Source organism: Denticeps clupeoides, chromosome 20 (assembly GCF_900700375.1).
Source record: "Denticeps clupeoides chromosome 20, fDenClu1.1, whole genome shotgun sequence".
Lineage (NCBI taxonomy): Eukaryota > Metazoa > Chordata > Actinopteri > Clupeiformes > Denticipitidae > Denticeps > Denticeps clupeoides.
The window spans coordinates 12,836,758-13,059,894 of record NC_041726.1 but is presented as its reverse complement, the minus strand read 5'-3'; the positions used below and the strand labels follow the sequence as shown (position 1 = coordinate 13,059,894).

General features: G+C 41.6%; 19 protein-coding genes and 1 long non-coding RNA gene across 43 annotated transcripts; 8 read left to right on the top strand and 12 right to left on the bottom strand.

The window, feature by feature from the left end:
- Window positions 1-3,424: 3,424 nt before the first annotated feature.
- clk2a (CDC-like kinase 2a) lies at window positions 3,425-13,619 on the bottom strand. 2 transcript variants are annotated; one of them, XM_028963453.1, is made up of 13 exons: window positions 13,462-13,619; window positions 11,565-11,752; window positions 9,347-9,614; window positions 8,512-8,602; window positions 7,348-7,414; window positions 7,148-7,264; window positions 5,950-6,116; window positions 5,738-5,832; window positions 5,515-5,644; window positions 5,182-5,264; window positions 4,990-5,069; window positions 4,803-4,893; window positions 3,425-4,474 (listed from the first exon to the last, which is right to left on the bottom strand). In XM_028963453.1, the coding sequence occupies exons 2-13, from the start codon at window positions 11,750-11,752 to the stop codon at window positions 4,283-4,285; spliced, it is 1,569 nt and encodes a 522-aa protein (XP_028819286.1). In that variant the 5' UTR covers window positions 13,462-13,619; the 3' UTR covers window positions 3,425-4,282. The 2 variants fall into 2 exon arrangements, with proteins under 2 accessions (XP_028819286.1, XP_028819287.1); XM_028963454.1 differs by lacking the exons at window positions 8,512-8,602; window positions 11,565-11,752; window positions 13,462-13,619 and having other exon boundaries at window positions 3,427-4,474; window positions 9,347-9,480.
- Window positions 13,620-15,248: 1,629 nt separating this feature from the next.
- LOC114769974 (histone-lysine N-methyltransferase SETDB1-B-like) lies at window positions 15,249-30,965 on the bottom strand. Of its 4 annotated transcripts, XM_028963449.1 has the most exons (21): window positions 30,812-30,953; window positions 29,506-29,753; window positions 29,080-29,264; window positions 28,596-28,639; window positions 27,923-28,508; window positions 27,323-27,436; window positions 26,078-26,276; window positions 25,452-25,525; window positions 25,127-25,317; window positions 24,793-24,886; window positions 23,194-23,414; window positions 23,126-23,148; window positions 21,438-21,639; window positions 20,208-20,563; window positions 19,323-19,439; window positions 19,078-19,247; window positions 18,078-18,254; window positions 16,534-16,815; window positions 16,070-16,272; window positions 15,750-15,838; window positions 15,249-15,492 (listed from the first exon to the last, which is right to left on the bottom strand). In XM_028963449.1, exons 1-21 carry the CDS (start codon window positions 30,947-30,949, stop codon window positions 15,381-15,383), a joined length of 3,825 nt encoding a protein of 1,274 aa, XP_028819282.1. In that variant the 5' UTR covers window positions 30,950-30,953; the 3' UTR covers window positions 15,249-15,380. The 4 variants fall into 4 exon arrangements, with proteins under 4 accessions (XP_028819282.1, XP_028819285.1, XP_028819281.1 ...); XM_028963452.1 differs by having other exon boundaries at window positions 23,126-23,414; window positions 29,506-29,692; window positions 30,812-30,965; XM_028963448.1 differs by having other exon boundaries at window positions 23,126-23,414; window positions 30,812-30,952.
- On the top strand, window positions 20,084-20,731 carry LOC114769976 (uncharacterized). The gene is made up of 3 exons (XR_003743292.1): window positions 20,084-20,308; window positions 20,391-20,596; window positions 20,701-20,731. It is a non-coding gene; the product is annotated as an uncharacterized LOC114769976 (long non-coding RNA).
- Window positions 30,966-37,150: 6,185 nt separating the features above from the next.
- On the top strand, window positions 37,151-40,145 carry LOC114770443 (cell division cycle protein 20 homolog). The gene is made up of 11 exons (XM_028964378.1): window positions 37,151-37,313; window positions 37,444-37,712; window positions 37,843-37,982; window positions 38,054-38,150; window positions 38,381-38,500; window positions 38,617-38,813; window positions 38,898-38,992; window positions 39,093-39,321; window positions 39,400-39,525; window positions 39,709-39,823; window positions 39,916-40,145. Exons 2-11 carry the CDS (start codon window positions 37,529-37,531, stop codon window positions 40,080-40,082), a joined length of 1,470 nt encoding a protein of 489 aa, XP_028820211.1. The 5' UTR covers window positions 37,151-37,313; window positions 37,444-37,528; the 3' UTR covers window positions 40,083-40,145.
- A 4,800-nt stretch (window positions 40,146-44,945) lies between these two features.
- On the top strand, window positions 44,946-49,834 carry LOC114770466 (tektin-2-like). The gene is made up of 10 exons (XM_028964418.1): window positions 44,946-45,237; window positions 46,524-46,706; window positions 46,960-47,085; window positions 47,175-47,380; window positions 47,447-47,590; window positions 47,833-47,947; window positions 48,316-48,423; window positions 48,513-48,656; window positions 49,006-49,085; window positions 49,403-49,834. The coding sequence occupies exons 2-10, from the start codon at window positions 46,551-46,553 to the stop codon at window positions 49,599-49,601; spliced, it is 1,278 nt and encodes a 425-aa protein (XP_028820251.1). The 5' UTR covers window positions 44,946-45,237; window positions 46,524-46,550; the 3' UTR covers window positions 49,602-49,834.
- A 5,602-nt stretch (window positions 49,835-55,436) lies between these two features.
- LOC114770619 (free fatty acid receptor 2-like) lies at window positions 55,437-56,372 on the top strand. Its single transcript, XM_028964658.1, has one exon. It carries the CDS (start codon window positions 55,437-55,439, stop codon window positions 56,370-56,372), a length of 936 nt encoding a protein of 311 aa, XP_028820491.1.
- Window positions 56,373-58,154: 1,782 nt separating this feature from the next.
- On the bottom strand, window positions 58,155-64,467 carry usf2 (upstream transcription factor 2, c-fos interacting). 2 transcript variants are annotated; one of them, XM_028964302.1, is made up of 11 exons: window positions 63,734-64,467; window positions 63,017-63,060; window positions 62,473-62,588; window positions 62,273-62,392; window positions 62,013-62,175; window positions 61,809-61,896; window positions 61,517-61,561; window positions 60,407-60,465; window positions 60,023-60,117; window positions 59,805-59,933; window positions 58,155-59,396 (listed from the first exon to the last, which is right to left on the bottom strand). In XM_028964302.1, exons 1-11 carry the CDS (start codon window positions 63,766-63,768, stop codon window positions 59,307-59,309), a joined length of 984 nt encoding a protein of 327 aa, XP_028820135.1. In that variant the 5' UTR covers window positions 63,769-64,467; the 3' UTR covers window positions 58,155-59,306. The 2 variants fall into 2 exon arrangements, with proteins under 2 accessions (XP_028820135.1, XP_028820134.1); XM_028964301.1 differs by having other exon boundaries at window positions 62,473-62,591; window positions 63,734-64,466.
- A 1,887-nt stretch (window positions 64,468-66,354) lies between these two features.
- LOC114770391 (fMet-Leu-Phe receptor-like) lies at window positions 66,355-70,283 on the bottom strand. 2 transcript variants are annotated; one of them, XM_028964287.1, is made up of 3 exons: window positions 70,139-70,283; window positions 67,910-68,545; window positions 66,355-66,975 (listed from the first exon to the last, which is right to left on the bottom strand). In XM_028964287.1, the coding sequence occupies exons 2-3, from the start codon at window positions 68,450-68,452 to the stop codon at window positions 66,460-66,462; spliced, it is 1,059 nt and encodes a 352-aa protein (XP_028820120.1). In that variant the 5' UTR covers window positions 68,453-68,545; window positions 70,139-70,283; the 3' UTR covers window positions 66,355-66,459. The 2 variants fall into 2 exon arrangements, with proteins under 2 accessions (XP_028820120.1, XP_028820119.1); XM_028964286.1 differs by having other exon boundaries at window positions 67,910-68,453.
- Window positions 70,284-71,814: 1,531 nt separating this feature from the next.
- On the top strand, window positions 71,815-75,139 carry LOC114769940 (origin recognition complex subunit 4). Of its 3 annotated transcripts, XM_028963373.1 has the most exons (3): window positions 71,815-72,007; window positions 73,059-74,169; window positions 74,206-75,139. In XM_028963373.1, the coding sequence occupies exons 2-3, from the start codon at window positions 73,102-73,104 to the stop codon at window positions 74,386-74,388; spliced, it is 1,251 nt and encodes a 416-aa protein (XP_028819206.1). In that variant the 5' UTR covers window positions 71,815-72,007; window positions 73,059-73,101; the 3' UTR covers window positions 74,389-75,139. The 3 variants fall into 3 exon arrangements, with proteins under 3 accessions (XP_028819206.1, XP_028819204.1, XP_028819205.1); XM_028963371.1 differs by having other exon boundaries at window positions 73,059-75,139; XM_028963372.1 differs by lacking the exon at window positions 71,815-72,007 and adding an exon at window positions 72,018-72,285 and having other exon boundaries at window positions 73,059-75,139.
- A 524-nt stretch (window positions 75,140-75,663) lies between these two features.
- Window positions 75,664-80,333, bottom strand: vamp1a (vesicle associated membrane protein 1a). The gene is made up of 6 exons (XM_028963376.1): window positions 80,195-80,333; window positions 79,885-79,909; window positions 79,036-79,171; window positions 78,796-78,954; window positions 77,589-77,640; window positions 75,664-77,310 (listed from the first exon to the last, which is right to left on the bottom strand). Coding segments are annotated over exons 2-6 (366 nt in total). The 5' UTR covers window positions 79,887-79,909; window positions 80,195-80,333; the 3' UTR covers window positions 75,664-77,293.
- Window positions 80,334-81,129: 796 nt separating this feature from the next.
- Window positions 81,130-88,414, bottom strand: iffo1a (intermediate filament family orphan 1a). Its single transcript, XM_028963370.1, has 9 exons — window positions 87,218-88,414; window positions 85,932-85,992; window positions 85,586-85,681; window positions 85,107-85,247; window positions 84,848-85,032; window positions 84,264-84,381; window positions 83,978-84,070; window positions 83,433-83,563; window positions 81,130-83,334 (listed from the first exon to the last, which is right to left on the bottom strand). The coding sequence occupies exons 1-9, from the start codon at window positions 88,177-88,179 to the stop codon at window positions 83,232-83,234; spliced, it is 1,890 nt and encodes a 629-aa protein (XP_028819203.1). The 5' UTR covers window positions 88,180-88,414; the 3' UTR covers window positions 81,130-83,231.
- Window positions 88,415-89,140: 726 nt separating this feature from the next.
- Window positions 89,141-93,959, bottom strand: ing4 (inhibitor of growth family, member 4). 2 transcript variants are annotated; one of them, XM_028963374.1, is made up of 8 exons: window positions 93,897-93,959; window positions 93,301-93,372; window positions 92,394-92,560; window positions 92,044-92,158; window positions 91,852-91,966; window positions 90,955-91,099; window positions 90,698-90,759; window positions 89,141-90,438 (listed from the first exon to the last, which is right to left on the bottom strand). In XM_028963374.1, exons 1-8 carry the CDS (start codon window positions 93,931-93,933, stop codon window positions 90,399-90,401), a joined length of 753 nt encoding a protein of 250 aa, XP_028819207.1. In that variant the 5' UTR covers window positions 93,934-93,959; the 3' UTR covers window positions 89,141-90,398. The 2 variants fall into 2 exon arrangements, with proteins under 2 accessions (XP_028819207.1, XP_028819208.1); XM_028963375.1 differs by having other exon boundaries at window positions 90,955-91,096.
- Window positions 93,960-98,366: 4,407 nt separating this feature from the next.
- On the top strand, window positions 98,367-120,695 carry fam131ba (family with sequence similarity 131 member Ba). Of its 5 annotated transcripts, none has more exons than XM_028964433.1 (9): window positions 98,367-98,531; window positions 108,254-108,291; window positions 111,779-111,814; window positions 112,448-112,541; window positions 114,299-114,517; window positions 114,603-114,743; window positions 116,438-116,742; window positions 117,509-117,766; window positions 118,403-120,695. In XM_028964433.1, the coding sequence occupies exons 1-9, from the start codon at window positions 98,504-98,506 to the stop codon at window positions 118,643-118,645; spliced, it is 1,362 nt and encodes a 453-aa protein (XP_028820266.1). In that variant the 5' UTR covers window positions 98,367-98,503; the 3' UTR covers window positions 118,646-120,695. The 5 variants fall into 5 exon arrangements, with proteins under 5 accessions (XP_028820266.1, XP_028820265.1, XP_028820269.1 ...); XM_028964432.1 differs by having other exon boundaries at window positions 112,448-112,550; XM_028964436.1 differs by lacking the exon at window positions 111,779-111,814.
- A 1,337-nt stretch (window positions 120,696-122,032) lies between these two features.
- On the bottom strand, window positions 122,033-139,613 carry clcn1a (chloride channel, voltage-sensitive 1a). Its single transcript, XM_028964340.1, has 23 exons — window positions 139,375-139,613; window positions 136,885-137,149; window positions 136,377-136,508; window positions 135,999-136,127; window positions 135,675-135,808; window positions 135,493-135,570; window positions 134,252-134,330; window positions 133,840-133,965; window positions 133,668-133,752; window positions 133,266-133,367; window positions 133,090-133,174; window positions 132,558-132,713; window positions 132,248-132,317; window positions 131,932-132,042; window positions 131,239-131,452; window positions 130,181-130,314; window positions 129,679-129,863; window positions 129,514-129,595; window positions 125,874-125,959; window positions 125,400-125,444; window positions 125,003-125,107; window positions 124,833-124,919; window positions 122,033-124,098 (listed from the first exon to the last, which is right to left on the bottom strand). The coding sequence occupies exons 1-23, from the start codon at window positions 139,423-139,425 to the stop codon at window positions 123,733-123,735; spliced, it is 2,907 nt and encodes a 968-aa protein (XP_028820173.1). The 5' UTR covers window positions 139,426-139,613; the 3' UTR covers window positions 122,033-123,732.
- A 3,308-nt stretch (window positions 139,614-142,921) lies between these two features.
- On the top strand, window positions 142,922-150,100 carry styk1a (serine/threonine/tyrosine kinase 1a). 5 transcript variants are annotated; one of them, XM_028963176.1, is made up of 11 exons: window positions 142,922-143,337; window positions 143,674-143,783; window positions 147,049-147,223; window positions 147,491-147,545; window positions 147,685-147,906; window positions 148,007-148,188; window positions 148,332-148,412; window positions 148,509-148,723; window positions 148,856-148,896; window positions 149,400-149,496; window positions 149,587-150,100. In XM_028963176.1, exons 3-11 carry the CDS (start codon window positions 147,209-147,211, stop codon window positions 149,780-149,782), a joined length of 1,104 nt encoding a protein of 367 aa, XP_028819009.1. In that variant the 5' UTR covers window positions 142,922-143,337; window positions 143,674-143,783; window positions 147,049-147,208; the 3' UTR covers window positions 149,783-150,100. The 5 variants fall into 5 exon arrangements, with proteins under 5 accessions (XP_028819009.1, XP_028819005.1, XP_028819006.1 ...); XM_028963172.1 differs by having other exon boundaries at window positions 142,927-143,337; window positions 147,378-147,545; XM_028963173.1 differs by having other exon boundaries at window positions 142,927-143,337; window positions 143,580-143,783; window positions 147,378-147,545.
- A 3,086-nt stretch (window positions 150,101-153,186) lies between these two features.
- On the bottom strand, window positions 153,187-164,312 carry slc2a3a (solute carrier family 2 member 3a). The gene is made up of 11 exons (XM_028963170.1): window positions 164,107-164,312; window positions 163,950-163,998; window positions 162,417-162,515; window positions 162,146-162,306; window positions 160,305-160,545; window positions 159,550-159,712; window positions 158,385-158,572; window positions 157,939-158,043; window positions 157,542-157,640; window positions 157,253-157,456; window positions 153,187-157,148 (listed from the first exon to the last, which is right to left on the bottom strand). Exons 2-11 carry the CDS (start codon window positions 163,962-163,964, stop codon window positions 155,835-155,837), a joined length of 2,589 nt encoding a protein of 862 aa, XP_028819003.1. The 5' UTR covers window positions 163,965-163,998; window positions 164,107-164,312; the 3' UTR covers window positions 153,187-155,834.
- Window positions 164,313-169,667: 5,355 nt separating this feature from the next.
- On the bottom strand, window positions 169,668-179,545 carry LOC114769868 (neuronal pentraxin-1). Its single transcript, XM_028963171.1, has 6 exons — window positions 179,501-179,545; window positions 176,259-177,462; window positions 175,008-175,500; window positions 174,670-174,920; window positions 171,142-171,321; window positions 169,668-170,570 (listed from the first exon to the last, which is right to left on the bottom strand). The coding sequence occupies exons 2-6, from the start codon at window positions 177,081-177,083 to the stop codon at window positions 170,361-170,363; spliced, it is 1,959 nt and encodes a 652-aa protein (XP_028819004.1). The 5' UTR covers window positions 177,084-177,462; window positions 179,501-179,545; the 3' UTR covers window positions 169,668-170,360.
- A 4,603-nt stretch (window positions 179,546-184,148) lies between these two features.
- On the top strand, window positions 184,149-198,306 carry cacng6a (calcium channel, voltage-dependent, gamma subunit 6a). Of its 2 annotated transcripts, none has more exons than XM_028963844.1 (8): window positions 184,149-184,275; window positions 185,244-185,928; window positions 186,647-186,721; window positions 187,383-187,520; window positions 187,694-187,749; window positions 189,412-189,518; window positions 189,603-189,617; window positions 198,210-198,306. In XM_028963844.1, exons 2-8 carry the CDS (start codon window positions 185,565-185,567, stop codon window positions 198,277-198,279), a joined length of 825 nt encoding a protein of 274 aa, XP_028819677.1. In that variant the 5' UTR covers window positions 184,149-184,275; window positions 185,244-185,564; the 3' UTR covers window positions 198,280-198,306. The 2 variants fall into 2 exon arrangements, with proteins under 2 accessions (XP_028819677.1, XP_028819678.1); XM_028963845.1 differs by lacking the exon at window positions 198,210-198,306 and adding an exon at window positions 196,335-196,940.
- On the bottom strand, window positions 191,806-201,208 carry cacng8a (calcium channel, voltage-dependent, gamma subunit 8a). 5 transcript variants are annotated; one of them, XM_028963841.1, is made up of 7 exons: window positions 200,790-201,208; window positions 200,603-200,667; window positions 199,251-199,515; window positions 196,385-196,612; window positions 194,741-194,824; window positions 194,198-194,338; window positions 191,806-193,555 (listed from the first exon to the last, which is right to left on the bottom strand). In XM_028963841.1, the coding sequence occupies exons 3-7, from the start codon at window positions 199,279-199,281 to the stop codon at window positions 192,732-192,734; spliced, it is 1,308 nt and encodes a 435-aa protein (XP_028819674.1). In that variant the 5' UTR covers window positions 199,282-199,515; window positions 200,603-200,667; window positions 200,790-201,208; the 3' UTR covers window positions 191,806-192,731. The 5 variants fall into 5 exon arrangements, with proteins under 5 accessions (XP_028819674.1, XP_028819670.1, XP_028819676.1 ...); XM_028963837.1 differs by lacking the exon at window positions 200,603-200,667; XM_028963843.1 differs by lacking the exon at window positions 200,603-200,667 and having other exon boundaries at window positions 200,795-201,208.
- A 3,874-nt stretch (window positions 201,209-205,082) lies between these two features.
- cacng7a (calcium channel, voltage-dependent, gamma subunit 7a) lies at window positions 205,083-221,020 on the bottom strand. 2 transcript variants are annotated; one of them, XM_028964732.1, is made up of 6 exons: window positions 220,907-221,020; window positions 215,310-215,505; window positions 213,609-213,695; window positions 213,198-213,338; window positions 210,652-210,797; window positions 205,083-209,122 (listed from the first exon to the last, which is right to left on the bottom strand). In XM_028964732.1, the coding sequence occupies exons 2-6, from the start codon at window positions 215,503-215,505 to the stop codon at window positions 208,658-208,660; spliced, it is 1,035 nt and encodes a 344-aa protein (XP_028820565.1). In that variant the 5' UTR covers window positions 220,907-221,020; the 3' UTR covers window positions 205,083-208,657. The 2 variants fall into 2 exon arrangements, with proteins under 2 accessions (XP_028820565.1, XP_028820566.1); XM_028964733.1 differs by lacking the exon at window positions 213,609-213,695.
- Window positions 221,021-223,137: the final 2,117 nt, after the last annotated feature.

Sequence of the window (223,137 nt, the reverse complement as noted above, 5' to 3'; positions counted from 1 at the left end):
CATATCCTGCCGTTCTCACGTCAGCGTCCTCCTGAATCTCCTCCGGAGGCTGGCCTGGAAACGGCCGTTCATCATCATTTCCGTCTTTCCCACCTGAAACCACGTCTGAGGACTGATGCCCCCTCAGACTGAACACTGTTCAACAAAGGGCTGCAAGCTGAGACCTCTTAGGAACCTACAATTTGTGTAGCGGTTTATCTTCCAGTATAACTGATAGTTACCAAGGAAACATGTCACAGAACATCACTTTTTTTTTTTTTATTAAACTCACATTCAACATTCAATCAGTGCACTCATTTATATTTCATGTTACATACAGATCCATAATATTCAATACTTCCTATAGTACAATGTGCGAATGGACACTTCAGGCACCCCAAATACCGTGGACAGCTGGCAAAAAACTCATAGACAGAAAAGCAAAGTAGGTTTGGATAATTTCACGCGTTTTTGATTGAAGCACAAACCTTCTCATGAACAGCAACGGACGGGAAATTGGCAGGCATGTGGACGCCTTCTTCCCAGGTCACATGACCTTGCATTGGTCCGCTGTTGGAGGAGCAGGCAAGGATGACTGGACACCAGCCATGTTGAGACTGAGACTCTGGAAGGCACCAAACATTGAATCCTCGTTCTTCGCCCTCCTTGTCTTCACGTTGGGGGACTGGGGGTATTTTTTCGGTGCGGAGCTCTAAAGTAAAAGGACAAATTCTGTGAAGCTCAGAACGTGACGCAAATATGCACGTGACGAAGTTCAGTTCAGCAGAAGAACTTACTCTGGAGACGGGCGGATGGCCCCTGTGGTACGTCCTCATGGAAGCCCTCTCTGCATTCTTCTGAGCGTACTTGGTCTGCCTCAGTTTCCTACGGTGTGCACAGGTTTTTAAAAATTTAAAAAGACTTCTTTAACGTGCCGATTCTTTGATGCCATCATTTTGTCTCAGCAAACATTCGGCACCACTCAGGCTTGAACTTCTCGGAATTTTAGTGGCACTTTGTTTATATTTCCCATGAATGACATTATCTAACACAAAGTTAGCCATTTATCTCAAGGGGCATAGAATAAATGAACATCCTAACGCGCTACAACTTGAGAATTAAAAAAAAAACTATTAAAGAAAAAGTGACCACTGACACAGAGATTTTGTGGAACTCGCCTCTCTCTGTGCAGCTCCGCTTGGTAGACTCTGACCCAGGACGAGTCCCGAGCGGCCTGGTGGGACAGGCACGGCGCGCTCTTCCTCCGGCGGCCCCTGTCGGCCTGCTTGACCCGCGAGACGCAGCTGGAGAGCTGCTTGATCGGGGCCCCGATGGACTTCTTCACCGCCGAGTCCATTCCGGTAAAACCTCTGCTCTGCTGCAATGAATCCAACAAGGCTTTTCTTTTTCAGGATTCAATATAAGCTCCCGAAGTCAAGACCTGATATCATACTAATATTATTATTATACTACTATTACAGAATTCACATAGTTTACACTGTTGGGTAAAAAGGTCAAGGGTCACCAACCTGTGTGGTCCCTGCTGTCTCTGTCCAGTGTCTGCGCCGCTCCTTGCCTCCCTGACTGGTTTATAAACCAGTCTCCTCCCGTGACTTTCCACTGATAATTACAAAACGACCATAATCGTCCTTAATCTCATTAGTGGAGGGTGGGGACCGGGCGTCAGCAGGAGAGCGCGTCCATGTGCGAGGGGGGACGCGTCTAACTCGCTTCCAAAACCGACATTTTTATACAGCATATGTACAGTATATAAAAGTGCGTGTAAAGTGACGACGAAGACGACGACGTTGACGAAGTGTTCAGGGTGAACCGACCTCCCCCGGGCCGCAGCCTGCGACAGATGGCGGCTGGAAAAAGTAAAGACAGGGGTGACGCAGTGGAGACAAAATCCTCGACAGCTGCCGCCCTGCTCGGGAATATTCCAAATATTCCTCAAAAGGCCGCACGTGCAAACGAAGAGTTGTGCGTTTCGGTTTTTAATTGTCCCCCACGCGCTGATATCGAATCATGACGTCACACGCCACGGCAACGTCGGGCGGATTCTCTTTATTTAGACGTTTTCTCTGCCTTTTTTAATGTCTATTTTTTTTTACAGATACTATTTCGCAAGTAGACGTGCGGTAGTCTAGTTGTAAAAGTGACTGTTTCCTGTCTCAACGTGTAATATAAGAATCAGAATCGTGTGTATCGGCCAAGTATGTTGTAGAATAAGTTGTAGAATATGGTTATTCTGTTATAAATATATATACTGAATATAAATATATGTATGAATGTACATAGGTCTATAAGTGTGAATAGATGAACAATGTGCAGTACAATAAATAGACAACAAATCTAAATCTTATAAACGGAGTGTACATAAAGTGCAGTACAATGTTAAGGTGAAGTTTACTATACAATAAATAGTCTGGGATGACAGTGGATGAGAGTATTCAAAATATCTGTATATACATACAATATATTGCTGTGCGTGTGTGTGTACCAATAAACTAGATATGTGAGATTATCTGGAAATATAATCCATAAATACACGTGAATACAGGAAACTCATTATATACTTTTACAACTAGACTACCGCATGTCTACTGTTACATTAAAAAGGCAGAGAAAACTTATAAAATAAGGAAAAGTCGGCCAACAGCAGCGTGTGACGTCATGATCAGCGTGTGACGCGCCCCGGGGTGACCACGGGGGAACTGAATTTCCCGCGACACCGGCACCCAACGACCGACACATGCCTCCCTCGGCACATGCACACGGACTCCGGTCTGTGGAATTAAGCCCCGCGAACAGATGGCGTCCACGGCAGCAGGGAGGTCGGGGTCACGACCGGTTCCTCCGGCATCTGTTCACCACAGGACAACACGCACCGGGTTCCATTCACCAGCCGGTTCTGGTGCCAACTCAACTTCCGGTCCGTTCGGAGGGAAATTCTTCCAATAACATGTTTTTACCATTATGGGATTGGCTTTTTATAATTTTTTTTTTGACTATCGATATTAGTCAATAGGGAATTATACTTGCAAAATTCTTTTTTTTTTTTCAGCAGACACCACTCTCTCTCTAATGAACAATTTACCAATAGATCAATAATCATTGATTAACTGCACTGTCATTTTTTTAAACATCACAAGTTACAATTTTAGTGTCTGAAATTGTGCAGGTCTCATACTGTTTTTTCTAAATGATATAAAGTCACGTTTGGTGAACGGCCTCCTATTTAACTCCTTTATTTAATAAAAGTGCAACAGACAAAAAAAAAAGTATAAAAACCGGGTCCACCAAACTGCCTGGGGCAAGAGCTGCCATCACTCCTTATGTAGGTCTAGGCAGGGGCAGAACTCTTTATTCTATAGTAATACATACATACATACATACATAATTTGTATATACAGCCATTTATACAGTTTCTCATACAAAAAAAAAAAAAAAAAAAAAAAGTCCAGTTCAGCGTGAACAAAAATAAATACTGTAAACGTATGCCATGTGTTAAGAGCCGCGAGGAAGCCGCACCTTCAGCTTCACTGCATGGGAAAAAGTTCACACCAAAAGGTCTTTCCGAAAGAGAGGTCAGTATGGAGTGTGGTATATATTCCAATTTGGATCCCCCAACAAAAACAAAAAAAAAACACCCCCCCAAAACAATGTGCTTTAGAAACAGGCCAGTAGAATCAGGGTCAAATGTCAAAGTTAAGATTAAATGACATCTCCCCTCACACTGAGACACAGGTAACATACAAAAGGAAGAAGGGAAAAAAAAAAAAAAAAAAACCAGAATGACGTCTTCAGCTGCTACGTGTCCAGAGGGGCAGATTCAGGTTACGGCGAGCGGCTAAGCCATCTTTTAAAGCCCTGGATCTTTTCAGCAGATCGGCGCCCAGGTCAGGATATGGGCCGTGGAAGACTGGTGGTTCAAACACCCCAGGAGGCTCCTCACTCGTAAGAAACGTCACCACCTCCGCCGTCTCTCGCGGGCCCTCGGCCGTGGGGCTGAGCGGGAGGTCGACAAGCCGAAGCAGGCACGTGTCTTAACATTCGAAATTCACATCTTCCGGCGGGCAGACTCCATTTCTGCTACTTTACGCGACACCGTTTGATTTCATCATTACAAAAAGAAAAAGGAGAGAAAAGGTTGTAAGCAGGAATACCCCCCCCCCCCTCCTCCTCTCCCCTGGCGTTCCACTAAGCAGGCAGCGCCTCAGCTTCTTGCTGTGCTCGGGACCTCGGTATAAGGTGCGTGGCGCTGCAGCGGGGGTACGGGGCGAGAGGGGGGAGACAGGCGTCATCGGCTGATGTCGCGGTTGCCCTCCCAGTTCTTGCTGGCGGTCTGCTCCGCCATGCCGCTGCCACTCTGGAAGAAGGGGTGGCGCAGGGCGGAGGCCAGAGGCAAGCGTTTGGTGGGCTCGTACTCCAGCATGCCCTCGATCAGGTCGAACAGCTGGTGGTGCTCCTCCGCCTCCGATAACAGATACCTCTAAAGTGGCGAAAGGCGGCGTCAGATAAACGTCACTCACACACACACACATACACACACTCTTGGGGCAGTGGTGGCCTAGCGGTTAAGGAAGCGGCCCCGTAATCAGAAGGTTGCCGGTTAGAATCCGGACCCGCCAAGGTACCACTGAGGTGCCACTGAGCAAAGCACCGTCCCCACACACTGCTCCCCGGGCGCCGGTCATGGCTGCCCACTGCTCACTCAGGGTGATGGGATAAATGCAGAGGACAAATTTCACTATGTGCAGCGTGTGCTGTGCTGCTGTGTATCACATATGACAATCACTTCACTTTTTTTTTTTTCTTACCCGGAGAGGTTTACAGTTCTCTCGGACGTATCTCCCAGCTGACGAGTTCTCGTCCCAGTCTAGACGACCGTGGTAAAAATACTTCTGCTTTCTGTTAAAAGTTCATAATTGAGCAGATATCATGAAACAAAAAAAAAAAACGTGTCCAGCAAGTAAACATAATTGTGCAGCATGATCAAATCCTCACCGGGTTTTGCGTATCATTCTAGAGGGCACTGGTCCCAAAATTCTCTCCATCATCGCTAGGTGCTCTCTGTTGTCATGTGTCTGTGCAAAAGATGTTATATGAATTATATGATGCAGATGTAATTATATGAAAATATATGAAAGTTAAAAAAACTTAAAACAGAATGAAAACACAACAGGGGCGGATTTGTACCTGGAATAGTGTGAATCCAAGGTAATACTCAAACAAGATGCAACCAATACTCCACACATCACAAGGCTGGCTCCACCCCATTTCTGAAAACAATGAAAGCAGTCATTGGGACTGGGACTGTCCAGCCATCGTTTCGATTCAAAGGACAACTGTCCACCACAGAAATGGTCTTCCACAGGGTCTACAAACCCTTTCCGAACATAAGCATTTTCCATCAGTTCAAATGAGTTCCATTCTTCCTTTCGATTAAGTTTTTGTAGAATTTTAATGCACATGATGAGACACAAATGAATCCCACCAATCCAAATGCAGGGGTACAAACGGCACACTTACCGAGTATGACCTCAGGAGCACGGTAGTGTCTGGTAGAAACGATGGTGCTGTGGTGCTCGTGGTCGAAGGTGGCACTACCGAAATCCACTACCCTCACCGCTGTACTCTTCACAGTCCTCTCCTCTCGCTTCTGTTAGAAAATGTTTTCCATAAAAGACCATTACAAAAAAAAAAAAAAAAGGTCCCTAATACATGCTTATTGCTATATCCCCCCATTGCTTACCTTTTCTACATTGTAGGTCATGGTGAAGTCAGAGTTGACAAACAGGATATTCTCTGGCTTCAGGTCCGTGTGCGTCAACTTGTTCTCATGTAGAACTTCAAAACGAAGAGTAAAATTTAATTAATTAAATAAATACTCACCATCTGAACACCACCACAGTACGTAGAAATATGGAGCAAGACACCTCCCCATCACACGAACGTATGACTTACACTTGACGGCGAGGCAGAGCTGGTAGGCCATGTGGCGCACCTGGCTGATGGAATAGGGTAGGTAGTTGTTCTCCTTCAGGAAATCAAAGGTGCTGAGGGCCAAGAGTTCAAAGCTGATGCACATGTGACCATGGTAGTCAAACCAGTCGAACATCTGCACACACAGGCTGTGGGAGGACAGGAAGAACGGCACAGACTGGTGAGACAGTGCAAAGGACAGTAATGACTTAATTCCAATCTGACACCGTGTGTCAGTCCTAGGATTCCTCTCAGCCAACCAATCACACATCGGCAGTCTGATGACCCCGTTCACGGTTGCAGAGCAATTTGATAAATCGTATTAAGATAAAGATTAACATTACAGAGTACATTCTCACCCCCAAAAAGTACATAAATAATGAAACCATCAAAACAACAATAGAACATAGCATTTTACAGGTTTAATATAATATACATATAACAGACACACAGCTGCTGAGGAGCTGGAATATGGAAAAAACGTGAAGTGGTTCACTACGTAAAGCCAGCAAAGATACTATAAACCTGCGCAAGTTTTAAACGCTGTTCCAGAACTTTATATGTGTATTTTGTATTCCAAGGCCTGGAAAATTCGCTTTTCAAATTCCATGACTTTTCCAAGTTTTTAAATGACCGTAGGAACCCTGAATTGGAAAAAAAGTTTTGTGTTAGACAACACGTCAACTGTTCCAGTCAGCAGCCAGGTTCGTCTGCTAAGAGGAGCCATATTGTAACAGCGTCTTGATGAAACATGCTAGATCCTGAAACACTCAGGCATGTAGTTTTGATTTTCGGCGGGTTTTCCATGCGACTTCACAAATTTTCTATATTGTTGATTAGGTATTGTCTTTGCAGATAAACGAACTTCTGTGAGACAAAAAGATGAACCATGTTACTGACCTCTTAATTAACCTATTAATTAACCTATTTTAGTGTTTGCTAATGTTTTTTTCACTAAATCTTCAACATAGGATATTTCCCTGTGTTCTATGTGTTCCTCTATTTTGTGAATTCTTTTCCTTTTTATTTTTTATCTGATCAGAGTGCAGTCTTTTATTTACATAGCATAGCACTGGTTTTGGAAATATAATCATCAAAAAAAAAATTATAAAAGCCTGTTAAAACAATAATGAAAAAAACATCCAATTAATATGTTACTAGTGCAGTATGAGACACTTACTGCTTATTCTCTGGGTCTTTTTCGTTGATTTTTTCCAAGACGTTGATTTCCAAGCGAGCTGCCTCCTTATACTTCTCTACATTCTTAATGATCTTCAGAGCCACATGAGCGCCTCCTCTGGCAAAACACCATAAAACAGATCTTCAGCGAGAGAGGACTTCCACCGATACGCCTCGGTCCGCCGTGGTGGGAGTACATACCTACGGTGGTCAATACAGCGCATCACCCTGCCAAAGGTACCCTCCCCCAAAGTGCTGACAATCTCATCTATATAAAAAAAAAAAAAATAAAACAAAAAGACAGACAGACAGGCAGAGAGAGAGAGAGAAAGAGACACAGATTGACTGATTTAGACAAGTGAACAACGGTAGTACGTCGAAATTAAGCACCAATACAAATAGCGTCCGCTATTGGAAGGCTACTCTCTTACGGAGTTGCTATTAATAAATGCACCCTAGCACACAATAACAGAAAAGGCGTGGTGAAATTTATTTTAGGCCACTTTGACGCTAACGTGAGGACAATGTCACGACAATTAAAAAGAGAGGGAGCTAATGCTATTTACCAAAATAAATAAATGTGCAGATTCGATTGAAATCTGTAACTGAAATGCTGGGGGCTGTGTGTGGGCCTGGGGGGGGATGTAAGGGATCGGAAAAAAAAAAAAAAAAATCTACTCAGTGCAGCCTGATCTGAAGTTTAACGAGTGAAGTCGTGGTCACGAATAATTAGGCAGCACCAAAAAACTTCTTAAATTAATGCACTAAACGTATCAGTTTCCATTTAGTGCTCGTGCTTAAACGAATGGAAATAAACTGGAGACATCAGGTCAGTCTCCCATTCATGAATTAAGCCTAGTCCTAGACTGAAACACTGAGTCTAGGAGCAGGCTGAGCCTGTGAAGGGGCTCTACATCAACCCTCTGCTGCCATCTGGTGTTCAGAAATAAAGTCGATATGGATTATGTTCAAAAACGTTGTACAGTAAAGTTATGAATGTAGCGGATACTAAATATCCTCGGCAGTGTCGACAATGTATTTAAGAGAGAGGCAAAAAAAAAGAAAAAAAGAAAAAAAAAAAAAAAAAGAAAAAAAAAAAAAAAAAACACAAAACAAATAATAAATAAAAAGTTTTTTTCTTGCAAAGAAACCAAACCAGAGCTACAATATATATCCACCCCATCCCCTGACAAAACAAAAAACCCTCTTAAGGTGTTCTTAAGAAGCAATCCTCCCTGCCGTCTTTTTGGACTCTACCACGGCATAGTGATGACCATCATCATCCTCCCCTTGTGAACGACTGCTCTATGGCTGAACTGATAGGGAGAAAAGTTACGATAGGAGTAGAGTAGTGGCAGTGTGTACATCTCTCTTGCAGGACGTCGCCACTCCGACAGATCAGGTGACCCTCCTCGTCGTCCCTCACACACACTGCCTGCGTCCGGCTGTCGCTCCGCTGTTGTGTGGCCCCGCCCGTCCCGGGTTCGGAGGTCAACGGCGCAACCGCAGAGGGGAGGAGGAGAGGGGCAGAGAGGAGGAAGGGGGGCAGCCGTGGCCACGGCGACAGCAGGGCGGAGCGGCAGAGTTGTTGTTGATGTTGTAGGTGGATTTGGTGGTCATAGGGCGTTTCGTATGACACCACGTGTGGAGATATATACAACGATAGGGATATAGTGGAAGGGAACAAGTCAAAGATCACATTCTGCCCCCTCGAGATTTTTCTTTTCTCCCTCAACCCTCTGCCTAGCCATCCTGACAAAAATCACAAAGCAGCCTATTTCATAATATATCTTACTATCTAAGCAGACATTTAAATTCAAATCAAGTTAAAAAGGGAAACTAATTAACCCTGACCAAAAAAAGTGAGGTAAAATTAACACTGTAAAGCAAAACATGTAGTCAAGAGCAAGCACCCTCTCTTCATACTTAAAGAAAAGAGAAATGAAACAACTAAAAGAGAGAGATGCTCAGCTTTCTTATTTCATGTATGAATGACATGAACAGGAGCTAAAACCCTACAGCTGACTGCAGAACACCACGTCAAACAGGACAAAACCAAAACCAAACCAAACCAAAAAGATTGGACTACTTACCGAATCCCGGGGCTGTGGACAAGAGAGGGTTAAGGAGAAGAGGAGAGAGGAGGGAAGAAGAGGGGGTGAGAAGGTGTAAGGGACAGGCTTGGTTTGGGAGTACTCACCGAGGTGGATGGGCTATAGGACCTTGTTCTACGACGCCTTCGTTTGTGCTTACGCCTGCTACCCTTCCGCCGGTATGAATCGTCCCGCTCGCTGCGGTCGCGCTCGTGGTCCCGTCGGTAGCTGTAGCCGCCGGGTGAGAAGTCTCGGGCGTAGTAGCAGTCCGCTGCTCCTGCTCCGTGTTCCCTCTCGCGGCTGAATTCCATGCGGCGATAACCTTCGCAGTAGCGGCGGTCATACGGTCGGCGGTCTGCTGAGCGGTTGTCGTAGCTGAGGAAGAAACGACGAGTAATAATGTAAATAGAAGTCAATAGAAACAAGTTCATTTGTAATAGGGCTGCACGATTTGGGGAAAAAGACATTGCAATTATTAAGATCAATATTGCGATATGCGATATGATAAAGGACACTTGCTTGTATATCAATGAAAAGTTGCATACTAATAGTGAAATGTTTAATTTCAAAGTGAAACATACAAACTACTTATAACAACCTGAAATGCCCAGTGCTTTCAAAATACAATATTCTACAAAATTAAATAATCACAAAAAACTCTTTACATTACTGTCGAACGACAAACCCTGGTAAGGCTAAACAACTGTTTTGATTATATTTGGCCATTATAAAATCCCATATTATAGTTCTTACGTTTAACCAAAACGTTGTTTGGAGGCTGACTTGAACACAGTGATGCATAGCTTTACTAGCTTAGCTAAAGTTAAGATTTGTAAACTGAGATGAATTTCTTTAGGAAACCTTCAAAGTTTGAGAAAAGTATTTAATGCCTACGTTTAGCCAATACGTTGTTTGGAGGCTGACTTGAACACAGGAATGCATAGCTTTGCTAGCTTAGCTAAAGTTAAGACTTATAAAACGGGATTTTATAATGGCCAAATATATTCAAAACAATTGTCCAGCCTTACCTATGAAATGTAATCCCCCGGGATCTGGTTTGGAGCGTACAGCGGTTTGTACAGACCCAAGCAGCACAAGAGTGAGGCATTTTTATGCACTTCTCTCCATAGACATGTATATGCTTCATGCCACAGCAGCGCCTATCGCAATATGGCGGCGACGTTGATGTACGATGCAGTTAGTCATGCGACGTCTACCCAGTCATGAATCTGAGGTCTCCATTGAACCAAATCGAAAGTCATGTGACCAAAAACGTCACATCCGACTGAAGTGAGACTTCAGTCAGCTCGCAAACTTTGAGAGAATGGATAGGATATGTTGCCGATCCAATCAATGTACTAATCATTTAAATCGCAGCTTTTTGCGTTCATGTAAATCGCACACTGACATCGCGATTACGATTAGATTAATCAGGCAGCACTAATTTCTAAACACTACTAGCTTTCAAATGGTGGCAAGAAGTTTAGCGTTTTTTTTCCAGTGAAACTATGGAAGAAATAAAAAAAAAAATGGTGCACATGTACACAGACCATAAGTCCTCTGAAATTGTGCAAATTTAAAAAAGAAATGAGCGACGCACACAGCAGCACGTAACGTGGTTCGCTACGTAAAGCCAGCAAAGATCCTACAGACTAGTTTTAAACGCGCTAGTTTTAAACGTTGTGGTTGTAAACATGCGTTCTGTACACATTCATGTGTCAATCTGACTTCAGTGTCTTTACAAGAACTTTATATGTTTATTTCACATTCCAAAACTTTACAAATTCCATGACTTTTTTTTTTTAAAGACTGTAGGAACCCTGTGTGCATGTGCGTAGTGGAAGCTGTAAGGAACCCTGTGCGTAAGTGAGTAGTGGAAGCTGTAAGGAACCCTGTGCGTATGTGCGTAGTAGAAGCTGTAAGGAACCCTGTGCGTATGTGCGTAGTAGAAGCTGTAAGGAACCCTGTGCGTATGTGCGTATTAGAAGCTGTAAGGAACCCTGTGCGTATGTGCGTAGTAGAAGCTGTAAGGAACCCTGTGCGTATGTGCGTAGTAGAAGCTTTAGGGACCCTGTGTGTAAGTGCATAGTAAGTAACAGAGTAGCCGCTGTCTGCTATGTTGAGGTGGGGAAAAAATAAAAAAAATTCTTTGAGCTTTGACAATTTGCAGAAATGTTCTGCTGGACAAAATACTAGAACTGATTTTATAAATTTTTTTTTAAACTTGCATTGCTAAATACTAAATAACGCTATAACAATTGGACAACAGAAATCTATATTTTGCTTGAAATAGTCCGTGTAAACCGCGGGCACGGGTATCTGTACCTCCGGGAGCGTGCATAGCCTCCCTCATGTCTGTGTCCTCGTCCCCTCCTTTCTCGCTCACGATCGCTGCTGGAGGAGAAAGACGGGGAGCGGCGGTGCCGTTGCTTTCGAGCTCGCTCTCGGTATCGGTCCTGATAGCTGGCCCGACTGGCCCGCTCTGAGGACAGGTACCGCCTCGATTGCGGCATCTGAAAATAATTTGGAAAAGAAACGGATAAAATATTGAGTGTTATTGGCTTTCCATTCAGTCCCATGACACACTCACAAAATCATGCAAGACTAAACTGAACGTTCCACGTTACTCTTCTTGTGAGCGCACAAGACGGGCTTTTTACGTTTCACCGGGCAAACTAGTTTCAGCATATTGTTAAGAAGCAGCAACCAAATCATTCTGTTTCCACTATTAGCGTTGTGAAAATATCACTTGGTGTTGTATGAACAAATTCTAAATGCTTGAAAAATATGAAATTCTGATTCAACATTTATTATGATGGTTTTAATAAGATTTTTTTTGCCCTGCTTAGTCTGAACTGTTCTGTACGACATGAACTGCTGCATAGGCCGCGACCGGATGTGAAATGAGGAGAAATAGTACAGTTATGGCCAAGGGGGGCCGTTTTAAAACCACTCCCATCGTGAAGAGAGAAGAAACAGAACACGCAGCAAGGACGCACCCTGTCAGGCCAGCAACACAGATGCACTTTGCATCTCTTTTTTTCATATTTATATGAAATGGCATATTGCGAATAAACAAATAAAATATTTCAGATTGCCATGTTGCCTCAGTCTTCCGGCAACCCCAGAGAACGATAAATCAGACTTTGGGAGAATGTGAAGGCCGCCTCCCAAATACTGCAGCTCACCGACATGTGAGGGCTTTTGCAGAAAATATCGGAGGGTGATACTGCCTGTACAGAAACCGTCCGGGCACGACGAGCGGCTCGGAGTTCATCCCGCTATTCATAGAGCGCCAGTAGCAGCTCAGTCGTGTCCCGATGGGCGCCCGTATGAGGGGTCCCGGGACAGGGGACGCTATGGCCCAGTTCCGGAACGTCTCTCTTTCTAAACGTGACTGATTAAGGACTCAATGATTTGCGAATGGAAACATTTATATTTTGTGTGTGTGTGTATATATATATATAAGTTGTTTACTGCAAGCTAAATCTACTTTAAGTAAATATGGGCATTCTTTTTTTTTTAGGGGGGGGGGGGTTCAAGGAATCTGTATACTGTGCAAATTACGGAATTTGACATATTTAACAGTCTGGGATCAATTATTTATAGGGATTGTATAACTTTTGCCTATAAAGCAAAATAAAAAATGCGAATAAACGATAACATTACAGCAGCTAGCAGGGTTTCTCCCACACGTCCAAATCCAGAACTTCATCCAAAAAACATTAATTTCGTTTTTTTGAGCGTTTCAAGTTCAGATTGCAGGCGGGGTTTGTAGAAGAACGCGCCACGACACAAAACACGAAATACAATTTAGAACAAGGTCACCCGCACCGTGAAACACGGCGTAATTCCACGCTGCTGAAAGCGGACCGTACGCGGGCAGGCCTGCTCGCCGGGCCGAGCGGACTCCCGAGGCCGCCGCCGCGCTGCTGCCCTTCCCCGCGGAACTCTACCCCGCGGCCGGCTAACACGCTGCGGCTAGCGCTGCTGTAATGGCTGGAAATGCGAGCAAAAGACGACGATTAAACCGCAACACGTCGCCGCGCTGTGGGCCTTTTTAATAATGAGCGCGAACGCTGCGGTTGTTCTGGCTGTTTGCGGGGAAGCTCGGAAAGACGAGCTAACGCCATTAGCGGCTCCGCGTCGCGCTGCGCGCCATCTTGGCTCCCCGAGCCTCGGCGTTCGGGCGCCGCGGACCGCGTCTCCCGCTTCGCTTTACCGTTTTAGCGGCGAGGCCCGTGCGTTTATCCCAAAGGAAATCCGTGTTGACGCTTCGCTCCTCCGTCCTGTCCTCCTCTGTGCGGCCACGGCGGAGCGCACCCGTCTCCCGTCTCCCTGCTCCCCCTCCCGGCGCCGTCTTCAGCACCGCCGCGCTCCTCAAAAAAAAAACTACTACAAAAAGCTCGCAGGTTTGTATGTAACCTGTACAGGGACAACGGACCTTTCCCCAAATAAGATAAAACGAATCAAATTCCACGTTACATGATATATTTTAAATGTCCAATTTGAACATCAACGCGTTAAACGGCCGATGTTCACACTTTGTAAACCTTGATACTAGTTTTGCTCAATGTCTGCTCGGTGGAGAGTTTGCAACAGTGCTCCAGTTTAGACTCCGCGATTTTAAGGCCGATTTCGAGGTCGACCAACCAAAGCCGGCGATTAATCGATTAGATCGGCCGTGGTCGCCGATTGACCACAGAAATCCGGCGTGGAAGCATCTGGTCCGGTCCAGTCGCCAACTGTCCACGGCCAGATAGCCGGGATCCGATTCCTCACCCAGAGCCATTCCACTTTCTCGATTTTTATAGCAAATTTGGGTTTGGTTGGTAAGTAAGAGACTGTGTAACATGTCTAGTTTGAAATACTAGGAAGTGTGGGTTAGGCAGGAAAATGTCTGCTAAAACACTCAACTAAATTAAAGGATTTAATTTAGCAACATTTCTGTCGTGAATGTTCTTTCTCGATTTTTCAATGCTCACGCTTATCTCCGAACTCAATCTAGCGCTCCATCAGTCGGCACCATCGGATAAAGATATACAGTACAGGCCAAAAGTTTGGACACACCTTCTCATTCAATGTGTTTTCTTTATTTTCATGACCATTTACGTTGGTAGATTCTCACTGAAGGCATCAAAACTATGAATGAACACATGTGGAGTTATGTACTTAACAAAAAGTGGAGACCTGGCCTCCACAGTCACCGGACCAGAGCCCAGTCGAGATGGTTTGGGGTGAGCTGGACCGCAGAGTGAAGGCAAAGTGCTAAACACCTCTGGGAACTCCTTCAAGACTCTTGGAAAACCATTTCAGGTGACGACCTCTTGAAGCTCATCGAGAGAATGCCAAGAGTGTGCAAAGCAGTAATCAGAGCAAAGAAACTAGAATATAAAACATGTTTTCACTTATTTCACCTTTTTTTGTTAAGTACATAACTATGAATGAACACATGTGGAGTTTTGATGCCTTCAATCAGAATCTACCAATGTAAATGGTCATGAAAATAATGAAAACACATTGAATGAGAAGTTGTGCCCAACCCTTTAACCTGTACTGTACAGGGTGGGCCATTTATATGGATACACCTTAATAAAATGGGATGGTTGATGACATCGAACACATTTTATAAGTGGTCAGAAACTTGTAAATAACTCATGAAAGAATAAAGTTAAAACCAAGCACACTATTGTTTTTCTTGTGAAATTACCAATAAATATGATGTTACATGACCCTCTTCCTATTGAAAAAACTAAAGTTGGAACCAAGATGACCGACTTCAAAATGGCCACTATGGTCACCAGCCATCTTGAAAAGTTTGCCCAGTCACATATACTAATGTGCCACAAACAGGACGTTAATAACACCAACCATTCCCATTTTATTAAGGTGTATCCATATAAATGCCCCACCCTGTAGATCACTATGAAGTCAACCTCCTTGGTAGGTGTTTTTAATAATATATAGTCAGTGTTTTTTGCATGTTATAGACATGATGTACACACCAAACACATCAAGAGATTTATTTAAATCATTTTTAAAAATTATTAAAACCGCACATTCAGTTCCCCAAAACATAATTATACAATCTAAAAACAATTATATAAAACCACAGGGTATTCCTGGTAAAAATGCACGATTTCACACCAGCCGTCCCCTGCATTCGGCAGCACCACAGCAGCACGCTTTCCCTTTCTCGCCATCCGCTTTGTAATTGTAGTCCCACGTCAGCTCTGTTCCGGCTGTGATGCGGCTGAGGAAGAGAGAGCGAAGCATTGTGGGTAAATGCACGCGGTAGAACGCTGCTAAACATCACGGTCAACTCTTCTTCCCCACGACAACGGACATTTTACATTTCAAAACGACATCATTTGCAAAAAATTATAAATACACAAAAACAAACTCTTTCACAGCGAACGGTTCCTGCGTATAATTGGTAATTATTCCAGTTCACTGAAAAACCTACAGGGGTTTCCAAACGTTACGGGACAAAGATTTCAATTGACTGACTTGTTAGCAAAGAATGCGATCCAGGGGAACCGGAGGTCATGCGTGTCCACGAAGACATTCTGGACAAACATGTTCGGCTTGCAGCTATGCTGTAGGGAGCAAAAGAGGAGAAACGATGAGACGTTTGTTTTAGGGACAGATGGTGAAAGGCAGTGGTGGCCTAGCAGACTTGTAACCTTGTCGGTTGTGGGTTCAAATCCCGAACAGTCAAGGTGCCACGCAAGGTACAGTCCCCACACCCTGCCCCCCGGGTGCCGGTCATGGCTGCCCACTGTTCACTAAGGGTGATGGACACATTTAGTCATGGCAGGCCTGCTTACGTTGAAGTAACGCGCCACGTTGCCCTGCTGCCTGGTGTCGATGATGAAACAGGACGCCTGGCCATCAAAGAGCCTCCTGGTGACGTTTGTTGGTCCCTCTGGGTCAGGGGCTGCTTTAAGAGGTTTAACCCTCTGGTAAGAGGATTTGACAGCGATGCAGCGCCTTTGAGTCCCCTCCCCCTCCTTCTGCTTATTATCTGAGGCTGTTAAAGCAGTAAAAGAGATGATTAGTGTTTTATCATTTATAAACTGATAAATAAAATGGATTTATTTTGTATAGTATAGTTGTACAAAGTGGGCATGTGTGTCACATCGCAACAACGGTGGAATTTCTGGTTGTATAAACTGTCTATAAGGGGAAAGGCAATGACCACAGATCCACTGGAGCAACTTATTGGTGGGGTTCAGCTATCTGTTGACCACTAGCTACCACGCTCAGTTTACGGTGTAACCGTAACCCTCACCATCAAGACCTTTTCTGTTCCCGTGTGTGGTGGGCGATTCATCATCCTTTTCATTCCCGTCTTCCTTAGTGCCTGGAAATATTGACCCTTGGTTTTCCACGTTTATCCGTCCTCCCCGCCCTCTTTCACCTTGTGCTACGGCGCCACTCCTCCGGGTCACGTAGCTCCTCGGTCCGACGGACCAGGTATCAGACTCCTCTGCTACAAAGCTGCTGTCAGAGCTGCAGTCCTGATGCTCACTGTCACTGTTGTCCTCCCGCATCTCTTGAACAAGCGTTTCTTCTGGAAAAGGAGAACACGGTACTTTAGTTACCAAAAGAACAAGCATTGTGACCGTCTATAACGAGGTGTGCGTTATATTCACATCCCAATAAAAGTCACTTTACGGCGCTTGGTTCGGTTTCCTTTTACACATTTAAAAATCCAAACGAACCAAAAACAGGAAGCAGATCGACGATTGACAACATTGAAATTTACCCTCAAATCACTGTTCTCTAGTCATGTGATAGCGTTTGGTCCTGTTTTGGTTCGGTACGTGTTCTCACCAGGCCTGTAGGTGTGAAAGCGCCTTTAATGAGGATTATTTACATTTAATCCTGATCCAGAGCGACTTCCAACGTGCTTCCATGTTACCATCGATGAAGTGATCAATTCTGGTTCACTAGGACCCCCAACTATGAATACAGTCTTTTTATTCACTCCGTTGTAGTTTCTATACACAAGTCAGACAATAAGAAAGTTACAAGTTCATCTAAATATTCTGTAAAGAGGAAGGTCTTGAGCTGCCGTTTGAATCTGATGCAGGGGGGGCAGCTACTGGGAGCCAGTGGAGGGAATGTAGCAGTGGGGTGGTGTGGGAGATCAGTCGTGCTGTGAGGTTACTAAGGACTGAACCAGCATCTGGGTGGCCTGTGTTGACAGATAAGGGCGGATTCGTCTGATATTGTAGAGAAGGACTCTACATGCTGATGTGAGTGGAGAAGGAGAGTTGGTTGTCTACTGTTACTCCAAGTTTGTAGAAGGAGAGAGCTGTGAGTTGTCCAGGTCAATAGCGAGGATTATTCGGTACAAATATTTTCTGCAACACTTTCGCACTTGTGGAAGTAATAACAGAGCATCCTATTTCTTATTTGAGGAACAGCTACAGGATAATAGAAATACGTGAGGATGCATTTGTGAGTTAAAATTTGTGTAATTCCCAAAGATTCCCAACCACACGGCATTGTTTTAATTTGAGATGAGAGTTCTATCGGGAGTCATTTAGAAACTGAAAGGAACACAACCCGAGACAAATTAAAGACAGCCGCTCCTGTTGTTATCACTAATGAAAGTGAAAATGTGAAAGTGAAGTGATTGTCACACGTGATACACAGCAGCACAGCACACAGTGCACACAGTCAAATTTGTCCTCTGCATTTAACCCATCACCCTGAGTGAGCTGTGGGCAGCCATGACATGTGCCCGGGGAGCAGTGTGTGGGGACGGTGCTTTGCTCAGTGGCACCTTGACAGATCGTACTCGGTGTTCGAACAAGGGACACCCACCTTCGCTGAGCTCGCCCTCTTCTTCAGCACCACCTCCCTCGTCATCGGTACAGCGAGCTTCACTCTCGTATCCCTCTTTCAGATGCTCCACAGCCTCAATGTAGTCCAGGCTAGTAAGGTGCTTATTCCCCCCCATGTTTCTTTCCATGCCAATGACAGATTCATTCAGAATTCTGCCTGGAAAGGAGAGACGTGTTGACTTTTGATTAGTTTACGTTTTTATTCCTGTCATTTTCTATAACAGTATAAAACATTTTCTCCTGAAACTCATACAAAATGTTACTATTTTCATGGATTCGTCATGCTCCGATAATCTCATTATCATTCAAATTTATTGAATTGTTAACAGAAATAAATATTAATAAACAAATGTAATATAAGAAAGCGCCACTGATTGTGAACACACATATTAAGATGTCAGGTGATCAAGATCTTTAAAAGCTATTATTTCAGGCAGCTCCAAAAGCACTAAGAAAAGGCAAAGTGAACAGGGAAGTGCACATATTGTGGATCTATGTAACGGCGGGAATCTAGACACGGCTCAGTTCATATAATCTCGATATACACAAAAATAAACAAAAAGATAAAACACAAGCACATTTGGCAACACAACAATAAGGGGAAATTCCAGCCCGTACACAGCGCAAATATTTAGATATATTTAGTTTTTCACGTTGAGATTTGTCAGTGGGGTTCTGGTATAATTATGTCAGCCATCACACCAGGCACAGTCATAAAAAATAGCCTGAATAGGTGAGGGGAGACTGGCCTAAAACCCAACTGATAAAATAATGTTAATATTAAACAAGCAGTCTGTATTATGAATTGGAGTTCGTGTTTGCAATGTGGAAACTGCACACCACTACGGAATTACAGTAAATGTGTGTCTAATACACACACATACATATACAAAATAAATGAAGAAAACCCCATCCGAATCAGGTATTTAAAACCACAGAACTATTCTTTCAAGTGGGAAAGGCGGTCCTATTTCTCTTACCTGTAAGAACACAGATGAAGGTGCCTCTGGCCAAATCGTCCTTACAACGGACGCCCCAGCCCTTCTGCTTCATCTTAAAGACCTGGAGACGCACCTGCATGTCTTGCTGCACCACCCTGTTGGAGCACATCTTGGGGTCACAGCGGCACATGGCATTGCACTCGTATATCCTGCATAGAGAAACATGAATATTAAAGGGCCTGTTCATTTGCAAAGCAATATAGCGAGAGACGAAAGGAACTCACCCTGTAGGCACATTCTTCAGCAGTCTCTTGTAAGTATATCCTACCGTGCTGTCCACAGGTCCTCCTGGACACAAGCTGGTAGACTCAACGGTCAACTGCTGGCAGGCGCACTTGAACCTGTCGTGCACCAATACAAATATATATGTCTGAAGCCTTTTTTTAAGTTTGTCAATGAGTTTGAGCAATTTGTTATAGAAGCTCAGTACATTAAATGTCAAAATTCCGAGCAGGACACAACAGCTGCCCGACCTGCAGCAGCTACAATTATGTGACCTCTTTAAAATCTGGTTTACCTAAATTTACATTATTTATCAGACGCCCTTATCCAGAGCGACTTACAATCAGTAGTTACAGGGACAGTCCCCCCCTGGAGCAACTCAGGGTTAAGTGTCCTGCTCAGGGACACAATGGTAGTAAGTGGGATTTGAACCTGGGTCTTCTGGTTCATAGACGAGTGTGTTACCCACTAGGCTACTACAACCCTATGCAATATATATTTATACTGCACATGTTGCACTTATATTGTGTTTAATATATTTAAGGTACACGCATCATATTTTGTGTATTTGCACCATAGCAATTTATGAAAAAAAATATATTTATATATCTGTGAACGCCTCCTTCATATCTGTTAGTTGGACTGCATATCCAGATGGGTATAAAAGCCCCCCCATATTCTCCGCTCTGATGCAACAGCCGTCCCCATCTGAATTCACTATGGGCCGTGTCCTGGTTCATCTGGCAAGCTTCCACACACATTTTCTCACATTTCATTGCTCAGAGTGACAGGCATCTGGCTGCACCCCCTTTTCCTTTAAAACCAGTTCTAGTTGCATCTCTCTCTCTCTCTCTCTCTCTCACACACACACACACACACAACCCTACCTATCGCGACAGCCATCCGTACAGTCACAGCCCACCAAAAAGTCTGGGTGTGTATTGATGTTGACGCCAAAGGCTGGGATCCTCTTGGTAAAGTAGGCCAGGTTAGGCAGTGGAAAGGAATCAACCTCGTTCACGCAGGACACAGGCACTCTCTCAAAATTCTTTGATATGTCCTGTTGCCAGAAGAGCGTCTGACGTTCTGGCCCAAGACCGCGCTTCACCAGCACATCTGGGTCCAGGCAGAACATGTCGATATAGAGGAACTCGCAGCGCGTCTGCAGTAGGAACTCCTGTACATCCTCCATGGAGGCCAGACTGCAGCCGCACGGCGAACGGTAGAAAACATGGAACACCAACTGGGACGAGAGAAAGGACCCAAGATAGGAATGGTGAGGGCAAAGTACAAATTATTTCTCCGTCAGATTTTAGTTTAAAACATTTGAGAAGTAAAACAACAAGGTTACCTCCCGTTTCTCGTGCTTTTTCTGCCCAGAGATATTCCCTCCCCTCCCCTGAAACATGGCTCCTAAACGTGCGAGGCATTGCAGTTGCTCGACGATGATAGGAGGTACAAACGAGCACAAATGCATTTTTTTTTTTAGTTCCGTCCCGTGAGGTTAATTTTCAATTTGTGGGTTAATTTTATTCTTTTCTAGAAAACGCCGACTTCCTGTCTGCACAAAACATTGTGGTTGGTGAACGATGTTGATGACATCATTTACGTGAATGCCACCTCAACTTCTATTGGCCTCTCTGCTCCTCATCCCGCCTCTCTCCTCCTCATTATCATTTAAAGGTACAGACACCGTAACGCCGCGTCCTGGGAAATCTCATTGTGGGACTGGATCAAAGTGGCTGTAATTCTGCACCGAGGCTAAATTTTGGAAAGAGACTTCAAATACAAAACTAGGATATAAGACCGATATAAAAGCAAAGAAAAAAAATGATCATAAGAGGGACCTTTAAGTAAAAAGGCTCACAACATACGCAGCACAATCATCAAAAGCTCAAGATTGTACGTTGATTAAACTGCACATTGGGATAAAACGGCCATTATGAGAACAGTGTTTAGATTTTATTTATAATTTTTTTTTTTTTTTTTTTACCTCAATTCAGATGAATTGAAATGCAGCAACCTCTAGATTAATTGGTTCATGCTTTCATAAAATGTAACAACTACAATGGAGCAGTGGAAGTCGGACCCGGCCACAGGTTCCAGTCTGTGCTCACCTTCTGCTTCTCGCGGCAGCGCCCAGTCATGCGCCTGAATCCGTGGAGCAAGGGAATGAGCAGGGGGTTGCGGCCCCGGGGTTGGTGTGTCGGGGGCCGATGGCCATCTAGACAGGCGGGGCAGCAGCGGTGGGGTGTGTAGACCAGGCGGTTACTATACTTGGGTAGATCAGGTGAGGGTGGACCCCGTTTGATGCCCTGCCTGCGCGTTATAAAAAAAAAAAAGTTTACATTAGGGCTGCACGATATTGGGAAAATATGCGATATTGTTGTTGAATATTGCGATAACGATATTTCTTGCGATATAACATTTCCCTAGAGAAATGCTTTTTAAATTATTATTATTACTACTATCTATTAAAAAAAAATTATATGTAATGATCATACTAAAATAAACAGGTAATATATATTCATTTGATCTAATTAAATCTAATTCAGGCTCAAAAGAAACTGTCATGGAAGTTGCAAATATTTAGACTTCAAAACATTATGAATGACTTAAAACCCTCAGCAGATATTCTGATTTTTGTTTGCTGTTACCATAGACCTGGCAACACAGTATGAATTGCTTTCAAAGATTACTTTTATTTACATGTAACCATACACTCACCAATTGTCTTAAAACAAGAGCATCTTTAAAACAAAATATCTATATTTAAAAAATATTATTAAACAAAAATGAAATAAGAAAATACTATTAAACAAAGTGTACAGGCCTTAAATTAATTGGTATGTAGTGGAAACACTAACATATTGCCAACATCACCATAAATAAAAATTAACATTACATGATCCGGTCTAGTCAATAGCATTATATCACCTACTTGGGAGGCGGGTATAAAGATGGGTTAAATTTGGACACATAAATGCTTGGCACATTAATTAATGCTGCGTCCGAAATCGCATACTACGTGGAGGAGATGCAGGAATCCCACATTTTCTACCTCTGAGAGTGGCTGGTCTCTCCATGCAATGTACCCGATAATTGCCCGTGTTATTTTCACAGCACGTGGACATTTTCTCTTGTCTTTTGCTGCAGCGGGCACTCTGCGCTGAAACACAGACATTTCTCAGACTGTGATATCGGTCCCCGGTATCGGCGGACTTTTAACGAGTATGAGAAAATGTGGTGTCGGTGAATCCCTACTATGAATTCGGGCATACTACTCGCCTCGCATACTGCAAATAGTTAACCATGTTACGGGTAAATGTGTTCTGTTGGGGTTCGGGATGTGCGTGTTATGGGGATTTAATGTAACTTTACACCGGGAGGTAGTGGTGTAGGGCTGTAGGAGAAGAAAATCCGCCTCCCTTTTTGTAGAATCCGGAGGAGTAGGCATTGGCTGATGGCGCCAACTACTGGCTTCCGTTTAATAAAAAGCGTTATTCCGAAACTCTAATGATTGAGCCGATTTCTCCTTTCCTGACCTCGTGGCGACGGCTCGTCACAATAGTATGAGATTTCAGACGCTGCATACATTTCATTTATCGCAACTCTTTGCGATACAGATATCGCGATAACGATATTTTTTCGATATATCGTGCAGCCCTAGTTTACATGCCCGTCTGCATTACTATTCTTTTGCCATTTCTTAAACCATTTGCTACACTTGAAAATTTTGTTGTAGAATAAGTTCTTGCATGTTAAAATAAAAATGTAAACTGTGCAGTGAAAACAGGAAGCTTACTGTATTCTGGGAGGCTGATGAGAGGCAGCGGTTGACTGAGAGGACGCCGAAACCGTGACAGCCTGAGAAACAGACTTTGATGAGACGACCACTGATGATGTGACTGATTGTAAAGAAATCGGCACCAAGCTGACGACCGGCAGCATGCTCTTGCTGTGGGTTGAAACTGATGTGGTGGCGACTCGCTGTGCGGCCGATGTCGTTGTGGTGGCAGCTTGTGGTGCGGCTGCTGTCGTGGTTGGTGCTCTGGTACATGTTGTTGAGAAACGCTGTTGCGTTTTAAGAGAAGCTGCGAGAAACAAACAGAAAAGTTAAGTGTAGTGATGCATCGATCGATCACGCGATCTTCAGCCTGAGCGGACAGATTGGTGAGTGGTCTGACATATTTCAGATGCCAAACTGGTGCGCAGAACCACATCACAGTTGGATGAATCGCAATGGAACACGCGAGACCCGGTTTCTGTGCAAGAAAGGTTGCATTCTTGCAACGGGGCTCAGCTCAAGTAGTCGGTGTGGTTAACACCATCACTGTGCACCAGCCTCACAATCCCACCACATAATAACAATACCTCATTCTTTCAGGTATATAAGGAGATCCCTAAACCACATATCAAGCTGTATATACACAATGGAGTGGAAAAAAAAAAAGTGTCTCTCCCCCCTCTAAAAAAAACAAAAAATCATAAAAACAAACCTTTAAAGTCAGGCTTTTCTCTTTATAGTGTCATATTTCTTTAGATTGTTTCATGTTTTTAACCAGTTGTGCTTTTATTGTACTTTAACCATACTATTCCAGTTATCTTCTCTTGTAAATGTTTTTATTGGATGTTTGGTGTCTGTTACCGTGTCTAGTCTAGGGTGGTAGTAGCCTAGTGGGTAACACACTTGCCTGTGAATCAGAAGACCCAGGTTCAAATCCCACTTACTACCATTGTGTCCCTGAGCAAGACACTTAACCCTGAGTGTCTCCAGGGGAGGACTGTCCCTGTAAATACTGATTGTAAGTAGCTCTGGATAAGAGCGTCTGATAAATGCTGTAAATGTAAAATGTAAATGTAGTCATCATAGACGATCTTATTAAATGACATTTTTTTTCCCTGTCCAAAGTTCGATCATGGCTCACGGACAGCAGAAAATTCAGTCCCAGCAAAAAAATGCCAAAAAGGCTGCAGAGAAGAAGCAGCAAGGGGCAGACCAGAAGACGGCCGCTAAAGCTGCACTTGTCCACACCTGTCCTCTGTCTGCAGGGTCAGCTTCTTCTCTTCATTCCTGCTCCTAACATGTTTCATTTTACAGCCACCCTTTAACTGTGATTGGTGATTACTTAAAGTTTTTGAACTGAGGAGGATGCCAGACCCCAAAACACTCAAGTTTTTTTTTTTAATTGTTATTTATATATAATGTTTTTTTTTTATTGAATAAATTTTTTTGTAACTGGATGGGATGAAATATAATAGAATGCCTTTTTATAGTTACTATATGCATGTACAATGAGATTGAAAGCAACTCATTCAGTACAAAATATTCAAAAATACAAATACAGTCAATAAACTCAACTATGATTTTTTATGAGTTTGCATGAGTTGGAGAAAACAGCTAGTATTTATACTATAAGACGTATGATCTTAGCAGATGTGTGTGTATGAGGGAGCATGCAGAGCAATTACCTTGTTTTTTGGCCTCAGCAGCACGTTCTTTCATTTGAAAAATATGTTTCAGGCGGTCTGAACCTTTATGTAGCCATACTGTGCGGTCATCATCCTGCACCAAACACAGAATACATTACCAAGTGTTCAGAAATTCATAAAGAAGTCCCATCCCAGCCTGCAAACACACATACAGAAATATGTTTCAGAAGCTTGTATGATTTATATGATTATGTAACGAAATCCAAAGAAAAAAGGCTGGGGAGCTTCAGTTTTCAAGCATTAAACATTTGTTAAAACAAAAAATGATATTGGGACAAGCCATTCTTAACGTAATACTCCAACATGTACAAACCTTCAAGACCACCTTAATCAGGCTACAATCGACCTGTTTGATGCAGCCAGGTAGCCACTGGCCGTCATAGTCCACCTCGACCGGCTCGCCTTCTGGCTTGGTCACGTAGATGACGCAAGGGTACGCCTTCAAATAGTTCTGCACGAAATGCTGCCAGGCCACGTCCTCAATATCTTCAAGCACATTATTCGCTGCACACAGCGTGAAGAAAGGGAGTTGTAAAGACATCAGCCAGTCACTTCAAGCACTATCACCACATTCAATCTGTAATATCGTCATTATTAGCAACTACACAGACAGAAACATTACGAACATAAAAACCTACATGGTGCGTGGACCAAGTGCATATCTGGCAGTCCAACGTAGGCAGAGTGACCGTCATCAAAAAACACCAGAAACCTGCAAAATACACAGACATATCTCGAGCGAGTCATTTATTCATAAACATCAAATCATTTAATACATTGATATTTGCGAGGCACGTATTAATTATCTTAGTAATCTATGAGTCAAAGAAGCAGCAGCTGACGCTTTTGGAACACGTGCGTATTTCTTAAGGTACATCCGTATTTCTTGCGTATTTCTTAAGGTACATTAAAAAAAAAAAAATACTTCAGATACAGCAATAGGGACCACTCACATGGATATAAAAGCAAAAAAATGTCAGATAACCTTTAATAATTAATTGCAAATACTTGGGTGAAAAGAGAGAGGGAAATCTCAAGTCTCCCAACATGTTGGTATTCTAGCTGTTGAAATACTTGAGCATTTTTTAATGTTCTCCAGAACATTCTGAAGAAACTGGTCAATCTGAGAACAGAATCTTGAGTGTAAAAAGCTCTCTGTAGCTAGTACAACTTGATAAGAGGACATTGTCCTGGTCACTAGACATTAGCCTCAGGCGCCAGAGTGGTAGCAACTCGGCAATTACTCGGTGAAATTCTCACACACCTCATGCGGTTCTTGCGGTCAGGCAGCTCCGCCAGGATAGCAGAGTGCAACCAGTTCTGATGTTCCTCTTTATAGCGGGCGACCACTCTGGCTCCGATAAACAGGTCTTTCAGCTGGGCTGCCTTCTCGTAGGCCACATGATGACCAGAGAGCAGGCACTTCCTCTTCCCAAACTCCACCTTATACCTGTCCACACCATCTGAAAACAAAGCAAAAGACAGGGGACGGGACACAACAGCAAATCATTAGGCAAACTTTAATGTGAGTAGTGTTACTCCGAAATAATAATACTCAACACAAGTAAAAAGTACTCATCCAAAATTACTCAAGTACTGAGTAACTGTTTGAGTGTAATATCTCATGAATGTTTTTATATATGTGCTAATTCTGGTATTTCCTAATAATAATAATAATAACTTATTAAAGTACGTAGTAATTAATGGACTAAATCTGAGCACACAAACTCTCCTAAGTATACAAATTATATGTGTTAGCGTTGACATATTAAATAAAACAGCGACACGATAACACTACGTCCTTCTTCTAGAGAACATGTATATTGTATTTTTTTTTTATTATTTACAAAGTTTGCTGCTTCAAACACATATTTTTGTCAGTTGTTACATCAGTTTGTTACTCGTTACTTTTATCAACAATTCCAGCAAATGTATGCAAAAAGTCAATATTTCCAGCATTGGCCCTTTTTTACCAAGACCTCTGCAATTTGTCCTGGCCATCAACTTTTGGGCCAAATCCTGACAAATCCCGCATCTTGAGGCTTGACCACAAGTTCTCAATGGGATTAAGTTCTGGGGAGTTTCCTGGCCATGGACCCAAAATTTCAACGTTTTGTTCCCCGAGCCGCTTAGTTCTGAATGTGTTTCCTTGCAAGTAACCATGGTTAACAGAGGAAGAACCATGATTTCAAGCATCACCCTCCTTTTAAAGCATCCAGTCTGCTATTTTAACTCAGTCAGCAGGACAGAATGATCTCCGGCCTTGTGCTCCTCAACACTCTCACTTGTGTTAATGAGAGGATCACTGAAATGATCTCAGCAGGTCCTTTTGTGCCTGAAATGCTATGGAAAATGTTTTTTTGGGGATTAAGTTCATTTTCATGGCAAAGAGGGACTTTGCAATTCATCTGATTGCTCTACATTCTGGAATAAAAAATGGAAGCAGAAAACTTTGTGAAAACCAGTATTTGTGTTGCCCACAACTGTATGTGTGGACACATAGGCCTACCAATTCTTCTGATCTCTTTCAAAATGCCAGAATGCCACGTCTTTGTCCTCTTCCTGCCAAGGACAGACATGCCCACTTCCAGAATGCTTGTTGTCTCAGGAGCCATCTGTGGGCCTGAAGAAAAGCACGATTGGGGAGGGAGCATAAACATTCATAAGGGCTGTCAAAATCAACACTGCGGATTAATCAATCATCAGGATTAAACTGATTAAAATTTGCAATGCAATTAACCCATCTGCAGTGCTGAATGACTCAAAATCCCTGAAATGTCTCTGTTAACACATTTCGGCCAGTTTGTCCAAGTCCAAGTACCTTCTAGTGAGGATTTATTAAATAAATAAATAAATAAATAATGGCACATTCAACCGACATACACATTAAGTCACTCTCAAGTAGCGTTGTGTCTCGGTAAGACTACTTCGGAAAAATTGACATAATTGCCAAATGGATTGCAGCAAACTGCAGACCTAATAGAGTCTTTGGATTTTTTTTTTTTTAACATAAATGTTTAATAAACATGTTAAGTGCACATATATTCGCTTATATATAGTATATTCACCCCAAAAGTGAAATTTTCCCCCTAATCTGGGACAATCTTACCTTCTGGTGGATTTGTGGGGGGTCTTGGAAAGGACGGAGCAGTTGTGGAGACTCTGGTAGGCGAGGTTGCTGCACCGGTCGTGATAGTTTGAGTTGGGGGTTTTGTGGGTGGAGGGATGCTGTCGGGTGCTTTACTTTGGGAGGTCACGCTGGTGCTTGAAAGGCTTGTACAAGATCTCCTGGTGACCGGGGTCGTCTTGGCGGACGCCGCTGAGGTCGTGGTGGAAGGCGTGACTCTCGATCCGGTACCAGCTTTGATTTGAATGGGTTTCATTCGTTCTACCATTTTTTTCAATTGCATTAACTTCTTATTTGCAGGAGAGGTAGAACTTGGTGTTTTGCTGGTATTTGAAACGTCTGGCTGCGCGCCGGCAGCTGCAGTCTTGGTTACGGAGGTAAAGACAGTAGAAACAGGAGCTTCAGCGCTTGCGTTCTCCTCTGCAGAAACCGTCGTGTTTCCAGATGCCGGGCTCTGGGGGGTCGCAGTATTGGACATCGCTGTCGCCGCACTCGGGTCAGCGCCGCCCTCTGCAACGCTCTCTGGTTGCTCGGTGACCTGGGAGGAGTCTTCTGGCTCAGCTGGTGCCTTTTTTCCACCAGGAAAGGAGGATCATTCTTTAGAAGACGTCTACTCGTCTCAGTGGTGTGTCGAGTGGTGTGGGAGTGTACCTACCATTTCGATGTCACGCGTTTCAGCTGCTGAGTTACTTGTCAGATCTGGTTAAAAAAAAAAAAAAAAAAAAGATCAAATCTGTTTCTGCTCTTTGAATTTTATATACATATATATATATATATATATATAAAAACCATGCTAAAGTGTTATGTCCCATGGTCATGTGATGTGCTGTGTTTTCTGTAGGAGGAGCCTGTAATTTACAGAACCGTCGGAGCGAGGCCGTTTAAGATGGCGTGGGTCTGCTGGACAGAAGGAGAGAGGGGACGAAAGACAGATGCCCTGTTCCCAGTAGTCTACCCAGGGTTTTTTTTTTGTGGCCTGACTTGTTGTTGTTTCAAGGCTGAATTGTACTGTTTCGATTTATTAAAATGACCTTGTTAAAACGTTTGTGGCCCCTCTTTCTAATCGTTCACATTCCTGAGCTAGAACAGGACGTAACATAAAGCTACTTAATAATAAATAATAAGAGATTATTATTTACCATGATCAATGCTGGAATTTTCAGTCCCGCCAGCATCGTCCTCTTCCTCCTCCTCATCATCTGTGATCTGTATGACACCGGTAGGTGGCTTTGCCGCGCCTTCGTCCTCAGAGTCGCTGTCTTTGTACTCCAGTCCCAGCTTGCTGTACAAGTCTTTCATCTTCGCCTCACACTCCAACACAGATCTGCAGCGCAGGACCAATCACCGGGAGTTTATTACTCTAATCATTTATTCACCATTTTAATACCGATGCAATTAAAACTTCTAGATTTCTATTACGTCCAATATTTTCTCAGAACTAAAATCAGAACGGGTCAACGACAGGTATTACACAAAGTTTTTTTCTTGCAATGTGTGACTGAGGTACACAAGTACGACAAGTGACGACAAACCAGGACACAAAGTTTCCCACACTGCACACTCACTCAAACGCGTTTTTAAAAAGCAGATTGTTCTTGCTGATCTCGTTCTCCTGGTGCAGCACCCACTGCTCGATGGCGGCCACGTCGGCAGCCCGCTGGGCCACGACTCTGTTCTGCTGCACCACCGCGTAGACATACTGCTGCAGCTCGTCCGGGCTCATCTCCACCTCATCCTCCTCGCTGTTCATTCCTGGGAGCAGAAGCACGCGGAATCCGTTCGCATTGTTGATGACAAAGGTGTAGTCATTGGCCTGTTTCAGCATCAATAATAAAAATCACATAGTTGTGCACATTAAATGTACAAAACGTTAGTAGAAAGAAAGAGAAAATTTCGCTTACATACTAACCCTTCAAGACGACCACATTAACAAAGAAGCATCACCTCCGCGACCTTCCATTCTCATGCACCAATACCGCATATACAGTACAGGGCAAAAGTTTGGACACCTTCTCATTCAATGTGTTTTCTTTATTTTCATGACCATTTACGTTGGTAGATTCTCACTGAAGGCATCAAAACTATGAATGAACACATGTAGAGTTATGTACTTAACAAAAAGTGGAGACCTGACCTCCACAGTCACCGGACCTGAACCCAATCGAGATGGTTTGGGGTGATCTGGACCACAGAGTGAAGGCAAAGGGGGGCAAAAAGTGCTAAACACCTCTGGGAACTCCTTCAAGACTGTTGGAAAACCATTTCAGGTGACGACCTCTTGAAGCTCATCGAGAGAATGCCAAGAGTGTACAAAGCAGCAATCAGAGCAAAGAAACTAGAATATAAAACATGTTTTCAGTTATTTCACCTTTTTTTGTTAAGTAGAGATCTTTTTGTTGTCGAGCTTGTAACAGGTCAATGACCTTTAATTTAAATTTAGCTAGATATTCCCTGAAGTCAGTTTTAATTCATAACCTGACAATGATCATTATAGACAAAAATGTGAATTCTTATATTTTATGAGGCCAAGCTGCAGCAAAACCGTTTCGTACATTTATCTGGATTTTTAATACCTAAAAGTTCCTTCTTTAAATTAACACTGGGCCAGTGCAACATGCATGCATCTCTCTACGTGTTTACCACGTTATTCACTACAGTTCACTATTGGTTAAAAATTAACTTGCCAGATAACTTGCCAAATGTGTTAAAAATTAACTTTTAATTGTAATGGAACCGGTAAATATTAAAGGTCGGGCGGCGCGTTTAAAAAGCGTAAATTACATTTAAAAAAGAAAAAACGCGCCCATCTCAGGCCTCCGGGAAGATCGGCTCCAACCATCGGGTCCAAACGCGCGGACCGAAGCGTCTCACCTGCGGCTGAAACGTGGCCGGGCGCTCAAAACAACATCCAAACATCCGTCTTGGAGCGCAGCAGCCCCGCCGCTTCCTGGCGGCAACGCGACGCGGGCGCGGAGACCGGAAGCTGGAAGCTGGAAACGTCGCGCGCATGCGCACTGCCTCCGCGGCGCCTTTATTCATTTATTAACGTCAGGGTCGAAGTCTCCCCGCAATCCGGGGCAACCAGGCCGTAATCGACGGTCCGTCTCAACTTTCTCGCTGGTCGGAACGCATCATCTGACCGCTCATTCACCGCGCAAGTCATCGTAAAAACCCGCGAAGATCTTCAGCTCCATCGGCGCCTTATGCGCCACCTGGTGGAACCCCAGGCATTACAGGGCGAGTTCAAATGAACGCAGTCATAATTATGTCTCCATTTTTAGGCAATTCTGTACAAATCCTCGACGGGCCAGATTAAAAATGACCAACGGGAAATGTATCCCGAAATGCCAAGGTGCCACTGAGGAGACATTGAGAAACTTGCTCCAGAGCGCTCCAGAACTCATTATTAATAATCTCATTATTCAGCAGGACAATGACCCTAAGCACACAGCCAAGATATCAAAGGAGTATCTTCAACACAACTCTGTGAATGTGGCTCAGTGAGAGCTCGGACTTGAATCTGAGAGAGATCTGGAGAGAGCACCAATGCTTCCCATCCAACCTGATGGAGCTTGAGAGGTGCTGCAATGAGGAATGGGCCAAACTGGCCAAGGGTAGGTGAGCTAAGCTTGTGGAATCGTATTCAAAAAGACTTGAGGCTGTAATTTCTGCCAAAGGTGCATCGACAAAGTATTAAGCAAACTCTGTGAATAAGACGAAAGAGATTGTTGTTGCCTTCAGGAGAGGAAATACTCAGCATGCTCCTCTGACCATCAACGGTGCATCTGTGGAGAGAGTGAGCAGCACCAAGTTCCTGGGTGTACACATCACTGAGGATCTCTCCTGGACAAATAACACCACTGCACTGGCCAAGAAAGCACAGCAGCGTCTATACTTCCTCCGCAAACTAAGAAGTGCAAGAGCACCAGCCCCCATCATGTACACATTCTACCGAGGAACCATTGAGAGCATCCTGTCTAGCAGCATCACTGTGTGGTTTGGAGCCTGCAATGCGTCCTGCCAAAAGGTCTCCAACGCATAGTCAGAGCAGCTGAGAGAATCATCGGTGTCCCTCTCCCCTCCCTCCAAGACATCTACAGCACACGCCTCACCAAGAAAGCCCTCGGCATAGCAGCTGATCCCACCCACCCAATGCAAACCTTCTTCAGCCTGCTGCCATCAGGGAGGAGAGTGCGGAGTCTCCAGGCCAGGACCAGCAGACTGAAGGACAGCTTCACCCATCAGGCTGTCAGGAAACTCAACTCCCTCCCAGCTCTGCCCCCACTCCCCTCACTCCCCTCTTCTGCTCCACAAACTCTCTGAACTCCAACACACACACACAAACTGACCAGTCACTCTGTGCAGCATTGGTCTGCCAACTACCTCACTTTGTCACTTTGTCACTTTTACACTTACAAGCTCTGTTGCACTACATGGTTTGCACTCTCCACCATGTGCCCTTATTTGTATATTGTGTTTTTAAAATTGTATTTATACCTTTGTATTTAATGTTACTGTTTGTATTGAATGTTACTTGTAAGCACCATGGGTCTGAGAGTAACAAAATTTCAGTTCTCTGCATGTCCTTTACATGTGGCAGAATTGACAATAAAGCTGACTTTGACCTTTGAATACTTATGTACATTAATTTGCCAAAACCTCACATTGTCATTATAAAGTGTTGTGTGTAGAATTCTGAAGAAATTCTGATGCTCCGTGATGCACTCCCAGATGCACTGTATACATTGTGGGAAAAACTTGATTTGAGCCATTGGTGGTTTAATAATGAGCAAGAACACCTATTAAAACAACAACAAAAGTCAATCACACAACATGAAAGACTTTTTGTGTAAAAAATGGACAAAAAAATTCTGTAACACTAAACCATCTCTAGGTTTTCCATAGAGGTCTGCACAACGCTTGCAAAACCAGTTTCCCTCATCCAGGTACTTTCCTGTACCTTCCACTACACATGACTGCATATAATGGCCATCTGAGGGCTTTTTAACCCCTTAAAGCCTCTAGACCTCATCTTTATTCTATGTAGTTATTGCATAAAAAAAAAAAAAAGTTAAATAAAAATGTTAATTAGTAAAAAAAAACAACATGCTTAGTGTCTTCAATGAAAAATGTTCATATGACAGATTTAACAGGAGTCAAAACAAGTGCCAAAATCCCAATCTGTGTAAACTTGTACAGTCAAATAACACAAATATAGTTTTTTTGCTGCTTCCGTTTTTATTATGGAAATTTGCATCTACTCCCCAATGTCAGAAGAATATCAGTCCGTCCTTGATGTTTTTCTTGGAGAGAAGTGGCTTCTTTGCTGCCCTTCTTGACACCTTCGCCTCACCGTGTGTGCAGATGCCCTCACACCTGCGTGGTTCATATTCTGCAAACTGTGTGGAAAAAAACAGTATTTGTGTCATTCTCAAAGGTTTTGGCCACCAGTGTGCTACACATCATTATGGTTTATGATTTCTGTTGGTGGGAACTGTAATGATGAAAGAATGCGCAAACCTTCAGATAGCTCAAGACAAAACCAAGAAACTTTCCACCCACTCACCCACAGCCATGAAAGCTTTTGTGAGACATGAATGCTGAAAGTGACAACTAGACATCACTTGCCAAAATGTAAATTTTTTTTCTTATGCAACTGCAGTTATGCACACACTTTGGCTTTAACTCCTAATCAAAATGTAGTCATCCATAAATTCATCTAGGCACTCTGTGATTGGGTTGTGCAAGGCAATTCCGAGGTTGGGGTCTGGGTCTTGGCTTTATGTGTGTGGTGTTTGCATGCTCTCCATGCAATGGCGGGTGCTGTGGCATGCATGCTAGCGCCATGATTGACTCAAAATCATGGAAGGTGTGTCACTTCACGGTGCAATGTCCTGTCCTGGGAGAGTCCCCGCCTTATATCCAATGACCTGAAACCCTTGAATTTGGTAAAAGCTTGAGCAAATTAAGATAATAAACCATTAAAGAACAGGTCCATCTAGTTCAGAGACCTGGAGGCACTGATCTGTCAGTGTTGTGGCACTCCTGAGACTAGGGAAATATCAGGCTGCCTCACAATATGGGATACATGGCCCATGATAATATATAATATATGATCAAACTTGAATACCTGCGAAAAGCTGAAACACAGGAATTCTTTATTTATGTCAGACTCCCAAACTGAGAGGAAACTATGAAGCAAAACATATTTTTCTGTAAATTATGTGAACAGTTGTGGGCAAAAGTAGACATTCCATTATAAAGAGCATGTCTTGTTTTACTGCATAACTAATATGCATAAACATGTATGTAGCAGTTACTTTTATGCCAGGGGTTTCCAACCAGTCCAGCTTTAAGAACCAAAATCACTGTACACCACCCCCCACGATGCCAGCAAATAAAATAGCAGTTTTCACATTTCTATTTCACATATACTGCAGACAAGAAGTAATATTTACTATCACTATCACGTTTCTGTCTTTTCCTCATTAATTTAAACTATTAATTAAAACTTACTTTACTCCTTCTGTTATTTATGAAATGTACAATACAGCACAAGAATCTGCACCGATAGAAACCAGTGATTTACCTAAACCATTAATTCAGAATTTTCCAATTTTCATTTAGAAGTGACATTAAATGTATAGCGAAAGAGATAAAAAAAAAACTGCTCTCTTATCCCATCATTCTCTGAACAGCAATAGGACATTGTTTTTCACTTGTAGACTTAATCATATATTTGATGGGGAGAACCAAATCCAAGTTCTTGTAGCAGATCTCTGGATATCAACAGTTTTAATAATGAAATTACTGACACTTTCATTTTTAAGAATTATTATTGTACCCCCTTCCTGAACAATGTTGGAAAAACCTTTGCCTAAATGCCTAAATACCTAATGCCTAAAACTTTAGCACAGCAGCTACGTTTATTGTCATGATGAGTGCTAACATCTCATGGTGTTACAGTGCCTTGATATTTGTAGTGTGATTAGTGTGATTATCCTGCAATAGATCATTTTATATACATCATTCAGACAGCAGCAGGTCATGTGATATTGCAACCATAACTAAAGTAATAAAGAGGAATGACAATTAAAGAAATGCATCAAGGTGACATTGTGATGAGACATAGTCACTCCCAGGAGTCAATAAAAATGCCAGGTTGCAGTGGCAAATCAGTATAAATAAAACCATGTCATCAAATAACTAAATCTCAGTCTTATTTCATTTAATATGGAGGATTCATCCACATCAACACTGTTGTACGTACAATGACAGACATTACACATTAACTGCAGAGATCACACCCCAAAGGCCTCATTACAATGCAAGCAAAACTGAACCTCAATATATAAAATGTAATGTGCTTACAGCTGTCCTGAGGAGAATAAAAGGATCTCTGCAGGCTTTCCAGAAGGGAAATTGCATGTGGGGACAGATCAGTAAGACAAACACACATAGCTTCCCAGAGGCTTGAAGCAGGGCAAAGGAGAGGCAATAAAACAAAACAGGGCCGTAATATATGGGGACAGTTCGGTAACATCACCATCCTCTAAATGGAAAGGTGGTGACTGAGATGGGCGTAGACAGAAAGATGTAGTGGCTGGTTCAAGATTCCATTGAATTACAGTGTTGGTGATGCTGCTGTATGGGCCCCCTTTGCTGGCAATGACACTGTAGCAGTACCACTTAAAAGGGGTCCCATTTTACAAATGCTACCAATGCTAAAATTAGCATTCAATGCATTCCAATGTGCAAATGACCCTGTTTGAGCATTAATAGCTCGGCCAGGCCCACTCCGATTGCTTATAAAAGTAATAGCACACCTCACACAATAAAGTAAAAGATTTTGATATATAGCTTACCAGTTTGTGTGCTTCGGTACGACCCACATTAAGTGCCGAAAAAAGTCTGAAATAAAAAAAACTAATAATAATAAACTAGGAACCAAAATGTCTGGGCGTTTTTTTTGCCTCCTGAGCTGGTCTCAGCTGTAAAATCAGGCGGTGTTATTAAAGTAGCCGATGGAGCATGTGGTCACATGAAATTTGGTGACGTTTTGAGAACATGTTGAAAAAGATATCATGTTAGCATATTAATGCTAGCATGTTAACATCAAAAATGCTAACAGGGCATGGCCAAGATGCGTCACATTAAATTAAACCTTGGGAAGGAGTGATACAGAGAGGGACCCCCTTCCAGGGTAGACTGAGCCTGCAAATGGTGTCAGTGCAGGGTTGGGGATGATATAATAATAAGTCCTACAGTTGTAGGGTTGGAGAAGTTCAGGATGTAGTCAGTGTCATGGTCTATATTACGTGTCCACACTGATGCTACTGGTCCATTTGAAGATCCCTGAAGCTGTAGTTGTAACAGTGGTGGTGGCTGTGGTGACCCTCTGGTTTGTTTCATGGTATGTCCTTGTTTAGCAGTTGTCAGGAACCAGGATTTATTTGCTGGTCTCTGGGTAGTCTGGGTGCTTGATTCCGTGTCTCAGAGAAAAAAACAAACAGAAGCAGCGGCAGACGGTTGCACTGTACGACGATACTGAATTATGTGGTTATAGTGGTATATTGGTGCTACAGTGGCCCGGTACCCTAACTAGGACAGCCTAACTAGGGTGAATTTAACTTTGTCTGTGTCTAACAGGGGGACTCTGTGATAAACTGGACTTTATAAGTGACACTGCGTCAAAATGAAGTGAAATGAGGGTCTAAGATTTTAACAAAAAGCCAGAGAAAACAGATAGGTTTTGAGATTGGATTTAAACACTGAGACTGTAGCTGAGTCCCGGACACTGACAGGCAAGCTGTTCCACAACTGCGGAGCTCTATAGGAGAAGGATCTGCTCCCAGCACACTGGGAAGTATGTGTATTTTTGATTCGCTGGATTTCAGTCTCTTCAGTTATAAAAAGTATTTGTTAAAATGGGGTATTCCTCAATTTTGTTTGGCTGTTCTCTTCCCAAAGAACTGCGATATTCCAGTTGATTTCATGCAACCTAATAAAATTATTATTATTTTAGGCGAATATAATTCGACTATATAATTAATTTCACTGACGAATCTGATTTATTTTAGGTACAAATATTGTTACGTAAAACAACGTAGAACTTTTAAAGCACTGTGCGGCTTCACGACTGCCTACAAGTCCCAGAAGGCATTGGTGATCGGCCAGCCGGAAGTGCTTTTGTAACGCACCAATCAGAGCGTCACACTGGCCGGGTAAACGTGAGAAATGTTGTTTGTATTCAACAACCAGACCCGCGCGTCTGAGTCATTTAAACTGGACTTTAAACAGCATTTCGTTAGTAGCGTCTCAAGAGTGAGAACGTGAGAACGTGAGAAGCTGAGTTGACGGATCGTGGCTTACGGTATGTTCGCGTCCGTTTAAACTGTTTTTTTTTTGCCTGCGTTTCTGCAAACACTGCATATGTCGAGTATTATTGAATGTAGTCGCTTCATGCGATTTATCCTGACAACGTCTTCCTTTTTTATTCCTAGCTGCGGCTGTGAATTTAACTGCTCAGTGTGTCCCCTGATATTTGGAGTCGTTTCTGGTCAACGGAAGTTTTCTTGTGCTGTGTGGATGGCTCTGTTCACTTTCGAGAAACACGTTCACAACATTCTGAAGCTGAACTTGGCAGTCAGCAACTCTCCCGTGGCACGCTGGCAAAGGAAGACGAGCACGCCTACCTCGGCGGCCACCGACACCGGTTCACTTTATCCGGGGATATCTGGCAACCGGTCCCGGAGCACATCAAAAACTCCAGGTAGCCAGTCCCTTTATTTCTGCTTTAATGAATTTACCATCGCATTTAGGTTCTGGACACTAAATGGCTTTTACTAGGGAACTGGTTCGTTATGCATGATTTTTATTTAGTTTTTGTTTGGTTTCCTTAGGCAAAAAGTCAAAGACTCTGTGTAAGGCCAACAAGGTGGGGGGTGACCGTTACATCCCGACTCGAAACAGCGAGCAGATGGAAGTGGCAAGTTTCTTAATGTCAAAAGAGAACGAGTCACCTCAGACAAATCAGTCTAGGGTAAGCTGTTTTCATGGTTTTAGAACCCCTCACTTTTCCACTTTCTCCACTAACAATGACTGTGCCCTTAGATGAAAAGGAAAGCGTGGTCCATGGCGCTAAATGGTTTTGACGTTGAAGAAGCAAGGATTTTAAATTTTGGAGGGAAGCCACTCATTGGCCCTGACGGTAAATATCTCAAGTTGTCTACATGTCTTATCTCCTTCCTTTATCTTCTCCAGTCAGGGCTTGCCTCAGGGGATCAGCCGGTCTGGTTGTCCACACCAGTGACCTGGCAACAGTTCCTGACCACAATCCCCATTTACCTGGGCGTGGGAATGACACAAAGAAATAGTCTGGTTATGTCTGTGTTGCCTAAAGTTTGGAATTATCCTAATGGTCTTATTAAATCTTTTCAGGGTATCAGAGCAACCTGAAAGTGCTCTATAATCAAGTCCCTAATCCTGCTAAGAAGAGTCGCTATATCTCCTCCGTCCCGGACCGTGTGCTCGATGCACCTGAACTCAGAGATGATTTCTGTAAGTGTGGCTTTTTTTATTATTATTTCCTTGTTCTGTACTCCATGTAGAAGGTGGATTTTATTTTTTTGGGAATAGATGGTCTCAAACATTGATCATCTTTGCTAATTTCATAGACCTTGACCTGATGGATTGGGGAAAACAGAATCTCTTGGCTGTTGCCCTCGACCACACTGTGTACGTTTGGGATGCCTCCAAAGGTGATATTCTCCAGCTGATGAAGATGGAGCAGGAGGAGGACTACATTAGTTCTGTCTCTTGGAGCAAAGATGGCAACTTTCTGGCAATAGGGAGCAGTGACTGTACAGTGCAGGTGATGCGCGTGTTTCAGTTGTGCATTGTCTTAAAGAGTTAATTCATTTACTATATATTTTAATTTTAAATGCCATTCTTTCAGCTGTGGGATGTAGAACACCAGAAACGGCTCCGCAGCATGACCAGCCATACTGCTAGAGTAGGCAGCCTCAGTTGGAACAACCATGTCTTGTCTAGGTAAAGGGTCACAAGCAAGTGCTTATGTCTTGTCTTAAGTAGTGAATGCTTTTTATTGAGGCTGTGCATTAATAGGCTCCACCTTGCAATCTTTTTACAGTGGTGCTAGGTCAGGCCACATTCATCATCATGATGTCCGTGTAGCAGAGCATCACATATCCACCCTGAGGGGTCACACGCAGGAGGTCTGTGGGCTGAAGTGGTCCACAGATGGGAAGTACTTGGCCAGTGGAGGAAACGACAACATGGTATACGTCTGGTCTGGTATACAGGAAGGAAGTGCTCAAACGGCGCTCCACAGCTTCAATGACCACCAGGGTGCTGTTAAGGTGACTTATGGCTCCCTGCCATGCATATTCCTCAAATTATGCAGTAGTTTCAATTGTTTCCCTCTTTCTTAAACCTAGGCATTGGCATGGTGCCCATGGCAGCGAAACATTCTTGCATCAGGAGGGGGTACGAGTGATCGTCACATCCGCATCTGGAATGTCAACAGCGGGTCCTGTTCAACCTCGTTGGACACCCAGTCTCAGGTAGACAATCCTTCCATAAATAATTTTTTTCTATTAATTAGTGTAATCATGAAACTGGACATGACTTTAAATGGCTATTTGTGTATTAGCCCTAAATGTGCATCTTTTTAACCTCCAGTTACTGTGTTTTGGTATTCATGGTTGAACAGTCTAATTGAATGTTCCCTCGTTTGTCCTCTTCAGATCTCCTCTCTGATGTTTGTACCCAATTATAAGGAGCTGGTTTCCTCTCATGGCTTTTCTGACAACCTAGCAATCTGGAAATATCCTTCACTCACAAAGGTGGCAGATCTCTTTGGTAAGTTGAGTGAAAAACCTTAACCTTATTAGTTGTCCCACAGACTTTTTCTTTAAACTGCTTTTTCTTCTCCTTCCCCCTCAATCTTGCAGGTCATGAAGGAAGAGTGCTCAACATGGCCCTCAGTCCAGATGGTGCCACTATAGCCTCTGTGGCGGCTGATGAGACTATCAGGCTGTGGAACTGTTTTAAGAAAGACCCAGTCAAGAAACCACAATTTACCCCACAATTTAGCTTTCTCAATCAGCTAATCAGATAATTTCAAATTCTATGTAATTTATGTACAAACTGTAAATAAATTGTTCAATAAAATGCCTTTTATTTAAAAGGTTGTTTTTTTTCAGTTCAATCAAGCTGCTTATATTGTAAAAGCATTTGTCACAACATACCTGAGCAGTTGTCTACTGCTTTGTGTTCCCAATTACGCTAGCTAGAATTTACCCAATGAGCAAAATGGCAAGTAAAAAATACTGCAGCATTTATTTTTAATCAGCTACCTCTGATAAAGGGATCTACTACTTTATGTAACAAACGTTGTGTGCAGTGTTTCACAATGACTTCCTTTCAAACACATACAAATTTGGTACAAAGAGTCCATTTAATAACACTGGTCAACAGTGGGGGAAAAAAAGGTCTAACTTTTTATAGCTGATCTAGGATAATCCAAAAATCACATTGGTTTTGTGCTACCATGTCAAGTTTTTGATCTATTGTTGAAATTAGATAAACTGATGCCATGCAAAGCATTACGTAAACTACATTGTGTGCGTGCGTGTGGGTTTCTCATTTATAGGCCTATACTTAAAATTTTGTTGCTGCATATTACAAATATTGTTATTTAGAGTTTCAAAGTAAAATGAGATGGCATCATTAAGAAGATCTTGCAGAAATAAGCCTGATGTCTTCTGTTACATTTGCGGCGAATACAATCTTGTTCATAACAGGAAACCAATCACAAGTTTCGTAAAGCGTGCATACCTTGCTTATTTCAGTATGGCACTAGGTGACCAAGACAAAGCTTGGGCACCACACATGGTATGCAAAAACTGCACTGAGTATCTGTGGACCAAGGGTCATAAGAGTTGTCTGAAGTTTGGAATACCCATGGTCTCGGGGGAGCCGAGAAACCATGACACTGATTGCTACTTTTACGCTATTGATGTGACTGGGATAAACAGAAAAAAACGGAACAACCTGACATATCCTGATCTTGAATCAGCACGTTGTCCTGTAGGTCATTGTGATGAAATCCCAATACCTGTCTTTGGAGAACTTCCTGTAATTAGCGACCAAGACTCTTCCAGTGTTGAAGAAAATTAAGAAGAATATGTGGTTGATGAAAGCGGTGCGTCAAAGCTTTTCTCTCAAATGGAGCTTATTGATCTAGTTCGTGATCTCAGCTTGTCAAAATCATCTGCCGAACTATTAGCATCCAGACTAAAGGACAAAAACTTACTCTCAGACAGCGTTCGCATCACATTCTACCGCAACAGACATCAAGACTACCTATGTTATTTCTCTCAAGAGAAGGATTTGGTGTACTGTTCAGATATTGCACAACTTCTACACAAGCTTGGAGTGCCACAATACGAACCCACAGATTGGAGACTGTTCATTGACAGCAGCAAGAAATTACTAATGAAATGTGTTTTGCTGCACAATGGCAACTTCTATGCCTCTGTACCCCTCCCACACTCGATAGCCGTTGGCTATCAATAGCCGTTGGCTATTGGCAAAAACACTTCAACGCTGGTACTTCCATTAACATTTCCCTGTTGTTGACTTGCACAGATTGAGACATCACACGGTAAATTTAATATGTCAAAATTAAATATGTCAATTGCTCGGTCCAATTTGTGCAGAATGCTTCTACATCTTAAGTAAGAATTTAATCACGTATATTCTGACATTGGAAAAACGTTACACAGACCACGGTGCCCACACAGAGGTCTTCTATAAAATCCAAGCATGCAGACAGCTAATGGGGGGAATTTGCCAAAAGTTTAGATGAGTTTAAAATCCCATCTGTGCCATGTAGGGCCTAAGAACATAGAAGGTAGTTTACCAGACCGTGTTATATGTCCTGCTCTGAAAATGGTGCTTTAGTCCTCTAGCTTGGTACTGCTTGACCATTTCCAAACTCTGCTTGCAACTATCCGCCATCTTTTCAAACCTATTTGATTTTAGTAAAATATTATTAAACAACAAAACAGAAGTACATACTGTATATAGTATATAGCGTCTTTGTGTATGCCTTGCTACGATGTAATGCAGAGCTTACTTGGTGGTTTCTGTGATGTTTCCCATGTGAGTGAACTGCTTTCTTCAACCTTCCCAAATTCTCCCACACCACCCCTCTGCTACGTTCCCTCCACCGGCTCCCAGTAGCTGCCCCCCCTGCATCAGGTTCAAAATACTGATGCTGGCCTACAAAGCCAAACATGGAGTAGCACCATCCTACCTCACAGCCCTTATTACACCTCGCACTGCACCTCGTATACTCCGAGCCTCCAGTACTGCTCGCCTGGTCCCTCCATCTCTGAAGGTAAAAGGAAAACATTCATCTAGACTCTTCTCCGTCTTGGCCCCTCGGTGGTGGAATGAACTTCCCCTCGAGGTCAGAACAGCTCAGTCACTGAGCACCTTCAAACGACAGCTCAAGACCTTCCTCTTTAAAGAATATTTAGATTAAATTGTAATTTTCTTGTTGTCAAACTTTGTGTACAGAATCTACAACAGAGTGAATAAAATAGATGTATTCATAGTTGGGGTCCTAGTGAACCGGAATTGATCTCTTCATCGATGGTAACTTGAAAGCACGTTGTAAGTCGCTCTGGATAAGGGCGTCTGCCAAATGCCATAAATGTAAATGTAAATGTAAATGCTGTAGGTCGTAAATTTCTGAGTAGCAGGTAGAAAAGATCAATTGTCAGACATTATAATTATACGGGCCAAAGGTTTGGACACACCTTCTCATTCAATGTGTTTTTTTTTTTTCTATGACTATTTACATTGGTAGATTCTCAATGAAGGCATCAAAACTATGAATGAACACATGTAGAGTTAAGTACTTAACAAAAAACGGACGTGAACCCAATCGAGATGGTTTGGGGTGAGCTGGACTGCAGAGTGAAGGAAAAGGGGCAACAAGTGCTAAACACCTCTGGGAACTCCTTCAAGACTGTTGGAAACCATTTCAGGTGACGACCTCTTGAATGCCAAAAGTGTGAAAAGCATTAATCAGAGCAAAGGGAGGCTATTTTGAAGAAACTAGAATATACAACATGTCTTCGGTTGTTTCACCAACATGCTAATTTTTCAACATGCTCCAAATGTCACCAGATCTAATGTAACACATCTTGGCCATGCCCTGATTGCGTTTTTGATGTTAGCATGCTAGCATTAGCATGCTAACACACTCATTTTTCAACATGCTCCAATAGCCACCAAATTTAATGTAACACATCCCTGTTAGCATTTTGGACAAAATTGTGCATGCTAATATGATAATTATTAACATGTTCCAAACCACACCTAAAGTCATTTGACCGTCTATTCCATTGGCTACTGTAGTTATAACGCCTGCTATTACAGCTGACATCAGCTCTGGAGAACACACCCGCTGCGACTAAAACCCGGACATGGTTTCTAGTTTGGGCCTGTCAGTACGATGGACCATTTACTCTTGTGCTGGGGATACATTTTTGGCTCCCTGAGGGTAAACATTGAAAATTGAGGCGAGGCCTAAGGTGCCGCCAACGGGGGTTTGGAAAACCCGGAATACTGGGAAAAAGGCAAAAAAAGACATTCATTACATTCAAGGCTGCCACGCTAAGACCGTGAAACGCACAGAAACAACATATTGTTTGTTTCGTACGGGCCGCTCACAAATCGGGTTCAAAGTTTAAAAAGTACGGTTTACTAAACCCCTGTTCTAAACTCGTCTCATATGTCAGATCGTAGGACTCGGTGAGGACTTTTCGGGTCGCTAGCTTCAATGTTTACCCTCAGGGAGCCAAAAACTTATCCCCAGCACAATAGTAAATGGTCTGTCATACTGACAGGCCCAAACTAGAAACCAAAATTCCATGGAAATTTTGAATGGACTTTCCGGGCGTTGGTCGCAGCAGTGGGCATGGCCTCCAGAGCTGGTTTCAGCTGTGAGCAGGCATTATAACTACAGTAGCCGATGGAACGGCCGGTCACATGACTTTGGGTGATGTTTGGAACATGTGAAATAATTAGCATTTTAGCATGCTATTTATAACACAATAATATCAAAAATGCATCACGTTAAATTTGGTGACATTTGGAGCATGTTGAATAATTAGCATGTTAGCATGCTAATTGTAGCAAGCTAATATCAAAAATGCTAACAGGGTGTTGCCAAGATGCGTCACGTTAAATTTGGTGATGTTTGGAATGTGTTGAAATATTATCATGTTAGCATGCTAAAAGCAATTACTGGCCAATCCAGAATCGCTGAAGCTCTTCCTGCCTCTTCTCAAAGCTGACCTTCAGATAGCAGAGGCATACAGGATGGTAGAGGTTGGCAAGGATCACGCTCTCTGGATGAACTTGTGTAGCTGTTGCGTTTTAAAGTCCTCCATATGGGTGGGTATGACATTATAACCTTTCTCTAGGTACTCCAAGCCAGAGAGTCCGTTTGTTTCCTCCCCAGTGTTATGCTTTGATGGAAAAGATGACATGCCACATGACCTGCAGGGTTAGTCTGTTGTTTCTCAAATTTTTATATTGAGGTATTATTATTTGGCTTCTGTGTTTGTTGTTTTTTAAACTGAAGAAGTGTAATTAATTGTGTATAGCAGAATAATACATTTATTTGAAGTGGTAAACCCAAAAACCAAAGGGATGATCAGTTGAATGTTACGTCTAATTTTAAAGGCTTGAGTAAAGGTAAAATCAATCAAAAAATCTGGTTAAAATAACAGTTTAACAGTTTAAGAGAGCAGTTTAATTGAAAACCCAAGTTTGGCCAGCCAGAATTCTGGATTAAACCTGTTTTTACTTCAAATACTAATAAAATAAACAGTAAATTTTTCATTCACTTTACATTCAATTAATAAACTACTAAATTATATTACTGTACTACAAATATTCTTTTGATAGAAATGTAATAGACCTCTATAGTAATAGTAATAGGCCTCTGAGGAGCTTTCGTGGCCGGTGTAGCAAGGTGCAGATCTAAGCAGCAGGACCATCCGGCACCATCAGAAAGCGGCTCTGTGACAACTCGGCCCATTGTCACATGTTGCCATGCAGCTCTGCATTATTCAGCAGCAGCTGACTGGCCGCCGCGTTTGCTGGTTACCTGGTGACAGGAGCCACGAGTCACCGACGACTGGCACACATTGTGACATTCTCTCAACTTTTTCGTGTGAAGTCTGCGGCGTGTAAGTGTAATTATTGTCACTCTTAAATATACGTTTTTAATAATCTAAATATTAATCTGGAAAATTATAGAAAGGGTGTGTATGAGTGAGTGGCTTTTGGTAAGGTAAAAACAATGAAGAACATGTGGTGTGGGAGAAGAGAATAGAGTGTGTAGAAAAACTCTTTCTCCCTCCACACAAAGCACTGTATTCAACCACTCCAATTTGATGTTACCTGGCAGAAAGAGGCATGGCACAATAGAGGTTAAAAATAAACAGTTTCTAATTTATTAACACCGGTAAATAATTATTGTAGTTACATGTGAATATTGAATGTAAAAAAGGTACCAAGGTTACAGAGAAAATAAAAATGAGAAGAAAGAGTAAAGAGGGAGAAGACAAAAAGAGGGGGAGAGAAAGACTCAGAAACCTTCCGGCTTCCGATGGAAAAACCTCTGAGCAAGAGAGCCCAGAGTCCCTTTTTCCACATATGAGCAGACCTTTATACCCCTGGCCTACAGGAAGTTGTCACTGGCCTACAGGAAGTTGTCACTGGCCTACAGGAAGTTGTCACTGACCAATCAGAACCTGTTGTTTCTGATGTCATGCCCCCGGTGGCTCCCGTTTGGGGAAGACAAAGAGGGTGGGCGGTCCTCACACGTTACTTCACACGTTGCCGTCAGACAAAAGGCATGTAAAACAGGGGTGCCGAATCTTCACCCACAACCGTCGACGACAAAAGGCATGTAAAACAGCCGTCGACACAGGAATGTCACACCCCCCCTGCAGACATCTGTTATGCAAGGCAAAAGCAGGCTCCCGTGACAGTAATACGTGCTTAATGTCTCCAAATGCTAATTAACAATCGGGAAATCGTCTGGTTTACATTGCGGCACTTCAGTTATTGTCATGATTTTGCATCAAAAGTAAAAAAAGCACAGAAAATGTTTAACAAAAACATACTTTAAATTCCATTACTGTTCCAAAGTTGAGGGCCTTTCCTTGTTTTCCATGAGAAAGAAACGAAGAACAAACTAATTGGAATAGAACATATTAGCCTTGAGTTTGTTGATGTAATTCTAATAAAAATGAACCTTATAAAGTGACTTGGTGAACACAGCATCATTCTATTGGAACTCTAGACTAATTGTTGCTGATAAAATTCAGATAACCGTTATTAGCAATTTCCAGCCACCAAAGTCATTTACAACATTACAACTTTTCTACTGTATTGTGTACTCCATTACTGCTAATCTATGAGCATCACAATTCAAAAGTCGTTAATGACCTTTCTTTTGCTCTAGCAGTAGAAGCAACTTTACCCTCAAGCAAACATGGCCACGTTAAGCTCAAAGCCTGGACTTAAGCACAGCGTGACAGACTGGGATGCCACCAACAAGCTGCTGTCTGACATTGCTGAGTACAGGAGGAAAGCGTCACATGACATTTGCCAAGAGGGGCGGGCTCTGCGTAACGAGACAGCCAATAAGGTGAGAGATGCTACTGCATGTGTGAGTAAGTCATGGACATGGAATGGAATGACTACAACATGGAATTGGACATCAGGAGGTAAATGAGAAGAGTATTAAAAGTTTGATGACAGATTATTGGTGAACTTCATGATATTTATGGGTCAAGATGAAAGTTTCTTTACCCTGCTTTTGCTCTGCTGTGTTGGATGCTGTAAATCTGTCCTGTTCCTCTTGTAAACCTTCACCCTCTTCTTCATCCACTGTCTTCCAGGCTAGCTGGCTTGAGAGTGACAGTAATCGCAGACTGAGTGACAGGATTCATGACATCTCTCACTGGAAGGAGCTTTTGGAGTTCTGTGTGCAGGAAGTGGACAGGGAAATGGATGCTCTCACTCTGGTAATGTGAAATTAAAAAACCCAAACCTTCAGACTAAAGTCTAAAGAGGCTTTCTGTGGACAAATGAACAATGCTTCATCTTGCTCTAGTCGAAGGAGGCAGCAGAACGCGCCCTGGCCTCCCTCACATTGCCGCTTGAGGTCACAGTGGATTGTCTTACCATGAGAGAGGGTCGCCGTGGCAGTGAGCTGGTCAGTGATCTGGTAGAGGCGGAGCTTAAGAAGGAAGTCCGAGTTATTGATGAGGCTCAGCATGCTCTGCAGCAGCAAATAGACCAGTCCTTCGAGGAACTCTGGTAAGACGCTAGACCCATGTTAAATGGTGGAAAGTGCAGCTTGTCCGTCACTTTTTTATTACACAGTTTATTACAGGAAGCTCGACATCAGCTGACCCTTGACCTCCAGAACAAAATGGAAGCCCTCGATGCGGACATGTCCTGTTTGTCGCTTACTGTGACATCATCAGAGATCTCACTGAAGCCTCAGCCCACCCGAATACCCCATGGGTAACTGCTGTGGCAGTTCACAAGAAACATTTATATAAAAATGTGGAATAAGTTGGATATAGCTTGATTTACTTATATACTTCAAACTATGTATTTTATATATGTATTTTATATATATACATTTTAAACTATGTATTTTATATCTGTGAAGATAACAATATAGCTGATCTCAAGAAACTAAATGATTCTGCCTAATGTACAACTCTGCTAGTGACCTTTAATTTTTTTTAAATGTGTTCCAGTTCCAGCACCCCCCAGCAGTGGGTGCAGTTTAGCCACCACAATGTGACCCGGGCCCAGCAGGAAATGCAGGCATCGCAGCAGCTGCGTGAGAACATCAGTACCACTAGGGTACAGGTACGACAGCATTACCTCGGCGTGCTTTTTCATCATGTAAATATTTTCAGACCTGCTCAGATATGCAAAACATTTAAATAATTGTACAAAGCGAGTGGTGGCCAGAAGTGGACTTTTAACCGAAAGGTTTCAACTTCAAATCCTGAACCATCAAGGTACCACTGAGGTCCCTTTGATCAAGTTACTGTCCCCACACACTGCTAACCTGTCCTTTTTATGGCTGCTCTCTAAAACAGAGGACAAATTTTGTTGTGTCACCACGTGCTGTGCTTGTTGTGTATCACAACGACAAACTCCCAGTATTAATTACATGTTAATGTAGCTTTCACAGCAGCTGTATTGAGATCAGATCTTCTGATATTGCAAAGGTTCAGAATGAGTTGGAGGCCCAGCGTACGGTGTTGCAGTTTGCCCTCCGGAAGCGCACCCATAACCTGGAGCAGGCCAAAGATGAGCTGCAGTGGCAGCTGAAAACTGTAAGCAATAGACACCTCCTCCTAATACAATGCATCCACCCATTATATTGCATCTATATATACTATTTACACATATATTATTCCATTAGACCAAGGATCAGATCATGGATATGGAGGAGGATATTCGTGGCTTGGAGGATGACCTGCAAGCAAAGATGTCACCACTGAAGCTGTCCCATACGCGTCTGGAGAACCGAACAAAGCGCCCAGGGATGGACCTCTGCTGGGATGAGGTAGACCACAACAGAGAGAGTAGAGCAGCCTATAGAAGTTGAGGGGGCATTTAGCAGAAATGGCGTCATTAACATCATTCACCAACCACAATGTTTGACGCAGGCATAAAGGCTTCTCTTCTCTTCAAGTGGATTAAAACATGAATCCACTTGTGTTGACACAAGAGGTCAAATTCCAGGCCACAACACCTGCAGGACACCTGCTTCATCTTTTTGGAAGGCAGACCTGCTGTGTGTCATGTGCTTTTCAGGCTTTCAGTAGTCAGATGCACCTTAGCTTGACAGCACCAAAATGAAAACAAAAAACCAACACCCACAGATGCCAATGAGCTTCAAATATTCTACACAGGTCCAGAGTGGATTGGTGAGTGAAGCCAAGCAACTGGAGGGCATCATCCAGAGTCTGCATGAGAAGCTGTCCCAAGCTCAGTGAGTTAGCTGCTCTAAACAATCGAACCTTTTGCACATTGACTCTGGACAAACTCGCCCAGGGCACGAAACAGGCAAGGACTGCGTCTGGCCTGAAACATCAGCTGGGTTTTACAGTTGCCTGGCTTTTGGAGCTGCTTAAATGTTCGTCACGTCATTGGCGTCCTACAATCCGGCTCACTAGCGATACGAAAACACTAATATATATACTAATATAGCCTATTCCAACATCATATCATTGATGAATGATTGCAGCACTAATTTAAATGTAATGCTACTGTGTGGTCTGTGGTTCATTTCCTTCTGTCTTCCAACAGACACTCCCTGCAGGACCTTCGCCATCACGAGGCCTGCATGTTGGAGGACCTGTCCCGTAAACAGGACACCCTGTCACTTGAAACGCGCACTCAGGAAATCCGCCAACGCCTGTTCACAGCTTCACAGAAGCAATCCTATCCCATCGCTGCCGTCCCCCTCACAAACTACAGCAAGAGGCTTAATGGGAAGGTGGCCTAATGCACCTCTGTAATATTCATGTAAACTGTCATTTTCCTTACAATGCATTCATCTTGATTAGTGCAGAAAATTCATACACTCATACACACCAATAGTTGTTTCTTGCTCGCTACAACAGATTGGCTGCTTAATCCACAAACTTAGTCTATTTTTAAGTTTAAATGACTGCAAACTGTGAATTTCCCCCTTGGATGAATAAAGTACCTGTCTATCTATGCTTGGACGTGAATTTTTGGACCAACAATTCAGTTCAAAGTAAATGGCAAGTACCTCTGCATCATAGCCATCTATATAGTCTTAAGAATGAATTGTGATGAATTATTTGAAAAATGTCCAAATCGACATTTTGAATCGATTGACTACTGTAATGTATATCTTCACAGGCTGGTTCAGGTACTAAGTCATTTGGAACCTGTTATTACCTCCAACTAGCCACTAAAACTCCTTTTTCAAGCTTTTGCTGTAGCCTGGTTATAAAATGATGCATTGTATGCATTGTATAAGATGACTGCAATCATAAAGCAGATTTATTTTTTGAGAGTACAGTAAATGTATACGTCCATATTTACAGGGTACATGAACAGACCACATCTGGTTATTTATCACTATAAGGCTGTTTTTCTGTTTGTGAGCTCTGAATGTGAACCCTGTAAAGTTTATTCCAGGTAGTGCTGTATCAGAAATGGTCTATTCTCTTTTTTTTGTGTTTTCATTAATGAACATGTTATCTGCCTACTGTACAGTCTGTTTGTTTTGGGTGGCGGGGAGAGCGCGAGAGCTTGTTTTGATGTGGACGTAATGGTCTCCTTATGATTCGGACTTTGAACTAAATTTCGGGGAGATAAAGGCACGATGAAAAACAGACACTGATGCACATTGTTTTTACTGCCTTCTCCTTGGCCTTAATGTCTTCTAATGTGTTTGTCAGACATTATCTTTGAAATATAAAACCACCTGTATGGCGCAGAGGAAGGTATGACACTGAAATATTAAATTATTATGAAATCTAATAGGCCGGGTCATTACTGGCTCTGCGCTTAACTCTGCGACGGAGTTGTAATAAAGTAAATGGTGTTCGTCTAGTGAGTGAAGATGAGTTTTTTTTTTTGCAGGAGGACTTTTATTGATCTACTACCACTAATAGTACAGTACTACTTGTAACATATTTAAAATAACAACATGCTCCAAATAATACAGATATTACGTAGATCCTTAATAGTATTAAATTGAATCCTTACAGGATCCAAAACATGGATCACAAACAAAAAGATGATAAAATATAGGAACAATCGATCTGAACTCTACAGTAGAGGAGTATGCTGGACCCCTCTTATAAAATGAACAGCATCCCTAAGCTCTACCCCAACACCCACGCGACAATCGTCAACTGAATCTGTTTATGACTTTATGGCCTGGCCCTCAAATTCACTTAGAGTGACCAGGCTATGGCTCGATGGGCAGCGCTTCCTGAAAAGCCCAATTATTCTGAATCATTTCACTAAAGGGCCCTCATGCCAGCTGCCGCATAATTACCCCTGCCAGTGCCATCTCTCACCATTACTTCTGCACGGCTGGGTCCCTCTGGTCAGGCCGTGCCCACCACGCACACTCCCTCTTCTCAACTCGCCCTGACGGCCAGACAAATACACGCCTCCCTGCCACGTGGTCTCCCCGCTGCTCCCTTTCTGGAGACTGGAACTCTTTAATGGATCTACGGTGGCGGCGGTTGGGTTCACAATGGTTGACGTTTGGTCCGATGTGGCGAAGCGCAGTTTCTGAATCGACCGATGCAAGATTGCGAATCAGCTAGATTGACTGGAGCAGGTCCATGGCGAGGAAGTGACTTCTGCATCACTGCATAGGCTGTGAGGATGGTCTCAGTCGCAGATGCTGTCTCCTTGGCCATCTACTTGTTCACCTTCCTCCTTGGACTGCCTGCCAACCTGCTGGTGCTGTTCGTGTACCTGCGGAAAGCCAACAAGCGGGGTGCGACGCCCAGTGTGGTCTACGCCCTCAACATGTGCCTGGCCAACCTGGCACTGGTAGCATGGATGCAACAGGCTTGATTTCAAAGATTTCAGTAATTATTTGGTATAAATCAGAGATCAAAATGCGGTTCCTGAATAACCGTTTGCAGGATTTGTCTGCTGTTGTCTTTTGGGAAATGAGGTCATGAAGACATCTAAAGTGCAACAACATCAAAGCTAATCTCACCAATTAATCATCTTATTATAATTATTAGATATTTTACCCAGTTTTAAATAGGACACGTTTTAAATGTCTAATGTTTTGGGGCAGCTCTAAAAATGATCAATGAAGAAATTAATATCGACAAATATTTTATATCACACTGCAAACTGGAGAATTATTAAGAGTGATGGTAAATTGTGGCACTTTTCCTGTGTTGAATGACAGATGGAAGAGCATCCATTTCATTTATACTGTAAAAAAAAAAGTTAATGCTTTACCAGCAGTGATCTGTGATTCCTCGTTTTCACCGCGTGCGGGACGTAGTAATATACTGATTCACCCAAAGCAAACAGGTTGTATTTTAGCTAAGAGATGAAGGATGCTTCCTTGTGATCGTTTCAATCACCTCGCCATCCTGTGTCAACAAGACTGTGATAAGATTCGACTGTACATGTCATACACGTGTCATGATCCTAAATGTCTATTTATTTGATTTGTTAAAGGTGAGTGATAATTAGAAGGCAGTTTTATAAATAAATAATCATGAATGGTTGTTCTGTTTTATTTTGTTTCCATCAAAGCAAAGTGTTATTTTGGAACTACAACCACTTATAATCACTGTGGTTCACCCACAAAAAAAGAAAAAATAATTAATTAAAAGTGAAATAATGATGAAAATGTTGAAAGAAATGTAAAATATTCTCTGTATACTAATATTCTTTGAAATTAGTATACAGAATGTTTGATATATATTTTTTTAATTTGTGTAAAATCATTGAGGAAATAAAAGACTGATCACTGTAAATGGAGTATAAATCATTTTTTATTAACTTTCATCAAAATGGTCTGTAAATTGGTTCAGCTCTTATCTTCACGACAGGTCTTTCAAGATATCATGGGGAGGTGAGACCTCTGTCCTCTCTAGGGTAACCACAGGGGTTCCACAAGACTCTGTCCTTGGCCCCCTTCTATTCTCAATAAACACTTGCTCACTTGGTCACATCATCCAATCACATGGCTTCTCTTATTTACATTTACAGCATTTATCAGACGCCCTTATCCAGAGCGACTTACAATCTTATCACTCCTGCGCTGATGTCACCCAGCTCTATTTGTCTTTCCCACCAGAAGATGCCACTATTACGACAAAAATCTCGGCCTGTCTCTCAGACATGTCGGCATGGATGTCTGAGCGACACTTCCAACTGAACCTATTCAAAACGGAAATTCTGCCCGGAATCTTTCCGGGCAACAACACCCCTCAGCAAAACCTCTCAATTCTAATTGGCTCGCTGTTACCCACGGCGTCTGCAAAAAGACTTGGAGTTTGGATCGATGACAAACTGAGTCTGAACCATCACATTGCTGCGATCTCCAGATCCTGCAGGTTCACTCTCTACAACATTCGCAAGATTTGTTCCTTTTCTTTCACAACAGGCTACGCAGCTCCTCGTCCAGGCAATGGTCATCTCTAAACTGGACTCTTTTAACTCTCCTGGCTGGAGCCTCTGCAGTCACCATAAAACCACTCCAGATGGTCCAAAATGTGGCAGCCCGCCTCATCTTCAATCAGCCAAAATTCACCCATGTGACGCCTCTTCTCACCTCTCTCCACTGGCTCCCGGTAGCTGCTTGCATTCAGTTCAAATCCTTGATGCTGCCTACAGGGCTGTAAATGGAACTGCACCCTCTTATATCAATACAATACTAGCTAGCTACCCTTGGTGAGCAGTGGGCAGCCATGACAGGCACCTGGGAAGCAGTGTGTGGGGACGGTGATTTGCTCAGTGGCACCTCAGTGGCACCTTGGCGGATCGGGATTCGAACAGATGTGCAGAAAGCACATCTGCTGTGAAGAAGAGCAAATCCATCCCAGAACAGAGGCGGTACTTATCTATTAAAAATGCTACAAATGGGGTTTAGGTTCAAAAAACATGTTTGGTTTTATTCTCTGAACAAGGGAAATCTGGACTATACTTCAGCGATTATTTTCTGTGTTCTATAAGTAAAGCAATTCTGATGATTGTGATTATCAATCTAAGTCTTGCACGAAGTTGGTCATGCCGTATGGATAGTGGTTTGGTCTAAACATTGATGTGTTCAAGCCTGATCTAGCTGTAGGCGAGGGTATGTGGGTGTAAAAACATGTGCAGCCATGATTTGAGGAGGATGAGATCAGGCATGGTCTTGATATTGTTGGTGTATTCATTGGTGTACAAGGAATTGTCCAGCTAGACAAGAAGATTGTGGCACCACACTGATCTGTGCTTTTGGTTCCATTCATTTTCAGGTTTACATTTTATAAAGATACTCAGTCGAAGTATGTCTAAAACTGTACTAGACCCCAAGAGGACACCATTACATAACTACTAATAAGTGAGCTCACACGAGAAGCTGGTTTTGTTGTCGTTCCTTGTGAAACGTCACTGTATCCAGGATGTCTTTAAGCCAACTCCAGTTGAACTCTGCCAAGGGTGATTTTTTTGTACAAGCCAGCCATGATTGCGACACTCGTCTGTGAACCGTACACGGAGCGTTCAGTGGTTGCTGAGTGACGGTGTTTGTACAGCTTTGGGTACCTGGATGTCCGTGGTAGCTTATTAAATTTCCGCAACTAATGTTATAAATTGAGGTGTCACGTTACTGTGGGAGGTAATCACACCCGTGGCGCATGTAGAGAGGTGGCAAAGTAAATCTCTGCCCCATTTGCTGGGCCATCAGGGTGTGCAAGACTTCAGTGCAGGAAGTTTACTAGGATGAGGAACCTACTGGTCTACTGGTCTACAGGTAGGTCTATAAATAGCAGGGTCCAAAGGTCTGAGATTTCATTGAAAATGTGGAATTTAAAAAAAACTTGGAAAGAAGGTTAATTTATTACACTGGACACATGCTTTTTCAAAAATCTTTCTGAAATTCATCAGGTTTTGCACTTGGCCAAACCTGCACAATTGTAATAAATATTGTAATAAACATTTATCGTAGAGAAAAAAAAGCTAAATTATTTAATTTTGTACACTCAGACATCTGAACCCAGTTGTATATTTCAAAGCTTTTTGGAGTGGTACAAATATGCAGTCGGCTAAAAAAAGCAAATGAAAATGGTTTTGTTTTACATGCATCATTCATGCATACATGCGTTGTTTATGCAGTGAATGAATAGGGACAATAATTTATACTTTCATAAATCTTGAGACAGAGTTTGAATAGAAAATTGAGAACAATAAATAATTAAATAGTCTTTGAATATAATAAATAATGATATGGTCAAACCAGCATTTGGTGAAGCACCAGATAATGAACTAGTCTGAATTTTGCTTTAACCAATGAAGCTGTTTTCAACTGTTTTAAAATCATTGCAAATGTTTTTTTTTTAAAAGTAATTAACCTTTTAAAAACTTGCATTAATGAACACGGCATTCCACAATGGGTCTCTCTAAATTTATGCAGATTTAATATGTTATTTTATAACATATTAAACACCTTCCATCTTAGTGTAACATCTGTTTATGCATCTGCTTTTTTTTTTTAATAATATAAGTATTATTAGCCTGTGAGATTGAGTATTCTGTTTTTCCTTAAAGGTTTATGCACTTATAGATATTCTATTTATTTTATATTAGACTGAAGCACCACAGACTCACAGCCATGTTGCCAAGCCAGGTTGTGTTGTCTGTCTACATCATCACCTTTCTAATTGGTGTTCCTGCCAACATCCTGGCATTTTGCACGTTCTACCTGAAGGTTCGTCGGAAACCTGCCCCCATTGACATCCTCCTGCTGAATCTCACCGTGTCTGACCTGATCTTTCTCACCTTCCTCCCCTTCAAGATGAAGGAGGCAATAGATGACATGGTTTGGAACCTGGAATACTTTCTCTGCCCGCTGTCTAGCTTCTTCTTCTTCTGCACCATCTACTCCAGCACGTTCTTCTTGACGGCAGTGGCTTTAGAGCGCTATCTGGGTGTAGCATTTCCTATCCAGTACAAAGTGTTCCGCCGTCCACGCTATGCCACTGGGGTCAGTGTTTTTTTCTGGCTGGTGGCTGCACTCAACCTCAGCATTGTCTACATCGTGCAATTTTTGCCTTCAAGTGGGAACAGCACAATTGATCGGTCTACATGTTATGAAAACTTTCAACACGAGCAGCTCAAAATCCTGCTGCCTGTGCGTCTGGAGATATTCCTGGTTCTCTTCTGCGTCCCATTTCTGATCTGCTGCTTCTGCTACATCAACTTCATTCGCATTCTGTCTCAGCTGCCCAGCATTGGGCGTCGTCGTAAGTTACGAGCCATCGGCCTGGCACTAGGGACCTTAGTGGTGTTCACTGTCTGTTTTGCTCCCTACAATGTCTCACATGTGGTTGGTTTCGTCCACCAGAAGGATGAAGGATGGCGTGATCTGGCCCTCATGTCCAGCACACTAAATGCCTGTCTGGACCCCATCATCTTCTACTTTTCCTCCTCCACGGTGCGCCGTGCACTCAGCCACTGCTTCAGGAGCCTCAAGGAGAAACTGCACAAACTGAAATGCTGTAATAAGAGAGTGAAAAAGCCCCCTGACATTGATATGAACCTACATTAGTAAATAAACTGCACATTTTCCTGTTCATTCAGCCATTCACTCACTAATGCTTTTGGGAGGATTTAATGGGGTGATATAAACTAAAGAAAGGTTTGCTTGACTACCTGCATTTTCACGTTCAGGCAGCTCCATATATGGTGCTTCTGAATATAACTCTGATTACTGAAAAGCCTGTAAAAATTAGGGTTAGGGTTTGTTTGTTTGTTTATTTATTTATTTAATAAATTCGAATTTTAATCGATATTAATCAGGAAAGCTACACACACAAGCAAAATGCTATATTAGTGTGTCACATCGAGGTGCCACTGAGCAAAGCACCGTCCCCACACACTGCTCCCCAGGTTCCTGTCATGGTTAAAAGCAGAGGACACGTTTTGTTGTGTCACTGTGTGCTGTGCTGCAGCGTTTCACAATGACAATCACTTCACTACATTAATTCCACTGTATACATACTCTAATATGAGAGTGATTATTTTGAAACTGTAAGAAAAGAACAAAACATATTGTCAGTTTATGCCAGTGACAAATGTATCTTGTGTCAGAGAACTTAATTCACAAAGTTTCTTTATTTGAAGTCTGTTTGCATAATCTTTAAGTACCAGTTTAATGTGTTATTGTTTTGCTAAACATCAATTTTTTAAAATCTAAATTAAAACCAATTTACTATGACTATACAAGTGTAATTCATAGTAATTGAATGGTTTTACGTGTTTTACAAAAACTGTCACATGCTGTTTTTCAACTATTTTAAATGAATGTAAAAAAATAATTGTTTATATGAAGCCTTGGAATAAAACCAGTTTTACCAGGAACAGAGAGAAACAAGGATACCAGAATTTATTCTTCTTCCTGGAGTCAAGACGGAAAAAGCAGTTGCAGGGACCAAAGACATAAAACATATAAAATGAACTGAATGAAACTAATCTGGGCTGCATTTTAATTTAGAACCTCGTTGGTCCTAATTCTGCAAATGGACCTGATGAGGTAACATCTGCTTGTGTGTCAGATCAGTAGTTAAGTCATCACAGTTCAGAATGAATGTAGCAGCCGTGACGTAGTGAACCGATATCTGTAACCATAGTGACATTCTGAATAAGCAGCAACTCTGATTCTGCACTAGCCTCTTATATTCTGCAAAGAAACAAAAGAAATAGCTTATTGACATTTTTAGTATTTCAGTATTTAAATGTTTCAGAAAATATGCATCAGTCTGTTTATAACATGCCAGGACTGTTTTTTGCAGTAAACACTGCACAATAATGCCAAAAAAAATAATCTATTAGAAATTCCGTCATATTCCGCATGGCATAAATTAGGTGATGCTTTCTGTGACCGATAACAGCAGATCGAAGGACAATTAACCATGCTGCCAAAACTTCAGCACACACCCCATCCCTTCCCTCCACACAACAAACCACACACACACAGTATTTGTTCAGTATAAACCCCCCTTTTTTTTTTTTATATTTGTGGATTTCTTACAAATCATGCCAGTGGTCAGAATGTGATGAAATAACAGATGAGGAGAAGAGATAACTATGATTGCATCCTTGATCTTAGCAACATCCTGTGGGCTTTCAAAGGAAAATGTACACACAATTAGATAAGGGTGGAAAAGGAAAAAAATAATAAAACCACACATTGATACACTACTTATACCCACACTGTTGTCCATAGGTTTGATAAAAAATATTGGGTTGAGCATTACGATATAATTTTATGGAGGACACACAAAGAGTTGCAATAAATGTATAAAGCAAGTGAAACCCCACACAAAGTGGCTGGTTTAGACACATTCTTATAAACAGAAGTCTTTTTTTATTATTATTACCTGGGATAGAGTTAACGCACCACACAACAACGGCAAGTCAAACTAATGCTGCCTGTGCTTATAATGTGCTCAGTTCGTAGAATGTTCTAGTGAAAAACCAAGGCTAATATAAATGCAAATGATCACTCTATGTATTCTAAAGCTATTGCTCTGCACATGTAGAATATTATAGAATCTCTCCTACAACTGAAATGTCAATTTTCTTCACAACCGGCAGTCTCTTTACTGACTTCTATTAAACTGTGAATGATGACTTAAAGAAAGACAGAAGAGGAAGTTTGGGAACCTGTGCCCCTCTACAGCAGTCTACACAGTCCTGTACAAGGGCACGGTGTGTATACTACACTACACTGGTCCCAAATGCATTAAGGCCTACTGCACATTGCATACCTGAGAAATGCGCAAAAGCACACAGACTCCAAAATGTCTTCCTGGACTGAAGGTCATTCATCGTCCACATGTCTGTGGCATATAATGCTATATAAATGCATCAAACAAATATATATACACATTATCTTATATTGTATCTTTGTGCAGCTAATGTACACCTGCGAAAGCCTATATTCCTTTAGATCTTCACATAGAATACAGTTAAGGTATAAAGCAACCCAATGCTCATGTTACACCCTTCCTGAAAAAAAAAAATTACAGTGCATCTTTCTCCTGTACACCATGCGAGAAGAAAAGGAACAGAAGTGTAGTAATGGCCAGTATTTGTTCTGATAGCACACATGGAGTGGGCCTGTTATACCTGAACAAATAAATTAAACGATAAATCCGGGTATTTAAGATGTACACCCAACATTGTAAATGACATGAAAAGCCCCCAAATAATGAAAAAGCAAATTGATTATGTAAATAAAGGACAAAACACAATGCTGCTGCTGCAAAAAAAAACCCCAAAACAATAAAAGTCCGGCCCGATAGCTCTGCCTCCTAAATGTGAAGCTGTGAAGTTTTGGGGACTAATTTTTTTTTTTCTTAATTACGGTCTTTCACCAGTGTGTGTAAAAATGGTTTCCTCCATAGTCCATTAGACTAAGAGAATATGTACATAACATAAGTACAACAGAATGTCTTTTTGACTAAGAAGTGTGTGTTTGTCACTGTGGCTTGGTTTCACTGCTGATCTCAAGGCCGTGCTGACGGAGTTGGGCTCTGAGCAGAGCGTTGTCGTTCTTTAGGTCTTCGATCTGTTAACAAGACAGCACATGGTAGACATTTACAGGCATGTGACTCCGCTTAAAATGCTGATCCAATCAATGTTTCGTGTTACAAAAGAACTGTCAGTTTTATTTTCAAATGCTGAAATCCGTTCAGCTTCACAGATAGTCATCAGTGGTCAGCAGAACTGTCATCTTTGGAGTTTTCACTTTGTAAACCACAGTATTCCCGTAATTGTAAATAGGATCTAAAGACCTGTTCTAATCTGTTGCCTCCACAGGGAACCAGGTTTTAAATATCTTATGAAAAAAAAAAAAAAATGATTTCTGAGAATTTTACACACAAACACTATAACTAACACACCAAACATGACAGATCATTTGATAATGGAGAAAAATTGGTGTGTCTGGTTACGTTAGTGTGAAAATATACTATACCTGTTGTCGGAGAATCTCATTGTCCATCTGTATCCGTTCCATCTCTTTGAAGTTCTCTTGTAGACTCTGATTTGTCTGCCTCAGCTCTCTAATGTAGTCGCATGCTTTAGACAGGATCCCCCCTTTACTCTGAAACAGAAAGGAGAAGATATTAGACATCACACAGACATCTACACTCACTGAGCAGAGATATGTGCATAGGAGGACATGGGATTTACCGCTCCAGTTTTAGTACTGTCCATATTGCAGTCTGGGATGATTTTGGACAGTGTGACAATCCAGTTGTTGATCTTATCTCGTCTTCGTCGCTCAACTATGCCGGGCAAAAACAAACAAATAAATAAATAAACAAACCACAGTATCTTCATATGCTTGATTTTAATATGTACATTTCAATTTTCATACTTTGATGCTTTTTTCATGCTTTTTCATGTCATAAGCAAATTAATTATACCAAATCAACACTACAAAACAGCTATTTAAAAAAAAATACCACAGAAAATACAGAGAGGTTCAATCTAGACTTCATCAGGAAGTTTGTTGGCCTTTTAGTGACTAAATACAGAGCCATTACTGGTGGTAAAACAATGGGGTCCACTCACCCTCATTGTGCTGTGCTCTCCTTCTCTCGTCCCTTGGTGCACGAGACCCATCCATCTTCCTGCAAAAAATAAAACATTAGCAAGGATATAAATCATGACTAGGTTCAACCTACTCTGCACACATTTGAAGCACTAAATTCCTGTTTTAAATACGCCAGAGGCACACGGTACCTTACATATGTCATCGCTTATTTATAGCAGAAAGGTCAAACCTTTACAGTTGCCTTCTGACGTCTTCACATCAGTTTCTGTGTTAAGAGTAACAAACTACAACTCTATATCGTACTATAATAATATTGAGAGTATTACAACATTTTAGCTAGTTACAGTACACTTGGCTTAGCAACCAATCTTACCAATCCAGAACAGTTGAAACAACATTAGAAAGTTCATAAATTATTCAAATTGTTCTTCGCTATTAAAAAACCCACCTGGTTAAATGACTAGTAAAATGTTTGCTTACGTATTCATGTTCATTGCCGTACTATAAATTATCAGCTCAATGCTATCACTTGTATTCCGAATACATACATCAGAAAGAAAAAAATCTACCTCAGGAACATTTGAAATCTCATGGAGTTTAGTGTCGTCGGAGCAGTTTGTTCTGTTCTACTAACATACACAACTATTGTTGCTAAAGAAGAAAAGACCTGGGGGAAGGCCTGGTGAATGAATGGGTACGTTCATGGTCCAGGACATGGAGTTCAGAGTTTTCATACCACTGCTGGAATGCAATTAAGAAAAACCTCTGCTATTTGGCCAGTGGGACACATTTATCTTATCAACTTTGAATATCTGGGATCTGTACTGCCCTGAATTTCCATCTTGGACTAGGTGAAATGGTGGTGGGCAGCAGGTATTCAGGAAACATACCGCGCTGCACTAAAGAAAAAATAATAATTGAATGTCCCAAATATCACACCCAGCCACCCTTCAGCCAATTTCAATCACGTTAACAGGGTCAAATACGAAGAGGCGGTTCGCTGAACTAACACATAAACTACAGCCTAAAAAACACTGATGATCCAGCTGACAACAAATTGATGTTTTTTTTTTTTTTTTTTGTAGACTGGGCAAGGATGGAGGGGTGGTGTTAAAAATGCTCCTCACCAGTTTGAGCTGCCGTGTTGTAGTGTCTTGTTTTCAGCAAGGTCTCTGGGAAGGGCAAGTGGGACATGTTTATCTACTCCAATTTACGTTTGTTAGCTTTCTGCACATTTACTACATCAAAGGATTTAAGCAATTAAATTTCAACGTCCTATACTTGAATTGTCCCAAGCGGAAACATTTATGCAGACTCAGACGTTGATTTAAATGTGCGTGAGAGGTAGGATTTTGTTATGGCAATGACACATGATTAGATGACTTATGCATTTGTTAGTTTTCAAGAGCCCATACTCACGCGGCATAGGTGTGTGTACGGGGAGCGATAGTCCTGGGTGCCGTCGTTTGCAAAACATCAGGAGAACTCATCATCACATAAAATTGGCCTGTAGAAAGATCAGTGGCAGAAGTATGAATGTAGAGCGCACGCAGTTATCATACACACCTACTTATCCTAAAGTACGTGCTGCTTCTCAAATTAGCGGCACAAGCATGGACTGACCTCCAGCCTGTGAGAGCGCGGGGTCTGCAGCAGCCTGCACCGACACGGCGGTGGCCGTCCCATCACTGACCGTGGCGGCCGGGAAGTAGGCGAAGCGCGTCTCTCCTCCCACCGTCTCACCGGCAGGACTCCCGCCGTTACTGAAGGGGTTCTGAATGACAGCCTGCAAATCAAAGAGCAAAATAAAAAGTGAATCAAATTAAAAATTCAAAAGTAAGACTAGGAACAGCGTACGCAGAGCAGGTGAGTTTCTCACTCACCTGAGCGACTGCCTGCTGAGTTCCTGCAAATGTGGCAGCGGACACCACGCTGACCGCTGCCCCGCTGTCCCCTGCAGCCTCTAACTGATCTTCCATCACCTGGACCACTCGATAAGTCACCTAGGATGGAGACGGCGAGACTGTTAAAGTCTCGCCCTTGAGACTCTGTCAAAATATTCCTTGAAGGTCTTCAAACGCACCTGTCCACCGCTGTTCTCTGTGCGGAACTGGTACTGGACATTGTGATCAGAGAACCCTGCCGCTGGCTGTACGCTTGCTATGGTAACGGTCGCCTGTTCTTCTGATCCCACGGCTTCTGCTGCCAGACAAGATGTGTGTTGGAATAGTTAAGACAAACGATGCGATCACAAGCATCAACCATTCACCAGTCACAGCATCAAACCACACGAAATGGAACAACTTTCAATGAGTGGGGTACAGTTGACATTTTGGGAGAATACAAATAAAATAGTCAAATAAAATGCAAGCTCTTGATTAAATTTAAATTGCCAAAAGTACACAAATAAATGCAAAGCAATTTAATGAACTGTGAATTAAGGATTTAATGCTATTAGCAATTTTGATAAGGGTCTATAGTCAATAGATGGAAATTAAAGGAATTATAGAGTGGATTTGACATAGATTAAAACACTAAAGTAGCACTGCTTATCCACACTCTTATGATGAAAGCCAAACAAAAGTTATCAGTGAAAACCTGCATGAAGTCTCGAACCAGCCACGTACCTTCCTGCAACTGCACCACCTCCTCGGTTTCCTGTTTTTCGTGACTAGTAAAAACAAATGTAATGAATTTATTAAACTCAAATGGTCTGAACATAAACTTGAAAATAAACGCCGGACGTAAAAAAGGGTACAACCTGGCAACCCACGTCGGACGCGAATACAAACAGAGACTCGGCTTCATCAAATTTATGCAGATATAATTTCATTAATTTGGGACCTGCGAACGCTTAAAAAATGTCTACTAGCCAGCTTGCACCAAAATGCAGATCTCGGAAATATTCTGAGCACGCCAGCTAATAATTATTTGTAAAAGTTGAATAAATATCAGTAGAATGTACAGTGTTGATTATTGCAATGCTTGGAAACGTGCAGTCGTGTAACTTGTATGACATAAAAAAAAAATGTTGCGGATTAGTTCCTTGGTCATTTCCATAAACCTAACCTAAATAATCTTATCTTCGTGGACGTGCAATTAGCTACAGGCTGATCTGCAGCTACAGCAGTAAACTTCCGCCGATGCTACACTCGTACTCGCTGCCAGGAACAACCGATTCAATTCCACCGACCCGGTCAGGGAAAAGTAAATCAACCAACGCGCCGCGTTCACGGCAAAATGATAAGTGTTTCGGTTTGAATGTTTGCTGCTAAAGGCGTTCCTTACGTAAGTATGGTGGCTGGGCCCGAGAAGCCATTAATGCGCAGAGGACGCGCTCTCACCTCGCCGCGTCCAGGCTCTGTTCGAGCATATCCATGAAGGTGACGGTTTAAACCGGCGCTGCCCGGGGACGCCGAGACGCGGAGATGGAAGTGCTGATCACGGGGACAAACACACGGGTCATGTGAGGAAGACAGTCCAGGACACGTGAGGCGCAGGCTGGGCGCGGAGTTAAAATGGAGGCCGCGGGAGACGGACGGCGCCGCCGCGCTGCTGGTTTTTTTTTTTTTTTTCCTTTTTTCTCTCCGTCCCCCGGAATATTCCGCGGCGGGTGTGTGTGGGTTTTTTTTTTTTTTGTTCCTCGGAGCTGCGTGGTTGAAATTGGCCGCGTTTGTGGGTTTTTCTGTATATTTTTTTTGCCCGACCTCGTTGCTTGAGAGAAAAGTCCTCGTCGGCGCGCTGCCTGTTTATTTCTCCTTTCTTCTCGACACGGTCGCCCTGCGGTTCCACAGCGGGGCCGTTGACGTGTTCAGTAGGGGGTGATAAAAATGTGGAGTGGAACCGAACGACGCCGCGTTGTTTCGCGGTGGTTTCAGTGATTTTCGGGCGTGCGGTGGAGATTTGCTAAAATATCCCCTCTTTTTTTTGCAACTTAAAGATTCGTTTAGGAGTTGGTCCGTTTGTTTTAATGTTCCACTAACATCCGGGTTCTGGGCTACGTTAGCCTAGCATTTGTACAATGAACGAGTCTCGTACGTTTCTCTAAATGAACTGGTTCTTTCTTCGCACGCGGCCTGTAAAACAGTTTTGTTCGTGTTAAATAACTCGGAATAAAGGCGTGAAGTGCGCGATGAGTGGAGCGACGGCTGATTGCGCTCCAGCGGGCAGTGTTGGTGCCGAAACGTTCCGGAAAATCGTGGCTGCCTGATTTTTTTTATTTTTTTCTGAATTATTACTATTTTTTTGCTGTTTTCCGCCGAAACCCCAGACGACTTGAACTAGCGAGGCTGCGAGCAGCGTTTCACATGGTCTGGCCGCTCCTCAGGTGACCGACACGATCCAATCCGGGTTTTCACTCAAACCACATGACCCGGGCAGGCGCGTTCCCGAGCAGGCGCGCCCGTGCTGAAATGGCGGCGGATTTTTAAAAATATTACTACTCACGCAAGGGCTGAAACGCTTAATGATTATACCGCTTCTCACGTTGACCATGCCGATTTATTTATTTCGTATGTGTATTGTTTTTTTTTTTTTTTCTTTTCATCCAAGGTTAAAATTCTGTACGTCAAATCTGCAAGAAAGGATTGACAATGTCCCACTTGATTTTTACGTTAAATGTTCGACCTTTCCGATTAAAACAGAGGTGTACAAGTTTGTTTAGTAAGTAGGCCTGCAAAAACCTAACAAGCCATGGGCCGTTGTTACCGTGTCCTTAAAACTCTAAAATTCATTAACTTCAACGATTTTGTTCTGGAGCGTATGTTACGTGAACGTGTAGCTTTTTGCTATCGCTAATGTGGTATTGATTTACTCCGGTTTTCCTGGTTGTTGTTTTCAGGAGCCGCTAGAGGGCGCCCGTGTTAAGCTACCGTTCAGCACTTTAAAACGTTCAACTTTCGAACCAGTCTTTTACTTTAATAGTCCATAACAGTAGCAGCCTGTCATTGGAATTATGGTATTGTTATGTGTTTATTTGCGTGATAGCCCACAATCCAGAAATATCTTCTCTTCTATTGTGCAAAGATGTTTAACTGGTTGGAAGTTTATTAGGTGAATGTCTGATGGAATGAGGTGCAATAAACTGCTGAAATATGTTCACCGAACTTGCCGCTTGTGGTCCTGTTTGACAAGGGAAATCCATTGACTATTACCCATGCTGTATGAGAATATGTGAAATATTAAGCAATTTCCCATCACTAGGATCTTATCTTATGTGGCCCACACCCCTCCAAAAACACATCATGCTACCCATGTTTTTGTTCATAATTAAATGCAATAAAAAGCCTTAATTCACACATAAAATGAGGCAGGTATCATAAGTGTTTATCACTAATGTGCCATAGATGTTAGGTGTGGCTGGTTTACATTTAACCTCTCACAATCATGTCTTCAAAAAAAAAACGCAGTAATGATTTCTATCCAAACGTGTGAAATGCTTCCATGGAAAAGGTATAGATCTGTCCGGTGCCCACACACGCCAATCATGGGACGCCCAGGCAGTCAGATACCATGGCTGTGAATTTCTAAAGCACATGACCTTTTCAATTGCTCAATGTCCAAAACAACAGGCTTCATGTTTAGGGAAATGTGGGAAATTTGCCGCATATACATTTTTTTTTTTCTTTTAATATCACTTTAGCCTATTTCAGCCCAGTTTCTGTGTGTATAACCCCTATGTGAAAAGGTTCTAACAGCTTATAAAAAAGAAAACCCCTTTTCACCAAGTAGCTTTAAAAAAAAAAAAAAAAAGAGTTAAGGAACATTGCTTAAGTAAAAAACCAAGCGGAACTACCATGTCTTCATTTCAAGTTTCTGTCATTCTGTGTTCCCATTTTGTAACCACAATGTGGTCATGACTCTTCATAGGTAAAAGGGCATTTTATATATTTAGTGGAAAGATATATATATATATATATATATATATATATATATATATATATATATATATATATATAGAGAGAGAGAGAGAGAGAGTGCCTTAGCAGAACATATTGACCCAGTGTGGCCATGTCAGATTAAGGGCACAAGCTTATTTCTCAATAACTAGACCTGTCTGGTCTCCTAGAGCTCACACCTTAGCCAGTGCGTCTGTCGACTGCCTTCCAACATTTCTCTTATTCGAGTCGAACACGCTGTTCTCGTCTACCGTTCGTTCTTGTGATTGTGACGTTCGCCCATCTCCATCCTCTGCCAGTGCCCGGTTGTACACACCGGCCAATGTCTGATTGAAACGGCGACGCAGGTCCAGGCCCAAACAGAAGTAGAGTATGGGATTGACGCAGCTGTTAAAGAAGGCCAGTCCCTTGGCTATCGGCAGACCTACTTTGATGACATGGCTTTTGCTGTCCACCATCTTGACCAGCAGAAGGCTGTGATATGGTGCCCAGCACAGGAAGAAGGCACACACTAGGCCAGCCAAGATCTGTAAAGGTCGGGATTTGCCGGTCAGACGAGTGCGACGAATTCCCACGCCAGCCATGATGTAGCAGCAGAAGATCACAAGGAAGGGAAGCAGAAAACCACACAAGAAGCGAATGGAGTAAAGTGCAGTCTTGGTACTGTTATCATTCTCTGTGTCCTTCACCTTTAAAAATACAAAAAAAAAACATGTCAATAGTTGACCAGCTTTGAACAGAGGGCATTATTTTCCACCTGCCACTGAGCACAGCGCTGTATGCTGAGCTTGGTGCCCGTTTGCTACTGTAAGGCCAAAGCGGGCCTCAGGATCTGCATATGAAGATTGGTAGTAACAATATTTCGCTTAGGGGTGTACTCACATTTGTCTCCAGTGACTTAGACATTAATGGCCGTTTGTTTAGTTGTTTTTAGGGGACAGAAAATTTACGCAGTTCAATTTCAACCCTGACTAATTAACATTCTATCAAAGTGTCATGTCTTTGGTGTCGTCCCAAGGAAGGCTGTATTAAAATCTTTACAAAAGTGTATACTCTAACAGTACTATATGTGTACCTTGATGTGTAACTAAAAACTGTCCTTTTCAGTTAGCGTGTATATATTTATGTCACCCAGGATTTTTACATTTTTCTTTCCTGCTTTATCTATTTATGTTGTGCATAGTGCTGTGCTCTAGCACCAGTTTGAAAATAGTTACAGTATATTGTACAGTACAATATATGTACTGTACACTATAAAAAGAAAATACAGTTTGAAGGCAGCAAAGCTGTAATGGTGTATTATTCGGATTCTAACTGTTCAAACATAGTTGTGTGTTGTCTGACCTAGCGGTTAATACTGTCACTAAACAGCATCATGCCGTTAGCAGATGCTTATTTCTTCACTGTATAGTGTGTTGCTATGATGAGATCCGTTCTCAGCCCGTCGCAAGGCACAGATCCAGCCGAAGTGTAAAAAGCACGCCGGCTGGAGGTTGGCGAAAAGTGTTTAAGAGGCAATGGTTTGGCTGGATCTCACTGATGATCCAGTCATGTTTTACAAATGGAAGTTTTTTTTTTATGTCGGCAAAAACACACAGAGACACACACAAAAAAAATCCAAACCTCGAGGGAGCACTTGGTCAGGTTATTCTTGCCCAAGTAGACCTGTCGGTAGATGAAGTAGGGGGCACTCAGAATGCTCGCTACTGCCCACACCACCATGCTGACGACACGGGCGGCCCAAATAGTGCGGCGCTGTTTGGTGAAGACTGGGTGCCACACACAGAGGGCCCGATCGATGCTGATCACAGCCAACAAGAACACGCTGCAGAACATGTTGGCGTATTTGAAGAAGCCATTAAACTTGCACAGAAAGAGTCCAAAGGGCCAGTGGTCGAAGAAGAGCTTCTTGACAAGGGAAATGCTGCGGGTCAGGCAAAAAATCAGGTCGGCCACTGCCAGGTTGACCAGCCAAACACTGGTGACCTTGGGCTTCAAGCGAAATCCAGCTACCCAGATGACCACAGAGTTTCCAGTGGTGCCCAGGATGACGGTGATGGTGTAAAGCACAATGATGACATTGTCCATTATGGCATCGATGTCCATTGTGGCTTTGCTGTCTTTGGAGGGGTCTTGACGGTACCCAAGGGAGCCGTTGAACATCATTCTTCATCAGAGATAGAGAAAGGAAGGGGAACAGAGATGGAGCAACATGTACAAAATGATGAGTCAGATCTTCACAAGTCTGTGATTCAGTGTCTGGGAAGAAGAAGTTCAGCCTGTTTTATAAGAACAGTTTCCATTTGTAATTTTAGATGAATAAATATAAACCGTTCCTGGATTTGCACTCTCTATTGTCAAGGTTAACACTGACACTTACTTAACACTGACATGAGCAAATACTGTCTGTCAATTCATTGTCAAGAAAGGCTGGTCCTTTAAAGCATTTAAATATTTCAATAAAAATCTTGTCGTCAAGCAACAGAGCTAAATAAGCTAATGAGGTTTACTTTAGTGCAGTGAGATAACACCAATCATTTCTCACTTTTTAATCCATGTCAACATTAGACTAGTGGACTGGTGATGTCCACCAGGACTTGAGTGGTCCCAGAACATGTTATATTTAAATTTCCATGTTGTGATAATGTTGCTTTAGAGGGCCTAGGAGGAACCAAAACTCATGTCATTGCATTACCTCTACAGGCCAGTTTCTACAAGTCCAACCTTGGCCCATTAGCTGACACGGGCCTGGCATTTGATTTCGTTGCAGGGACTGTAAAGGACACTATCACGTCACTACTTACACTCATAACCATATGCCTTACATTTAAAAAAACTTTGTGATTATCTCGTGATTATGTAGAACTATAAAAGTACAACTGAACACTGGTGGGACCTCTAAACATAGCAGATTAACCCAGTGCAATACAGAACTGTTGGTGTCAGTATTTAATTCAAGTTCATGTTTTTATTGTACCATATATTGTGCAGTACAGTTGCTGGTGTGGATAGGGTAGGTGGCAAATAGGTGGTTCAATTTCCCCACTGTCATATCATTAACTACACTGAATCAGGATTGCAAAAACTAAGGCTAGATCTATACAAAATTAAAAGCTTGTAAGGACGGTGCTGAATGTAAAGTGGAGTAATATTATAAATTATTTAAGTTCAAAGTGTGCAAGCTGTCAGATTGATCAGAAAAGCAGCACCCAATTTATGGGTAAACAATAATAGTATGAGACAATATTAATGACAATAGTTATGTAGTAATGAAAAAGATAACAATGAAATTTGAATAATGGTTTTAAATACAATCTAAATGTTATAGAATCTGGAATCAAGATTGCTGAGCAGAAAATTGGAAAATACTGGAAATGAACCGCATCCTAACTTTTCAGAGATTCTATTGGAGAATTTATACATTGCATTTTTGTCGTAAAAATACAATTATCAACATGAATGTACACAACCAAGATTGCTCACCCCAATAATGTACTGCTTTGGCACACTGCCGGCTTAAAAGCTGCACTGTTGTGTTTGCCAGCCACACTGGTTGCTTAGTGCATTAAAAGTGGAATCCATTGAGGCATCAGCTGTGCAGGAACCATCTTTCGTATACATATTACATATTACTCTAATTACTATTACTGTTCTGTTGTATTTATATTCTGTACGCTAATGCTTAATTTTTGTAAATAATATTCATTCGTTTCATTGTGATGTTGAAATTTTGATTTCAAATTGATTTGTTTCTTAATAAAATGCATCAAATTGCTTGTTCAAAAAACACACTTTCTTAAATGAAAAGAAAAAGCAGGGTGTGTTTCTTTGATATTCTTCATTTTTACATACCTCTTGAGACGTGCTCAGTTCTGCTGGGCTCCGCCGCTTATGATTATTTGCCTCTCAGTAAAATATTCCCGTCAGCTATGAACACAGTGGTTTGACTTCTTCAGTGTCGACATTGAAGTGGCAGCATCACCGTGATGCTTCTTTCTTTTCTGATTATGAGGTCAGTTTGTGGAGGCCCACTTTGAAGAAAAAGAGAAGGCACAGACAGGCCCAGCCCACAAAAACATGCGGGTTCACACACACACACACACACACACACACACACACACACACACACACACACACACACACTCTCTTTATCTTTCTGCCTCACACACACACACACAGCTCAGTAACTACATTTTAATACTGAATTAACTACATGGAGAAAAAAAGAACATTGTAAGGGGTAAACACGAGTACAACAGATCACATTTATTTGGAGAATAATACAGATGCTTGCTACAACTACAGCTACAGGAGTTTTGCCTGCTTTGCGCAGGATTGCGGCAGTAAGTTCTTCGGTTCACTCTAAAACGTCCCACTGTTGTATTTCACTTTAGCTGTCTCCACCAAATCCCCTTTCCATTTTAAAAAGGTAAACACATGTAAATACAGTCCATTTGCAATAGGGTGCATTGGTGGGGATGGGATAGTATTTTCATGAGGCACAGGGAGTGATTGTTTCAGTGTTTAGCAATTGAAAAAACCTTTATGTACAGTGACTAAATGTCTGTAAAAATAAACATTGAGCTTTTTCAAAATGCTTGTTCATTGCTCCACATTTTCTATTTTGCTTTTTTCATAAATTTTGTTTTAGCCTGTTATAAGCATGCGTGCTTCAATAAACGAAAGAAAGAGAACGGGGGTGGTAGTGGTAGGTCACAAGTTCAAACCCCACTTACTACCATTGTGTCCCTGAGAAGGACACGTAACCCTGAGTGTCTCCAGGGGGGACTGTCCCTGTAACTACTGATTTATAAGTGGCTCTGGATAAGGACAACTGATAAATTCCATAATTGTAAATTCATACAGCACTCACTTGCATCATCGCCTCCTACTGGTGGAAGTTACCAGCTTCTAGAACTCTCAGCGTAGAAAGAGCAATATTTTAAATACCCACACACAGAGTATACTTTTTTTTATACATATAAACCAGTTTAATATACAAGCCAGTTTGATGGGAGCACAGACTGAGTTACATTTGCTGTACCGTTGACAACATACGCGTGGCCTTCCGCCATATTGCGAGTGGCTGATCCACGCTGTTAATCAATACAAAACAGAAACACGTTAAAACACCGCTTTCAACAAATTAATATTACTTATTTTTTTTATTACATTAATCTAATTATAAATAACGGCAATCAAATATTTAAACTTAATGTCTGCAAATGAAGACGTTTTAACAGTCTTCGCAACTGCAATTTTAACAACACTTTTTTTTGCATATTATAACATAAAACATTAACAATAACATTGCATAGGTTTCTGAAGTGCTATATGATGCTGTTGTTGTGTACATTTATATGGTAAAACATTAATATTATCATCACAATACAACATTATGAAAATCGACATGTATTCAGCTGTTAACCGCCACTCCCAACATGGCCGCGCCGTTGACGCGCGATACTGCTGAGCACGACGCGTCTATGTCTATATATGTGGAACGAACAGAACACCGGAAGCACTTGCCAAATTTTTCATTCAACACGGAAGTCCAAAGAAATAATAAGAAAGAAAAAAACTGTGTTCCCGTTCAAATAAATGAAAAAAGAGGCCTCCTTTCAATAAGTCCCTCTGTGTGCAAGGTGAAAGCTTTACTGCAATCGAGAAGACGGAGTTCGCAGAAATGCTGCTCCGCGGTCGCTGATCTGATTTCGGCAGGTATGCACCGTGACTTTCGCACAGATAAAATAAAGCTGGAGTCGCAGCCCGCCACTTACTGAGAACGCAACTAACTAACTAACTAACTAACAAACGAACGAACGAGCTAACTAACCAACTAACTAATTAACTAACTAACTAACTAACTGCGCGTCTCAGCTTACATGCAGCCGCACAGCACGTGGCCTGCGAATTAATTCATTTCGCGTTTTTCATGCGGATAAAACCGCGAATTCATTTACAGGACAAACGTTAGCCGCATTTGGGAGAAAAAAAAGGTTTGTGCTTTGAGCGTTTTAACGATTTTTTTGGTGCGCTAGTTGTTGTTTTGTTGCAGGATGTATTTCAGTTCTCGCCACCATACAGACAGTAAAAATGTTATAAAATGTTATATGCATGGCCAATATGAAAAACATTTAATGAAAACAGCAATATCTTTAAATCCTTATTGTTTAAAACTAGGTTGAGGGCATTCATTTGAACGCTAATTGTTAAGACATTGTATGCAGGACCATGTGCAAATAATATTGCACGTGGTTATACTGCAATAAAGTTTTTTTAACAATGTTTTTTAAGCTTTATTACTAAAACATATTGTTCATGGATATGATTGAATGAATGAATGCATGAATGTACTATTAGGTCAGATTTATTTTCTGGACAACATACCAGCTTTTAATGCATTGTACATTATTTGGAGATTTTGGTGTGGTAAATGATCTTATTGTATGGATGAGCAGGAAATAAATGTTAAAATGTTAGTTTAAATAAATTTTAGTTTTATGTGTATTAATTTGAACAAAATACCAAACATCAGGGTCAGAGCCTTTTAAGCAGTAAGTGCATTAACAAATGCATTAATAAATCCATTGTTGTTGAGTTACATACGGTCACCCTGTATTGAACGTTTGGACATGGCTGCTGATATTGCCACTGTTGTTATTCATAATCAATTAATTTATTATTTGTGTAAAAATGATCAACTGTGAAAAATCCACGAATCTATTGAACCTCATAAACAGTAAAATCTGATCTTGTTTGTGTTTTTCAGTCTTAACAAGGGCCACTGACCAACTGACAGCAGAGGGAACTAGATGGAGGAGACTGTGACTTGCAACCCCCTTCCATTAAAACGTGGTAGGGGTCGTCCAAAGGGCCCCTTCAAGCAGTCCACGGCCCCCATCTTGAAAATCAATCTAGGTAGGAAAGTTGACCTCTTTTACCCGACTGTCCCCTCTTCTCCGGAGCTAAAACCTGGTCGGGGCAGACCCAGAAAAAGCCCACTTATCATGGAGGTTGAGGAAAGAAGAAGTTTACAGCAAGCGAAACCTAAGAGTCATAGGCTGTCAAAGCCCCTCGGAAGGCCACACATCCACCCTATTGGGATTCCACCACTTGATGACGAGCCCCGAGGAAGAGGACGTCCCCGAAAACAACAACCGGACCCTTATAGCAGTCTGTTGTTGAAGGAAGCCACCTCATTTGCCCACAATGATTGTGTAGACGACCCAGCAAGCAATGACACCCCAAGAAAGAGGGGCCGACCACCTGGTTCAAAGAAAAAGGTCCTCAAACCAAGTTACAGCCCCCCTCGAAAAAGGGGGCGGCCTTCTGGCTCTGTCAAGGTGCCAAAGTCCATCAATGCAAATGGCGAACCTCGGAAAAGGGGCCGCCCTCCCGGTTCTATACGTGTCCACAAAGTGGAAAATGCCACGCCTCGAAAAAGGGGCCGGCCTCCTGGCTCTGGATCTTTGAGTGTGGTGGATGGTCCTCGTGGTCCTGACAGGGTCATAAAAGATGCGGACCACATACCTCGGAAAAGGGGGCGGCCCAGAGGTTCGTATGGCTGGAAGCGCAAGCTTCTGAACCGCAGATCAGGTGGAGAGCCTCAGGTGAAGAGTGAAGAGCCGGCCGGCCCACCGCGGAAGCGGGGACGCCCTCCAGGCTCGGGCAAAGCCAAAACTGCGGTGAAATCGGCCGCCTGCAGCTCCACCACTAACGCAGCGGAGGAGGACGAGAAGCAGGAAGATTCCCCACTCGTGGAACTGCAAACCGTCACGGCAACAGAACAGGTTGCAGAGGAGAACGGCAAGGAGGATTCCCAGACAGGGGACGGCGGTGTAACGGCGGCCAGTGGGGATCCAGCACAGAATGACGACCAGGGCAAGAATGACGACCAGGGCAAGAATGACGACCAGGGCAAGAATGACGACCAGGGCAAGAATGACGACCAGGGCAAGAATGACGACCAGGGCAAGAATGACGACCAGGGCAAGAATGACGACCAGGGCAAGAATGAAGACGTGAGTAAAAAGAGTACAAGTGGCAGAAAGGCCGCCAGCAAACAAGCCGCAAGAGGCCGACTCAAAATGTGTAAATGATCCAGCCAGAAAGGGCCGCGTTGGGCGTGGCTCGTAGAGCACATAGTTGTTGCCAAACTCTTTTTAAAAACTAACGTGTCGCTATTTTGCTTTTCCCTCCTACTCACTTTTATAAAGCTCAGAGCAGTTGAACTAGAGATTAGGTTTATCTGACATTAGAACGCCATTATTACTTTTTAGAATGTTAGAGCTTTTTTCTGTTGTTCGAAAAGACAAGTTTGCATGACAAAAATGGATATTTCCACCATTGTTGTAATTTGTGATGTTCCCATATCTAAATTTTGTAAGAGAAAGTACATTACATTCAAAAACTCTTTATTTTGTGCCTATTGTTCAGGTTTCCTCAAAAACACAGTTTGTAAGTAATTGCCTTTGAAAACCAAAATATCAGCGTGTTGGTGTATTTTACCTTTAATAACTGCAATGAACAATGAACAGTCGTTGCTGAGTAAAATTGTGAATTGAGTATTTTCCCCCCCACAAGTTTTTTTATATATATTTTGGACCATTTACTGTCATTTCTTAATGTTATGAAGTCCTTACTTTCACCTTGCTTTTACTTAGATGAAATCATAAAGCAGTTTAATGTAATGTAGTTGCATTACTGTAGTACAAAATCAATGTTCCTAATAAGAATGTGTTCTAAATGTAGCCTTCATTTCATTTTTGATTCATTGAGATCTTGTATGCCTACTCTGCTGTGTTATAGCAATTTGTTCATGTCAATCCAATAAATTCTTGTTGAAAATTATTGGGAGTCATAGTTTTATCCTAACACTTCTCATAGGGGTGTGGGGACGGTACACGGTAATGTTCTGATGGGAAAATTTGGGTCCTGCATCCATACCGATGTGACCTCAATACATACCACCTACCTAAACATTGTTGCTGACCAAGAACGCCCCTGCATGGAAACAGTATTCCCAGATAGCAGGACAATGGACCACATGGATAAAGCACAGAACAAATGGTTAACACAATGGGATTGAGGTTCTGGCGTCCATATTCTCCAGATCTTAAACCAGTGGAATCAGTGGAAGGCACCATCTCTTACCAGCATAGCTTCAGAGGTTTCATGGATTCCGTTCCTTATTAGGTGGTTGCAGTCTATACCGAATACAAGGAATGTAATGATCATCTGTTAATTGATGTTAATTTACCATGTCAGCCCACAAAAAGCTTTGTTCGTATGTTTGTGAATAGGGCACTAAAGTCAACTGAGGTCCAAGGCAATTTGTTCTGATGCAAAAGACGATGAAAACACAAGGGCGCCAATTAATACATGTTGATGACTTTATTAGAATAAGCACACAATATGCAAAAAGACATGCCTTCAAAGAACTGTAGTGCCATTTAGGTTTTGGCTTTTGCACACTGCAACACAGCAATCTGTAAATGGACATGTTCTCGAGTGCAATGATTAGATCACATATTTAAAACAGAAAAGCATTTTTAAATGTCATCTTTTGAAGTTTATTTGACTAATGCATTGCTGTATATTTGTTCGACTCTGAAAAAAAGTTATTTGCATACAGTATCTGAACACCAAGAGAATAATTGCATAAATTGTACATTTCTGTGCATGAAAATGAAGTGGGCAAAAGAAGGATGTGACCCAGAGAGTCCCGTCATGGACCAGAAGCAATATAACATCCTTGTACAAGTCAACTTGAAACTCTGTAAAGCACTTTTTTTTTTGTCTTGCCCAGGTTATTATGGTTTCGGCACTGTACACTGTACACTGAAAGTTGAACACACATACTGAAACAAACTGGTCGAGCTACAGTGCTACGTCTGTATGGTAAAAAAAGGTAAACCAGTCACATCACTGAGGCCCATCCTGTACGGCAGGTCTACTTTTGGTTAGTTGTGTTTGCCAATCATTAGTCTGTAGGTGACCTCTATTCTTTTTAGATCAGCCCTAATTAAAAAATAAAACTGCACGGCACCCGCGTCCATTTTTTCTCAATTCAAGGGGGAATAAAATATATATTTCATCTCTCAGGTAATAGCAAGTGACCTAGGGACAGTAAATGGCCTGATGAAATCCCCTCCCAGAGAATTACGCCATATTCTTTGGGTTGTAGCACACTCAATAATCTGATACAGTACATGTAGAGCTGCATAACTTCCCTCATAACCAGCACTGGAAATGGTCAGATTTTGGCAGGGTGACCCTACGTGAAAATCTGGCAGGAGAGAAGTTTGCCTAAAATGTATACAGAAAGACAAAAGGATTGTAACCACTGTTATTGTTTGTATTATTGTTATTCATTTTCATTATATTATTATTACTCTTGTTTTTATTGTTTTTGACATGATTTGATTTCAATCAAATGTTTCAACATATCAACGTAAGTTATAAATCTACCTGTCTAAGACAGCATTTTCTTCAGGTCAGTCCAACTAGACTCACAATTCATCACACCGTAACACAGTTCTGTTTTATTACCTTTGGGAACATTGATCAGATGTTTGTTCACGTTTTAAAAACAGATGAATTATTCATTATTCAAGCGGCGGAAATAGAATTTTTTTATACGGGAAAACCCGCTCGGGATCCATTCCGGCCCATTTCCAGCCCTGCTCGGTACTCGTCTTTCTTATCGCCCTCCGTCCAAAACAATAAATCGATGAGGTTGGGTACCAACTACTAAGTGCTTGGAAAAGGTTCAAAAAGAGTTAAGATGACCACAAGAAAACAGGGTGGACTGAGGAGGCACCGCATCAAAGTCTGAACACATGCTGCAAGTTTTCATGAAAAGGCATCATTGAGAAACTGGAGAAAGGGAAGAGACTGGGAAAACGAGAAGGAGTTGAAGGTGGGGGCTTGGTTTCACACAAGGCTTTGGCTCCACTTTTCAAATCCCTTCTTTGCCTTGTGATTGGCCACTGAGAGACCAGCTCAGTAAAAGAAATACACTAGAGATAGAGAAAGAGAGGAGATCAAATTTTGCCACAACCTTTGCTTTTCGTTCAGTTGGTCTCATTTTGGTGCAAAAAATGTTGACGTGTGTAGTCCTGTTCCAAATATGGAGAAATTGTGAACAGGCAATAAACTGTTAGCAACTGTTCAGTATTTAACACATAACACATGTAATTTGGTATTTAAATAGTCTGTGTACAGAACCCTATGTGATTAAAACTCTGTTTCCAATGTGCATTCCAGTCCAAATGCTGAATGAACACATGTTACTCACTGAAAACGATCCCCATCAAGATGACTCCTATGATTCCCATCATTATCATCATCTGGAACAAAGGATTTCAACAAATTACTCACACATCCAAGACGATTTCCAAAAATATGATAATTAATAGTACAGAATCGTACAGTGCTTCTAATGTAAAACAAGGTTCGTCGCACATATTGAAACTCCTGCTATGTCCAGATGTACACAATGTCAGGGTTTCTGATAACCTTTTGTCCATTTGGTCCAATTTGATATGATTACATGTAAATAGTAATCACAAAATAGTAATAGTAATATTTCTAATATTACCTGTGTTACTAGTGAAAAATCTACAGATTAAAAAATCCACAAATAGTCTAAATGTATTCTTCAGGAGTGTAATTGTAAAAAGAACTGAAATGGAATACTGGATGCAGGAGATTATCAGAGATGTTTAGGCAGAAGGCAGGGAGGGCTTTATGTCAGATGTAGTAAGAAACTCACTAAAAGGGAAGTGGGAGGAAACGATATGTGGAGAGAGGGATGCATAGAGAGGCGATGGTGCGATTATAGAGCCGTTACATCACAGGCCACATCTGGGATTTAATCTGTAATCCAGATTGGGATTCTTGAAGCCCCCCCTCCCCCATGGAGAGGCGTGATTGGATGGACTCTCCTCCAGCCATCTGTGCCTGAATGGGTTGGGGGGTGTTGATGAATTTATGGCAAGCGGTGGATTGGCTGACAGTTAGATGGAGGAATGAAAATGTAATATGCAAAGTGCAGTCGCAGGACAGAGGACAAATGACTCAATGGGAAAGACGTCAGAACCATCTCACGTCACCACTCTCTACAATATCTAAAAAAAAATGTATTGCTCCATATTATATATTTCATGCTGTGGTGTAATGTTTTGTTCTGATCATGTGTGTATTTCATATTGTAGCTATGTTGTACAGCACTTTTAATTATTTTTAAATTAAGCGCTGTTGCCATAGTCACACAGGACCCATTTACTTTACTTCCTATCATAATGGTCCAAACGAATCTTATTATGCTACATTGGTGATTAATGGCGAGCCATCTCGTGCCAGCAGTACTTTGGTTTCAAAATATATAAACTTTTACCATTTAATAAAGCAACCAGCTCAGATCCCTAATAGTGGGAGTAAGCACTCTCCTACACACACATATAACAGAGAGAGAGAGAGAGAGAGAGCCAGGAAGGACACACCTTGCAGTTTTTCCACCAGTACTTATTCTTCAGCTTGGCAGCGCTGCTCTCAAACTGCGAAGCTCCGGCCTGCAGCGCATCCGCCCGGTCGTCCAGCTCAGACAGTTTCTGGTCCCTCTCCAGGACCTTGTCCACGTTCACTCGCATGATGTCCACCACCTGGGCGCCAAGGAGGCGAGAAAAACGCGTTTTCTCAAGGTCACACGTCTCAATTCAAATAGTAAAATGCGCTTACTTTACCTCATCTACTTGGGCCTGTGTCTGCTGCAACCTGCGGTTGCTGCTCAGGTTGGGGGGTGCGGCCGGGGCCCCTCCCTCCCCCTCCGGGGCCCCCGGGGCTCCGGGGGCGGCTGTGGCGTCTGGGGCAGGAGCAGACCTGGACAGTACGGGACTTCATATTTTTCCATTCGTAATGAACGCCTGTGTTGAGGTACAGGGGCTATGCGGGTAGCGGCTCGGTTTATTATGAAAAATGGTGGCTAAATGGCCACGCTGGGCCAAATCCAGCTTTACAGCTGCCGGGCGGAGGAGATTTTTCCATCATACAGCCTGAGAAACAGATCGCAGACAAGGGTCCTCGTGTCCCATTTACAAAGGTTTTGTTACCACGTATCTTACATAATGTACATATTAAAAATCCCCTCACACACACAAAACAGCCCTTCCTACAAACAAGATGGGGACGACTTGCCATTCACCGGAGAAATAAAGAGGATGTGATCAATTAATTGGCATATTGATATGGTATTTGGTATTATGTTGGATGCTGAAGACATTTTAAACCAAATGAATGCTGACCCGTCAGACGACTGCAGCCCCGATGCCGTTTGCGTTTTAGAAGTGAAGCAGGTGAATGGCGCTAAATGTCGCAGTTCGTAAAAACTCTTCACACTAATAACTGCGGCATGGCGACACGACGCCCAGCGTATTAACTAGCGTTAAAATGGCTAAAGCAGAAGAGGAAAAACGCGATTCGACGCTTTGGTGAGGTGTGTGAGGGGAAAGTCGACAGGAAAAGACGCAATAATGCTAAAAAGGAGGAGAATTCCTGTCAGAGAAGTAAAAAGTGAGAGAACTGCGCATACTCACATCTCGTTGGCAGCAGCTTAATGAACTGAGAGGGAGAGAGAGAGAAATAAATATGTTTTTAATCCGTCACAGCGTTTAGTATATAAAGTTATTCAGAATAAAACGCAGTAGCGCTAAATCTTTTTAATTTTTATCTTCAGTCTCAGTAAATATCTTTCGTCTTTAAAAGTGCTGCGTAGCTTCAACGCCGATGCATTAAATCGAACAAAAAAAAATTCAGTCGTGAGCGAGGCGCATTTCACGCCACGACGTTAAAATGCGATAAAACTTCCGAGATGTCCTGCTTTCCTCCGCAATAAAACCCACTCACTTGTCTGTAGGCGCCGGAGCTCAGGCTGCGCTCATTTACATGTAAAAAAATCGAGAGCAGTGAAGACGATAACGACGCGGTTCGGCTTCTGCACTGCTGCTGCTGCAGCGCGGGGCTTCCCCCCCTCCTCCATCTCTCTCTCTCCCTCTCTCTCTCTCCCTCTCTCCTCCCATCTCTCTCTCTCTCTCTCTCTCCCACCTCTCTCTCTCCCACCTCTCTCTCTCTCTCTCTCCCTCTCTCTCCCACCTCTCTCTCTCTCTCTCTCTCTCCATCCTGTCTCCATCTCTCTCTCTCCCTCTGAGCTCCGCGGGACGGCAGCACTGCGGAGGTGAACAGTGTTGACTCTGCTCTTTCCTCCGCCCCCCGCCCCGTCCCGAACCGGCGCGGGACGTCACGCCGCCGGATCAGGCCGACTTACATGCCGCAAATTACCGGCTCAGGTCCAGCCCGCCCCCCCCCGCAGCACTTAGAACTTAGCGGACTGTCCCATTCCTGGATGCCCCATAACATCAGAAACCAGGACCACGTCCACTGGCTGTTCTTCACGGATATTTAGCTGTTACAATACGCAACAAACTACATACTAGTACTATTACTACTACGTTACTACTAGTAGTAATGGCACTGAATTACTGACATGAGATTAATCATCCTGATGTCAGACAAGATCCTCCCCACCCAGGGTTCTGACTCACCAACTTCACCAACCATTCATTTCCCCCCTAAGTGATCAGCATGATGGCCGTGGTCTGGCATCTTCTACAATGACATAAGCATTAAATGCAGCCCTCAGCCCTCCAGGAAAGGGGCTGTTCAAGACGAAGGAGACCAGACAGCTGACCTAACATCATTACTGCCCAGCAGCGAGGGGACTCTCTTTAATATCTGGGTCCATCGGTTCCATTCCAATTAAAAAAGAGAAAAGTAGATCGAAACATTTGGAATTTTTTTTATTGCTGCAGCTCAAAATCCTTCGCAATGCAATTTTTTACAAGCACGTACAGATTACATTGTTTTCTTCAGTATTGTGCAAACCTTCCCTCCAGCCGCACCGCTGACACGCTGGTGTAAATTAAACTCCGAGCTCAGCTCGTCAATTTTTATTGGCATCCAATCCAGAGCATTTGAAATGAACTGCGCCACCCACAACGTTACACCCGTTTTTCAGCACTTGCAAACAGTCCTCCAGTTGGACATATGATACATATTATAAATACTATACAGATATACTGCCCTGCCAATTGTATTTGCTCCTAATTGCTGAATATTGGTATATTTTAATTTCAGAGTAACCTATGGGGCCTACTGGCAGGTCTTGAACCCTTTCCCATGTAGTTACTGCATTTTTACGATGTAGAGACGATATCATAAAGAGGAGCGGTCTATGGGTTAACAGAGTTTTTTCTTGCTATAACAATAAAGGTAAAGCTGCAATGTATGCAGACCCCCCAAATGGAAGCTTTTATATTTACATCATGGACTGTACATTAATCGCAGGATCAGCACTGTGGGTTTTTTTTTGGACGCATCTACTCATTTATGGATTTTTTTTTTTTTTACATTATATGTATATTTCCAACAATCCCAATGGTTTATTTTGAACACTTTATCATTCACTCATGTTAATGAGCATCTCATGCCCATTAAGTGAACAAAGCAGACATGAAGGTAAAAAGACTGGGTCTAAATAGGTTTCTTGCAATTGATTCTTCAAAATGACTCAATTTTAGCCACAGAGTAGCTACCCAATTAACAACAGGAAAGGTATGAATATGAAAACAATCTTTGTCAACCTATTGAGGACTTAGCTTCAAAAACTGATATTCATCAGATACACACAATCCTGCTTTTCCAAGACACAGACCCTTTTGAATTGCCAAACTAAGAAACATAAACCTTCTTGAGGCGTATGAAAGGGACAGGAGTTGTTCAACAAAAGCAAGATCATTTGGTCCACCAACGGGCAATCACGACTCCATCAAAAAATTCCCAGAGAACATCTCCTTTTGTGGAACATCCTTCAAAGGTGCCATTAGATTTATGTAGCAGGTTTAAACCAGGTTTATACATTTTGTAGCTGTATATGTTCTAACATAAAAAAGTTCCAAAATTGTGATATTTCTTTACTGTATCAATGTAGCAAAATAAAACAATGTCATTTTTATAAGGAACAATGATGTGTCTAGTCTTTGGTTCTGGTTTACATATATTTATACCAATTGTTCGTATTTTTCCACAGAAAATATTTGTTATAAACGAACAAATAAAGTTTTAAGCAATTTTTTGTCTACCCAAATTTTCAAATACAAATTTAAGATAAAATGCTCTAGAAGCCAGAATTACTGAATTTCTTAGTAAAAATAAATAGCTAGCAATAATTTTTATTGGTAATCATCCAATTGTAGGATTATAAAAGCCCCTGTTCCTTGAAGACGAATGATCTACACAGTGCAGTGAACATTCGATACTGGAACTTTGTTCTTACTTTGTTTAAACCCAACTATTAAATAACAGAATAATTTCACTTTAACTTTGGAAGGGTAAAAACAAGATGAAATATTCAGTGCTAAGTGAAGGTGAAGTGATTGTCATGTGAAACACTGCAGCACAGCACACGGTGACACAACAACATGTGTCCTCTGCATTTAACCATCACCCTTGGTGAGCAGTGGGCAGCCATGACAGGCGCCCGGGGAGCAGTGTGTGGGGACGGTGCTCTGCTCAGCGGCACCTTGGCGGATTGGGATTTGCAGATTTTCCAATTATTACATTTCACATATTATATTCAGCGCATGGAAGTTAACCTTCAACCCCATAAATATCTATTAAATGCAGTAATAGGTTGCCCACAATATAACATGGACACAGTCTTTGTTCTGATAACATTAAATTTAGTCCAAAAAAAAAATAATGAAACCATTCACTCCGCCAACTTGAAGGGCAGTATTTCACAGCACTGTAATGATCTCAATCAAGCACCCATGACAGATTGTAACTGTGAAAGATGATAAACAGGGTAAATGTGGTGACTGGCGTGTCACAATAAGACTCCGAAATCTGATGGGAGGGAGGACTTCTTCCTCTCCTTCTCTCCGTCCTCTCCCTCCTCCACTGGCACTGATATGAGAAGAGGAGACTTTCTGCAAGATAGAGAGAAGTTGCGACCACAATGCTGACACAGAACATTCTGTTTTCTGTTCCTGGAACTAGAGAAGCGACTGGTGCTGGGTGCCTGTACCTGTCTCCACTCTGGGAGATGAGCCTCCTACATGTCTCCATCTGCACGTCCAGGCCTCTCTTCATGCTGCACATCTCCATGTACTCATGGAGGTGCCTGTTCATGTCTGACTTCGCCGTTGCCAGCTCAAACTACATTCACACGCACAGAAAAGCAGCGCTTATCTTATGCTAATTGCACTATACTCAAAATATATGCATTTCATTACATTCTATTATTTATGAACAGGTTATATAGTCATATTGTATCATTCATACATATTTTATGTATACTTTTCTACATTTTGTAGACATTGCTGATTCTCTTGCACTTCGTGTGGACAGTACTCTAATATTTTTGTACAGGTATAGTAATTATGACTGTACAATGACCATAAAGGTTCTTATCTTAATACACAGAGTACAGAGTACACCTGGACCAACCAGTTCTATTGTTTAATCAGTGGCCCAATGATGCGCTGGAATTAAAAATCATCATCATCATCATAAACATCATAATAAAAAAGAATCATATTCTGTACAGGATTTATTAAATGATCTGCTCACCTCAATTTGATCAATAGTCTCCTGGTACTCCTTCTCTCTGGATTTAAAGAGGGATTCTGTGTCATTTATCACTTTCTCTATGGATTCGTCTTGCTGTAAGAGGAGAGATAAGAGAAATATTGTAAAATAAGATCACCAGTCTACACCCAACATATATACACCCAACAACACAACATATTTTATACCAATGTATGAACAAAATACAAAGAAGCTATGCAAAAGGATGGGGATTCAATGGTACTCTCACTAACTGACCGCATTTATAAGACTGAAAGGCCGGATGTACCTCTCCCTGTGGATCCATGCCCAAGGTGCACCCTGGGAAATCTTCCCACAGAAGCAGCGTCTCTTCCGTCTCCTCCCAGGCAAGGCTGTCACAATCATCTTCAAACTCACACTCTCTCCTAGTAACACAACAGCAAAGTCCACTTATACTATATATTAATATGACTATTAATAAGTATTTATACGTTGAAGTTGATGATAATAAAATAATTTAATTTTAATGAGTATTAATTGATTAGTTGATTTAAACTTAACTAAAAAAGGGTAAAATTCAAATATGACATTCTAATTATTAATTCTAATATTCAATCTAACTTCATCTAAAATAAAAAACAGAAAATATCATACTCAGACCTGGTGGGATGCCACCCTCTGAACTTTCGATCTTGTGTGATTGCCTGTCCCACTCTGTGCCTCTGATTGCCTTGTTTTTGGCTTTTGTCCAACCCTGTTTTGTCTACCCTGGTTGCGTTTTTTGGCGCTTGTGCCATTTATATTGCGGTTTGAAATAAATATATTTTTTAAGTTGCAATTGTGCCTCGCATCGTGAAATTGTAGCTTCCAGTTATGGGACGTGAGACTCACAGTTGGCTCAGCATCCTCTGCACCTCCTCATTGATCTGGTTGGCGCAGGTGTATGACTCGATCTCCCTGTTCCCGCCCTCTTCGCTCTCAGATATGCTGATTGGGTCGTCAGCCTCATTTCCTTTTACCAACTGAGGTGTCTGCTTACGGGGACGCCGTGTCAGAGTTGAAGGGGGCGTGGCTACCTGTTAAAGCCCAGTAATAAAAATAAAAAAACTGGCCAAAACAACTGAGTTCATTCCAGAGTGAGGAGGCAAACCTGGAACATGTGGATCATGTCCTCACAGTTCCTCTGCTGGGCCACGTCGCACAAGCGAGCCGTGATGTCAATCCTCCGGCAGATGTCCATATCTACCTTCATGGCCTTCTCCTGGATCTTACTGTCCAGTTCTGAGAGATTCTATTAAAGAAGATGAGAGTGTTTCAGGCTGTGAGTTGAATAGAAGTACCCCTGACCCAACCTGTCTGGTCTTATTGTCATCAGCAGATGCAGGATCTGGCATTTAGGCCTATGCTGTGTAATTCTATTGGCTTCTGGACAAAATGATTCAATCAATTTATTATGCTGTGTGGTTTGGATCTGACTCAATAAAATGCTCCTGCTCGGCAGAGGAAATATTTTGGCCAAAAAATGCCCAGGAAAACCTTCAAAGCTGCAGATCACTTCAGGCCTCAAAATCCCACAAAAAGGGATACAAGTCTAATCATTTTACATCAGTAACATCAGGGGAAATTTACATGGCTCATGAGTCCTTTAAACAGAACCAGCTCTGCCTTCAGCTGCTTCACCCTGAGGGCCAGTTCGTCCTGACACACCTCACTCTCCTGCAGGTCCTACGCAGACACATAGGAAAATGTCAGCACTTTATGCATCAGGCTTCATGGAGTTTGTTCTAAAAAGGAAACACGCAGAATGTCACATTCAAGAAGACTGCTGTCACACTCATGATCTAAGACAATATCATATCAACAGTAGTCATTTTATTTTGGAATAAAACTGCACCAAATTGTGGACCACATGCATGTGACTCATGTAAACCCTGTACTTGTTGCCACGTGTCACCACTGGGGGGCGTTGGTTTACCTCTTCCAGCTCCACTACCTTGTCCTGGAGGTCCACCCTCATGGTGTACTCTTCCTCCCATCTGAAGATCAAACACATTACATATTTAATTGTAGTGATGACACTGTTCAGGCAATCTAGTTTCGGGAAACATTCCACATTCCCAGTTCTCTCCCATCAGACTCGAAAAGTAACTGATGGGGTAGTGCGGATGGCCTTACATAACCACATCATATCGTTCAATACGCATCAAAAGAATCTAAAGGACCACTGTTTTAGTATTTTCTGCATATTCTATTCAACACATTTTATTTAATTCGAACCGAATGCTATCTGAATGCTAAATGACCAAATTAGAATTCAAATCGAACTAAATTGAAATTTGTTCAAATTTTAAGCAAACATGTATCAGTGCCTCTACATTTATTTGTCCATCTGATGCTTTTAACAAAAGCTACTCAACAGGCAGAATATGGACTTGATCAGACGAGGCGGGGAGGGCACCAGGCATTAGAGGCACGCCGAGGTCTAAAGCGAAAGAGCGATTTCAAAGTGCCATTAAATTACCCTCCAAGTGGCAGCACCGGCAGGAGCGGGGCTCAGCAGTGCTGCATTGCAGATGCTGAGACAGAAAGCATGAGGGAGGGAGGGAGGGACGGAGGGAGGAGTGGGCGGAAATGGAGGAGGAGGGAAGTGGAGACAAATGTGTTTGTTGGAAGGCAGGAAGACAGAGGAGAGTAGTTAAAGGAGTTTTAGGAGTTTTTTCCCTGGCCAATTTCCTGTAAATACATAACGCAATTTGTCGTAGTTACTGATGTTGTTCTGAACTCTTATCCACGGCTTGGATTACAATTGTGTTGATGATCATTTTGTTTCCTTCACAAAAAGGGAGGAAACAAAATGAAAGCAACCTACATTTTTCACCACAGATCAGAAACTTCCACGCTCCTAAGACGATGCATTAAAAATTGCACACTCAGAAAATCTATGTGAAGGATAAAAGCATTTCCATGAATACATTTCTACTGAATATTTTTAGAGCTTCTGTTCAATGAGTACAAAACAAAGGAAAACATGTATTTCTAGTAAAAGTACAAAAGCTCACTGGACCTGCAAAACATATAGGCTATAGACTATATAGACATACAGACTATAATTCTGTAATACAGCATCAACTTAATGAATGTAAAACACAAAGGTCATGGGAAGGTCACCTGAATCTAACTTTATGCTTCAAACCCAAGGACTTGAATTTGGTTAAATATAAATATTAAGATATGGGTTCTTTCCGTGAACTCAAGTTTTACCTTTGCTTGTATTCATCCCTCTCCCGTTTAACTTTGGCCAGCACGTTGTACAAGGCGCGTATCTCTGGTGTGATGGTGTCTATCTGCACCCCGATGCCATCAGGGTTGACCCATGGCACCCCCGGGCCGGCCACGCCTGGACCGACCCTCCGGGTGTGGTTGTAGCTCCAAAGGTTGCCAGGCAGGAACCTCGGCGGCAGGTCGGTGGACGTGGCTGTCCCCGCGTTCGCATATTTCTGGGTTACGTTGGACGGTGTCCTGGGCGATGGGTCAGTTGGGGTTATCGGGCTTGCGGGCCTGCACGTGTTGGAGTTCAGATTGGAATTGGGGTCAGTGAGAGTGGGACCGAAACTCCCAAATAGCGGCCTGGCGCTCAGCTCAGGAGTAAGGGCGGTGTTCACGGTCGGCGATAACAAACCCGTTGACAGGTACCCGGCGTTATTTGCATTGTGGCTCGGCGTGCAGTCTGGCCTGAACGACACCGGCCCCACCATCACAGTTTGGACTCCCACGTCCCTGGTCAGGGGCCTTCTCCTCAGTCCTCCACCGCAGTCCTTACTGGACTCCAGCGCCTGCTGAAGTTGCTTCTCCAAAGCCTTGTTCCGGCGCTCCAGCTCATGGACCTTGGCCAGGAAGCAGCGGAAGCGCAGGTTCAGGGTCTTCAGCACGCTGATGTTGGAGCCCAGGTCGTTGCGCAGGGCCAGTGCGGCGGGAGCAGGCGGGTGGCCGCGATGGTGGTGGCCGTTCAGGTGCAGGTAGGCGAGGCCGGGCTGTGGCAGCCCCACGAAATCCGAGCCCACGCTCAGCAGGAAGCCGTCGGACGCGCCGTGCGCCGACTCCGGGCCCGCGGCCGGCTGACTCTGCTGCTGCTGCTGCTGCTGCTGCTGGAGCGACAACACGCTCTCCCCCACGACTGGATCCATTCTACCGTAGGAAAACCTGAAGTGCTCCAAATCCGGCATGAACGCCGATTTTACAGACGAGCACCGGACCGCGGAGAAGAGCGTGGAGACGGTCGCGTCCTGCGGCACCCGGGGCGATGACGCGCGGTGTTTTTAGTGAACGAGGACCGACGTGGTTAAACGGCAGATAAACGCAGTACCTGGCTGTCCGGGGCGCAGTGGCGACTGATGGAGGCTCTGGAGGTAACGCTGGCTCCACAAGCCCAGGCAGAAATAAACACGAATGCGGCGCTCAGCAGCCGCCGTGACTGGAATAGAGGCGCATTTTTATTTAATGCTATAATCCGCGTGGGATTGTTATGTCGTCCCGTGGATTACGCGGATGTGGCGCATGTGTTTTTTTTAATGCATGGCTTGGTTTCGCTTGGACTCCAGATTGTAGAGTTTGGGGATTTTCAAAGATGCGCGAGCCGCATGTACGAAGGTTTACGGTATCGGCCGAAGCGCAGCCGTGACGTCAGGGGTAAAAAACAAACAGTGGCCAATAAGACACTTGAGCGCCCGCCGCTAAAAGGGCTCATTTCAGCACACCTTGAAGAGGTTAAAAATAATAACTTGGTGCCTTGGTGCAATCTGTAGATAAGTATAACGCTAATTGTGTTTTATTCTAATATTAACTACGTGTATTCATCTAAAGTTTCATCAAGCATCACAATAGAAAAAAAACAAAACACAACGCCCCTATTGTTTGAAAAGATCAGACACAAGGCAACACCACCGTCTCGGTCCTGATTAACATACGCAGTGATGGTCTCGACTTAGTCAAGCACTGAAACTCCACATATGAAAGTGTCTTATGGACAGGTTGGTTCCTGAGATGTCTCGTGTTATCCAGGGCATACTTATCTAAAGGAACATAAGAAGATAACTCAAGTAATCAGTCATAGAAAAGTCTGATGGTAACTAAACATGGGTATATTACAAACACATCCCCCAAACATCTAAAAGATTCAGAAGCATAGAAATTAATAGACATCTTTATATTAATTCTGAATTGAAACACACAACCTTTACACCAACAGACACGGATGAAAGATTCCTTCTAGAAAACAATATTGCAAGGCATAAAAGACAGGATCTTTTTTATCTTTTGTACAATTCAGACAGTCATTCATTCATTCACCTCCAATGGAAGACAAAACAAAAAAGTGACATCAGTATAGCCATCATTACACAATTAACAGAAATGTTAATATAGCACATCCATGCCTAATAAGGGAAAAATAATCAAAGCACCAAAACAGTTGTACTGAGCTCAGCTGGAAATCAATATGTAGTAAATGTATTGTATCCTAAGAAATTAAAAAACTCATCTGTGAACTACAGTGAGTGATGAGGATGTGAAGTTGTAGTTCTTGCATTCATGCAAGCATTAATGTCACAAGTCCCGAAATGCACCTGGAGCACCATAACTTCATTTTTACAGTATTTTCAAAAAGCAGTCAACAGTTATACCTCAACAAATCACAATGGTAGCCATTATAAAAACACATTTTTGATACTGAACATGGTTCACTGGGTCAAATAATGGAAAATATACTTCTAATCACTTCATTGAAGGATCTAGCTCACAAGTGTCAAACTCGCGGCCAGAGGGCCACATTCCACAAGATCACTTTATGGCCTGGTAATATGAAGTGCTGATAAACTACAGATCCCATAATGCAGTGCGCAACATGACTTGGTTAAGGCAAACCAATACAACATTAGAATTGAAAGACGTTCTGTAGTGTCCAATTACATAACCTCTAAGCCCGTGTAGGTCCTCAAACCATTAGACAATGGTCCAGAATACGAACCCTGTATATTTTCATGTAAATTAGCTTAGTCATGTTTAAAGTTTAGATTACAAAACCCTTTCAAATAAAAAAAAAAAAAGTAATACAACAGCAAATACATATAAAATGTAACACCATAACAAACTAACAAAATGAACACTGCCATTCTATTATTTTATATTAACTATATAACTGCTGTTCTCTTGCCCACTAATCTGTTTGACAGGGTGAGGGAGGGACAGACCGAGAACATGAAGACAAGCACCCAATCAAATAAAAAATAAAAATAAGGGTGTGGCTCTGTATTGGTGTCTATTGAGGGCACGAGTAGGCCAGAAAGACAAGAACAGAAAATGTAACCATCTGTCATTCTGCAGACTGCCCTCTGTGTGTTTCTAAGTGATCGTTTCTCTCTATACATCTATAAATACGTTGGCCCATTCACTTCTTCTTCCTCTCCTGAGAGCACCGTGGGCAGTACCTGTAGACAGGAAATGAAGGACAAAACAAGGAAAAAAAAATGGAGTTGGCAATATTCCAACATAATTTTTCGTTGTTAAAACATTAAATGTGCAGTTCTTGCTTCTCCTGCATTGGTATTTCTGCATTTTAAAAGGACTACTTTGGCGAACAAAGAAATTAGGAACAGCTGCATCTAATATTTAATAAATTAGGAACTTGTGTCTAGAATGGAGAGATCTAGAGCATGGAATCAAGAACTGCAAACTCCAGATACTCACCATTTGCCTCTGGGTTTGGTGGTTAGTCCGACGCAAGCGAAGTGGAACCATTCGATGGAGCACTAATGAGAAAATTAAAGAGACTCAACAATGTCAGCAAGTATTTGTAATCACAATTGACGAAGACAACTGCAGAGCTGTGATTTTGTTTTTCTTCTAAACGGTGTACAGTTTGATCAAGCATGCACAAAATAATAAAAGTTGGATGGAAGTTTGCAGATATTATAAATTAGGGAGTTTAATAAGGCCAGACTCACATCCGTATTGTCACATCCGATCATCTCCCCGTAGGACACCTGATGGCAGAGGCAGTATGTGGGCTCGTTGGGGTCCACAGGCATGTCCAGCACATCCGAGGGGTGCACATTCCCAAAGTTCACAGACGGTGCGTTAAACTCACTGCTATAAACCACAAAAAGGAATAAAGAGACTTAATCTACAACTTTGGATATAACACATAACATGAGGCGCTATTCTATTCACTATTACATTTTTATTGTCACATACACAGTAATACATGGTATGATATGCAGTGAAAAGCTTTAGCGACTGCTACTGACCACCGTATTGCAAATGGATTTAAATCATCCAGAAAGAGAAAGAATGATGTTTGTGAGCTATTAACAGTGGTAGTAGCCTAGTGGGTAACACTTGTCTATGAACCAGAAGACCCTGGTTCAAATCCCACTTACTACCATTGTGTCCCTGGAACGACCGATTGCAAGTCGCTCTGGATAAGGGTGTCTGATTAATACCTTTACATAACATTTACAGCATTTATCTTTTCAACAAGCTCATTTTGTTTGTAAAAATTGCTTGTCTTTATACTCAATCTTCTGGATGTCAGAAATAGTTTGTTAATTGTTTCTATGCATAATCAAAGAAGATTTATGCATTTGTGCATGAATCTTATACCTAATGACATACTCCCCACATGATATGACAGTGTATTATTTCTGTTAAAACGAATTATTAATAAAAAAAATGTAACAATTAAAAAACCTTTAGTTTAAATATACTGTGGTGCAGAAATTTTTGTTGTGCAAAAAATGCTGTGCATGAACAAATCACATTTTATTTAAAAAAATAAAATCTATTTCTAAACTGAAAGAAAAATTATGGAAATAGACAGAAGGAAAGATGATCCACTATACTTTTGTATGAGTTTAACTTTCTTCTGGCCACTCCTTGGGCTGCTATCCTCATCTGAGTTCTTGACCTTGGACCTGGTGCGTGCAAGCCTTTTCTCCTTAGGGCCCCTAATTTCACCTTTGGCAAGAAAAGATTTAACATTTTAATACATTCCAGACTTTCACATAAAGAAGGTGAGAAAATAAAAACCTCACTTTTGTTTCCTTTGCTGGAAGTAGAGTCATAGTCTGTACTCTCAATTTGTTTTTCCTTTAGGTCGGCCTCAAAGCGAGCAAGATCTGTGTCCAGACGCCTGATGTGCTTGTCCACCTGTGTTTTTCAAATTACACAAAACATAAACCAACTAATGAGCATTTACAACAATTTTAATAAAACTGATAAGAATACCAGACAGTTAAATATCCATTTGAAACTAAAATCTGGTAATTAAACTAAAATAAGTAAGGAAATGGCTTAAAATTATTTTTGAAAATACATACATACATGACAATTGTGGTTTGTATTAAAATCAAAGATTTTACACTGTCTTGATTCAGAAACTGACCATCTCATAAGTCTGCATGGCCAGCTGGACCTTATCATCTCCAAACTCCTTGCACTTTCCGTAGGACTGCTGGATCTGGCGGAGCAGGGACAGCTTTTGTTCGGAGGAAAGGCTGCGGGCATTAGCTGTGTACTCCTGTGCCAGAGAGTCAATCTGGCCTTTCAGGTCTGGAGGATAGAACCAAAAGAAACCAGACTAAAAATTTTTGAAGGGATTATGAGAAATTCAAGTGAGATGTGTCAAAATTGATCAATTTACAGTAAAATTAATGAAAAAGTTCATCTAATGGTTGCATTACAATTATTACATTACACATGTCTAATTTATTTGATTGTGTTATACAGAAATGCAAAAACATCAGACATATGTTCTCAATAAATCAATAACAGAGAAACAATGTGCATAAAAGAAAATGGGTTTCAATGCATTATTAATGATGCAAAAACTTTATGCAGTTTACAGTGTACACTTTTACATTACAGTTAATTGGTTTTAAGTATTTCTAATGTGTACTTTCGAATAATTGGATATATTGCAGTACAACTTCTGGCTTATAATATCGTATATTATATTTTTGACAGGATGAGACAATGACACAAATCACTTTGCATGTCAGATGAAAGTGATCCTCAAAAATCCACAGCTCTTTTATGTGCAGAAACCATTTAACTAATGAATTCATTACAGCCAAGTATTAAACTAAAGCTTAATTATGCATGTGGCTGTACAAACAAGAAGTCTCAACAAAACTGAGAACTACATTTGCAATGGATGTCTCTGTATAGTACAAATCATAACTAATAATGGCATTATAACACCACTCTCTCATTATTGTAAGTGAAAAGCACGTATTATTAAAAGATATAGATTTGTAAAATCAATAAAATTCATTATTGGACAAACTCACCCTCTGTCCGCTGGTCCAGATCTCGCATAAGTTGGAAATTCCTCTGCAGCTCAAAAGGCAGATTCTCTATACCTAGAAACAAGGGACACACCAGCAAGGCACCTATCAATACAACTGCTCACACAAGGAATTTATTGCAAAATCAGAATATTAACGGTGACTTTTTTAAAAACAGCGTCGAACTCACTACATGACCATACACCCTAGACACATTACAAGCACATTACCCTACATCAATAACAAATACAGAGCAGTAAACACACAGAATCTGCTGCGTGGGTCCAGACTCCGCCATCCACAAACAGCAGCACATTACAGGCCGTTCTACAATTTAAAAAAATATACAGATAACTATATACACAGACACATAATATACAAGACTATAGAGATAATTTAACTAACGGTTAACGTTAGCTACGTCGGCTAAGCAGCAGGCTAGCCAGAGAGCCTTCAGAGGTGAGTTTCGGCTCTCAAACCACACAATCAAAATGGTCACGCATGTATAGATACGCCACACGCAAAAGGAGCGGGGCTCAAGTCTAAATTTCAGATCAATGTAAATTACAAGGCAACGAGAATCGCAAAAAAGCACATACTGTCCAAGTAATGCTCAAGATACATTCCCGCGGCCATCTTGAAGAGAACAAAATAAAGGAGGTTTCCGGTCTGAACGGATGTTGTGATGCTGGACGGCAGATGTCGCATTGATTAGCTGTTATTTTATTGGATTTCAACAAGTTTGATTATTTACATAAGATACATTTAGATACATAGCATAAAACATCTTTGTATTACATTTTAAGGGACAACACGGGAAAGTATGGAAGATAATATAATTTTTAATATATATTATATATTTATAAATATAGATTTATTTATTTTGCGTTATTAATAGGAAAACTTATGACTTGAAAGTATAGCCTCAGCCTGCCCTGGTTACACACACAAAAAGTCTGGAGGAGGATCTGAGAGCTCAAGAACCCAAATGAAGTTATCAATTTATATTATTACAGCATTTGTCATCACTACGTGATCTTCATAATCTGCATTACTATTGATTAAGGTAATGTGGTAGGTAATGTGGGAGTCACTGGTGCATCAGGTTTTTTTATTTACCATAATTTGCTTGGATGCATATATACAGTGGTGTGAAAAAGTGCTTGTCCATTCTCTGATTTCATACTTTCCTCCCCCATGTTTCTGACATTTAAATTCTTCAGATCATGAAACAAATGGAGGGAAAAAAAAGTCCAAACGTAAATGACATTTTTAATAACAAGTCTTTTACAGTGCTGTGGAGAAGTTTTCTCCGCTCATCTCTGCAGGATTGTTGTAGTTGAGACACATTGGAGGGTTTTTGAGCGTGAACCGCCTTTTTAAGGTCATGTGACAGCATCTCGATAGGATTCAGGTCAGGACTTTGACTAGGCAACTCCAAAGTCTTCATTTTGTTTTTCTTAAGCTAAACAGAGGTGGACTTGGATCGTTGTTCTGCTGAAGTTTGTTTCAGCTTGAGGTCACCAACAGATGGCTGGACATCCTCCTTCAATATTTTTAGGTAGACAGCAGAATTCATGGTTACATTTATCACAGCAAGGCTTCCAGGTCCTTCAGCAGCAAAACAGTCTTCAGACCTTCTCACTACCACCATCTTATTTTACTTTTGATATGATGTTCTTTTTCTGAAATGCAGTGTTGTTGTGTTTTTGAACCTGGGAAGGTTCCCCTCTCATTGTGTCTCTGAGCAAGACACGTAACCCTAAATTGCTCCAGGGGGACTGTCCCTGTAACTACTGATTGTAAGTCGCTCTGGATAAGGGTGTCTGATAAATGCTGTAAATGTAAATGTAGGACATCAGAGAGGCGACAAGCACTTTTTCACACCACTGTAGTTCTTGAGTAGTAGCACTATTTTTTTTTTTTTATTGAATATGTTTAACTCGACACTCTCACATTTACACGTCCTGTTCAACTACCTGCACAGTGTACAACTGTTTTGTTGTCTTGTCTATGGCTGAAAGTAGGCTCAGTACAGATTACCGTTGGAAAATACACAGTCCCAGAAAGAGGGGAAAGCAGCTGCCACAAGCCATTCAAAACCCATCACAGTCACACATCTGCTAAAGTTATGTCATCTGAAACAACATTCGGAATCGCTTCTAAACCATTCACACTGGATTTAGCCCAGTTCCTTTTCATTATTGCTAGTTACTTCTACATTACTTTCTTTCTACTCTATGAAAGTCTTAAATCATTGAAGCATTTTATTTTTCAAGCCAAGGAAAGTTGAGCAATGAGAAGTGACGATACAGTAGTTATGGCAGTTTAACAGCATTTTTTATGGGCAGAGGTTGTCTGAGGTGGATTTGTTCAATCACTCACACAGCAGGTGATATGATCCAGATATATTAAATTCTGAAAGGACAATATGCTATTCAGCCTAAGCAGATACTTCACCGTAAAGTCAAATTCAAGAACCTATTGTCAAATTAGGTTAGGATGACTTAGGTTTGGACCTGGTAAAGAACTTCTTCTCACATGTATTTTCAGTATTGAATAATGTAATTATTCCACCGGCACCAAGATATACACTTTCATGTGCATCCCCAGTGGCTGGGTTGGCTCTGCACCACTATATTACTCGATCCTGACAGCACAAAGATGTGGCCATGCAACATGCTAATGAAACAGTAGAGGGCAGCCTATGAGTATCATGTTACAGAGATAAAACTATTTTGCTGCTGGAGACTGAAAGGTAAGAATGACTCATGCAAGATTATAGCTGTAAGGCCCGAAAAAAATCCTTAGCTAACCAGAGTCAAAGAGTAGCATCCCTATGGAAGGCACATATAGGCCTCATGATACAGCAGTGACAGATGGGAAATTACCCAACCTGTGTGAACACAGCTATTTCACCCGTGAGACTAAGATATATATCCCGTGAGATCTAACGTGAAGGGGATACGTAACGGCACGCCGTGGAGGGCAGGAGATGCTATGAGTAATGGGGGAACATGTTGTCTCTGGGCAATGCCTGCCAGTCTCCATCTCTATCAGCATGCCCTCTGGACGTCAGCTAGCCGGGTTGCCTGTCCACTTCAGAGCTCAGCGAAGACCTGATTAGGTCCTTATCTGTCTTTCACTCTGCTCTGTGGCCGTGCACCCGATGCTACATTTCTTCTTCTGGTTAATGAATGTTCAACTCGGCGTAAAGGCTGCACCCGGGACCCAGCCCCCCAAGTATGAAGACCGTTATTATCTGGCAGTGTGTAAAGAGGGAGTATTAAAGGCTTATTTAGGAGTCCAGTGGGTTGAAGTGTCATTTTTCTCAGCCCCCCACTTGAGGGCTTATACTCTTTATCCATTAGAACTGATGACACGTAGTCTTCATCAATGGCGCAGAGGAGTTCCTGAACGGTAAACGTTGCAAGTAAATAGGAATCCAAGCTAAATTACCTCGGCTCTGTACTCGTTATTGATTGTAGCCAAGGGCAACAAATCTGGACTGATTTAGGCCCGCGCTGAGATTTCAGCTTAAATTAGTCACTGTCGAGGGCCACAAGGCCACCATGCATCCTCTGGGGATGAGCTTCAGTTTCACACTAACAAAAGAAACTGGTCCCTTATTTATTTATATCCCTTCACTCACGCCGTTTATTACTATACTGAACACTCCAGTTGACTAACTAAAGTTGGTTAGTCCCTGAAATGTCTGAGACAACTTTGCAAACTACTGTATGGCTAGAATCTTATTGAATTAAGAATGGGGTTTTATACCAAATAAACACAATACCTTAAGATGTCTCACTGAAACGGTCCAGGGTTTCAAAGAGGCACAAACGAAAACCAATTCATTCAAAATGGCCCTCTCTGTGCAGGTCAGGTCAAATGTACAGAGGCAGGAAGCACCCAGTGGGTGACAGTGTGTGAGGCTAAAATATGATTACCATCCAAACCCATTACCCATAACCTCCCTACAGTCCCGCCTCTTCCTTTATCTTTTCTTCGCCTTGCCTCTTATGCACACAGAGCATCTTCTCCCAGACTCCCCCCTCCCCCTTTCATCCTCTGCCTCCTTCTCCCTCCCTCTCTCCTAGAATACTAATCTGTGCATCTCAGACTCGTCCCTCCTGAACATGACTCAAAGCAATTCTTCCTCCTCCTCTCCCTCTCTCTCTCTCTCTGTCCATCCCTCCGTTCCTTCCTTTGACTATCATTCTCGTTTACTCAGCCAATCCGTCCTTCTCTCCTTCCTGCCACATGACAAGTGCAGTGAATGGGAAAAAAAAAATCCCCGGCCCCTTTTACCCCGACAACCCCCAGTCCTCCCGCGGTATAATGCTGTCAGATACCGCAGACGCACCTCACAACCAGCATCTGGCACAGGGCTAAAGGAGACTGATATGCTTCATAGATAAGGATGAGAGCGTTTTTTCACCCTCCTCTCGTGTAGCTGCTGAGGGTCTTGTTCAAGGGGCGGCAGTCGCAAGCAGAGAGAGAAAAAGAGAGATAGAGAAGGGAGGAAAGTAGATGTGATGGAGGAGCGAGAGGTCGGAAGGGGGTGGGAAACAGCTGCACGGCATTGTTAATTTGAAAAGGAGAAAAGAGAGATGGAATAATCTCGTTTAGGCATGGAAGATTGATGATGCTAAATTAATAGCCTAAACTAAGTGAACATAATTAAAAATTAGCAACTTGGTCTAATCTCAACCAATCTATCTATCTATCTATCTATCTATCTATCTATCTATCTATCTATCTATCTATCTATCTATCTATCTATCTATCTATCTATCTATCTATCTATCTATCTATCTATCTATCTATCTATCTATCTATCTATCTATCTATCTATCTATCTATCTATCTATCTGTTTATGGATTTATCAATGTAAAACCAGCTCAGTCTCTCAGACATACTGACTTACTGACTGAGTAACTGAAAGCTCTCATGTATCACAGCACTGGTGTCTGTGTGTACGTGTGTGAGGCAGAGTGGGGGGGGGGAGCGAGAGAGGGAGAGAGACAGAATGAGAGAGAGGCACACACACACTTACACACACTTACTCACACACACACACACACACACACGCAGAGACAGGGTGCAAAGCGAGGAGAGCAGCCGAACAAGGGAGAGAGAGAGAGAATGCCCAATGAACGAGTGGAGCTCCCTCGCTTACTCACGGGCCGAGTCTGAGACAACATGGGATGCATCGGCTCAAGGACCATCAGTAAGTGCTGCTGTTTTCCTCTTTTTATTGCCTGTAAATGAAGGTTGTGAAGGGAGCTGACGGGAGGCAGCAGGTCTGCTGTGCTTCACGCACTGGGGATGGGATGTGTGTGTTTCTATGGAAACCTTTCGGCTAACGTCGCAGACCCTGAAAGCTAGACAGAGATTTGGCATGGTATCTGTGTGTGTGTGCAGCTCATTTGAAATGTATTGTGAGGACACCATGCTTCCCGTCCAGAGAATGTGAGAGAATCGGGCAAAGGAGCTGAAATAGTGAGGGTGCCGGGTGTTTACACTGAGGAAGATGGATGGAGGGAGAGAATACTGAGGGGTGGGGGTGGGGGTGGGGGTGCTTGGCAAAGATGCTCCTTATTATTGGCAGTGTCTGCATGGTGTTCTGTTGCATGCGTAAATAGTGATGGGGAGAGACCGGAGCAGAAAGAGCGGAATGGAGAGACCCTCGGAATGTCTATTAAAGATGAATAAAAGTCTGAAGAGTGGCAGGGAACTATATTATAATATTTCTTCCTATATAAGGAACTGGACTGTGTGTGTGTGTGTGTGTGTTCACTGAACTTCTAGTCCTTCTAAAACACAATTTTGGAGGAGAATACGGTGCATGTCTCTCTTACACAGACGTATACGGCCAAAATCAGGGACGCATCACACATGTAGGTCAAATTTTGCAAAGTCAACCGTTCCACACTGCCCATGGTGTTTTTTTGGGAGGGCCGAGGAAGGGGGTGGGGTGGAGAAAATACCAACGGGACCTGGAGAGAGCCTTTGGCACCTGTCATATTCCTCCACAGCCTGCCTCTCCTTCGTTAGAGGGCTATTCCGTCACCGCTGCTGTGTCACAGACACAAAGGAAGCCACGATGGAGCGCAACGGGAAGCGGTGGCCACAGTGACCATGGGTTTAAAGCTATCTGAGATAAAACAAACCGATCTAACAAAAAAAAAAAAATTAAACGGGTGGGGGGCACTTTAAATGCCACTCATGCCGGAGGATCCTGCGAGGGCCACATCAGAAGAAGCCATGCAGCTGCTGCCTGACCCGATAATATATAAATAATTGTGCAAAGATTTGACCTTTGCTTGTCATTGAGCCAGTGTGAGGCGCACTGAGTGGACGGCGGGGGGAAATTGAGCTGGAAATCTCCCTCTCTCCCGCTCTCCCTCACTCTTAAGCTCTCTAGAGTCCCTTTAAACACACAAAACTGAGCAGCAAGGAAAAAGTGTCAACGGTTTATCCAGTGCCTCTGAATCCAATGCGACAAGAGCGAGAGAGCCATGCCATGGATGTGATGGTTTCTTGTGAGGTGGGGAGGTTTGTTTTGGGATGAAACTAGACTGGTACAGGTAGGATTCACACGTGTGCTTTATGTTTCAATGCAGGCCATGTAATGCTATAAATAGCTGGTAAGAGATGGTGGGGTGTGAAGGGACACATTACAGTAAATATGGGTCACTTGCTTCCCACATCATTTCATGTTGCAGTGCAAGGGAGAAAATTATGCCTTTTAGCAACTTTAAATAACAGAAACGTATTACTGCAGTATTTCATTTATTTCAGTAATTAAATGTACTCCTTTTGTGTGAAAGTGTGAAAAAGACCTTAAAAGAACACAAGACAAAAAGACATCCACAACGTATAAGAACAACTAGAGTCAAATTTGGACACTGGTATAAATGTATTTTTTACAGTTCACATTAAATATTTAATATAGACTGTAAAAAAAAAATCACATTTCTCAGAGGTACAGTTGGACTGCCAAATCTCAACATTGCTCGTAAAAATATCACATTTAAGTATGTGCTTTCAAAAACAGACTTGTTTATGGTTCAATAAAATCCTTCAAAACTGCAGGTAACAGCCAAGAAACTCCAGAAGTCCATTCTGTTCTAACTTTATCATGTTCCATTCACATGTTGCGTTTACATTAATTCACAGCATGTTCCGTTGTGATTACTTTACAAATCACATTTTCAGCCTGTTTACACATCTGTCCTTTTTTTTTTTTTTTTGATAAATCCCACAAATATTATAACTAAGGGTGTGCATGAAGACTTGCGCATTAGGTGCAGTTTATTCTTGTACATATAAGTATGTGTTGCATCATATTTCTCAAAAAATATGCACCATTCTAATATTGGTATAATACACTATACCATTCAGTTATTGCATCACTTCATGTTCACATAAATAAAAAACTCCAGTGAGAACAATAGAAACAATGAGTAAACAGTTTGAGCTAAAGTGTAATTTTGTCGCTAGGCACAGGTCTCTGTAGTTTTCTCATTCGGCTCGGTGTGGGTGTGTCTGTCTGTCTGGTGTCTTGCTGGTCTTGGCCTGCGCTGCATGTCTGTTTGTACCCTGCACCACACTGGGGCGTGTTTGTTTCCTTTCGGGTCTGGACATCTCTGAGATATTGCATTACATGGGGATGCCCTCCTCCTATTGATTCCATTAAACGTGCTGACTGACAGACAGATGGATAGTTTGTACCAGACCGAGGAAAGCTTTCTGTCATGCAGTCACTGCAGACACACATCCACACACACACACTGTGCTGGTTTGGTAATTGAAAAAGCTCAAGGTTACCAGTTAATATACTGTAATAAAAGTTATGTTTCCATTTGAACTGTTGACCTGTGGAGTGGAGTGTGAGATGACATGACAGAGAAATACCAGAATATAGTGTCAGCGAGTGAGAGAGATGGTGAAGTGGTACAATGAGGCAGCAGTTTCAAAGAAAAAATAAAAACTGCTTCCAGAGGACCATTAAATGACAATGTACCACAATCATAATTTTAGGGAGTTTTTGGGGTTAGCACAGGTCACATTTAATCACAGGCCTAAATGGACTAGTAAAGAGCCATAGTAAAGAGCATAACAGAGGCATGGGTGAATTAACTGTATGCTTTTGAGATATTGCTTTCTGAAGTTTGATAAATTCTGTCTGTGAGCTCTCCAGTGCAGTCTAGAATGTTGAAAACATGACGGCTCATTAGGTATCTTCCGTACATGACACTTCCTTACATGCTTCCTTACACAAGTAAATAAATAGGCAAACCCTTAATTTTCTGTGTTAAAATGCACAACTGACCCCTGAGTTACCTCTTTTTTTAATTGCAGTTAAGTAGTGCAGAAAAACTAGATGCACCCTGATCAATCCAGGCATTGAGCCTCAGAAGAATATTGACTAGTTTTATTGACTGGCTTTGACTAGCTTTATCAGCGATCAGTAATCAGACCAGCACCGTTCTTGAATGCCTCTCTGCCACAGTGTCTATAGAGGATGTGTATTTATACACATATGTTTTCTGTCGAGATCATAACCCTGTTTTCCTTGTTATCTTAGCACAACCAATGCTGTTTTCTCATGGTCTTTAAATGACAATGATGATATTCTGTATTCATGATTACAGCGGAACAGTAAACATTAACCTGGTATCCCAATCTGTCCTAGAATAAAAAAAAAAGGTTATACTATTGAATTATCATATCAAAGTTGGTTGCATATAGGTAGTTCTGCAGCATGGGAAATAAAAACATAGCAAGTTCTGTTCCTATGTTACTAAACAGCAGAGCGTGTGGTACCCCACTTTTGGGCCACAAAGTGGAGCACAATCGACCTGCAGGAAAGTCATGCAGACCTTATGTTTTATCATAGATTTTCGAGATGGCAGATTTTTTTTTTTTTTTTGCCACATTGACACTTATGTCAGTGAATGGCCCCTCACCGTATTTTGTGTGGCAGTGTAACCATGTAAACATTTACATTCAACAGATTGAATTAGTTATAATGGCAAACAAAATGGAAAAATTATCATCACTTTTACTGTAATAACATGTAATTTAGTTCAATTTAGCTTATTAAGGCTTTTATACATAATAGCTTACAAAATAACAAAACATCAGAGAACATTTATTGCAGTAATCACTGTCAATAATCTCAAAAATGCCATCAGTACTTTAATTAGTACTGAAGAAAAACTTCAAGTTAATTATACTTATAATTTTACTTGAAGTATAAGAAAAAAAGCTGCAATTCTTTAAGATACAATAATATTAACAATGAAGATATAATAATATAAATATAATAATTATTAATATAATTAATTTAGCATTACCTAAACCAGGATCTAGCACAGGCCCAGTCAGCACAAAAATTAGGCATCTTGATTGTCCGTACATATCGCATTCAACTGACTTTTCCACAGAACAGCCGCTCACAATATGGCGGAGAGGTCAACATGCGATGCTGCTGATCATGAGGCATCTTTAATGCCTGTGGTGCTACTGTTTTCAGAGCCTTAGGCTGTTCTGATGGAGGCATCAATGAAGCCTCATCCCACTGTCACATGAGCGGTGGCTGTGTCTGCCATGCAGGGAGCACAGGAGTGGCAACCAGTGGTTGTTTCTTGCTGTCTTAACTGCTGTCTTAACAGATTTGTTCTTATTTGTGCTAGATAATTTGCATAAATGTGACTGATGAAATGGAGATTCATATTTGTATATATTTTTTAGTATTTGGGTTAAATTATTTAAAACCAGACCACTACTTAAGTAATGTTTTAGTGGACAGGGATACAAAATCTTAGAAACTGTGAATGTGGATGACATATTCATGCATTGCAGCATTACAGTGCCATTTTGTATCTACCTTTTGATTAAAGTTGATAGAGCTGCAAGCATATGTTGAGATGGCAGTTCTCTTGGGCGTACTGATAATTATGGTTGACTGCTGGTGAAATGATAATGGACATTTAATCATTCTTTATTCATGATTAGGGCTCTATGTAAACCACAACCATTGTATTATGGTTCCCTTATTTCAGAGCTGCTGATTAATATTTGAGTGTCCTTTCTCCAAGGTGGAGTCACTGTCTTTTTCTATGGATTGAGGAATAAAACCCTGCTCAATCTGTGCTGTGTGGATTTTTCATGTTTTTACAACATTAAATCCATCTACAGCTCATCCATGCCTCCTTCACTGGTCTCCTCTCTCTCTCTCTCTCTGTCTCTCTCGCTCATTTCCTCTCACTCTTCCTGCAGGGTGTTGGCTCAGAGTTGGAGGTGAGTCAGCCCCTCAGACTTCTCCCCTAATCACTTTCAGTCCGGTGTGTCACTATGCGTCACCACCCCTCTTTACAGATGAGCCAGCTGGCTCCCCTTATGGAAATGCTACAACAACAAAAAAGACTCACAAGAATCACAAGAAAAACTTTTTTAACCCTGAGGGAAGTTCCTCTTCCATTTACATGCCCAGTGCAACAAAGGTAGAAACAATCAGTAACTACTGATTGTAAGTCGCTCTGGATAAGGGCGTCTGATAAATGCTGTAAATGTAAATGTAGAGCAAGCAAGTAAGAGCAATAAGTCTTTTACTATGTGAACTGTGGAGACCAATCAGTGTGCCGTGCATTGGATGGGATGGATTGTCCAGGATGGGGGCAGCAGTGGCCTAGCGGGTAAAGAAGTGGGCTCATAATCGGAAGTCTGTGGGTTCGAATCCCTATCTGCCAAGGTGCCACTGAGAAAAGCACCGTCTCCACACACTGCTCCCCGGGCACTGCTGCCCACTGCTCACCAAGGGTGATGGTTAAAAGCAGAGGACACATTTTGTTGTGTCACCGTGTGCTGTGCTGCAGTGTTTCACAATGACAATCACTTGTGAAGTGAAGTTGAGCTTTTGTCAGTTCATCTGCATACGTGTTAGACAGTAAAACCATGTTTCTCCAGAACCTGGTGCTACATGTAAAATTGAAATAAAGTTACATACTGACATAAGGTACACATGTGCGACACAGACAAACTGGGCTACATAAAGTGCAACAATGAGACAGACAGCGCTAAACTAGTGAAATGGATAATAAATGTGCAAAGTAAAACAGTGCAAATATTGCTGTGCAAAATGGAACGGTGCATTAATAGGTAATATTACAGGCAGATAGTATTGTTATTACTGTCATTATTTAATAACTAATATCACTTCACTTTCACGCTGAGAAAAATCCCAAGCATTCTTTTTCCAGACACCTCCATCGGAGTCTCCCAGAAGCTGCCCCAGGAAAACCACTTAAAAGACCACACTTGATAGAACATACAAAGCAAGGTCCAACAGATGCTGTCCCTCAGTAGGTAGAGACAAATCTGGCTCTTCTTAAAGACAGAGTCTGTGTTCCTGGACCAGTCAAGTTTGCTGTCTATGTGTACCTGTAGTCCTCCACCTCAACATCCTACCACCTAGTGCTCACTGGGGAGTGAGGAATGACATGCTTCCTGAATCTCACAATACCGGTGAAAAAATGTCTAGATCTAATTTAACCATGCATTTCGGTGCAATGAATGAAAAAGCCAATAACCAATAAAACGGAAAAGGGAGAAACATGAGACTTAGTTATTTTAAGAATCACCTAACCCTGAATGCCAATGTAAGGCCAAGATAGTTGTGTTTTTGGGCAGTGACTTTGTCAGTGCGTTTAAAAAAAAAAAGTGAGCTAAAGTGTTTCAAATTACGTTAAATATCACTTGACTGTAAAATAATTCATAAATACACTCACGCAACAGGTATGCCTGTTCAACTGCTTGTTGAACACAAATATCTTATCAGCGAATTACACGCTATTTATGCATCTAGCTGTGAGGGTGACAACTTGCTGTTTTAACCGATCTTAAGAAAAGCAAAGAAAGTAAATTGAAGTGACTTTGAAGGTGACATGGTTGCTGGAACCAGAGAGCCTGGTCTGAAGATTTCTGAAACTGCTGATCTACTGGGATTTTCACACACAGCCATCTGTATTTACAGAGAATGGTCTGGAAAAAAAGAGAAAACATTTAGTGAGTGGCGGATGAGTGGATGAAAAGGGCCTTTTCAAGATGATCGAGAGGTTGTGGATCAGGCTGGTGGAGGTGGTGGTGTAATGTTTTACAAGATGTTTTCTTTGTACACTTACCATGAACATTGTTTCATTGGCACAGCCTACTGTTCCATTGTTACTGTGGTAGAGTTACTGACTGTGTGCATCCTTTTCTGACCATGGTGTAACCATCCTCTGGTTTCCTGGACATGAAAGTAAGTTCATTTTACTACAAAGTCCCCCACAGTCACCAGATCTCAGAGCAACAGATCACATTTGTGGTGTGGTAGGACAGGCAGACAAATCTGCCACTACTGCGGTACTACTGCGGTAGTGGTAGTAGCCTAGAGGGTAACACACTCGCTTATGAACCAGGAGACCCAGGTTCGAATCCCACTCACTACCATTGTGTCCCTGAGCAAGACACTTAACCCTAAATTGCTCCAGGGGGGACTGTCCCTGTAACTACTGATTGTAAGTCGCTCTGGGTAAGTGCTGTAGCATCTGATAAATGCTGTAAATGTACTGCGTGACCCTCTCGTGTCAATATGAACCTAAATCTCAGAGTAACATTTCCAACCCAAGTGCACCTAATGAAGTGACCCATGTGTGTAGTAGTAATAATATATTAATGGGGATCCCGCTGAGCACAAAGTCACAGGTTCAAACCCACTTGCCACAATTTGGTCTCTTAGCCAGACAGGGGACTATAAGGACATCAGATAACTGTAATGTAATATTACTCACTCACAAGAAGTTAATTAGCAAATGATGAATAAACGCAGCGCAGCTCTGCTGTGTCAGTGCAGCTCACTTGCTCCAAGTCACAAAACACCTTCTGGCCTCCTCTTGGTTAGTCAGCATTGTCTCCCCGCTCCAAGATCATTCTTTCACACACCCTTCTTCACATGTCCAGTGTCCTGCAGGCTCTGTAGGGTCATGTGGAGGTTGCTTTGCTTTGACTGCTTTGCCTTGAGTGATTCTCCCCATCATATTTGGAGTCATGAGAAGGTTGGGAATTTCTGTTATGAAGGCCTTTTAGTATTTTTCTACTTTTCAAATGGAAATGCATATTTCAGTAATTGTCATCACATACCTGATATATTGTTACAAATCCTCAGTTGTTGTAGTACAAAACAGATGGCTGCGGTTTCTTCACAGCTACTCTCTCAGATTTAAACAGAGCACAAAAAGAACTCTTTCAAACCCATCTAGTCATCATGGGCCTTTCTAAAATATTTAGTTCTAGTCAGTTCTCTCAATGTATTTTGTTTTATGCTGATTTCAACATGCTCCCAAATTTGAAATAATTTCATACCATAATTGCAGTGTGACTGGCTAGTACCGAAGTGGACTTGTCATTGGAAGGTTGCCGGTTGGAATCCAAGTTGCCACTGAGGTGCCACTGAGCAAAGCACAGTCCCCACACACTGCTCCCCAGGTTCCTGTCATGGCTGCCCACTGCTCACTAAGGGTGATGGTTAAATGCAGAGGACACATTTTGTTGTGTCACCGTGTGCTGTGCTGCAGTGTTTCACAATGACAATCGGTTCACTTTTTGGCTGGCAGCTGTATCTCTGATTTATCAGAAATGTTAGTATGTTAACAACACTTAATCTCATCAATACTGTTTATTGTGCAAATATATGGATTTTTCCTCACATTGCCTGATGTAACAGCATTTTATTTTACTCAGAGATGCTAAATAGATATCTGCATTATTCAGAACTGCAGCTATCAGCGTTCTTGTACCAGAAACAACCAAGAATGTATTTAATCATGCAGAAGTTACAGGAGCAAATGTTTGCTTGCGCCCTTGAAGACTTTCACCGAACACATGTAGGTCACTTGGTGAGCATTCATTCCAGCTGTCTGCTCATCCACCAGAGGAAAGTGTTTTTAATGCTGGTATAGTTTTCGGGGGAGAGAAACACAAAGACTCTTCAGGATGACCATCTTCATTAGTCCATTCTCGGCTATACAAGCCTGTACTCAGAAAGGCGTCCAGAGGGTCTGAACGACATCTAGCAGTACAAACCTTATGCTAATTGCATGTGCAGCTCAACAGGGGCGGCTCATTAGGCTGAGACACGACAAGGTCAGGCGACCAATGTGGTTTACCCGTCTTCAAAGCTCCACATGTACTTCTTTCCACAGCAGAATCTCAGGAATACCACCGCTCAGCACCCCCAAACCCCACCCCGCTTGCTCTCTCTCCCTAGGGCTTCATCTCTCTGCATGCACTCTCCAGGGTGTCTCAGTGGCCTTGAGGGCCAGCAGCTCGCCTGTATTTACTGAGAATGAGCCGTGCAATTAAAGCTGCCTGTGATTAAAATCGGCCTGACAGAGATCTAAGGGGGGAGGGTTCCAGACTGAACTATTCAATTTGCTCTAAACGAAATGCTCAGAAGAATTCTGGCCCGAGTCTGCAGGCTGTTGTGTTGTGTGATGCTTTGTATACTTGTGCATGTGTGTCCACAGCTAAAAAAAAAGTGGCTCCCAAGGGGGCCGGATCTTGCCCTTTAATTGACTGCAAATCTCCAAGCAACTGCTTAATAACTGTAAAGAGCTTGCTGAGTGCAACTAAGTGCCGTGTACTGTACCTGCGATTGTGTAGCTCCAGTGTAATTTACACACGTTCCCTTAAAAAAAGTGCACGTGTGGTCTCGAAAAGGAGCTCCTCACTGCGTTAACAGTTGGGGTGGATAATTGTTCTAATTATAGCCTTTTATGCATGAAAGTCAGCAGAAATGCAAGTGTGTGCTGTCAGCTCAAGTTGGGGGGCATTGCTGTGCAAAGATTACATAAGCCTGTTCTCACATCAGCCCCCCCCCCCCCCTTTTTACCCCCCCCGCAGCGGCGGACGCAGTTCCCGTACGTAAGGATGGGGAGCAGGTAGGAACCATGTTTATGCATGAGTCACACATTTCATCATGCCAATGTTCTATGAAAATATATACACACACACACACACACACACACACACTAGAAGTCAGTCGGCTTCCTGCTGCTCAGTCAACATAGGCTTTCATGAAAAGATGGCCTGAAAATTATGTACATATTTTTGAAATTCTGTTAAGTTGAAAAATGTGCTAGTTGAGTTGATTTAAGTCAACTGTTAATGTCTACGTTTTATTTTCAGAATACTTTTGAACTAAAATAGTTAGAATAAGGTGCAACTTTGATTTGTTTGTAGATTTGACCTCTCACCAATTAACTTTCTCACAGACCCTTTTCTCTACAGTGGTAAAAACAACACAGAGCAGTTCTGTCACAGCAGGTTCAAAAGTGCAAAACTTGTAGGATGTTCCCTGGTTCCTGTGGTCAGGAACTACCAAAACTAGTCCAAGGAAGGGTTATGTGGATAAGACTCACTGACACATGTGTTGTTTGTTCTAATAGAACAGCTAATATGCAATGAATTGCAGTTTGTTGTGTGTTTTATGATGTCATGTATTTCTTAACATGATGTGGATGGGTGGGTGAGTATGCATTTCTTGCCTGGAGAAGACATCGCACCAGGAAGTATAATGGGTAGAAGGCAAGCCGACGGACGCAGTGTGATGTTGCATTCCACCCAACTTCCTAACACATTTCACCAACATTGTTTCTGTCACAGTACAAAAATTGTTCTTGAGGAACACAACACTGACTCTGAGGCGGTAACTTGGCCTTCAGATCTGAACATTTGCCAGATCTCGATCCAATTGAGCATCTGTGTGGGCTGCTGGAAAAACCATGTCTGATCCACGGAGGCACCCGGTCACAATTTACTGATTTGATACTGACAGCTTGGACTGCAGGTCTTGTAGAGTCTCAATGGGTCAGGGCTGAATTGGCAGCAAAACGGGATCTACTCGGTGCAGGAAGCAATCAAGTTGTTCTAGCCTACTGGGTAGACCAATCGATTATGTACCAGAAGACCACAAAGTCCCAGGTTCAAACGCCACTTACTGTCCCTGTAACTACTGATTGTAATGCAAATGCCAAAATTTCAAAGCAAAATGTACTCAGTATTAAACAGGTAGTCATCATAGTCACTCTTACCCTCTTAAGAGGGTATACATGTAGCTTCGTTTTAAGACTGTGATACTATTTGCAATCTTCTCAATCCACAATGGAAACTACGAGAACAGTGTGATGCATCAAAGTGCTCAGTCTACGAAGATAAACCGTAGGTTTTGACAGGATTTTTATGATCTGTATGGTGAGGTATCACCAAAAAACATGGCCTCACACTGTTCATAACTACCGTAAAACAAAAAATAAAGGTGGCTCAAAATATCAAGGCAGCATAAATGATATATTACATGAATATATATGTCTTGTGATATTTATTTATTTTTTTAAATTACTGAAACTTTCTTGGTCATGCCATGTGTTTGTCAGAATGTGTTGCTGCATGACTCCTGAAATAAAGTGCTGCTGAGAGCCTGAGCTTCTCATCAAGGCCACTGGAGTCAACCATAACCTCAAGCCTGTCCATTACTGTATAGCATGACAACCCTCCATTTCACTGCTCTGTATTCTACCCTCTCTTGGCCCAGGTCCCTCCTTCAATTACATTACTTCCTACAGTACACACAGATTAGCTTGGCGGAGAATCTGTAGCCCTTTCAAACTTTGCGATCTAATGACAAGCCGTAGAGTGTAATGGTCGATGGCACTAAATGTCTGCAGCAGTTATGACTTAGCTGCAATCTTGCGATGATGTGTGCCGCAGTGACCAATGATGTCATTGGTGTATTGAACAAAAAATCCCACAGAACAGAGAGGTGGGAAAGAAAAAAAGTTGTTCCCAGAAATTGGATGCCTGTTGCTAGGATAGTGGCAAGGACAGTGACGTCATGCACTTTGGTCACCCTCCCATTAAAGACACTCACCGTGATAAATGTTTTGAAGCTTTCTGCTTCGGGTGACAATAAATATGCCCTGGTGAGAACATGTGACCTCTTTTATGGTTACAGAAAGTCTCTACTAAATCGCCCCTTTGTTTAGAAAGGTACACTGTCAGTTAACAGCGCGACAACTGCTAGAACAATGAATGTCACTGAACAATGATGCATTACAGATGAACTGTTCTAGATTTATTTGGAAATATACTGAATGCAGGCATTCTGAGACATTAAAATGCATTGTTTGGGGTTTTATATCAAACATGTACAGTTCACTGTCCAGACATTTATTACATTCACAGCATTCAACAGACTTAGAATCAGTTGTTACGGGGACAGGGAGACGCCCAGGGACACAATGGTGATAAGTGGAGCTTGAGCCTGTGACTTTGTGGTCTTCTGGTTGACAGTCGAGTGTGTTACCCACTAGGCTACCACTACCCCTAGGCTGCACCCACTCCATGTAGTTACTGCATAAATAAAATGCAATTATGATGTAATTAACAGCAATATCTCTGGTTCTGATTACTTGGGTTTAATGGGTGAAACAGCTAAATGTATACTGAGGGTGTCCTGCAGTTCAGTTCAGTTTAATTTTTTTTGTTTCAAGCAAAAAAAAAGTAAGAAGTCAACCAAAACAACATCTTAAATATTCACAGGTTACTGCAACAGCCAAGCAGATGCATTATTTTATAAACCCAACTGCACAAATGAGCATTTTGAGAAAGTGATAGATATTTTGTGGGTGGGTCTAACAACCTCCATGTGACCTCTTATTATTGATCATGCACCAATAGCGCTGCCTCTTGTTACAGCCAGCCCCGGCCCCCCTTTGCATGTCTTGATTTACTCTGGGCACAAACACTGAACATGTTGTACTGTGCAACAATCTGGCCAGTACGTGTTCTGCCCATCTACAATGGTGTTTTAGTCCTTTCTTTATTTTCGAAAAACAGAGAGTGTTAAACAAATTCAGATTCTGATACTTGGCTGGAAGTATTGGCTCAAATATGAGTCAAACCCAAATGTTAGAAAACATCCCATTTTCAAGACACCGGGGGCCAAATGTAAGCAGAAAAAAAAAGTATATTATATGTATGTTTTATTCAGCGCAGTTTAATATTTGACAATACAATTTATTGACAATAGTTGATTACATAAACAGACCAGAGCAGCCATTTTAAGAACCATTTTCATCCAAAAACATCAGTATGATTTCATTATATCTCAAAAAGTTACTTTATCTTTTTATATCATAGATAAAGTAAAAGTTTTCTGGCTTTGTTCTTTGTTTGGCCTTGGCATCTGACTCAAGATTTCTTTTGTTATGAATAGGTTCACCCCTTTGTTCACTCCATTAAAATTTTCTTGTACTTGTTTTATCTGCCAATCTTCATAACCATCTTGCCTATTTTTTTTTCTATAACCGCATGTTTCCTCATTCTCCTCCTGTTTCTCTCTCTTTCATCTTCCCATTCCTGTTTCAGCATGGACGTGCCGAGTTTTCATGGGAAGGAATTAATGTAAGTCTGCAATGTGTTCTCTGCTTCTCACCTTGGTTTGAGTGTGCTTCCCATTTGAATCTCAGATTTTAAAAAAATGAATAAAAAACAATGTTTCTGAAATGTGAAGAAGGCAACGGCTGAAACCGGAATGAAAGCTGCTCCCTTTCAGTTGTTCTCATAATTGAATACCTTTTTGAATGTGCCCTTTGACTCACAGCGATTTTTCATTAATACTTCTGTGAAATGTCAAGAATAAATGAAACCTTCTAGTTTTACGTTTATCTGATTGGCTACATTTTACCTTGTTTGATTCAAATACCTGTAGCATATGAATCACTTAAGAGTCCTAAATTAAGACCTTGTCTTCTACTTGTATATGATGATGCATTACTGTGGAGATGACCGTACCAGACATCCTGACAAAATGAAGAATGATAATTGATTTGTACTGTGATATTAACACCATCTGTTTCCCTTCATCAAATGTTAAGCTATTCAATCTTTAGCTCACCATTGTTTTTTCCCCTCAATGATGCTTATAATGATCGGAAAATGTTTTCTCTGAATCCCCACACTCTGTTTCACATTCTGTTCTCTTTTGGACCGTCTTCCACCTATCTTCTATCTCTTTCTCTCTCTTCCTGCCTTTAGTTGTCTATGGAGGACACTACCTCCATTTTGCCTCGTCTGAAGCGAAACTCAAATGCCTACGGGATTGGTGCTCTTGCTAAGTCTTCTCTGACAGGTGTGTCAGGTGTGTGTCTGTCCCGGTAGCTGGTAACTGACCCCATGTTGGCTCCAGAGTGGAGGAGGAGGAGGGCTCGGAGTCAACATGGCCGCCCCTGTGGGTTTCCCTCCAATTCACCTCCTGCCATCATTAAAAATGCACGTCAATGACTGCTGCAGTCATTGATGAAATCCTGATTAGATAGAAATGCCTCGTCGCCCTCTTTTTAAAAAAAGACAAATGAACACGCAAACAAAGCTGGCGTAAGTGTTTTGACCACGATACATCTCCACGGGCTTGCTGCTGGGAAATGTGTTTTGTTTGTGGAGTTTTATGTTCATTCTGTTGAGTGCAGTGTTAGTGTGGAGTTTTGTGCAGTGTTGCTGTGTTTGGTGAAATTATACTGTTCCTTACTGCAATTACATATGTACACTACAGATCAGAAGTAGGGGCCAATCCACAGATTTTTCTTCACATTTTTACAATAAGAAAACCTTAGAAATATTTAAAAACAAACCTTTTATAGTCTGTACCAACTCACTTATTTAGCCACACATACAAATTACATGCACACTTGAAATGGTAGTGGTAATGTTATTTCCAAAAATTGGTGAAAAGGATGCAATGAATCTGCTGTGATAAAGGCAAGGGGTGGTTATTTTGACAAAAGCTTTCATTCTGTTATATTACACTACATCAACCAGTCAAATACATTTGTCTTTGGTAATTGTAACTCAAATTTGAAAAAATAAAAACATTGAAGGTGGGTCAAAATTTCTGGTGTAGTGTACACGTTTTATCAGCCTTATGGATCTATATTCCGTTCCTCAGATACAGCCACATCAATTAAATACGCAGTTTTCCTAATTTGCAATCTACACAATTGTTGTCCCCTGTCAGACGTGACCTTTGGTTCCTAGCATGGAACAACACTCCTGAGAGCAGCGTTAGTCCCATCCCGCAGTCATCACAGCACCGCTTACGCTTTCTTTGAGCAAATTGGGGCCATTTATCAAAGCAGATGCGACGCTGAGACTATCACATTTTTCATTTAAAAGAGGACAGGGGAAAAAAATAGCAGTGGCATAAGGAAAGAGCTAAAGTGAGGCACTGGAGACAAGGTTTCTCATTTTATATGCACTTATTTATGAACTTCTTTTTTACTAAGAAGCAAGTTGGAGGGATGAGAAAGTTTCAGTTCGTGGCGTAGGTTCCTGACGACAGGAGGAAAGTGTTAAGTGTAACTCACCAGGGGGCAGATGGCGACCTTGGCAAAAGAGAAGGGAAGCAGGTGAGTTACCTGTAGCAAGGTATGTGGAGTCATGGCTGCAGCCCCAGGCTGGGTTCTTTTCCCGACCTGCTGTGTCCAGGGTAGGCTGTAGACAGACAAATTCATTCCTCTAAAGCCTTCGGCCTATTTAGAAACATTCCTGCTTTTCTCTCGCTATTAGGAAGAACATAAGAAAGGCCTGGACAGCTTTCATTTCCAGGGTTTAATGCCAGTAATCTGAATGACATGTCTAAATCAAAGTGTAGCCTTAGTTCTTGGTTTATCCTTCACCACTTGTCAGATGAAAGGCATGGAGATTCGTCCCATCAAAATCCCCGTCAGATTCAGGACGTTTTCAAGTAACACCATTCACTGTCATTTCCCCTCATGCATTTAAAACACTCCTGTCACATCTAAGCCATATACAATTTTTTTTTCGTCCCCTCCAGTCACTTTTGCTCCCACATAGTATTTAGTCAATAGTCGTAATTTTCTTATATTCCAGGGGTGACCCGTTCCATGAAGGACAAAGTCACAAAGCCCACAGCCATGGCCCAGGGTCGGGTGGCTCACATGATTGAATGGCAGAGCTGGGGCAAACCTTCGGCTGGACCAGAGGGCGGGGCGGGACGGACCAACTTGAACCGTGAGAGGGAGAGGAGGATAGAGAACGATGCTTACAGTGACCTCAGCGACGGGGAGAAAGAGGCACGCTTTGCTGCTGGTAAGTGAGTACAGTGACCCTGAAAGAAAAGGGACCGTCATTGTCTTTGATCTTTTGACTGGGTTCTTTCCCTCATCCCTTCTAGGGGTGATGCAACAGTTTGCAATTTCAGAGGCCACCCTGCTGGCCTGGAACTCCATGGATGGAGAGAGCCTCTGTGCTGAGTCCAACCAAGGCAGCGTGGCCCACCTTAGCGAAGTCAACCAAGAAAGCATCACCAGCCGAGGTAGGGTTTTATTTCAAACGTGTACAGTTCACTGTCCAGACATTTATTACATTCACAGCTTTAACAGACTTAGAATCAGTAGGGACAGGGAGACACTCAGGGACACAATGGTGGTAAGTGGAGCTTGAGCCTGTGACTTTGTGGTCTTCTGGTTGATAGTCGAGTGTGTCAAGCTAAGTGTCGAGCTAATAATTGCACGTCAAGCAAATAAAAGCACATGAAAAGTAGCGATGCAACAAAAGATGCAACACATTATTGTTAACTTTACTTACCATTATACAGTAACTGTAATTAATGAATGAGCTTTTTTTTCTGTGTACTCTCACATGAACACTGAATATTAAATGCAGGTCACCTGTGTGTACTTGAATATTTATGAGCTGGAAAACATGGCTGACATAGGACAAAAGTTCAAGGTCATTGTCCTACAAGACATGACTCTTGAACAGAATTCAGATAAATAGATGTACATGTGATTTATTTAATGGTTAGGAGTTGTCTAATTTACATTGCTCTCAAAGCCCTGTCATTGAAGTCCCAAGTGGCTCATGAGGAAGCTCTATAGTTAGAATCATAGATCAGATTTCAAGTCGACTCTGCTCTGTTTTGTACAATTGGACCTCTAGATTCCTCTCCTCAGTGTGAAACGTTGTGCTTCATTAACACCCATCAATCAATGAACCCTGTGTCACGTTTGTAGTAGTAGGCATTTGCAGCTACCTGCACGGTGAAATGATCACCGGCTCCACATAAGCTAATGTGAGCTTATTATTAGCATTTAGTCTATTAGCAGGAGAGGAAGGAAAAAAAATTTGACTTACAAAATGCCCTCCAAATATAATTGCAGACTTTCTTTTTTATCGCCATTATTCAACAGACAAAACAAACGAGGTTTCTCAATATGCCAGATATAAAATGCAAATGAAGGATGCAGCTGTAAATACCAATCATCTTAATTGCTAGGAGGGCCAGATGGCATTATTGAACGGAACAGTTATTTTTCTTCATACAGTACACCTCCAATACAGATATCTAAGACGGCTGGACTGATTGATTGTACTGTTTCAGTGCTCTGGAGCCTCAGCCTTATATTTGACAGCAGAATGTGTAATGCGTGCACAGACACACACACGCACACACACGTACAGCCATACACGTCGGCTCTGAGCGTAGAAAGCGGCTGATTTATGCTGTTTACCTTGCTGCTGTGACTGATATATCTTCACCTCTCATTTGACAGGTCTGGAGAGGCATGACACTGCTTTATTTTGTGTGCAGAAATGTTGTAGAAGGTCTCAAAATGGCAGCTGAACCCCTTGGGCTAATGGATAATAATGGCGCGGTGCTTGCATTAGATGTGAGGATAGCACAATCCGTCTGTTAATGCCCGGGTTAATGCTGTGCTGTGAACCAAACACGATTTACAAAAGTGCTACATTCTGTGTAATGACGGAGATGAATAAAATACTACTGTGCAGTCCTCAGAATTTCCACCGCACTGCCTGTCAAGACATGGGAGGCCTTTAACAGTTTAAACAGTTTTTACTGAATGGATTCAACAAGGCAGCTGATTAGATTACAGGTTTTTATGTATAAGGAACCAAGTTACCTAAATTGATGAGACATTTTGAAGAAAGGCCTGGAAGCTGTTCATTCCACCTGTTTCCTTCGGTTTTATCCTTTCATCTTCTCAGATCAGCCACTTCATCATTCCACTGCTGAGGTGTGGCCCCACACCTACGTCTCCCAGGGCCTTTACTGCCTCTCCTCATCCGAGGGCTGGGAGCCAATTAGCAATGAGCCTTCGGGTGTGGCCTCCCCAGCGGCAGGATCTTATGTCATGGCGGGAGGGATCTCTGGTGAGGGCTACGAGGGGAACCACACCCACTTCCTGTCCCAGCAGCAGCAGCTCACCTTGCAGCAACAGAACCACCTCCAGCAGCTTCAGCAGATTCAGCACTTCCAGCAGCAGCAGCTGCTGCAGTACCAACAGCAACAGGTCAGGCTAAACACACACACCTTATACAAAAGTCCAGACCAAATCAGACAAATACACAGTACAGACAGTAAACTCCCAGATGCAAACATTACACAGCAGCCACAGATCAGACAAAACACCACAATACAACAGGTACACAAACCACAGGCCAGACGCAACACCACCACACACACTGTACAGATAACAACAAATCAGACAAAACACCACAATACAACAGGTACACAAACCACAGGCCAGACGCAACACCACCACACACACTGTACAGATAACAACAAATCAGACAAAACACCACAATACAACAGGTACACAAACCACAGGCCAGACTCAACACCACCACACACACACTGTAAAGATAACAACAAATCAGACAAAACACGACAATACAACAGGTACACAAACCACAGGCCAGATACAACACCGCCACACACACTGTACAGATAACAACAAATCAGACAAAACACCACAATACAACAGGTACACAAACCACAGGCCAGACGCAACACCACCACACACACTGTACAGATAACAACAAATCAGACAAAACACCACAATACAACAGCTACACAAACCACAGGTCAGACTCAACACGACAATACACACAGTATACAAAACAGCTGATCAAAGTAAACACCAGCATAGCACAGACTGCAAACTGATAAAAAGGGAGTTAAATAATAATCACAGCTTTAATACCTGGCTGTGTGTGTGTTTGTGTGTGTGTGTATGCGTGTGTGTTTTTTTTCTTCTTCTTCTTTTTTTTTTAAAGGCAATGGAGTATCGGTATCATAGCAACCCCCACTCACTTCAAGCCACACCCAACAGCACCATCCACAGTTTGGGCCCGCCCACTCACCCACGATTGGCTGATCTGTGGGCATCGGCTCAAGTGGAACCTCACCAAGTGGAGATGATCGGACAGTTGGGCGTGCCAATGCCAGATGGAGGCGTGGCTGAGCAGGTGGCCGAGGTGACAGTGGCAGAGAATGAATGCATCCCAGAGCAACAGGAGGAGGAAGAAGCCAAGGTCTGCTGTGACCGCTTTTTCCATAAATGCGTTCGAAATGACAAACAGTGTTACAGTACAATATAGACCAGCATACCAGAAGCAGTTAATTTAAGGTGCAAACAATTTTGTTAACACATATTGAGAAAGAGATGAGACACCCCCAGCTCTGTTATCCTGCGTTTCTCTGACCTCCAATCCAATATTTTCCATCAATAGAGGTCATTAATATGTTTAGTGAGGTGTAAGAGCCTCAACCTTTCATTCTTTTAACAGATCTCTAGATGTCAACAGCATTTCTGAAATCGAATCAAATTATTTTTGCATTTTCTCACAATTGTTGTGTGTGTATTTTTATATAGTTCTTTTGAACAAACTATTAGGGCGACTTACAATCAGTAGTTACAGGGACAGTCCCCCCTGGAGACACTCAGGGTTAAGTGTCTTGCTCAGGGACACAATGGTAGTAAGTGGGATTTGAACCTGGGACTTCTGGTTCATAGGTGGGTGTGTTACCCACTAGGCTACTACCACCCTATATATTTTCTGTTTAACTTGGTCAAATAAAGGCTGAATTTTAATGTCGTGAAAAGCATACACATCAGAATGAATGATGTTATGATGCTCCTAAAGTAAGGATGCTTTACTTCTCCACAGGAGGATAACATCACGTTAACCCTTGAGCCTGAGCCCACCTCCTCCCTCCCAGTACTGACTCAGCGTTCACCAAAAGAAGCAACCACACCCGCTGCAGATGGCACCAATCTGGGCCCAACATCCTTCCCTGAGCCACTTACAGAACACCTGCCCTTTGAAGTGACGTCCTGTATGGTCCAGTCTTTGGAAGAAAAAGATGAAGAGATGGAGGAGGGTTCAGTGGTGGTTGTGGCAACCAACTGAAGGTGAACGAGACTAAATGACCATCATATACATCTAAATAATCCCTCCCCTCTCCCTGACTTCCTGCTATTTAGCCCAATTGAGACCTGATCACGTACCAGTGGACCTTTAGACAGAAGAAATAAGGACATAATTATAAGACTGCACTTAGTCAGCAGTGCTGAGGCAGAAAGACGGATGATTGAGGGAGTGAAGTGACCATGAGGGCTTTTTATGTGTTGCCCAAGGAACACAAGTGAGGCTTTTTTTAAATGGAGCAGCAAATAAGGAGCGAAAACTCAAGGACACACAGAAGAATGAGTGCAATAGAATGCAATACCGAAAACCAAGACAACCAAAAGATAGTGCATGCTTTTTAACTATTTAAGTGACTCCAATATAACAGTACACACATAGTAATAATATACCATGATTTTTAAAAAAATACATTTTAAAAGCCAATAAAATAAATATATGTATTTGTATGTATGTATGTATGTATAAAGGTATATTCAGAAAATGATGTTACCAGTGAGCAATGATGTGGTGTGAAGTGTTTCCTATGTATTTTGTTACTCAAACATGCAGTGTGTTTATGCACACACGTATATACACACACGTGCATGCATACAACATAAACATGGACGCACACACACACACACACACACACACATTAACATGCTCTTTGTATAATCAAGCACAATACTGCCCAAAACAAAACAGTGCTGCCCAATTCAACATCAATGTATTGTATCTCCTAATGCATATGCACTACTATGGACTGGACAAAACCTAAAAAGAATGTATTGCACACTGTTGAGTGACTACTTTTTTGTTCCTATTTGGTGTTTTTTTTTTTTTTTTTTTTTTAATGAATTATGCGTGTCGTTTTTTTTTTTTTCTTTTCAAACTTTTTCTCCAAGCTGCTCAACATTGATTTGCACTGAATGTCACACCATAACAACGGACTGGACAGCCGGACGTCCCCTTGTCCCTCTCCCCAGCTCAGAGACTCGTGGACGCAAACATTTGTGGAGCAGGTTTCAGCTTTAAAGATCTGCTGTACCAATGCAATAATGCGTGGCCTGACTATTCCCCCCAGCCACTAGTGTTTGGGAGCCCGAGGAATAGAACCATTACCACAGCTGTGATACTTGCAATCTAAGGATAATGGCTGCTTGACAAAATGGATGAGAAGGATGTAAATTATGCACATGAGCGGTGCATAATTGGTGCTCAAGGTCACAGTGGGTAATAACAATGTAACAAAGGTAGTAACAATTGCAATTGTCTCAGTTCTGTGTCTCTTACTTTAGTGCATAATAAGCCAGCCGTTCGTTGAATTCCCTACTGCTCTTATTACTGTCTATATTTTTTGCGCCTTTTCAATATATTTTTAAACACATTTCTTCTTTTAGTTCTTTGAATTTAGGCAGACATACATCCAGACAGACCTTTTATCCCTTCATTATGCTGAAAAGACTAAAATCCCTTAGCAGTCAGGAGGAGTCCACATTCTCAATCATTCTGAGCATATCTCTAATATTACACCACTCACTGTTATGTGTACAAGGTGTTGGGTTACAGTATACGGAAAGCACTTAGAGTACATCCAACCCAACAACTCACCCATTAAGGTATTCTGTTATACTATGCTTTTTACGTTATCTGCGTTTTTAATCCTACTTTTTCTGAAATGATGTTTCTTTCCAAAACAACAGATTAGTCTTTAATCTTATTTACAAAGAAATTTGGCTGCCTTTTCAATCCATTGATTTTGGTACTTATTTCTGAGGTGACTCGTTGACCTTACAACTGTGGGACTAATTGGTCCAGAATATGTAGTTTAGGTTGACTGTGTGTTGTGGGCAGGGCTCTTCAAATCAAGCCTGGGACCAGTGACCTCTTGGTGCCAAATGATTCCAGCAGAATCCTCTGTATCCTTGTTGAAAGGACGATACCACAAACAACGTCGGAGAGCCTTGCACCTTGAAATGATATAACCCAGATCCCTCTTGTCTTTGAGTTCGTAGAGATATTCAGTGAAACAATAAAACAGGCTTCTTGCTAATTATTGCTGTGGTACATCACCTTCTGATTGTGTAGCGAATGGGAACTGTTCTCTGGAAAAGTGGATGTGTGTATGTGTGTGTGTCCAAGTGAGATTGGCAACAAACACAGCCTAGAGGCAAGAGAGGTGCTGAAAAGGACGTTTACTTGGCATACACAAAATGACGTACAGAGGTAATGACCCTTAAGTTATGACTTTGAATTAAATCTGTATTTGATTAAAAAACTGTATGTGCGATATTATAAAAAAACAAAAAAACAACTTGAACTTTATGATTATTGTTGTCAATCTTATGCAACATTTGGACTATATTTATTTTTGTATGATATTGAAATGCTTTAAGCTAAATTATCACATTATTTATTTAATTGTGTTGCTGCAAGGTGTATAAAGGTAGAAGGAGACATGAGAGGGTGGATCAACTGTACATATGATGAAAAGCAGTTGATAGTTCGGATGATAAATCTATTTTTTTATTCATTACTTTATCATCACTGTTAGCTCCTTTTCTCGGGTTCATTTCCCAAAATGTCTGTGTCTCCATGGATCATGTAACACCAGTGATCAGCATTCAGACATGCACTGAAATGCTGAAATGCTGCAGAATGCTCCCTCATGGTGGTTGGTTTTGTCAGATATGGACGTGACAGTACGCTTGACCTGATGTGACATCTTTCCTCTTTTCATGGCACATTTACGTGCATTTTTATGTGTTGTAAATAAAATGGTCCATCCATGTGACTGCTGTCTCTTTTGTTCTGTTCATATTGCTTAAGAATCGCCTGTTAATGACTCAACTTGACCTGTGCCCTTTTAAGTACAGCCAGGGGTCTATTGATGGATTTGCACCTGCTTCTTAAACTAGATTTTAATTACGTGGATTTTTATCAGCCCTGGAAACCATATTGTAGTTTGTGTTCTAACAGTGCTAAGAGTCATTTTTTCTACTACCTCAGCCTGCACATGGGAGATGGAACTGCTGGAGATTAAAGACGAGACCATGTATCAGTATTGTTAAAAATGGTACACCGAAGGATTTAAAGAGTAAAGGAAGGTTTCTTTCTTGCTCCCAGATTGTCCTGAGCCATGTGTTGGAGACAAACGTGGGAGAGTATTACCGCCACATTAATTCATTTGTATAATCACATATTCAATATTTAATTTCTGATGGTTCAGGAAGGGCAGCTGTGCTCGCGGCACATATGACTCATATCAGAACTATTGCAAATGAGAACTCTTAACGTTCTTCAAATAGCATTTTTTGGTATGGCAAAACATTTTGATTAAATGAAGTGAACAAGGTAAATTTAAACAGAGAAGGACAATTATGCAAGTTATGCAATTGTCATTATCAAATTCTTTATTAATTCATTACAAGAAAGTCGAATGTAATGTCTGATATTGCTGTGCTAGAAAAATAACACACTTTCCTCTGATCCAGTGATCCAAAGAAACATGTATTCCATCTAAAATATGTAAATTCATCATTTTTAAGTTTTATGCATGTAGAGATTGAATAAATATAGACACAGGAACAATCTCATGCTCGCTGAAGACATAAATCCAATCAGTCAACATGACAACAGAACACTGAGACCCTGTTTATAAAGAGGGAACAGGAAATATGAAGACATGTAGGACAACCTGAGTGATAAACCGAGAAAACAAAAGAGGAGAAAGAACAGGGGATGGCAGAGAGAGGAAGCGTCCTTGTAATTTTTGGGGGGGATTGACATGCCTTCTTCTGGAGTGTCCAGTCAGAACACGCGGCAGTGGGAATGCATGCTTTAGCAGGACCGGACAGCAGTATGTGCAAGATAAACAGCATTGTTGTGCACCATTCCGCAGTCAAGTGCATGCACAGCACTGAAATGTTTAACAGCATCGCCGCTGGGTGTTGGCTAAGAATAACAGTTGTTCACATGATTAAATGAAACAGATTAAAACATGATGTCATGATCCTACCTTCTGTAAAGTGTACATTTTAAATGCAAGGATAGTATTTTTTCTCTTTCCCAGAGCCACCTGCTGGACAGTTTCAACTGGGAAAAATAAATGAAGGAAATGAAATCCAGTTATGGGGAACTCCATGTACACCATGGCAATTAAGAGATATGAATTAAGATAAATATAAGTCAAAATGCTAGTTAGGGATATGTTTTCTGCAGTCATTAACATCACGCTTTCAGTCCCAGTGGAATCGACACACTGCAAATTTCTAGTATATGGTGGAGTCCACGGTCCTTTATTAGAACATTTTTAAATTAATGATAAATGCATGTTAAAAAAATTTTGGTTATGCACCAGTTGGTTGCCCATATTATTTGACAGTGGCATTTCTTGCTTCCATGGTGCCCTGGGCACCCCCCAGCTCTAGCATCCTTCCTCCCCAACCCCCACATTCAAGAAGAAGAAGAAGAAGAAGATCAACAACAAAAAAGATTGTGGTGCTGTTTGCTGTTTTGATCGATTTAATAGATTCTCCTGATCCCCCACTTTAGTGGGGAGACCTGAGGTAATCTCCCCCCCAATTTCCCATCACCTCCGTGAGAGCTTCCCAACATGCAATACTCGCTCACAGACTAGTAGGCCGCTCCCTCCGACCCACTGTATGGCATGATGTAATGGGATAATGGGAATGTAATGTTGAGATTGATGTGTAAATGCCAATTGCACAAATGTGACAAATGTTTGTATTTATTTTGTCAGGAAGCCTGTGCCACTTTCGAAAAGATGCCACCTGGGGTGGACCATGTTGCCTACATCAAAATCTGCACTTGTTGCATGATTCATACTTACATTTAAAAATGATTTTATATTGAAATTGGACATAACTTCATAATTGTATAATTGTTTTCTCAATTAATTTGATGCAAGTTGGTTTTATTTTAATTAATTTTATATAGATGTGACCTCTTTTAAACCACGTGTCTCTATCAGCAATATTCCAAAATTAAATATGCACAGAAAGAAACTAATTAAAAGCATCTTTTCATTTGAATACAAAAAAACGATTCCATGTAAAAAAAATAAGGAGCTATACAAACTCCTCATCACTTTTTTCTTTCTCTTCCTCTGGCATAGTGCACAGAGTGGAGAGGGGGGTGGAGGGAGGAGATGGAGGTGGGTGAGAGGGGCATCGGACAGAGCTTCCCTGGCTTCCTTTGGGGCTGCTGCTGCTGCTTTCTACCTGCACCACTGCCTCCTGCTCTTCGGGTTCCTGTGGGGTCACCTGTGGGGCTGACAGGGGCGAGGTTGGAGATGACAGGGACACAGGTGAGGAGGGGACAGAGGATGTAGACTGTGGTGGCTTTGATGCCTTCCGGTTGGGGTCTCGGAAGCTGGCTAAGGGTGGTCGTAGCCGCACGCCACTACGTGTGGAGCCCTCTATGGATTTCTGGAGCTAGACATGGCAAGAAAGATCAAGGTTTTGGAATGGTCTGGATACTGCTGAGACAAAAGTTAGAAATCTAGCAGTGAATGCTTTTTGTCCTTGCTATTTGAGCTAGATGTATCATTTTTCAGGTGACAAAGAAATGTCAAGTGAAACAAAGCATTTCCATTTTGCTGTATGCTAATGTAAAAATATATAACATATGCAAAAATACAATATGCAAAAAGTATAAAAATTGTAAGGCCAATTAATGTTAAAGTCCAATTAACATCTGCAATCCCTCAGGCAACTGCATCTCCTTTAGGTAACCAGAGCAACAATGGCCTAGATTAGACTGGTGGTATCACAGAGACCAGATAACATCTGTGCAACCATTTCTCACACCATGAAAACTTGGAGGTATACATGCTTGCTGGACAGCGTCACTGACCCACAGCACCTTGCCACCCAATCACCCTTACCAGTGTATGAACTTGTGCATTTTCATTTGACAAGGTTTTAACAACAACTATTTGACCAAGTCTGACAATAAAGCTAGAATAAATTAGGGTTTTCCTGATTTTGAGTCTGTTGCAATGTCAATGATGTCTCATTGACAAACATGCAACTGAGAGGCTACTGGAAGCATCATAGTTTCATATTTGGTGATAGTTTTATGGTTACAAACAGCTTAACATGATTAAACCAAGCTAACCAAGAATTTGAGGAGTTAGTATGTATGCAGGCTAACAAAGGAACTCTACCTCCTTAAGTGCCACAACTCCCACCAGTTTCCCTATGCTGGTCACATAGGCATGGCTGAGACCCAGTAAGGAGAAGAGAGTGTGGGTCTGGGGTGAAAAAACAAATCTTACGTTAAAAAAAACTCTAGCCTAGATAGGATATTTTTCTCTGCTTGATTGAGCCACCTAACCTTATGCAGCGATGTTCTCTCCACCAGCTGGAAGGGAGATGGGTTTATGCGTATCTGGTCAAGTTCTAGAGGCTTGTCCAACTCTGCTTCTTCCCATGTTTTTATCTGGCACCAAAAGAAATTGGGTCAGAGGGGTCAAGGCCTTTAAAATGTCCACAGCTATGCATAATAAGACCAAGGAATTCATGGAAATCTTCCATCAGCATCTCTGACTGACCAACTGCTGTATTTGGAACATCTGCCTCATGCATTGCAAACATTTATTAGACACAGCAATGCAGGCTAATAAATAAAACCACGTAAATATGGAAGTGTGGGTAGGTAAGAAATATATCACCCCAACACAAGGCTATAGAGAGGTAATGAGCATACAGGAAAAAGACAATGAAAAACTGACCTCTTCTGGGTTCATAGTATCAGTAAAAAGTGGGGAAGGGAGCTCCTGAAAGACACCAAAGAGGAAGAAAAAGACTGTGATTCATGAAATTGGCTATACCATTCTATTAGCACTGACCCTTTGCGTCAACCTCTATTTGACGTCAGTGAGCTATTTTTATCCTGTACCAGCCGTTACACTGAACTCTGTTAGGCCACACATTCATATGTGATGTGTGTGAAACTGATTAGATGCAAGACTCCTGCTAGATCAAGAGGAAAATGTGCAAATAGAATGAGATCAACAAAGCTTATCCTAAGATATGATATGCATTTCAATGAAAATACACATATGTTGTATAAAACACAGAAGATTAAAATTAATGTAATTTTCCTGACCACTGACTGTGAGAAAAGACTGAAATGCATGTGTATACATTGTGTGTATGTATGTTATGCTTGCATCTTTTTATGCACGTACACACAAATATAGTACCTGTGTCTGACCTTCTGTTTGTCTGTCAGATGTGGAGGAGAAGAGATTTTGCAGAGTTCTTCTAAAAGAGAATGAATGTCCCTTATCTGTCAAACATAGGGAAAGAAGGGAGTGTTGAAGCAAGCCAAGCAGAAATGCAGAGAGAAATAGAGAAATATGTGCCTAGCAAAGAGCACAAAACAAAAATAGAAGCCTGAAAGAAACTGGATGAACAATAAATTTCTGAAGTCACGACAGAATTTAGAGAGTGCAGATAGGTTAAAACTGTAAAATAACCTGATGGATTATGTCTTGTCTAGTCTCATGATCATTTAAGAAATAATTTAATCAACTTTTAACATTATTTCCGATCATAACTGAAATGTAAAATGTTAACAAAAATTAATGTTTTGAAGAACAAAAGTAAGTGCCAGCATTCAGTGCTCCTGGCCCACATTGAATATATGAACAAAAAAATAATTGCAGGAAATTTCCAGCCTGTGATTCGGTGCACAACATAAGTAGCTGCAGACAAAACTGGTTTAGGAATAATAATACAAAATCAAGACAAAGATGCTTCAAGATTCTTAAGCAAGTTAGGTGATTATTACTGGCAAGCCAGAATATGTTAATTTTGTCTATCATTATGTTTGCTGTTCATTTTCATTTATTGTTTGTAGTTAACTCATTTATTGTCTTTCAAAGCATTAAAAGTTCATGTTTATTTACTGTTTTAGAACAGATTTATTTCATAGTCAGTTGAGGCCAAAAGTTTTGAGAAATACTGGTTTTCACGCATCAGTGTGTTTAGATCTTTTTTGTCAGTTGTTTCTGTGATGTAATCATGTATAATTAATGTTTCAAAGGCTTTTATTGACAATTACATCAAGTTTATGCAAGTTTATTTTTAGTGTTGGAGTGTTGGCCCTTTTTTTCTTTTGTGCCAAATCCTGACTGGTGGTGACCCATTCCTTCATAATCAGTGGTTGGAGTATGTAAGAATTTGTTGGTTTTTGATTGTTTTGTTTCTTGAGGATTGACCACAAGTTCCCAATTGGATTAAGTTCTCGGGACTTTCCTGGCCATTGACCCAAAATTTCAATGTATTGTTCCTCAAGCCAATTAGTTCTCACATTGGACTTATGGCGCGGCTCTCTATCATGCTGATCATGCTGGAAAAGGCAATGTTCTTCACCAAACTGTTCTTGGAAGTTGCTTTTGGGAGATGTTTTGGTATCGTTCTTTATTCATGGCTGTGTTCTTAGGCAAAATTGTGAGTGAGCCCACTCTCTTGAAGGCAGCCCCACACATGAATGGTCTCAGGATGCTTTACTATTGGCATGAGACAGGACTGATGGTGGCGCTCACCTTTTCTTCTCCAGACAATCTTTTTCCAGATGCCCCAAACAATCATAAAGGGGCTTCATCAGAGAAAATTACTTTACCCCAGCAGTCCTCAGCAGTCCAATCCCTGTACTTTTAGCAGAATATCAGTCTGTCTTTTATGTTTTTCTTGTAGAGAAGTCCTTTGCCTCTGTTCTTGACACCAGACACTCCTCCCTTCCCCTCACTGTGTGTGCAGATGCTCTCACACCTGCCTGCTGCCATTCCTGAGCAAGCTCTGCACTGGTGGCACCCCGATCCCGCAGCTGAATCATCTCTAGACCTGGCGCTCCCTGGAATTTCTTGGGCACCCTGAAGCCTTCTTCACAACACTAGTTTTTGATGATCTGATGGTTGATTTAGGTGCAATCTTAGTAGAAGCAATATTCTTGCCTAAATGAGAACTTCTTGCTGTGAAGCCCTTTTTATTTTACATTTAAGGCATTTGGGCAGAGCGACTTACAACGTGTTTTCATGTCTAGATGAATGTTTTCCTTTTACCTTCAGAGATGGAGGGACCAGGCGAGCAGTACTGGAGGCTCGGAGTAGACGAGGTGCAGTGCGGGGTGTAATAAGGGCTGTGAGGTAGGATGGTGCTACTCCATGTTTGGCTTTGTAGGCCAGCATCAGTATTTTGAACCTGATGCAGCTACTGGTATCCAGTGGAGGGAACGTAGCAGAGTGGTGGTGTGGGAGAATTTGGGAAGGTCGTCATGCTACTGCATTTTGTAGTAGTTGTAGAGGTCGGATGGTACATAGTGGTAGACCAGCTAGAAGGGAGTTATAGTAGTCCAGTCGTGAGGTTACTAAGGACTGAACCAGTATCTGGGTGGCCTGGGTTGACAGATAGGGACGGATTTGTCTGATATTGTAGAGAAGGAATCTACATGAGCAGGAAAGATTGCTGATGTGAGTGAAGAAGGACAGTTGGTTGTCTATTGTTACTCCAAGGCTGTTGTAGAAGGAGAGACCTGCGAGTTGTCCAGGTAAATAACAAGATCCTGATGTGGTGAAGAATCTGATTAAATAAATATTAATTCAGTTTTGATGGGATTGAGTTTGAGATGATGGGCTGCCATCCAAGATAAGATGTCAGTTAGACTTGCCGAGATTTTGGATGTAGATTTGAGGGAGGAAAAGAGGAGATGAATAGTGTGTCGTCAGCATAGCAGTGGTAGGATAGAGGGAGAAAATGAAGAGGTAGGGGAAAATGTAGAGGGAAAAAATGACAGAGTACTGAGCCTTGAGGGACGCCAGTGGACAGTCTACGTGAGGCAGAGGTGGATCCTTTCCAAGTCAATTGGCAAGATCGCTCATCAAGGTAGGAAGCAAACCACTGCCATGCTGAGCCCCGAATTCCAAGCCTCTTCAGAATAGACAGGAGAGTCTTGTGGTCAAGGAGAATAAGAACCGATGACAGTTTTGCTGATCTGGCCGCATGTAGCTTCTCAGAAACAGCCATAAGGACTGTCTCAGTAGAATGAACTGTTCTGAAGCCAGACTGGTTAGGATCCAGGAGGTTGTTCTGTGACAGATGAAGTGATAACTGATTGTAGACACAGCGCTCAAGGATTTTAGAAAGAAATGAGAGGAGAGAAACTGGTCGGTAATTGTTGATATATGTAGGATCAGCGGTGGATTGGAAGAACCCTGGCTGTTTTAAAGGCAGATGATACACGGCCAGATGTGATTGAGCTGTTTATAATGTAAGAAATGAAAGATATGAGATCAGGAGAGATGGTTTGGAGCATTGCGGAAGGGATTGGATCTAGTGGACAGGTGGTTGGATTGCCTGTAGATATGATCTGAATGATTTCATCTGAGGTGACCTTAGAAAACTGATGTAGAGCCATTGTAGAATATTCAAAGGGTAGAGTAGGATTTGTGGTGGAGAATGTCTTTTTATGCAACGCAATGACTGCACGTTTCCTTACTTGTGTTAACAAGAGGATTTCTGAAATGATCTCAGCAGGTCCTTATGTGGCAGGGTTGAAATGCAGTGTTTTTTTGGGATTAAGTTCATTTTCATGGCAAAGATGAACTTTCATCTGATCACTCTTCACAACATTCTGGAGTATATGCAAATTTCCATAATAAAAAGCAGCAGTATTTGTGTTATTCTCAAAACTTTTGGCCACAACAGTAGACCGTATATTGTTCTGTGAATAGCATCTGGACTTGAAGTCTGAATCTTTAATTTTCTTTTTGGAAATTTGTACAATACTTAAAATAGGAAAACTGTCACTCTGCTTCCTGCTTTTTATTAAAAAAAACTGACCAGGAGAAGTGTGATTGGTGGATGACTCTGGAGGTTTGGGGAGGGGCAAAGGGCCATTTCGTTCCTCCCGTAAGGCTGATCTCTAAACAGTATTAAAACAAACAATATTAAATCAAGATCTCATGTTAATCTTCTATAACCTAAGTGGCAGCTTTTTCCACACACCTTATCCTCAGTATTATCATCGGCGTCCTCGTCCATAAATGCCAAACTCTCCCAGCTGACTTTGAAACAGGTGTCCTCCTCTGAGCCCTGGCCCTGCATCATGATACGCCTTTCAGCTGAGAGCCACCAGTCACACAGGGCCTGGAGCTCGGGCCTCTCAATGGAACCCAGTAGTATCATTGACTCTGAGAAATTCACGAAAAATGTCTATTTAGGGGTTAAAAAACAGCTGGGTGAGCTTCTCATCTACTCATGTTGGCAAGCACAGGTGAACTCATATGGCATTAACCTATCAAGGGCCCATCATTAGCCTTGCAGGTCAGTCCATTTGGAACCAACATGAAAACTGGACAAAATCAACTGGGTCCCAGTTTGTGCTGGAGATTTGTGTTGGATCTTTCATTCCAATAAAGTGAATGCATTAAAGTAAGTAAATAAATAGATATTACTTTTGAATTAATACAAAAAAATATCAGAAAAAGAAACCAACTGACAATATTACCTTTAGAATCGACAAGGGGGATCGTTTTCAAGGATGTTGACTCTAGCAGATGTATCACCTCTCTGCATGTTGACTTTGAACTGATGAACTTGACCTTCTTCACCATGATATCTTCAACAAATATGTTATATTGGCTACAAAGGAAAGGAGCAAATAAATGTTAATTGGTTACTAGTAAATGCTAGTAATTTTTTTTAAATATCTATTTTATCAAATTACCATAGGATTAAGTTTTGGTTTTATGTTGCCTTTATGTAATAATCTCACAATTACAAAGACCTCATTTACACAAATCCCTAAACTTACAGAATAAAGGGTCAGCGTTCATTAAAAAACATTATAGTGATTTATGAAATGTTGGTCAAGAAACTACTTTGGAAAAAGCATGGTCAACTTGAGCTGTTTAACCTGCAATTTGAACAATATAACTAAGCTAAAAAAAACAGCTACCAGCTAAAGTTGGCCAATGTGACAAAAAAATGTTGGCATTGTACAAATAGCTTTTACATTTATGTAGAATGATTGTTACCTAAACTAAAATGTCCACTCTACACCTATTAATTCAAAGAATGCAAATTCATTATTAATTTACATTTAGCTAATGACCAGATGAAATTCCAAATTCCAGACAATTTCAGTTTTGGAGGCCAGCTCGTCACATGTAGACATGACTGTTTCCATCCCAGTATCTGCTCTGATAGTCTTGCAAGTTGTGGGACAGTGTGATTTTATATTTTTATTTGATGGATCTCACAAACGTTCCGCTAGCAAAATTATGCTGTTACAATAAACAGCATAATTTTAAACGCCATATATATACTTAACACCTTTCAAGTAAAGAACCTTTTGGTTATGCTAATTATGAGCTAAATTTTTGCACCAAGTTTGGAATGAGTCTGAAACTCAAGAGTTCCTAGATTGGTATCCTGATCCTATAATGGTATTGGTTGCCACATCACTGTTGTTCAGCAAAAACCCCAAATGTTTGAGACCACACCCTCAGGACCTACTGCTATGACTTTTTTTTTGAAAATAGCCGTCATTTTCCCACAGCACACCTGATGTGCCCGAAGCCCAGCTCTGGAAGGTAAGGCAGTTTCTTGACCTGGATGATGGAATCGTAGAGTGATGGCTGCAGGCCTTGAGCCACCATATTGGCCAGGATCACAGCCACCATCATTGGCAGGATGTGGGAGATCTGGCCTGTCAACTCAAAACAGATCACCGCTGTGGACACTGTGTGGGTGACTGCCCCCGTCATAGCGGCGGCGCCTGAGAGAGACGTGGAGTGGAGTCGTAGTAATGAGAGAGGGAGATGCAGAAAGACACATGATAAAGAAAAATAAAGCACAGGAGACTATACTGAAGGAAAATATGAATATATTACAAAATATATACACTATTAACAAATATCAAAAACAAAGAAAGGAATATAAATTTAAATAATCTAAAGGAAAATGAAACAAGATGAACTTGAAATGGCAAAATGCAAAAAAAACAGAGAGAGATGAAGCCAGGGAAGAGTGCGGTAAAATTCAAATGATCAATGTAGGGAACAGAGCAGAGGCTGAAAGAGATTGAGAAGGGTCAAGGTGAAACCAGAGATAAAAAAAAAAAAAGAGGGACGCTTTGAGCAGGAGATTAATGGAAGCTTGGGCACATGGATCATCCAGAAGAAATATGGAAAAAGGGTGACCTTTCACTAGCACAAATAATGACAACATAAAAGAAGTGAGGAAGGGAAGACTGACCAATGACAGCATACCCTCCAGGGATGATGCGGTAAAGAATCCCATCAAAAAGGATCCCATGAGGAAACAGGGTTGCCATGATCTCTCCTACCATCCGACCAAATGCAGCTCCTAATGCAGGGGCGTATATAGATATGTCCAGAGGGAAAAATCATTGCATAATCACGTTGCTGCGATGCTTTGTTACGTAAAATGGATTTATCATGTACATTGATTAATCTTTTGATATTATGAATCCCATTCCATATCTTAGAGATGCATTACAACAGTTTGTAGATATTTTCTATATCTTTAGTAGAAATAAACATTTCATTACCCAATACAAAGACAGGCATGAATGCTCCAGATGGAATTGGCATGGTGGTGGAGACAGCAGACATCCAGAACTGCAGAATGTTAAATAAAAAAGAAATACCATAGTAAAATGTGGCACCAGACAATGAATCTCTTAAATGAGCACTTTCAATGATAATATTTTATTTTTTTCCTAAAAAATCACAAAAGACTGAGCCTTTGACATTTTCACACCACTAACATTTGTCTGATTGATTGACTGATTGATTTTTTTATAGATTGCAAGTCAGAAGGAGAGTGTGTGATCTGCATGTAAATGATGGAGTAAGCACCTTCATGACAAAGAAGAGGATGAGGATGACAAAAACACTGACGTTAGGGTGCAACCAGGCAGAAGACCGACCCAAGCCGGGAGGGTGAGGGAGACCCCAGATTTTAGTCCAGGTGAAGTTGTCAAATAGTGAATTTATGCACTCCCTGGGCATCAGCTACAAGAGGACAAGTACGTACAAGAACAAGAAGACAAATACATAAACAAACTGGGCAGAAAAGAACATGGCTACATCTTCTTTACACCAAGTCATGTCCACTTCTGATTATGTATATTTTCATAAAATTTAGTGTTCATTGTAAAAAGTCCTTAGAAAAATGTGCACTATTATTATTATTAGTATTATTATTATTATTAACTAAGAGAACTAGCATGGTCTCAGTTACCCTTGACATGACCCAAGAATCATATGTGAAAATAAGTAACCTTGGCATAAAATTCGAAAATCTAAAAGATGAACTATACTTGGATCATATGGATCACAAGAAATTTACCTTACTAGGCAAAAGACACAAACAGGTGGACAGACAGACCTCTCCAGCCATGAACTGTCCAAAACCTGGTGGGAAGGTCAAGCTTGCAACCACGAAAGTGACGGCCGCAGGAAAAATCAATCGGCTGGTGATAAAGAAGCCATGATTAAAGATGCAACCATCACTGGGGTATGTTCTATCATGATGGGAGACTGCGTTCAGTTCAGAAGTCTTACTGTCTGGTTAGGAATCGGGTCATTGCATTGGGTCTTCTCATGAACAGGATCACCTGGCGGTTTAAGTAAACAAAGAAGGCTCCCAGGAACCCACAGGAGATGCTGAGGAGGAGAGCACCAGAAACGTCACCCGACTGAATCCTGCCAGTCCCGGAGAACTAAAAAGATATGTATTCTAAAATTAAATCATAAGAATGCACAGTGTACTTCTCTTTGATTAATATTAAGTTAACTGCCAAAAACCCCACAATATATGTTTGAGTAAGAAATAATTAGAACTTTCGTTTACAGTTATAGAAGTAATGGGGGGACATGCAGAACTCAGTCACCCCTGCAAGGCTGGGCTGCAGTAAGGAAATATGATACTGTATACATAGTGATATGACTGGACTTTGTTCTCACCCAATTATGGCAAATGCTGGCAGCTCTTTCAGGTCAAAGGGGAAATCCATGCGGAAGTTAGTGCGAAAGAGTGCAGTGATGGTGACTGAAACAACATCCACACAAACAGAAGTGTCAGTAAAATTGAAGAAACTGTAGAGATGTTATTTATGTGTTTAATTTTGTAATGCACCTGCATCCTTGTTAAACACAGAGAGGACTCTGAATATGAAGGCGCTGAAAGTAGCTGCAAAGTAGCCTCTCCAGTAATTTCTCACAGCAAAATAGGTGGAGGTGACTTCAATACTGAACAGAACTCCTAGTCGTAAATGTAAACGAAAGCAATATGTCTACTATACAAACAAACATTTTCTTCCTCATTTGCATATTCTATGTAGCCTTTTTAGTATACAGTACAGGCCAACTGTTTAGATACACCTTCTCATTCACAGTGTTTTCTTTATTTTCATGACTGTTTACATTGGTAGATTCTCACCGAAGGCAGCAAAACTATGAATGAACATGTGTCCAAACTTTTGACCTGTACTGTATGTAGAATGCAAAACACCATAAACACAAATGACATACAAAACATGAAGCTTCACCTCCTAAAGGGGTTCCAAAACAGCAGCCTACTCCCACAGCACAGCCTACTGTCAGGATGTCAGTATAGCAGTATGGGCTCTACTGACACAGAGAGAAGAAAAAGAGGAAGAGCCTGAAAATTAGAATGTAAATGAATAATTTAAATAAGAAAATACCTGTGATGTACAGTGGCTTATGGCTTATGTTGAAATGTTTAATAGCAGCACATAAAATTATATGGTATGTAAAAAATTATAGTTCAATAAAAATCATAGTATAATAATAATAATGATAATAATAATTATAATAATTCGCCAAACAATGTAGTCCATTAACAGATTATCATTGCATGGTAACATGCAACAAAAGTTCCTACAGTGGGTTAAAAAAGTGTACACATCCCTGCTAAAATATTTTGTGATGTAAAAAAAGGAGCCTTTTCCCACCGAGTTAACTTGGTTGCACATCTTTAAACTTTAACACTGTTGTATTGCAGCATTTCTCTGGTAGGAGCAGGGCACACCTTGACTTCGCAGTATTTTCCCCTTATTCTGTCTACTTTTTTATTATTGTCTTCACACTTTTCCATTGTATTTCCAGGAATTATTTAGTACTTTTTTGTACCAACTCTCGACTGAAACCCTTCTAAAATGAGATACCTTTCAGACTTTTGTAAGCCCTGGTGGGGCAGTGGTGGCCTAGCGGTTAAGGTAGTGGACCTGTAATCAGAAGGTTGCCCTTTCGGTTCCCGATCCGCCAAGGTGCCACTGAGCAAAGCCTGTCATGGCTGCCCACTGCTCACCAAGGGTGATGGTTAAAAGCGGAGGACACATTTCATCGTGTCACCGTGTGCTGTGCTGCAGTGTTTCACAATCACTTTACTTTCTTTCTTCTTTATTTTTTGTCAAGTCTCTTTGACTGAAGACCGTTGTGAATTCAAGTAGACTAAAAGCTGTAATTTGTTTGTACAAGTAAGACCAGTTATAGGTCATATAAAAGGGGAAGTAATTAATGTGGTCTCGTTTTTTACATCACAAAAACCTAGGATTTATGTGGTCATGACTTACCACTTGTATAGTTGTATAGTTGTTTAGCAAGCTATGATTATCTAGTAACACGTCTGTTTAAGAAAAGTAAAAACCATGACAATTACAGCCAATTACAATTAAAATACAATCCATAATATAAATTGCAGCAAATGGTTACAACTGGTAACTACTACAAAGACCTCTAACATTGCCTCACACTATGGCCCGCTTACCTGATACACTCCAGAAAAGAATGACATGAACCTGCTGAGAACTGCAGCACAGATGCTGGCGATGTGCACGAAAGGACCCTTCATTGTTAGAAACAGGCAGATTGAAAAAGACACTTTCAGGGTCAAAATTCACACTCGGTATAAGGAAACAGTGATTTGTGGAGGGAGAGCGGTAGGCCCACCTCTTTGCCAACTGGCATTCCACTACCAAGTCCAGCAGTCAAGCCAATAACTTTAGCTATGAAGGCTTTCAGAGTAAGATACTCTTTCAGCACAACTCCTCTGATGATTGTCTTCAGCTCAGGAATACCCGAACCTGGCCCATGTCATAGAGATAGTATCTTAAAATGTGACATTTCTGAACACTACATCAGTACAAAGAGCATGAGTTAAATAAACAAGAGAAACAAGCTTTCACATGAAGTGTGGGAGAGATAATCAAAATGATGGACATGCAAAAAGCACTTTGGCAGGTCTGTGGGCACATGCAGGGGGGCAGTACACACCAATGGCCTGTGGGGAAACCAGGTGGCAGAAGATCGAAGCGAACAAGACGAGCAGCATGGGATATGTGACCCAGACCAGGTACTGCAGCGCGATGTTACCCCTCAACTCTGCATGGATCCACTTATATGCTGATGGAAGGGGGTAAGGGGAACATGGACATGAGACGTGCAGGTGAAAAAGGTGACTGCTAAGAACCAGACACAAATTGGGTGAGGAGGACTGACGACAAAAACTAAATAAATAAAAGAATGACAGAAAGAAAAGGTTTTGGCCAGATATAGCACACAAATAATAAAGAAAAACAAGCTGCAACTCTTGCAAGGAAGCATCACAGCTAAGTTCATGACGTCTATGTAAAAAAATTGAATTGAAGATACCTTGTAAACTCTTTGCACTGCAGTAGTCCATGCTCCAGCTGACTAGTGCCATGGTGATGCCCAGCAGTATGAGGAAGACCCAGTCCTCACCCAGTTTAGTGACAAAGAATTTTTGCACTCGTGCTACACAGTCTGGGCAAACACGGCAAAAGCACAAACAGTTATAAATGGAAAACTGAAGACTTACACTTCAACACTTACACAACAAAGATTTACACCTCATTCTACGATTTGACTCTCACTATTGCCTCGTGTGGTGTAAAGTGGCATCACGAGTGTAGCTAATGACATTAGAGTAGTTGATACATTATGCTAAAAAAAAATTTCTTTACATTTTGTTGGCAATAAATAAGAAAATTTATTGAAACCAACTAATTTTGGATATTAGTTGTTGATGAGTAGCTATACCAAAACAGTAATCACAAACACATTCACACATTAGCATTTAGCTTGTATTTGTCCCCGTGTTCCTGAAATAAATTGTAAAATGATTTTTGTAACTTTTCACCTCTGCATTTTGAGAAGGATCTTCTTTTTTTTAGGGAGGAATTGTTTTCTTCACTGGCCTCAGTCTTTGCAGCTTCAGGATCGCCACATTGATGCTGGCTACGCTGGCGGCCGTGATGGCTGTGCCCGTGCCGATCGTGGCGGTGGTGATGGCCCCCATGACGGGGCTCAAAGCTGCTGTGTCTCTTTAAATGTCTCTCAGCCAGCAGGCGAGTTGCTTCTTTTCGCCGAGGTCCCCCTGAAGGCTCATGGTACTCCCCCAAGAGCTAAAGGTAAAAAAAAAAAAGTGTTACCCTTAAACCATAAAAACCTTTCGATAATGTTCCGAAATTCAGTACTTGATTTGCTAAAAGATTTAAATAGCTTTTTTAGTTTTTGTGTTTTTTAGTTTCAGAAATGAATTTCATGCCATCAGTTTCAATCATTGTTGAAAATGAAAGTCACAGGGAATTGACTGATGTCATCAACCATCAAAATCCATTTCAAAACACTTGGTACTTGGTAACGTGACAAACACAGGGTGATCAGCTGTTCTAGATCTTTAGAGGATAACCCCACTGCTCACAGACCGAGCTCTGTTACCATGCCAGTAGTCTTATGGGTAATCTGGGTTTCTGATTGACAATAAGCTGTTAGGAATTTATGGACACGTAGACAGTGTACCTAGAAAATCTGTTAAACATGGGATCCAGGTCTCATTTCTTTGGGCATCTTCATCCTTTGGGCTGCACTACACTATCTTATACAAGAATACAACGCAGTCCTATAGAAATTCTCAATTTCAGCAAAGAGTGAACAAAAACGACTTGAATTGCACTGACTGGTGTTTCCCTTTGGCCTAGTTTGAGCATGTTTATATAAAAATAGGTCTCGCTAATGGATCACTTTACATATTTATTAATATGTGACATGTATCAATTATATATTTCTGCTCTACATTGCAGCTCCCTGTCGTCGTTCCCTGACTCTCTCCAGTTACCTCCAGTCATTCCTACAGTACATATAATCCCTTCTCCACATTTAATTCCCTCTCACTCTCTCCCTCTCTCTGTCCAGCACCTCTGAGGCAGTCCCCCCAAACCTGCCCCCTTGCCGCGTGTAACACTACCCTGCGGACTATTTTTGTCCACGGTGTGACCCACCGCTCACCAATTCACTTCTACGCAGCTATAGCCCCCCCGTTTCAGCCTGTGGGTGTATGTCTCTCCAGGGCAATAAGTGAAGGAGCGCCTCATCAATGTTTAGCACAAAATTAAGCATCAGCACTTAAATTTGGAAAAAAAAAATTAAAGAATTGGGTCTTTTATTAACACGGTATCCACACTCAACGGGAATATTATCAAATCAGCTCTGCTATTTTCCATATTTATGTACAGAATATTAGAAGAGAGTTTTAAACATTTCATTAATGCACATTAATCACATTTTGCATGGATTACAAGAGTGGCAGCATACAGAATGCTTTGATGCATGTAACTCCCTTAGGATGAACAGCCAAAAAGGGCAACAAGGTATTGTTTATGCTGTCACGCAATGTCATGTAGAAGTCAAATGTAAAGCCCACGAAGGGCTTCTAAAACTGGAACATAACCCAAGCCTGTCACACTTGGGGGTACTAATAACATTTTATGTTTTTTTTTTTTTTTTTTTTGTCCAGGGTCAAAGTGTCCCAGGTAATAATTTAGTGATGAACAGTGACTGCTCAACAGCATAAGCTTCTTGAGTCATTTCTAACCCCTAATGAATACCTTATAGGTGAAATACTGTTCACTGGTCGGCCATAAGGGCTGCTCCTTATGTTCAACACGTGACGCACTCATGCAGGCTCCAGATGTGCTGAACCAGTATGAGCCTGGTCGCAGGGCCCCCACGTGGCAAGGAATGATTAAGAAACATATTTGGAATGCCCTCTCGGGTTTCCCCCATCCACACGACCACATATACCTATGTTTATACATACTTATTTAGTAACCAGACAGATACTTTTTGGCTGTGAATCAGTTTAGAAATACATGTCCTCAAGGTGCAAGACGGACTTTCAAAATCCGTTACTATGGATTTAAAACAGAAGCAACTGTGCAATGTTTGTGAAGGACCGTGGAAATATGAAGTTGTAAAACATGAGGAGGAGGAAGAGGAGAGACACTGTGCGCTGAAACGGAGCCAAACTGAGTCCCCTGTAAACACCTGCTGCTCATGGCAGAGTCCGGCTCTATGACATTATTCACATGCAGCGCTTACCACCACCAACAGACCCATCAGGCACAAAGCTAGAGGCTCGTCCATGTATTGCGCAAGATGCAAACGAGCAAGCAGCAGCAGGATGCACGAAAGCAGGGAACATAGAGGAAGACTGAAAAGAGAAAGGCTAGCGGGAGGGATAGAGGGATTAATTAGTAGGAGGGAAGACAGGAGCCAAGAGGATGGCAGAGTGAGGAGGGAGAGCTGAGGAGGAAGAGAAGACAGAGATGGAGAGAAGACAGAGACTGACCAGAGTCTGTTGGTAACTCAGAGCCTTCCTTTGCGACGCATCTGCGGCCATTGACACACTGTCACTGGCCCAAAAATAAACTGCCCGTCTGTCTCAGCATTTCCACCGAGGGTGGCGTGGATGGTGTGAGGACACACACATGCACGCGCACACACACTCAAAATCTCACATGGTGTAACGACCCCTCCAAACTGTGCCTATGAAAGGGACAGTGAAGAGTGACTGGGAGTCGCCTTCATTATGAGTCTGAGAGTAATGGTGGAGTGCTCCAGTCTGCCAGTGACCTTTATAACACCATAGTCCAGACAGGGGGCGCCCTGATCTTCCTAAACATTAAATATAATTAAAACGTAATACTCATTAGCAATGCATATGGAAGCACAAATGCATTAATCAATTAATATTAACAAGGTGGGTATTACATCAAACACAAAATCTGAATAACTAATTGGTCTAACTTAGAAATCTTTGCACGGTCATGGTTTCCATTCTCCATGTTTTGCTTTGATGACAGTGAGAGGTTGATACAGCATGTTGACAATCATCTTGGACTCCCTCTTTAAATCTGAGGGATTCTTTAATGGTGTCCCTCATGGCTTAATACTCAGTCCTCTCCTTTTCTCCCTCTACACAAGATCACTTGGTGAGGTTATTTTCTCACATAGGTTATCCTACCACTGCCATGCCGATGACACACAACTCATCTTCTCTTTTCCTCCTGTACATGACACTTCCAAAATGTCAACCCATCATCTAAAACTCAATCCCACCAAAACCAAATTAATATTCATTCCAATTGATTCTTCACCACATCAGGATAATGCTATCAACATGAACAACTCACATATCTCTCTTTCTGCAACTGCACGCAAACTTGGAGTAACTATAGACAACCAACTTTCCTTCTCGACTCAGAGCACCAGTCTTTCCCGCTCGTGTAGATTCTTTCTCTAGAATATCAGAAATTGTCTCTTATCTCTTCTTCAAAGATTCAGGCTCTAAATCTGACAACACATTATATAATTTCTATATAATCAAGGACAAGGGTGCTTCAGGTCTGACTAAGCATGCTAGATAAACCTTTTTTGATGTTCTTGCCAGCATTGTGATTAGTGCAATGTTCTATTTAATATTATGAATAAAATGTATTTATTAAACAATGAACCTTCTAGTTTGTAATTCCAAATAGAGATAATAAATCCAACCTAAAATAATCAGGTAGGTACTTCCTATTGCAAGCTTTATTGGATGGTCCCAGAAGGGGGTGAAAGACAATCTTTTATCATTACCCAGCATGCCCTGTGTGATGGACTTTCCTGGGATGATTTGGGGTTTAAATGTTGTTTTTGTACCACTTTTGTAAGTAACTAGTGGTGTAATGTATTAAGAAATAATTGCATTTACATTCACAGTATTTATTAGTGCATGGTAGTAACCTAATGAGTAACAATTTTGCCTATGAACCAGAAGTCACAGGTTCAAATCACACTTACTACCATTGTTTCCAACACTTAACCCTGAGTGTCTCCAGGGAGACTGTCTGACAAATGCTGTGAATGTAAATGTAAAGAACTATTAGGTTGGGTTTTTTATTATTTGACATAAATTATAAATTGAAGTATTAAAAAAAGTGAAGTGATTGTCACTTGTGATTCACAGCACACAGTGCACACAGTCAAATTTGTCCTCTGCATTTAACCCATCACCCTGAGTGAGCAGTGGGCAGCCATGACAGGTGCCGGGGAGCAGTGTGTGGGGACGGTGCTTTGCTCAGTGGCGCCTCAGTGGCACCTTGGCGGATCAGGATTCGAACTGGCAACCTTCCGATTACGGGGCCACTTCCTTAACCGCTAGGCCTCCACTGCCCCCATAAAGTGAAGTGACTGTCACTTGTGATACACAGCAGCACAGCACACGATGCACACAGTGAAATTTGTCCTCTGCATTTAACCCATTCTGATTAGGGGGCCGCTTCCTTAACCGCTAGGCCACCACTGCCCTCAGCATATGCTACAAAATAAACAGAGTGCATATTTTAAAAAATATGTTGTCTCTGCCAGTATCCATCACTGAGTGCATGGTATAGAACATTTACATTTCAATTTAGCTGATGCTCTTTTCCAATTACATAGACTAATTATGGACATTTTCCCCTTGGAGCACCTCATTTTTCATAAACACAGTGTTAGGAAGGGGGGGGGTCTGAACCTCAAACACTATCATATTTCTAATAAAATGTCCTTTTGCTTTTTCACATTAATAAATAATAACCTAAATATTCCTCATCACTGACACATGGTTCTTCAGCCAACAGGAGGAAGCTGATGAAAAGCCCCTTGGGAATATTGATTCCTGTAGAAGGAACTTCTGGGTGACATGACACAAGGTAGGTGACATGAAACAAATGCATCAGAAGCTGGGAGCACTGAACACTCTTTAATTTAAAAAAAATCTAATAATTTGATCAAAAACATTAAATCAATAACACTTTTACCATTTTGTACTGAGCATGTTGATTTGGCCTCTTTGTGTATGAAGTGGCCAAAGCATTCTGTCTGAATACACCCACTAGTGAAACAGCACAATGCAACAGAAGGTTGCGTAACAAGTACATGTTTCAAGTGTAAACCTCTTTCAGTCATGCAGAGTAAACTCAACTCAACAAAACTAGTAAATGTTTATATTATACGCTACCAGACAAAAGTTTGCATGCCCTTCCCATTATGGGTAGCATTTCTTAAGGATTGAAGATGCATGACTATGAAATAACACACGTGAGGTTATGTAATAAGCAAAAAAATAGCAAACAAGGCAAAAAACTGAACTTTTAAGGTTTTCCATAGCAGGTAGCAAGGGCTAGAGTTACTGATACTGCTGGTTTCTCATCCAGTGACTATATTTTTTTGCTGTGATTGCAGCATTTCACACCTTTGGCTTCTTTCCACCATTTTGACAATGGTGACGCTTCCAACAGCCTTGAAGGTTTATGCTGAACACTTTCTTATCCTTCAGTCATGTTAATGATCACCTCATGAATTGCCTTTAGATGATGACAATAGTGAACAAAGCAGCCATGCAGGTAAAAAGAGGCGACTCAGATTCATCAAACATACTTCAGTTCCTCTGGATACAACAAATACTAAATATGTTTCTTGCATTGGATTCTTCAAAATGGCTCTATCTTAGTCTCCGTAACCACCACCAAGTAGGTGCATCCAAATGCAGTATTTGTTCAAATTCCAGTGACAACTACAGGGACATAATCCCAACAGCAACATGGGGTTATGTGTTTTGGACAGGGTTACAGGGGTAGTACCAGGGTACATTTACATTTACGGCATTTGGCAGACGCCCTAGTTTCCCTTTCACCCTTTTTACAATGTCAACTTTAGCCCTTGCTTCGTCTTGCCTGTGTGCTGACATGTTCCTTTCTTAACGCGCACAAGAAAAAATATTCACCTGTGGGGCCACACCCCTCATTTTGCCATTCCCTGAAATTAATGACTCTTTCCCTTGAACCTGTGTACCTCGTCCATCTACCGCAAGTATTAAGAAGGATTTTAACCTTCTTCAGGTCTTCAGGTTATGCGAGTTTGGTATCCGTTAAGCTCACACACACAGGTAGTTTTACGGTGTCACAGTAAAATTTGTAAAACATGCAGTATAAGGTACAGATTTTTCTGTCAGTGAATACCATCTAAATTGAATTATGCGTTCTTAACTTGTAATTGAAAATGTAAGATGCGCAGGCAAAGAGGGTGGGGTTTACCCGATGAAATAGGTCGAGTGGAAACTGTTGCACAAACCTGTTGACGGGATGAGAACATGCTATACAAAACAACTGACTGACTGTACATTGGAAAATGATGACTGTTCACAGCAAGCAAAAAAGATTGTGGAGTGGTTCAACTTAAGATCTATGGCACACAACTGAGAATTTTCCACAATAATTCCACAATAACAGTAAGTTTATCTTATTTTAATGTTTTCATTCATTGCCTCAGAAATGTTGTCTATGAAATCCCAGTATGAATGTGTTATCTTGCATTGATAGTTTTTTTGTGTTTGATGATGGCAAACAGGCAAATTACATACAATGTTAAAAAAAGAAAATAAGAATGAACAGTTCTATTGTAAGCATTTTGTTTGGTGTGTGTGGTTTTTAAGGTGTCACCCTGAGTTAATGACGTAATTCTGATCAGCAGGAATGCTGACAGACACGTTTCGCAGCATTTACAGCATGTAAACAGTAATGGGCCTGTCTGTTTAAAAATGTGCTTTGTAATGGCGGAATGCAAGGAGAAACTACACACACTGGGGAGAAAAGCCAAACGGCCGGATCGGTCAGAGCTGATACCGGTGGATGGACCAAGACCAGGTGACCACAGGACACAAAGGACTGGTAAATGGTAAATATGTGCTTGATCCTTGTTTTACAAACACAAACGCTAACCAGATAAAAAAAAGTAATTTTAATTGAATTTAATTTACATGGAGTGGCATTCAGCAAGGATTTTGCTGGCTGATATAGTTTCTTTGCCTGATACAGATTCTTTGATACTGATACTGGTGGTTTCTCATCAAGTGACTATAAGCTTTATTATTTTTTTAATGAAGAGGTCCTTGAATAAGTTACTGGTTTCTGACCATAATAAATACATTATATATATACTTATATAGAACTATAATATATATAGCTTATGTAATTCTTTCCTTTTGACATGTATGCATAGTAAAAAGCCTGATTACCATACAGGTGATACATTATTTGTATTGTAAATGTATGGTTGGACAGGTATTAATGGAAAAAAGGCTACAGTCTAGCCTCACATAATATGCTATGGGATGGACCTAACAAAAGGGGGGGGGGTGTCCTGGCCAAAGGAACTGCTGTCCTTGATGCTGTTTTTGAGCCCTAGACACCTAAGCTGAACCATGCCATCTGCCTTTACAAAGGTGTCGTAACATTTTCTCGGATCTGAAGGGTCTCTGGGACATGCAGAGGGGTCTCTGCCCTTCTGATAGATGCTACACTGCCTGACTTGATCTGGATGTAACCTGGTCAGACCAAATCTGGGGGGGAAGGGTGTTGACCTGTTGTGACCAGACCTTCCAGAATCCATCAATGACACTGAGTCCAGTCACGTCTCCTGGCTGCATTCAGCAGTGAGTTTCCTGGGGATTCCAGACCTGGCTAATCTGCCGGTTTCCTTAAATAAGTTGAACTCTGACTTTCTGGCCATGTGCCAGCTTCCCACCTTGCCTGCAGCTTGACCGAGGTCGCATCACTCCAGGGGCCTGAGAAGAACAGGGCTCAGGGCACAGCTGGCCACTCGGCAGAGATCATCAGGATTGAAATGGATGAGGCAGCCGTGCTTCTAATGCGCTGTAGCGGGGAGTGACATTGCATGCTGTATTCTCAACATTATTCAACAGCCTGTGGGGGCGACTGAAGACAACTTGAGAAAACAGAATCCAATAAAAATGTGAAACTGCACATCTATATAGTGATACTACAAGTAATGCTTGTACAAAATATGCAAGTGTAAACAATATATATATATATATATAAATTAATTAATTAATAGAAATTATTAACAAAAAAACTAATAAAAACATAGTGGCAAGGCAGGGCAGGTAAAACATGGACGCAAGTAGGGAATTTAATACAAGACAATGCACATGTAGACATAAGAGAAATGACCAATAATCAGACGAGGACACGGCAAGTTTACATTTATACACATGAACACAATCAGGAGGTAGACAACATTGACAACATGAAACCGTAACACGGAACCGGAGCAACCCCCAGAGTCAGGACTTGACAAAAATATTCAAACATCTTGATTTAACATTAAGACTCAATTACCTCTGCAACATAAATGTAAATTGAAATGCAACTATTCTTGTCATTGCTAACACAAACACACACAAAAAACCCTAATTATACAGAACAATTGAATTTCAAATCTCACACTGAAATGTCAAATCACACAGTTAATTCAAGATTACATTTAGACTAAAGGAAAACTAAATAACTGTATCAAAACTAAATAGAATTTTTGGAAGAAATTTATAGGACGCCCTCACTCCAACATCAATCTGTAACTAAAGCTTGTCAAACGTTATTTTAAGGCGTTGGCGGATAGTGTCTGTCCTGCTGTCTTTCTAAATGAGGATGTCTGACTGTTGATACTTGTGCTATTTCAGACAGGGTACATATCAAAGAAGAAATCAGAGAAGTTGTGTTTTTATTTGCTTATGATCATGGAAAATGAGGGAAAGTCCAGCACCAGTCGTCATGTATACCTCATCAAATTTGACATTTTTTTAAATCTACGGTTGTGCTGCGTTGTCCTATTACTGTGCTGTAGAGACCTGTAGTGCTGGAGCAATTGTTCAAGGGCAAATGTGTACAATGAGTTTATTTATTGGCAAATAGTTACAATACTTAATTACATATTTATTGTATTTATTTCTTTAACACATTCAGTGACTTTAATTCTTTATCTTGAATGTTAATTTTGACATTTTAGGTATATGCTGATGCAATGTTTAGTTTATTAACCTTTAAAACAGTTGAATACATATTAAAAGGACTAAACACTGAAAAAGAAAACAGGATAAACTAAAAAAAAACTGAAGTAATCTGTCACACATAATATTTTTGTATTTACAGAATGTTAATTAATCATTTTAAAGCAGATTTATTTACATTAGGTCAATTCTAAAATATTAGTAAACCGTAGCTGTTATTTGTTTAATGAGTTTTTTTTCTTTGTGTTTTTTTCTACATTAGTTAAAAATTAAGATGTTTAATTAATGCCTAATTGTAAATTGTTTTTTTAATTTACTACATTGCCACTGACAGCATTTATTCACACTATGGAAATGCTAAAATATTAGGTGTGACCAGAGGTTGGAAAAGTACTGAATAAAATATAATTAATTTAAAGTATCCACTCAAGTAAAAGTAAAAGTACCCGTCTAAAAATCTGATGGTATAGTGGTTAGCAGTTGACCTGGGTTCAATTCCCGGCCAATGCAGCACACACTTTTGGGGCTGTGGTGGCCTAGTGGTTATGTAATCAGAAGGTTGCGGGTTCGAATCCCGATCCGCTAAGGTGCCACTGATCAAAGTACCATCACCACACACTGCTCCCCAGTGTTGTGTCACCGTGTGCTGTAGTGTAGATGTAGTGCAATGTACAGTAGTAAAATACTTAGCTCAAGTTAATCCAATCTTATATTGAAATTTATTTTCAAATACGCCTCCATGTCTATATGTCAGGTGACACAAAGTCAGAAATCCACAGGTGCAAATGCAAAATGAAGTTTAATCAAATAATAAAAGGCCACAGAAAATGTATATCTTGACGCCATGAAGCACAGGACAGAACAATTAAACTAATTAATAAAGAGTTTGCATGGAAAACAACGTTGAGATGAAGGGAGACAATGCTACACACTTAATTGCCCCTCTGCAATAAATAAAGTTTATTTTAAATTTGAGTTTGAATTGAATTAAATCATGACATTTAACTGTGTGGCAACCATTTAATCACACAACAAACACTGAATACGTGAACACTGAATGAACTGAATGTACAATAATTTCAGCAGCGGTTAGCTTAATAATTGTATTTTTTATTTATTTTTATTTTTTTGCAGACTGGGGCCTACCAGGACCGAATCTGCTAGAGACCTCGGAAAACTGTTCTAGATTTTGGAACAACCCCTAAGAACCCATGAAATTGCTGATAATAATGAAATCAGCTCAACCTCCTCAGGATGTCAAACACTTCAAACCCATTCAGTTTATGTGATCCAAATGACACCATTTGTGGTAAGAGGAGCATTTTATAAATATTAATCTTTAGTAGGGCTCTTGCATTTCTGCTATTTTCCAACCATCCCTTGTGGCTCTGAACCTCAGTTATGTGTTAGTGTTATGTATTGAATTTTAAGTGACATTGGCTTTGTGTGGCTTTTTTCCCCAGTGGTTAAGGTTTACAGGTTGGATGTCATTGTGGTGCCGGTCTTATTTTTGCTATCATTCTTGGTTGTGCTCTTGTGCATTTGTCTGCTGTACTTCCGCTCCCAAACTAAAAAGTCATCAGAAAAAGCACACCGGTCAACCGGCCGGCAGCATCTGCAGGGCATAGAAGGTATGTGTACAGAGAGTCAAGACATTATTAAATAAAGTCAAGACATTATTGAATTAAGACCTTAGACTTGTTTATTTGATGCCACATGGTTTCCCCAGTTAATAGAATGCATCACAACGTCTCCCTTTCACTCCTTCAGCGCCGCCTGAGCTTGACCCCTTAGAGCATGAGGTCATTGCCCTAAGCAACACCGCCACCACATCGGCACCCGCAGTACCGACACCTTCCTCTCCGAGGCACTATGGATCCTTCCAGCTCGTCACACCACTTCCCATGTCATTCTTAGTAAAGCGGGTGGAGGCCGTCAGCCTGTACCGTGCAAGAATGGACCAAAAAGGGGTCATACTCCATGTTCTTAAAGGTGAAATTTTGAGAAGGGGTCAAACCTTCGCAAACATGTGCTCAAATAAAATCCAGGATTATCCCAAATATACTGGTGATATTGGAATCTACTCTCACAGATAATGCAAATGGTAGCGAGCGGCAAGATTTCCTCGGATTTGCCAACTTTCTGTCTGAGCTTGGGTCACACCCCTTTCTACCAAGCATTCTGGGCGTGGTCTCGGTGAGCATACCAAACATGATGGTCGTCGAGGAGCTGGAGCACAGGGACCTATTGGGCTACCTGTGGCGGTGCAGAGAGGTATGGCTGCATACTAATGCACATAAAGAGAGGTAAATTAATTATTATGTAAATTGTTTATATGAGAAGTAGAAATATATATAGGGCTAGGATGAGTGAGTCATATTAATATGTTTTTTTTTTACTTGTATATGCTTTGGCAGGACCAGCTTGGAGCAGAGGGCTCATGTGATATAACAGAGAGGCAAATATTCACTATGGCTGAACAAACTGCAGATGCCCTAGTGAGTTTTTACGTTTTTTGACCTTTATGTAAAACATGTAACATGTAAATAACAGTCTGATATTAATATGACCCTCTACCTTACTTTAAAATAAAGGAATATTTACATGGACAAAACTGTATCCATGGCAACATCAGAGCTCGCAGCGTGCTGGTTGGTCGGGATCTCACTGCCAAGCTGTGGGGATTTGGCCCCGCCTACCGAAGGCTGACGCAGCCAGCTCCTCTGGGTCCACTAGAGCTTATGGAGATGAGAAAGTGGCAGCCGCCCGAGGTACTGGCCCAGCGACCTGCCACTCAAAGTTCTGACATGTAAGTAGATATGTCACTACCAGTCCCAACAGCAGCAGGTATAATTGCCATTATCACTGATGATAAGGATATTAATGCTTTTACTGGTAATAAATCAATGAAACACTTTTTCATTTGATGCTCCTTCTGCAGGTGGTCTTTTGGAATTCTTCTTTATGAAATGGTTACACTGGGTAAGCCTAAATAAAGACTACTACCCGATCCAATAATACAGTGTGCACATACATCAAAGCTTCTGGATGGTGAACAGTGCACCACAAATATCAGAACCATCCTGTTTTTCAAGAAACTAGAAAGAAAATGGTATACATACCATCCCATACCAACATTAATTTTAAAGAACCTTAAAACAACCACACATGGCCAAAGTGCTGTACAGACAATTTAAACGAACTAATGACAATTATATAAGAGACATAAATGAACATAAATAAAATGATCTCACAGGGGGTCAAAGAACAGAGATGGGGAAAAGGGATGGGTATAAAAATGTAATCAGTCAGTCATGAAAATGTGAACCGTAAACCTTGAGAACATCTAATTGATCAAATCAATGTGACAGGCATATATACTCCTAAGGTAAATGATGACTTCTGACAGGAAGAAATAGTGTCGATGACAGATGTGATATTTGTGTCTCATGTGCTCTGATATATTCTGCTACGTTCATTTTTAGGGGACCCCCCTTTCCCTCAGATTATGGCCACCGACCTCCTTCAGCACCTTCAGAGAAACAAGACTCTGAAGAGACCAGCTGCCTGCTCCACTTCACTGTAAGCGCGAATTAGGATGTGTTTGATAAAGGTTAAAACGGTAAAAAAGCCGTAGCCCATCACCGTGCTTGTATGCTCCTCTTCCGACAGCTACTCCATCATCAAGGCCTGTTGTCAGTGGCGTCCACAGGACAGAGCCTCTTTGCGTGAAGTAAGGCGGAGCCTGCAGTCGGGGGAGAGGGGTGCCAATGGTACAGCAGTGATCCGGGTGCATGGAGCCCTGGACGTTGAGAAGTACATGCGGGAGGCAGGCTATGGAGAGGCTTATAACTACGCTTTGCTCTAAGAACGTGGTCCACTTTACATGCTGTGTTCTTTAACAGATTTAAAAAGGTAAAAGTCTTGACACGTTTTGTACTGCACATCTCTGCCAACTTTGTACGTGTTACACAAAGTTTATGTATCTGAAGATTATTTATTGTCTGTTTGTAAGTTATTTTGTTACTTCTTAAACTAATTTGAATATATAGTATAGTGATGGGGGCAGTGGTGGCCTAGCGGATAAGGGAGTGGACCCATAATCGGAAGGTTCGAATCCGGAACTGCAAATGTGCCACTGAGCAAGGTACCGTCTCCACACGCTTCTCCCTGGATGCCTTTCATGGCTGCCCACTGCTCACCAAGGGTGATGGTTAAATGCAGAGGACACATTTCGTTGTGTCACTGTGTGCTGTGTTTCATAATGACCATCACTTCACTTTCATAATTATATAATATATTCAGAAAAATGTGTCAAACTGACTCTTATTGCAGCTTTATTACTTATGAAATATTACCTTAGTATAAGTGTTACTAACTTCATTAGTATTAGTATTATTAATACCTTAAATAAAATATTAATAATTAAGTAAATTGTTAATCATCCTTTCTTGTTAGTTTTCCTGTTTAAATTGTTGTAATGACGTCTCAGCTGATAGTCTTAATGATATAATGATTGCGTCCAATGTTGTAATTTCAGTTTGAGGAAATATTTTGCACGTTGGAAAACTTCAGCAAATGATTTCATTTTGAAACTCTGCTAGTTCCATTATGCCCTCTAGTGGACATAACGTATCAACTTTAATGCAGCAAACTCTCATGATGGTTCTTATCTGCCTTCACTAAATTAATTAGGACTAAAAAGTGTCATAGAAGTAAGAGTTTATAAGTGTCTTAAGTGGCTTGCTGCTAATTGTCATTGTCACTGTCAATGATGAAAAGGCAGAACCTTTTTCTAATTTCTTTTCTCCAAATCTCCTCATCTAATCAGCGATGGAAGAAGTACTTAAACCATGTAGTTAAACGAAATATACGCATGAAAGGTTAAAATATTACTCCAGTAAAAGTAGAACACCTACCTTTAAACTTCCAGTTGGGTAAAAGTACAAACGTATTTGCCTTCAAACATATCATTTAGCCATACTCAAGAACTGATTGTGTTAATAAACAACTGGCACGAACATTCGTTTGATTCGTTTTATTTGACGGTAATCCAGGGCAAATCTGCTGGAAAACAACATAAAACACGACGCTGTCGTGGTCACCAGTTCATCCATAACATTTATTCCAAAACGTAATGTATGTATTTAAAGTTTGTGTATTTTAGTGTTGGTATCAAGACCAAGACACTGCCGAGACTTGAGGGTACCGAGACCAAGACTAAGACACACTAAGGTGAAACCAAGACCAAGGCTGGTCGAGACCGAGACTAAGACATAATTTTACTCAGATCAACTGTAGAGAAAAAAGCCATTGGTGTAAATTGTCATTACTTATTATATCTAATTCATGTTATTGTTTCAATTATACTGTCCAAATGTCTCTCATTTAAAATCTCCCAGATTTTTTGTCATAACTACAAGGTTTGATGGAAAATAATATTCTTAGCAAACCTCTGTTATAACCATTTTATCAGACCTTGTCAAGGGAAAGAGATGGGATGTACCAGAAAGATGTTCATATTCAGTCTCTTATACCAGGGCAGAGTAAGCTATGAATATGGTTATGTAATGATCCCTTCTTTTGAATTGAATATAATGGACATTTGGCTCTCAAATGTTCACTGACAATATTAAATTCATTTTCTTGTAGCAAATTGCTGGTTCACTGATCTACAATAAGTGACTTAATAAAGGGTAATGTACGGGGACCCAAAAGTACCATGAACTGGGAAAAAATTCAGGAAAATTGCAATTACAAGGTCCGGGGAAAATGCATGGTTATAAACGGATGTTCACAAAGTTACATTAGGAAATGCCAAATAAACTGTACTGTGCCAAAAGGAAGCCCGACATAAATAGTGTCCAGAAGCAGCGTTGACTTCTCTGGGCTCTGAGGCATCTGGGATGGTCCACTGTGCAGTGGAAACGTGTATTGTGGTCAGAAGAATCGGCTTTTCACATCTTTTGGGGAAGAAATGGACACCCTGTGCTGCGGACCAAGGAAAAGGACCATCCAGACTGTTACCAGATACAAGTCTAAAAGCCAGGGTCTGTCATGGTATGGGGTTGTGTTAGTGACTTCAGCAAAAGTTAACTTGCACTTCTGCGATGGCACCATCACTGCTGAGAAGTATAGTATTGGTGCATGGAGAAGGAACAAATGCTGCCATGCTTATTTCAGCAAGACAATGCCAAACCACATACCAAACCACATAACAAAGGCATGGCTGTGTAAGAAGAGGGTGCGGATAATTGACTGGCCTGCCTGCAGTCTTCATTTGTCTCCTACAGAGAATGTTAGCCACATTTTGAAACCAAAAAATGCGTCAATGAAGATCACGTACTGTTGCGCAACTAAAACGTTGTTTGCAGGACACTTAGTCACTTGATTTCTTTGACGTCTAAACCTCTTTTAAGTGTTGTTAAAAGACAGGGGAACTGTACAAAGTGGTAAATGTTGATCTGTCCCTTTTTTTGGATTGTGTTGCAAGCCTGAATGGCAAGAATGGATATTTATTTACAAATCAAATGATGTTGACAAGAAAACACATGAATTATTTAGTTTTTTTTTTTGCAGTAGAAAATCTTGCAGTTGATATTACACAATAAATTGGTATTACAGAAACTGAATATTAAATTGATTCAACATTATTTTTAAAAACAATCATATATTATTTAAATATTTTGCTTTGATGAGTAAGAATTAATTGAGTAAAAGAGAAACATGGATGTCATTTGGCCGTATTCTGGGACTGATGTAGACATTCAAATCAAGTACATTTTTCAGTGAACCATTGTTTGGACAGAGAGGCAAAGGCTCATAAAAAAATGTCAAATGGTCATAGATTTAGTATTTGTCTCTCCATTGAGCTATAAATCCTGGACAGTAATGCTGTGAGCACAAGAAAGCAAATTGTATTTTTGCTTCCGATGTACAACACCACACCTCACGTTTAAGGAAAGTTACTCCTACCAGTGAAAAGACACATGCAAAAGCATTCAATTCAGAATATGCAGGAACATGGCAAGAAAATGTGCCATGAGCCTTGAGAAGTTTGCTACACCACTTGTAGATAAAGTTCCCAGTTTAGGCAGGTACTAACATACAAAAGAGTACATCGAGACAACCTGTACATGCTAATCTACCGTAATGCAGTTGCACCATGAAATAATGGAATACTCAGTTCTGAAATAGTATGGATTCACGAAAAAAAATCAGCCAGATAATAACGGACAGATCTTATGCACTATGATAAATTTATTAGCCAGTTTAAACACAAGTTACCGATATAAAGACATATTACAAATAAAACACTTTAAGGACACATGACAGTTGTGACAAGTTATGGTTTTTGTGGAACAATGTGTCCACAATTTATGAACAAGAATGCATTGGATAATTAACAATATCCAGTGGGTTGCACAGGAACAATAACTAACAGTAAAAATTTTGTTATTTGTCAGAATTCATACTGTTGTTTGAGAAAGTGAAAATAATCTTTAATTGCAACTACTGCACTGGGTTTTTTTTCTCTGAAGATTCTGTTACTGGTGAACTGATAACTGACTGAAAAATGTTAGCAGTTTTGTATCTAAATTCTTACCAGAATGCATTTAAATTGGTTTATTTACACTACATGGGCCATAAAGCGTGAAGTACCACAAAACTAGCAGATTTAGTGAATATGTTGAATTCCAGCTATCACAGTTACAGACCATTTATTTATGATGACATTTATGACGCTCCAAAAGAGAGAAAACATACATTCAGACACAAATTGTCAGAATTTAAACTTTTTTAAATGTAAAAATCTTTTGAGGTATGTAAGGTGACAGGAAACAGTCTATTCCATCTGTAAGCTTTATTTTCTATGCCCATTTATGCAGGCTCACGTGTTGATAAATGAGGTACAAGCCTTCTATATATGTTGTTACATCAAACCCATTAAATAATGGCCTATCAAGTGTACCAAAAAAGAGTAGAATTACTCATTTGGTCACACATGATGCATGTTTCATTTTTATAACCATTGTAAAAAAAATACTGAAACATAACCAAGACCCATTAGAAGCTTATGAATTAAGTTGTTTAATAGATTTTTTTAAGCATTTAATTTAATATAGCTATTAGATTAAATTAAATTACCTAATAAAACTACAAATAAAGTGTGTCCATCTTCATAAAATTAAGCTAAAGCTATTTTGAAAGGTTATTTGTTCTATCCAGTTATAAGGATAAGTTTGACTTTATTTACATTTCCAAAAAGCCATTATAGTATTCTTTCACATAATAATTAAAAGCAATTGATTGATAGTTCCATCATAACAAATGCATTAATGGATTTACACAATGGGTATATTAATATTTTAAATTAAAATAATAAAAAAAATCTTTTGGTCCATTTTCATTTATTCACAAAATAATCCAGTGAATTACAATTAGGAAAGGAAACATTTCCTCTGACCCACCCAAAAAAATAATTATGTTCGTTCCCCTTTCCTTATTCATGTTCTGACACACACACACACACACACACACACACAAAGAATAAATATCTAATAATAATTTATCTAATAGATACATTTGACACAACCAAGAACCGAGTTGAACATATAAATTGTAGAAATCTGTCTATGTACAAAAAATACCCTCCTAACTGTACTGAAAGGAAATGTTAGTTTACAGCATGTGCATAACAGAGATTTCTGCTGTTTTCATTCAGTACAGTGTCATAGTCTCAAAGAAGGTGACAAGGAGATACATGTTAAATAACAAAAAATAATACTGCACTACTCTGACAGCAATATATATATATATATATTTCCCTCTGTGCAACACATTACATATATTCACCATACAATCAGGCAGATAAAGCTGTGAATCTCAATGATACAAGGTGCTTACTAATAAATACTTCATAGAAATATATTTATATATAGCGATGAACAAAAAAATAAATAGATGTAACATTTATAGACTATTACAGTACAAAAGTATAACAGATTTTTTTGAATAAAGCTTCTTTTCAACATCAAACCTTGACTCCACAAAAGTGTCACAAAGGGTGATTTGGTTTCAGCCTGAGCCACACATCATCACAGACTTCAATTCAAAATTGCAAGAGGAAACCACACAGTATAATCATCTGATTCAGTGCAACCACCTTTAAAAACATTTAAAAAGCTTACAAGCTTCCGTTTATAAATGTCACCGGCTTTCTTTTCCCAAACCCTGCTTCAGATAATATAAAACCAGCATTCCGTACTGCCAAATTAACTCTATGCTAATATATTTTGTGTTATATGTAAAAGCGCCACAACAGATTCTAAATTTGCAAGGAATTCAATTAGACATTTACTGTATTATTCCATCATGTCCTTTTTGTGTGCTTTGGAATATGAACGTTGGTCATGTAGCTCTACTTGCAAGCCATGATCATTAGCTTTGCTGCATACACTAAGGTTGCTACATTCTTTAAATTTCATAAATGTGTACAGTCATCCCTCTTCCTTCAATAAAATGTTTGACTGAAGCCATGATTGTGAATCAAATCGGTCACCACAGATAGCAGGCTGCACTTCAAGACATTCACGTTGGCATTTTCTGACATTATTCAGGACATGGGATCTTAAAATGAACACTATAACATTACAACAGCAATACTTCCCTTTTTACCTTTACGAAGATGACACAAGATTATAAATGGCAGGGCTTCGAATAAATAAATTAATACACACTTTAAAATGAACAGGAACAAAGACAGAAAGAAACAATACTATTGCACCATACCCTCAGCTACATAAAGCGTATTATCCCTTCACAAATATAGATGGACACCCCATCACTCTGGAGATTCCCAAGTAGAACATTCCCAACCCAAATGTGGGCTAATCACATTTCTTCAACATTTGAATGGTTTAGCTCCTGATAGAACTTGGATTATCTGCTATGGCTGTTTCGACTGCTGGCTGTGGACTTTTTACATCGGTTGATAGTTGTGAAGTGGCATTTTTTGCTGGTGGTGGAGCAGGACTTTTAGCGTCAACTACTGGTGGTGGAGCAGGACTTTTAGCTACAACTGCTGGTGGTGGAGCTGGACTTTTAGCGTCAACTACTGGTGGTGGAGCAGGACCTTTAGCTACAACTGTTGGTGGAGCAGGACTTTTAGCGTCAACTACTGGTGGAGCAGGACTTTTAGCTTCAACTACTGGTGGTGGAGCAGGAGTTTTAGCTTCAACTGCTGGTGGTGGAGCAGGACTTTTAGCGACAACAACTGTTGGTGGAGCAGGAGTTTTAGCTTCAACTGCTGGTGGTGGAGCAGGACTTTTAGCGACAACAACTGTTGGTGGAGCAGGACTTTTAGCTTCAACTGCTGGTGGTGGAGCAGGACTTTTAGCTACAACCACTGATGGTGGAGCAGGACTTTTATCTTCAACTACTGTTGGTGGAGCAGGACTTTTAGCTTCAACTACTGTTGGTGGAGCAGGACTTTTAGCTTCAACTCCTAGTGCTGGAGCAGGACTTTTAGCTTCAACTACTGGTGGTGGAGCGGGACTTTTGGCATCAACAGGTTTTGGAGCAGTTTTCTTTGCCTCAGGCGCTGGTTGAGGTGCAGGTTTTTTTGTCTCAGCTGCTGGTTGAGGTGCAGGTTTTTTTGTCTCAGAAAATGGCTGTGGAGCAGGGGCCTTCCCATCAGATGCTGGCTTAGCTACTGGTGCCGAAGTGCCAAGTGATGACTTTGGAGCTTCTACTGGTGACTTCACGTCCGGACTTACCGTTGATGGTGGTTTAGCATTGGTCGTTGAAACAACAGCCGACTGTTTTGATGTCAGAGCTGAGGCTTCTGCTGTGGGCTTGGAGGTTGGGCCCTTGACTTCAGCCAATGGCTTTTCAACAGAATTGGAGGTCGCCAGCAGTGGAGTTGCAGAGGTGGACTTGTCCTCTCCGGATGCTTCTGTAGCTGGCTCCATATGGGAATTAGCCGTTTTTTCTGTTGTGTTTGCTGTCATCAGTGGGACTTTCTCCTTGACTGGAGAAGCAGCCAATGTGGATGCCTCCCCAGGGGCTGGGGCTTCACCGGAGGGGTCAGTTGGAGGAGGAGCCCTGCTGAACCCTCGGGCAATCTCCTCAAAGGTGCGTCCCTTGGTCTCAGGCACACAGAGGTAAGTGAAGATGAAGAAGAGAATGAGGAAGAGAGTAAAGATGATGAAGACATATGGTCCACACCATTCCTGCAAAGTGCATGGACACCAAAGAAAGAGTGTTGTTTTAAACAAAAATATAGGGTATTCATCTTATTCTGTGGAAAAATTTAGCAACTGCATGAAAAATGTACCTCTAATTTTGGAAAACTTATTCCGACCAAGAAGTTCGCTGTCCAGTTGCAGAAGCCAGCAACTGCCATTGCTGCAGGCCGAGGCCCCTGAGAGAAGAGCTCCGCCACAATAAACCACGGGATTGGACCAGGACCCATCTCAAACATAGCCACAAAAGCAAAAACAGCTCCGATGCTCATAAAGCTCAAGGATTGAATGTGTTTCTGTTGAGGGAAACATGACGATTACTTTTTGAGCTGAAGAGAACGATAATGGGAACAGTGGAGAGAAAACCAGTCAAAAACCCACCAATAAGAGTGCGACAGTTAAGAGAAGAGCGCTGACTGCCATTCCACCCAATCCAATGAGGTGCAGTGTCCTTCGTCCAGCCCTTTCCACAAGAAAGAGCTAACAGTTGAACAAAACATACATTATTTAAGCATACATTCAAATGTAGCTTGCAAATGTTTCTGCAAAGATATTCAGAACAATAAGTGAAGTGATTGTCATTGTGATACATTGTGTGTGGGGACGGTGCTTTGCCAAGTGGCACCTCAGTAGCACCTTGGCTGTTCGGGAGTCGAACCGGCCCCTTCTACTACACATCTTACGAGGCCGCTTCCTTAACCACCAGGCCTCCACTGCCCCCTAAATGCAAATACTGCAAAATATGTACTATTAAGATGAAATAACTCAGAAAACTTACAGACACTACAGTAAATACTGTGTTGACAGCTCCAGCTCCAATGGTGGCAAATATGGGCTGTGTCACACCAGCCGATGTAAAGATTCCTGTAGAGTAGTAGAATACCTGCAAAACAAAAAAAACATTTTTAAATATTAAATATTAAAATATAAAAAATATAAAAATATCATGTTAACAAATGTAGAAAACATTAGACTTTTAATCATTATGTGGGCCTTATTTAAATGCCATATATTCACATATTTTACTTCATTGACTTCATGTGCATGAAAAACATTGCAAACGCAGAACAAAATTGCATTCAACCAATATCATAATAACCTTATTTAAATTGCTGATAATGTGATTATGGACATTTGGATTTGCATTCATAATCTCTGTGGAAAAGCCATAATGGCAAATTTTCCACGATTGCTGATGCAGCCTGGGAAATGTAGTCCACTCACCGCATTTATGCCCGAGAGCTGCTGAGACAGCTGAAGCACAACGGCAATGAGCAACGGCTGGCGGTAAGCAGCAGTGCGGAAGAGCTCTGGGATGGTCACCTTCTTCTCCATGGCCATCTTAGCACTCTCCTCCATCATCTCCCTCATGTCTTTGCTAACGTCTTCATAGCCACGCAGACGGATAAGAGCTAGAACCCAAAATGGCAGGAGGACAGACAGCAAGAAACAAAATGAACCATAGATTGCGCCAAGAGGAATAGTTACTCAAAATATGACCAGGCAACTATGCATTTTACTCAAGTCTTAACATATCTGCATGCACCAATTTACCCCTTCAGCACTGAATCGGATTTTTAGAGGAAAACACTGAATGTCACTGTGCCCTGTCCTTGGGAACTTCACTAGCATAATTCTGCATGACTGTAGTTTAGAGCAGATGCTACAACCTGCTGTGATATTTCCAATGCAATAGAAAGTCTCTTGTGAAAACACTGCAGCGCAGCACACGGTGACACAACGAAATGTGTCCTCTGCATTTAACCAATTGCACAGAACCACATTGGTTTCTCCGCAGGGTGGAGCTTCATGTTTATTAGGCCTCTGAAACTCGGAGTGTTGACTGTGTGTAGTGAATCGACTTGTATTTGTCTAAATCCTGATTTTTTGTGTGGTTGTCAGAGATTGGTGTAGTACTGCGTGTGTATAAATAATCATATTATTATTCACATTTTCCCTAATAGTGTTCTCATTGTTACTGTTATGATTATTAATATTGTTATTAGTAATCCCTGTTAGTGCACCTTTAGAATGTCCCGGTGCATGTAGGCTGATAAGCAGCTCCCACAATCCCACCTACATATCACCTATAGGTAAGTCTCTGTTTAGACACATTAGGAGTAGCGGGCGGGCGCCAACCCCTGTACGTTTTAGAGTCAGGTAGTCAGCCAGTTTCGTACTAACAGTTAGAGTAGGGGTTTTGTAGGACTAGTAGTGTTAATTTGTACACTGTGGCTCTCGTCAACACCTACAACTCACATCTTCACCACCCTTGTTCCCCGCTGACCATAGACCATGGGGTAGTTCGTAACAATCACCAATGTCATTATGCTTCAAAAAAAACAATACATGATAGAAAAAGTCATCAATCAATGAGCAGATTGGTCACCATTACGGGCCTGTTCCTCCTGGTTAAGGTTGATGAGAAGGTATCGTGGGCTCTCAGGGCAGAAGGGCAGCAGAATACACTGCAGCACTGCGGGCAGGATAGTCAGTGCCAGCAAGATGGGCCACAGCTTTTCAGAACCCAGCAAGACCTCCAGACCAAAAACCTGCATCAAAGGATTGATTTACTCGATTATTCAAGAAATGATCACGGTTCTGTCAATTGGGCAGCCCAGGGAGCAGTGTGTGGGGACGGATCTTTCCTCATTGGCACTTCTGGTTCAGGATTCAAACCCACAACCTTCCGATTATGGGTCTGCTTCCATACCCCCTAGGCCACCACTGCTGTGCTGTTAGATGCTTCAGTGTCTCTAGGACTGGCCAAACGCCATGTGTGGGTTAATTTTGATAAGAAAATGCTAGCAACACACAGTTTTCTGGGAAATTAAGGAACAGTTAGCATGCTACAAATGCAATAATTTTTATCATTGAGGCAAAAAATAGACCTACAATACTTCAGTGACCCTGACAGTAGGCAAATAGCAATTTTTTTACTTTTTATAGCATATTTTTAGCACAACAGAACTTATGATCTTAGATACTAAAGGCTAATGATGATACAAAGACTCTGGGTTTGGGTTGTTAGCTGCTTCTACATGGTCCCATCTGAGCATCCACTGGTGACATTTACTGGCACTGAGCTCCTGAAATTTTGTATGGATGGAATTGGTGTTGCTCCTCGCAGTTCCTGTACTGTACCTGGGCGATCAGGATGCCAATCACCACTCCGAGCTGGTGCAGAGTCCCAAAGGCCCCACGTAGAGGGGTGGGGGACACCTCGCCTATGTACATCGGGGTCAGGCCTGTGAAGAGGCCGCAGAAGAGCCCAATGACCAGACGGCCAGCAATGACCATCTCAAAGGAGGCGCAGAGAGTGCAGAGTCCCATCAGTCCGCCACCAATTAATGCCAGGATGTTCACCAGGAGCATGGACTTTCGCCTGTAGAAAACCCAACAGGTTTACAAAAGAGAATTCATTTTGTGAAAACTTTTGACTTTGTGACATTGAATAATCAGATAAGTGAGTTTAAAATCCCTCATCCTTTGCAGCTCTATGAGTTTAAAGATGACAGCAGCAGTAAGTTCTGCTAGTTTAGTTTTAAAATTCACAAATAAATATCATACCAATCACATTTTTTGATTCAGCAACAAATATTCAATACATTTTCAACAAATAACAATCCAATTTATAAATTACAAATAAATCACACCATCTCAAATAAAAAAAAAAACATGTTATAAATGCAGCGATTGTTTTCTAGTCGAAAAGAAATCCAGCAAGCCTGGTGATGTGGGCGATTCCTGCTGCACGTTTACCTGCTGGTTATGGTCTGTTGGTGACACGCCCGTGTTAACTCGTGTCGTGTCACATTTTAACCTGGTCACCCGCAAATAAACGCGATATAAAACAGTCTGGCGCTGGACACTCGTAGCGGACAGTAGAACTTGAACTTCGCTTTCCACAGAGTCGTGAGGATTTTGCCGCTAACCTGTTCAGAGAATTTCCGATCGGGTTCTCGTACCCAGGGTTTGTCCAGACACCAGGCTGTCTGCGTTGGCATGAGTGAGCGGTGAAACTTACATTTAAATGTTTCTGCCACAGCAAAACACTGGAGGATTTGCGTTATATGTATGACTTTTCTCTCGATTCATTTTATGAAATTCCTTCCAAGAGACCACGACAATAAATCCAAATCTCAAACATCACACTAAAAATCCCCTCTTCACGGGGTCTCCGGTCCCAATTGACTCTGTTCTCCTTTGTTGGAACAACTTGCCCAGCTCCATTCGACTAGCCGAGACTACTACCACCTTTAAGAAGCAGTTGAAAACCCACTTGTTCAAAAAGTATTTCCAACACTAGTCCAACACTAACACACGCACATGCACACACACTGCACAAAATACGTTTTTTTTTTTCCGTCTAGCACTCTTCCGAGCATGTTCTTTTCCTGACAAGTTAAGCCTTTGCCTCTTAGTTTTGTAAACTCAAAATCTATAGAAACCGAATGAGAATTGCTGGCGTCTTCCTCTTGATAAAAGCGTCTGCCAAGTAAAGTAAAGTGATTGGCTCTAAACTCCGGAGACGTTTGATTGGCTACATTTTGAAAAAAACACATTTGTGAATCGAGCGGCGTCAGGGAAGTTTCAAAAATGCAGAAATAAATCTAAGGGTTTTGTCAACGCAGGTTTATCGGTGTGTGAATAAATCCAACCGCACTGACGTTTGTGCATCGTGTAAATTTCTTTTTTTGCGTCGAGAAATGCCTTTGTGAATGGTGCTACATTTATTTGTAAGTCATAAATGATATTTGTGAATCTTATTACATTTGTTGCTGAATCATTGAATTGAATGCTGCGTTATTATTTATTCGTGGATTTTTAAATCTAAACTATCTTCATAGTATGTGACAAAGTCACATCGGCCTTTTGCACTACTCACATAGGAACGCAGAGGAGCATTTAAGAAAAATATCTATTTAAAAATGTAATAAATTGATATTGTTTTTATTCCGGAATGACAGGAAACAAGTACGTACCTACCAAAGTAGTTTGCCACAACACCAACGCTAAAGGAACCCACCATTCCGCCCACACTGAAGATGGCCACAGAAAAGCTCCACATGATGGTGGAGACTCCGGGCGTAATGGACTCGTTGTAGCGGCCCATCCACGTGTTGTTGAAGAAATCCTTGAGTTTCTGAAAGTAAGAAAAAAAAAAAACTTTTAAATTCAGGAAGAAGTGACATTTTTGGAAATCTACGGAGCGGATTGTACGGGCTTGAGGTGAGCGGGCGAGCAGGCTCACACCTGTTCCGGCGCATTGATGACTCCGGTGTTGTAGCCGAACTGAAGCGAGCCAATCACGGCCGTGGACAGCGAGAACAGGAGGTAGCAGGTCACCTGCTTCTGTTGGACGCAAGCAGACGTACTGAGGATCCGTAGATTGCACGCTGCACATTAGAACTGAAATGCGATTATAGGAAGAAGAAAAAATATCAAGGCAGAAATGAATTATTAATAATTAGTTCTAACATGTCTGAAGACGTGTTATTATTTATGATTTTGTGTCCCCACGGTGACCTAGTTCCAGCCAAAAATCCATCAAGGTCCTTTTCTGCTGAATCCCGGCTCCGATGCTGAATGTGCAGAAAGCCGCCGGGCTGCGTGACACTGATACAGGCCAAACTTCTGACACCCCACCTCTGCGTCCTCTGGGCCACCTTCTCCATAAGCAGACGGGACCTTGCAATACATCACCCTCAACGCTGCGTCACATCTGTCCGCTGTACTGCACCACTGGCTCGCCGGGGGGGGGGTCACAATCGATGGGGAATCAATGTCCGGCACAACATACGTGCGATCCCTCGAATCACCCGCCGTGTCCAAACCTTCACCGCACACATTAGTTCCATGTAATCACGTAAGTCCATTCAGTGGAAGGCACCCCTCAACAGCAAATTCTCCTGAAGGCGCTGTCACTCAGTAAATTAGCATCTACGTTCGGTAATTAAGCGAGCCTTCCAGTTCCGTTTTTTTGGCGAGTCGGTGGATTGTAAATATCTGAGGGCATCTGACCTGCCCTGAAGTCAGGAAGCTTTCCACTTTAATAATTCATCTTTACTGGCCGCAGTAATGGCCGGTCAAGGCCTGGCGTGCCCCTTTTATCGTCTGTCAAACCGCCCATTTAATGAAGACGCATTAAAATCAATCGCTCACAATTCGTTTGACGTGAGGGAACGCCGTCAACCCACGGGCCACACGAATGATATAAAGCCAGAGCCCTCCGACCACCACTACTCCCTCCATCACTCCGGTCACGAGGACTCAGATTGCACACGCCCCGCTGAGTCGCAGGGCCACCACGCGCCGTTAAAGAGTTAAAACGCGAAGTGGGTCACGATCATGCCAGTGGGTTATCTAAGCGTGCGCGTAGTGGCGGGATCTTCCTCCTCCCCGTTCCACCTAATCTTGCCTCCTCCTGTCCCTCCTGCATTGCCATGACGACGGCCTGAGAATGACAGCTGGCTAAACCCGACCACGACACTTCGCTGCAAGTTCCTGCGTCCCTGTCAGAGGAGCGGCCATACGTCCCCGCGGTGGCATTTTGTCCTCCAGTCACAGATCAATCATCTGCACATACAAACGCAACACACACAAGCCAGGGACAGACCCGAACGTGTGACGTGCAGCTGAGCTGAGGGTAGAGTCGGTGTAAACGCTGGGAAGACGCCCAGGCTGAGTCACCAACGCGCCAACAGCGGAGAGGAGGAGGAGGAGGAGGAGGAAGAAGAGGGAGAAAACGCGAGAAAGAAATGACATTTGAAGCAGGAGGCAACTCACTTTCTCTCCTTCCATCTTTCCTCCCGGCGGAAGCGACCGACGTCCGCGCCTGTAAAGTGCAACAACAAGAAACCAACAAAAAAAAGAGATCGCGATCAGTTTGGCACAACAGGTGACCTGCCCTCGTCCGGCCACCTCGTCTCCATCAGCTACGAACCTGGATTCCGACCACTCGTGACGCGTAGAGGACGCGCAAAGCAGATCTGCGGATCGTGACCGACCCACTGGCACCCACTGGCGTCACGCACGCAGGGCTTACGCGGCTGTCCGCACGTTGCCTTTTTTTGACGCGTCCACGCCCACCTATGGCCGTCGAGATGCTGCGATCACTCGTGAGCTGCGCTCGCATCACGTCCCGTGACGTCACGGCGGGGTGGGGGTGGGGGGGCTGGGTGCGACCCGGCGGATCCTACCCAGCATGCCTCGCGACGGCGACCTTGGATGCAGCTGATGCAACGCGGCCGGGTACCAGCGCACATAACTACAATTATGCATATGAGCTATAATGCTTCTAATTAATTCATGCTTATTAAAATATAACGGCAAGCATATACGACTATGTAAGAATTATAATGCATTGCAACGGCAATTGATGTCATTTATAATGTAATTTACGATGAAGATGACACCGTGCGTTTTAGTTTATGAATATATTAATGTAACTTAATCATTTTAATGTAATTTTTTACATTGTATTGTGAGTATAGCTTGTTTTTCAACATAAAACAGCTTGTGTAGACGAGCACACACACACATAATAAGTATTATGTACATATTAATAAGTACATAACTCCACATGTTCATTCATAGATTTGATGCCTTCAGTGAGAATCTACCAACGTAAATGGTCATGAAAATAAAGAAAACACATTGAATGAGAAAGTGTGTCCAAACGTATGGCCTGTACTGTGTGTGTGTGTGTGTTAGAATAATGAGTTTTTTTAACGCTGTGGGCGTGTCCACCGAAGGTGCTATAGCCACGCCCCTTCATTGGCTTCTCGTAACTTCGAGCTGAAAAGCAGCAGCTTTGTTGGAGCAGCAGAGGCTTACATATCAGAACAACCAGCAGAAGCGGAATTCGATTCAGGGCCAGAGGTGGATGGTCACCATTTACAGTGAATTACCGTTTTTCCGTGATATGTGTTTGAATGGAAATATTACAAAAAGAATAAAAAATGTTCATGACAGTTTGAATCTAGTATAGTCAAACCCACATTTGCTCGTGCACTAGATTTTTGCCCAATTTGTTCCTTCTTTAATCAGCTAAACCATTGCCAGCTGAACTAAAATAGCTGAACGGTGTGCACCGTGAGCTGTGCTGCTGTGTATCACATGTGACAATCACTTCACTTTAAGGGTTGTTTCTTCTCTGTCATTTTGACTGGGTGCCCACTTCTTGGAATTACCCTCGACTTAGTCAAAGATGCAATCATATTTTGTAATCATGACAAAATAACGCAGAATTTAGATTCTTTTATGCAATTTACTGATTTGAGGGAGGTAGTAGTGGGTAAGAGACTCGCCTACAAACCAGAAGACCACAAAGTCCCAGGTTCAAACCCCACTGTCCCTGAGCAAGACACTTAACCCTGAGCGTCTCCAGGGGGGGACTGTCCCTGTAACTACTGATTGTAAGTCGCTCTGGATAAAGGCATCTATGAAATACTGTAAAATTGTGCAGAATCATTATTCTAGCCAATCTGGAAATATATGTTCTGCAGCATTTACTGTAGTCACAATTGCTTTCATCATTGGGCTGTGGACTGGCCAACATATAATTTGAATATTCTGAATCTGCTTTTTGTAACCTTTCTTCTGTGCCATTGAGATGGCTTGATTATCCTTTTTTACATTAGATTTGAAATTCTAATGAAAATCATAAATAGCATGCAAGCTAACCAGAGGCCTGCACTATGAAACATTTCAATATGTGAACTGCAAATGTATGATGGAGTATATGGTAAATAATGTATTTTTAATTGGGGTTCTTATGGAAAAAGAATGAAACTAACAAGGCCTGAAGCCAGATGTCATCTGAATTAATGAAAATTTGTCCACATCCCCTGTGTCGAGACATCTGGGCATGGATGAGGTGCCATTTTTATATCCTCCTGGGAATCTGCTTCTCATTCTGTTGTAATGACAGAATGACAACAGGCTAATCAGTAATTATAATAATGTGTTATTACGTTGCAGATAGTGATCCCAAAAACTCTGAATTCTGACCCAAAGAACATTAAACCTTTTAGCAAAAGTACTTGCTACATGAAACAAATATAATATGGTTTTAAGAGGTCAATCGAATTGATTTATGATTCAACGATTTCTTATATTTGAGGACTAAAACTGGTCTATAGGGATCTTTTCTCCCCTGAAAACACCCCCTGGCACTTCTGACACATCTTCTTTAGAACATTCATACATTCAATTGGATTCCATACGTCCATGGACCACTCACTTGGGATTAAGCGGACACAGAGGTCTGTTTTGCCATCATCACGTGGCTCCTGCTCACAAATCCTGCAGAGTCAACAATTATGAAGCGGTGTAAGGCTTATAACATAATGACAAATTCTGTCTTTCCCCACATGTCTTTTAAATAAGGTCCCTTTATTTAAACACCAATTTTCTCCCCTCTTTATGTCCCTTATAGATAGTAATAGAGAATTTTGACTACTTTAAAGTTCTTTAATTCTGCATCTAGTGGAGTTGAATTTGCCCACTGCAATCTACCCTTTGGGTTTGTTGTTCTTCAGGCCAATCCATGTTCCAAATTCTCCCACACCGCCCCTCTGCTACGTTCCCTCGCATCAGATTCAAAATACTGATGCTGGCCTACAAAGCCAAACATGGAGTAGCCCCATCCTACCTCACAGCCCTTATTACACCTCGCACTGCACCTCGTATACTCCGAGCCTCCAGTACTGCTCGCCTGGTCCCTCCATCTCTGAAGGTAAAAGGAAGACGCTCATCTAGACTCTTCTCCGTCTTGGCCCATCGGTGGTGGAATGAACTTCCCCTCGAGGTCAGAACAGCTCAGTCACTGAGTATTTTCAAACGGCAGCTCAAGACCTTCCTCTTTAGAGAATATTTAGATCAACTTGTAACTTTCATATTGTAAAAACTGCACTCTTTAAGACAGTAATATCTGGAAGAGAATATAAAGAATAAAAAAGTTGTGATGGAATCCTCATTCAGTCCAAGCTGTAACAAACTTCTACTAAACTATTTCAGTTATTTATGGTTTGATTCAATCCCACTATGTAGTGGTATAATACTTATCATACATTACAGGTTTCTCAGTGACTAATGAGTGTTTTACGTTTCCGTGTTGCAAATATTCATGTGAAAATACCGTTTATGCGTTCTCACAATTTTTTAATCAGCCTGCTGGTCACAATAATTTTCCCTTGGGATGAAAATGTCGTATTAACATTTTTTTCAGAGGGGCTCTAGAGTGTTGTCGCCCCTCGGTGAGCTGCCTGGGACAGGAAATAGTAATGGCTGGACACCCAGTCCTTCCTTTCCATGCTGAAGAGGTAACATTTCACCCAAAAAGCTTCCCACCCAGTAGGGCAGGGGCTGCGCTCCTAAACTGTGGAGAAGACCAGAGCAAGGTCCTCATGCATGTCTAGTGCTACCCACTGAAAACACAAGAGGGCCCTCCAACAACGTTCAAAGCATCTCCGAACATGTTGACTGGCAGTCGGGCTCACTGGGAGAGGTACTGTGCCGTTGTAGGACTGACTAAGAGCATCGCATTTCCCCCTAAGCTCTATGAATTTGTGTTCTTGTGTGACTAGCGGTGCTTTGAGCATCAATGAAATCTGCACCGCTGCTCCTCGATGCTCCTACATAATGCTTGTCCAAAATGAACCAAATGAATCAAAGTCTGTGGACTTTGAGAGGAAACAGAATGAAAAGGAAGGAATCCCACTCTCTTTGTAACACCAGGTTCTCAGTAGAATAGTGTCTTTGTGCGGTGGGTTTAGGAATAAATCATAATCGATGGTGGGTGCGTAAGTGTTTTCATTTTGGTGCAACTCCATTCTGATGCTCTAAAGAGACTTTGACGCCAGACTGACATGGCAAAGTCGTAGACGCGGGAACATCTTCACCCCTTAACATTTGCCCGTAACATATGATAATGCTATCTTGTGTCTGTGGAGTCAAACCATTCTCTGATATTGCAGTGGGTAAGTATAACAAGAACTTCTGTAATTGTCTTTCACTAAAAATGTAAATCAAGTGAAAAATCAAGCATTGTAACAAGTAATTATATAAATCATACTTCTAATTACTATTTTTCTCATTCATTAAACATATTTAAACGCTTTAGACCACAAAATTTGTTGTTTAGGAAGTATAATAATATAAAAGTACTAAGTCTGTCAAAACTGAACAGTTCTTTGCACCATCTGGTGGCAAAAAAGATAATAGCATTCATTTGGCATAATGAATGGTATTATTTAATTCATTTAATGTCATGAATTAATTTGATGTCATTAATGCAATTTAAATGTAATTAAATGAAATAATTTAAGTAATTCAAAATAAACATTTATTTATATATACATATACATATAGTTTTATTTAATTTATATAAAATGACAGTGAATATTTATAGTCTGAAAATGGCTTACATTTTTTGGCTTTCACACAAGGAGGGGGGCCCATGACCAAAAATGCATATGGACTAGTTCATTTCATATTGATCATTTACTGTAAGAACCATAAAGAAAATTACTAAGTACGTGCTCATTTTTTAGATACAGAAACAAAGACCAAGGCGTGAGCAATTAAAGACCAGTGGTACATATGACAAATAAAACCATATTGAAATCTGTCCTACACATTAGTAATTACAGTACCAAAATCCAAAATGCATTATAATATTGCATTATAATATGCAATAACTCCCAAAACCTGCATAACCTGCAATTTAATAAAACATATATTTAGTTATATGTAAATATGCAAAATAGTTGTCCAGAGCTTGATGCTCCCTGTCTTGCATACAGAATACAATATGGTGGATCACCATGGCAACAGTGAACCCTTTTGTTAATTTGAAATAATGAAATGATTCATTAAAGAGGAAGGTAAACAGCATTAGAGCAACGATGTAATCTGACACATATCCACTGTCACATTTATCAATTGCAATAGCATGTGCACCACAGCACCACACAAGGACATGGCAGTTAAAGATCAAGAAAGTATAATATAAATATGGTAAATATATAAAATACATTCTAAAATTGTATTACATAAATATGTGCACATTAAATCATTTGTTATTAATTATTAGGTGTCTTATAACATCATTTACAATACTATCATAGTGCATAAAATATTTCACAAAATAAGCATACATAGAACATACTAAGCATCAAATGTTTTTTTAGTTTCTTTGCTTAACAGTTTTTATTGTTAGTTATGTGAATTTATGTTTACAATATTCAGCCATACACACAGCTGTTTGTGTGTGTGTGTGCGTGTGTGTGTGTGTGAAAGAGGAAACAGAAAAGATACTAAGAAGGTGAGTTTAAATCATCGGGCTCTGTTTGTCTGTGTAATCGCCTTTAGACGTGTTGCCATGGCGATGTCAGTGTTCACATGCTCTAAGAGCTGGTTGACCTGTGCGTGTACAGACTTCAGCCCGTCCATGGTCCCAAATGGCTAGCTGTAATAGTCACTATCCATAACAACATATCCTATGATTTAATCATTTTATTAATATTTGTTTTACTTTGTATTTGTATAATAAACATTATATACAGAATATGTACAGAATATAGACAGATATATGTACAAAAATATGCAAAACATACAATTACAAAAAGTAGTAACATAAACTAGTATACCCAGAGCAGACTTGAAGAGCACCTTGGATTGCATCTATCAACACTTCTAAATCTTATAAAAGTACAGCGGATACTTGTGTGTAGAAAAAGAGGCCTCTAAAAACTGTGAGGGTGTCAACGCTTTTGGTTATAGTCCTTGATGTGTCCCCAGACAATGTACTTTTAATAGTGTATTTTTTTATTTCATAGTCTTTTTTGCAAAAAAAAAAAAAGTTTAATGCTCAGATGAAATCAGAAACGTTCTCAGCTCTCTTTCAGATGATGCCCGTATATGAAGACACAACCCCCAGACAGAGAGCTGTTTGGCAGTTCTGCCACAGTGCAGTTTTCCATTATTTCCATTAACTAATAAGGTGCATGGCTAATGTCCTTAAAGTTACTATAGGGCCACATAGAAATCCTATTACCGGATTTGGGGATATCAGAAGAAAGAGCAGCAGTTACATGGCCATTCAACACCGGCATATTTCAACAGTGCAAAGCTAGAGTAAGGAAAGTTACATTTTGGATTCTGGCATTCAGAATTCACTGGTTGGCATCACTTTCAATGGCAAGGGTCAAAGGGGTACTTAGTGACTCCGCCATGCAGCTCCACCACTGACTCAGTCCACGTGATGACATCCCCAGTAAGGTGAGAAGTACAGGTTGCCTGGTTGTGAATCTCATGGGGAGTAAGAACACGTGACCAGAACTGCAGATCAGAAATCTCACCCACAAAGGACTGGGTGGCATCAAAACGTCCTCCGAGTGTGTCCTGTGTTGAGAACAGAAGTTGTGTTACAGTTTCAGCACAAATCACTATATGATGCTAAATTATTTACGTATTACACAAAACAGATTTAATTGGAATTGCGTTTCAGAGCAAATGACCTATCAGACACACGATTTACTTTTCATTGGTCATCCTCCATTTGCATATGGGGATAACCTGATCACAAGTGTCACAACAGGAAGTGACCTGAAAGCTTATAGAGCTGAGCCCTAGAAAAATCCAGACTCCAAATAAAAACCACATTTATGTCTGACTTTTACAGTTTTAATAATAAGAGTTACATTTGATTCTGCATATATTTTATGCATACATTTTATGATTCTGCATATATTTTTAGCCAGAAATATTCACCATACTTCACCATGCTTCACCAAGACATATATTTGAGCTACAAGGCAATCTCGGCATAAATGTGAATGCAGTTCCATGACCCAGAATTTTGAATGATCATACAAAAACATCTGTAAAGCAACTATTTCTAAAAGATTTTAGTATTCTAATATATTAGATCCATATACAGGTAGAGATCCTGAAATTAGATTTGAAATGTTACCTGTTCCTGTCCCAGTATGAAGACTCCTCCAGGCTTTAGAGGGTGCCAGGCTGACAAATTTTCCCCAGAGCCTCTTTTCACCCCATCCTGGTAGGCTTCCCACACACCATCACGAGTGGCCCATGTAATGCACAAGTGGTGCCACTTGCTATCTGACACTGAGATGGGTAGCGTCACAGCCTATTGAGAAAGAAAGTCATCATCAGGGAACAATTTCCACTCTACCTTTCTTGTACTGTGCTTGTACTGTGTAAATTTCTGATTTGCATGAATACCATGGTAACCAGACAAAAATATCTTCATTCTGTAATTACTGTACAAAATAGTACAAAATTACTAGATAGATGATAATTAGCTTGCACCATGTCTAAATTATGGTTAAGGAGCCATAATTCTCTGTAGTTGCGATTTGCAATAATTTTCATGGAATAATTGTGGACAGGTCAATCAGTTTGGTGTTGCAAAGATATTTACTTACATTAGAGTTCAGTAAATCTGTATCGGCAGCCCATCCTGTCTCATAATACCACTGCAGGCCTTCTATTCATAATCAAACTTCTTGACAATGATGTTGAACACCTTGAGTTATTAGTCACTACTAGTCAGTGAATGGGACAGTACATACTGTCTGTACCCAATCTGTGCAGGTTGCCAGGTTTATTCACCATATGCATAACAATCACAGACACACACAAGCGAGTAATCAGGAGCACAACAGAAAACTCCGCTCTGGGAAAGAGGGAACCAGAGAAGCTGGAAATGTTATGATTGTATCAGTCATTTTTTAAATGAAAAGGTATGCTGTTTAATAGGAATATGATGACAGGGAAGAAACAATGATAAAGCATGAACAAGAGCGGGAGCCATCATTGTACTTCCATTGCTGTTCCATTTGTTGACTGAGACTAACATTTTTATGCCACCTACTTACTACGTAACTGGAAAGGATGATAATATCATGATTCATAGAATATCAGGATAGCTCTACTTCTCAGACAAGTCTAAAGACTTACAGTAGCTGACTTTGAATTACACAGTTGCATTAAAGACAATGTAAGCCACTGCTAGATAGTTAGAATGCAAAATTTGGTAATATCTCTGCAACACAATACACAGACTTCTTTAATGTCAAAATTGTGAATCGTCAATTAACAAAAATGCAGTAAAGAATCAGAAAAGAAATCTAAATCAAATCAATATGTGGTGTGAAAACCCTTTGCCTTCAAAACAGCATTATTCCACCCAGGTATGCTTGCACACAATTTTTGAAAGAACTCTGCTGGTAGGTTGTTCATTCTCAAACATATTTGAGAACTAATCACATATCTCCTGTTCTAAGAAGTGGGCCAGATCAAGGGTAGTAGTAGCCTAGTGTAAACACACTGGACTATGAACCAGAAGACCACAAAATCACAGGGTCAAACCTCATTTTTTACCATTGAGGAGGATAACTGGAACTGTCCCAGTAACTACTTAGTTTAAGGCGCTTTACATTAGGACACCTGCTAAATGTCATAAAATAAATGTAGACCTCTGTGTCTACAATCCTCAACATTGCCATTTTCCTTGAGCTTCATCAAAAGAGACTGAACAGAATACCTTGAAACCCCAGTCTGCTTTGAAATCTTTGTCTGGGGAAGTCCTTGCTGAAGCAGTGTAACTACCTAGTGTCTTGCTGCTGTGTTGAGACCAAGGTTATTATAGTTAACGAAAACGAACGATAAAACTAAAACTAGAATTGAAAAAGCATTTTCGTTAACTGAAATAAAGAGTTAAAAAAAAAACGAAAACTAACTGAAACTGTTTTGTGTGTTTACAAAACGAACTTAAACGAACTAATATTATAGCAAAAACGTCCTTCGTTTTCGTCTTTGTAATAAGCCTTTTGGGTTGAATTAAAATCTATTTACTTCACGCTGCCAGTTTTAAGCCAGGTTTTTGACCATTATGGTAACACGTGGTCTGTGACGTCACGTGTCCATAGTTTGCCCGTGACGCCGCCGGCTAGCGTGATGGCTGCAGCGAAAGTCGGAAGAAAGCGGAAGAAAGTCCTATTTGGGATTTCTTTGATTATGACAGTGGCAAAAATAAAAGTAAGTGCCTTGTTGTAGAAGCAGGTGATACAATATGTGGAATACTTCTCAAGGGGAAAAACCCCACGAATCTGAAAGTCCATTTGAAAAGCTCACACAAAAAGGCGAACCAAGAGTACCTGAACAAGCTAGCCTCTCGCCCGCCCTCCCCAGAAAGAGAAGCGGTAGCCAGGCCAGGTAACATGGGAAAGGAACGTGATACTACAGCATCCATAATGGACCAAGTAGCTGCTGGCTAGTAAATACGCAGGAACACCACAAATGAGAAGAAGCATTGGTAAATATGTTTATTAAGACTGGAATGTCTACACGACTGTGTGACTCGATTACCTTCAAAAAGTTCACCACTTCACTCGAACCAAAATTCACAACACCCGGAGCTGCAAGAGTCAATAACCTTATCGGAGCTAAGATGGATAAGGCTATTCTGGTGATTTTGATTCATGCACCTGACAAATATCCTAATTTACAAAAAAAAAAAAACTAACACTGTAACTAATAAAAACTAAACTAAAACTAAGCAATTTCAAAATATCAAAACTAATAAAAACTAGTAAATCTGCCTCTAAAAACTAATTAAAACTAACTGAATTTGAAAAAAAAATCTAAACGAAATAAAAACTAATGAAAAATCCAAAACTATTATAACTGTGGTTGAGACTTGCCATAGTGTAAGACATGTGCAATGAAACTTCCACAACCTTACCTAGCAAATCTGTTTCTCTTCCAGTAAATGAAAATGTTTTAACTTTTCTTAGTGTACATATTAAAAATGTTGCTGGTCTGAAGACAAAGGGTAGTAACCCCAAATAATGATTTGATTTAAAATTTCCTTTTGCTTGCTCACCATGCATTTTGTAAAAGTTAATAATTGTTGATATTCATTTAGATTTTTGAATGCTTAGTTTACAGCATTTTTTTCTGACCTAACTAAATCAATTGCACTACTTATGCGAATATAATAGATATAAATGTTTTTTAGTGGTTTAAAGTTGTCACCTTAATACCATTAAGAATCTCTAGACTGAAATTAATATTTCAGAAGAAAATGTTTTGGCAAAGATGATGGTGAATAGCCTCCCCCACAAAGCACTTCTCTGTTACATTTTAGAGTGTTAGTAAAAAATTAGCGTAGCCTCTGTGACCCCCTTTTCAAACTCAATGGATAAGGTATCCACTGATGATGTTGTTACCCCAGTGGTATATTCATTGGGGTGGTAGTAGCCTAGTGGGTAACACACTTGCCTATGAACCAGAAGACCCAGGTTCAAGTCCCACTTACTACCATTGTGTCCCTGAGCAAGACACTTAACCCTGAGTGCCTCCAGGGGGGGACTGTCCCTGTAACTACTGACTGTAAGTCTCTCTGGATAAGGGCGTCTGATAAATGCTGTAAATGTAAATGTAATTAACACTGCCAAATTTCCAACCTCACCTTGTCATTAACCAGTAGCTCCATTGGGTTGTTTCCCCACTCAATGAGAACAAGCTCATTGGCCTGTCCAGGCACAGAATAGGAGAAGGGTGTCCCTAGCCCTTGCCCTGAGCTACCCTTCAGCCACAGGCAGACAGTCAGGGAAAAGATTTCATTGAGGAGGGTGCGTTTTATGCGCCCATACATGTAGTTGGAGCGCATAGAGAACCCAATCTGGAAGGCATCGGGGCTCTTGGGCTTTTTACGAACACCTTTGTGCAGAACAGAAGAGAGTGGCAGTTATTAAATTGGTTCAACATGTAGCAGTAAAACAATTCTGCCAAAAATGCTCACAATACCTGGACTTGTGTTCCTGTGCAGGTGACTTAAAATGGTATCTAGCTTTGCATGTCCACCGTGTGGAGTTCCCCTGGGCCCTTGTTTGCTGGCAGACGCCCGAGGGCGGTGGCCATGATCTTCTTTACTGTGATGTCCCTCATCAGGGTGCTCGTTGTCATGATTTTCATGATGGTCATCGTGATTATTGTTATGGTGTTCATCGTGGCTGTCATGATGGTCGCTGTGATGGTTACTTTGGCGGTTGTGACGATTACCGTAATGGCGGTCATAGTGGTGGTCATCATGGTTGTCATGCGAGTCATGATGGTTGTCATGATGGTCTTCATGGTGGTCATCATGATCATCCCCATGGTGATCAGAGTGGTGGTTGTCATGGTGGCCATTATCATGGTGTCCATCATAATGATGGTGCAATTGCTCTTCCAGCAAATTGATTTTACGCTGCAAGAGGTCTCTTAAAGAGCTAGAGTATGTACTGGAGGAATTCCTTGACTGAAAGAGTGAGGGAGAGAAAGGAGAAGAATAGCATAATATTTTAACATAAATATATCTGCAGCAGCAGCTGTCTCCTAAGCCCCATATGTGTTATATAAATATAACAGTCTTTTATATATTCTAACAGTCTCACTGAAAGAAAATTGCTTCTGAAATTGCCGTGAAATTCAACAACCTGTAGTCACACACTCGAATCGCCTCTCCTAACAAAACTGGTATTATTTGAACTTTGTGTTCCATGCTTTTTCCTCTGTGACAACTGCAGCCAGTCTGCAGGTGAGCAGAGTGACATTTTAAGCCTGTCCCTCCTTTCCCTAGCCAACCTGCTTCCTCAGACTCTCAGAACAAATCCGGCTTAGCTTGGCACCAGAGCACACACCGATTAATGACCTGTCAGTGCAGATCATGCTAATTGTCCGTGACAGTGACTAGCAACATTCTGCACCATACACTTCCTCCTATAAGTGATGCCCCCAATTGCCCAGTCCCTAAACAGTCCAAATGCACAGATACATTTGAGCCAATCATGCATATTAAATATCCCCATCACAATGTTAAAATACTGACTACTGACAATTTCTATTGCTGACTATAAATTACTATATATCATTAAATATGAAAGATCATTAGGTGTGGGGGATCATGTATATGATGTATAGATGGTAGTATGATACAAGTGGGATACAAGTCATTTGGGATTATATTTCCTTAAAAAGAAACAATTTATGAACATCTTTTATTGCAGTCTCACATACCTGCAAATTCTCCAGTCTTTCTTTCAGTGCTTGCAGAGTCTTGCCCGTTTGTTCAGGGGAGAAGCCTCCATATTTGCCCAGGTATGGCCCTTTCCCTTTGTGAGGGTCAGACCGGTGGCTGTTAAGAGGGTAGTGTGGGTCGTTGTCATAATGGTGTGAAGAAGAGTGATAGGAACCATGGTGCCCTGATCCGTGGTATTCCTCTTCATGGTGGCCACCGGCACCTCTTCCAAAACTCTCACACAGAGTGAGCTTGGCTGTCAGCTCCCTGATTGTCTCTCGCTGGTCTAAAATAGTCTCTTTTTGCCGGACTAAACTCTCACGGAGGTGCAGAATAGTGGTCTTGGCCTCATCTGACAAGCCACGGACAATGGGTGGCCCGTGATGGCCAGTGTTGTGGCTGTTGCTATGGCCATTGCTATGTCCATTGTTGTGCCCATTGCTGTGTCCATTGTTGTGCCCATTGCTGTGTCCATTGTTGTGCCCATTGCTATGTCCATTGTTGTGCCCATTGCTATGTCCATCGTTGTGTCCATTTCCATGATTTCCAAGTCCATCACCAGGCGTAAAGCAGCTAGGGTCTGCATCTGCTGGAATGGGTGTACAAACAAACTTGGGGTGTGTACCATAATCATACTCCACACCTGGCAAACTGCTAGCAGCAGCTGAAGAGAGGAGGACATAAAGGAAAAGGGGAAGGAGGGGAAAGAATGGAGGGCAAAATCCTTGCAGGATCCCTCCCCAGCGCATGTGTTCTGGGGTAGGGAATGCTAGAGGCAAAACAGATGGAGAAACTCCCTTGGCCATTGTCAGCTTCTGTCTCATTCTTTGTCTGGTTGTTGTATTTATGCTGGTTAGGATGAGACAATGTCATAAACCAACAATCGGTTGATGAAACAGAACATGGTTTGAACAACCCACAAAAATCCTGCTGGCCTTCAGAACATTCCTTTTGGATCCTGAAGGATGTAATTCCAACGTTAGTATTTCAAAGTCCTTGGATTTAACCATGAAACCTTTACATTAAGCAAACAATGTCTAAACATCCTGGTCCACAGACTGATTCAGTGCCATTTGTTTTCCGCTCCTCAAATCTGGGGTCATGAATTAATCCCTTGGCAAACTGGATCTCCTGTATTTGGCAGCCAAAGTAATCCTTTTATTTCTGGCTTCTGCCTATCCGTGAGGCCAGATGTAAGTTCTCCTGGGGAGATCACAAGCAAGAAAGGTCAGAAAAGATGACAGAGAAGCATTTGGCTGCAAGGCAATACATTCTACCTACACAGAGAAATAGGTGGTGTGGTGGTATTGTGGAGTGTGAGAGCCAGCAGCATTCTATGATTAATTACATAAAAAAGTTTGTTAAGCAATTGGTCATTGTAATCAGATTAGATTGCATCATACATGCAAATGATGAATGATGGTTTTCAACAGCAACTCAGCCAACAATTAGGCATAATAATAATTAGGCACAATGAGGATAGTAGAATATGATGTAAAAGCTAAACATTTAGCTTATGGGGGATGCCTTTGTGCCCTAACATGGTGCTGATGGTGCTAATGTCTCTTTCCTGAAGTGGGTTGGTGCAGATGTAAGTATAATTGAAATACAACTAAACCTGGATGCACACTGATATGAATGCAGTTTGATGCTCTATGGTTCACAATGAGTTTACAAGTGAGATCACTTGGCTTGGATCACAAACAAGGTTTGAGTCATGGATGATTTCCTGGGTCATCGAATTGTAAGCCTATGGCTGTTCTGTTTACTGTACACGTTCGCCTCATCACCAGTTCAGAATGTATGGAAGCCCATTGTGATGAAAAATATCTCTTTTATGAAATATGAACTTACTATTAAAACAAAATAACATGCATCTTATGTTATTTTTGATAGACTGAGTCATCATTTTGAGAAGGTCATTCAGGTTTGATAACAGCATTGGATTCTGCAGCACACAAATGTAAATATGTAAATTTCTCTTTTCCTGAAACACCAGTGGACATCCTCCACTAAAGGCTACATGAAACTCATGTCCTCTGTAAAGAATGTTAATGACCTCTAATGACCTATGAGATCTTTTGGGGGGGGGCTACGTTTATGTTCATTTTTATTTTCCCATAACATTTTTTCTGACCACCTCATTATGATAAATTAACCCATACATATTACATATTACTGCAGCAACTACTTTGTCACACTATGGAAATTGTCTAGAACCCGAGCAAATCATGACTGAGTTTCAAAACTAAGGCAAATGTAGAGATGCACAAACATCTTAGATTTAAAAGACCACGGAATAGAACAACTGTAAGAGGAAATGTATTATTATTACTATAATTTTATATTGTTCTAATGCTAGTGTAATTGGACCAACATTAATGAATGAAAATTATTTCTAAATGTTCTTTTCCAGCATCCTACTGTTTGGACCAGGAAGAGTCTTTCTGTATCTCAAGGTTGATAGTCTAATTGGATCTGGGGATTAGTCTCTAAATGGGAAGATTGTTTAGTACAGTGTCTTTAGAACCCTTGAGCAGTGCCACTGTCACATGTGTTAGCAGGCCTCGGTAATTGTGGCCTGCCTTAGACAAGGTAGTTGAAAAGTGGAAGTGAATGTAGCGTCTCTGAAGACGATTCTGACTGTAGAAAAGCTCAGACTGCCAATCATGTTGCATCTGTGTGAATTATTATAGGCATGACTTCGACATAGCCCTGTCCAAATGTCCGTGTTGCACTTAGGCACGTGTTACTGGGTGAATTTTTGGGGGGTTACACAAATGTAAAAAATATTAAATGTCACTGTGGTATTAATTGCATAGCCCAGTAATAAACGAGGATAACATTTTTTTGCAACGTTATTGACTGCAATGCCACACACTATGTACACATATGTTTAGGGAAAGCCTGATGCACACCAGAAATCAGAGCTGCCCTGAAAGTCACTGTGTAATTCCGGCTATGTATTTCTGCATTCATGGATTTCTTATAAGATAAATCTAATGATACAGTACAGATAACAGAATACTCATTATAGCCGAGCAAGCCAGACGAAGCACAGTAAATATAGTTTGACAGTACACACAGCATGGCATCTAACTCTGAGGACTGTGTGTGCAGTGAAAACACCAATGCAATACATTCTTACTCCCACAACAAATTAGCAAACTTTTCCACAATGTGAAATTAAATATGACATTTGAGCATTGGCGATTTTCATGTGAGAAAAAAACGTCCTTACCTGAATTCAAGAGATGCCGTTTGCAAGCTAGTTCATCTCAAACACTGATTAGATTGAGAGGGATTTGCTTGGGGAGATAATTTTATCTTCCTTCCTCCCTCCCTCCCTCCCTCCCTCCCTGTCTCACACATCCTCTCTTCATCTTCCACTCCATTGTCATCACGTTTTTATGCCCCTCCTCTCTGTTGCACTCATATTCTCATATATTTTGTGTTGTGCTCTTACATTTGCACACTTGTGAATCACAGAAGCATCACAATCTTGTCTCTCTGTGTACTTGTATGGTACTTGTAGATGGCAATAAAGTTCACTTTGACTTTGATTTGAAGTGATACACCCAATTACTTTGATCTTTGCTCCATGCGAACACCATGCTTTTAAGGGGCAGTGGTGGCCTAGCGGTATGGAAATCGGAAGGTTGGAGGATTTTATCCCCAACTGCCACTGAGGTGGCACTGAGCAAAGTACCGTCCCCACACTGCTCCCCTTTCATGGCTGCCCACTGCTGGGTTAAAAGCAGAGGACACATTTCGTTGTGTCACCTTTTGCTGTGATGCAGTGTTTCACAATGACACTTCACTTTCATAATCACTGGCCAATCACTCCACATCAGTTATATTGGTACCAACATGGAGGAGATGGCTCTCTGCCATAATGAGCTCACCTTACACTGAACCCAACTGAGGTCCATCTGGTTGGGCTTCTGTCTTGATTCATCCTAATGGATACCATCCTGCATTATGAAATTTAAGTTACTTCTGTGATTGTGGTTTACCTTTTTGTTTCACTTGGGGTTTGGTCCCTGTTTTGATACATGTCGCTTCATCTTATCTCAACAAATATACTGCATGTGCAACAGCTCCCTTCCACAGGCCATCAGACACCCAAACACTCACAATAAATCTCACTTGAACTTGACCTGGATTCAGCCTTTTCTGCTGCTTGTTATATAAGGCTGGACGTATGGGGAAGAAAAAAGCCTGGTCCATTCACACGTGCTAAATAGAGCCGAAACATTTACACCTAAGGATGTTTCATAAGTCAAATCTGGTCTTATTTGTGGTAGCTAGGTAGCTATAGGCACTAAACATAGTCAGTTAAATGAAGCCTGACCATGATTAGTCTGGTAATGTAGAAACGACAATAGATCCGGGTACCTATCACTGAGCTCCTGAAATCATACCTAATTATGTTCTTTATTATCTACCTTCAAGACAGGAAGGAAGCATTATAAGTGAATGAAATATAAAGAGCTAAAATGATTGAAAAAAGGGGTGTAGTGCTTATGCAGCCTGTACTTGTATATGATTGTTGGATGTAAATTATGCTGACAGCATTTGACTCTCTTGTGTCATCCAATTCTGACTTGTCTTGAAGAAAGTAGGTGGAAGTTATTGACACAGAAACAAATTTAATCTACAGTAAATCCACAGAATTTGTGTTAATTTTTTAAGTAAAGGCTGTTTTGAATACACATCTGAACACGTGCCTCCATCTTGTGCACCCAAGTATTCATTCATATTAATTTTTTTTAAGTTATTGATCTTTGTCAACCATGTGCATGCCCACTTTCTTCCTCACATACATCATGACGTGGTTAGGCAACACATCTCTCTGGTGTCATGACTGGAGCTGTCAGAGCAGTGGATGACTCTTATTCACCTCCCACGTTGCTGGGAGTCAAGTCACAAAAAGTTAGTGGAAGCTGAATAAAGGTTATGAACTCTTAATATTTAAGACATTAATGAATCTTTATGTGGCTGACAAGAACAAGAAAAAGAACAATAATAGTAATAATAATCATAACCAAAATGATCCTCATCATTGTCATAACAGACTGCAGGCAAAGTCTACATTGCTCATATGAGAAGCACGAAACCCAGTGCTGGCTGGGTATTACATTTGGGCATATAATCTTTAAAAAATGTATATTAAAAAAGCAATTAAATAAAAGGGACAATATGCCTCTTTTTACATCTATGTGTTCTTATTTCTCATCGTATGAGAGAGTATTTGATGCAAAGCCTGTGCCCCAGTGCCGGTCAAGCTGGTCACAGAGTCTTTAGAGAGGATTTCAGGGTAAACAGGAAGCAGACAGTGTTAGCATGTGCTGCAGTATTGCCTGCTCATCTGACTAATCCCTCTGCGGTGAGACTCACACTCAGGTGTCACACTCGGGCAGCTGCTGCTCCCGTTGTCATTACGTAATCTGCCACCAAAAGACACAAGACCCTTTTTTTTTCAGTTCCTTGCTCCACAGGGACTAAACTAACTATTAACTGGGCACAATGTAATCCATGTATATGGCTACACTACCCATATTAATAATTAATAGCCCTAAACCTTTTAAAATTAGTTATTTGCAAAAAATGCCCTATGGAAAAAGGGAGGCTGATCCAAAATGGGGGGATTAAAAATGAGTGCATTTCGACCTACAGAAGAGGCATTAATAGGCATGAATATGTATGAGACATAGCATGCGAGAGAGAGAGAGAGAGAGAGAGTGAAAGAAAGAGATTTGAATATTTGTGAGGTTAAGAGTGATAAGAGAGAAATACAGAGACTGATGAGTAACTGATTGGGCATCTGACAAGTATCCCTCCTATGGCAGTAATCCCCTTATCTCTCTCTCTACGTCAGTCAGGTCCTTAATAGACTAGCAGAGAGCCGAGTGTGTGTTTGTATGTGTTTACGTGTGTGTGCATGGCTGTTAAAAGAAAGAGAGAAAGGGATGGAGAGAGCAACATTACTGGAATATATAGGAAAGCTCGTTGGGAGCATGCAATTTTAAACAATGCAGTAAGTGCATTGTGCATTATATAATTTAAAATAATATAGTCACACATGTAAATCTAACCCTTGTGTAAGGCCATTTTACTGCATATGACTTAGTGAATAATCCACACATTAGAAGTCCATGCAGTAGCATAATGGCACACATTCCGTTTCACTATTTTAGCACGCCGTGCTTCTTTACAGCTTTCGGCCAGCTTACAGGCAGCTCTCTGCTGCGATGATGAAGGCATTATGCAGGCTTTATGGCTGACTCCTCAAATCTCTCCTATGCGTGTTTGTATACGTGACTGAGGACACTCGCCTCTGGCGCTGTTGGTCTTTTGAACCGTTTTAAGGCCGGCCTCCCTGGCCAGTGGTGCCACCTATTGGCCAGTCCCAATAGCTTTATGGGAGTGAGCGATGGTCTGACCGGGAGCCATCATAATGCTGAGCACATCGGACTGCAGCAGAGTGGATTTTGTGTTTCTCTGTCAGTAGCCTAGGCTCCCCACCGTCCACCCCACCCTCCCTTCCTGGACAAAAGAGCTGTGAAGCCTTTACAATAACAGTTTCCTAGCGAATACAATCGAAAGATAGGTTGTAGGTTCAAGCATCAAATGTTATAATAGCTGTGTTCAAATGCATAAAATACTCCAATTATAGATTATTATAATCCATCTGGGATACTATCAAATTAGAAATTAGATAATTAATTTAAATAATTATAATAAAAATAATATAATTTAATAATCTGAGTATGGTTTCCAGTTATATTAATCAATTTAACTGGCCATAGTAAATCTTATTTGGCAGTAAATACACACTTTTTAAACTTGGTCTAGCATATTTTTTCCATAAAAAAAACAGATATAACCTGAATCCTTTCTTATAATTATAAAAAAAGGGTATTTGTTGCTGGAGGTTGAGGATGTAAACGCCATGTGTGACCCGAGCAGTATTACGGAATTATATTGCCAGACAATGCAAAGTTTTGGAATTTCGCACAGAGAATAAAAGTCAGCTACCTTAAAAGCCACAGTCCAGTACGAACACTCGAACCAAATTAATTACTCTTCTATTTTTAAAATGTTTAACTTCTGTTTTCTGAGAACAAACCAGAAACGTGCAGTGACAATTTGCATACTGGCACATGCAACAATATTTATTGTTGTTAAAAGTTACACTTTTAAACTTAACCATCAAGTGTCAGCCTAAATCTCTGCCATAATTCACATCTGCATCCTTGTGTGGCAACTTTAAATAGTCGGTTGTTAACTCAAGTCATTTATGTTTATATTTAGACCTTGAACTTGTTTTAAAGGACAGTGGCGCAGACGAACTTGCAACAGGTTTCACTCCGTTTGTTTGCCTGCGCCGTAGAAGTCTGTTAACTCAATTCAATAAGCATGTTTGCATGGAATACAAATGCAATGTAGCAACACAAGAGTCCTCAGTGTTTGTTTGTTTTTTTTTTTTTAATATTACAAAAATATCTCAATGGAGGGAAATGTACACCCGCTACATTCTCCCAATCTTTCAACAAACACTTTTAGTGCTCCTTGGCCTCAGGCTCTTTTTTAATGTCATTAACAGGTGGTTGTCAAAAATAGAATTGAAAACCAGAGATCACTCACACACTCATCACACACACACACACACACACACACACACACACACACACACACAGAGAGAGAGAGAGAGAGAGAGAGACCACCACAACACACCCCTGCTGATACGGATACCACACGCCAGTGCATCCCAAAAGCACATTCTAGCGGGACCAGATGGGTCATTTCTGCTGTCAGGAGTAAGGAAACAAACAAATCATCCGGTGAACTAACCCAGTTGTGGGAGGGGCATTCGTACTCTCCAACAGGCTCCACCCTCTTTTAACACTCATCCTGCCAGTCAGCCCCGTCCTCTCACACGCTCTGTTCTTCTCCATATCTTGACCATAAGAGCCCTTCTCACAGTGAATTGAGACACCTGAAACAGAACAGGTCAGCAAATCGTTTGTACCGTTGTTGTGATTAATTAAAAATCAGGGTCAAGCCTGAAATGACCTAATATGATCATCTTTAATAAGCTTGTCTCTCTGCTTGTCTGCAGAAGAGCTGTTGGATTTTAAATTTTTTTTTTAAGAACTCTGTTGTCTTGATTACAAATCATGAGATAATATTTTAATGAACTAAACTTAACTGATTGGTATTGCAGAAGACTGAAATCAGCTTGTGCCACTCACCGACGTAAACGGCACTGTTGTATAAACTGAGTATGGAATTCGATTCAGACATTTCACAGTACCATGCTATTTCAGTCTGTACATAATTACAAAATGCAGCTCTGAGTAATTGATCTAGCAAAATGAAGAGAATTGAATCACTTTTAGCAAAGATCAATTCAATATGCATGTATTGTCTATGTTTCATTAAAGTAAAATGTTGCAGCTAAAGGTCAGTGAGTTAGCCATGCATATGATTTTTTTTACGTTGTGCACATATACTGTTCATCTGACACTGGAAACAATGGAACTATGCTCTTTGCATTTTACAATTGACTATATTATTAACATACAAGTAAGATGCTTAGTAATGGCCAGTATTTGAGCAGATTTGCAGTTTTATTAAAGCACTCATAAAACTACATACTTATTTGTATATCATATTCACACTCGTAAATTAAACACACAAGTTAATACAATTATAGAATATAGAATTAAACAATAACTGAATTATTGTACTAGATTAAAACATAATTATTTTTTATATATATGTATATATAGTCTTTTTCATATTCATGCCAATTTGATTATGAATTGAAAATCTTTGACCATTGGGTTTATGTGATGCAAAAATATTAGAATATTTTATTCAATGATTTAGTCATTGGTTTTACTAATCCATTGTGTGTATGTGTGTGTGTGTGTACGTGTGTGCGTGCATTCATTTCTTTCTTTGCTTTTTTTCAGGACACTTCTGTCCTCTGTGTCTGATTGGGTCTCAAGGTTGATGTTGTCTTGACGATTTTGTTTTACCCCATATTCATCGTCATGTCAATCAGCTACTCAGCATATCCCATTACACTAATGTGGAGTGGCAACCTTTAATTTTCCCTACACATGCCTCATGAACTCCGATTATTCAAATTTGTCAGCAATCGCTGTCATCCCCTGTCCTTTGACATTTTTGTTCTTGCACCATTTAACCAGTTTGTCTTCATTAGCATAGCCTAGAATCGATATCTCACCCACCCTTGTGCCTAGCATCTCTTAATTTCTGCACACATCAGCATGTGGTCCACCTTCTTTGTCCAAGATGAAGATGGGAGGCCGGGCGGCCTGGCAGGAGTGATGGTCGAAGGCAGAGCAGCCAAGCGGCGAGTGCGATCAGAAGCTGCACTGGATGACGCTATAACTGCAAAGCAGAAAGGAAGGATCAAGCTGGTGTTTGCCGTGGCGGCTGTAGGAATCTTTATGACCATGCTGGGTGTGGGCACAGACTTCTGGGTCGAACTGGCCCCTGAAAAGCATTTTTACAGCAATGAGTCCTGTCTGGCCGTTCATTATGGGATATGGAAGTGCTGCACAAAGAAGCTCTGGATCGCCCTTGTCGACCCAGAAAGGGAAAGTTGTGGCCCTGCAGATCTTCCAGGAGGTGATTAGTCTGGTCAAAATCAGACATATTGTCTGTTAATCTGTTTAATTTCTAACTTGTATGTGAAATCGACTGATTGGTTAGCATAAGCATAAACTTGGGAAACTTTTTCTTTTTGTGTTCTTTAACTCTTTAGCATGTAATCTTGATTTTACGAAGGTAAAACTGGCACGAGAGCTTGTTCACTCGTGTAAGGTCATGAGATCATTTCATAAGCAAATATATAAAACAAGACAGAAACACAATTTTTACAGATCTTTGCATAATGTCTGAGTGTGTGAGCGCCGGCCTCCTCCCACTTTGAGCTCTGTTTATCACAAGATCCTGTTCTTGGCGACAAAAATAATTATGCACCCAAAAAATGGTAATGAGCTTCTCTTCCTCAGGTCAGAGATAACTACCAAAAACAATTCTTTCTTGTTTTATTTAATCCTGAGGATGCCTGAACATGCACTTGTGAACAAGCCTCAGGTGTAGCATAGTGCTGCTCGAAGGAAAATAGTGGCCTTCATCATTGATGATAGGAACAGTCTGGCCATTTTTGTGTAAATTAATAAATAACTCGAGAAATATATTTTCAGCTCTGGGCTGAACAAAATGGAATCCATACGCACCTTGTAAGAGAGTCTAACATGCGAAACGGAATTGGTCAAAAATGGCGAACTGTTCCTTTATCAAGGCTACATTTTTATTTCTTTCTTTGTTTTTCTCTTCTAAGAATCAAACTGCACCTACTTCAAGTTCTTCACAACCGGGGAGAATACAGTTATGTTTCAAAAGATGACAGAGAAGAGTGAGTCAGCCTGCCTCCTCTCTACCTCTCCATCAGCCAGCCCCCATCCCCCTTTACGCCCACACACAGACCCTCCCCCTTCCTCTCCTCTTTTCACTCTCCTGTTCCTCGCTCACATGCACAAAAGATTTGTAGGTCTTAGAGCATCGCATGAATCCTATAATTGGCTACAAAAACACCTTCCGAACACCTCTTCATTACATTTCCATAACGCTGCCACTGATGGTCTTGGTGCGCTGCGTAGGCCTTTTGCAATTTTATGCCAATTGAAGAGATGCAAATGAAGTCGGAACACGCCACAGTGTTCGTAGCCTGTGCTTGCAGCCTCTGCTCTGCTCTGCTTGCCTGACGTGGCAAAAGCTGGGATTCATGATCTGAACAGTGTAATAGCATAACGTGAAGCATTCCGACACGAAGATATAGTTTGAGGGATTTTTCGACAGGAAATTGAAGCAGGGGGCACTGACATTCCAGTCTCGCCTAAGCTAATAATGCTACATTGTGGTCAGGAGTAGACCGGTTCTAGTACGATTTGGAATACATTTACATTATTATATACTTCTTTGTCCATATTACTAGATTAGATGCAAAGTAAAATTGTAATTGTTGATGATATTCCAAATGTTGATGTTTAAGAAACATTGCCTGTACCCCCTCACAGGTCTAAATGTGGCAGCAGGTCTTTTGTCGGTCTCCGCCCTCCTGATGATGCTCACAGGTGGCATCTGCATCCTCATGGCACTTAGCAAACGTGTGCAATTCTTTCTAAAGCCTGCATCGCTCTGCTTCGTTCTTTCAGGTGAGGAAATGCTACGCCAGCAAATCTGGCGGGCCTCCATTCATTTCTTGTCTGGCGTGCAGATTTTCTGATTTTTTGGGCATAGGTTAGACCAGCAACTTGCAACTTTGATAGGAATATGCCAGAAAATCATTTTTTTTTTCTCATGTTTTTCACTTATCTCTGCCTCTTAGGTATCCTGCTCTTCCTGTCACTCATCATTTTCCACCAATCAGTGCTGTCATTGCTGGCAAGTGACCACTCGGTGCCTCTGCATCATGAACTGTCGTGGTCGGTTTCATGTGTGGGCTGTGCAGGGGCTGTGCTGATAGTCGCAGGGACTATTTTCCTCCTGCTTTCACTGCCTCACAGTGCCCTGGAAGCGTGCCTGCCAGGCCGTACCCGTGGCAGGTAGTTATGCGGAACACGAGGTGGGCTTTTATAATTTTAGAACGCTATCAGGCAATATGTAACGGTGGCAGTCAATTCAGATCAGCATGTTATTTTCTCAGGTTCGTCAGTATATGATATGGAATTCAAATTGTGTATTTATGCACAAATTGAAATTACGGCTTTATAAACACAATATACTATACATTTTTGCCCTAAGGAAGCTTTTAAAAGAAATTAATAAATGACCTAAAAACATACACCCATGCCTTGAATTATTTACGTATCTATTTATCTATTAACCCGTCCTTCCTTGATTTTGTGATTTTGCGGCTGCAACTGATGATAATTCAACCAAGTCCCTTTCATAATCACGTAATCATTGAAATCACTGCTGTCACTATGTGGCACAAAAATGTGGCTTCTGCTGCTATGGAAGGAGGAGACTTGTAGTTCCCTTTTCCCCTCACCCATTAGCTTTCATTTAAATTACATAACATAAGTAAACATTCTACGATTGTGTATGTATGCTTTTACGTCTTAAAGGGCCGGTTTCCTGCTCATGAATTAAGCCTAGCCGAGACTACAAGACTGCATTTTTGAATGGAGAATTTCACAGGACTAGGCTAAATCCATGAAGAGGAAACTTTCCCACAATGGGTGCTATAAACTGAACAATTATTCTAACCGGAGAATAAGAGAAAGAGCATAAAAATTCTGGTATTTTAGGCCACAACAGCCCCCAAAGTAGCCTGTGAAACCCCAGAGGGACTGATTAGTGTATTTATGGTAGGGGTTTATTTAAATAGGCATTTAAATTATCTTTCTGAATTTTGCTTAAAGACAGAGTTTCCTCCAGGCGCTCTCTATTTCTGCATCCTGTTCACCACCGTGTGACAGGTCCAAAATATTCAATTATTCTGAAATTTACATCTAGTAATATCTTTGGTTTTACTGTTTTGATTATTAATCAGCAAGATTTGAGATCTCTAAGCACAAATGAATATGGTGTCAAATGACCTCTTACTCACTGTAGACTGTGTACTCACACCATTCATAGCCATTGTCTTTGTTGACAGGATTCTATCATGTTAGGCTCTTAAAAATGAAAGTTACACTTTGACCAATCAATGTGAGCAAAAATAAAGTTCTGCTTCTGTATTTTGTTCTGTTGTACATTTGACATTTCGAGCCTTTTTCGATCTTCTCTCCACGTGAGCCCTCTTCAGATTTAGAGCGTGGCGAATTGTGCTAAATTGGTTTGAATAGAAGAAAAAAAAAAAAAAAAAGACAGCAAAAGAACACCGGAGGACTGAAAACCATTCCCAGTCGCCATCTAGATCAAACACATCTGACCTCATCCTCTGCCATCCCAAGATTCTTCCGAGCATGTTTTCCTCGTTGGGTTCCTGTCAGCTCACACTGTATATCATGTGTCCCGACCTTGTTGCTGCTTTTGGGGGCTGCACACTCCAGGCAGAGGCCGTGGTGTGTAGACTTTTAACCTCTCCTCTCATTTCAGGCTCCCCATCCTGCAGTCACCGTCGCTGCACAACTCCTACTTTTCCACAACTTTGTGGCAATTAAGAGCTGTAAAGGCAAACCGTCAAATCTTCCGGCAATGGCACGGTATGCCCTTTCAAGCTATTTGTGATAAATATTAATAAGTGCATTAATATAGCTTACCAGTTAACCTTTTCTTCCCACACACAGCCCTACTCATATCAGGTCAGGGTATTCTTTTTTTCTGTTCTGCTTTGCTAGATTTACATTTTAATGCTGGTGTGACATGCATACAATGTTAAGGAAATGGAGCACTGAGATACGGTTTATGCCATTTCTTCTGACATTACGTGCCATTTCAGCATCCACTGCCAGGGTGGCTCATAGCCGTCCCTGTTGTGATCTGTGCCGAGCCGGCGGGGGGTCGAAGGCTGTCTGTTCCCACGGCGTGTTCCCTGGGCTTTGTTCTAAGGACACTCTGGGCTGGTGAGAATCATGGCCCATCAGAGCTACATTTTTCAGACTTGCGACTGAGAAGGACAACACTGACCAGGGGCAATCGTGGCAGGGCATTACACAAATGCAGTAGCATTATTCTTTCACAGAGATTTCACAACTGAACTGAGGACAGTTCCTCTTCTGTGGGATCAGACAACCGAAGCCGTGAGACATCCTAATTGGTCTCAAGGAGCCTTCACACTTAACCCTGTTATTGTAATGTGGGCCAGTCTGTCCCTGCCAGCATACCCATTGGGTGGTAGGCCTAGATTTTATAATTCTCTTTTAAAAAATGTGTTCTTTATTTGGACATTTTAGTCTTTTGACATTTTGGAGTGTGGAAACTTTATTTTAAAATGTGCACTGTTACAAACAATGATATTGTTTTTATCTAATTTTTGTATTCGTGTGTAATGGTCACACAAAGAACCCCTGGTCCTAAAGAATTCACTAGAAAGTCTAGAATCTTAGTGCAGTGAATGTTTTGATATATGGAGAGAATCTACAGGGTTAGGGCTACAGTGAAGATGCTGAAAGTGAAGTGATTGTCATTGTGAAACACTGCAGCACAGCACATGGTGGCACAATGAAATGTGTCCTCTGCTTTTAACCATCACCCTTGGGGAGCAGTGGGCAGCCTTGACAGGCACTCGGGGAGCAGTGTGTGGGGGCGGTACTACCTGATCATTGGCACCTTGGTGGTTCGGGACTTGAACCAATAACCTTCAATTACAGGTCCGCTTCCTTCCCTGTTAGGCCGTAACTGCCCCAAATAGCAAGTGGTGCAGTATACATTTAGCCTATTTATTTTTGCCCTTCACACATAGTACTTTTTACAGATACTTGAGCCTCTGCCAGACATTTCCAATGAAACCATATCAAAGCCTGAGTGTCCCCAGAACACCAAGTCCATCTCACCATTTAGTAATGATGAGTTCACACTACAGCGTGGCGCGCTTCCCAGATATATCTGCCAAGCCGAGTTTAGCACCTCAGCAGGATCATAATCATTAGGTTCAACACTGCTTGACTCACTGGACATGTGGGTGCAAATCACCCCTAAAACAACTTGTAGAAGATTGTTGCTTATTCGATGGGAGTCCAGACTATGAGAAGACGGAGGTGGCTCACTGCCCTGATTTGTCTTGACAATGCTTTAAGGCTTGATGTCACTCAGTAGGACGAAAAATCTTGATCCTGCAATAGCTGTCACTATCTGAAATCTTCTTTATACCAAGGAAGTCTTGGTCCTCCAAGATGTTCTCCATTGCCAAGGTTGAATTCATCTGGGCCCTCACACTAACAGTTCAGTTATCGGCTACATGCCATGCAGTGACAGAACAACCCAGGGGGCTTCAAAAGGCATGGTAGTAAAGCGTTTAGTAGACAGGATCCTGTTACTGGAAAATGATGTCATCATAATGACGGAACCGATCTTATTTCTTGCATTTAACCTTATACCCTCAGCCCTTGGCCAGTAATCTCATCTTTCTTTAACACAGATGACAAAGCTCTTTCATCTGAAAAGTCACAACGACAAGATCTGTTCATAAGCTTCATTCATGAATTTGAGCACACCACCAGAGGCATTCATCCACCCCTGTATTCATCAGTTCCCTAAACCTGCTTAAATAGGTCTGGGTCACAGGGAAGCCAGAGTGAATGTGCAGGTACAAGGGGCCATGGCCCAGTTTAGCATTGCAAATTCATCCGACAATAGAGCCACAAAGGATGTGAGCAGAAACCCCCCCTGACAGGGTGTTCAACCCTCCTAGAAGATGTTGGAGCATTAAACACTGTGTGACCAGGACAGAAAATGAATAATAATAATAAAAAAAAGGATTGCTTCTTAAATTTATGGTTTGATCAATCTGATCATTTCAGAAATGTTCAGTATATCAGCTCTACACTGTAGTAGAATATAATATTTTTATTTTCCCAAAAAGTTTTTTTTCTCACATATACAGTATAGATATATGTTTCTATATTTTTCTGGTGAGGTTTTCAGTTATAAGTATTGCTCCCCCATCATCCATAATGTAAATATACATAGATATTCTTTCTCTACTCTTGCCCTGTTCCACAGGCTATTAGAACACACAATTTGATATGATAACCTATAATTGTATCAACAGTACAACCATCAATAAATAAATTATATGTATATAAAATTCTAACAACTAGTACACTTCTGATTACAATAAAAAACACAGTATCTTTACGATTTTAAAAACTGCAATCATAATCATAGTCATAATTCTAATAATACACAAATCTATCTATATATATATTTATAAATAAATTATTACTAACATATACTGACACTCTTTCATTTTTTCCGCACTTGAATGACATCATAATATTTAATGTCACCGTGCAAGATTTCACAGTTTAATTTTTTGAAACAAAAATAGAAAAAAAAAGGTTACCCATACAAAAACATTGTTCAAAATGTACAATTCAGTCCAGTTATAACAACTACAATAAGAAAACAACAGCAAATTGATAATATTGAAGTTACATTTACGTAACCCATGATAAAGCACTGGGAATGAAATAGTCGAACAACCCAAAGATCACTATTACAGACATAATGCGCAATTCAAAATGAATCCATACTCGGTAATGGCATTGACGTTGCTCTAGTTGTGGCCATATTCATTGTATTGGAAAACAGAGGTGGAGAGAAAAGAGGGAAGGGAGAGGGAGAGAAGCGCCTTCTCTCTTTCCTCTGCGTCTCTTCACCTCCAGTTTCTCTGGCCATGGCTATAATTCCTCAGTCTCCGTTCGAGTCATATCCCCTCTCCTCGCCGATCCCTCCTTCGCCTCTTCTCTCATCTGTTAGACGGGCGTGGTCCTCCTGTTTAGCGTGTTGGTGTTGGAGCTGTCGCCTTTGGCCAGCCTGTCGAGCGTGCCCAGGCCTCGGTCGCGCTCCATGGTGGCTGTGGATGAAGGGGGCTGCTGGGAGGCGGGTCCAGAGGAAGACAGGGTGTTGAGTGGAGCGTTGGCGCCGCTCTGCGCTGATGCCGCCAGGTTGGATTTGGACAGTGAGGGCAGGGTTCCGGTCATGAGTACCCCTCCTCCGCCGCTGCCTGCTCCACCTCCACCCTCTTTTGTGGGGAAGTAGTTGTGCAGCTGGTAGAGGGTGGCGCGGTCCACCGTTCCGTACATGGGGGGCGCGCCCGCTGCACCCAGCTTGGCGTCCCGTGACAGGGTGTACATGGAGATGTCGCCAACGCCGCTGTGCTGCGTGTGTGGGTTAGGCAGTGTGGCCACAGAGAAGGGTGGGGGTCCGGCAGCCAGCGGCGGGCCGAAGTTCTTGGAGGCTGGGCCAGGCGAGGGGTCCCGTGATCGGGTGGCCGGGTCAGTGGAGCGGGAGCTGGACCGGGATCGGCGTCGGAAGCGGTAGCTCGGCAACCGCAGCATGGCGGTGGTGGTGCTGCGCAGGAGGTCAGTGCGCGAGCGACAGCGCAGCTCTTTGTTGCGCTCGATGTAGATGTTCACGGCCAGCACGCCCACCACCTCAGCCAGGATGAACGAGAGGCCTCCGAAGTAGAAGGACCAGCCGTAAGAGTAGTGCCACTTCTTGTCCTCGTCCTTCTTGGGTGAGATGTCGCTCAGTGCGGCTGATATGTACACAATCACGCCAATGATGTTGCTGAGGCCTGATGATGGGAGGCAATGTGTCAAAAAGTACAGAAGAACATTTGGCAAAGAGGGGTGCAGAGGGAATATCTAGACACTCTGTGTGGAGCTGTACTGTCATAAATGTCAAGCCAATAAAGATCATGACCCTGATCAAGCACAGATCCCAATAATGTAAGGAAAGGCTGCACCAAACGTTCCTGGCTGTTTACATACAGTATCTGTAATTTAATATTACCGCATTGGCCCAATATAAAACAGTTCATTGTGTCAGCTTGCAATCAAGCTCTAGACAAAAAAACTCTATACTGATAAATGGTGCAAAAAATGGCATTTTGTAATGTGTTGTCTTATGTTCATGCAATTCAGAATATTATTTTATTTAAATAATAATATACATTGTATCAGAGTTGTTTGGCTGAGAGTATTCCTATTACCAAATCATCCCTTTTTCTTTTCTTTTACAATTTATTATGTTTTAATCACAAGGTCATGTGACCAACTGCTGCCTGAAGACTATCACATGACATTCCCTCGTGTGATACTGCATAGAGTATAGTAGCACAATATATTATTGTGTAGTACAGTCGAGTATATTGTACATTTTATAGCATAATAAGGTCATGTCTGAATACATTACAGCTCTCATCAGGGCGACCTACCTGCCACCACAAACAGGATTCCGGCACCAAGTATGATGTGCCGCTTGGTTTTATAGAAACGGCTGGATGCCACACACACCCCTCCCAACAGCAGCAGAATAGCACTCAGAATAGGGAAGATGCTGGAGGCCCGAACGACACCTACAGATAAAGACAGATCTGACTGCACAACAGTTCTTGGTCCAATTTTTTTTTCTGCTCAGATGGATCTGAGTGACTGACAGCTCTTGGTTATGGATACTGGATTTATTGGATCATCTCAAATTTGGGTTGAATAAAATCCAATCAGCCACTAAGCACTAAGACTTGCTTCTAATAAAGAAATGGCAAAGATAGAGGAAGGTAAACACCAAGAGCTGGCAGCAGTTAAGCAGAGGACGACAGAAGGAAGATGATGTTTGCCATCACTTTCATGCCAAACATTTCACTCCGGGCATGAAAATGGCGCAATCCATATTTCATAAGTTTGTATATTGCGCCGACCAGCCTTTCACAGAAAGCCCAGACTCATTCAGCAATGCACAGCCTTATGCACACACTCACGTAAGAGGTATTCTGCAGCATCCTGATCGTAATCAGCATCTTCGGGGAAATGATTGATTTGGGAGCAAACTCCTCTCTTCAGTCCTGAATGCAGGCGAGAGAGAGCAAGAGAGGGAGAGAGACAACGGTTGAATGCAATTGCAATTTCAGTACCAAATAAATATATTGTGTCTATGCTGGCTCCTTTTAATGGTGCATAACAAAATCTGTGGCGAAAAAGGGTTTTGTTTTTATCTGGGTTGATTATGCAGTAAATGGAAAAACACTTCGCCTCTGACCTCTGCTGACTCACAGCATTATTGTTAGCATTGAAATTACATGTGAAATTGCTGTTCGCGCCGGGCAAAGAGGAAGGTGCCGAGCACAGGCTTACGCTCCCCGCATGTGAAATTCAATATAAAGGGGTAGAAAAAGTTCAAAGAGAGCAGGCCAGTTCATGCACACTAGCATATTGTTTATTGTATTCCATTATATCATACTATTTTTGGCTTAAAACCTGTGTATTTTACACACACACACACACACACACACACATGAAATTGTACATGAAATGAAAAATCTAGAATGTGATTCCAATCTTATTCCTTCTTATCTAACCTGAATGTAATCTTCATATCATATTCTCTTTTTCTAGACACATTAATACCCATTAACTGCTCTAATTTGTCCTGGAGAAAATGAGCAAAAGGCTGCATCAAAGCCATGTTAGCCACTGCAGTCAGTGAAAATGGTGAACAATATAAAACTGAAGCTAAACTTAAATTAATTTACATAAAAAGGAAGTTGAAAGTGAACTGATTGTCATTGTGAAACACTGCAGGACAGCACACGGTGACACAACAAAATGTGTCCTCTGCTTTTAACCATCACCCTTGGTGAGTAGTGGGCAGCCATGACAGGCGCCCGGGGAGCAGTGTGTGGGGACGGTGCTTTACTCAGTTGCACCTTGGCGGATCGGGATTCGAACCGTCAGGCTTCTGATTACGGGGCCGTTTCCTTAACTGCTAGACCACCACTGCCCTAGTGGTGTTGGTTGTATAATTCCATAATGCAAGTGAACATTTATTAATATGAATGTGATTATGCTTTTTAAAATAAAGGCCAGTTGAAAACCACAGCCAGAAACCTCAAGAAATTATTCGGAAGACAATATCAGGATGGGCTTGCCTGACAGGGATCAGATAAGAAGAGGTATTAGCCTGGCCAAACCACGAAATATGTTCATTTAACTGATTTAATTAATAAATGCAAACTTTTTTTGCTTACCGAAGTCAAGAAAGCATCACTTGTCTAACAAAGAAAGAAATCCTCTTAAATGTAGAGAGGTTCTGAAAAACAATCGAGCAATCGCACATGACTGAGAGGTCATCACATTTGTGCTGTGATTATTTGTGTAGTGGTGGCCCCGTAATCAGAAGTTTGCCGAGGTGTCACTGAGCAAAGTACCGTCCCCACGCACTGTTCCCCGGGCGCCTGTCATGGCTGCCCACAGCTTAGTAAGGGTGATGGTTAAAAGCAGAGGACATGTTTCGTTGTGTCACTGTGTGCTGTGCTGCAGTGTTTCACAATCACTTCACTTTCATGTCACTTTCAGGAAGTCCTTAAGCAACAAGCCCCGATCCGCATGATTTGACTGCTACCTACCCTCCAAGCAGCAGATTCTCCACAGGCCGGAGTGTGTAAGGGCACCTGGGTCTTTCTTGTCCTTGTTGTGGGGGTCCTCCTGAGAAGAATTTGCTGTGCTGTTGCAGATGAAGGCGCGGGCGTACAGCCAGTAGTCGGTGCCAATGGCCACTGTCATCAGGGCAAAGGCAGCGAAGGCACCCACCGTTGTGAGAAGCACCTGAATGCCGCGCTCACACCACACCATTGCTAGGAGAAATTGAGGAAAGGAAGCCATGGATATACTCTTACATGTTACATTTAACATTTTACAACGTAAGCAGATGAGAAAATTGTACCTAAGAGTCGAAGAAAGTTACTGGAGATGGAGGTTATACTAGCTCGGTTCACCACTTACGAAGAGCATTTTCTAAAACGGTGGTGTAAAGTAAATTTTTTTTTTTTTTACAATTAAAAGTATTAGGCAGGCGGGTGAGTAATATTACCAGATTACTAAACAAGCTATTATTTTACTGGCAAATGTTACAAATAAAAGAAGTTATTAATGCAAAATAATTAAACAGGGGTGAACCAGAAGACCCAGGTTCACACCTGTGAACCAGAAGACCCAGGTTCAAATCCCACTTACTACTATTGTGTCCCTGAGCAAGACTCTTAACCCAGGGGGGGACTGTCCCTGTAACTACTGACTGTAACGTCGCTCTGAATAAGGGCATCTGATAAATGCCGTAAATGTATTATTTTGCTTGCAAATGGAATGTATAAAGAAATCAACACGTTATTACACACAAATTATCTGATTATATTGTGGGGGATATCATATATCCCCCACAACACACACACACACACACAAATTTTGCATGTCTTAGCTGTATACAGTCCAGTATACAAAAAGACAAGACAACAAGGCAGTTGGTGGCTAGCATGAGAACATTTTGAAGTTTTGGAAGCAGAACACTGGCCAAGGATTTCTGTGACTTTTGACAAGGACCAAAAACTGCAGCTCTTGCTAGATTTTTCTGCCGTGCCACCTCACAATTCACAGGAGTGACGGCCACGGCATACCTGCTTTAGTGGAGTCCATGCCACAGCCAGAGTTGTTTTTGTGTGAACAGAGGGATATACTCAATGTAATGTGCATGGTCGTGATGTTATGGCTGATCAATGTAAGTTAATGAAAATAGGACATGTGCAAAAAGGTAATGATGGAGAGTATGGGTGTGTATAATAACTCACAGTAGAAACGTTGTACGGGTGACTTGTTTTTTTTCCTATAAAGCAATTACATTGGAAAAGGGCAAGGGTGCAGCACAACTGAGCTCGGGAGGTCGAAAAGTTGTCTGTATCCATAGCAACTGCCACACTGCCGTTCGCCAGAGCACGGCCATCCTGAGAAAAACGACTCGTCTCGCTACTAACCATCACAAACATCGGCCTAGTACTACCGATGCATATACTCAGCCATTCATATTGTGTTTTTAAGTATAGGCACGGATCCATTACTTTCATTGTTTTCTTTTCTAATTTTACTAATGCCTGATATCTTAAAAAGATGTCAAAAGATTATTTTAATCTAGTCACATGCCAACAAGTCTATTAGTATCACTGACACCATTTGCAGGCTCACTCTACCCTGGAAGGGGGTCCCTCTCTGTATCACTCCTTCCCAAGGTTTCTTCCTTTCTTTTTTTCTCTCTCCTAGAGTTTTTTTGTGTGGAGTTTTTCCTTGTGTGCAGAAGGGTCAAGTGAAGGGGGTGTCAACTGTAGGGCCTGTCAAAGCCCATTGAGACATACTGTATGTGATTTTGGGCTATATAAGAAATAAATGTTGTTGTTGTTATTTTAGGCAGAGACAACAGTCATCTGATGGTGAAACTCAACATGAACTCCAGCTTGAGTCCAGGCTCCATGTTTAAGCCGAGAATCTGGTACCAACATCCCCCCACCTCAATGTCTTTAGATGGCAAGATGACCATCACATGCTCTTTATCTGTTGAGTAACAGGGATGAAGATTAACCTCAGCCACTTGTGGCTGTCATCCTCGAGAAGAGAGTAAGAAATTACATTCCTGCAAGGACCTCTACTCAGAACAGGACAAGACCAAACAGAATGAAGAGATGCAAATTTCTAGTCATACAAAATAATAATAAATAAAAAATAAACTAAGGCTGGAAATTTAAACAATGAGAATGTAAAAAAAAAATCTTATTTTTTAACATAAAGCCTGAAACAGAAGTACATTCCTGTTTAATGACTGTGCACAGTCACCCAATGCATAGTTATACAAGCATACTTAAATTAATTTTACATTTAAATTAAAATAATTAGGTGGATGGTCCACAAGGTGCTGAAGAAACATCTACTTGATCTCAATTACAGTTAACCTCCAATCTAACCAGTCATAAAGGTTCCTCAAAAGACTTTCAGCATGGTGCTACATGAACGGCTGTGACGTAAGTTTCCTGGCGGCACGAACAACAACGAAGCATCTACTGACTTTATGAGGTTTTAACTCTATGTGCTGTGGAACACAACATGAAACAAGCATTTTATTAACATTAATGAAAATCTAAAGTTAGTAAGTGCCTCCATCCAAAAAAATCCACCTCCAATTAAAAAAATGAAAGTACATTTACTGCATAGAGACTTTAAGGGACAAACTCACACGGGTGTCCGTAACACATAACGTCTAGATTAACATTTACAGTGTTCATCATCTGGGTCTAGATGCTCGTCATGTCGGTTTAAGTCCAATGGTTTTAACTGGAATTAGCAAAAATTGACTAGGTCGCACCATTTCTTTGCGAGACAAACACACAGTCACAGTCTTTGGAAATCATGCCCTGTTGATCATATCATTGATCTGTTTTTTTTGTTTTTTTTTACCTGGAGGCATGTGTCGTCCCTTCCCCTCCATTTTGCAAGCTTCCTCTCCCTTGTTACTGAGCGTGCCTTCTCCTCTGTCCAGGCAGCATCCATCGACTGTCTTCCCTCTTTCTCTCTCTGCACCTCGCTCTTGCGCTCTCTCACTCTGTCCTCTTCGTCTTGTCTATGCCTCCCAGTTCCTTGCCAGTGGGTGGGAGTGAAAATCCTCTACTTTTTCTTGGTCCGCTCTCCTCAAAGCGCTATCATGGCAGGAGTCCTAGCTCGCCTAGACAAAAGAAAATGTTTCAATTAAATAATACATAAACATATTTAGGGTGGGGGACCAATATGGCCAAAAATTACCCATCGTGCCAGTTAAAGCAGCGTGGTGGTCTAACACAGACACCGGCTCCACTGTCATGTTCTCCCCCATACATGGAAAGATAGAGAGGTATGTAAAGAAAGAATGGGGGGGAGCAAAGAAAGAGAGAGAGAGAGAGCGCGAGCGTGCTCCATTCCATTGCCATGGCAACAGTGGATTCCAAAGTCAAGAAGAGATCTGGAATGAGGTGGGGGCAGGCTGTGCTGGCGTGGGGGATTCTGCTCAGAATAAGCGGAATATAAGAACACGACTCCAAAGGGCTGTAAAGCGAGGACACAGGGGCGTGTTAATGATGCCGTCTCCCCGTTGAGTAAACGTTACTCCCGGCAGCATCCATTTTAACAGCTCACGGGCACAATGTGGTGTGTGTCCCTGTCCATTCCACACCACGGGCAAAATGTGCTCTAAATGTCACACAGAGTGGCCGGAACGCTGTTTGGCCTCCTGTTACATTTCACCATATAGCTACATGCACTAACACGAGGTGACTGAATTCCACCTGAACTTTCACTGATCCGGCACGTCTCTGGCACACGAGGTCCGTGACAGTAGTCGCATTCTGAGGGGAAATGGCATCATGCCACACAAACACAATTACACAACAGAGCATGGCAAGGCGCCGCCAGCCAATACACGGAGACGCTGTGCGTTGGACCCGAGCAAGGGACGCACGTCCGGCGCGCCTGGATCCACCGCGCAGCTGATGTGACAATGCAAAGCACACACAGGAGCGGTCACGTTGCATTCAAGAGGGACGTACATTCCACAGTCTATACCATCGCACACAGAACAGACATCTCCAGAAGTGCCTCATGCACCGTGCATTTAATGTCAGCACGCAAGATGCGAGCGTGATGCTCAAACATTATTGTTATATGTGCGGCGTCGAGACGGGTGAGTATCAGAGAGAATAAATGGCTCAAGCGCAAAACGCATATGGAACAGGAACAGGGCGAATGTAATGTTGCGTTGAGGTTAAACGTCCTTGTACCGCTTAAGAAGTGGATCAGCGTCGGCGTTCGCCGCAACACGTAGCGGTCACGCAGCGATACGGTACTTTTGCAACAACAACAAAAAAAACGTAAAAGTTAAAAACAAGACAAAACGGCCCGATATTTTAAAGCAGTAATTACAAACAAATTAGAAAGGAATTAATCGGAGAAGCGAAATGAAGGTACCTTACGTTTGTCCGACGTTGCCACGTTGGACGAAATAAGAACCGTTCGCGCCGGTACTTCTAAACGTGTCGGCCGGGTGGAACGGACGCGCTCTCGGCGCCACTTACCTCCGCCGCCCGGTTCCCGACGCCGAGCCCGGCTGCTGGGTGGGGGGCTGGGGGCGCGACGTCGGTCCGTCAGTCCGTCCCTCCGTCCGTAGACTTTTCTTCTCCAGATGGAGATGTTAATCTACAGTGTTCAAGGCTTGTCCGTCTTTCATTTTTAAATATTTTTTTTTTGCTGTGTATATAAATAATCGACAGTTTTTTTTTTTTGTTTTTTTTTTTACAACTACCGGTTTTAACGAACATAAATGCTCGCAGGACCGTTCCCGAGAGTAACCCTTAATTCCGGGACCACGAAGTCACATTTACTCAGGGTTTTCCGCGGATACTTGCCGAGTTTTGGCGTAAAAAAACATGGCGCTCGTGCATAGTTAGGTGGTACTTTAAACAAAACTTGTTTCGTGTCCGTTTCATAACCTGAAACGTCAGGCGAACGTTCCATTTACAGCATTTGGCCAAATAAATTAGCATCACGTACCAAAGCAGGGTGAATCGGCTAAATGTTCCCACAAAACAGGGTTAATTCATCAATTCCATTAACTCAAGCAAAAGAAGGTGAACCGGCGAGCTAACCAGCTAAAAGTTCCCAGAAAACAGGATTAATTCATCAATTTTATTAATTCAAGCAAAAGAAGGTGAACCGGCGAGCTAACCAGCTAAAAGTTCCCACAAAACAGGATTAATTAATCAATTTTATTAATTCAAGCAAAAGAAGGTGAACCGGCGAGCTAACCAGCTAAATGTTCCCACAAAACAGGATTAATTCATAAATTCCATTAACTCAAGCAAAAGAAGGAAAGATGGTAATTAAAGTCGTATCTTAAACACCAGGAATACACACATACCGAAATTCTGGCTGTTTTTTGCCATTTTAAAATGGTAGGCTGATTTTTAGATGATAATAAACAAAAGCATAATAAAAAGTAATATTAGCAATAATCACACCAATTATATCTTAATGGTTTGCTACACCGCATACGCTTCTCTTCTGTCTTTCACTCCCAATACTTAATTGTAATAAAACTTTAGCCACAAAAATAGGTGTTATTTGGAGCCTTTGTATTTTTACCAAAAGATAAATTTCTCACACAAGAAAATTTCTTGGTTAAACACTTTCTGAACTGGAAAGTCAGAACTTGTGATAGTTATTTGAAGGCAGAATATGAGTGGAGGAGCAGAAATGTGAATTTGTAGCCATCCTACGTCGGCTTCTTGCCACAATAGAACAGTAACCTAATGTTCCATATTATAAAGTATGCACTTTACACTGTGACATATAAGCAGTTTTGTGGACCAGCCTATACAGTTTTCGAAAGGAGACACGCCGCCTTGGTCTGAAGTTGATATCGATAGCGCTCTGGGTAGAAAATGATTGGTCTTTCACAAGGAAGTGTCACTTTTTTGCACACATACTGTATACTGTAGAACTGCATGGATCACGTCAGCATGCTTCCGTTGAAAGGAAATACAAGTGAATGATTTAGTTTCTGCTGCAAGCCAGAAACAAATTGTTAGGCGGGAACATGCCTGCCACACACACACACTGTTCAGAGTGCCACTAAGAACCACTTTCTGATTTGAGGACAAATGGTCAACATTTCACAATGTTTCCGTTCTGAAGGCTTTCAGCTGGAACGTTTGTGAAGTCTACCAAAGGCTCTAATGATGGGCAGACAAAGGCTCTAATGATGAATTAGGCAGCTTTTGAGAGACCTTCTGTAGGGGACAGGCAGAGCAGGACAAGTCTGGCATGTGTAGTAGGCCACCAACTGGTTTTACCAGGGTGTACTGTACCCAATAGGAGTTGTAGTGAGTTTAATGCCTGAAATCCCATTGGAATGAGTTGATAAAGCGAAGAGCAGGGACCACAGGACATTCGTGGTCAGCAGTCAGTATGTGACTATAATTACCTTTCCATTTCACATTCTCATACAGTCCCTGGGTCTGTATGAGAACAACTCGATGAAACACTACACAAGATCATGGGCCAGATGTACTTTAATTTTATTTTCCATGCACTTGAAGGTAGGAAATGGCAGATTAGTCCAATTACCAGTGAAACACATCTGTGAAATGAACTGACATTGATGGTGATAGGATTGGTCCAGTTGGCAGTAACAACAACTACATTTATTTCCTATTTAGGCCCAAATCACTTACAGTAAGTCATTCAATGGGCCTTGTTCGAACACAATGGTCCTTCCAGGGTAAAGTGAGCATGCAATAGGTGTCTGAGCAGGCTTGGTGTTAAATAGTCTATCATGGGTTTCGGAAAAATTAAGATATTGGACAGTACAATGTATATTTTTTAGTCCACAGTTGCAACTATATGTCTGCTGGGATGATGTTAGTCCATTTTAAAGTTCCTGTTACTTTGGCACTTCTGTTCAATTCTCACACAGGCCAATAGTCCGTTAGCAGGCCACACAAGTAAAGAGGGGAGAGAACCAGCAATCTTCTGATTACGGGGCCGCTTCCTTAACCGCTAGGCCATCACTTTCCAGTTAGAGAATAGAATCAGAACAAAGTTGGGCATCACAGGTTTTCCACAGTTTTTCTCTACTTGAGACAGTTTGGTTCTTCTCCACATCTGGCAGAGATCCATAGTTGCATGCCATCTCCATAACAGCGAACGTTGATGTTCCGTTTTCAGAACATTGTCCCTTAATATTTATAAAAATATGCCTTCCAGTTGGATGTGACAACCTCTGCTTTCCACAACCATTTCTAACATGTTTGGAAGGTTAGCAAATCTGTGTGAAGGTGTTGTATGCAACAGCCAACTTGACTGGTTTAATGGTTTATATATAATAGATTATAAATCCTGTCTTAAAGGAACCCAACACTACAGAGCAGATTTCACGCCAACTTGAAATGCCATCACAGCTTTGGCATGCAAGGTTAAAAACAAAATCGATGCAACATATCGTTTTTCATTCCGCATCAATGAAAAATAATACATTATACTTTTCAGTGTACAATGTGAAGAGAACACGACACACACAAGCTAAACCATCACACAACTACAATTCAGGAAAAAAAACTAGAAGGGATCACATTAGATGCTGTTGAAAATTTGCCACATCATGCTGATATGCATCATTACTCTGCAACAGTGGTTCTTTTTCATTTCCCGAAAGGAAATGCTAAAATTGTGCCAGCAAGCAAACTGTGCAAGATGTTTTTCCAGCAAGACACACCTTCTCATTCCTGTTTTGTTGTTATTTGTGAATTATTTGCATTCAGAATCAATATGCAGAGTTCATTCACTGTATCTAATTTGATGCAAGGTAAAAAAAATATGGTAAATATAAGGTAAAAGCGCACACTTTACCATTCTGGAAATTTGTTTGCATTATCAATTTGTCAGTTTCAGTTCTTATTTCTCACAAAATATAGTTAGAATTTGTGTATGACGCAGAAGCCGTATACATTTTCGGAACATCCTAGAGATGTTCCGAAAATGTATAGGCAACCATAAGCTGATGATTCAATAACTGATTATTTCAGACCTGTTTGCTGAAGACTCTGACTGAGTGAAGAACTAACTGTAGTCAAATCTTTTCTGTGTGGAGCCTAGTGAGTATCACGGACTGATGCTGCGAATTCTTTTCCAATTCGTGACAGAACAGATTTGCGGTTGATTGCTGTAATTTATATGAAAGTTATTTTGTCATTGTGATAAACAGCAAGCACAACACATTGTGAGACAACTAAATGTGTTCTCTGCATTGAATCCGTCACCCTTGGTGAGCAGTGGGCAGCCATGACAGGCAGTGTGTGGGGGCGGTGCCTTGATCAAGGAAACCTCAGTGGCAACTTGGCAGTTCGGGATTTGAACCTGAAACCTTTAGGTTACAAGTCCGCTTCTTTAGCCACAAGGGTGATTAAACAGTGTAATAGTGATGAACATCATGCTTCAAATTTTATGTTCAAAAGGATTCTGTTACAATGTGTTTTATAATTTGTGAACAAATTAATTAACTGTGTATTCTCCTAATTAAGAAAATGTGCTGTAATATTAATAACCTTTAATTTTTAGTTTTGCTGCCCATCATTTTTCAGTATGTATAATAACATATTAAATAGTATAACAATGTAGTATAACATGTTTTATTTACTCAGCAAAAAACATGGTGATTGTATATATGACAGATCCAGATAAATGAAACAAACCAAACAAACAGACTTTAAGAGAATGTTTTATTCAGTAGCTGGAGACATGGTGTTCAAGACCCTTAGTTTCCCTATCTGTTAACAGTATTAAACATATTCATCAGTATTCAAATGGTACCCAATCAACCTTAGTGCATTCTTCAACAAAGGACATGACAGTGTAAGTAATATGTGAAAATATTTTATGTGAAAACTGTTTTTGTAATAATTTTAATTATAAAATAAATAATAAAGGCTAGGCACAGTTCTTGTGATCACATGGAAAAGGTAACTATAATAACCAGTAATGACTGCAAAAGGTGGACTAAAAAAAGAAAGTGAATAAAAGACAAAGCAAAAGACAAGTCAATAGAAACTAGATGATATACAATATTAAAACAGACTGGGGAGTGGAATTACCTAACAGTGTGGTTTTTGTGTAACAGGAAACCCTCCCTTTAGAAAGTATTCACATTCTATTCAGAGCTAAAATTTAAATAAATCCTTGCCAATATAGAACAAACCATTCACTCACTTGCATTATATCTCGCATATAGTACTATATAATCAATAAAATCTATGCTACTACAGAATTCTACCTGTTATGACAAAGCAACAGGTTATAATTATTAATATTAAAGTATATCTCTTTTCATTCTACCAGGATCCAGTCCTGTCCTAATAAATAATTAATATATTTTGTAGTAATGCAGGCTGTACATTTATGTTTTAACTTGATTCTTCAAGTCCCTGCCTAAATACCTGCTCCATTCCGAACCTATTGGACAAAAATAGAATATTCGTTCACACACTGCATGTAAAAGAATAAGCTTGAATCCATCTCTTCAGTAGTTTCGTGGCCCTGGATACAAAAATAATCCAGACGTATTTTTGCATTCATTACCAGAAAGACCTCAGACGTTGACTTTTGCAGATGGAATTCATAAATTTTTCATATATTTTCGCAAAAGAAATTTCATTCATGCCTTTTGTGAGCATGACATAAAGTACCCAGTCAGACAGGCTGTGTCTGGACACAGGAGGGTGCCATTGAGACTTTTATCACTGATAAAAAAAAAATCTTTTATCTGAATGCATGCTATGGGTAAACCAGGGGGTAATGATTTTTGAGGCAGTCTGGTCCCCATTTTGTGCTCTAATGTAAGTATTTCATTCACAGATATCAAAACATTGATAAATTCCAACTTTTCTTAACAGGAATATATGAGCCAATTTGTTCATTTAAAGATTGAAATAGTCCAAGACCATCTATAAAAAATGTAATTTCTTCTCAGAAATCTTTCTCAGTCAGTCATTTATGCTACAATCCAACAATGTTACTGTGGTATTAGAATAAATATTTACAAAAACATATATTCATTAATATATAGTTATGATGTAACAGTAATAGAAGTAGTATCAGTGACAGTTCAGGTTGCAAGTAAAAATATGTATGACTATATATATATAAAGTACAACATACAGTGTATTGCACCAGATCACCGTCATGTGTTGTCCAAATTCTAAATAGTCAATAGTGACAAAGATGGATACGTGCACTGGAGTTTGTCTGAAAATTTACACTCTAATTAAAATGTTGGCATGTCTGTGAGTCGGAGGCAAGTCACACAAATGTCACCACCGGTTTGAAATTATGCAGACCTGGAGGGAGTCATGACCAGTGAGTCTTAGCTTCAGTCGTAATACATATTGCATGAAATTATTATTTTACTTTTCCCACTTGGCATTTCATATCATATAAGCATACCTTATAATCAAATTTATACCTCCCATAAATTCTCACCTATATCGTCATAGCTCTAGGTGGGTTAATTATATACCAGTCACTATTTATACATTCAGATCGGCCAACAGTCTCCTACTTCTTACTTTACTGAATATTTTGTTTACATTTTGTCATTTGGTCATTCTGTGTAGAATGTAGATCAGTTTGTTCGCTCAAATAAGTATAACACAGCAATGTGCATTCAAATCAGTACAGCACGACAGTATTCAGCGCAACGGATGCCACCACAAGCATAGCATGGCATACAGATGAAGACAAAGCGGCTGCTCTTGCTACTAAGTCAGTTAGTGCCGTCGCAATGATTTGCTGCTCTTGATGGCTCTCAAGGCAACACCCACCGTCATCTGAAAGGAGAAAGATGCTCTGGACACTCGGCTGAAATGCTGTCCACTTATATAGCGACAGAAGTGATTGTAAAAGAAAAATGGCAGAAAGGCTCCAGAAGCATGATTTATATTTTTCAGGGATCAGCGGAGCACCGTGAACCTTGAAACAGAGGGCGCACTGAAGGTGAGCTATAGCCCGAAGCCACTGCATAATTCAAAATATAGGCTCACAAACGTAAGGAACAGAGGCAAAGGTTTGGGAGAGGTGCTGCATAGTTAATAAGCAGGTTTACATGGAATTAGCAGATACTGAACATATGCATGATGCCAGGACCAAAACCAGAAGGATTTCTGCCACAGCTGGGAAAAGAAGGTTCAGCAGCCATGTGAAGACAAGCTGAGGACCTGCATTTGCAGGTAATAAAGCAAAGGGGCAGCTCAGCAACTTCAGAAGCTAAAATCGTTCACCTCTTAATCCAGAATCTACAACGCTCATCACAACATTACTCTTCTGGACCATGTAACTGAGTCTTCTGAGATCCTCACACAGTCCAATTAGATCAGGTCCGTAAGTCCTTTGGCGCCAGTTCCTTCACAAATGAGACTTTCACTTTTCGCATCATGCTAATGTTTTCACAGTACAACAACTTTACGCAATATAAATGTTTAAACTCTGCTTTGATCAATGATAAGTCGTGCTGTGAAAACAGGAAGATGAAATCAATGCTATTGAAATAAAGCCCATAGGGCCTGGTTTTTGCAGTGCGATGCTAGACATGGGAATCGGCTAATGTCCCATCAAGGATGTCTTCAGGACACAAACAGGAAAGGACTGCTTGCTAGTTATCTGTATCTTGTAGAGGCGGAACTGATCACTCACCCGTCCCAGTCAGTGATCTTGACACACCAAAAAATGCAAATTGTTGGACAACCTGTGAATCTGACATTACTGAACAATCTGAATACACTATATCTTACATAGCACCTCCAAAACATTTCCTTCAGTCGTCGTCCTAGCTAGTAGGACAAATATAAATGATTCATTTAATTTTTTTCATTTGAACACAGTCTGGTTACTATTCATTCTTTTTCCTGCCTCCTAATTACAAAACTCACGTCTGAAATGTTTCTATTGTACTGCTGCATTAATATACTTATCTTTTCCTGGATCACACTGTCATTTAAAACATTTGTCACATTCACCAGCTTTCATAACATAAACTGGAAAGAAGTTCTCATAAACGAATTAATTAGATAAATTCGTATGCATATAAAATTACCCTCGACTTTCATTTGCACTTTAACAAAGATTAAAAATGCCCTCTACTATGCTAACATTCTTCTAACATGATTTTGTCATTTCTGCTACCCCCCCACCCCTAGTGAGTGAATGTGTGTGTACTGCAAGAGTGTGTCTGATTCTATGCTTTGAACTTGGTACAGAGGCACTCCATCCCTTCTCCTCGTTCCCCTCGTTTAGCAGGGTGAGGCGCTCATGTGCATGTGTGTGTGATAGCGGGGCGGGGGCACGGCAGATGGGGGCTTGGCCAGGGGCAAGGACTGGGGAGCGTGGCCGGGAGTGTGGTGCAGCGTGTGTGGGTAGGAGGAGGACGACGAGGATGCCGGGGCATGATGGTAGCTGGCTCCCGAGGAAGGCCCGGAGGAAGAGGAGGACGGAACGCTGGGCGGGAGGCCGCTGCCACTGCTGCTTTTGGGCGGGGGTGGGGGCGGAGTCTGGTTGAGCTGTATGGAGATGTCGCTGGAGATCTCGGAGGCACTTCGGCCCCGTTGTGGGGGTGGCCAGGAGTCCGGGTGCAGGTACTGACCACTGTAGTCACTGCACTCAGAGAGGCGGGGCCTGTAGAGGGCCGGGTGGGGCCGGTACAGCTCTTCCTCAGTGTAGCGCTTCATGAAGAGGTACACTGACATCACCCCAGCACCCTGAAACCGTCAGAATCAAAGAACAATGGCATTAAACCATTCTTGATTTAGAGCTTATTTGGGGATTCATGGCATGTTCATGGAATGCTTGTTTTAGATTTGGTACAAAATACAAACGGCATTCCTATTAATCTAGCTAAGGACCAGAAAAAAAATCCTAAACTTCTACAAACTAGCGATTGGCATTGTATTAGAATGAATTATGTTTTTCTGGATATATTCTTTTTCATTGAAACGCTACAAAAATTGATATCCAAATTTTGTAGTTCTTGAATTTATAGGGGTTCCAGAAATAGATGCCGTGTTTCCACTGCAAATTGGAAAAAATGTGTAAAATTCCCCCCGCATGAGCTCCATGGGGGATTTTTGATTTTCCTGAAAGTAACATTAAAATAGAGAGGTGGATAGATTATTTGTCACAGTGCGTCCTCTGCATTTAACTTATCACTCATTGTAAGCAGTGGGCAGCAGAGGTGGGTAGTAAGGAGTTATATTTGAGTAACTTTTTGAACAAAAATTATGAGTAAGTTTAAATACGAAACCTTACTCTTACTTTACTACATTGGCCAACACTCCACTTGTCATATGCTTGTACTTGAGTATTATTATTTTGGAGTAATGCTACCATAAAGTGTGTGGGGAACCTTGCACCTTAATGGCACCTTGATGCCTGCTAGGCCACCACCACTATGTGCCAGCCTATGTTTGAAATTTTGCCTTCAGGCCACACTTATCAGTGCAGAGTAGCTGTGTCATAAAGTGTCACATGGTTAAAGACTAGTATAACACCAGCCTGCACATGAATAAATCAAATAGTATGGGATGCTTTGAACTGCATGCTATAATGAACATTTTCTAAATGAGAAAAATGTCTATATAAGTTGAACCAATCAGCTCTGCCCAGCACCCTCTGCCTAAACCACCCCTAAACCTTAAAAAAATATTTTCCAGATGCATCTAATGTTTTCTCTTACAGAGAATTGAAAGGGAAACTTTAGAGTTTAGCTCAATGTAAAAATTTGGGAAAAGTTCAACACACCTGCTCCTGTCAAGTAATATTTTATTTCTGATATAAATCCTGTTCCTACATTCATTTGCATTCATGACCAGAATTATATATTTTATTTAATTCTGGGTTGCTGCTGGAAGCCACATATGCTTGGGGAGCAATTGTCACACCTCTCCTCCTAATCTGTAATGACTCCCACCTGGGACATTTTTGTCACGCCTGTTTACCAACAAGCCAGAGAATTGTACCTATGCCGTTCAATTAAGCGGTCGAGCGAGGCCCAAATGTGGCCACCAAGTAGAGCCTCAGGCCCCGGGGTGTCCGAGTGTCACCTGCTGTCCCGGAAAGCTGCGATCATAACAAATCTGCCATATTTTGTGGTCCGCTGTTGTTGGCTATGAATACTGACGAGCAGGGGTACCCTGTGTACGCTAGCACCCATCGTAGACGTGTGTGTGTGTGTGTGTAGGGGGTGTGGGGTGTCTGCAGTTGGCAGCGAGTTCCAGCCACATGAGCTGACCTCTTTTAGGAGGAAAGAGCTGGCAGCAAAGGCGAAGGACCAGCCGTAGCGGTAGTGGAAGAACAGCTCCGGCTCCCTCGGCCTGTTCATCACCTCATCGTTTATACTGGAGATGTAGAGGACCAGGCCCACGACCAGACTCAGACCTGAGAGAAGAAGGAGACATGGACCAAATCACTATTCATCTTGATGGTTTCATTTCTTTTTTAGGTCAGGCTAGTTTCCTTAAATGTAGTCCTCAGCATAAATATATTAACAGGAAGGGGGAAATTACATAAATCAAAGTAATAAATTGTAATGGTAACAGGGTGAGACAAAAAAAGAGAGAGAAGAGGGTGGATCGGAGCGATCCTAGTGCCCAATAACTGTCACATTTCATGAAAGATGCCCCATTTCACAATTTACAAGCTGTTCGACTGACAGCGAAACGCCAAACTGGGTTTTGATGATAATTGCGGCGGGACTGATTAAACCAACAGGCAGCTGTCTGCATGAGGCTTATTATGCACACAAGGACATTGGACAGTTCCCACGTTCTACCCAGAGAGCAGCATCCTGAAACAGTCCCAAAAGCCATAATTTCTACAACTAATTAATTACATTTCGGTTCCAGGATAATGTTCGCTGTGTCAAGGAAATCGCAGAGAAAGAGAGACAGTATGAATACAGAGATTGTCTGTGGTCGGCTGGTGCCCCGCCCTGGGCTGCAAAGACCTGGGATAGGCTCCAGAAGCTGCGACCCAACCTCGGATTCAGTGCTTATGGGTAGTGAGCGTGTGAGTGAGAATAAAAGTGTGAGTCTGCAACAGCCTAACTGCTCTCACTGTGTGTAAGCAAAGCACAAAGCCAACACACAAGGGATAGGATTGTGCGTGTAAGCATATACAGTAAACACACACGCAGTTTCTGCTTGTCTTATCAGTGGTCCCAGCAGAGCCTCTATACCTGCCCTGCTGCTAAATACTCCATTAGGTAAAACTGCCGCGCCTGCATCTACACACCTCCAACCAACTGCGGGCAGAGCTGAGAAGCCAAACAGCAGCAGAAAAATTGCCGCGACTGAACACGTACACACAGGGATGGCAAGTTAAATGCAGATATTTGTAGCCAGCATGTAAGTCTGCAGGTGTCCTCCTGTCCTAAAAACGCAGAAGCTTACAAATCTGGGCCCATTATGTTGCATTGATCCAACCATGTAACATAGTTACCATTTTGGGAAATGTACACTCGAAGTACGCCAGAGGAGCAACACATCTAAAATACATGCAGATCTCTAGTTTTCGTTTTGTATGAACAGCATACCACTTGTCAGAGGTAACACCAGAATAGAAAAAAAAAAAAAGCAGGTGGAAGTGAAAGTTCGGCCTGAATCCCGGCGGGTCTTTTTCTGAGGATCTGGACAACAATAAAAGCAGCTGCAGCAGGTGCTCAGGGGATGCTGTGACCTCCCTGTTCCCTGCTGTGTGGCTGAGAGCTGATGCCTCCCAGAAGCACGTGAGTCCAGGGTCAGTTTAATTGCTCTCCAATGCTTGTGTGTTGGCTCTTTCTGCTGGGGAATACTTTTGTTTGGAAGCTGGACTGAAATTTGAAGAGGGGAGCTATTTTGGTAGTTAAATGCCACCTACTTGTTTATCTTTATACATTACCCTAGAGAACACCACACCCCACACTTTGAAAATAGTACCTCTTCCAAAACCTCTAAAGCTTATATCAGCAACTTAAATAATGATATTATAAATATTTCAGGATTTATCTGTAGAATCAGCACAGTGATGTCAGCTTGCATAGACCTTTTGTAGTTATGTAATTAATTAACAATAATGATTTTAAATTTAAGAAATAATACATAATAATACATTTTTAAGGGGCATTCAGTAGTCAAAATATTTTACCTACTGACAATATGAATGGCCATACTCCAAATATCATATTTTACAAATGTACAAACATATTTTATAAATGTAGTACGTCCTCAAACTGGGGATGACATTAAAGGTAAAACCGGTGAAAGGTGTTTGTTTAGCCCAGCAATGTAGCTAAGCTGTTGCTAAGCAACCCATTGAGTATTTTGTTCTCTGACTACCGTCATTGTGATGGAATGTCTGCAACCCATGGCAACCACAGTAAGAACCGGTCCTGACAAGAGACATTTTCCTTGACAATCTGACCAAATGTGATAGGATGCATGTGACATTATCTGACAATTTTTCTTTTCAAGGGTCTATTCTATTCTATTTCAAAAGCAGCTGAAAAGATAGCTCAGGTAAATTTATGCCGGGATGCTGTGATGCTCTCTCTTTGGTTATCACCTGCTGCTCTTATCAGGACACAGACAATAAAAGCCAGGCTGTGTGAGACAGAACAGAGTCAACAGTGCCTGCATTCGGGTATCTGCTGCCAGCAGCCCATTCATCCAACTATACAGTATTATATCTGTAATAAAAGAAATGAAACTTCACAGCACTCATATTTTACCATATTGTTTATGAAGGACACGGCTATAAATCAATTTAACATTATGTTTAAAATATATATATTCGCACTACCTGACAGGATAAAGAAGATCCCAGATATAAAGGCCAGGATGGTGCGCTGTGGGCGGATGTGTCCAATGTTGCTGATGACGAAGGCGGTGAAGACAAAGAGAAGAGAAACCATGGGGAAAGGTGTGGCTGTGCGGACCATCTCTAAAGAAAGAAAGGAGGACAGAAGTGAGGACAGAAACTGAGAAGGGAAAAAGACCACTTTTCAGACCACCGTAGCAGTGATTATAAATCATGCTGAGACAGATCTGATTAGAGAACAATATTCAACATTTCCAAACATTTCCAAAATATGTACCGTTTAAAGCTTATTTGTGACAAAGGAATAAAAGTTAAACTCATTTTTTCTATAAACCCTTGCACCTCTTTGGAAATGTTTCTTCCAAGGTCCCTTGAGATGGAGGAAACTCTTACTTAGTATATTTGCAGTATTCTCAGTGGTAATCTCTATTTCCGGTTCAGTAAAGTACTCTGATGCCACACATCTCCCTTTCTCTGGCCCTGAGGTTGATGAAGAGACAGACAGAGAGAGGATAGAAAGTGGAGGAGAGGAAACATGGAGACAGGTAGAGTTGGGAAGACAGAATACACAAGATGTACACAGGTGTACACAAGATATAACAGTAAAAAATTGCACACAACAGCACATATCCAACATCTAGAGTACCTTACAATCAGTAGTGACAGGGAGAAGAAGAAGAAGAAGTGTAGTGATTGTCACTTGTGATACACAGCAGCACAGCACACGGTGCACACAGTGAAATTTGTCCTCTGCATTTAAATCATCACCCTGAGTGAGCAGTGGGCAGCCATGGGGAGCAGTGTGTGGGGACAGTGCTTTACTCAGTGGCACCTCAGTGGCACCTTGGCGGATTGGGATTCGAATCGGCAACCTTCTGATTACGGGGCCACTTCCTTAACCGCTAGGCCACCACTGCCCCATCTTACATATGCTTACTTATATATATAGTAGAACACAATTGTGTATACAATCTCATGTTAAATTAGATATACAGACAAAAGTTTGTTATAAGCCCACAGTATCTCTAACATTCAACACTTTGCCTGTTGCTAAATCTGGCTTGTTAATGGTGTTCATGTGAAAGTGAATGTTTTTGTCATTGTGAAGCACTGCAGCACAGCTCACGGTGACACAGCAAAATGTGTCCTCTGCTTTTAACCATCACCCTTGGTGAGCAGTGGGCAGCCATGACAGGCGCCCGGGGAGCAGTGTGTGGGGACGGTGCTTTACAACAGCGGGATTTGAACATGTGTCCAGTTCCTTACCCGCTGGGCCACCACTGTCCCATCTGGTAGCCAGTGCAGATGTTTTTTGTGTAAGCTGATGCATAAGGTTCTGGTTTGTTTGATTATTTAGTTTGGTTAAGTATTTGTATTTATTTAATGTTCTTAATCATTATTTATTATAAAACTACTTGACCTGTTTTAACATTTTTCACTTGTTGCTCTCTAGTACCACCTATTGGATCTTCTGCAGCCTGGTAGGTTACTGTTGTCTGTGTTGATAAAAGTCAACAAGGCAAATATGATTGTATTTTAATTTCAGATTATTAAATCATCGAAGTCCTAGCTGATAAGGCAATGGTTGTCAACAAGAGCGATATCTGCCACTATCACCAATGTCCTTTAAACGTTTTTCAGACCAAAGCAGGTTTCCTTGTGTTTCTCTCCATCAGTGTCTTTCCTGTTTTAAGAGGATACTCAGACTCTGCGGGTAATAAGCAGCTCAAAGGCATTATGATATAGCAGGATGTCCTTGAGGCAGAGCTGGTGGCATGTTTTATCTCGTTTAACATTCAGCTTGCTGTCTTACTAACATCTGAAGGCAAAACACTTTTCCCAAAATATAAAGAGGAAACGTTTCCTTGAAAAGAAAAGGACAAATGTTATAAAATGACCTCCATTCATTTTTCATCTTCATGTGAATAAAATATGTAAGATGGCACATTATTTGAAAATTATGATTTTAAAAAATTTGTAAAACAACACAAACACTGCAATAAAACATCATAACACAAGTTTTTAACACAACCCTGGTCTTACCACACAATAGCAGGAACCCGTTCTCCTAAAACAAATTTAAAAATTACTTACCAGCCACAAAACAGACCCTCCAGAGACCCGAATGCAGGGCCATCTTCACCTCCGTTGTCTGGTTCTGCTGCAGCACGATCCCTTCTTCCATCAAGAGCCAGTAGTCTGTTGACACAGCAACTCCCACCAGAAGTAATCCACATGCGCCGAACACAGAGGACAGGAGTGTGAGCGCTCTCGTGCTGAAAGAGCTCATCTGAACGAAGAAGAAAGAGCGAGACACTGCACAGTTGGTACACAACTTTTAAGAAGGATACCATGAGCAAATGAAGTCATAAGCCCAAACAAGCGATTTCCAGGATTGCTTATTAAAACTGAAAATCCATCTCTAACTAAATATCTTCAAACCAGCAATATTAATATGTAGTGCACAGTTTTTGAACTGGCATGATGCATATTGCTACACGCTAAGTGTGTGGTGCATTTGCTAGTGTAAGGTCAAAGTAATTCCACCCCTGTCAAAATCCGCGAATCTACTGATGCGTCTCTTGGTTGAATACTGCAAAAGAAGGCTCATAAAAAGCTCATGTGAAAAATCAAAGGGCAGTAGATTACATATTCTGCACATGCAATATTTACATAATGAAGCTTGCAGTTGTCTGTATGCTAAGATAACCAAGACATTTCTAAGTAGAACCTACTGACCTATAAAGAAAACACTGGGAAATGATGGAAAAGAGGGTGGAGATCTAAAGCAGAGCCCACATGGGATGTTGGGAAGGCAATCATTAAAAAAAGGGTGAAAAATGCAGCAAGGGAATTATAAAGATCAAAGACGTTCCCAAATCAATGATTAGGAAAAAAGATGGCGAAGAATGCTAAATAAATAAATAAATCTGAGAAGGCAGTGGTTGGCCTAGTGGGCAAGGAAGCAGACCTGTAATCGGAAAGTTGCTGGTTCGATTCTTGTACTGCCAAGGTGCCACCGACCAATGGTTGGTTAAAAGCACAATGACAATCACTTCACTTTCACTTAATCTGAAAGGCTACCAATAGGAAAAAGATGATAAAGAAGATGAGGAAAGCAGATTTGAAAGTGAAATGATTGTCATTGTGAAACACTGCTGCACAGCACACGGTGACACAACAAAATGTGTCCTCTGCTTTTAACCATCACAGCAGCCATGACAGGCACCCGGGGAGCAGTGTGTGGGGAGCAGGTTCTTTGCTCAGTGGCACCTTGGCGGATCGGGATTCAAACCGGCAACCTTTTGATTATGGGGCCACTTCTGTAACCGCTAGGCCACCACTGCTCCGATGGAAATGGAACTTTATTGGAAATGAAAGATTATTTTCAAAAGAAGTGTTTGTCACAACCTATTCTAGTTTAAAGCTAAATACAGAATCAGCATTGATGAATCTGACATTTCTCAACATACAATGCACAATCACCTTCATACGCAAAACATCTAAATTAAAAGTCGCTAAATAATTTGGTAAATTTTCCCGAGAAAAAGGGCACCAGAACTAATTTTTCAGAATATTTTTGCATTTATAGGTTTTTAGATAAGATACGTTTCAAAGAATAACTGTCCTCATTTCAGTTCACCATAAATGAAACTGGCAACCAACGACCAGAACTTCATCTTCAGAGAAAGAAAGTGAGGGAGGCCAGAGAACAGAGGGAAAGTAAAATATTCTCCAGGGTGACTCCAGAACTCTGTCAACGGCAAGTAAATCAGCATTTAAATCTCATGGGATTGGAAAAACACACAATTCCCATTATTAAATTGGGTGAAACATATTTCACTCTGCCGAATCGTAGAGTAAAAAAGGCCTAAACTCTTTCCACAATCATTTCCACAACCTAACATTGTCTAAAGGTTCAACTGGTGTTTCAAAGGTGTTTCTCCATCTATAAACTATATAGGTGGAGTCACTAGGATACAGCATGTATCTAATGCTTATGTCATAAATTATGCTTATGTCATAATTTACTCTGTGGTGTTTATTCAGGAAACAGAATGGCCAAAATGAGAGAAAAAGCAAACCGGTATTTTCACTTGTGCTCGATTAAATACATTTCATTTGCCACGTATTTGTTCTATTTGATTTTGCATCCATTGAGCGGGTACAGAGAGAGAGTGTCTATCCTATGTGGATGTAAAATGCGTAATCTGCAGTGGACTGGGAGCATCCTTGCCTTGCGGCCTATGCAGCTGAATTGGGCTCTGGCCGTCCGTGACCCTGTCTGGGATTAGCAGAGACTGAAAATTTGCAAGTCATGTGGAAAAGACCAGCATTTTCTCCAGCGAGGTCTGTACGCAAAATTAGTCCTAAACAACCTCTTAACCACGCAAACTCAGCACAACTCCCAGCTCCCGACTAAAATATTTTTTTCTTAGCAGATTTATTGGCTGGTGCAAGCCTTTACAAGTCATGTTCTTAAAGCATATTTAAAAAAGCTTTACAGAACCATAAGACAGCTACTCCTACATTCCTAAACCTCCTAAATAAAAATCGAACGTACCATCGGAGTGGAGAAACGGGGAGCTGCGGAGAGAGAGTGTGGGGAAAAACCACAGACAGCTACTCTGAAATTTCCGTGCAGTAACTACAGGACAAAATGAGAGTTCATGCCATGTTAGTGTTCTAGACCGAGGCCCCGTCCACACTCGAACGCTTTTCTCTAAAACGGTAAAACAACAGTCATTTCATTTACATTTACGGCATTTGGCAGACGCCCTTATCCAGAGCGACTTACAACGTGCAGAGTGAATTTCTCTATTCTGTGTCTCCGTGTGGACGGCAAAGCAACTTTTTTGTGAAAACGTATTAGTGTGACGAGTGACCACTTCGGAAGGAGGAGATTCCCATAACATGAAACAGGCACCAGCCGAAGATTCGGAGTTCACATCAACACAGCGATATAAAGTAAGCCCGATCTACTTCATCCCCTTTCCCAACTCCACATTAATGCGACCGTAAAACGGCTTCCCCGAAACTCCTCTGCTCTCTTGCGTATCTCCGCAACTGGGATCCCTCCGCTTGGCAACATTGTTATTCCGCGTCGGCCTTGCCGCGCTTCCCCGACAATCAGCCCAACCTCTAAGCGTGTCATACATACGACAATAGTGGACAACACATTCGTGAAATGCTCTCTATGGTGCACACAAGGCGAGAAAAAACAATGTGTTCTGGAGGATTGACACGTTGCTAGATGCAAGACTTACAGCGCCACTTACAGGCGTGGAGGGGGGTTAATACATTCTCTCTGTCTCCACATGGACGCAGGTTTCTTAGAAAATGTACCTATGGATATACTGGACTTCATACATAAGACCAGTTGTGAATCTTTTAATCGTTGTCTGAAGCTGGGAGAAACACTGAAAGTGTTTTCCCAGATGCTTTCTGGGAAAATGTCTACAATATTTACATTTAGAGCAATATAAGGTAAAACCTTAGCTTATATTACACGCCATTTTAGTTTAGGGATCTTTGTTTGTGTAATAGTGAGGGTCTTGTGTATTTGTACCCTGCGTGTGTTTGGGGGGGGGTTGGTACTGGCCAGTGGGGTATGTGTTTAATGGGAATGTTTGTATGGAAAACGTGAGAGAGTGGGAACACCAAGTGCTGTTGAATTTCGACACTTGTTTTGAGATTTTTGTGTTTGTGCAGTAGCAATGTGTGGACAATTTTTCGGTCCATTTTCAGACATATTCGGCATGCTCGGCCCCTCACAATGTGCCTCTGCAATGTGTATGTGCCATTAAATGTGCCTCATATCTGTGCCACTTATGTTTGTGCTGTTTTGGGACCTCGAGTCTTTCTGTTTTCAGGTTGTGAATAAATTTCACAACCTGATCTGTTTAAATGTAACTTGGACTTGATTCCTCCGTCCCCTGCTTGTGACAAAGGGTGAATAGGGTCTATTTAGACTATTAGCCCTGCAGGCAACTTCTGCATGAAATGAAATTTGTTCACTGTACACTTGGCCAAAAAAGACAATGCCAACTTGGATTGAAGACATTAGAAACTTTTGATTGGAGACCACAGCCATTTTGTATTACTTTTCATGAAAAAGTGAACATAGTTCTTACGACTTACTACAGACCTCAGTCGTCCCAGTAAAATAATATCGAACAGACAGGCTGGCTGGTTTTGCTCCTCAGTCTGTGAGGTACGCTTGTAATTAAGCTTTAGAAATATCCATTTATGAGCATGCAAAATTAAATGTTGTGATTAGTAGCAGACTATCACACTGCATTGCTGAATAAAACATTTACAGTATAATGAATAATACATGTTCCTGCAGCCCCAGAGCTGCTGAATGAAAATTTTTGTTCAATATTTTGACAACGTGGTGCAGCTTAGAGCAGCTCCACCAGACGAAGGGGAGCCAGTGAACCCGAGTGGTCAGAGCTGATTACTGCAGTAACATTGCAACTAGCTCCACTATAAAAACCAATAGCCACAATTTCAGCTCATCCAATAACGACTAAACCGCATCTCGTTGTTGTAAAGTCTCCGAAAATTTGCGACAAGTTATCTGGAAAGCTCTCTTCAATAAATTTCCCCCAAATCACAGCAGTCTCTTCAGCAATCAGGGATTTTGTCCCTACCGAACAGCTCTTTCAAACTGGTGCCGGAGAGATTATGGCGCCTTAACATAAGATCGGCCAATACACCGCAGAGCTAGCAAGCTGTCGAATTCAGAGCCCCGGACTACATGTCCCATGGTGCACCTAGAGCCACACAGATGGTGTGTCCAGTACGGAGGGGATGTGGGGGGGGGGGGACGTGACACCCAGGAGGGGTGTAGTTTTCTGCCGAGGTGGCAATATGTTCTGGTGTCAGCTGGTCAGGTTGACTGGATGAGGGATGCATCAGCCGTGGGCCACATCTTGATCATCCGTGAATTGGATTAGTCGCCAACGACCTAGCAGTGAACACACTGTCAGAGTGGTGAAACCGGGAGCCGAGGGGAAAGGGATGGGGAGTCTGGGGAAAGACCTTGGCCTCGTGCATGTGCAAATTTGGCGTTTTGTCCCTCAGCATCCCAGAAAAACGCGTTCTGTCAGTTCGCCTTAACATAACCACACATTTAAAAGGGAATTAAGCAACGAAGCTTGTAATTCTGGGATTCTCAGCACACACACACATACAGAATCTTGCTGTCCACAGCATCCTCTCCCCCAAAGGGGTCTGGTTCTGTGCCACCAGTCTAAAAGGGACACAGATCTGACCAAAAAAAGCCACATGGTGGCACATGTGGAGGTGTCCACGCTGGCGCGCAGGAATTTTTCCAGGGACACCCCTGAAAAACACATCACTGCACGCCCGGGGTTCCGAAATAATTTGCTGGTTTCACTATGAACCGACACACGGCGAACACGGGTCCCAACTTCGGCAGGACTGAAAACGCGCGCGAAACCTCCCGCAGTCTTCATCCGGCAAAAAGAAGGTTGTAAAATCCACGCAACTTCATCCAAATCCCCTCCCCGTTCAGCCCGTCCGCACACAGCACCGCAATTTCGGGAGCGCAGCGTCCACTTCGCACTGCGCTCCGCGGTACAGGGAATAAAACGAGTGACGGTCGCGGTCGCGCTAAAAACGCGAATTATAATGCATATAAAAAGGACGTGAAAAAAACTCACCGTTCCGGCGCGCGTCCACGAGGCCGAACGAGTGGCGCACAGAGCAGATCCACGCGCCAGGGAGCCCTGGCACAGAATTTCGCAGTTCTCCCTCCCTCCCTCTCTCTCTCTACCTCCCTCTCTTCCTCACTCTCCCTCCCTCTCACTCTCCCTCCCTCTCTCTCTCCCTCCCTCTCTTCCTCCCTCTACCTCTCTCTCTCCCTCCCTCTCTTCCTCACTCTACCTCTCTCTCTCCCTCCCTCTCTTCCTCACTCTACCTCCCTCTCTCTCTGTCTAACTCCATCTCTCTCCCCTTCTGTCTTTACCTCCCTCTGTCTCTCTCCCTTTCTCTAACCTCCCTCTCTGTACCTCTCTACCCCTCTCTCTCTCTCTCTCGTGTTTCCCAGTACCATCACTCCTCCCTCCGTCTCCTCGCCGCTTTCTTCCAGCACTGCGGAGAATCAGCTGAATGGGCTGCGCCAAGGGGGAGAAGGAGGAAAAACCGCACAGCGAGCAGGGGACAGTAGTGGGAAAGAACAAAAAAAAAAAAAATCTGACAGTGGTGCAAACAAGAGATTCTGCGTAATGTCTCCCCACTGATCCAATCCTTTCTTCCTTTATTGAGAATAAAACCCACGTCACCATTAAGACTCTGCTTTACTTTGGAAGCATTCTGATGCAGCAGTGGAGGTCTTGTTAAAAAAAAAAAGTTCATTTCGACGCCACATGTCCATGAAAGCTGACTGCAGAGGGGGCCGAACTTTATGTCCAATCCCGTTCTATAGAAGCAATGCAGTTTAAGCCATTTCTCTCATGTTCAGAGTGACATCTCTCTAGTGTTGTGGTGTGTATGTGTGTGTATGTGCTGACTAGTTCTGCACAGCAAGTCTTCTGCTGAAAGGACACACACAGTTTGTGCTTATGGTGCAATACTTTTAAGCACCAGTGCAAGCTGTGGACATGTGTGTGTGTTTAAAATTTTACCTCAAAACTGTACCTTCATCAAAATATACAGTTCAGTTCAAAATAATGCACATTAAAAACGATTAATATTCACTTTAGGCCCAACTGGGTGCTGAACTCAGTGTTTATTACTGTGGCGAAGAAAGCTGGTTACACAGGGCTGGGGAGGGACTTCTGTTGTAAAAAATGGGTCATTTTTCAGCATGTTGATGCAAATAACAACTTGGTGCCAACAGGGTGCAAGGACTCGTTGTTCTTCATCCTGACAATCACTGTAACGTCCAGGTTGTTGAATAATTTAAGATTTCGTTACAGGCCGCAACAGAAACGGACGCGTTCTTCAGCACCACCATTTGTCTGTCGGCCGGTCGTACGGCTCCTTTTTGGGCTTCACACCGATCTGAACATGAAACATTAATTACAGGGTCGATGACCTGATTTGGGTGCAGAGCTCCGCAGCGCCGACAAGACCCATCGTTACGAAAAGCATTAAACTAGAGAAAAGTTGAAAGACAAAGGAAAAGGTGGGTCTCCAAAAGTGTGTGTGTGAGAGGGAGGGCGAGTGAAAGAGAGAAAGTGGAATCCGGCCCCTCCCCCCATGTCACGCCATTTATCATTTAAAACGTCCCTTACAAGACGACTCCTGCAGCTGACACAATGACGGTGGCTGTAGTGTGAAATAAGGGACGCTTTATCAGCGCGGTGGCTTCCATCGATCCGTCCCTTTTCACCTGGGATGGAAAGACGAGTGAATCCATCGTTCATCCCTCTCCCTGCCCCTCCCTCGCTTCCACCTTCTATTTATAGACCTGTAGTAGGGAAACCCAATACATGTTAATAATAGCATCCAGTAGACGGACCTGAAAGACGAAATTTGTTGGCCCTGCGGTAAACACACATCATCTCAGGGGCGACGTGCACAGCTCCCGCCGACCTGAAAAGGTACGAGTGGGCGTCCGCCGCTGAACAGCGGGAATGTTTGCGGATTTGTGGCGAAACCAACAGGAGGGCACTAACGGCCCAATTATCCGCTCTCCACCCTCACCGCGCAGGCGCGCCGCCACGCCAGCCCTGGACGGGGAGTCGGACAGAGGGGAAGACTAGGCTCGGGGAAATAAAAATAGAATTATGATGCGCTGGAGATGGGATGGGGGATGGAGGGAAGGAGGGATGTCATTCACAATGACAGGAATAACCAAGGCAAAGGGGGGGGGGGCGTGGATGGATTGCGAACGGCAGAGATCAAAGCAAGGGGGCAGAGCGCGCGTTCAGATACAGAGGGAAGGGAG

What these genes read in the sequence shown, in the direction of transcription:
- clk2a (XM_028963453.1), bottom strand. Translation starts at nt 11,752, where the DNA reads ATGCCGCAATCGAGGCGGTACCTGTCCTCAGAGCGGGCCAGTCGGGCC. An exon ending in GGCTATGCACGCTCCCGGAG is followed by an intron (nt 9,615 to 11,564) that starts GTACAGATACCC and finishes TTTCTTCCTCAG; the next exon opens with CTACGACAACCGCTCAGCAG. An exon ending in AAAGACCCAGAGAATAAGCA is followed by an intron (nt 6,117 to 7,147) that starts GTAAGTGTCTCA and finishes GTCCTCCCACAG; the next exon opens with CCTGTGTGTGCAGATGTTCG.
- LOC114769974 (XM_028963448.1), bottom strand. Translation starts at nt 30,949, where the DNA reads ATGCGCGCGACGTTTCCAGCTTCCAGCTTCCGGTCTCCGCGCCCGCGT. An exon ending in GACCGCAAGAACCGCATGAG is followed by an intron (nt 25,526 to 26,077) that starts GTGTGTGAGAAT and finishes TGTATTTTGCAG; the next exon opens with GTTTCTGGTGTTTTTTGATG. An exon ending in TGATTAAGGTGGTCTTGAAG is followed by an intron (nt 24,887 to 25,126) that starts GTTTGTACATGT and finishes TGTTTGGTGCAG; the next exon opens with GATGATGACCGCACAGTATG.
- LOC114770443 (XM_028964378.1), top strand. Translation starts at nt 37,529, where the DNA reads ATGGCTCTGTTCACTTTCGAGAAACACGTTCACAACATTCTGAAGCTG. An exon ending in ACCACCAGGGTGCTGTTAAG is followed by an intron (nt 39,322 to 39,399) that starts GTGACTTATGGC and finishes TCTTAAACCTAG; the next exon opens with GCATTGGCATGGTGCCCATG. An exon ending in AAAGGTGGCAGATCTCTTTG is followed by an intron (nt 39,824 to 39,915) that starts GTAAGTTGAGTG and finishes TCAATCTTGCAG; the next exon opens with GTCATGAAGGAAGAGTGCTC.
- LOC114770466 (XM_028964418.1), top strand. Translation starts at nt 46,551, where the DNA reads ATGGCCACGTTAAGCTCAAAGCCTGGACTTAAGCACAGCGTGACAGAC. An exon ending in GTAACGAGACAGCCAATAAG is followed by an intron (nt 46,707 to 46,959) that starts GTGAGAGATGCT and finishes ACTGTCTTCCAG; the next exon opens with GCTAGCTGGCTTGAGAGTGA. An exon ending in CAGTCCTTCGAGGAACTCTG is followed by an intron (nt 47,381 to 47,446) that starts GTAAGACGCTAG and finishes TTTATTACACAG; the next exon opens with TTTATTACAGGAAGCTCGAC.
- LOC114770619 (XM_028964658.1), top strand. Translation starts at nt 55,437, where the DNA reads ATGTTGCCAAGCCAGGTTGTGTTGTCTGTCTACATCATCACCTTTCTA.
- usf2 (XM_028964301.1), bottom strand. Translation starts at nt 63,768, where the DNA reads ATGGATATGCTCGAACAGAGCCTGGACGCGGCGAG. An exon ending in CGCGCTCTCACAGGCTGGAG is followed by an intron (nt 61,897 to 62,012) that starts GTCAGTCCATGC and finishes ATCTTTCTACAG; the next exon opens with GCCAATTTTATGTGATGATG. An exon ending in ACAGTACTAAAACTGGAGCG is followed by an intron (nt 59,934 to 60,022) that starts GTAAATCCCATG and finishes TTTCTGTTTCAG; the next exon opens with AGTAAAGGGGGGATCCTGTC.
- LOC114770391 (XM_028964287.1), bottom strand. Translation starts at nt 68,452, where the DNA reads ATGATGTTCAACGGCTCCCTTGGGTACCGTCAAGACCCCTCCAAAGAC. An exon ending in TGACCAAGTGCTCCCTCGAG is followed by an intron (nt 66,976 to 67,909) that starts GTTTGGATTTTT and finishes GTATTTTTAAAG; the next exon opens with GTGAAGGACACAGAGAATGA.
- LOC114769940 (XM_028963371.1), top strand. Translation starts at nt 73,102, where the DNA reads ATGGAGGAGACTGTGACTTGCAACCCCCTTCCATTAAAACGTGGTAGG.
- vamp1a (XM_028963376.1), bottom strand. An exon ending in CACAGGCCCAAGTAGATGAG is followed by an intron (nt 78,955 to 79,035) that starts GTAAAGTAAGCG and finishes CTTGGCGCCCAG; the next exon opens with GTGGTGGACATCATGCGAGT. An exon ending in ACTGGTGGAAAAACTGCAAG is followed by an intron (nt 77,641 to 78,795) that starts GTGTGTCCTTCC and finishes CCTTTGTTCCAG; the next exon opens with ATGATGATAATGATGGGAAT.
- iffo1a (XM_028963370.1), bottom strand. Translation starts at nt 88,179, where the DNA reads ATGCCGGATTTGGAGCACTTCAGGTTTTCCTACGGTAGAATGGATCCA. An exon ending in GCATGGATCCACAGGGAGAG is followed by an intron (nt 84,071 to 84,263) that starts GTACATCCGGCC and finishes CTCCTCTTACAG; the next exon opens with CAAGACGAATCCATAGAGAA. An exon ending in AGACTATTGATCAAATTGAG is followed by an intron (nt 83,564 to 83,977) that starts GTGAGCAGATCA and finishes GTGTGAATGTAG; the next exon opens with TTTGAGCTGGCAACGGCGAA.
- ing4 (XM_028963374.1), bottom strand. Translation starts at nt 93,933, where the DNA reads ATGGCCGCGGGAATGTATCTTGAGCATTACTTGGACA. An exon ending in TTCCAGCAAAGGAAACAAAA is followed by an intron (nt 91,967 to 92,043) that starts GTGAGGTTTTTA and finishes TTCTTGCCAAAG; the next exon opens with GTGAAATTAGGGGCCCTAAG. An exon ending in TCGGATGTGACAATACGGAT is followed by an intron (nt 90,760 to 90,954) that starts GTGAGTCTGGCC and finishes TTTTCTCATTAG; the next exon opens with TGCTCCATCGAATGGTTCCA.
- fam131ba (XM_028964432.1), top strand. Translation starts at nt 98,504, where the DNA reads ATGGGATGCATCGGCTCAAGGACCATCA. An exon ending in AGAAAGCATCACCAGCCGAG is followed by an intron (nt 114,744 to 116,437) that starts GTAGGGTTTTAT and finishes TCATCTTCTCAG; the next exon opens with ATCAGCCACTTCATCATTCC. An exon ending in TGCAGTACCAACAGCAACAG is followed by an intron (nt 116,743 to 117,508) that starts GTCAGGCTAAAC and finishes TTTTTTTTAAAG; the next exon opens with GCAATGGAGTATCGGTATCA.
- clcn1a (XM_028964340.1), bottom strand. Translation starts at nt 139,425, where the DNA reads ATGGCCGCAGATGCGTCGCAAAGGAAGGCTCTGAGTTACCAACAGACT. An exon ending in GAATGCCAGTTGGCAAAGAG is followed by an intron (nt 135,571 to 135,674) that starts GTGGGCCTACCG and finishes CTAACAATGAAG; the next exon opens with GGTCCTTTCGTGCACATCGC. An exon ending in TCTTTTCTGGAGTGTATCAG is followed by an intron (nt 134,331 to 135,492) that starts GTAAGCGGGCCA and finishes CTGTGTCAGTAG; the next exon opens with AGCCCATACTGCTATACTGA.
- styk1a (XM_028963172.1), top strand. Translation starts at nt 147,169, where the DNA reads ATGTCAAACACTTCAAACCCATTCAGTTTATGTGATCCAAATGACACC. An exon ending in TCCAAATGACACCATTTGTG is followed by an intron (nt 147,224 to 147,377) that starts GTAAGAGGAGCA and finishes TTTTTTCCCCAG; the next exon opens with TGGTTAAGGTTTACAGGTTG. An exon ending in TTATGAAATGGTTACACTGG is followed by an intron (nt 148,897 to 149,399) that starts GTAAGCCTAAAT and finishes GTTCATTTTTAG; the next exon opens with GGGACCCCCCTTTCCCTCAG.
- slc2a3a (XM_028963170.1), bottom strand. An exon ending in TCATCAATGCGCCGGAACAG is followed by an intron (nt 162,307 to 162,416) that starts GTGTGAGCCTGC and finishes TCTTACTTTCAG; the next exon opens with AAACTCAAGGATTTCTTCAA. An exon ending in AGCTCTCGGGCATAAATGCG is followed by an intron (nt 158,044 to 158,384) that starts GTGAGTGGACTA and finishes TTTGTTTTGCAG; the next exon opens with GTATTCTACTACTCTACAGG.
- LOC114769868 (XM_028963171.1), bottom strand. Translation starts at nt 177,083, where the DNA reads ATGAGACAGAAGCTGACAATGGCCAAGGGAGTTTCTCCATCTGTTTTG. An exon ending in AGCTACTGGTTAATGACAAG is followed by an intron (nt 171,322 to 174,669) that starts GTGAGGTTGGAA and finishes CTTTCTCAATAG; the next exon opens with GCTGTGACGCTACCCATCTC. An exon ending in TCATACTGGGACAGGAACAG is followed by an intron (nt 170,571 to 171,141) that starts GTAACATTTCAA and finishes TTCTCAACACAG; the next exon opens with GACACACTCGGAGGACGTTT.
- cacng6a (XM_028963844.1), top strand. Translation starts at nt 185,565, where the DNA reads ATGTGGTCCACCTTCTTTGTCCAAGATGAAGATGGGAGGCCGGGCGGC. An exon ending in CCCTGCAGATCTTCCAGGAG is followed by an intron (nt 185,929 to 186,646) that starts GTGATTAGTCTG and finishes TTCTCTTCTAAG; the next exon opens with AATCAAACTGCACCTACTTC. An exon ending in AATCAGTGCTGTCATTGCTG is followed by an intron (nt 187,750 to 189,411) that starts GCAAGTGACCAC and finishes CTCTCATTTCAG; the next exon opens with GCTCCCCATCCTGCAGTCAC.
- cacng8a (XM_028963841.1), bottom strand. Translation starts at nt 199,281, where the DNA reads ATGGAGGGGAAGGGACGACACATGCCTCCAG. An exon ending in GAGAATCTGCTGCTTGGAGG is followed by an intron (nt 194,825 to 196,384) that starts GTAGGTAGCAGT and finishes GCCTGCATTCAG; the next exon opens with GACTGAAGAGAGGAGTTTGC. An exon ending in TGCTGCAGAATACCTCTTAC is followed by an intron (nt 194,339 to 194,740) that starts GTGAGTGTGTGC and finishes CTTTATCTGTAG; the next exon opens with GTGTCGTTCGGGCCTCCAGC.
- cacng7a (XM_028964732.1), bottom strand. Translation starts at nt 215,505, where the DNA reads ATGAGCTCTTTCAGCACGAGAGCGCTCACACTCCTGTCCTCTGTGTTC. An exon ending in GAATACTGCAAATATACTAA is followed by an intron (nt 213,339 to 213,608) that starts GTAAGAGTTTCC and finishes TTCTTTCTTTAG; the next exon opens with AGATGGTCCGCACAGCCACA. An exon ending in GATCTTCTTTATCCTGTCAG is followed by an intron (nt 210,798 to 213,197) that starts GTAGTGCGAATA and finishes TTCTTCTCTCAG; the next exon opens with GTCTGAGTCTGGTCGTGGGC.